Source organism: Molossus molossus, unplaced genomic scaffold (genome assembly GCF_014108415.1).
Source record: "Molossus molossus isolate mMolMol1 unplaced genomic scaffold, mMolMol1.p scaffold_m16_p_3, whole genome shotgun sequence".
Taxonomy (NCBI): Eukaryota; Metazoa; Chordata; class Mammalia; order Chiroptera; family Molossidae; genus Molossus; species Molossus molossus.
This window is the reverse complement of record NW_023425366.1, coordinates 40,680,322-40,968,679: the sequence shown is the minus strand read 5'-3', so window position 1 is coordinate 40,968,679 and position 288,358 is coordinate 40,680,322. Positions and strand designations below refer to the sequence as shown.

Sequence of the window (288,358 nt, the reverse complement as noted above, 5' to 3'; positions counted from 1 at the left end):
TATGTTTGCTGAAATATGAGGACCTCCTCTAGACTCTTGGTACTCAAAAGTGGTCCTGAGACCAGCAGCATCTGGGAGTTTGTTAGAAATGCGGACCCTCAGGCCCCATCTCAGACCCCCTGAATCCGAATCTGCATTTTAACAAGATGCCTAAAGAAGTCCTTAAAGTTTGAGAAGCACGATGCTAGAATAGTTTTGTCTTATAGCCTAATTCTCAGTGGCTGGGCTGGGAAGAAATAGAATACAGGATTGCAAAAAGGGGCCTCCTCTCAACCCTAAACTACATGTTAGAGTCACTAAGGAGCTTTTTAGCAACACTGACACCTCAGCCCTGCCATAGGCCAATCGAATTCAGCCTCCTAGAAGTGGGTCCCAGGCATCTGTGTTGTTAAGAGCTCCAAAGCTCACTCCACTGTGCAGCCAGAATTGAGAACTACTGTTCTATTGGAGCAAATTCAGAATCGGAGCTTAAAGCTCTAAATACAGAGCATCAAGCTGAGTCTCACTGCCCTGAAAAGCAATCAGGCATTTGCTTGGTAACAAGAGATTTCTAAAATATTTGCATTTTTCTAAGAAGAGGCAGCTTTGGCCTTTTGAATGGCTACTCATTGTCCATGCCTCATAAAAATATGCTGGGCCTCCGCTGCCCGGGAGCTCAAGAGCAGCGCTCCCAGTCCCTTTGTTCACCAAGGTCGGGCTCTGGGCATCCTGACGATGGGAAATGGCTCCTTCTGAGGTAGCATTTCTCTTGGCTTTCTCTGCCCCTGGGATTTGTGATTCTGGACAAGACATATGCTTTCTCACCATGTCATTTTCCTCATTTGCAGGGGAAAACACAGTGTCTATTGAGTGTTTCGGTTAAGCTGACTGGTGCCCCTGGCTCATGTCCAGTGATTATTTCTCTTTGAGGCAGTCCTAGCTGGGAGGGAGCCAGGAGGGAGCCGGCTGCCCACTCAGCCCAGCCCCAGTGCGCTCTCTCCTGTGAGAGGTCCGAGCACAGCTCGTTCTGCTGATTCCCTTCCACCCAGGCAGGTCCATCAGAAAGCCTTGGAACAGGTTCGAGAAAAGAAATGCTACTAGATTCCTTTGAAATACCTGAGTTCGGTTTCAGTCCAGAATCTAATGAATCCAGGCTGTAGAAATCTAAGCCCTTTTTTTCCCCGTGGGAAACCCTCCTAATTGGTCTAGATAAATGCTCTTGAAAAACTACAATTATAGTACATGGACTCAGTTACCTTTATTTCCATAATTATTCATAGTTGTTGTTTTTTTTATTTTAATCTTCACTTGAGGATTTTTTTTTTTCATTTATCTTCAGATAGAGTGGGAGGGAGAGAGAGAGAGAAACATCGGTGTGTGAGAGACACATGGCATCATCTGATTTCTTCCTGGTTGTCTCCGACATGACTTGACAGGGCCAGGGATCAAAACACAACTGAGGTACGTGCCTTTGACCAGAACTGAACCCAGGACTCTTTAGTCCAAAGGCCGATGCTCTAACCACTGGGAAACCAGCCAGGGCAGTAGTTTGTATTTCTTTTTTTTTTATCCTCACCTGAGGATATTTTTCCATTTTTTTGTTCAGGTAGAGTGGGAGGGAGAGAGAGGAAGGGAGAGAGAGAGAGAAACATCGACGTGAAGGGACACATCGAGTGGCTGCCACCCGCACAACCAACCAGGGCCGGGGACAAACTGCAACCGAAGTACGTGCCCTTAGCGGAAACCGAACCTGGGTCTCTCAGGACCGCAGGCCGACGCTCTAACCGCTGAGCCAAACTGGCCAGGGCGGTATTTCTTTTTAACATCACCATATCACATGCACTGCATCCATCTTCCCCATCTTCTCTCCACCTACTTAATAATAGTGAGTGCTTGCTGTGTACCAGACGTAACGCCGTGTTTTCCTCGCATCTGTCTGAGTTAGGTGCTTTTAGTATACCCGTTTTCCCAGTACAAAATTGAGGGTTTGGTAAGTAACTTGCCCTTGGTCTCACAGGGTGAAAGAAGCAGAAACTGGGCTTCATCCAGATCTATGTGATCTAATCACATATGGCTACAAAGCAGGTCCTGTTCCTGTGTTAGGATGTTCCTGTGCTTCCTAGAGAGGGGCCCTCTGCCACCAGACCCCCCCTTCTGCTCTGCTCATTTAGGAACTGGCTGTAGTGTGGCAGAATCAAACGGATTTAGAACCAAAAATGAGGGTAGGGAGAGGGGGCCGGGAGAAAACTTAGATGCTTATTTTATACCATATACTAAAATAAATTCCATATGACTTAAAAATTTAATAAAGCTATGGAAGTACTAGAGGAATATATAGAGACAAATAGTTAGAAAATCTTGAGGTAGGGGAGGACTTTAAAGAATGACACCAAAAACAGAAGCCATAAATAAAAATATTAAGAATTTCAATTACACAAAAACTTTAAATGTACAAAGCAATTGGTAAATTGAGAAAAAACTGCAAAATATCACGAGAAAGAATTGATTGAATATATAGCACACAAACCAGTAAGAAAAAGATGAATATTCAAATTTAAAAAATAGGCAAAGATAAAAGAATAAAAAGAAGACTTAATATTCATGATTGATGATGAAGAATTCTGGCAAAAGACTTGCATTCTCTGCAGGTGGGAGTATGAATTGACATAACCTTTCTAAAGGTCAATTTGCCAAAATGTAGTAAAACTTTTTGAAAATGCAGAGCAGCCCTGGCCAGTTTGGTTCAGCAGTTGAGCATCGGCCTGCGGACTGAAGAGTCCAAGGTTCAATTCTGGTCAGGGTGCGTACCTTGGTTACAGGTTCAATCCCAGCCCCAGTCAAAGTCATGCAGAAGGCAACCAATCGATGTGGCTCTCTCACATCAATGTTTCTCTCTCTTTCTCCTTCCCTCTCTCCCACTCTATGTGAAAAAAATCAATGAAAAAAATATCCTCCAGTAAGGATAAATAAATAAATAAATATGCAGTGCAGTTAACTCAGCTGTTTTGAGGAATGGATCTTAAGGCAATAATTAAGAACATGACTAGTGACCCAGCAGGAGAATGACCCCTGAACAGTGTGGACAGAAGTAAAAACCACAGAAATACCCTAAAAGCCCAGTAAAGAATGGTTGAAAATAACACACTGGAAGCCTGTTTACCAAGCTACATTTGTTGGAAGGATGCTTGAGTGGAAAGATATTCACAATGTATTGTTTGAAAAGAAAAAGCCAGTTGTCCCACAGAATAACTGTGTTTGTACTCAGAATATACAAAAAAGGTCTGTCTCTAGGTAATGAGAGAATGTTTGGCTTTTATTTTCCTCCTTTTGCATGTTTGCATTTTTTCATTAATTCTACAATAAATATGCACTGCTTTTGTAGTAATAATATTAATAAAATAAACAATAGGAGTTGTAAAAGAGGAATTGCAGAGCCCCAGTCCTAGTCCCTGGGGGAACCAACTGTGGGGGCGTCAGATTGAGTCACAGAATCGATCCACACCCTCCCAAGATGGAGCTGGGACCTGTCCCGAATGTCTAGTCCTGTCAGCACCCCGTTGGCCCCATAGAGGCCTGCTATCCCCTGAGTTCAAACTAACTGTCCCCAACTCTCCCCACCCCTCCTTAGAGAAATCTGGGCCCCAGTACAGGTCCATGCCCCGCCCAGGGTGCCCAGGAAACGCGGCGTGGACAGAGGCGGCCTCTGCCTGATGGAACAAGGACCGGACACTCATTTCAGATTTGGCCCCTCCTTTGGCCACGTGTGGGTATTTGTTTTCCCGAGATAAGTGTCTCCCCTTTGGACCTGCCTAAAAACACCCTTTCGACTCTCGTGCCCCTGATTAAGACACACTTGTGACAGAAGGTGGCTGCCTGTCTCTGCAAACGCTGAGGCCCCACCAGTCTTCGGCTGCTGCCTCTCAGCCTCCCCTCAGGTCCCGGGCCCGCCGACCGCGCCTCCAAGTGCCCCCAGGAGGCAGAAAGCCAGCTGCCGGCCCGGGTGACGGTGCAGGGGCCGGAGCCACCCCCGCGAGGCGGGCGAGCCCGGGCAGGGCCCCGCGGATTGCTGGGAATCCATTTGCATCCAGTTACTGGTTCCCGGAGAAGCCGACCGGGGTTCCCTCGCCCGAGTGGGGGGAGGCGCACCCCGCCCGAGCAGCCCGCTGCAGGGGTTCCGTAAGCGGCCTGGCTCCCCGGAGCGCCTGGGGGCGCGCGTCCTCGTCCCCTCGGGACCCGGGGCCACACCCCGCCCAGACGTCGGTCGGGGTCTCTGGCTGAGGTCTTCCCGGGACACTACTAGTTCCCGCCCGGAGAGGCCACGCTCGGCCAGCCGAGGCCCCGGGCTGCTGGCTCGGCTTCCTCTGTGGCTGGCATTGGAGCCCAGGGGCCAGGACCCTCCTGCCTGCCGCTTCTACCTGTCCCCCTCCCCGCGCGGCCTGCGTACACACTACACACACAAAACACACACAACACACACCACACACAGAACACACAACACACACACCACACACACACCACACACCACACCCACACCACACACACAACACACACACCACACACACACCACACACACACCACACACACCACACACACACCACACACACCCACACCACACACACACACAACACAACACACCCACCCTACCACACACACACCATACCACACACACACACACCCCACACCACACCACACACACACCACACACACACCCACACACACACCCCACACACACCCCACACACACCCCACACACCCCACACACCCCACACACACACCACACACAACACCACACCATCCCACACACACACACACACCCCACACACACACCACACCACACACACACACACCACACCACACACCACCACACCACACACACCACACACACACCAACACACCACACACCACACACACCACACACACCACACACACAAACACACCACACACCACACACACACACACACCCCCCATGCACTTGGCCAGCCGAGGGGTCTCGGATCTCGCCTCCTCCTTCGGGTGGGACTGCTGCCCACGAAGCCCGGGGTTTGCGGGGGGGGGGGGGGGGGACGCTGCGGAGCTGAGGTCGTTTTGTCCCGTGACCTCTGCGTTTTCACTGTCCCCCACCGCAGAACTGGAGGTATCTTGGGGACACAGTGCCGCCCCCACCCCAGCAGGACCGCGGCGGGAGACTCGGGGAAGGGGCTCGGGACCTGCACCGCGCGCTCCCGGCACGTGGCGCTGCTGGGCGCCCGCCGAACCCCACTCGGGACTGCGGAGAGGAAAAAAGAGGTGCCCGCCCCCCCCGCAATCGGGCCTCTTCAGAGCTGGCGAGCTCCCGAAAGGCCAGCACTAATTCATTAAAAAAGAGTACATTTTAAGAGAAGAAATTTGAGTAATAGCACCAGCATCTCAGGGAACGGCAGGGGAAAAAAAGTTGTGAGTCAGGCTTTCGCGAAGGGACTCGGATTCTGCAATAAGCGCTTAATTAAAAATAAAATATATTGATGCAGGAGGCAAGTCGCGTTCCTGGGAAGGTAAAAATACGGTGGACTTCCCCACACCCCAGATGCTCCACCTGCCTGTTGTAATTACAGGGCTTCAGAGAGGAGGGAAAAAACACGACAGAGAGAAATCTGCTTGCATATTTTCCCTCTATTGTGCTGGGCTCATTTGAATTATAATGTGTTGCAGGCCAGAGTAGGAAATTTTGTGCCTTGAATAATGAATCCCCCCTGGAGCCCCCGGTACCTGTACTTCTCTTTAGTGTCCACTGAGAATAACATGTTCGACATTCAAGTGACAACCCAAGGAAGGATTTCAAAGCCCTGGAGCCCCAGAACGCCATACACCCTGACGGCTCTTCTGCCTGCCCTCTCTTTGGCTTCCAAATGCGGCAGGCTCTTTCTTTACTTAAAATATGTTCATCTTTCACACGGGTCCTGGCTGCACCACAGAAATACTACAGAGAAGTAGGCTCTTACTTCTGGGTCTGAGCCAGCCCTGCCCAGCACCGAGCTTCAAAGCTGCTAAGGCTTCAGGAAAATACCCAGGTTTTTAAAAATGCGAATTGGGGAGCAGAGAGTTGCAATGTCCTGTCCTCAGCCAAGACTGGCTTTTCTGGTATCGATAACCTTTCACTGGCTCAGGCTGGCCCTCCACAAGAAAAGATAATACACAGTCAGTAATTTAATAAAACAGACACGGTTTAAGTCATACGCAGTATCCACACCTTTGGGACACTCCATGGTTCTGAAAAGCTATTTGATGGCGGTCTTAAGTTAAGGGGCAAATGCAGGAAAATATCTCAAAATCTCAGAAACAAGATGGGAGAACGAAAGCTTTACAAAATGATGGGAGCAAGGGACATTTCATGCTGAAACTTTCCAACAAGTTGTGTTGTGTTTTTGTTTCTAGTTGAGGGTGTTTTCTGGTTTTAAATAGGTTCAAAAGTCTTTTTAAAACCCAGTCACTTTGGCCAGAGGTATTAAGATATATTTATATGATACCACGAAACTATTTGTTTTAAAGTTCTTTACTGATTGGAAAGGATTTCCAAGATACATTGCTGAGCAAAAAGCAAACATACTACTACTTGTATGGAATGAAAAGATCAAAGAAACATGCATATGCATATTGTTTGTATAGCCATAAAATATCTCTGGATGAATACTGCTTTGGGGACATGTATGGTGGTGGTGGAGACTGTCAGGGGAGGTATTGTCCATTCTTTATCTAAAAATTTGTTTTTAAATAATGTAAATAAATTGCTTGTTTAAAAATAAATAAAAGTGAATAAATATTAAAGTCATTCAAGCTGTAATGCAGCCTAGTCAAGATTTGGTGATGGAAGGAGGGATAGCATAATTCATTGTTAATCCTGATTTTTAGAGGTGATTGCAGTCATTACTTCATCATCTTTTCATCAGGTGCATTAACAACTTGCCAGAGGAAGCTGATTTTGGAGTTTTCTTCTCTGTCTTCCCCTCCTTTACAGCAGAGGCCCAAACAGGCAGGAAATGCCCAGAAAAAGGGATATAGGAAGAAGAGAAAAAAGAAGCAAAGGCCAGGTTTAATCAGCAAGATAACAAAGGACAGCTGACCTTTCTGAGCTGGGACATTGCCTTTGTGTCCTGAGGACTATTGTAGGACTTTTAAAGTCCTACTTATTCATATTCTAAGAGCTTTGCGCTGAGAAGTAGAGAACCCCAAAGCCTGGGAAAGCAAGAACTCTGCCAGACCTTTGGGTCTGACAGAACCATCTTAAACTAGCTCTTTAGAATCTGCTGTACATTTCCAGCACCCACAAAGAACAGGGAAACTCCGAAGGTCATCAGCGTGGTCTGAGATGCTCCCCAAAAGGGCTCTCAATCCTGCTTCTCAGGTGTTTGATCCTGCAGTCCAGTTGACTCCCAACATAGTCAGTGAGCCTAAGAGCCCAACTGGACCCCAACAGGGCACCATCCTCCCCAAAGACAGAGGTGAAAACTTGTTCTGTGATAGGCTCCTCCTGCTCAAACAAAACAAGCAAACCCAAACAAACAAAACGCACAAAAATCCTTCTTTTTACCTTCTGTCTAATTCCCTTTAACAGACTCCAAACCTTCCTTTCCCCACTTAGAGCAGGGTTTCTCAACCTTGGCACTATTGACACTTTGCACCAGATAAGTCTTTGTTATTGGGGAGGCTGTACTGTGCATTGCAGGATGTTTAGCATCAATCCTAGCCTCTGTCTATAAGTGCCAGTAGCACCCTTCCCCAAGTTGGGGTACGTATGTGTTTGCTAGGAGTCAGAGATACAGTAGAAAGCAGGTGATATTATTATATTATGCTGGACATTTTCCATTATCCCATTCAAATCCACATTCTACTCTTCCCCACCCTGCTGCTGGACTCTTATAGGCTGCATTGATAGGTTTCATGAACATGTCTCCCTCACCCCACCCCAGGCTTCTGGTTGGGTCAGGCTATTGGGGGTGAGGAAGAAGAGGCAGACTGATTACTCTGGATCCCCTTTGGCCAGATTATGGTTGGTTGACCGCTTCGGTCAGGAGCTGTCTCCTGGAGCTGCAGCTCTGTCTGGCATGCCGTGACTGTTCCCTGCCCTTGGCCTTCAGGTTGCCTGCTGTTCCTAGATCCAGGGTACTGCACCATCTAGCTCTGGTTTTCCCAAACCGTGCCCACACTTTTATAAGTCATCTTCTTATGAAAATCTTCTCAAATTACTCAATTTGAGTATGCTATTAATTTCATTTTCTGCTGGACCCTGACGGATGCAGATGATATGGGAACTCATGTGAGGGAAGGGTGGTTGGTCTCAAACAGAATTTAGGAATTCCAAGATTCTTTGACCAAACACCCATAGGTTAAAGCACCTTGAAATGAAGAGATCATGGTACCCTTTCTCTCTACATGTCTCCCCCCAATAACCAAACCTAGGCTTGGGATCCCCCACTTACAACATGAGAAAGCATTTGCCCCAGTGCCAAGGGCACAGGTTGTCCAGGCCACATCTGGCCTTCTCAAAACAGACATGGTTGAGGACTTAAAAAATAGCATCCATGACAGAGGGGAGACAGTGGGATCTTCTCCCAAGAGAGCAAGCTCTGCGCTCTTTATCACTTAAGTCATACAATGGAAAAGGAAAATATTGACATTATCTCTTTGTAAGTGCATTATCTGGAAAATTGGGGTAAATGAGTGTCTTCCAATTTACACCAAACTTTCTTCTTAGACATAGAGTGTCTCCATCTTAATCCTAATGTATCCAGGAGAAGTAAAATATGTCAGCCATGTGGGAGAAGGGGTTCCTCTTCACTGGCCCCTGGCTGTCTGGCTGGATGGGGAGGCTGCCCCAGGCCCCCGCTGCCAGGAGGTGAGGAGGAACAGAGCTCCTGTATGGCGTCCACCGACAACAAGGGAGGCAGGTGCGGCCAGGATGAGCCCAGGGAGCCAGCGCTGCATCTGGCAGCGGTGCCTCTGGGCCAGGCCAGGACAACAACCTCGATTGTCCCTCCCAACAGTAGCCCTGCTGATCCCGGAGAAAAGAAAGCCATGGGGCCATTTGGACCAGGCCTCTGCAGGAAGAATGCTGCCCTTTCTCCGCAGCTCTGGGTCCCAGAGTCATGGAATCAACAGCTCAGAAGCTGGCAGCCCCCTCGGAGGCTTGGGCAACCTCCCCCATGGTCATGTGGCCCAAGACACTCCGTTCTTTGTGACAGCAGCTTGGCTGGGTGGGCTGAGGACCTCTGCAGACAAAGATGCTTCAGGTGCCCTCGAGCCCTCTGCAAATTGATGACAGAGCCTCTCTCCTCTCCACTGTGCGTCCACCGTGCCCAGCTCACCTGGGCCCTGGGCGCCCCCGTGACCAGATGCTTGACTGTTATGCACAGTAGAGACAGTTCTGAAGCCACTGCCAGAGACAGTATCAGATTCAGGGGCACAAGGGCAGCACACACCCTTCAGGGCTTTTGCCTCATGCAGCTAACGTCAGAGATGTTTTATGAAAACAAGATTTGAGGTCACATTGCTTCTTGAATAAAAGGAACTTTGCTTCAAAGAAATTTACTTGCTAAACAACACTAGGAACATTGCCAGAATATCAGTAGGCCCAGCCAACCACTTCTGAGTGGCCCAGTGTTTCCAGAACTGCCAAGTCCCTTGCATTAGATCAGGGCCCCGGAGACCTGATCACTGAACCTCATGGGCCCTCAGTTACCCCCCACAAGAACACAGGCTGAACTAAATGAACCCCAAGTTATTTCCAGCTCTACACTCCATTCATATTTAGGAACATCCTGTCTCCTGGCACCTACTAAGGAAAACTTAGCTAGGAAGGAAAGGAAGGCGGCATAACTCGAGCCAGATTACCCAGGTTCAAATCCCAGCTCTACTACTTGGCATCTGTCTAACATTGGGCAAGTCATCTCATCCCTCTGTGCCTCCGTTTTCTCATCTGAAAACGAGGGATAACTTGAGTCCCTGCCGGCTCCCTGGGGTTGCCATGCGGATTATAGAAAAGGACACAGCAAAGCATGGCGAGCACGCCGAGCGCAGTAGGCAAGCTGTACGCATTTGCTCTTTTCCCTCCCCTCTCTGCTTTTGCAGAATGCCATCTGAGTCTCTTCCTGTCACTAGTTCAGCCTTGCTTAAAGCAATTTGGCAAACAGGCTCTCATAGGGCAGAGAATGGTATTTTTCTGGGGGAATGGGAAATAATGCCAACCTTATTCCCTCCTCAGCTAGCATTCTCCTCGCTGGGAGGGAGGCTTGGCGAGGGGTCTGCAGTTCCTTACAGAATTTGGCAGGATGCCGTTTCTCCCAGATTGGAGAAAAAAGTGAAGCACAGTCCAGGGCTTTCATGCAAGTCATGGCCAAGGCTTTTGTCCGTCCCTAAGCCTGAAGCAGACTTCTTCACACACACACACACACACACACACACACACACAAAATCCCCACCTCCAATTAAGACCTTCGCCCTGCCCCCACCAAGTCCTGGGTGCGTGCTCAGGGCACTCAGTGCCACAGCTGGCCATCTGGGCAATGCCTGGGAGTCCATCGTTACCGCTCCCACAGCCACGGGAGCCAAAGTGCTGGGCATCAACGTCAGCTGGGTAGAAGCTGAAGCATCACTGGCTCTGTGGACAGGAAAACCACCGGGGAAGGAAGGGCAAGTCGGGAGTCCCCCAGGGTAGCTCGCAGACAGCACAGGGACAGCAGGAACCTGGGCATTCTAGCCCATGCAAGCCTACAAGGCCCTACCAGCCAGCCAGTGCCTAGATAGCCCATTAACAAATAGGCGTGGAATGAGGCCCTGCCCATCTCTAGATCCCTCCACCCTAGCCTTCCCCTCTGGCTCTGGTTGGGTTTGGTCCATAGGAGGCAGTGCCGTGAGAATGGAGGGCAAAACTCAAGAGAAGTCAGGGCATTTAGTTTCCTGGTCCCCACTCCCACCCCCATCCTGGGTCCCTTTACCTAGACCACAGCTTCTGTCAGGAAGCTCCCTCCTCAGACTCAGCTCCCTCCCCTTCGGGCCTGGGAGTGACGTGGGCCTCCTCCTGTGACCAGCCCTGTTGTTTCCGGTGACCCTGCCCTGCCTCTGTCAATTGCCCCGTCTGCCCAAAGCTGCCCATCCGAGCATGGGTGCTGCAGCACTTGGATGTCGGCCAAGTTTTGGCCTATGGACTCATCACCCCACTGGCTTTGCCTTCTCTTTGTCTCTCTACATATTTGTGCCACAAAAGAATACGTAAAACACCTATGTAAGATATGAACCCACAACCCAACTTAAAAGTCGAGGAGAGTATCAATGCTTTTGAAGATTTCTGTGCATTTCACAGCCACAGCTCCATCACTACACACACACACACACACACACACACACACACACACGCGCGCCAGCACGCACACGCGCACACGCACACGCACACACACACGCACATAATTCACCATAGCAAAAGGCTGGGGGAAAGCCAGTTACCTTCCTTTCCTACTTTTCTACTTTTCAACTCAGAGTTCACATCTCAGCTGGCACATCTAACCCAAGAGATGAGGTTCTTGGAAATGCCATGGAGTGTGACCGCCTCACTTCAGTGGACAGAGCCTCCAGTGGCTAGAACCCTGGGGGACAGGGAACACTGGGGTAATTCCAGTAGTCCCTTACTAATGGGGAACCAGGACGGAATGCCACACACCCAGGACTTTGGGGCAGCTTTCCTTCTTCCTGCTGGGATAATCATTACTGTATGCAGCCCAGCAATTTGGCGTCTCAGCAGCCAGACTCCTGGTAGGTGCCTGGGCTTGACCATTATGGGGATATTATGATCATGATTACAGAATGGCTGAGCTATCCAGAAAAGTGACCGGTAATTTGCAATCTAATGGCCATTCAGTGGTGGGTAATATTATGGACCTTACTCTGCAATTGTAAGACAACCAGCCCCCTCTAATGTAGCAGCTTTCCCATCAAAGCCCAGCCGTTGCTTTTGATTTCTACTAATCAGTAGCTGCGGCAGCTTTGGCTTTAGATTTGGAGAAGCTAAACAAGGGAGCGTGAAATGATATACTCATCTTTAGAGCCCCTCAATGAGAAGTTTAGGCAGCTCTGTCAAGTGGAGGGGGGAAAAAACAAGTGAAAAAGGCATCTGGAAGGCAATTTCATTTTTAAAAAGAGCAACAGAAGCTGGCCCCAAAGCTTTGCAGAATGTAGCAAGTGTTGCGTGGGAATCTGGGAGACCAACCCGGCCAGGCATGCTGTACAGCCAGGTGTGTGCACATGTCCAGCCCATGAGCACTGTGCACACACACACACACACACAGAACAACACAACTTCTTCCTACCACAGGGCTGCTTACTAACAGGCTCCCAGAATAGGCCTTGGGGTCTCTCCTGTGTGCTGCCCACAGTTCTGCTTGGTTCCATCTGCCCAGGTGTCAGCCGGCACTGTCAGAATTGAAGAGAGTTTAATGAGAGACTCGAGTCACACTTGGGTCACAGTCCACTGGAACTCCTCAATCTGACATCACTCCTCAGCACTGTACAGCAGGGCCAGCAAGAACTGCTGGGCACTCATGAGTTCAAATCCATCACCAATGACCAGTTTGACCTTGAGTAGTCAGCTTCGCCAAGCTGGGATATGAAGGGCAGTGAAAAAAATCTGTCATTAACTTTCTGCACAGCAAGCTAACGGCTTAGTTCTTCTGAACCTCAGTTTCCTCAGCTATGAAACAGAGATGAAAATACCTTCCTGGCCTAGCTTACAGAGGATGTTCTATGTACCAAATGATCTCTTGTCTGCGTGCTTTTAAAAAACAAAACAGGACTTGCAGAAGTGGGCAGCATTGAGCCCACTGGGGGAACTCACTGCACACTCTGCCCTAACCCTCACTGCTATCCTGGCTCTTATGTGGAATCCTCTGGTTAGTGGTTTGACAAACATCACCTGTAAGCCATGGTGGCAGGTGCCACCAACTGTGCATGCCCCCCCACCCCAAACCAGAGGAACCTCAGAATATCATGAAAGAGGGGAGGAGAGAAAGGTGACAGGACTCAGTTCTTTCAGTCCGTGGTCGTGACATTACAGACAGAAAGTAGTGGCTTCCCCGCACACATGGTCTTTCAGTGCCCTTGATCAAAAGGGACAACTTGCCATCTCCTCCACCTCAGCAAGCTGTGGTGGGATTCCTAACAGAGCCAAACTTCATGAGCACAGAATCACACCTTTCCTTCTGACCCCTGCACCGGTCACTCCCAGGGCAAGGAGTTAGTGGAAGGGGCCAGTGGCGAGTGGTGACGGTTCTACTAGTACATGTGCTGGGACTTGACCTTCTACTTCTTGTTACAAATGATACATGTGGTCAGCAAAGAAGAAAAGAAAGAAGAGGACCATGACCTATAAGCCTTCACCCGACCTTGAGCTTCAGCCCGATCCTGGTTCCGTGTCTCCTCTGACCTCTCTCACTGCTGCATGTCTCACCCGGGGCCTGTCTTCTCCGATGGAAAGGGAACATGGGGCCCAGAGCTTAGCAGGTAGAAGGATCAGGCCAAGAAAGTTGATAGGCAAGGCGATTCCTGTTATTCCTCGCTTCAAGACAGTCTAGATTTTGGGAGCCCAACTACAATAAATTTATAGGGGCTTGTGATGACACTAGAAGGTAAAAATGGAGGTAACTGGTAAATAACTAAAGAGATGGAGAAGGAGCAAGCAAGAAAGTAGACAGACACACTACTAAGCAAAAAAATAGATAACACTAGAAACCTTGGTGGACATTGGGTTGCCTCCTCCAAATCCATTCACCTTAGATGATTAATCTAAGCCAGTCAGTACTCCCAGTGGATGTGAAACTGAACCAGAGCCTGTGAGACGTGGGGGAATGTCCTCCCTCTTGGGAGAAAGCCTCGGAAAGGGACAGTCTCTCTTCCTCCTTCAGATATCATCGCATCCAATGTGGTGCCCAGAAGAGCTGCAACCATCTCGCGACCAACCAGATGACAAACTTAACATCAGAGATGGCAGAGGGAGAAGCACAAAAATATGGGTCCTTGATAACATCACTAATCTAAGAAACAGCCAAACTTAGTATGTCCAACCTGGGTCTCCAAGTCCTGGAAGATAATACAGGTCCTTTGAGCCATTCGCAGTGGGGTTATCTGTTTATTGCAGCTTGGAGCTGCAAACAGGGGAAACTGGAGCATTAAGGCTGGAGGAGAACCCCAGGCACACTCAGTGTTGGTCTGATGAGGGCTCTTTCTGGCCCACCCTGAAAGCCTAGGATCAGCCCCAGCACAGCCTGGAGCCATCTGAGTCTGCAGGTGTGGAATTCCCAGCGTCAGCTGCCAGTCAAAGAGCTGAGAGGGCAGAGAGCCAGCCCATTATAAAAACCTATTCCATGGCTTCTGGAACACAAATGTCCAGGCCAGTTGGGCACGTCCCCTCCCCTCCAGGAGTCTCCTCATCAGCCAGACCCCGCAGCTGCCAAGCACAGGACTCCAAATGGGGAACAGTGCTCCACAGAGCCCCTCTCAGAACGGTATATCCCCCAAACAGCTGGCGCTCTGGGCCACGTGTCCCCTGTGAATCTGCTCATTCCAGAATGACATTTAAAGACATCATCTCTCAGACACTTTGCTTGGCATCCTGGGAAGAAGGTTGGCATATGGCAAGGGGTTAGGTTGAGCATGTTTCGGATGGAAATCAGTGTTTGTGACTCGGTTTAAATGCCCATGTTCTTATGCCCTGTGTGACTAGTTCTCTTCCAATGGGAAGGGCGAACCTAGGGATATCCATGTTGACTTAATGACCCTTCAGAGACGCAGGGGACACCCAGCGTATAAAAGCTCAAAAAGGGCCTCTCCTAGGTTTACAGGTGAGGAGACCAAGGTCTGGAAAGATGAGAGCGGCACGGTGACGAATACCCAGTGGTGGGTAGAGCTCAGGCCCTCTCGCTCAGCTGTGGTGCAGCGTCCAGGCGGGGCGTCTGGAAGAGGGTGGGCGATGATTCTGAATGAGCAGTGCCGTTTCACAGGCCCCTCTGGGAACAAAGCACCTTTTCACCCAGCCGTTTGTTAATCATAAGTCAGGAGCAACAGAGTCGGTACATCACACTGCTTGGTGGCCAACAGGAACTGATTCGAGGGCTGGCACACGCTTTCTAACCTGGCGAAGAGGAGAGGGGTCGTTTGTGGGGTGCTGCACGCAAGCCCCATCAGCACACGGTGTGGGCAGAGTTAGTGAGGGGCACCCTTGTCTGCAGCAGCCACACCTTCTCCAAGAACAGGCTCTGAGCGCAGCCAGAGTCCCAGAGTTGACCCCATTCTGTCATCTGGCTGCCTCAGAGAGGACCCTTGGGTCATGGCCATGCTCACATTCATGCTGGGCTGACCAGCCCTCAGAGAACTAGGAAGCTATAACCCACCTTGACCCCCAGAAGAAGGGCACGAGACCTAGCACAGGGGTTCCTGAAGCTGGTTGCACGTTACAATCACTCGAGGAGCTTGGCAGTGGCCCCTGCCCTAGACCAGTTCAATCCAAGTCTCTGGGTGGGGCCCAGGCACCAGGATTTCTCAGAGCACGCCCAGGAGGGGCTAGCGTGTGGCTAATGGACAGTGTGAGAGGAAATCCCAGGCAGGAGCCCCTCAGGCTGAGGGGAACAAACCTCTTCTTTCCTGGGCTCTTTCTGCTGTGGCAAAGTATTTTCTGTCAAAAGGACCGTGATGTGGGCCAGGTATAGCACTGCATAGTCCTGCTGCTAATTACAGGCAGGAGTTTGGCTCCGGCATGAGGGCCCTGCCTCCCTCCAGTCGGGGAGGGGTAGTCAGAGTAGGTTGACCAGCCCCAGCTGTCCCACCTCCTGATCCGGGAGATTGCTTGAAATGTGGGCATGGGCATTAGGGGTTCTGTTATCCGTCGTGGTGTCACAGGACACCATGGGAGAAGGGAAAGGAAAGTCCCACAAAGTGGAGAGAGGTCACCTCTCCCTGCAGCCCCCCATCCCCCTTAAACAAACAAAACTTTAACTTTCACAGCTGAAAGCCCTTTTAAAAGACCACACATATCCGGCCATTGCCAGCACACAGAAGGCCAGCCTTGGGGCTGCACCGCCAGCAGCACGGCCGGGAGGCAAGACGGTATGTCCGTCTCCCGGAGTTCTGCAAGCTTTTTAATAAATCAAGTAAGGAGGAGAAGGCTGTAAGCTGTTCTGAAAGGGATGACATCAGCTGTAGAGGAAGGAGACGGGAGAGGGTGAAGTGAGCTGGGAAGGGGCAGAAGCAGGGCCCGGGAGGGGGAAGCGTCCGCAGGGTGGACTGGCTGAGGGCAGGGGTGGAGAACGCAGGTGTCAGTGAGAGGCAGGGGCTCCTGGCTCTGTGGCTCCTGGCTGGTCTCTCCTCGGGATCACCTTGGAAACAGCCACCTGGAAAGGGACCCTAATGCCAACAGAGACCCAGAAGCGTCAGCGGTCTTTCATCAGAGCCAGTCCACAGCGATGAGCAGGTAACTATTCTGTCTCTTTTCCTCGCTCTCCAGCTGCTGTCGTGGTAATTTAGAGCATCTCAGAATTTTTTCTTGTCACCCCACCCCATGCTCACCTTCTCCCCGACACTCTGGAGCAGGGTAATTTGTGGACTGTTCCGAGTCCTGAGGTACTAGACCTGGAGGGGATCTCAGAGAAGAGACCATAGTTCCCAGTGCGGGACTCAAGGTCAGGACGAACTGGCTGCCTGAGGGTCAAGGACAACATTTAAAATTCAGGTTTCCGCCAGGCCAGTGTGACTCAGTGGTTGACCCATGTACTAAGAGGTCGAGGGTTCGATTCCCGGACAGGGCACATGCCCAGATTGTGAGCCAGATCCCCAGTGGAGGGCATGCAGGAGGTGGCCAATCGATGTTCTCATAGATGTTTCTATCTCTCCCTCTCCCTTCTTCTCTCTCTAAAATCAATTTTTAAAAAAACTAAAATTCAGGTTTCCAAACCCAGCCAGCAGAGATTCTTTTTTTTACTTTTTTAAAATTAATTTGTTCTTGTTACAGATGTTTCTCCTGTTTACCCCATTGACACCCTCCTCCCCGTCACCCCCCACCCCGTCCCCGGCTTTGTTGTCCATGTCCATTGGTTATGCGTACATGCATGTAAGTTCTGTGGTTTATCTCTTTCCTCCCCCACACCCCCTCTTCTAAGGGTTGTCAGTCTGTACCCTACTTCCACATCTCTGGGTCTACTCTATTCCTCAGACTGTTATGTTCATTATATTCTACAAATAAGTGAGATCATGTGATATTTGTTTTTCTCTGCTTGGCTTGTTTCACTTAGGATAATACTTTCCAGGTCCCTCCATGTCATCTCAGAGGATAAGAGATCTTTCTTTCTTACAGCTGCATAGTACTCCATTGTGTATATGTACCACAGCTTTTTTATCCATTTGTCTACTGATGGACACTTGGGCTGTTTCCAGATCTTAGATATTGTAAATAGTGCTGCTATGAACATGGGGGTACATATATTCTTTCTGATTGGTGTTTCAGGCTTCTTAGGGTATATTCCTAGAAGTGAGATCACTGGGTCAAATGGCAGTTCAATTTTTAATTTTTGGAGGTAACACCATATTGTTTTCCATAGCGGCTGCACCAGTCTGCATTCCCACCAGCAGTGTACTGGAGTCCCCTTTTCTTCACACCCTCGCCAACACTTGTTGTTTGATGATTTGTTGATAGTGGCTATTCTGACAGGTGTGAGAAGATACCTCATTGTTGTTTTAATTTGCATCTCTCTGATGATTAGTGATGAGGAGCATTTCTTCATATGCCTCTTGGCCATTTGTATGTCCTTATGTTCTGCTTGGAGAGGTGTCTATTTAGATCCTCTGCCCATTTTTTTTTTTTTTTTTTATCCTTACCCGAAGATACTTTTCCATTTTTTTGTTCAGATAGAGTGGGAGAGAGAGAGAGAGGAAGAGAGAGAGAGAAACATTGATGTGAAAGGAACACATTGAGTGGTTGCCACCCACAGAACCCAACCAGGGCCGGGGACAAACTGCAACCGAGATACATGCCCTTAGCAGGAACCAAACCCAGGTCTCTCTAGACCACAGGCTAATGCTCTAACCACTGAGCAAAACCGGCCAGGGCTCTGCCCATGTTTTAATTGGGTTCTTTGTCTTTTGTTGAGTTGTATGAGTACTCTATATATTTTGGAAATTAACCCCTTATCTGATGTATAATTGGCAATTAAGCTCTCTCATGCAGTGGGTTGCTTTTCCATTTTGATGGTTGTTTCTTTTGCTGTCAACAGAGATTCTTATTCAGAAGGCCCAGAACTCTGCATGTGTAAGAAGCTCTCCAGGTGATTTCCCAAAACCCGCAGTGACCAGTCCTCCCTCCACACGGAGAGCCTGAGGTTCGAGGCCCAGGTCGCTCAGCATGGGAGGGCACGAGAAATTGCAATTCCTACCAATAGGGTTTGAATATCTGCTCTTCTGCCCACTGGCTGGAAGACTTTGAGAGTCTCCTAACCCTTCTGACACAGCGATTCCACGATTAGAAATTCCCATGAGGTCCCAGGTTCCCAGCAGCCTGGTTTGTAATAGTGAAAGATGGGAACCAACATAATTTTTCATTGAGAAGAGAATAGTTGTGTGACTTATGGCACATTCACGCTACAGAACACATGAAGATTCTAAAACAAAAACAGCAAAAAGGCAGCCCTATGTGTGCCGCTGCAGAGCGTGGAAAAAGCAAGGTGTGGGCTCAGGCTAACTTCTCCGCTTCTGTTCCCCACCTGCCCCTCAGGGGCCTCTTCCTCATCCTCACCCTTCCCATTCAGCACAAGGACTCAGTCTGATGGGCTCCATCTCACACCTGTCTCACACCTGCACTTCACCTGCACTTCCGTCCCTGCTACCCCATCCCCCTTGGATCCCTGCAACAGCTTCCCAGCCTCCAGGCTGCATCCTTGTATGCAGATCTCACCGCCCCACTCCCTCCTCCATCAGATCCCTCAGCCCTCCCAGATGCTAACCGCATTCCTGCCCACCAAGGGCAGAGCCTAGAAAGTCATCCCTGACCCTGTTCCTTTTCTAGCCTCCTCTGTTGCAACTTTCCATTCTCCCACCCTAACATTTGAATTCTTAAAAAGCATCACGTTTTCTCTCTTGCCTTCCGATCTGCTGCTCACTCCCTGCACCCCTACCGTAGTTACAGCCACGCAGTCTCTGTTTAGCTAAAGTGTCACATCCTCCATAACTTGCCCTTAACTGCAGCGCCAAGTCCAAGTGTACCCCTGGCCTCCCTTTGCCTCTGCCATCATAGCATGTTTCTCACCGCACGGTGATTGCATGATTCCTTCTCCGTACCTGTCAGTGCACCGTAGGTTCTATAAAAGGAGAGACTCAATCTGTTTCTCTCCCGGAGCTCCAGGTCCCAGCCCTGCCACGATGCAGATGCTTAACAAATATTTGTCTGGAGGAAATAATAGCACTCATTACAATGTATTAAAAACTATCTAAGTCCATCGATGGTAAACTCTCTGTGACAGGTGCTGAGGATAGAAAGATGAATTAGACAGTGTCTGCAACATAGGGAACAATTATTTTTATGCCAAATAAATATACGAAGGTTGTCTTCCCCCTGTTGTGCATTCCACCTTCCACGTTCTAATCGTTGCTGGAGAGACGCAGAGCATCATACAACAGCAACTCAAAGCCAAAGAAATAGATGAGATCATCGTGGAGGTCAGAGAACTTCACTAATAATCAAATTCTCCATCAGAACACATAGAGCACTTTGAAAGTTAATTCACTTTCTTCAAGGTACACCCTACGCAAGCGTTACTTGGAGAAGGACACAAGGTAGCGCATGTGTCATTTACTGGTGTTGAGGACCAGCATTGCTCTAAACACGGTTCGAGTCCATACAAAAATATAAGCATCCTCCTCTTTCACTTGTCTTCCTTTTCCCTCCAGTTTTACTGAGGTATAGATAACATGGAACATTGCATTTGTTTAAGGTGTATGATATAATGACTTCATATATGTATATATTGCACAATGGTCACAACAGTAAATGTGGTTAATATCCATCACCTCACATCATTAGTTTTTTTCTGTGATGACTCTTCCTTTAGTGCACTTATCACAGTTTGCAAAAGCATATTTAGCTGAGCATTTATTTGTTGAATATATAACTCTCCCACAGAGAGTTATGGAAAGAGCAAGAATTATGACTGTTTATATCCCCGGAATCCAGCAATCTGTCCTAACACTTAGTAAATGTTGTCTGAATAAATGAGTGGATGAAGGAGTGAACAAAGAGAACAGAGCACAGGATTTCACTTATCCCTGGAAAACTACTAAGCAGTAATAGGAAAGTCACTATGAAACCCATCTGATGAAAGATAAAAAAATAAAGAGCAGGGATGAGCCAAGGTCACTAATGACTCAGTTTAAAAAAAAAAAAAAAAGGAGAAACAACCAAAAATATGGAACCAAGGAGAGGGTTGCTGTAACAGATCGTTGACTGATAAACCCAGAGCTGTTCCACCACTGAGCTGTGAGTAAAATCCTGCTTGCCTAAACAGTGTGAGCGAGGTTATGCAATGCTTGGGTTTTGCTTAGATGAGAACACCGCCACGCTGCCCCGTCAGCCTCCGTGTTCAACTGTCCCAATCAACCGCCCGCTGTAATTAGGGAGCGCTGGAGAAAGGATGTTGGAGAGAAATCGGCTGGTGTGTTTTTTCTTCCATTGTGGCTGGCTCATTTGAATGATAATGTACTGCAGTCTGGGGTGTACCATTTACTGTGTTGAATAATGAGGCAGCTCTGGACTCACGGTACCTGACTGACCTTCCACAAAAGAGGGGCAACATTTTAGGGCCATAAAAAGATGATCTCGTGGCAGGAGACAGATGCTGGGAAATACCCCACTGCAGGCACCATCGGGAGCTTCCATCACTGAGAGCTTCATTTATTTTATTCACAGTCATTTTTCCAGCTGAGAGACCTGAAGGCCTCTGGCCTGTGGCATCCTGAGGTAATGAAAAACTGGATAGGAGACCAAAGGAGATGCAGAACACCGTCCCTGGGGAGCTCTTAACACCCATGAGCCTGTTATCCATGTTCAATAATCAAGGGGAAAACTTAGCTCAACTCAGGGGACAGAGCTAAATGACAGCTGGAAGACCCTACCCGTCTGGGGATTTTCGAATATCACTATTTCTATTCACACAGTATCCCTGGTAGGACACAGCATGTGTGGATGCCTGGCTTTGGGAACCGGGAGCCAGGTACCAGGAGCGTGTGGTGGGTGATCGGGAGTACAGTCTGCGTCCAGACTGCCTGGGGGTGAAGCCTCGTCTGCCACTTAGCAGCTGTGAGACAGTTGTGAGCCTCGATTTCCCCATCTGTAAAATGGAAGATGACAATCGCATTTACCTCATATATAAGGTTGCTGTAAGGTTTCATTGTGTAAATCAATGTAAAGCACCGGAAACAGTGCCGTATTCATATTCTATGCCTCGCAAATAGTCACTTTAGCTATTATCAGCATTGCTCTGTGCAAATGCCAAGAGACACTCAACCTCCGCGTGGCAAAGCATGACTTAAATGTTGGTGTGGGTCCTCAAGTCATCTGCTCAGCAGGCTACCCGCTGGATCTCCTTGGGGGGAGGAACTTAACCTCCTGAGCCTCAGTTTCTTCATATGGAAGTGGGAAGACCTAATAGTAACTACTTCTTAGGGCTTGTCATCAGGCATGATTCAGAGGAGTGCCTGGCACATAGTCCTTAGTCAAGAACTAGGATGATGCTAGTATTATGCTGCGATCATCATCATCGTCAACATCACCACCATCACCACCACCACCACCACCATCATTACAAACCACCATCAGGAAATAGGTCTTTAGGTAGTAGGCAATGCGATGTCATGACATGTTCATGTGAGAAGTTATCCGTCCAGGTCTGTGTACTTGAAATCTCATTCCAGCAGCAAGTTAGAAAGTGAGCTAGAGCAGGTAGATCTTGACAGGACGCCCGTTAGAAGGCTCTTCAATGGTCAAAGCAGAAGAGAATAATCGCAAAATTATCCTTAAAAACTTTTTTTTATCCTCACCCGAGGACATTTATTTGCATTTATCCTCAAATAGAGCGGGAAGGAGAGGGGGGAAGAGAGAGAGAAAAACATTGACTTGAGAGAGACACATGGAGTGGCTGCCACCCACACCACCCCGGTTGGGGTCAGGACAAACTACAACCGAGGTAGGTGCCCTTGGTGGGAACTGAACCCAACACTCTCTGGTCCGCAGGCCAGCTCTCTAACCGCTGAGCCAAACCAGCCAGGGCCCTTAAAAGGTTCTTAACCAGGACCTATGCACTTGCAACCAACTTATTTGTCTGTTTTTCTGCTGCACCATCTCTTTCCCTGGGGGGTAGAAAAGATCAACTTTACTTGGGAAAAGTGACAAGGTAAGTGAATGGCTGCCCCCCCCCACTCACGCTCCCCCCACCCCCCCCCCACACACACAGCCCTACATAAACATATACTCTTTAATTTTTCTCAACTTAATATGCAGCCCAACTCCTAATAATATGTCACACTGAGATGTCTTAAATCCTTTCTGGAACAAGACATGTTATTAATACACAGATAAATCATGTGAGTGACTTGGGGATAGGGAGAGGGAAGGCAGTGACAAGAGGTAAACGTATTTTGAATCTGTGTATAGACACCCACTCTGATAAAGACACCCCAGGTACCAGCCGCACACGTCTGCAGGGTCCGGAGTCTCAGAAACCTCGCAGGAACCGGTGAGACTGCAGCCTCGTCTTTAGTGTCTGCCCCCACCCCACTCTCACCAAGTCAACCATCATTTCCTAGTGCTCTGGCATGCGGGACTCGCTCCCCCCACCCCCACCCCCCGTGACAGGACACACCTTCCCTCATCTCCCGACTGTCAGTGGAGCCAGGAGCCCTGAATGGCAAGGCGTGCAGAACTGGAGCCCAGACAGCGCTCATCATCCTGTCACTAGGACAAAGGGAGGAAATTCCATTATGTCACCTTCCACAAGGGAGAGACAGCGACAATTTCCCCTGTAAACACGGCACTGACACTGTTATGATGTATCTCAAGCACTTCTAATCAGTATGGAAGTGGAGAGACTGCGAAGCTCCTCAGCCTGAAAGACACCAGTCAGCGGGAATAGGGCTCCCCGGTGTCATTGAAACGACCTGGCCGGGAGCATCCACCACTCTGCACCTATCACGTCAAACAAATATGTGGATAGCGTGGTCTATGTCCCGTGGTTCCCCTGCGTGCGAGCAGCAGAAGTCAGGCACGTTTAAACTCATCACCACATTTTCACCTGCATTTACTCATTGCCCGCTCTGTATTTCCTCCCCTCCAAATTAGAAAAAGGAAAAAAGGGTTTTCTTTCTCCAGTTTTGAAAAGGGAGAAGACGTTTCTTTCTATAGTTTCTTACCAACAGCAGTAATAAGCTTGGGTTTCTAAAGATTTGGTCAATGCTGTCCAACTGCAAAAGTGTTTTTAGTTTAAAACTAGCTTGCTCTCTCTCTGCAAATTTCTTGTTAAATAGAAAGGTAAGCACCACCTTAACCATGTGCTCACACTTATCACCAATAACAGGACAAACGGACTTCACGTGCTTCCTAATAGGATGTGTGCAAAAGGATAAAGCATCGCTTGTGCGGTTCCTGCTAAAACAGGCATCACCTGAGTTGATATCGGACAAATGCAAACCGGGGAAATTCTACAGAACAACTGGGTTCTACTCTTCAGAAATGTCAATGTCATGAAAAACAAAGCCAGACTGAGAAACGGTTCTAGACTGAAGGAGACCAAAGAGGTCTGAATGATAGAATATAGTATTGTATCAACATTAAGTTTCACGAATTTGACGACAGTATTATGGTTTTATAAGAGAATGTTCTTGCTCTTAGGAGCTACTTGCTAAAGTATTTGAGGGTACAGTCTACAATTTACTCTCAAATGATTCAGCAATAATAGTAATGTGTGTGTGTATGTATATGGGCATATACAGAAAGAGAAATAAAACAAATGTGGCAAAATATTAATAGTTTGTGGGTCCAACTGAAGGATAAATGGGGGGTGATTGCTGCATTATTCTTGCAATTTTTCTGGGGTTTTGAAATTTTCAAAATAAGTACCTGTGAGGGGGAAGAGTCTGTTTACCAAATGAATATGGAGTATCAAAGAAAATACAGGATATCTTTCTGACATTGGAGGTAGGAAGGGAAATATTGGGGGGGGGGGCATTTTTAATGCAGGTTTGTTTTATTTAAGTTTAATATTAATTCCATGCTGTGTTTCAGTAAGAACAATACAGGTTCTGTATCTGTGCTCCAGTCAGATATCCAGTAGTACAAATTAGCTTCAAGTTACACAGATGAAACAAAAGAGGTTGAGCGAGCGAAGGAGGGGGCCGGGAGAGGGAAGGAGAGACAAAGGCGAGAACACACACAGGCTTTTCCTGCCACCACCTTCGATGCGAACCTGCTCTGGAGGGAGAGTAAAAGCAGGCAAACATTTCTTACACAGAACACCACACACGCCAGACATGGAATGTTGATAAGTTATTTTACACTGTAATTAAGAACTTTTTTTTTTATCAAGTGAAACTTTAAAAAGTCAAAATGCAGAGAAGAGAAGATATTTGCAACATATAAAAACCAACCATGTCTTGGGATCCAGAATATATAAAGAATGCTTCTACAGTAATCCATGAAAAAATTAAGCAAAATACGTAAAATATTTTAGAGTGGAAGAAACACATAGTTTATTAATATAAGGAAAGATGATCAACCTTAACAGTGATCAGGGAAATGGACATTAAGAGCACAATTAGGTAACAATGTACACTTAGATTGACAAAACTTAAGAAGTTAACAGTACAAGGTAGAAAAAATTTAGATCAACAAAACTCTTATCTCCTGCTAAACGTGTTAATTGGTACAGTCCCTTGGGAAAACAAGTTGGTATTGTTTTCATTAGCTGTTCATTGAATTTATGTAACTTTCTTCCTTGCTACACAGAAAGACTACCTTCCCAGCCTCCTTTGCACGTAGGTGTGGTCATGTGACCGAGTTCTGGGACAATGGAATATAAGCATAAATGATTCTACACCACTGTCCCGACTTGCCAATAAAACTTTCTTTGTGATCCTCCAGTCTTTCACTTCCCCATCTGTTAGCTATTTGCACTCTCCCAGGGTGAGTCTGAATGTCTCATTCTCAAGAAGCTTCCATCATCTTGAATTTCTGAATGACTTGGGTGGAGTGGAGCACAATTCCCCACCCCACCCCCACTTCATCTCCAAATAGACGTTACATGAATATGATTCCTTCTATTGTGTTAAGCCCCTGTGACTTTATTTATTTCCTGTGACAGCAGTTAGTGTTTCTTTTTAAAGAAAGGCTTTAAGTTGAACATCTGCATATGCTATAACCCAGGAGTTCAGTTCTTGGGGTCAATTTTCCTAGTTTGGTAAGAAGGGTAGTGTCCATCAGTTGGGCTCTTGGCTAAAAGAGCTTCTTTCAGAATTTCTCTTTGTTTTATTGCCTTCCCATAGAGGATTATAGATAGCTAGAGTTTGTGAGTTGGAGTACTTCTATCAATAAAATAAAAACTGTAACGTCTTTTCACCCTAATCAGAAAAAAGCATCTTTTCGTCCCTTTATATTCATCAATATGTCATATTTAACAGTTACAATTATTGACAGGTATATAAAATGTTTGGTGACAGAGAAAATAGCTTCCTATAAAGTGTTTATTCTTTTTTATTGATAATAAGTTGGTTTTCTTAGCCCTACCCAGAGAATACAGACCACTAACAAGAGATCAAATCCATTTATATGACTTGCTACAATCATTCCTTTTACTCTGGGGCTCTGTTCTAGGTTCTGTCTTTTAAATTTCAGCATCCCTGGGAGCTTGGAGTCCTAAAGCAGGGTCATATTACTTCTGTAATGAGGAAAGTATAATTCTAATAGCATCATTTACTATACGCTTTCATTTTTCTTCAAGATAGACTGGGCTATTGTGTGCCTATGACTTGAATCTTTAAAATAGAAAATTTTCAACTATAGAGAAATATTAATCAAAGAATCTGTCTGTGTTTAGTGCCAGGAAGGCATCATGAATAATAATAATAATAATAATAATAATGTATTAATAATAACTATAAATATAATTGCTACTTTCGTTTAATGCCTACTATGTACCAGGCATTTCAGCGAGGCCACAATTTTCAGCTGTGCCCTGCACAAAGGTGTCTGGCTGAGAAGCAAGTGGGAGCTGCAATCTACTTACCAAACTCTGTCCTTGGGCAAGGCTGCATCATCCTGAAATGAGAGGTGTCTGTCCGCATGTGCTGGTTGTCCTGCTCATACAGTATTTCTGATCCCAAGGACATGAATGCATCTCAGAGCCAGGAAATCCAAGTCTCAATAACCCATTCTTTTTTTTTTTCTCACACAGCATTGCCTTTATCCATAAAGAGAATCTACAAATTGAATTGTGATTTTTTTAATTCTAAGGGAACATCTTAATAGAAAAGATTTGTCCATTTGTTTCGCAAACATATATTCACCTCCTCTGCACAAGACAAACTTCCACAGTGTACAGAGACCGCAAGGGCGAAGCCCATGGTGGTGTCCAGGAGCTGACATTTCCATGACAAGACAAGCTGTCTGAGCAGATAATTGCCCTAAAGGGGATCGGAGTGAAGAGAGGGAGAAGTTTTAGCTCTGAGATGCTTGAGGGGCATTTGGGGGGAGCCTTGAAGGATGAGAAATGGAATACCTGGAGATGGGGGTGGAATTCAGGGGGGCAGAGGGCGGCTCCATGCAGTGGGACAGACCCTCCGCTACCCCTGCGCTGGCCTGAGCCGCCTGAGCCTCCTGACCGCCTTTCTCGTGGACTCAGCCTGTCGCCTTTCCCTTCCCAGCTCAGGCTCCGTGGCCCACCACTGTGTCCCGTCTCACACCCAAGACACTCGAAGGTTTGATGGAGAGTCTCCCACCTCCTGCGCCCCCGACAGTCCCCTTCTTTGTACCCATACTGGTGAGTTGAGGCTCTTGAGAAAAAGTCCCACAGCCATGCTAGTGGCGCTCCAGCCTCGGGGTTCCTCCCACTGGGGACCCTCAGCAGCACCCCACCTCCACCCTGTTTCCTGGGAGCTCTCCTCCCGTTCTCCTCACTGCTAAGTCAAAACCACAGCTTCCCTCAGGCTCACCCCAGTGCCCTCCCTACCCTGCGAGGTGGGAGACGGGGCCTCATCAGCTGCTCACTGCCACCCAGCAGAGTCCCAGGTGGCCCTCCTCACGCTCCTGGCAGAGGGGACTGGGCGCCTCCATTCATCACTCCGACCTCATCTCTGCCAGGAGTGTCTCTGGGGTATGACCCCCGCTCGTCTCTCTCCTCAGCCTCTTCCCTCATCCCCTGCGTGGCCAGCACTGCTGTGGGGACCTAAAGGACAGCTGCGAACAGAGCAAACTGCGTGTGCGCCTCATGCCCTTCCGCTGCTCCTCCTCCTCGGCACCCAGCGGGCTCCAGGCTCCACCCGAGCGTCCAGCGCCCGAGCCCATCTCGCTCGCAGCCTCCAGCCTTTGCCCCTGTGCTCTCCTTGCCTGGGGTGTCCTTTCCACCCCTTCCCTTCATTGCCTTTCTGCCTCCCACCCGGACTACCCAGATGGGGACCCTCCTGTGGGCCCTGGCCTGTGCTACCGCTGTCATGGCCCACCCGCTGGGAGAAACCATCTCTCTAACCAGACCGAGGTTGCTGCAGCCCCGCAGTGTGGCCCCCAACAAAAAGCGTGGCACGGTTCCTACTCCGTGCGTGGTCACGAGGCCCTAATCCGAATGCTAACAGTTCCCACTGCCACTCCCTGCTGGCACCGTTCAAAGCGCAGTTCTATCCCTTAGTTCACACTCTCGGTCATCATCCTGGGTGACTAATTACTAAGGCGACCTCCACTCCCACAGAGGAAGAAACTGAGGTTTCAAGAAACTAAACCACTCACTCTGTTCACACTGCTGGGAACACATAGAGCCTGAATTCTGGCCCCGTCTCTGTGAGAGCCAGCTCTCAACCACTGCCCACTAGGACCTCTCCACGTATCAGCGCGAGGCAGAGGATGCTGATGGACAAGTGATTGGTGACGATAAGGAACTAACACTGGAAGACACGGCGTGTGCCAGTCCTGCCAATAAACCCTCCTAGCTAATTCCTGTGCCCCTCTGCACCACAGGTCTATTTGATATCACTGTACAGTAATTTGACTGATAAGCTCAGAGAAGTTAAGAAACTCACCCACAATCACACAGCAAGTAAATGGGGTGGTGACTGAACCTTGGCTCTCTGATTACAAAGCCCTCTCTCCAGCACAGGATGTGGTGCTCCCGTGCAGGCACTAGGGTCTGGGCAGGACCCCTTTGAGGATACGTGGGCTGAACCCAGCACTGTAAGAGGGTGGAAGGTTCTCTGCTTCTGCAATGTAATCAACTCCTTTCAAAGTTCCTTTCACAGAGGAGAAAGGAGGAGAAAGCTGGCCTAATTCTTCCCCTTTTCACATATAACTGGTTTTGTTTGCTTTGCTCTTTGTGCCTCTAATTCTTCTTGTTTTAAATACCAAACTTTGTACTGGACCCCGCTGGTTTTTAACATAGGCTTCTGGTGTTCTGAACCAAGCAGAGGCTTCTCTGCCTCTGGGAGACATCACTGGGCCTGCAAATGGTCCTGGTCACTGTCCTCTGCACTGGCTGTCAGAGGACCACAGCTTCCCACACACCCAGATGCCATCTTAGAAAGGAGTCGGCGAAGGATGCTTACCAGAGAGACCGTTTAAAGCATGCGAGGCAGAGAAACCAGGGCCTGGCAATGTGCTCCCCAGACGGCTGGGGTAGGGTGGGGAAAATGATCTGGAGCCCACAAGGACATCAGACTGATCACAGAAAATAAAGAAACTGTGTTTTCTTCGAAGGGGAGGAGGAGCTGAGCATCCCCCAAGCCTCTGCTTTGTTCAAGGGTAACAATGGCAGGATGGACTTGCCTGGAGTGTGGGAGTTTGCTTCCCCACATCCCCAAACACTCCCACTGCAGCTCTCGCCTCCCCGTGACCCAATTCTGAGGGGCATTCAATCCCCCGGACCTAGAGGCCTGCTCCGCCTGGGACTTGGCAGGCCTCCTGTGCTCCAGGGAGTGAATCGTCTTCCTCGTTCCCACAACATAAAAGTGTCCTGAGAAATGCAGGGGTGTGTTTGTTAACACAGGTCCAGGGGGGACGGTCACAAGCCCTGTCCCGCACAAGTGGGAGCTCCCAGTAGCCAGGGGGAGCCAGCCTGGATGGACTCAAGTCTGCAGCTGCAGAGGGAAGGACAGGCTCAGCTGTGCCCAACAGCTGGACACAGGCAGGCAGATGCAGGGGTCCACAGCAGTGGGACTCGGTGGTTCTCCATCTTTAGCAAGCATCAGAAACACCGGGGCTGGTGAAGAACAGATGCCTGGACCCCATCCCCAGGGATTCTGACTCAGCAGGTCTGGAGCATGGCCCATGAGTCTGCATTTCTAGCAAGGTCTCAGGGATGTTGCTGCCCCAGCTGGAGCTCCCTACACACTTTGAAGAGCACAGCTTACTGCTACGCTCTGTCTCGGCCTAGAACCACGGGACCCGAGGGGATTCGCACACTCAGAAGGCCTGCTTGTGCGGCTGCGGTGTGCGCACTGCCCCAAGGCGCCGGGATGAGGGGGCGGGGGGGGGGTTGCTAATTGGGTTCATGCTCCACTAGCCAAGCCATGTGCTCTGCCAAGGGGCTGTGCTGGCCAGGACACAGGGGCTCGTGCGTCCAGAGAGGGCACCTTTTTCTAATTCACCCACTCAAAGGAAGTACCTTTTTCTAATTTGCATAAAAGCGCACATAGGCGGCCATGGCCCTAAAAAAAAATGTCCTTTACCTACCCATACAGGACATCAAATGAATACCCACTCTGAGACCTTCTGGGAGGGTCACAGGTCACAGGTGATCTTGGCGTTTGGGGAGGGGGGTTGGCTTCGCCGTCCTGAGTTTTTGCCTCACATTGAAGTTATTCGGTCACATTTAGGACAAGTCATGTCCACGGCCTTAAGGATGATGGAAGCCTGTGGGTCTCTCACTTCCTGCACAACCTCAGACCACCGGGCAGGAAGCAGCTGCCACAGGAGGAATGTTCTACAGCTAATCCCGCCCTGCCTGGCGGCGGAAACACCGTCCACAGCGCTCAAGGCCCTCACAGAGGCAGGCTCTCGCCCAGCCCCGAGCCAGCTCCCCTCCCCTCTGTAGAACGTGCCTCGGCGCGACGGTGACTCCGCTGGACCGCATGCCCCTTCGGCCAGCCGAGCTGGGTGCTGACCGAGCTCAGCCACGCGTTCTCACCCCGAAGGATGCCAACTGCGTGGGCACCGACCGCGTCATGTAGTTAACTGTCCTGTACACTGGTGCGATGTAAAACAAAAGACAACTTTTGTTTCTGTGAAAATCAAGTAGATTGCTTTGCAAAAGCTCAATTAAGGCAATTTTCCAAAAAATATTACTGTCCAATTAGCTATGGAGGAGACAAAGTAAAAATCAAGGAGAGGCATGTGAAAATCTAGTAGAATGCTGTGGTCATGTTGCTTCCCAGGCATTTTAAGTCTCTTTTTAAAGACACTGAGGTCAGAATCAGAGCCCAGGCATTGTGGGAATGGTCTACATGAGAAAGATGGGGCAGGGGGGATCTGAAATCGGCAGGGCCCACACCCGAAAACAAGGCTTTGGCCCTAAATCAGAGTGGGGAATGAATGTAAGTTCATGTTTTAAGTAAAAATGCATTTAAGTGAATGTGGGTAAATAGTGTTGGAAACAGCTAAATTAGAGTGCCCAGGTCACTCTGCCCTTTACCTGTGGGTGACCTTGGACGAATAATTGTTCTGAGCCTCAAGAGTCTCCCTGTAAGTGGGAAGAGAACCGTGTGCGAGGAAATGTGCATGAAACTGATGGCTACTGTTGTGATGGCAACCAGCATCCACTCACCACCCCCACTCAGTGATGGGGCTCCCATTTCTTTGTGAGGAACCCATCCCATTCTCACTCTCTGCCTGGGAGCTTCCTGGACAGAACCCCTGGCTCAGGGTGGGGATCCCCATGCACCACCTACCTGGCCACCATTATTGTTTCAAGGATGGCACAGGGCTCAGGTGTGGGCAGTTGGAACTAGTAACACTCAGGACAGCTAGAAAAATCTGAGAGGTCAGAGCCAAATCCAAGGAGACAGATCCAAGAGCAGAGTTGGGGACTGGACATAATTTGACCCCTGAATCAAGCCAATCCTGAAGCCAGACTTTCCACTGTATCAGCCAATACATTTTATCCCCACGCCCCTCGTTTATTTTGAGCAGAAGCAGCCTCTGAGACGAAGACTCACTGCAGGTTGTTTATGTGGAAGATGGTAGTAGGAAACAGTGGAAGGAAAGAGGGAGAGAGAAGTGGAGAAGGGAAGAAAGCCAGTAAAGGGACACTATTTAGCGAGCCTCACTGTGGGCAGCTGGAGCGTCGTCCTGTGGAGAAGCTCTGGGAAACAGTGCACAACGCTCCTCAGGGTTATCCCAGCTAGTGGCAGGGGAACAGGGTCACCGTACCCACTGAGTCCCATCCGTCACTGGCTGAGGCCTGCTCTGGGATAGCAACAACAGGCATTACCTCCCCAGCACTGCTGGCCCGACCCGGCACTGGCAGAGTGGACCCCTGCCTCCAGAAAAGGCTCTCAGACAGAGTGACAGGGGCTGGCAGCTGGCAGCTGGGTTGGCGTTCATGAGAAAGATGGGGCTCGGAGGCCACACACAGGTGTCAGCATTGTCTGCTGTAGTTGGGCTCTTTGTTACTTGCTAAAGAAAGACCTCACGGATACGTCAAGGTGCATGCTTGCAACGTAGTAAGAACTCAAAACTTATAATCATCACCAATATTATTATTGCGACTGACCAGTAATTGGCATTATGAAGACCCAGCCTGCTATGTAATTACAGGTATGTGTCACCTAAGAGCTCTTTAGATAGAAGGGAAGAAGTCCCTCCCCAGTCTGTCGGGCACAGCTGTGGGTTCCAGAGTGCCACCCATTGCTAAGCCCTTCCTGCAGCAGACATCTGAAGCCCTCAGCCAGCCCTCAGCACAAACGGTCCCGTCAAGGGTCGCTTGTCCTCGGGCTCCCTAAGCAAACACAGAGAAGATGGGGAAGCTGCCCCGGGAGGGCCTGGTTGAGAAAACATGTACAAAAGAAACCTTTTTGGTTTTTTTCCCAATCTTGGTTGTGGATCCTGCTTTCCTTCTTAAAACCTGGCTGAAGAAACGAATAGAATATTGAAGATTATGGCTCATTAATTATTAATTTATTAATTGGGAAAAAGTTCTTGAATGTTTCAAGGGTTTGGCCCCAGAGGTTTCACTACAATCGTCCAAACATCTGTCAGGAAGAAAGACTCGGCCTTATCGAGGGCATGCCCTGTTAATCTGTTTGGGTCATGAGCCGGGTTTGGGGCCTAGAGCCAGAGGAGCTGCATGGGTTCGGGCAGCGCCCGCCCGTGCCCAGCTGGCCCGAGACGCTGCCCCCTTCCTGCATTCCAGCAGCTCCCGGGTCCAGGGTCAGATGGGCCAGGCATTCCGGGAAGCACGTTATGCCTGTGAGGTTGGAACTTTTATTATCCCCATTTTATAGATGAAGCAACTGAGGTACTAAAAGGGCACACAGCTAGTAAATAGTACAGCCAAGACTTGAGCCTGAGCCCTTTGGCTTCAGAGGCCACTGAGCAATATAGTTTAGAATATCGTGCTTTGAACACACAATTTATATAAGCCTTCTCCACCCCACCGGGAGATTGCAGATGTCCTCTCATCTGCTCGTTCACACACTGTGTCACAGGTAACCTGAATCAGGTCACTAGTGAACCTTGCTGGCTTACTTGTGTCTTTTGAGTGTCCTTTCTGTTTGCGTCGTTCTTCAGGGACCCCGGGTTTTCTCCTACAAGCCCCACACAAGGGCAGGGCTGTTCCGTTAGCCTCGTGCACGGTGCGTGATGCAGGGAAGCTATAGCTCTCATTTTTGAAGAATCAAGACAAAACTTTTGAAAGGAGGCTTGGGGAGGGAGAGAGGGCATTAGCAGGAACTCTGAAGTAGCAGAGGAGCTTGTGGCTTTGAGTGTGTGTAGAATCAGCCTGCCATGGTTTCAAATGGCAGTTGTACTCAGAGACATGGGAAACGTGACGGGGCTGTCGGAGCCTCGTTTTTTCCCACCTGTAAATGCAGACAATAGCGCCCATTGGACAGGGTTGCCGCAAGATTTAAATGAAAGGGTCCAGGTAAGACTGTGCGAGCACAGGCATCGGTGGGCTTCCAATAAATGCCTGTTCCCTCCTTCCCTCGTGGTGGAGGAGAGAAACAGGGCATGTGGAAGGTTAATTATCCTCCAATTCCAGGAATCATGGAACTGGTTTTGCTGATGTCATGCAGAGAAGAGCCCCATTGGGAAAGTGTGCTGTCTGGGGAAGAAAACCCAGCTCAGCATCTATACACTGTGTGTGGGTGACTTACCTCAGGCTTCCTGCAAGTCACGGCTGTGACATTATGGCAGCTGTTTATTTGGCCAGGAGAGAGGGGGAGGGGGGGAATTCTTTGCTCGGGTCTCCATGTCCTCAGCCCCCACGCACACCTCCTGGGATTGCATTTGGACTGAACGTGAACTCTGCAGTTTGTGAGTTTGTTTGCTTTGGGCAAATAACGACTTCCTGTTTCTTAGAAGACAGAGCAAAGCTTCCCCAGGCTTCTCTGCCAGGCAGCAGTTTTTACCAAATGACAGGAATGCTTGTGGGGTAAACAGAACCGAGACGCGAGGATGAGGCCTGTCCACTAAGCAGCCCCAAGAAGTGGAACTGGGGTTTGAGAAATAGGCTGGACATTTCAGCTTCCCCAAGCTCCCACATTTTAATGGAATCCCAAGAGCAGTTTCTGGGACTCCAAGGCCTTGCCCACACACACTGCATCCGTACTGTGACATTCTCACTGGACCCCCAGAGTTGGCACAGTTCCCCTGCCCCCTGTGTCACTTGGCAGCTCTTCCTACCCACTGGGCAGTCTGAATTTCTCTCTCTCCAAAGAGCATACCAATTTCATTCTTCAAGCCCATTTATCTTTCTCATTTATCTTGTCCCATTTATCTTTCTCTTCTTCTCAAATGCTCCGTTGTTACCTCACTTCTTTCAGGAAGTCCTCCCAGATTGCTTCTCTGATCTTCCATGTTTACAGCCCTTACCACTCATTCCTGCTCACTGAAGTTAGTCTCATTTTCACATCCCCAACTTGTAAATTATCCAAGGGCAGGGAGTTAAAAAGTAGCTATGTGTGCTAAGAGTTTTATAAGCTTGATGACATTTAAACCTTCACAACCATTGTGTGGTAGGCACTTTCATTATCCCCACTTTACAAATGAAGAAATGAAGGCCCAGGATACATAAGCAACATACTGGAGATCACAGAGTTAGTCAGAATTTGATAAGTCTCAGCTCTGATTCTACTGCCTATTCTTGAGAGCACAATGGGATCTCACCTCCTAGATAAATGTCTGGTAATTGATTGTTGACCAGACCAATGGTTCTCAAAGGGTGGTTCCCAGACCAGCAGCACCAGCAGCACTTGGGAACTTGTTAGAGGTGCAAAGTGTTGGTCCCTATTCCAGACCCACTGAATCAGAAAGTCCAGGGTTAGGGCCTAAAATCTGTATTTTTAAAAGTCCTGCAGGTTTTTCTGATGCTTTCCAATGTTTTGGACTACCTGACTAGACCAATGATGGGCAAACGTTTTCTGTTAAGGGTTGATAGCAAAGATTTTAGACTTTGCAGGCCTACAGGTAAAACTGAGGCTGTAACATCGGAACTTTCTTAACAAGACAGAAAACAAATTTCCAAAAATTTTGTATTGAGGAAGTTCAAAATAGATAACAATTGTTGAGTATGGTTTTTTATATATATAATACAGATCTAAAAATGAGAAAATAAAATTCTTTTGGGAAGGATTAACCTTTTGTGGGGTTCCAGGATTCCGTACCATCAAGTCAGCTGCAAACGTTCGCCTGGAAAGACCACCCTTAGCTCCCCGAACAAAGCAGGCAGTGGGCTGGATTGCCCACAGGCTGCAGTAAGCCCACCCCGGGCCAGACCGTCCCCGCTGAATCAGTAACTGTGGGTGCACAGGGTCGGTTTATGCCTAAACTGAGCAGTCACTATAAACAACCAGTTTGCTGCTTCCACACCCCAACCCCACTCCTCCACCCCCCGAAACAGTTGCTCCACAGAACTGACAGGTCTGACCAGGCCTTTTGGCATCCTGCAGCTCTCCCAGAGGCTGCCTAAGCCAGGCAGGCCTCGCCTCACATAGCTCCCTGGCAGGGAGAACAGCTGCCCGGCCAGGTGGCCGAGCAGCTGCAGAGGCCCTCAGCCCTGCTCCTGCCGCCACCTGTGGCTCCCCCACCGCAGCTGGCCCCTCCTGGACTTCCCTGAGGAAGGCACCCTGCTTGCTCCAGGGAAGGTAAGTGTCCAGAGAGGGCAGAAATAGACCCTTGGCCCTGTTTTTATCGTTGGCCTGGCTTCTTCAACACCTGTCTGAAGTCATGGCAAAATGGGAGACTCTAGGGAGCTGAGAACTAGGAGTAGCAAGAAGCGTAAAACACTAAAGAGGTAAACGGAAGTAACAAATGGCTGATATACTTGGTTGAACTGTGTCCTCCAAAACAATATGTTCAAGTCCTAACCCCTAGCACCTGCAAACGTGACCTTATTTAGAGATAACTCTTTGCAGATATAATCAAATTAAGACGAGGTCATACTGGATTGGGGTGGACCTTATAAGAAGAGGGAGATTTGGACACAGAGACACAGAGGGACACAGAGAGAATACCTCATGGAAACGGAGACAGATATCAGAGTGACCCTCTACAAACCAAGGGACGCCAAAGATTGGGGCTCACTTCCAGAAGCTGGGGGGGCAGCTTTTCCCTCAGAGCCTCCAGAAGGAGCTAGTCATGCCTACTCCTTGATGTTGGACTTCTAGCCTCGAGGACTGTAAGGAAATGGATTTCTGTTGTCATAAGCCACCTAGTCCATGGGCTTTGCCCCAGCAGCCCTAGGAAGCCAGTACAGACGACAATATGGGAAAGACAATGAGATACGTGGCAGTGATGAATGAGAAAAATCGTTATACTTTCAAAAACCCCTAGCATTTAAGACTGTGCTTAAGACACAAAGTTAACCAAAAGAAGCAGATTTCAAAACCAATTTTGCAATTTTAAAACTTACATTTATATACCCACAGTATGTAGACAAAAGGTTGGATGAAAATGTAATAGAATATTTGCACTATTTATCTCTGGGTGGAATAAAATGAACATGGGTTTTTATAATCAGGAAAAGTGGTAATTAGAAAAATGAAAACAATCATATAGAAGCAATAACCCGTGTTTACTCTGAACGAAAATACCAAAGTGCGAAAGCAAGCCTGAAGACGGGACGGCTGAGGGCTGCCTGGGAAGCATCTGGGAGGACAGAGAAAACACAGTCAGACACCGAGACAGCCCCTCAGCCCGGGCTGCACATTGAGTCAGCGGAAGGTTTCCAGACTAACCAGTGCCCAGGGCCCACCCCAGACCAACCGAGTAAACCAGGAGAGGTCGGTCACCTAGGACAGTAAGAAATTCGAATTTCATTGTAATCAGTCTTTGCTTTGAGAAAATTCTCTATGAGAAAACCTGACTTTGGCCTCATCAGTGAGTTGAGAAGACAAAATTAATAAGTAACATTTTAGACATCTGCTACATGGCTGGCACAATTCTAAACTATTTACATTGACTCCCTTAAATATCATAATGCCCATTTTAGAGATGAGAGGACTGAGACTGAATGATGCTATATATCATGGCCAGGGTCGCACAGTGGCAGATCTACAGTGCTAAATAAAGAAGTTTAACTCTTCACCACCACACTGCACTCCATCTCTGAAGCTTGAGCCATGAGTGTCTAAGCTTGGAGCTTGGTAAAGAAGGTCGTAGTCGCTCAAGTCCAGATTGCTTTCCGGAGCCCTACTTTCCCCAGCATTGCACAGTACGGTCAACGTCTCTGGGCTCAGCGTGTCTCAACTCGCAATAGCTGGGTCCTGTGTGTGCCATCAATTAAAACCGCAGTCATTTAGGCACCTGGGGAGGCGCCCCTACTTTCAGAGCTGAAGATGGATGGACTTCTATCCTTGAAGATCGTCACAAAACTGCACAGAAACCGCTGTTCATGGTGAATCACCAAAGACATTTCTCAGAGGTCTCCGGACTGGGAATGGTGGGCCCCTCTGGAGAAACCTGTTCACATTCATAGTGTGGACCTGAAATTCTAATGGTATCACCTCGCTCCTGGCTCCCACTTCTCTCTCCTACCGCATTGCCCCACTATTCTCCTTTCCTCGTCCATTTACTGCTCCTCTCTTGCCTTTTTGCACTGGCTCTGTTTCTATGCATCAATTAAGTCAGTGGCCTTTAAACCGGGCTGCACTTCAGAACCACCTGGGGGCTTTTAACAATCCTGCTGTCCTGGCCACACCCAGACCAAGGGCATTAGGAGCGCAGAGTGGGACCGGGCACGGGTTCTTTAACGTCCCTCAGCAGGCGATGAGCAGCTAAAAGAGCTCCCAAATCCTTCCTGCAAAAATATGGGGCAATAAATAAGTAATAATATAGCCCTAGACCATTTCAAGTTTCAAACAGCTAACTTACAATCGGTACAAGCATAGTTCTTCCTTTTTTAAAGGCTTCCCCTGCCCTGTGACCTCAAAGCCCTGGTGCTAACAGAGGCAGCCACAGAAATCTGCTTCTTCCATCTGTCCCTTTGAGTGTTTCCTCTTCTGCACTCCCCAAAGCCAAGCCACCTACTTCTCACTCGGAACCCTCCCCCACCCTGCGTGTTCAGGGACCCCCACTCCCACTGTGTTCCAACGTCTGTGCCTCCGCCAGGGACTTGGAGAGCAAACCCAAACCACAGCAAAGCACTCTTGTAATTTGCTGAGCTGCCAACCTAGAAAGAGACTAAATATTCCCCTTTTTGTTGTTTAAATGAACTTTGAAACAAACCAAAGTTGTGTTTTTTGTTTCCAGAAGCAATTTACTAAACTAGTTTAATATAGAAACAAAAACAATATATTCAAGAAACTACTGAATGCAAAATAAAATTCTCCATAGGCGCCTAACACATTCACTCTGAGGGAATCACATACACACATGCATGAATAAAACGGGCAGGGGTGTGGGGGCAAGCCCACGAATTCGAAGGGCTGATCTTTGGAAAGCACATGACAGGGACCCCCTGAAGACGGAGCACAGATATTATCTGCAGAGGCAGGGCAACAGTATAGTGCAAAACTTTTCATAAATATCAAGCTGCAGTCTAACGTCATCGGACACCCTTGCCGTCCTTCATGCCCTTGGCCTTCTTTCTACTGCTTCCTGCACCTGGGACTATGGCTGGAACGTCCAAGAAGAAATGGAGCTGGAAAGGGGGCCCTGAGGTTCAGAGGCCCCCTACGGTGCTCCTCAAAAGGGCATTCAGGGTGGGTTGTAGCTGGGGATCAGACCCCAGGCCTGGTCTCATCTCTGACGGAGCTGTGGACCCTAAGGCAACCCTCTCTTGGTCTCTGGATCTCTGTTTCTTGACTAGTTAAGAGGCAGAGCCCTCTAAGGCCCCCGCCAGGCCTGGTATTTAATGCACAGGCTCTAGGAGCCAAGTCAGGTAGCTGACTCAGGATCTGGGAGGACTCAAATCTAGCCCTTAAGGTTTGAGGAAGAGCTGCCCAACTTTTGCATCTGGGACCTAGAATGGCTGACCTCTGGTTTGTATAAAGGGATCGCTCTGCTTTAAGGAGGGTCATGGGAAATTATTGCAACAAAAGGAAGATAGGCCGGAGAGGAACCAGCTCATGCAGAGGGTTCTACACTTTCCAAATGACCATGAAGTCATGAAGTGTTGTGCACAAAGAATGGGCTTAAATATATATAAGCACACATACATAGTTTTTCTAAGAATACTAGATTTAGAGTCAGAAAACCTATGTTCTCATTCAATTCAGTTCTGGCACTAAATCATTAGATCACTACAAGCAAGTTATTTTTGTGTAAAAAATGTCAAATGAGGTTCATAATACCTGCTGTAGTAGATTCAAGATAGCCCCAGCCCTGGCTGGTGTGGCTCAGTGATTAGAACATCGACCCATATACTGAAGGGTCTCAGGTTTGATTCCCGGTCAAGGGCACATAACTGGGTTGCAGGTTCCAGCCCCAGCCCCAGTTGGTGCACATGTGGGAGGCAACCAATTGATGTATTTCTCTCACATCAATGTTTCTCTCTCTCCCTCTCCCTACCCCACTTCTACTCTATCGAAAAAAATTTTTTAAATCAATAGAAAATATATAAAAATGACAGCCCCAAATTCTCTGCTACTCCTCCCACTGAGAGGTGCAGTTTAATTTCCCTCCCTTTGAAGGGGGAGGGAAGAGATAAACTGAAGAACTTTTATGAATGTATGCATAGCCAATGGACATAGACAACAATGCTGGGGGCAGGGATCAGGAGGAGGGTGTCAATGGGGAAAAAAGGAGAAACATCTGTAATACAAATAAATTAATTTAAAAAATTTGTTTTTAAAGTTTTCTCCCCTTGAATCTAAGTCAGTCTGAATGACTCACTCCACCAATAGTATGTAAAGGAGGTGACACTGTCTGCTGAGGGCGGATCACATGGAGTCTTGGCTTCCCACCGTGGTCTCTTAGAGCTCTTGCTTTTGGGATGCTCTGACATGGGATCTATCTGTCATGTTCTGAGAAATCCAAGCCACGTGGAGAGGTCACCTGCAACTAACCTTTGACCCAGCCAACAGCCAGCACTGACTGCCAGCCATGTGGATGTACAGGCATTAAGCTTGATGGAGTTTCTTATGCAGCAATGGATTATTGGAGCACCAAACTTGAAGGCAAGTGACTACTATGTCACGTTAACTGTCAAAAATATAGAAAAGCACACTGTAAATCATAAAGTGCTCCACAAACTTAATGGGTTATTAATATTATGAGTTCCTCCCTTGCCCTTCCTGTCCTGTCCCAAAGAGCAGCTCTGAGCCCTTGTTCCAGCCCACAGCAATTTTCTGCCTTGGCTCTGTGCCTGCCTCTCAGATTTTCCAGCTCAGCTTTTAAGGAAGACTGAGATCAGAGAGAGGAACTCCTGGGATTGCTCACCTGAAGTTCCTGACCTATATGCCCACACTCATCCCTGGGTTTCCCAGTACCTAAATATAGCTGGACACTCATGCCTTCAGAACTATCCCCAAAGTTAAAGTGTCTCCAGCCAGAATGTATCCCTCCCATGGACAAGTACTCACTACCATGATGAACCACAGAGTCCTGCATTCAAACAGAGGATTATAACTGACATTAGAGTGGAAAAGTGACGTAACCAGCTCACTGTAATATCTTCTCCAAGGGCCTTATCAAACCCATTGCTAAAGAATTGTGAGACTGTTCTTCAACAGAGTTTGTTCACTGACAGATTCTTTGGCCAGAACCATCTTCAGAAGAGGTCCTTTTCCTTCCTTCTCTGTATTCTCAAATGACATCAAACATGAAATAGTGTCCACAGAAGACATTTTTAAAATCCATTTGAGTGTAATTTCCTGGTCATCTAGAGCAGAACTAAATGAAGGAATCTTATGATTTAGAAGCTAGTTCTTTGGACATACATTTAATCGATTGATTCCTGGATTTCCTACTACACTAGTGTTTGAAGCCAGGTTATTCCTGTCACCTGTCCCTCCATTTTCTCAACCAGTCACTGCAGACAGAGGACAGTGCACACTCATGCTGCCTCACAAACCTACGGCATCACCCCCGCTGGGGGGTAAAGTCTGTGTCCTCATTTATCTCGTGGCATTCTGGCCATCTGTGTTCCTCTCTGCATCACAAGGGGCTGGAGGCCTGCAAACAACTTTTCCCAGGTCAATTCCCATACCAGCTGGCTGCCAGTTAGGTTCTGGCAATGGTAGAAGACTGGAAGGAAGGAAGAATGGAGAAGGTATTTGTTCTTTTCCTACTGGTATAATCAGGGTAGTAACAGTGGTGTCAAGGGAGCACTCATCCTGGGTTCCTGGGCAATAGTGGCAGCAGCTTTGGCAGCTCAGTGCCTGTGGGGTCTGGCCCTGCAGCAACACTGCCAGGGTGATGTGTTCAGGTTCCTAGACTCCTGCATTGTCATTAAGAGCACAGATTCCTGAATTCCTGAAAGTGGCAGCAGCAGCAGGTATTCCAGGAGTCCAAGAGTCCAGCAATCCTGAATTTGGCATAGCACCACATTCTATTTTGCAGCTACAGCCATTATTCCCTACAATTTCTAATACCTGATTAACCTATTTTCCTCTTTTTTCCCCTCTTGGCCTTCTGACCCTTCTTGTTCAACAACAAAATCCCTGCATTGAATCCCCTCTGTTTGACTTACCTGGAGTGGTTTCTATTTTCCTTACTAAACTCTGCTACTACTCAGTAGTCTAAGCAGCCTCAGAAGACGCTGGTCATTACTTACTCATTGCCCATTCCTCATGTCTTTCCTATAAATGGAAGTCCAATTTTTAACAGATAAGCAAGGTTCCCAAATAAATACCCACTTTCCCAGTCTTCCATGTGATCATTTGGCCAATGCACTATAAGGAGTCTCCTGGGACGGTTTTTGCTTTTCTGACAAAGATGAAATAGACAGGACCACGTTCCCTTTCCACCCTTCTTTCTGCCTGAAGCATAAGGGGTGATATTTGGACCCGCAGCAACCCTCTTGCATCCAGGAGTCAACAAACATGAAGACAAAAGACAACACTCTGGGGATGACATAGTGAAAAGAGAGAAAGAGACTGAGTCCCCAGTGGCATCGTGAACAGCTAAACCAACCTTAGCTATAGGACCCACGCTTTAGCCCCATCCTGGGACAGTCTTGAGTTCTGGAACTTTCCTTGAAAATTCCATTTCTTTTCAGTAACTCCTGGTTTCATTTGACAACATAAGAACATGGGAAAATAACTTCCAGCTTCTATTTAGCTCAGTTTATATCTACACTCATACAGGGCTTCTTCGAAGAGGAAATAAGGGGAAAATTCAGAAAAGGAGGAAAAGGAGCATTCCTACAAATGCGATCAGATGAGAGCGTGTGTCTGGGCAGAAATCTGACCAGAGCCGCCCGCACAGCATTTGACCTCCCTGCTCTCGTGTCGAACTGCCCTTTATGAGAGCTCACCATACAATTCTCCTGAGACCCTCTGAGATAAGCTGGAGAAGGTCAGAGGTAGATTATTTGGGTCATAGCCAATAATACAATATCACAAATCCTTTCCTCTCCCCCTACTTTTTTTTTTTCTTTTTAACCCAAATTGGCTTTGGAGCCCCATCTTCCTAGAGAGGCAAGCTGGTGATCCCTGCTGACCACAGTTCCTCTTGGCAGCAGGTCTAGTTTGATCAGTACCTGGTATTGCCGATCTCTCTCCCCAGGAGACACCGCCGCCCGGCCATGCTTAATTAAGTGGACATCTCGTTCCCGCAGAGGTAGTGCAGCTGCTGTGTTTTGCTGGTATCTTGAAGCCAAATTAGAATTTTTTTTAATCCTTAGCTTTTATTTGCTGAGTTCCCTGGAAATTTCATCCCTCGTCCCCCGCTTCCACCTCCCCACTAGCCATAGGTCTTTAGGAAGGGTGGCCAAGGGACAGGGGGAGGGGTCTCTCCCTGAACTGGTCACGTGCATATGTCATGTTAATGAGTGAAGAAAGGGAGGGAATGAGGAGAAACCTTATTTCTCTCCTTCGATTTGTTTTTTAATCAAATCAGATTCTTAATTACATTTGGTTGGAATGAAATTATGCCTCTGAAGAGCTTCCAGATGGAACTAGGAAAGTGACTTTAGCTGAACCCTGCAGCCATTTGGTCAGTATAAATTGTTTGCTCCTAAAGACGGCCAGCCTGGTGATTTCGCCCTGAGGGACAAAGGGCACTTCTGCTCCATCTCTCCCTCCAAATGTTGCTGAGGGACGGCTTACCTGGCTGGGCTAAGGGACTTCTAAATTGAGGGTTTTCCTAAGGAGCCAGCAGGATGGGAATCTGAAAGGCTGTCCAGCGAAGAGCTTGTGGGATTTATCATCAGACGTGCACGGACCAGATGCTGACCTGCCCCTCCCCAGCTGTGTGATACTAGAGGGAGCCTCACTTCTCTGAGCCTCAGTTTCCTCAGCTGACTTCTTACATCACGTGATTATTGTGAAAGTTAAAGCACAACGTGATTATTGTGAAAGTTAAAGCACATGGTTTGTGCTTAGCATTTAATTCCTTCTCTTTTCTTATTCTTCATTGATTTCTTCAGAGAGAGGCTGGCCAACACTATTGAAATGAAATCTAAGATGATGGTTTACGTAAAGAACCTCTGGTGTGCGACCCAGCGTTTCCGGGACTTCATGAAATGGGTGGGCAGACCAGGATGCCAGTTATCTTAGATTCAACTCTTCAGCTCCAACCTGCCCCCCCCCCCCATACTCCCAGCCCTGGAGTTCTGTTCTCCTCATCCTTATGATGGGGCTGATACTGCCTGGGCATTCTCTCTGCTCTCTCTGGTTGCCCATCCAACACCATCTCCTAGAATTCCATTATTTTAGTTAAGCAAACCCAACCCAGCTAAAGGAAGATAACTGACAGTGTAGCCTGTGGGAGCACAGGCACGATGCTCAGGAATTCCTCCTGCCTTCATCCTGCGCCCACTGGGCAGGTGGAGGGGAGGGGAGGCAGGAGGGCAGCACACCTTGGCATGTCGGACAGAGGAAACACATACCTTAGCCACTTATTCCCTGCATGTGACGGGTTAACCACCAGATCCAAAAGGGAGGCCGTGCTGCCCAGCCCCACAGGCAGGGACACCAGCGCGCGATGCAGACCGGCCGGCGGGAACACGCGTGGGCCCGGGGCTAAAACCTTCGGAGCGGGGCGGCACCGCCTTGGCACTCAAATGGCCGATGTGTGTCCACGGCACGTTGCCACCCTGATCATAGGTAGACCTCCCACACGGGACTTGAATTGAAGTAAGCTTTTATGACAGTCGATCTAGATTTCCAAGGGCTCATGCCAAAGCACCCGAGGTGGCTCCTCTGTTTCTCTCGGGGCCCAGGGCGATCGCCAGGGAGCTAAGTCAGCGGCTGTCCATCTTCTCCGGGAAGACTTTCTGCTCTTTCACTTTTCCCACATCTTCTCTGCTTCTAGCCGAGTCGAACTGAAACATGAAATATGCTTCGTAATCAAGCATTATGAAAATTCCTCTCGAGATGCCATTGTTCACAGAGCACAACTGCTCTTGGGTCAGCTATTAATCTCTGGGTTTGATTCACTGGCTTATTAAAAACAGTGTGTCTGTCTGAGGTCTTGCCCTTCAGAAATCCCGACGGTTCCCAGAGCGCGGCCGCGGGCCCTGAGCACGGCTGACCCCACTCCCCGCTGCATCGCCTTCCCCTCTCTCTAACGCAGAGCTGAAAGCGAAAGCCTCCGTTTCCCGGCCACCTGCCGGCCAGGGACGCCATGTCCTGGCCAGGGAGAAATTCACGGAAGACGCCCCTGCACTTCCCTTTCCAAATAAAAAGATAAAGCCTCTCAAGGAGACAGCTTTTGGCATTGCCCCTTCTTCCTGCCTGGGAGAAGGCTCGCAAACAAGGGGCACAGAGTCACATGCTAAGAATGATGGGCCCAAAAGACAAAGGAACCGACGCACCCCGAGCAGCTGTCCCAGGCCCGGGCCCACCTCCTGTCTCCTTGTTACTGAGGGAAATCCAGCCCAGCTCAGTGGCTTACAGCTCTTCCACTTGAGCTTTCTATTATTTGCAACAAAACGGACTCCTCAATTATACAAGTATGGTCCCAAAGAGATACAGAAGGTCCTGCATATTTCTCTCCTTCTGACCCTGAGAAGTCGTAGATGGAAGCCCTCGCACTTGTTTTGATGAGCAGGGGGAAGGAGCAAAGAGGAAGAGTTCAGAATCGCCCACCGTCTCCGGAGCTGCGCTCTGAGCTGCTGCTGTGGTGGTGCTTGAGTTTCGGACTTCCTGTTCCTTCGCGTGGGGGATTTTTGAAAATTTGATATTTAGAAGGCTGGATGAGACTCAAGTCTCCTGACATCAAAACATGAATGGTTTCATTTCTCAAACATTTCGGTTGAATGTTTGCCAAAGTTTTTATCTCAGGGAAACTATTTGCTGAGGTTCTAATATTATGTAAAATACTAAAGCAAGCCTTCTCTCCTGGGATTATATTACTATTTAGTTTTATATTTCTTCTGATGCCTCCAATAAATTATGAACATCTTCAGAGATGTCAGAGGGCAGTCTGTCTCTCTGACTGCAAATGACAAGCCATGAATAATGCACACAGGTCTTGCAGAGAGGCTCCCAACCCGCAGCCCCTGGGCTCTGGCCTGCCATCAGACAATCCGTTTCAAAGGAGCCTAGTTTCCTGCTGAGGTCAGGTGATCCCTGCACTGGCCAATCACTAGGAATCCCCAGCCACAGTCTCCGCTCCGAGCACATGATTCCCAGGGTCAGGCACACCACCAGGGAATCTGGAGGACAAGGAGGAGGCTGCATCCCCTAAAAAAATAAAACTAGAAAACTCCAGAGAAGACAGCCAGTGTGTTCTAATCTTCTCAGCTAGACTAACAACTCCTCGAGGGCAGTCCCGGTCCCACACCTGGACCTAAATGGTCGCCCAGTAAGTATCTACTGTTTAGAAGGATGGACGTGTGGATGTATGGAAGGACAGATGGATAGATGGATGATAGATAGATGGACTTCCATAAAGAAACTGGCCGAAACAGGACAAATACATAAAATCATAAATAGTATAGGCAATGATGAATAAGAACTTCTTTTTCGAATATCAAGCCAGGAGAAACTTCATTCAATTGACTCTCACGAGCTGGTACTTCCTGGCTCACGCACACCACTGGATGTCTCTGGCTTTCCTGCCTTTCAGTCCTAGAATCGAGAGCTTTCGTCCACCCAGATTAGAAATCCCTTGGAATGAGAAGGCCCTCACTTCAGCCAAATGAACTGACCCTGGGGTCTTTCTATTAGTTAAAAATCCGCCCCATTTCAAGATCAAACACTCTCCAATATTGCCAGAGATCAATGTGCAATCTAGTATACAAGACAGACTTGAAAAGGACTTGTGAAGAGCAGAAAAAGGGAATCCCTATTGGCATGAAAGAGTGGGCTTATGATCTGAACTTGGTAGACAAGAGGAGAAGAGGCCATTGCAGGCAGGGGGACTAGATTGAGACCCTGGGGGTGGGGTGGGAGGGTTAGCTCCAGAGGGACTTTGGCAGAGGTGCTTTTGATGCATGTTACTCTGGGAGCAGTGTAGTCTTTGGATGGGACAGCAGTGTAGTGTGTGCGTGCGTGCGTGCGTGTGTGTGTGTGTGCTTAATGTGTTGGGGAAATGATGAGGGTGAAAGTGAGAAGAATGTCGGCAAATACGCAATGAAGAAACATGAGACTTTGGATTTGAGGAAGGTAGATGCAATGGGGGGAAAGCAATGCTTAAGGACACTTCAGTCAGATAAAGAGGTAACTGATAAGGATTACAGCAGGAGCTGAAAAACTCCACCAACACTCACAGCCCATGACTACCTGTGTGGGGCACAGGCAGGAACTCGACAGCTTTGGGCCAGAGGTGGGAGGGGAACATTTACCACATCACTTTTCATATCTTTGGATTTTCTAACAATGTAAATGTATGTCCAATTCTTAAAATTGAGCTCAAAATTTTTAAATAAAGGTATAAAGATAGAGTGTGAGCAGGAATATTTCATCAAGTTTCTGGGTTGGTTCAAAAGAGCTCAAGACATATCTGAAACATCTCCAGATATGAAAGTTCCCCACGCCCGAGTCGTCAAGGCCCAGGTTGGCCTCTTTAAATAGTTTCGATGACTTTGAAGTGTGTGTGGGATCAAGAAGGGGCAAGGGAAGAGGCAACATGGGTGTGCTCTGACTGATGCTTCCTGACTCATCAACCGAAAACCAGAAATCGGTGTTCAAGAGTACTTACTTCTTAACCTGTCCCTTAAAGGTCTTGCACCTGCAGAAATAACATTCACCTCTTCATCGAACCACAGTGTCTTGAGTCCAGTGCTTTATTCTAACTCTCCCTGATACCTCCCTTAAATCCTCAATCACATTGTGATGGTTTTTCTTTCTTCTTTATTGATTTTTAGAGAGGAAGTGGGAGGAAGACAGAGATAGAAACATCGATGAGAGAGAACATCGATTGGCTGCCTCCTGCATGCCCCCCACTGGGGATCAGGCCCACAACCTGGGCGGATGCCCTGACCTGGAATTGAACCAACGACCCCCTGGTGCATGGGTTGATGCTCAACCACCGAGCCACAGCAGCTGGGCGTCATCTTTTCTGTATTATCTGACAAAGTCCCTTGGTAGCTAGAGAAGCTTGCAAAGCATGAGTGGCCCACCCAGGCTGGCCGGCTAACTTTCTCTGAGCTCATCCTCTACCGATTTCACCTGCCTACATTCCTGCCACTCCACTCCGCTGCTCCCAGACACGCGTCCGCCCGCCCCAGGGGCTCAGCCTAGCCTGCTGCCCGAAATTGCCTGTCCACCTGAATTCCAGCTGTTTCCTGCCAGTAGGGATTTCCTTTCCTCTATTCTTCACTTCAAAGTTTGCCTTGCACTTTTCTTATAAAGTGTACTAGATTGTAGCATCCTTAAATTAAATGTACCTATTGTGAGTGGACCTCATCTTGTTTCTCCTGACTCAGCACCTACTCAGCATCTTGAACATCCAACACGTAAGACAAACTGCTAACTGTCCCCTAGCATCCGGTCTCTGCTTCTCTCTCCCAGTAATGGAAGGGCTGCTTTTTAATTGCACAAATGTGCACCTAGAATAAAGCCTACATTGTGTAGCCCCCTCTGTGTTAGCTGTGCCCTGTGCCCAAGTTCTGGCCAAAGGGAAGTGCACCAAAGGCATGCGCAGTTTCGGGGTTTGCCCTTCAAAGGAAGGAGTGTGCCCTTCTCTTTTTACTAGCCAGCCACGTCGGAGCAAAGCACCCCGTAATAGGAGAGAAGAACAGAGGAGCTCCAACCGACTGCACGGGGCCACCTTCCTAGCTACCTTAGTGGCTTGTGCACAGATGGTAACATAAGAGAAAAACACTTTCAGCTGCATCTAAGCCACTGTTATTTTGGGTTTGCCTGAAAACAGCTTCATTCACAATCTATACAAGGTGCTTAGTACATGTTGACTGATTAAATGATCGGATCATGAATTTTAGGTTTGCACAGAAAATAAGAAGTTGAGGGCTCTTACTTCAGGTGTCTAGATGAAGTTTTAAGCAACCAGACCTTGCAGGACCCGGTGCCTCTGTCAACCAGAACACTCATTAGAAACCGAACAAACCTGTACTTGCTTTATTGATCCAAGGCAGCTATCCCAAGATCAAACACACCCCAATTGTGCCGGGAATCACTTGGTGGGAGGCCTGGCTGAGCATGATGATTCTCTTTGCCACCTTGGGGAAGTTAAAATAAACAACAGAATAGCGTGAGCTGCTTATTGAGGCCCCAGCCAGCAGTCTTGCCAAAACTCCTAAAACACAGGGTGTCTTTTGACTTTATTCTGTGTGCAATCTTCCAGTTTTCCCACCTGATGGTGCCCCAAGGAGTCAGAGCATCACGCTGATGAAGAGACTTCTCCTCATCTAATAACTCTGCCTCTGTTAACCCACCCCATACTGGGGCTGAGCCTCCACGAAGCTCACAAACCAGCTCCCACCCAAGGCTGTTCCTGGGCATGGGGCAAGGCGCCACAGGGTAGGATGTGTCCTGTCATTTAGTGGAAGTCACCTAAGCCTCCCTGAACGGCCACCTCCCTAACCACGACTTGCATCATGCTGCTTACAGGAATCGCGCGCCACATGTCGAGTGAAATAGGAGATACAGGAAATGAGCCGGATTCCTGGGCTTGAGGGAGGCTCATTGTTAACCAGAGGGGGCAGAACAAGAGCAGCCACACATGGCATTCCAAGCCCTTGGCAAACTGCACAAAGGCAGGCTGTACCCACCATTCCAAAGACAGTTTAGGGCTTGGATTCTGGAAAGCTAACTTCTCTTTTTTTTTCTAGTCAAGAAGCATTAAAAAAATCAGAGTCGTTTCTGTGTGTGTGTGTGTGTGTGTGTGTGTGTGTGTGTGCATTTTAAACATGGCCGTGGATCAAACAGGCTGAAGGTTCTGTGACATCTAAGAGACAAAGTGGGCTCCCAGCAGACAAAGCCAATTCTGGAAAGAAGTCTAAACGTGAGGTCTGGGAAGTGCCCTTGACTCAGCGATTCAAACCATGTGCCCAGCCCGGTCCTTTCAGAGCCCTATTTGTGGCATTTAAAATTGGGGAGACAGGATCCCCACGGAGTCTGAGCATCCAGGCTGGGGGTTACCCACATAACCTCATCCTCTCCTCCCTCCTCCTCAAACCTGAATCATTGCCCCTGGGTCCACTTGGCTGAAACTTTCTTCTGCTCTCCAGTGGTTTCCCGACGACTCCCGGTTCCCTTTCATCCTCCTTCCCCAAACCGCGCAGTCTCCTCCTACCCGACGACCGGGTGGGCGGCTCCTTCATTCCTCCCTCCGTGCTGTGTCCCACGAGGCCTAACCCAGGCAACTCAAATATCTGATCAGTTGGTTTGATTTTCTGTGCAAGGACCCTTTTTCTCTGCACTTCACAAGACAAGGTAGTGACAACATCCACTCACCCCACCCCACTATCAGACACAGGAGGCACTGGCTGAGTATTGGCTCCTGTCTTCAATCCTGGGACTCCAAGGCAGAGGAGCGTCCACGCTGAGGTCCCCTCTGTGTGGCCTAAAGCAAACCACCTTCCCCACCTCCTCTCCAAATGCCCTGCTCCTGGGACAAAGCCAGGGAACAGCCCAGTGAGTATCACGGAGTACTGTAATAATTAGAAGAGAAAGGGAATGATATAAATCACTTCTTCCCACCCCTGGTGGAGGCTTAAACACAGGACACCATCACGACCTAAGTATAGCAGGTGGAGACTATTCCTGGGCTGGAGGAGACAGGCCCGGGTGGGCCAGAGCTCCACCATCTCCCTGGCAGGTTGGAGGGGCCCCGTGGGCACAGAGACTTCTTCCTACAGGCAGCAAGCCTGGCTTTACACAGAATGACTTCCTACCTGAGCCGGAGGCCTAGGAGCCTTTTGCCTGGTAACAGCAGAGTAACACTGGCTTTTTACTTTTCCCCAGTGGGCAGAGAACCCATCACCAGGCCCCAAATATCTCCAGAAAGTCTAGCCACATGTCTATCATGAGAGGTGAGCCGTCTGTTTCCTCAGCCCGGCAGAGGGAGCAGGGGACCCGGAGGGCCACGTAGAGGGGAGCGTGGATTTACATCACCTCCCTCCGCCCTCTGCTGCTCACTCCACTGCCCTCACTCGGGGACCTCACAGGTCCTCAAACATGCCAGGCTCGTCCCAGCCCCAGGGCCTTTGCACTTTCCCTCTGCCAGACCGCAGAGGAAACCTCCACTCCTTCCAGGGATGTTCCCACGACACTCCTTATCTTCATTCAGTTTTGCTTGCAGGTGCCCTCAGCGAGGGAGCGAGCTCCTGCACACTGCTGCCCAGCCCCCTCAGCAAGCCCCCTCAGCAGGCCCCCTCAGCAAGCCCCCTCAGCAAGCCCCCTCAGCAAGCCCCCTCAGCGAGCCCCCTCCAGCAAGCCCCCTCAGCAAGCCCCCTCAGCAAGCCCCCTCAGCAGGCCCCCTCAGCAAGCCCCCTCAGCAAGCCCCCTCAGCAAGCCCCCTCAGCAGGCCCCCTCAGCAGGCCCCCTCAGCAAGCCCCCTCAGCAGGCCCCCTCAGCAGGCCCCCTCAGCAGGCCCCCTCAGCAGGCCCCCTCAGCAAGCCCCCTCAGCAAGCCCCCTCAGCAGGCCCCCTCAGCAGGCCCCCTCAGCAGGCCCCCTCAGCAGGCCCCCTCAGCAAGCCCCCTCAGCAAGCCCCCTCAGCAAGCCCCTCCAGCAGCACTTAGCATCGCCTGCCGCACTGCCACTCACTCGCGTTTGCTGCCTCCGCTCCCCCTTTGGAGCATACGTTCCATGAGGGCTCTTTTGGTCTCTGTCGTATCCTCGGCACCTGGAAGGGTGTCAGGTAAACAGTAGATGCTCAGATGTACTTTAAAATATTTACTAAATAAACAAAGGAATGATTATCACTGTCATTGTTACGTTTCGGGGTACCTTTGGCATCGGCAGGGCTGACAACCCACGCAGAAGCTCACCTCCTAGAGAGGAGTGCTGTGTAAGACCCCCACACTGAGCAGTGACACACCGGGTCACTCTGGTAGCATGCCAGGGCTGCCATAGCGTGGGACCACACGCTGGCACAGAAAGGTCTCGGTTCTGAAAGCGCGAAGCCCGAGCTGGGGGTTCTGATAGCGCGAAGCCCGAGCTGGGGGTTCTGAAAGCGCGAAGCCCGAGCTGGGGGTTCTGAAAGCGCGAAGCCCGAGCTGGGGGTTCTGATAGCGCGAAGCCCGAGCTGGGGGTTCTGAAAGCGCGAAGCCCGAGCTGGGGGTTCTGATAGCGCGAAGCCCGAGCTGGGGGTTCTGATAGCGCGAAGCCCGAGCTGGGGGTTCTGAAAGCGCGAAGCCCGAGCTGGGGGTTCTGATAGCGCGAAGCCCGAGCTGGGGGTTCTGATAGCGCGAAGCCCGAGCTGGGGGTTCTGATAGCGCGAAGCCCGAGCTGGGGGTTCTGAAGCGCGAAGCCGAGCTGGGGGTTTCTGAAGAGCGCGAAGCTCGAGCTGGGGGTTCTGATAGCGCGAAGCCCGAGCTGGGGGTTCTGATAGCGCGAAGCCCGAGCTGGGGGTTCTGATAGCGCGAAGCCCGAGCTGGGGGTTCTGATAGCGCGAAGCCCGAGCTGGGGGTTCTGATAGCGCGAAGCCCGAGCTGGGGGTGCCTGCAGAGCCGGTTCCTTCTGAGGACTGGGAGGGAGGATCCGACCAGCCCCCACCCCAGCTGCTGGCGGTTTGCTGGCCAGCTCTGGGAACCCCGGGGTTGCAGAGGTGTCACCTCAGCCTCTGCCTATCTGCATGTGGCTTCTCCCGTCTGCACGTCTGCATCCACGGTTCTCCTTCCTGTAAGGACACCTGGCATGTTGTACTAGGGCCCGCCCTAATGACTCAATCTTATCTAATGATGTCTGCAACACCCTATTTCCAAATAAGGCCACATGCTGGGGTTCTGGGAGGTAGGGCTTCAGTATATGGATTTGGAGAGGGACACAGCATCAACCCATGACACTCCTCATCTTGTCTGGAGACAGCCTTCTGGGCAACATCCTCTCTTCGGGGCCCTCTCACTGCTTTTAATGGGAGGGAACATGGGTGTCAGTCGGGGTTGGCTCAAGACCAGCCTTAGCCTGTGTCCACCTTCCTCAGGCCTCCCTGAAGAGGACTTTTGTCCAGGCGGTCGTCCTGGGCCTCTGCCCCCAGCAGCCCAGAGAGAGGCCACTGCCCCCCAGCACTGCAGGCCCCCTGATTGCTCAGCCCGCAGCTGGACCCAAACAGATTCCCCAGGAAAGAGGCCGGAGGCCTCTCCATGCCCAGCTCCAGCCCCTCCCAGAGGGGACAGGTCAGAGCCCAGTGTAGACTTCACTCACACAGTGCCCCTTAGTGAGAGCATCCACCCGGAAAAGCCAGGCATAGGAAATAAGCTCAATGCATTCCTCCGGCCAGAGGGGGTTCACTGAAGTGAACTCAGATAGCACGGGCCCCCACCCGGAGCTGGGGATGTGTGGGGGGCGGGGGTCCCAGAGCCTGCAAGAGGTAAAGCTGCCAGGGCCTAACGGCCCGTGCGCACAGTGCCTGATCCGAACACTCTGAGAAATGAAAGCGACAAGATGTACCCTAATCACCAAGCACACAGCACACAGACCTTTGCAAGCCCTGGTGGGGTTACTCAAAGATGCTCATTCGCATCAGCACATGAAAGCTGGTATCAGTGTCTGTCTCCGCCCAGACTTGGGTTTTCACGACCTGCCTTATGAAAGCCTCGCCCAGGTCTTAATTCATGCGCATTTGCTCCCAGAAAGGGCACGAAAAAAACACGAGGGTGCTTTAGTCTCTACAGCCATGACATTCTGATTTACCGAAACCAAAATGGAAAGGCCACTGCGCAATGACGTTTGGCTGGATGTGGGACCACAAAGCCTGAGCTCCGATTTCCAAGTCAGACGTCCTGCACGGTCGTGGCCAGGATTAGCGGAGATCACTCCTGCACCATGAACACAGTAGGTACTCACTAAATGCAGAGAGTCTTCCCTGAAGCTGGCAGATCGCCCAGCCTGGCGCAGGAGCGGCGTGAAGGGTGCACTGTGGCCCAGGGTGCCCGCTGCAGCCAGAGGCAAGGGACCAGGGAGAGGAGGGGCGCCAGCATCCCCAGGTGGCAGAGCTTCTGTGGCACCTTTCCTCCTGCCCAGATTTAAATTAAAGTACAAAATTTGCATTCAGTCCCCCCAGGGCCTGGCTCGGTGACCTAAGCCTCAGGTTTGAAATACCTCTGCTCCAGGGAGCTGCAGGTTCCAATCCCAAGAGAGTTCCTGCTAGGCTTGGCATCCTCCTGAGACAGATCATTTGAATAAATGCAATTTAGTGAAGGCACACCTTTCAGAGAAGGCCTCTGGAAAGGGGAGACGGAGGCCCTGTGGGAGGGCAGGGAGGCTCGGAGCTTCATCCAGGTTTCCCCATGTCCTTGCCAGGTGTCAGGCGTGTACTCGACACTGGGAAAACCAGAGAAAGCTCACAGAGGATCCCTGTGCCAAAGCCTAGCCCCGACTGTCTGCTGTGAGCCCTCTGTTCTGTGCTTTGTTCCACCTCTCACTCCCCTGCCAGGGGGCGTTTGTAAGGAAGGACCGCTTCTGCCTCTGCTCGTCCCACGCTGCTCACAGGTCCACCCCCTCCCAGCCGCAGCCAGCGGGGTCCATGGCTTTGAAAGCTCACTCATGCCTCAGGGGACCATCCTTCATTCATAGATCACCCTTCAGCAATCTGAAGACAAGTACTCTGTTTCTTTCCATGGGCACCCACCATGGGCCTATGGGACATTTGTTCATGGGTTTGACACGTTACCTCTGTGCTTCTGCCAAGCCCTTTCCTGGACATCGAGTTACTGAGTCTTCATTAAGAGTCTCCCAAGGATAACAATGGTCGATGTTATTATCCTTGGTCCTTGAGCTGGGAAATTAGGGGAAAAGACGGCATTGGGCTGGATCCGGACGTCTCTTACCCCAGGGGGATGGCATCCAGGCTAGGGGAGTAGGACTCATGAAGACCCGGAACATCAGAGAGCTTGGCGTATGTGGGGAAAGCTTGTCATGTGGCTAGGTGGTGATTCTCAGCTGAGGACAGCTGCTCCCAGGGGACAGTTGGCAACATTTAAAGACATTTTGTCACAAATAACAGCAGGGCCTACTGGCATCTAGTGGGTGGAGGCCAGTAACACTGCTAAACATTTTACAACACACAGGATAGCCCCACAAAACATCATCTGGCCAAAATTTTAATAGAACTGAGTTGAGGAAACCCGGGCTAGTGCTGGGGTGAGGGCAGGGCCCGTGAGCCAGTGACTTGGAACTGGATTGTGAAGGGCCCAGCTAGGAGGTTTCTATCTTCCCATTACCTGCTGGATTTCAGAGCCTGGATTCGGTAAGAAAGTGGAAGAATGATCTACAGTGAGCAGAGTCTGAGATCAGGGAGACTGTCTGGAGACTGTTAGGATTGCCGTTCATTCCTTCTTTATTCATTATTTATGTAAAGACTTAATGAGCATCTATAATGCACTAGGCCCATGCCAGTCGCTGGGATGTAATCATGGATAAAACAGATCCCGTCCCTGCCCTGGAGGCTTCACAGTCTGAGGGCAGGAGAGGTGCTGTCTGAACACTCCCACAAACGTGCAAGCACACACCAGCGGCTACAATGGGCAACAGTAAGGGAGTTACCAGAGCATATGACAATGAAGGCCAATCAAAGAAGGTTCCAGAAAGATGAAGAATCCAGGCAAGGCCTCTCTTGTGGGCAAATCAAAAGAGAGGATGAGCTGATTTGAGATAAATGTTGGAGGCAGAACCCACGAGACTTTGCAGGACCTGCTGTCATGGGTGAGCGGGAGAAGGCAGGGTCCTGCCAGATTCTGGAGCCAGGCGCTGTGTGAGCGATGGTGGCCCTAACCGATGTGGGGACTGCGGGGGACGAGCAGCCGGGGGCTCGGCGGTGCCATCAGACTGCTCGTGAGACCACGCAGCACGCAGTGGGCCCCTGACACGCTGAAGTGATCCAGTGACAAGCTGCATTGCCCACTCCTGGTATCTTGCTGCTGGGAGAGGCCTTGGACATGAGGCCCATCTCCGTTTTACAGGCAGAGCCCCTGAGGCCACAGGGCTCAGTAACTTTTCCAAGGTCCCCCAGTTGGTCAGTGGTTCAGCCAAAGCTGATCCCAAAGCTCCAGAACTCAAGAGAGTGAAAGCAGAGCCCTACTTTCCATCTGCCCCCCAAACTTCCACATTCCCCATCCTGAGATGCCCCTGACCAGCCCTCTGGCCAGGGCCGGTGGGGCACATGGATGTGGAAGCAGTTCAGCCCTGCTTTGCCTCTTCCCACAGTGAGGTCTCGCAGGGCGGCCGGCGGCCGGCGGGAAGCAGAGACAAGCTCCGCTGAGGCCTGGGAACTCCACCGGGGAGAGGCTCAGATGGCACCTGCCAGCCCTTCAGAGTGGACGCCAAGGCTGACCTGGCAGGTGACACGGTGTCACTGGGCGTTGGCTTGTCTGACCAGTTGTCAGACAGGTCTCTTTCTGTCTCCATGCACAGCCTGAGGCACCTCAAACTGGGAACAGTAGGTGCTCAGACCCCACCCTCTGAGGGAGGTGTTGGGTCATCTAGGAAGTAGCCGGCTCTTTCTCTAGCCTGGAGGTGGCCACGGGCAGGCTGCTGGGAGAACGGGTTTGCAGCGGAGGAAGCTGGAGAGGCTGGTAGGAAGCGTTTCCCTGGAGAGAGTGATCAGACTCAGACTGGGTGAGAGGCTTTCTGTGGGTGGGCGGAGGTGAGTGAGGAGGCTGGTGTGGAGTCCTCAAGGAAACCACTCTAGAGGGGGCTCACTCAGTGTCTCCTGGAAGTAGGGTGGATGTAGAGGCTGATTCCTGACTCAAAAATGGAAGGTAGCTGAGCCGGGAGGTGGTGCTGTGGCTGAGAGAGGTGATGCCTACATCCAGATGGGCCCTAGGAATGGCACCAGCTTGAGGAGCAGGCAAGAAGGGAGGAGGGGGACGGGCTGCCCAACAAAGGAGGAGGGGAAGCCGACAGAGGGATGGGCGGCCAGGAGGTGGACGGAGCACACCATAGGAGGCATTGCCCGTGGCCAGGCGCTGCAAACGGGAGATCCCCGCTGCAAGTGGGATGAGTCCCCCAAGAATCTGTAAAAGCATTCCACATTTCGGGTAACCCCAGAGTGCCCTGACTCTGAACTGTGACCTCATTATCCAGATTCTGTGCACTTTTTCTTGTGTACCCCACTTCCCTACATGAGACCCTGAAAGGGCCAAAGGAGAGCAGTCTGGTGAGTAAGAGAGGAGGCAGCAGAAGGAGAGAGATCTTCCCCACTGCCAGCTTCCAAGACCAAACCAGGGCAAGCAAGGGTGTGCGTGTGTGCGTGCGTGTGCGTGCGTGTGTGTGTGTGTGTGCATGCATGCATGTGGGTGTGTGTGCATGCGTGTGTGTGTGTAGTGATGGGGTACATGCAGGGGCAAAGGTTTGAAATATATAAATAAAGCCTTGATTAATTTATTGTGGTGACATATAGGTTTCAGAGCTTTGATTCAGATCAACTAGATTTTTAATATTTGTGCATAATTAAAGTAGTTTGGATGATGAAGCTGAGCTTGAGTGGAAAAGTCAGGTGAGAATCCAAAACTGCAGAAGGAAGAACCAGGGCATAGCACAGATTGACAGCTTATCAAGTCCAACCCAGTAGGTAAACCAATTACTGTTCTTCAAAGAAGGCGAGAGCCTCCTTCCGGGCTGGCTGTGCCCTGGCCAGGCGCTGGAGCAAAGTGGAGGAAGGGCCCAACCAACAGCAGAAGGAGCGGGCCCACGTCCTGGAACATACTGTGGCTGCTGGGTACCAGGGAGCCTGCCCAGAAACCAAGTCACTGGCTCTTTGGTGATCCAGGCTGGGATCTCCAGAAAGGAAAGCAGGCCTCAGAATGGAGCCAAAGGCCCTGTGCCGCAGCCCGGCACAGCCCACCAGGAGGCCCGCCCTTGCTCGCCCTGGCCAGGATGTTTGCCTTTCCTCCCTTCCCACATGGATGTCTGAGTGGAGGCTGCCTCTCTTCCCGCTCTGCTGATGAGAATTTGTTGGCAGTAAGCCCTTTCTGTGCACATTTCCTTCCCAGGGAAGCCGATGCCTTCACAAACGAATTCCTGCCCCGACGCCGAGAATAGCACTGCGTGTCTCTCCTCATCCAGGCCCCACATTCTGGCCCTGTGAGAACAATGCCTGGGGCCACTTGTGTCCCAACAAAGCAGGAACTGGCCAGCTTCGTGCTCAGGGAATGACCCGGGTGGGAATCTCCCTCTCTCCTGCAGGGCCGGGAAGGGCTTGGACTGGGGTCAGGGGGTGCAGAGGAGGGACGGGGGAACAGCGATCAGATACATCCAGGCCATCAGCTGTGGCCTCCACTGAAAGTCAAAAACGAGTCTATTCTGACCAGCGGTGTGACCGTGGAGAAGTGACTTCACATTTCTGAATCTCAGCCTCTTCATCCATAAAGTAAGGATAATAACGTGAACCGCAGGGGTGGGGGGATGATTACGTAGGAAAGGGCTGGGACATGACTGAGGTCCGTGCAGCGCATAGTAGGGTTGCCGTAGGTGCTGCTTAAAACCCACCCCACGTGCCTCGGCAGCCTTCCTGGCCGATGCGCCTGTCAGCTTATCGTCCACTGGCCGTTCCCCAAAGGCCGTGAGTAGGAGCTAGAAAGCCCGTGAGCAGGCAGAGGGGTCGCCAGGGCAGGCTGCTGCCCGCCCAGTCACCCACAGACCCTAAGTCTGAAGTCTGGACGATCCCTTCCAGCTTTACAAGAAATCTTCTTTTACATCCTATGGTCTGTCTCGGGGATGGTGACTTCGACCCAGTACAGGCCCTGTGGCCCGTGGAGGAGCCAACTGCTGAAGTGGGAGAGAGGTGGGCCCTTTCCAGTGTCCGAGTGCTCACCGTGCCTGCCCTGGAGGCCGTCTCTCCTCGGCCAGGGGAACCCCACGGCTCTCTGCCTCCGTGCACCCATCTTCCCAGTTCCCTGGCAGAGGAGTCCCCCTTGCACCTTCTTCAAATGTGTTAATGTCACTGACAATGCCACTGGGAAGAGATGCTGCTACAGGCCTGGGGAGACCTCAGCATCCCCTCATTAGGTGTTGATTTAATTCGAGTGGCTTCCCCAGCCTCCTGCTGACTGCATGAAGAGGAGCACTGGACCCGGTCCAGTCTCCGGAGGCCTCAGATGATCCCAGCGGCCAGCCCCTGGGGAAGCCTCGTGCGAAGGTGACTCTGCCCACCAGAAGGGGCAGTCTGGGCTCCGACTCAGAATGACTAGAGCTCATGTCCGTGTCGGAGAAATGCACCTCTGGCTTCACAGACCCCTGTTCCACAGGTGCCACCGCCAACGGCACGATTTGAGCAAGAATGTGGAGACCAGGGAGCCGCCGCCACGGAAGATGAGGTGAGAGTTCAGGTCACAGGCTGCCAGGGTGGGAAGCGGGGTGGACTGTCTGGCTGAACGTGGCTGCCGGAAATGGATGTGCCTTTTGCCAAATCGCAGCAGTGGTCAAATCCTGTGCCGTGAGTCATCCTGTGTTTTCATTGTTAAATCTTGGGTCTGTGGGTAGGATCTCACGGCCAGACCCCACTCCCACAGGGCTGCCCGGGTGGAGAGCAGCTCAGGTCCAGGCGGCCCTCTCCGCACAGGACCCTGGTGGCCGTGGTGCCCCGGGCCCAGCGGTGACAGAAGTGAGTGTGGTGACACACGACATTCTCAGACAGCTCACGAGCTTTAGACCTGGCCGCTGAGCCTTTCCCACTGAGTAAAACTGAGTCCACTGAGGCCGCACGCACTGGGGCCCGTGCAGAGTCTCGGTGAAGGAGAAAGACCCGAGAAGCCCAGATGCCATATTAGCGAGAAAGGAACTGGGCTAGGAGCTGCCTCCAGGTCGGATGCCTCTGGGTGCAGCCTGGGTGGACCCCCACAGTAAACACTTCTCTTCCGAGATAACGGAGGTGTCTCCATTCCTTGGTATGGCAGGAACCCTCATGAAACCATCTTTAGCCAAAGAAATAATGGAAGACTGAGCACTGGAACACAGTCATTTCTCATGGCTGTTGCAATGTGAGCTGTTGCCCTTCGTCCTGAACAGGGATCTCCAGAGACAGAGAGTAGATTGTGGTCACCTCGGCCAGAGGGTGGGAGGGTGACTGCCAATGGGTGTGGGGTTTCTTTTTGGATCAATGAAATGTTCTAAATTAAGATTATGTTGATGGTTTCACAGCTGTGTAAAATATATTAAAAGCATTGAATTGTACGCTCTAAATGGATGAATTTTATGGCATGTAAATTGTATCTCAATAAAACTGTTTTATAAACTAACATGGCTGGTTGAACCCTAATGATATTTGTGCCTACAAAGTAATAACACCTGAACTTAATGTTTAGGACTGCTTTTTCAAGAGGGGAAACCAGGTTTATTTATGTTATGGTAGCAAGCACAGAGCTCTGATAACAGGTAGGTCTGGCCCTACATGACCTTGAGCAAGCTGCTTAGTCCTTCTGTGCCAATTTCTAAGACTTCTATGAAGGTGAAATGGGATAATGTCTATCACAAGTTGCACAGACTTGTGGTTGAGTATGTATTAATTATACCGTCCCTTTTCCTAACCAGAGTACTCAAAAGAACAAGTCCAGTTCTCAGCCTTGAACGGGGATAAGGGTGTGAGTCATGAGACCCTTAGGGACAGGAATAAAGATGGAGTCGCCATAACTTCTATGGCCCACACTTTAAAGTTCCAGATTTGGGTCCAACCAACACTGAGCCTGGAGATACTGAACATTTCTTTACTCTGGGCATGTTTGGTTCTGCAACTTCTGGGAGGCCTGAGGAAGCTGTGGAGGCCCCAGCTCCAGGGGGGCCTGTCAACTTTATATTCTCTACTTAACCATGTACTTTGTAAGCTAGTCCATAGTTCTAATTATTTACAATTAAATACATTTCTATTATTGTCACTTATCTGCTTTAAAAAGTATTGTTTGACCTCCAGCTCTAAAATGTTTGAAAATCAGTGTGTTTGCTTTCTTCTTTCCTTCCAGAACCTTGGAAACATTCTGTATTGCAACCATAATTTCCACAGGTATTTTAATTCTTAGTCCAGCAGTTGTATGGGTTCAGTGCTCACCCACATTCCTTTTGCCAAGGTTGTTCCACTGATCTCTTTCTTGGTTGATCAAAATTTGCCTTCTTGTAGTTTCTTCAAAAAGTGGTCAATGGAGTTGCTGGTCTTACACATTTGAAAATGTTTGTTGCCCGGCCAGTGTGGCTCAGTGGTTGAGTGTCGACCCATACACCAAGAGGTCACTGGTTCGATTCCTGGTCAGGGAACATGCCCAGGTTGTGGGCCAAATCCCCAATGAGGGGCATGCAGGAGGTGGCCAATTGATGTTCTCTCTCATCAGTGTTTCTATCTCTTTCTCTCTCTCCCTGTCTCTCTCTTTGTAATATCAAAAAAAAAAAAATTAAAGAAAATGTTTGTTTTCTGCTTTTATGCTTGATCAACATGTTTGCTGGGTATATATTCTTGGATTTCTCACATTTTCTTTCTGTATTTTGAAAGAGTGTCAGCCATTGCTGTGGAGAAGCTTGAGATCAGTCTGATGTGTACCCCGATCTAGGCAGGATTCTTTATCTTTAAAGTCTAGTTACTTTACTATGAGTTAGTACTTAGTGCATCAGTTTTTCTTGGGACATGGTGTGCCCTTTTATAGTAGATATCCTGAACCATGATGGGCACATTTTAATCTGTTTGTAAATTCTAAAGAGGAGATGATGATGGTGATGGTGATGATGGTGACTATAACAATAAAACAACAACAACAGTAATCATAGCTGTTTATCTCCCTGAGCTCTTATGTCTCTGCTTTGAGGTCTTAGATCAACTTAACTTTTTTTTCCTTTGTTTTCTTTTGCATTCAAGGTGATATGGTCATAATTTTCATCTATTTGATGGTCACATTTTTCTGGTGCCTATCTCTCATCATTTGTTTTCCTTCTTTCTTCATGTTTTTCTTATAACATGTTTGTATAGATCCTGTACTGATTCTTTTTTAAATTATTACTTATCTCTTGACGAGGCTAGTTCTTTTAGGACCTGCCTTTTGCAGGAGGTTCTCATGCACAGCAGAAACAGTCCCCATGGTCACAGAGCTGTGTGAGGGAATATTTTTAAATGCCTCCTTAATTTTTTTTTGAATCCTCACCAGAGGATATTTTTTCCATTGATTTTTAGAGAGCGTGGAAGAGAGGGAGGGAGAGAGAGAAACATCGATGTGAGAGAGACATATTGATCGGTTGCCTCCCGCAAGCACCCTGACCGGGGCCAAGGATCGAACCTGCAACCCAGGTGCTCTTGACCAAGAATTGAACCTGAGTCCTTCGGTGCATGGGCTGAGGCTCTAACCACTGAGAACACCAGCCAGGGCATTAGATGCCTCAATTAAATGTTAAAAAAAAAAAAAGCCTTTGAGAGCTTGTCTGGTGTTCTCTTTACTGCACTCGGTCAGACAGGGACTCCTGAGCCACTAAGTCCCCAGGACACTTGCTGTCTGGTGTGAGAGCCTGGCTGATGGGAAACGCCTTGCAAATACAGGCAGCCACTTCCTCCACGGAGGCCGTGTGCATGAGGCCAAGTCCCACCAGAAAGGCCCCGGAGGGAGCACACCGCTGCCTCGAAACATTGCCTTTGTCAAGTATGTGGCGGAACTCGGGGCTGTCAGACGGCTCGGGGAAGAGGCACTTGGGCAGGTCGTCGGGACAAAGGGAAATGCGCTGCCCCACTTCCATTTCACCTGAACCGCGGGCAGGATGTCCAGGGAAACCCAGTGGGACCGGAAGGGCAGGGAGGCCTCGAGTGTGAATCTTCTGTCTAGCAATTTAAAGGAATGTTTTTCACGCATCATCATCAGTTTTGAGTCCCCCAAATCTCCTAGAGTGACAGCAATCACAATTGATTTGGGGAATTTCATCCACAAATTAAATTTACTGGTTCCCTATGTGGAAGCTCAATGGCTTTGCCTCGCTGACAGTGAGGGGACCTGAGAGTCTGAGGTGTGACATGTAAGAGACAAAGAGCATTTGATCATCTGGCACAGCTGAGTGGTTCCGAAGTGGACAGAGGTGCAGTTTCGGCGCTGGGAGCTAGAGTGGGCAGGGCCATATGCAGCTGGACCGCTTCCTTAGAGGATTGTAGGAAGGCTCGGGGCTCCCAAGACGACTGCGTCGTTCCCCCAGGCGCACTGGGTTTTTTAGGAGCCATGTATGTGGGCTAATCGTGGACTGATTGCCAGTGGAAGCCATCCCTCAAATTTTGTTCCAAGAGAGCTCTTTTGCCGAATGATTTCTGGTCTCACAGTTTTCACCCAGCATCTAGCCCTTAGGTATTCTCTCGTTATACGTCCCGTGTGTGTGCGACAGCACTCCCTGACCACGACGACAGACGCCGGTCCTCTGGGTGACACGCGGGATCACGAGGAGTGCTCCTGGGAAGGCCGCTGGTCAAGGAGAAGGCGGTTCCGGTGTCGGGGGTGGTCAGGCCAGCAGCACACCCTCCAAGCCATCCTTTCTCGTCCTTCTGATTTCATAACCCACCCTTTATGTAGACCCGAGAATGTTGGATGTGAGGACAAAACACGATCTTTAAAGCTGAGCTTCCTTATACAGATTCCTCTGTCCCCTACAAAGAGGGTCAAAATCACTGGATGTGAGTTGAGGTCCAGGAGTTAGCATGTTTGCCAGCCCCTCAGGTGGTTCCTAAGGTAGGCAGCCCCTGGACCACGCTGTGATACACACTGCTTTACACGATGATTCATAGACTAAGGAGAATAAAATGTATTTATCATCGTGAAAAAAAGTGATGAACTCATACTCCCTTCCACTATCAGCTCCTGAGCCCTGACTGAAGATAAGATAGCAGGATTACAATTAGTCAGCTTGGATCCCGAGAAGGGAAAAGCAGACTGTCAGGTGAGTTTAACTTCAGTCTTGTTTTCAAACACACACACACACACAATGCACATAAAATTGCATTTTCTTGGCTCACATGAAGACAAAATTGATTATGTCATGTTGCTCTATTCAATAGAGTCTATTGAGTGGAAATTCAAGATAGTTGTTGAAGAGTTCCACCCACCTTGCTTTATCCATTTTAAAATTCATTGTGGCATTTTTTTTCCTGAGGGTCAGAACTGTGTCTTCTGTTTCGTTGAGCCTTCTACAGTGCTGAGAATGTAGCCCATGCTCAGGAAACACGACCATTAATTCTATGAGCAGCAATGGAGTATGACTGGGAGTGTGACTTGGAGAGTTACCTGAATGCACTGTTCTAAAATGGAAACAATGTTCAAACTGTTCTGAAGTATACTTCATCTTTGCTACATGTTATAGTACCTAAAGGAGCGTATATACAGGGCAGCAGCCCACTTAAAAAACATCCACGGAGGAAAAGCAAAATTCCTTTGTACATGCTTATGTCAGAAGGTTTCGCATCCTTCAAGTTAGGGTTTATCAGTGGAGCCGAACATGTTGAAAAATTATTGTTAATACACAGTGAAATAGAGCAATTGCTTTCATAAAGCAGATGTTTTTCTTCTTCTTCATACTTCTCCCTACCTGAAGGAGAAAAATGTTTCCTGTTTAGCACTGATGCAGAATGCAGAGGACAGAGTTTTCTTCCTTTCCTGATTTTTAAAAAATTATTTTATTGATTTTTTTGAGAGAGAGAGAAAAGAAGGGAGAGAGGAAGAGAGAAACATCGAATTGGCCGCTTCCTGCATGCCTCCCACCGGGGACAGAACCCACAACCCGGGCGTGTGCCCTGAGTGGGAACCGAACCAGCACCTCGGTGCACAGAAGACACCCAACCACTTGGGCCACACCAGCCAGGGCTCTTCCTTTTCGGTTTTAGAACTGGGTTCCCTGAGCAGGAGGGAGTCACATTATGTCACACTGAGTCACGAGACCCATGAACACGATTGCCAAAGCATGCTTCAAGTTTTACCGCTCATGTGGACATTTAGGAAGTAACATTTTCCACGACAGTTTCAACTTTTTTGTATGTTTGAACTTTGCAGAGTAAAAAGTTGGGGAAAGAAAAATAAAAATGAAAGTAGGGAGGAAGAGGGACCATGATTCCCTTATCTTATTTTTAAGCAAGCCAAGATTCTCCAAACTGTAGAAAGTATTGAACTTTTGCCAAAAGTCAGCACAGGGTAGGAGAGTCAAAATACTCCTGAGGCAGTGAGTATGTAGTTGTAAGGCTGCCCATCAGTAGGCTATTATCATTCCCGGCATAGAAAACAGCAAAAATGATGATCGCAGAGCTGAAAAGAAATCTCTCCCCCCTGGAATCCCACACTCCAAGAAACAGGACGCGTTAGTCATGTCTGTGTTCTCTGACTCTCCCCCATACATCAGGGGCTGAGCCACCATGGGGGTCTTCCCGGGAGTTTTCCAAATCGGAACTAAGAGAATAGTCTTTCTCCGGTAAAGAACTGTAAGAATCAGAAACTTTTCTATCTGTGGCGAAACAATTTTAAGAGAAGCAAGTCAATATGTACAGAAAAAGGTAAGAATCGCTCAGAGGACTGAGTGCTAGAAGCAGCCACCAAGTAGAGGTCAGGAAGATCAGAAAGACTGGCAAAGATCTGGGTCACAGTAACAGTTCAATCAGGGAAATGATCATTTCAGGACTCTCTTTTGGATCAAATTATCTTCATTTACTCCTTGTTTCATGGTTACAGCTAGCATTTAAAACTAAAGACTCCCAGATTTTTATGTCAAGCCCTGTTCTTTCTCCCGAATTCCTAAAGACTCCACTTGGGTGTCTTGGAGGCATCTCAAATTGGATACATTCAAAACCGAACTCCCAAATCCTCCTCCAAAACACTTGCTCCCCGACATCTCCTCCATTCCGGTTGCGTGCAACTTACTCCATCCAGTTACTCAAGCTTAACATTTTGGAGCCTCTTGATGCCCATTTTTCTCACATGTCACATATGACATTAGGAAATGCCTCAACCTCACCAGGGATTCAGACTCTAACCACTTCCCACCATCTCCACTGACCCCACAGGGCCCAAGCCCCTTTCTTGCCTGGATTAACTTAGCAGCTTCCACCCGGCCTCCTGGCTTCCCTCGTGCCCTTCTAACCAAACAGCAGCCAGTAAATGGCTTCTCATCTCATGTATATGTCAGATCATGACTCTTCTATTTTGGATCCTTCAAATACAGAGAGTAAAAATCTTTACCATTCTCTAGAGGAATAAAAAGAAAAAAAATAATTTTTGTTCAACTAAACCCTCCTCACCGTCCCTGCACCCATTCTGCCCCAGCCAGAGTGTCCCTTCCTTTTGCTGATCTGAGACAACGCAGCACACGCCCGCACTTACACCGCAGGGCCTTTGCACTTGCTGTGCCTTCTGCCTCAAACACACATCTGCCAGACAGCAGCAAGGCCAGCTCCTCCTCCACACATCTGTTCATTTTCCACATCAGAGGCGGCTTCCCTAATGCGCCTAAAATAGCACTCCTCTCCCTGCTTTTCCTTACAACACATTAGTTACGTATGTTTTCCTCCCACTTATAATATATGCCCCCATGAGAATAGGCATTTTGTTCACTTTCTTCTTAGCAGCTAGAACCATGCCTTTCATATGGTAGGCATACAAAAGAAGTTGGCTGAACGAACCATTCAGAATCCTTCCAATAGATCTCACATTTCAACCCAGTTTAACAACACTGGCTTGAATTGGTCCTCATACTGGTGTAAAACAGTTCATCTTGAATTTCAGTCACATTTCTTTTTTTTTTTTCCTTTATTAATTTGAGAGAGAGAGGAAGGGAGAGATAGAAACATTGATGAGAGAGAACATCGACTGGCCTCCTCCTGCATGCCCCCCACTGGAGATTTGGTCCATAACCTGGGCATGTGCCTGACCGGAAATTGAACCCCTAACCTCTTGGTACATAGGCTGACACTCAACTATTGAGCCATACCAGCCGGGTCAGGTCACATTTCTTAGTGTACCAGATTACATACTGATGTTTCTACATCATCACGTCTTTTTACTGACCACTTATTCCTGAAACAGCTGCCATTGAACAATTTTTCAGCATTTAGAAAATGCTCAGTTCTCCTTTGCTACTATATCATATTATAATACTGTGACTACAGTAATTTGAGTTAATTTTTATTCAACTGACTTAATATTTGAAAGTCATGAAACATTCATTTCCACCCTGAAACTATAGTCTCTATTCTCAAATGAAATCCCATATTGAGCAGTGAAATGCAGAATTCTACAGTCCAGTTTCCAATTAGGAATTTCTCTTGCCTTTGAATTATCCAAGTTTGTCGCTTCTTCCATCTCTCCTTCCTGCTGTTCGAATTTTAACAATCTCAGGATTTTTTTCTAGCACTGGTCCACTGGCACGTACACACCAAATTAGTTTATGTACCTGACCACAGTCATAACCAAAAAGCAGTTCATGGTAGTCCAAACATGCAGGCTGAACGGGGACGAGAGTGAGGAGTTCACTTGTCTGTTATCCTTGGTCTTGTCTATTCTAAAGGTCCACAATAACTGTAAGGTCTCTGCAAAGATAGTCAATGGACTGACTCATTTCCATCAGGGAAGATCTCAGACTCTGGCTGCTACACCTGTGTTCTCCCGATGATGCGGCTCCTTGAAGTGAGCAGTCTACTTCATTATAAAAATGTCCCCGTGGTTTCAATGGGTCCACATGAACTTATAATTACCCTTAGGCAGCACCGACTTTCAAAAAAACTAAGAATAAACTTGCAAAAGAGAATCAATCCTCATACCATTTTATAGCTTTTTTATTTCCACTTGGTGTTAATGGGATTTTTAAAATGTCACCATGGACTTTATTTCAACTTCTACCTGTTGACTTAACCTCTTGACATCTGGAATCCACTGTTAAGACTGGATGTCAAAGATAACTCTAAAGATATTTCAAGGGCTTAAATATTCTGAAAATTGTAGCTTTGAAAAAAACTTTAAAAAACATCTGTCAATCCCTGGCCAGTTCGGCTCAGCAGTTAGTGTCAGCCCGCAGACCGAAGAGTCCCAGGTTCGGTTCCGGCTAGGGGCATGTACCTCAGTTGCAGTTTGTCCCCGACCCTGGTTGGGGTCGTGTGGGTGGCAACCACTCCATGTGTCTCTCTCACATCGATGTTTCTCTCTCTCTCTCCCTCCCTGTCCCCTCCCCTCCTGCTCTGTCTAAAGATAAATGCAAAAATGTCCTTGGGTGAGGATGAAAAAGAAAATCTGTCAATATGACTTCTGGGTGTATGTCTACAAGAACTTAGAGTATCAGACATTTGCACACCAATGTTCACAGGAGCACTATTCTCAATTGCCAAGATATGGTAGCAACCAAATGTCCAACAACGAATGAACAGATAAATAAGAAAATCCTGTCACATGCTACAACATGGATAAACTTTGAGGACATATGCTAAGTGAAATAAGCCAGTCCCAAAAGGACAAATACTGTGACTTATATGAGGTCTTTAATTCATAGAAGAAATTCAAATTCAAATCAAATTAATAGAAACAGAAAGTAGAATGGTGGTTTCCTGGGCCTGGGAGAAGGGCAAAAAGGGCGGTTGTTTAATGGACATTAAGTTTAGTTCTTCAAGATGAGGAGTTTTCAAAGCTGTTACACAACAATGTAAATATACTTCACACTAATGAAATGTACACTTAAAAATGGTTAAGATGTTAAGTTTTATGGTGTTACCACACACAAAAAGCAAAACACATCTGCATTGTTTGCATATAGATTTTTTATGGAGATGGGGCAGGACAGATGCTTATAATGTCTGGGTGGCTTTTAACCTTATAATGCAATTTCCCTTTAAACTAAACACCAAAAAAATCTTTCATAACCTTAGCATTTATTAAATGTATCAAGTGCCGAGCATCTTAAATTATAGTTTATTCATTAGGGAGGAATGACTTAAGTGTACAGACGGAAGAGAAATGGGCTATTCTGTCTTATAGTTTGTCTGTGATTATCTGACATATGTCTGTCTTCTCCACGAAGCAGACTTAAGTAAGCTCCAGTGTTTGGTTTGGTTCATCATTATATCTCCAGGGCCTAGAAATTAGTACATAAGTATTTATTAGATGAATAAATACAGTGTGAAACACTTGAAGACGTAGTAAAATCCAGGTCTATAATCACCAAATTCAAGTGTAGCAAGAGATATACCATAAAGGAGGCAGAATCAACTTTCAAAAAACTAATTTTAATCAAAACAAAAATTGTTGATCATTAACAAGTTTATAAAACAGTGATTTAGTTACATAAATAAATTGATATCAGTGTATCAAATCTTAATTACTTTCAACTTCATGAGCATGTTTACATGGGTGATGAAGTACAACCTTTTTTTTTTTCTTTTTACCTATTATAATAAATAAAATGGAGCGCATGAAATAGTTCTTCTAAACAAAAATACCTACAAACATACCTCTAGCATGTTCTCTAATGAAGGGAACAAGAGACACTGGACAACTTTTGCACCAAAACATAAAAATTGCTTTAAAAAGCACAAGGTTACAGAACCATCAGCTAAAGTAAAGACACTATACTGTAACCAAAGTTGGTTTTTAATAATATAATGAACAGTTTGGTAGTTAGATCTCCAGTTTGGTTATTTTAAAGCATTAAGACAAGGCAAGATAGAAGGCTGCTTTTGTTTTGAGTAATTCTAGAGAAAATAAAATATATTTAAAAACAAAAATAAAGAAAACTGAAAAGTAGAACAGTCATACCTACACAACTTTCTGTCCTGCACAAAGTCAAAATACCTATGCAGAATAGACATATAATATATATAATGTTATTTGTGCACAAAGGTTAGCTTATTAGCTCACTGCAAAGGCGTTATGTATCATAAAGTCAATTGTTTTGGAAAACATTTTGCGTTTGTGTCAAAAGGATATTTCTTTTAAGTTTCCTAGGCTAGGAGGCACGAACCCCAGCTCCGGCACACTGTATATTCTTAATGCTAAGGCTTCTGCTCTGGCTGTGTCTTTGTTGTCCCTCTTTCTTCTAGTGCCTGTTACAAGCATGTGTGGTGTAGTGGTTGTTGGTGGTGGTATGTGTGTGTCTTGTGTCTGTGTGTCTACATATATATGTATACATAAGTTGTATAAATATATATACATATATAATTTCTCCCAATAGATCTCAGTCCAACCATGCGATCCAGAAGGTGGCTCTGCATAGATGCCCAGCATGAAGTTCACCGCCTGAGCCAACCCTGAAGCAAGGCGCACTTTTAGTCCTTCTGATAGGTTTTCTCTCAGTTTTTTTGTTTTTGTTTAAAACCAAGCTACTGCAGCTTCAAGTATTTTGCATTACATAGAATATTTTTTATAAATTAGTTAATGTTATATTTTCAATATTCAGACATATACTATAATATATATACAGTACAATAAATGCTCTCATTCTTTTTTTAACTTTTTTGATAAATCCCTGAGAATGTATGTTGACAGTCGCTAAGTTTCCACATGCACAAGCATCGTGTGCCATGCTTCTGGACGAACAGCACTGCGAAGCCACGTGGGTCAGCCTTTTAACTATTAGTATTTCGTTTTGTTGGTTTGTTTAAATATGCTGAAAATGTAAAGATGAGTTACAAAGGAGTAAAGCTGAATCCATTCGAGGTACTTATCACAGGATGGAGGTGTTTTGTTTGGTTTTTAAAGCCATTTCAATTATTTTTTTGAGGCTGTGAACGTATACAGAAAACAGGAGAGCTATGTGGACTTTTGCCACTTGACAACATATACTCAGTGTAAACCAAACCTTTTTAATCTCTCTCTCATACAAAAAAAAAAAAAGAAAGAAAGAAAAAGAATTTAAAAAAATATAATAAAATAAAATAAAAGAAAGAAAAAGGGAAGAAAATTAAGAACATACAAACTTTCACAGCATGACAATTCAGTCTGCAAACGCAATAGAACTATACACATACAATACCGGCGTGGCTCTGTTCTTTAAGTTAAAAAGGGTACAAAGGCAGGCTCAAGTAAAAACAAACATCCCTCCCGCCCCCCCACCCCCATTCATACAAGTTCTATCAACCAAACCTCTCCCGAACCAACATCATCAGTTTCTTTTTGCCTTTGTAGATTTGTTTCAGGTTGTCGATAAACTGTGTAAACTGAATGTGTCCGTCATGTGCCATTAAGAAGGTCTCTCGGGCCTTGCTGAGGAACTCTATGAACTCACTATAGTGCCGAGGACTGATGTGCGTGAGTCGTGAGTGCGTTGTGTTGATGTAGGCTCCGATCGTGGCGTCCAAGAGCTGCCTCAAGGGGGCTTTGTCCAGGGACATGAGCTTAGCAGAGTTCCTCCTCCCATGGAGCCCCACCATGCCAGGAGTGGTCAGAGTGCACCTGCGCAAGATGTCTGACAGTACCGTTGCACACTTGACGCTCTTGACCACCAGAGGTATTATAGCTGCAAGCTCGTTTTTACCAAGGGAGTGGCTGAGTGCACAGGCCCACAAAACATCATTAATGGCAGGGTGTGTGTCCTGATTGTAGCTCAGGTTGAGATGGGTCATAGCCAGGGTGGCCAGCTTGTAGGCCCTCATGGGGTACCCGCGGTGCTCCATGTACCGTGCTATCGTAAAGAGTTGGGTGTAGCTCATGCCGGTTGTAGCAGCGTCGAGAACAATTTGGTACGCCGTCTCAAAGGCTATGTGATCCTTTTCACACAAGGTCAGCGCAGAGAGGGCACAGTTCTGAGGGTCCTTCATCGCACACTGCAATGCGAGTGTCCGGGCACTGCTGGCCAGCTTTTCCTGCTGATGGCAGTCCAGGTGGAGGCGGACAATGGTGCTGTTTGACATCACGGTGGTTGCAACTATACTTGTGGCCTCAGTAGGAGTAAAAAGTGTAAACCAACTCTGCATGATGCTGTCCAGGGCATAAACACCTACAAGGAACACAGAGAATCCCTGTTACTGCCAAGGATGCTGCCTAGAGGTCTGGCCTTATTTCCACTTTATAATCAATGCTTACATTGTTAACCATCACAGGACATGAGCTAGGCCAGAAAATCCTGTAAGGTAATGTGCCTGGGAGCAACCTTTTAGAATAAGGTTATTATAGATTGTTATTCAGTGAAATGCCTGAAAGGAACATGAACTTCCTGTAATACAGAACTAATCCTCTCGGTAGCTGGTATTTGCACTGTGCTGCTTGCCATTTCAAACGATGGCTTTTTGCTAATGAGTTCTAGTTCACTGGGGCCTCCTGTCAGTTACCCAGTACAGAATTTGAGTCAGAAAAACAACAACCATCACCAAAATAGGTACTTTTATGTAGTGTGTGCATGTTTGTGTGTAAGTTTAAAATATACACAATATAAAATTATTAAGACATACAAAGCAGCAGGAAAATGTGACCCATAATCAAGAGAAAGAAGGCAACAGAAGCAGACCTCCAAATGACTCAGATGTTGGAAACAGCTGACAAGGACTTTAAAATATCCCTTTTAGTACACAGACCCAACATGCCTCAACTGTAGGAAAATCCTAAGGGTGAGTGATTTAAAGAGAAGGTACTAACTTCAGAGAAATTAGGTATGTATCTTGGTGCAGGGGAAGAGGAGTTGTGCAGCAGTTCTTAAACTGGTGTTATCTTTGTATTGTTTCACTAAAGCATCACATCAATAATCTAAATATAATTTTTATATTGAGACCTATTTCCCTTTTTCAGCAACAACAAACCATCACAGATTAATGAAAGAAGAATAACAAGAATGATTTTACAGTATCTGCTGTGTCAGTATGTAAATACTGAGGTGGCAGTGTCTTCTCAGCAAGAGGCATGTGTCCTTTTCTGATGCAAACAGGAAGAAAGAAAGACAGTTGAACCAACATTTATTTTCAACAGCCACCATTTTGTTGGTGTGGGCACGCAGGCTGGGAATGTCGTTTTCTTAGCAATGATTTACTGCTACAGAGGGGAAGGAGGTGGCTAAGAGGTCTCACAATTGGCAGCTTATGGACAATCAGGGGATTTTGTCAGGGCTAGCTGCAATTTCTCACACCACTGAAAGCTCACCTGAACCACACCTATTGGTCATTTCCCTGTGGGATACCCTGACATACGCCCTGAGATGAAGAAAACACTCATAGCAACTAGGTATCTCTACATCACTTTCACTGAAATGGACTGAGCCACTAATCCAGTCTCAAGTTAGTTTCAAAGGTGGGCTCCAATCTACCAAGGACTCACTCTGTAACCCTTTAACATAAAATGGTAAACCTGATTATCACAAAAAGTTACTAAAAGTACCTTAATAGTGAAAGAACAACTGGATAAAAAGTGTTTGCTCATTGACCTACTCCATTCAGTAAGAGTTTGGAGTCCTGCACACTTGAGAGTTTGGAAGAAGAGAAATCCAAGTGTGTCCAACTGAAGGCTGGAGGGGCAGGAGCCTTGGAAAAGTCAAGGTGAGAGTGAAAATGTTCTTGTACCTGTAAATGAGGAGTTAAGTCTGACACGAGGTACATGGGAAAGCTCCTCCTCCAGAGTTTACCTACCCACTTCAGTAGCACATGTTACCAGCCACCTGACCATCTCCCGCCGTCGCCAATTTAAGGTTGACAGTGTCATTCGCATAACCTATAAAAGAAGATAGGAAAACAAAACATTTTGAAAGATTATCCCAGGTCAGTGGAAATATAAAACAATTCATTCCAAGGTATAAACTACAAGGCACACTCCCTACTAGCAGGAGGATGGAGAGCCATGTTTAAGGCAAGTTCTGCATATGAATTTGGATTTGTCCATGGCTCCCCTAGCTGGCCTTGTCCCAGCTGGAGGCCCACATTCTACTCCTGGTGGGCTGACAGACCAGATGCGGCATCCTGGACAAGTCACTCAATCACTTTTCTGCAAAATCAGAGGCCGGAGCTGAAACACTAAGCACAGGCCATGCACTATTCTCCCAGCTTTAAAATTCCATGGTTTTAGATTTCTGAGGTTCCTCTCAATTAATTCTGATTAGAAACCCTCAAATGACAAAGAGATATTTAAAAATAATTGTTTTAGCTTTTCTCTCAGTCTCTGGTTGCTCTTATCTGGCAATTACGTAGATAACCACAGGTCTATGGGAAAAAATCATCTTTGGCATCATTAGTAATCTGATTTTGTTTTTTACTTTCTAATAAGAGATCTTAAGATAAAATATCCCTCTGTTCCTGCTTACCCCATTCTTAAGGTTCAGAAAATCTAGGGACATAAGTCTTAAAACCTAGGAAGGCCCTGGGTCCTCAAAGGAATGAGGCAGGGAGTAAGCTCTCAGTGATCTCTCATTTATTCAAAAAATCTGCCAGAATTCCAAATAACCAGAAAATGCACATTAATGTTTTTTTTTCTGCATCATACTTTTAAGAGGCAAACAAAACAAAAATAAGCCAAATAATCAGAATTTATTTTTAAAAAGAAACTTCTAAAATGTCATTTTATTGCTTAAACAAAATAAATCTCTTAGAACCTCTGCTTCTACAATACTATACACAGTGAATGCATGTTTTTGTAATCCATTCTTTGAACTTCACTAATCACTGCAAGGAGACTCCATAATGAGAAAACTGGATTAATCATCTAATCAGGGCATTCTATTCCCCATACTGTGGGTAACTAGGGGATAACAATTTCCTTTACTGCTTTTCATGGGGTATGAGGGGAACAAATGTAAATAGAGATTCCCTGAGAAAAGTAGAAATACAAACTTTTCAGTTCCTGGTTTCTACAGTAATCTTTTCAGAAACTATAAAAAAGCAAATCTTATCTGCATAACTCACCGAGGAGTCCTGGGCAGCACGTCTAAGCGGGCCTGGGGAACGCTGGGACTGGCCCCTGCTCCTGTCACTCCTCCTCTGCCTAACTTCTCAAGGTTATGAAAGAGCTAGAACTGCCCATCTATTATGAAGATGCAAACACCAATACAAATTCATACTTCCTCTCAAAATGTACCTCTAACAACTGAATCTTTACTTAAGCCTCTTATGAGCAATAATTCGTCTCTATTCATTAAAGTAGAAAAGATAACATTACGGCTATAATTAAGAAAGTGATTTTTTTCACTGGAAAGGCACAAATCCGGCTTCTAAATAATTGTAAATACAGCCCTGCACCACAGGCAGAGCTGGTTCGGCTAGGAAGGACCTCAGCTCTGAAGCACATGCTCTCCTGAAAGTCCAACAGATTTGTGACCAAATTCATTTACCTACACTAGAGAAGTCTAAATAAACAAACAGAAAGAACCTTAAGATGCTGCCTTTATTAAGCAGTCCTTGGTACCCCAGGGAAGACCACCAGTCACATACCTGCAGGCCCAGCTCCAGAGACACTTTCAGAAGAGTGATGTCTGGTAAAGTGTCCATGAGAGTTGCTATTTTAAATGCATCCTGGGCAAGCTTGAAGATGTGGGATGAGGAGTGAATGTTTTTCTGGATGGATTCTAATACTGTTTCCAGCCTCCGAACATCGCCTGCAATGAACAAGGCAAAACCAAACCAAACCAAATCAAAGCAAAGCAAAACAAAAAAATCACACCAAACACACACATACAAAGGGAGGTCAAAAGGAAACAAAATTAACAAAGTGTAAGTCAATTTACCTGAAAAGTTCACAGACGTCACAGATGTTACTGTAATGTCTATGAATCTCAGCTTCATTAAAAAGAAACACCGAGACACACCCTCAATGACTGAAAACACATGGACCCGGGACCAACAACATGAGAAAGCAAACAGCTCTCCTAGCTTCTACTTCTAGATGTTTGGTGAGCATTTCAGGGTGAAAAAAATGTAACCACTCTTTTTCATCTTCTGTATCTCAACCACCACTCACACAGCATGGCAAACTAAACCTGAACTCTGCCAGCAGCAAGTTCAATGATGCAGTTAAATGAGGAAAATCCCAGGCTCAAATGAGTAACACATGTTTTGCCTCATAAGCTAACATCTAACGAAAAGTATCCCTTACAACCCGACATTAGCACCATTATTGAGAATTTTATAGCAAACATGACCCTTAAAAGAAAAGGCAAACTAACAAAATAATCATGAGGCCTCAGGACAATCCAGTACCTTTGGCTGCAGTTAGCATGGTGGATGCCAGCTCACACTGCTGGGATTCTATGTGGCTTAGAGTGAACCAGCGAGGGTATCGGTTGGGAACAACTGACGCAATGTGGTGTGGGCGGGTGAGGTCTCCTGTTGGAGCAGTAGATTCCAATACTAGTAACCTGCAATGAGAAGAGACAGGGCAGGTGGCTCCTAGTTATCACTTGTCTATCACCTTGGCCACAGGGACTGGCCCGCAGCCAGAGGAGTGGGTAGATGCTGGGAGAAATGTGCAGTCCTCGTGCAGGAAGAGCTGGTAACGGCTACACTGCTGTCTGGATGCCAAAGTCACCTCATTAATTGCTCATTATCCAAACCTAAGGGATTTCCTTTCGTTAACATCATTCAGAAAATTACGCAGTTCAAGGAAATGAAGATATATAATAATGAAGAAGTTTAAAACTCAGTCTTGATGTTTACCTACTTTTAAATTGAATCTTACCACCCACTAAAAGATAAAAACAACAGAAAACAGACAGTGAATAGGAAGACTGAGAAACCATAGTCAGGGGTCAGTGGACAATTGAGATACACAAGCTTAACTGACTAAAACACAAATAAGAGGGGAAGTAAAACAGAAACGACTCCCTGTCCACCATTCGTCCTTTCTAAACAATTAGCTCCTCACTACTTCAGGCAGTTGTGGTTAGAACATGTCCTATCACACAGATCAGAAGATGACAAAGGCAAACCGTCCAAGCATCCGTCCCGACAGTCTTATATAAATCCCGTGTGATTTCTCACTTCAGCCAGTCTTTGATTAAGAATATGTTGTAGAAGAAAGAATAATTATTCAAAAAAAAAAAAAAAAAAACTATTTAAAACAAAGCACAGTGATCACCTCCAAATATAAGTACCAAAGAGATTGGAACAGTAGCCACAACTGCAATAATTCCTTTACAATCATCAAAACAATGACCTTCACTGAAGTACACCAGTGTTAGGAGCTATGGAATAGAGCTGGAGACCAAGAAGAGTTGCAGGGTCAGGGTGTGAGGCTGGCTGGCCTTGGGGACCCACCCAAGAGCACTTACTGTTCTGCTAAGCCAAATGCCGCATTCTCTTTTCCTTTTATCTAGGGATAAAGAGATGTTACCACTAGAGGGTGGCAAGGTAGGCAATTAAGTAATAAGCATTTTGGTGGGGTTGCTATTTAGCTTAAAATAAATAAAAAAAATCCAGTCCTGGCCAGTTTGGCTCAGCAGTTAGAGTGTTAGCCTGAAGACCGAAGGGTCGCAGGTTCAGTTCCTGGTCAAGGGCACATACCTGTGTTGCAGGTTTGATCCCTGGCCCCAGTGGTAGTCATGTGGGGAGGCGACCAATCGGTGTCTTTCTCATATCTATGTTTCTCCTCTCTCTTTCTCTCTCTCTCCCTCCCTCCCACCCTATCTAAAAAGTCAATGGAAAAATATCCTTGGGTGAAGATTAACAACAACAAAATAAATCCAGAATGTCCCTGTAATTAATAGACAGATCTTTCCAGAGTCATTGTAGAAGAAACTAGCCAATACCCCTGGAAAGATGAAAATGAGTGCTGACAATACCCTCCCCTAGTCCACCACCCCTACTTCCAGAATGACTAAGAAGCAAGTCAGCTACACGTCTCTTCCTTCCTGTTCTCCTGGCTGCCTTGAGACATTCTACGAGGTCATACTACCTCCTTCGATGCAGTTCTTTGGCTGGAGGATGGTAGCAGGAAGAAGAGAAGAGGTGAAAAAGCAATTCCCTTGTGCCCTGCTAGTACCCCATGAACAAACTGCCTGGGCAGCAACCAAGGGCAATGACAAATGAGTTTCTGAGTGTTAGCCTAAGCATAAGCCAGACCCACAGAGAAGCCTTATGCTATTTTCCTCTTATACTTTACAGTGGTCACAGCAACGGTATCTGGCGGCATCAGAACATTAGCATCCTTCCCTTTACACTGGAGCAGAACTCTTAAATTTTAATAGGTACAGAACTGAGCATCTGTCTTCATCTGACAACTTCCATTTTAGCTTCCAAAAATGGGAATAGGAACTTACTAATAATTGTGCTTTAAAATACAAACCAGCCCTGGGCCAGTTTGGCTAAGTGGTTATAGCATCAACCTATAGACCAAGGAGCCCCAGGTCCGATCCCTGGCCTGGTTGGGGTGCATGTGAGAGGCAACCAAATTGATGTATCTCCCCCCCCCCCCTACACTCTCTCTAAAAATCAATGAAAAAATGTCCTTGGGTATTAACAAAACAAACAAACAAAAATAAAACAAGTGGTATAAAATAATTTGGTGGGAAACTTTTGCTTATGTTAGTTTTAAATTTCTATTTTGGTATTTTAAAAATAGATGAGAGAACTTACAAGGTTTCTCTGGTAGATAAATGAGGCTTCACATTGCCAAAAGAAAGCATGTCAAATTAAAGGATGTCAACCTCAAAACACACTGATACACACCCCTATCACTGCACAAAAAGAGGCCTTCTGAGAGATAAGCACACATTAAAAGGTAAGAACTTGTTTTTGAATCCACTATACTGGTTGCAGACAAAGAATCTTTAATGAAAAGCTTCTATTGGACCAAACTGTTCTCTGACACCTCAACCTTTTAGGTTATGGTCATGATTTGTCTTTAGGTGACTATAATGAGGTCCAACCTGCACCTTAACATAGAGGGTTTTAATTTTCTTTAAAAAAGGAAAAAGCTCATGTTTTAAGAAAGGTGGGTATTTCTTTCAGGCCCTTAAACTTCAGTAGGCTACAAATAAGGCCGACAAATACAATGTTGAATTCGTTAAAAAATACTCACCAAGAATAGAGTCACAATAAAAATAACTATTTGGTGAACGGACTTTTAAAAGAAAAGTGAACACAGAAAGGTCAGTGGCTGAGAACAGCACACTCGAACTGCATTACTGAAAAGGACTGGAGAGGAATGGAGGCGGTTGGTGCGGAGGCGAGCAGGCGCTGGCAGACCCCACGGCGATGCCTTCACTAGAGACAGCCCCATCTTCCGTCACCCTCCGCTGGAGCGCAAAGGTATCTGGGTGATACGCTGGCCTTCCTGCACTACTGACGGAATGTGAAATTAGAGCAGGTGTGAAGGGCTCCCTCAATTATCATATGCAGTCAAGTATACTTATTATTTACCACTGTTTCAAAAATCTAATTTTTTCAAAACAATTCATTATTTAGGAAGACTTCAACTGTTGCTCCCATGTGGTTAGACTTGGCCTGAAATTGTTCTCTATTCCCAAATTCTAGCTTCAAGAAAAAGTAGAAAGAAGCCACGGTGAGCATGACTGACAGCAGTCAAGGATACCATCCTTCCTTTACTTTAAACAGAAGCCAAACAAGCCCACGAACAAACCACTACTCAATCCGAGAAGCATATAAATAAATATGTTCTTTAGATTTTTCTGCTGCCTACAAGAAACATGAATGAATGAGAAGTCAGTGAACAGCCATTCCTCCCAGAGGAGGTCTGGATTGCGTCTGCCCGGCTGGGCTGTGAATACGTACCGCATTGCTCTCAGTGCAATTTTGTATGCCAATTCAGCATCGTGAGGTAGGAGAGAGGTGAAGAGATACTTGGCAAATGTGTGCATTGGAACACTCTCCCGATGGATTATTTCGCCTAAACCACTATATGGTCCGGCTGTGGGAAGAGAGCATACACATTTTACATTCCTAAAAAAGGAACTATGACTTCTTGTAAAGTATATCTTAAAATCGTTATATAAAGTTATAACATATACAAGCTAATCTAGTTAAGAATGTAATCTAAGTGACATAGTAGAAAGAATACAGATTCTTAGTAAAAAATGATTGTACAGGATATGGTGTCCAATATGAAATTTACTTCAGGAACAATCCCCCACAGCTAAAATGAGAATCATAGAACTAAGGGCAGAGCTTTTTCACATTGTAACTGCTTCAGAGAAAGAAACCTTCCAATGCAGAAAATCTCCTGAGTTCCCAAAACATCCTCTGTCAGTGTGTATGTCTGAGCTTCAGATTTTCAAATGCAGGTGACTCCTCAGCTGAACTTTGGAACCTGCTCCTGGTGGTCTCAGGGGCACACACAAGCCAGGGTTCCAGAAAAGGGTGCTTTGATGGGTGGGGGAGGATTCTGAACCACAAATCCCAGTACAAAGACTTTAAATATTTTTCTTCTAATAAGCAGAAATAAATACTGATTCTCAGAAAGTGACTATTAATAAAAGAATAGTTACCCATTTGATACTCACCGTAGGCAAAAGAAAAAAAATTAAAGTGACTAAAAATTACCACTTTTTGGGCTCCAAAAGACCAGTTTTAAAAAGTGAAATTACATGTAAGCCATCAAAATCCCTTTCTTAGTAGTTATGACAGGAGTGGTGGTAGAGCAAACTGCCCTGTGCTCTCTGAATGCTGCCATAGGAAGGGCGATACAGACTTTCAAGATAAATGTTGAAAGGAAACCACAGTGTTTAGTTCAACTACTTTCCACTTACGTAGTTTGAGGTTTAGTACTGTAAAGTGTTTAATAAATTAGTTTCCATGTCACCTTTAGGTAAAAACTGTTTCATGACTTCTAGAATTATGAACTATGATAGTACTGCTCAAAGGACATAATGCATTTGTCTTCCCTGAGAAAAATCTGTCTGGCAGTTTAGAATGCAAGAAATGCAGTTCAGAAGAAACTAAGAGGAGTTACTAAATTGGGGGGGGGGGGGGCATTACACATTATAGATCATTTTAATAGAGGTTATTTTTAAATTTCATTAGCATTTTTGAATTGTTCATTATTTAAGTGCTTAGAAAAAATCATACAGTAAACAACTTCTTTTTGTTTAACCTAGGAAAATTAAAATCCATCCTAGATTTCTAATGTTATCAATTAATCTTTTTCTTGTGTTTAAGATATTTAAAAATGTTTCAGTGACCTGATATTCTTTAAAAGGTGAGATAGCATTATAGTTCCATCTTTAGTTCATATAATGAGGCCAACTTATTTAGGTTATTATGAACTGAAAGTTTGTATCTCCTACCCCAATTTGTTATGTTGAAGCCCCAACTCCCAATGTGACTGCACTTGAGGAAAGGGCCTTCATGAAGATAATGAAGGTTAAGTAAGATTAGAGGGTGGGGCCCTGATCCGACAGGATTAGTGTCCTTACAGGAAGAGACATAGCTGACTCTCTCGCACCATCTCTCTCTCCCTAAGGCAGCTATCTATAAGCCAAGAATCTCACCAGAAACTGAATTAGCCAGCACCTGACCTGGGACTTTTTAGCCCCCAGAACTGTGAGAAATAAATTTCTATTGTTTACGCCACCCAGTCTGTGGTAATTTTGTTATGGCAGCCTCAACAGACTAAAACACTAACTCTATTTTACCTAAGGATTAAATATAGCAAATTTGTAGATTGTCTTCTTCATTTCTCTTCTATTTCATTCCATTGTTTCCCTTAAATATCAACCTACCTGTTTTCACTATGCGGGCAAAGCCAAGATGCATAATGAACACTTTGTTATGACACCTCCCGATAAGCAAAACATTCAGTCAGGTATCACAGAATTATTTGTGGTTTTATAATCAGTGTAATCCCTACTCCAATGTATTGAATAATGAAAGACTGAAATCTGGTACTATGTTCCCCATAAATACTTTTCCAACATGCCAATTGATCCAATTCGCCAAGATTGTGGCCAGAAGTAATTAATGCTCAGCGATAATACAGGGTTATTGCTTCCCCTTTTCAGACACCCGAGTCTGCTAACTATTTCATCCTGGAATTCCTAGTATAAATGCATAAAGAACTTGGTGCCTCAGTGCAGTCAACTCAACCATGAAGTGCTTATCTTCTGGAGTTGACAGAAATGGTCCCTTGGCTTCCCTGTTGGTCTGTTTCCTGTCCTGCACCACCCACTCTTTGCAGGTCTAGCAGGGTCGGGAAAGGAGTGAAAGCTGGGATGAGTCAACAACACTCTTTATCAGGCACAGTTCTTATAAAAATGTTTAATGGGGAGGTATTAACTAATCAAAGACTAAGACAGTTAAAAATTATTCGCGAGTAACGAACATGGAGAACATTTAAAAGAGTAAATGATGAGCAGATATCAGACACAATCAACACCAAAAAGCACACACCCTCTTCCTATCCTTCCATAGACTGGAAGCCAAAAGTCAGTTACAAAGAACCAGTGAGAGCATAAAAAGAGCTTGTGGCTAACGATTCCGCTTATCTCAAAAGAAATTCTGAGAGGAAAGTATAAGAAAACAGTAATAAAAGAATCAAGATCAGCTGAAGTTGCCACAAGACAGGCTTTTATGTTTAGAAGAAAAAGAAATTTTAGGAGAGTGCTTCAAAAAATTAATATTAGGAATTTTTACCAAAATTAAGCATGCTATTAAAAACATTTTCCCTTTAAAATGCATTGCTAAAAACACATAAATATATAATGTATTTGGTGAAAATGTTTTCTTTCAAACAGATCTTTAGCTTGGGACATATAAAAGAGTTTTTGAAATGCTATTTTCTCTAAGTCCCTTCCCCATCTGAAGATGGAGACACCACACTGTACGAGCCTACCAATCACAGAGACTCGCACAATAACAAACATGTACGTGAGAGATAGAAGTAATTTTATCAATTAGATATCACCTAAATTTACACAAAAGATCAGGCTACTATACTAATTACACTTAGTCTTTTTGAGAAAAAAAAAAAACAAAAAACTTTTAAAACAATGCCAGCCAAAATTTGTTAGGCTCTTTAGCTCTTAACCTTATAAAAAGAAGAAAATTGGGCTTTGCTTTAGAGAGTCTATGAAACTTTAGCTTGCTGAATCTAATCGCAATGAAGTCTCTGAAATACTCACTCAGCACGTGGAGATTCACCCTGCAGCTTTCAGTCCTTTGTTAGCATGTGCAAATGACATACACATGCAAAGCCGAGACATCATGCAACAGCCAGTAATTTAGAGGAATGCCGATCAATTTCCATTTTATTATTTAATTGATCAAGCAAAGAGGAACACGGCTACCAGTAATAGCTCACTAAATATCAAACTTGCATTTATCTCAGGAACACCAAGTCAAAATAAAAATAGTTCTTTTCAGAGCTTGTGGCATCAAATGGGACTCATTTCGAATAGGCTATCCTATGTGACCACCTAAATCAAATGATATAAATTTAAACATCTGTATTTTTTTATTAAGTGATACTATATTTGAATAAAAAACATGCCTATGACACTCACTGACCATACCACCAGGATAACTACCATAATCAAATACATTCCAACAGTACTCCCAACATAAATAAGTGTTTCCATTAGATAAGTGAAAAACCTCTTCATTAAACTACCTTCTAATAGGAAGACTGCTTGCTTGCGAAAAATTTTCACCAGTGTGTCATCCAATTCAATTTCCTGAAGCTTGGAAATGAGCTGTTCCTCATTCCGGCAAACCTTCTCTTGTGTGTACAGCCCGTCGGGCATGATACGCTGCTGTCCCAGCCCTATTAGGGCTACTTCCACAGCCAGTGTTAAATAGGATTCCCCTTCTTCTAAGAATTTGTGTGCAGGCAGATGCTGGTATTCCAGAGATTTGCCCTGTCCCATATTCTCTGTAAAATATCACAATAGAAAACAGAATTCAGAAACCACTTTTTCAGGTACAAATATTTACTTTACAAAGGTACTTATAAATGAAGTATTGACTTAATTTCAAGAAGACCAAAAAACAAGTGCATAGTTTTCCAATATCTTTTTTAAACTGTGCCTGAATGACTAATTGTGTATGTTTTGTGAATGCTACAAATATTTTTCTCCCATTTAAAATGAATCACCAAAGAAAACTATAAATCTAAGAAGAGATAAGAATATTTAAGAGTGAAGAAAGATTTTAATTAAATAAGTATAAAATTATATGATAACTGCAATAGTTACCAATTCTTAAAAACAAAGTTTGCATACTTTTATTGCAATGTTAAAATTTATAATGAAAACAGTAGAAAACACATGTGACCCAATTTCAAGGTCTTTTTTATTATCAAAGAAGTCAGAGTTATCACAAGAATAATGATTCTTTGAGCATTCTCTTATCTCTGTTGTTTCTATTAGAAACTTTAACAAACTTCAACCACTGAACTCCCAAGGAAAGCACACTCATAGTCACACCTTTCCTCTTCCTGAAAGAGTTTTTGGTCACCCATAATCCATAAAGGTAACCGCCACAGGAGAAAATATGGAGGGGAAGCTAATGAACCCTCTGAGCTCACCCAGCCATGGGAGAAGCAGAGGGACACTCCCCCCTCCCTCCACATGATGCACATCCTTATTTTACATCTCTATGCTGGAGAACAGTCTTAAATGCAAATAAATTCTTAGATGCACAATCACTGACTAGAAGACAATATTTTTAAGGTTCTTTACACATGCTATCAACTGTCAAATCTAAGCCTGCCTGAAAAGCGTAAGAGTGTCTATTTCCTTGCTCTCTTGCTAGCGGTAGGTATTGTTAGCTGTATGGATTCACAAAACAAACTGTGAAGAAAAATAATGACCGATGTCATTCATAGTTTAGAAAAAAAGGCACACGAGACAAAAGTCAATGGTTTTACCTGTGAAATTGGAGAATCCAGGGAAGCTTTCATCATCCATGCGGCAGGCTTCCATAAGGCTGCTGAAAAGAGTGCCCACAGGGTCCAGAGGGTGTCCAACCCAGCCCTCCAGATTGGTTATAGCAGTCATGCTTTTATGGGGCAGCTCTGTGTAACAAAGAGAAGTGAGATGGAAAGAGTAAAGGGAAGAGAGGCTTTACATTTAATAGCAGCATCCTGACTAATGCTGAATTTAATTAAAAAACAACAGTACATATAATCCCCAACTTGTGGACTAATGTGAATTCTGAAGATTCATCTGTAAATCAATATAAATGGTACTAACCTCCTAGGACAGCTCCCAAATATCTGTTTAATGCATGTGTCCAGGGCACTGGGTCATCATTACAACTTACACTTTTCTCACCTGAGAAGCTAGGGACAATTCCCCTCACTTCCTGGAGTGACATTAAAGAGGACTAATGTAGCCCCAGAATCACCAATGGATAACTCCACAATTATATTGAGAAGCTACTCCAAGTCGGAGCTCCCTGGATCATCTGACCCGGAGAAGACTCAAAGGCAGCTGTGGCCTGGGTTAGACTTGGACTCCCCCATGAACATTAATTACTACCTTACTTCTCTATCACCTCATGAAAATGTTCTTTATCACAGATCAATAAGCCATTTAAGGGAGGACATTTGCCACAAAGAGGAACCACAGCAAAAGATAACATAAAATTTGGATGAAACATATCCTTTTCATTTTTTTTCACAGAATGTGAGCTCTTTCCCGTTCCCAAGTTAAATTACAGCATGCTGAAAAAAGCTGCAAATATTTTAAAAGACACATTCCACTGTTGTAAAAAATGCAACATTTTATATCTTAGTGTTTACTAAAGTAATAAATAGTAGTAGCTCCTTCTTAAAGGAAAATATATTAAAATCTATATACAATATAAAATATACAAGGAAAAAATTGACTTGTAAATTGCTAAAGAGCCTTCCATGAATCCAATATTCCTTTAGAAATTTTTTGGTTTTGGACTATCAACTATCAGTACATAAAAATAAAGCATGGCCTGTCATGATGTATTAAAATTTATAAAAGTTTGGTCTTAGATTCCTTGGAATGGCTTTTCCTTTTGGTTTCTATCAGTGGTTTTCATATACATAACCAGTATGAAAAAAGAAATATGAGCATTACTCTTAGGAACAACCAAATACATACACTTGATAGGAATATACATATGATGAAGGGAAGTGTTGTGCTCATACAAATACATCTACTGTCAAGTGATGGAAACTGAGAATAAAATTTTACAAAGTATTTCCTCTTTGTAAAGTATTTCCTTTATGTCCTTTCCTTTAAAATAAAATTAGTGAAAAAACACAGAAATGGGATAAATAAAATTTAAAAAGTAGTTGTTTTTTTTTAAATTGAGAAGTTGAAATGAAATAAGTCAGACAGAGAGAGACAAGTACCATATGATGTCACTTATATGTGAAGTATTTAAAAAAACTGAGCCCCCAGATATAGAGAATAGATTGGCAGTTGCCGGAGGTAGGGGGATGGGTGAAATAGGTGAAGATGGTCAGAAGGTACAAGTTTTCAGGTATAAAATAAATACTCACGAGGATGTAATATACAGCATGGTGACTATAGTTAATAACACTGTATTGCATATTTGAAAGTTGCTGAGAAAAGATTTTAAAACTTCCTCATCATAAGAAAAGTATTTAGTAACAATATGTAGTGATGAATGTTAACTAGACTTATTGTGGTGATCATTTTGAAAAATATAAATATTGAATCATTATGTTGGATACCTGAAATAATGTTGTATGTAAATTATACTTCAATTAAAAAATAGAAGCTGACATATCATGCCATATAGTATTAAAAATGTACAAGATAATTCATTTACCAATCTTGACCATGTAACAAGTAACTGTTACTGCAATGTGGAATTATAACAGCCATGATAAACATATTCTTTAAATACAGACAGACAAAAGAGCAGGAAATGATATAGGTATATACATATAATCCCAGTAATACCTGAGAATAGTTTGAAATAAAGGTTTCATTGCTCCCAGGATAAAAGAGAAATGTGTCTAAGAGTGGGCTCAAAGATAACCAAAGGAGTCTAACTGAACATGTATGCTAACTTACCTCCATGAACTAACATTTTTATACTGCATTTCTTATATATTGCAGCATTTTTTTTTTTTTTATCCTCACCCCAGGACATTTTTTTTGCATTTATCTTCAGATAGAGCAGGAGGTAGGGAGGAATGACGAGAGAGAAACATCGATGTGAGAAAGACACATCAAGTGGCCGCCACCCACATGACCCCAACCAGGGCCGGGGACAAACTGCAACTGAGGTACGTGCTATGCCCTTAGTGGGAACCAAACCTGGGACTCTCCGGTCCGCGGGCTGATGCTCTAACCGCTGAGCAAAACCGGCCAAGGCTGCAGTATTTTTATTAAACTGATTTTTAAAACATTTCTTAGTAAAAGTTGTGATTTTTAAAGATCATATAATCATAAGCTAGCTCTCTCTTTGTAGTATAAAATGTGCTTCATTCTCTTAGCTTGAATATTATACTTTAAATACCTTTTGGCCAGATATTATATGTATTTAGGGGAAGAGGATTTCAGGAAAAATTTCCAGAGGGCCACACAGCATATTTTACAAACACATCTGGTAACTATTGATGATGTGAAGAACATGAAAAATTGAACAGTCATGATTATCAGGGATATTTTAATCCAATCTCATCTGAGTTCCCCTTTCTTTGATTCAAATTGTACCTTTTGCATTTTATTCCATCAAATAACTGATAATGTTAACATTTATAATACTTTCAACATTAAAAATATTAATAGTACAAAAACTTCAATTCAATCTCCAGCCTATTTTAACAACTTTTGATAATTTATAGCTGTATCTAGGTGAAGCATGTATAATCACCTAAGAATTAAAAACAAAAACATATAAAGAAAAAAAAAAACTACAGTAACTAAAAGTATCTTTCTGAATAAGAAATAAAATTCCAGAGTAAATACAATCCTGCAAAGAAACATAAAAAGACCTGTATCTATAGAAGGAACAAGAAGTGAATGGATTATCCAGAAAAGACTTATATATTTTTTTTCTGATCAGAGCTTCAATCAGGTAATCTGACCCTCTGAACTATTACTCAGTAATGCCTAATATAAAATTTAAAAGATTAATAAACTGAGATGAAGAGAAGTTAAATGTGTTCTGTCAGCTGACAGTTCATCAAATGTTACTTACAGATTTTAAAAAATCCAGGAGTTCTCTGTTATGATCACTTTAATAAATGTCTTTATGTACAAATTATTACAAGTAAAAAGTTTTAGAGTGATTACACACTGTGCCAGGCCCTGCTTTAAGTGCTTTACAGGATTAATAATCTTCTCAAGAATTCTAGGAGATAGGGCCTCAACTGAGCCCCATTCCACAGCTGAGGAATCTGAATCATAGAAAGCTCGTCACTGCCCAAGGACTCCCAGTTGGGACCGACTGCTAGGATTCAAACATAGGCAGTCTACCCCCAAGAAACCTACTGTTAAAATTAAAACACACTTTCACAAATCAGTTATTTAGCTAACTTAGTTTTAGATAATTTAGATATACTAAATAGTTACTCAAACATTAACAACAAAAAATTCTCTCCCTTAAAAAATTAACTAGCCTGAGATATTTTTTAAAAAATCTTACTTTTTACAATATTAGACCAGGAGACAAAATACCTACAATTTCCCACAAATCAGCTATTAAATATTTCAAATGAGTGGTAAGTACAGCCATCCCCCTCACTCTAATTTTAAAAGCCATCTCTCCCAAAAGAACACAAAACCTAATGATGTCATCACCGAGAATCCCATTTCAATGGAAACAAACTCCTTCACAATCACCTTTTTTTTGAGTTCGGAACATTTCCAACTGTTTCTGTTGTTGTCGTCTTAACGTGTTAACAATAGCTATTGCCAGTCTCAGTGCTTCTCTGGGGTACCCATGAGAACGTAATGCGTCCACTCTTGCACAGGCTGTAGGAACATGTTCTAAAATAGAAAGTAAAGGAGGGAAAGTTGCCATTGTCAGGTATGTCCATAAAAACAGGATTTCATAGTAAGATGTTTTCCCCCAAAATACTATTAAAAAGACACAAGAAACCATTTCTGAACTTGGATTTGAATGAAAAACTCAGCTCCTATTGCCAAGCATTCATCCATCTCCCATTGAATTCCTCGTCTCTCCTCCTCCCACTCCAATAATGCTATAGAAACTAAACAAAGAAGTAAGTCATGGAAATGTCTTTCCGGTTTGGGCACTTACCATGCCAGAGGGGCCACCCACGGGAGTCAAAGAGGGAGTTTTCAGTGTCGTCATGGTAACAGTAGTTGGTGTATAGGTCACTGCTGATAATGTGCTGCAAGTGGCTATCCTGCCAGTGGAGATCACATGCCTCGATGGCTCGGGTGAACACTGTCCGATGTGGCCTGTTCGATGAATCTGTTTTTCCACAATTCAGAAAGCCATGTCAGCTATTATTCATATGTGAATAAATCAGTCATACCACTCTGCGGCCAGATGTTCATGAGCAAACCCACACACATTGTCCTCGCCCCCTAAGCAGAAGGATGGAGGGTGAATATTCTCATGTCCTAAGTACTTAGGAGGCAAATCAGCCCAAAGAGCCACCATTCACTCACTTGTTTTATCCACACAAACACTCGGCAGCCATCAAGCTAAGGTTAAAGGCATCCTGCAAAAAGAACTGTCGTCTAATTTCCATGCCAAATACACTCAAAGGAGGCACTCGGCACAAAAACCACATGAAAACTCACTGCTCCCCACTTCTGAGGTGCTGTGGTGGGCTGCCCTGATGGGATCAACAGCTCTCACAAACACTATGCAAGAGATGTGACACCAGCCATGGAACCTTTCAGGAAGACGCAATCAGCCTTTAAAGATATGTATAAGGGTTGTGCTTTTGGTTGTATTTTTTAACTATATTGTGCGGTTTTGCACAATTAAAACTATTATGCTTCTTGGGATATAATGATTAAATTCCACTTTATATCCCAAAGGGCATAAATGCATATATTTAACATTTCACAAAGCCACACAACATAGCTACAAAACAAACCAGCGCACTTACCTTGCCCCTACAGGCTGCCTCCTGACTCCTGTGCAGGTTCCATGACTGGTGTGATGTCCCCAGCATAGTGTATGCCGGGCATCACAAAAGAGCAGAAGCATACACTCCGAGGAGGGTTCAAGTTTCAGGACCTGACGGAGAAAAAAAATGTTTGGGGAATAAAGGATATTCTCACCCCAACTCCTGGGAATATTTAGTTGCTCTGGATTACACGGTTCAAATTCTACCTGCACTCCCACCCTTTGTGTCCCCACTCCAGACTTACCTTCAATTATGGCACAGACTTAGTGAGCTCAACTGAAAACCAAGGGAACGAACTATTTTTATTAATGTGTACTTAGCTCAAATATCACCCTCCCTGTTCTGAGGCTTAATTAAATGAGAAGCAAAATCTGGAGCTTCCGTAGTTGATAATGTTTCACCTTCCTATCACTGGAGCTTTGGCTAAGCACAGACATAAAGGTATTCGTAAAAATAAAAAATGAACTGAATCAAGAAGAGCTCCAAGAACTCATCTAATACAACCCCTCTATTCTGCTGATGGAACTGAAAATCAAGAGAAGTAAAGTGACTTGCCAAGGTCACACAGCCAGACAATGGCAATCAAGATTAAAACACAGATATCCTCACTCCAAGTTCACCTCTTTCAGCTGTGCGGAAAGGCTTCTGACAGGTCTTTAACAGAGAAAAACTCTACTTTGGCTTGGTCTCAAGTCAACTTAGGTATCTGTATTTACATAGCAGACATATCAAAATGCATACATGACATAATTTAAGAGGCATAAATACTGACGTATGTGTTATGGTCCTTGCCCCAGACCCCTTGCTAGCAGTTTTAATTGTACACCTTTCAAATGGGAAGAGTAGGCCTTATTATTTAAGGGCCTTTTTGAACCTAGCAGGACTTTTGCTGAGCAGAATAAATACATTTCTAATCAATAGGGAAATGGTTCCATCACCTCTCACAGTCAATTGATCAAATATTCATTCCAAAGTCCACACATTTTTAAGTGCCTTTGTCATTTTATTTATTTTGTTTAGCTCAAATCAAAGAAGTAGAATTTAAAACTAAAAGATTTTGAAAGAGCAACTTAATGTTATGCAGGTATTAAAATAAGGAGAGTCTCCCTGTTGATTTGGTTCACTGTGGTATCAATAATAGAAGCAAGCTGTAGACTAGGATTCCATTAAAAAAATAAATAAAAACCAGTTGTTAGCTCTAAAAGAACAATAAAACCAAATGCAATAAAAGTGGCTAAATACTAATAAAATAATATTTCAATGAAAATGTAAGACAGAAAGCTCTATAATAATATGGCAAACATAAAAAATTGATTATGAATGTATATGAGGACTAAAAAAGTAGAAAGTAGGTTTGGAATAGGTGTTAAAATATGGTCAATTTTTATCTTAGATGTCTGTGGCTTTCCAGCTTTTGCAATTAAAGTAGATAAAAGTGAAGCAGATGACCTTAACCAAAATTTCTTTTTTTTTTTTAATCCTCATCCGACGACATTTCTCCATTTTTGTTCAGATAGAGTGGGAGGGAGAAAGAGGAAGAGAGAGAGGGGGAAACATCGATGTGAAAGGAACACATCTAGTAGTTGCCACCTATATGACCCAACCAGCGCTGGGGACAAACTGCAACCGAGGTACATCCCCTTAGCAGGAACCGAACCCAGGTCTCTCTGGACCACAGGCCGACGCTCTAACCTCTGAGCCAAACCGGCCAGGGCCTTAACCAAATTTTTAAAATAATAAATAGATTCGTAAAAATTTTAAATAAAGTGTGTGAATATTAATACACACTGATTAAAGAAAATCTGGGAAAATCCGAAAGGTAAAAAAGGAGAAATCAGTTCCTTTATCAAAAAAATAAAAAATTGGCTATCATCGTGGTATATTTTAAAGCGTCAAATACTCTTTCAAAGGGTATGGATTCTAATACTGTTATTGTTGTTAATTAATTCTAACAATCTCGGCAAAGACAGGGCCTGATTTGCCCTGCACGGTCACTTTGAAGTGCCGGCACATGCACCTCTGCCCAGCTGCGGTGGCACTGCTGGCTCCGCTGGCCTCGGCAGGCTCTCCCCCAGCAGCCTGCTCAGCTCCCCTCCGACAACCCCCTCCGACAACCCCCTCCGGAGGATGCATTATGCTAAAAGCAGGAGCCCTGGTGCCTTTAGGCACAACAGCTATAAATATTGCCCTCAGAAACTAGGTCCTGACTTCATACCCTTAGGCCAAACCATAAATAAAATAAATTGTTTCATCTGGAGGCTGGACCATGGTTTAAGGACATTCTGAAGCCAACGGAATATTCCTGTTTAACCAAGGGGAAAGTTACCAAACGGAAAGTAAAAGTAAGTGTGAAATGTCAGGAAGGTGCTCCCAAAAGGCAGGTAGAGAATGAAACAGAGAGAAACCTCCAAATATAAAAAAATAGATTAATGACAGTGCCTGTAATCAGCGGTTCTCAACCTGTGGGTCACGACCCTTCTGGGGGTCGAATGACCCTTTCACAGGGGTTGCCTAAGACATAACAGTAGCAAAATTACAGTTATGAAGTAGCAACAAAAATAATTTTATGGTTGGGGGTCACCACAACATGAAAAACTGTATTAAAGGGTCATGGAATTAGGAAGGTTGAGAACCACTGGATAGATGTAGGCATACCCTTTCTAGCAATGAAAAAGAATAAATGGTGAATTGCTAAACTTGAAAATTCTGAGCTTCTGGAAAAGAATTTGGAGTATAAGGGGTACATTTATTTTCTTCAAAGTTATTAAAATCATGAGCAATAAAGATATGACAGATTTCAAATACTGAATTCCCAAGGAAAATATCTCTAGACAAAGCAGAGCCAGCCAATCATCTTTCCCAAGTCCTAAAACTTCAATCTTTTTCATTGGACAAGACTCTATGGAGTAATACATGTAATTTTCTTTCTTTTTTAATCCTCACCCAAGGACATTTTTGCATTTATCTTCAGACACAGCAGGAGGAAGAGTGGGAGGAAGAGAGAGAGAAACATTGACGTGAGAGAGATACAACTGACTGGCTGCCACCCACAAGACCCCAACCAGGGCGGGGACAAATTGCAATCCAGGTATGTGCCCTTAGCGGGAACCAAACCCAGGACTCTCTGGTCTGCGGGCTGACACTCTAACCACTGAGCCAAATTGGCCAGGGCATCTTTCTTTATAGAGACTGAAAACACTATGCTAACTCACATTCACACTCAGCACACTGTCCAGCTCTTCCAGAAGTACCAACTCCATATGGGGCCAGCACACACAGAACGACAGTAGAGATTTGGGATCCTTCTGATGTCAATTAACTCTCGCCTTGCATCTATCATAACTTTAAAGTCTTTCAAGTTTTCTCAAAAACAAAAAAAGGAGGCAATAACACAAAATCACACAGAAATACTAACATGAATTAGTGAATAAAAGTTTTATTTGCAAGCATTAACTACTTTAAGGATTTGGTTCTGAAATAGAGAAGAAAATGCCGCAGTAGCTGGAGAAAGAAAATGAGGCCAAGGAGAGAGATTTTTTTAAAAAAATATGAGAGAGACTTAAGCTAAATGGGTGGATCCAACAGAGAGAGAAGTTTGGGGGCGGGGGGGAAACCCAGGATGGAAATGAGTAACAGAGGTTCTTCAAAGGACATTTGGAAATGTCTGTGTGTATTTCTTAGTTGTCTCAAAGTAGAGGGCACTATTAGCCTATACAAGGTAGAAGTATGTATGCTAGACAATCCTTCACAATCAATAATTTCCTAGCCCAAATGCCAACAGCACCCCATGCCCTTCCAGCCCAGTCATAAAATGCTTACTCGCTACATTCTAAAACTAAGAATTTTTAACTGATTCAGTTACATAGTAGCCCAAATGTGAACTGACCAAGAGATAAAAACACACAGCTGCTCAAGCTTAATATTACAAACCTATACCATGATTTATTAAACTAAAAAATATTCAAATGAAATAGTTTTAATAAGCAATTTTATATACTATATAATTTTATGTAATTGTAAATAACCCATACTAATACATATTAGTATTACATCCATCTGTATTCTGAAAATATGAAAAAAAGCACACAATAGTCTTAGGTAAAAATTTAAGTATACATTCACAGTCAAAATATATTAAAATCCTTGAGTTATAGTAAGTTCTTAAGTGGAGAAAATTATTTTCCCACACATATTGTAAGTTACTGTTATAAACCTATGTGCACAATTAGGTAGATACAAAGTGAGCAGACTACTACTGTGGACTCACCTTGGTTGGCGTTCGCACCCTGAGGCAGAGCGTTGGTTAAGTTGGGTAATTCACTGCCATGATTTCCATCTTCCCATGGACAGACATCAACACTGTTCCACTTTTTCAGCTGTTTTAGCCAACTGGACTTCTGTTCCAACTTGCAGTGGGGATTTAAAACTATACACATCCACAGAGCACCTAATTTAAAGGGAGAGAGAGAAGTAAATTTCTAAATTTATCACAATGTCCAGTTCTAATAGCTAATGATCTATTTTAAACCATTTCAAAATAAATTCCAAACCTACCATTTTTACAACTCAATTCTCCCTTTAATCCAAGCCACAGATCTCATGCAGAGTTAATGGAAGGACAACAGAGTCTGAATTTGAACCAAATATCCAAACACTATTTGTTACTAATAAATATGAAAGATATTTCAAATGTTTATTGTTAATTATCTTCCTACTTGTGTGACATTTTAGACAAAAAGTCAATAAAAAATACAACCCTAAGGTCCAATTTGCCACTTTAATTTATAAACAGATTTTATACATGGATTCTGCAACACACCACTCTAAATAATTCTTTTGTGCAAAAATTAAATTACCCTCTAAGATTACTATTATGCAATGAAATCATAAAGGCATACAATAAACACAAACAATTTCCTAGTTTGTATATAGGCATTTCAAACTTTATTATGTTTGTTAATTAGTGTGCATATCTATTATATCAATAACCTTTTAAAGGTAAAATTCACTTACACATACTTCCCTAATTGATTTAACCAGAAACTAATCTTCATATAAATCACTAAATTTATATCTTTATGTGAATGAAATCGCTAAACATTAATCAAAATTTCACTTTTCAAAGTAAAAGCCAAAAGGAATTTAGAAAACATAACTCATAATTTAAATTAAGAAGTAGCTAATTCAAGTAAATATTTCACAAGTTTTTAAAGTTCAAGTTTTTCTTCACCAATTTCAAAACAAGATAGATACTAATACTTCAAAGCCATTCACATTTTCTTTGAAATGGTATGTGTATGCATGTCTGTATTTTAATCAATTGTTTAAATGAATAAAGATAAGAATGGTCATTGTTTTGTTTGTGCAAAAGAGATGCTTTACATGCTTCCACATTTAAAATTAGCAAGCTTCTTCAATTAGAAAATCTGGTATTTTAAGTATCAACTAACTTTTACCATCAGAAAATAAAAGTGGCCACAATCTATCTAAGCCACAGATACATATACATATATATATATATATATATATATATATATATATATATATGTATGTATGTATGTTTGTTTTTAACCTCAACCAAGGACATTTTTGCATTCATCTTCAGATACAGCAGGAGGGAGAAGGGGAGGAAGAAAGAGAGAAACATCGATGTGAGAGAGAGACATCAAGTGGGTGCCACCCACACAACCCCAACCGGGGCTGGGGACAAACTGCAACCAAGGTATGTGCCCTGAGCGGGAATTGAACCCAGTACTTTCTGTTCTGGCCGGGCCAACACTCTAACTGCTGAGCCAAACAAGCCAGGGCCATATTTATATTTTTAAATGCCAACTGAAAAACAAGCTCCTACACTCTGAACAAAATACAAAAAGCAGCAATCTGAGGGCTCTGAAAAGTAAACAATAGCAAGCAGATTATGGAAACAAAACACAAAGATGCAAATATGGGGTGATTTCCTGTTAGTTTTTCTTTTTCTCTCCTGGCTTGGACATAAGATTAGCCCCATTAGAGTAACTTTATAGAGGGTATATTGAGCAAAACCTTGAGAAAAATTTCATCTAGCTAGTGAGAGGACTGGGAAAAGGAACTCTGCCCTCTACCTCGGAGCTGGAGCAAGGGGATACTGGATACTGTGTACAAAGAGGCACAAGTATTATAACATCTCATGTGCACAAAACAGACCCTAGGAAGCACAGCCAAGGCCTTGATGACTTTACTAAAATCGTCACCCGAAGAAGGTAAAACAGAGCTTATGTTCTGAGTCTACTCTGGTTGATTGTACACTTTAAAAAAACAGAAAATTCTCCAGAGGATTTTAATAGGACCCAGATTGTCACAACACAATATTCAAAAATGTCCAGGATCCAAAATTACTTGGCTTACAAAGAAACAGGAAAATGTGATCAATTCTCAAGGGAAAAAACAATCAACAGATGCCAACCAAGATGAACCAGATGTTAGAATTATCAGTCAGCGACTTTATAGCAACTATTATAACTGTGCTCCATGAGATGAAGGTAAACACTATTGAAAGAAGTAAAATACAAACTATAAAAACTAACTCAATGGAAATTTTAGAACTGAAAAAAACAATGATCTGAAATAAAAAATGCATTAGATGGAATCAAGAGCAGAATGGACAGAAGGAAAAAGTCAGTGCACTTGAAGATAGATAGAAATGATCTCAACAGAACCTTCGAGACAGGTGGGAAAATAGTAAAAGGTCTAACATTTGTGTCAGTGGAGTCCCAGAAGAAGGGACACAGACACAAAAAAATTTGGAAAAAACTAGTCAAAACTTTTTAAATTTGGAGAAAGACGAATTTACACTGATCCAAGAATCTCAGTTAACCACAAAAAAGGTAAACTCAAGGAAAACCATGACCAAAAATATCATAATCAAATCACTAAAAACCAAAGATAAAAAAAAAATCTTGAAAGCAATCAGAGAAAAATGAAATACCATACATAGAAGAATGACTCAAACTAAGGGCAGAAGACAGTGAAACTTTATCTTTAAAGTGTTATAAGAAAATGAAATGTCAACCCAGAATTCTATATCCAGCAAAAATATCCTTCAGAAATGTTGCAACAAAGGCATTCTCTGATCAGGGAAAACTAACAATATTTGTTGCCAAGAGACCTGGTCTAGAAGAAATACTAAAGGAAGTTTCTTCACACTGCACAGAAATAATAAATACTTGAGTAAATGTAAGAGACTATTTTTGTCCTTTAAGTTTTAAAAATAAGTAGAACTATTGAAAGTACAAATTTGCACGCTGCCTCGTGGCATTTTAAATGTATGTAGATGAAATACACATGAAAATTATAACACAGAGGAAGTAAAGGGACCTATATGGTTGTTAAGACTCTACATTCTTCTAAATGACAAAATATTAACACAAAGTAGACTGTTTAAGGTTAGATATGTTTATTGTAAAGCTGAAAACAAAAAATACAAGAAGCCCTGGCCAGTTTGGCTCAGCAGTTAGAGTGTCGGCCTGCAGACCAAAGAATCTTGGGTTCAATTCTGGTCAAGGGCACATACCTTAGTTGCGGTTCAATTCCCAGGCCTGGTCAGGGTCATGTCGGAGGCAACCACTCAAGGTATCTCTCTCACATCGATGGTTCTTCCCCACTTCTCCCTCCCCCCAACTCTATCTGAAAATCTGCCTGGAAAAATATCCTTGGGTGAGGATAAACAACAACAACAACAACAACAACAAAGAGATACAAATATAAATTACAGTAAAATACTAAAATAATTAAATAACTCAAAGAAGGGGAAGGCAGGAGAGAGAGAAAGAACTGAGGAAAACAGAAAACAAATGATTAGATGGCAGACCTAAAAAAACTCAACCACATCAATAATTATATTAAATATAAATAGTCTAAACATACCAATTAAGAGATGGTAAAATAAGATTTAAAAATAAGATCCAACTCTATGCTGTGTATAGGAAACACTCTTTAAATATAATGGCATAGATTAAAAGGAGAAAAGATAGAAAAAGACATGCCATGCAAACACTTTCAAAATAATGCTCAAGTGGCCATATTAATATCAGGCAAAATAGACTTCAGAACATGAAATACTACACCAGGGATAAAGTGAGACATAACACGATAAAAGGGTCAGCTTTCCAAAAAGACATAAAAATTTTAAATGAGAAAGCTTAACCTAATGTCAAGACTTCAAAATACATGAAGCAAAAACTGACAGAGTTAAAAGGAAAAATAGACAAATCTTCAATTATATTTGGAGATCAATACTCATCTTTCAATAACTGATAGAACAAGTAGGCAGAAAATTATCAAGGATGAAGAATACTTAAGCAACACTATCAACCAACTTAACCTAAATAACATTTATATAACACTCCACCTAACATTAATAGGAAAAAAACAAGACAAAATCCTATTATTTTTTAAATGCACAAAGAATATTCACTAAGATAGTCCATATTCTGGGCCATAAAGCAAGCTTTGATAAATCTGAAAGAAGTGAAATCATACAAAGTAACAAAAAGATGCCTGGAAATATTTGAGAATTAAACAACAGACCTCTAAATAACTCATGAGTAAAAAAGTCGCAAGGAAAACCAGAAAATATTAAACACAACCCCACTCTAACCCCTAGCAGTTGTCTGTGTACATACTGTCAAGAATTTTAAATAAGAAGGACAAAGCTGAAGACTCACATTAATGTGATTTTTGAGATTTCCCATAAACTTATAGTAATGCACAACTGGTGAAAGAAAAGGCACAAAGATCAATGACATAGATTAAAGAACTCAGAAATAAACCTACACAAATATGGTCTATTCAAGGTTCAAAGTCAATTCAAAGAAGAAAAGAGAAATCTTTTTAATAACTGGTACTGAAACAATGAGATACCTGTGTGAAAAAATTAACTTAAATCTATATCACACACTTTATTTAAAAAAAAATTTAATAAGCTTATTAAAAACTAATTCAGCTCTGGCCGGTGTGGCTCGGTTGGGCATTGTCCTGTGCACCTAGAGGCAGCCAGTTCGATTCCTAGTGGGGCACATGTCCAGGTTTCAGGCTTGATCCCCATAGGGGACATGTGACAGGTAGCCAATCCATGTTGAACACTCACACTGAAGTCTCTCACTCTCTAAAAATCGATAAACTATTCTAAAACAAAACAAAACAAAAAACAACCACAAAACTAATTCAAAATGGATCACAGACCTAAATGTAAAACATAAAACTTCTGGAAAATAACCTTTATAACTTTGGGTTAGGCAAAGATAATGTTAGATACAATACCAAAAGTATGATACATAAAAGATAAAATGATAAAGTAGACTTTATCAAAATGAAAAACTTTTACTTTACAAAACACACTGCTGAGAGAATGAAAAGACAATCCACAGACTGGGAGAAACTATGTATAAACCATACATCTGACAGAGAACTCAAATCCAGAATATACAAAGCCCTCTTAAAACTCATCAAGAAAATGAACCCAATAAAAAATAGGCAAAACATGTGTAGAAACTTCACCAAAGAAAATATACAGATGGCAAAAGGCAGATGAAAACATGCTCGGCATCATTAATCATGAGGAAAATGTAAGTTAAAACCATACAAGCTACCACTATACATCTATTATAATGATTAAAATTGGAAAAAGAAGTTTTAAACCTGACAATAGCAACTGCTGCCGAGGATGAGGAGCAACTGGAATGCTCATAACTGCTGCTGGGAGTGCAAAATAATATAGCCACTTTAGAAAACAGTTCAGCAATTTCTCATGAAATAAGCATATATTTACCTTATGACCCAGCAATCCCACCTCTACGGATTTATCCAAGACAAATGAAAATTCACACTCACATTAAAACTTGTACAAAAATGTTTATAGCCATTTTTATTCGTAAATGCAGGAGACCGAAAACAACCTGAATGTCCTTCAACTGGTGAGTGGATAAACAAACAGTGGTGCAGTCATACAACACAATACTACTCAGCAATCAAAAAAACAAATTAATGCCCTGGCCGGTTTGGCTCAGTGGTCAGAGCATCGGCCTTCGGACTAGAGTCCAGGGTTCAGTTCCCGTTAAGGGCACGTACCTCGGTTGCAGTTTGTCCCCGGCCCCAGTTGGGGTTGTGTAGGTGGCAACCAGTCAATGTGTCTCTCTCTCTCTCTTTGCCCCCCTCACCCTCCCACTCTATCTGAAGATAAATGCAAAAGTGTCCTCGGGTGAAAATAAAAAAAATATTAATAATAATTAAAAAAACAAATTAATATTGACAGATGTGATGTAGATTTATTTTCAATATGTCCATTCCATAATTCAGAATTCTGCATTTCAGTCCATACCTGTATGAACTATATTTATTTTGAAAATTAGATTAAAAGCATCACCATGACAACTAAAAGCTAAGATAGTTGGCATTGAGCTAACGTTAAATTAAATGTAGAAATTACATATACTAATATATGTGTTTCAAATCCATTGTTTTCTCATTCAATTTATTTTCAAAGATGCAAGTTTAATACAAGTTTTTAAAAGTAGAATTAATAAGCAAATTTACACTAAGCACTAGTTCTTTTGAAGTAATTCAAAGATAAAATTAGGAAAATATTAATCAATATATGTAATACTATGGACTGATTTGCATATGAAGGAAATGATAATATGACAATGAATCCATGAGTTTCACTTTTACCTGGGGAAAACCCAAGAGACTGTAAGAAGGCAAAACATTATTGACAAGAGAATATAATTCTATTTTTTTAAAAGTTCTTTTGAGAAAGAAAATCTTTATTAAATAATCATTATTATCATTAATAGTGCCTAATATAAGCTACAGGCATTATATTTAGGGTTTTACAGACATTTTCTCATGAACTCATCACAATAATCCTCCATGGTTAGAATTAATATTTCCACTGAAAGATGAGAAAACTAAATCTCAAAGAGATTATGGTCCTTACAAGCAAGATCCTAAATATTCTTGGAAACTTTAAAGAATGATTTCTATGACTTGAGGAAAAAATAATTCATAAAACTTACCTTAGATTTATGTTTACATTTCTCTAATTAAAAAATTTCCATTTTGCAGAATTAGAAAATATTTAAAAACCCAAGCCTTTATTAAATTGCCTGTTAACATTCTTTTATTGCTCACCTGTCTAAAAAAAGAGAGGTTTCATCCTTTCAGGATGAAATGCTAGATTCAAGTTCAGAGCTTTAATAGATACAGTCTTTTATCTTAACAGTCACCAGTACAAAAGTTGTAATTAGTCTTAATAACCAACTTAACCAAATTAAGTCATTCTCCAAAGAGTCCCACTTTGAGCATTGATTTTCTTCCCCTCCAACACATACCTAAAACATTTGCAGTGTTAAAAATAAAACTCTTTGATGATCAAATGCTTCATTCTGAGTTCCCTTAGAAATATTAACCCTTTTAAAGACTCAACCAAAAAAAAGGAGAACTTTGTATTCCCAGCACCTAGCAGAGGACCTGGCATCTAAAAGGTATTACTGGTTCTTTCACAAAAGATGCTTGATTATTTTCTATGAGTTACAATGAAAATAAATTCAATCGTTTTAAATTGCTTTCCCAGCTTCAATACCTCAAAGTATATAAAGGCAATTATCAAATCACTGGTGTGTGCAGCATTCAGTATCTGAATTATCCATGGCACATCTCAGCTCTCATCTAGCTTTTCTCCACCATCCAGCATGCTTTCCCTCTCCTTTTCACTGCTCTACCTAATCTGCACTTACTGATTTCAGCAAAAAAGATGCACAGTAACATGCAAGCCAAAAACAAAACTAGGGAAGCAACTTCCCCAGGAAGAAGGGGGGGTGGAGGGGTGGGAGCATTCTTTGCACATGGTGAATGGTTCTAACCCACAAGGTGGTCTTAAATCTGTTCACATCCTATACCTGACCAGAACAGTCAGAGACTGTGGACAGAATCACACTAAGGCAAAAGACAAATCATCACAAAGACCTCTTTGGTTACTTCGGCATAGCACCAATAACAATGCCAGTAGACAACTACCCACACTGCCGGCAAATGTAGGTAACTAAAATCAATGAATTCCGATGCCCTGAAGGCCAATCTTCCCCAGCAAACACCACCACCATTTTACCCCACCTCACATACCCACTGTCTTACATTTCCAAGAATAAATGTTTGGTCAACAAGATCTGATCTGGAAAGGGCAAGATACGGATTACCGGCCACAAAAATTTGGGCAAGCCCACTTAAGTCTCTCTGTAGCAGCAATTCCCTATTTAAACAGTAGGGATAACAATTCTGACCTACCTCATAGGCCTGTTTGGACTTAATAAGATAATATAGGCAGAAAGTGTTTTGAAAACAGTAGAGTTCCCCCAACTCCTGCAAGCCTCTGTGTAGAAGCCTTCAGTGTTAAGGAAATTGAGACTTAAAGGTTAAAACCAGTGTGGAGGGCTCAGATTGCAAGTGATTCTTTGATTTTTAACTAGAAACATCTTTTAGTCTCCCCTTTTCCTCAGTTTCAATGATAAGCTTTTAAGTATGTTTTGTCTTGTTCTCTCTAGCCTCCCAGGCCCCACCCCAGGCTACAGTCACTTAGAAGTATGAGATGCTTTGGGTAATTTTATCCTTACCTACTCGCATGGAGGAGGCATTTCTTGAACTCACCCCCCAACTCTACAGGGTCATATGACATTTTCCTCTGTCCATGCCAAAGGATGAACAGAGTGCAATGCTGAAAAACCCATGCACTTCAGCATCCTCCCCACCTCCTTAGCATCCCTGTGAAAACTTCTGGTCTACCATCCGCCTTGCCTTCCTTTTTAGATGCAATGCTCAGGGTTCCACGGTCTTCTATAGAAACTCAAAAGTCAGAATCCAAATTCTTATTATTGGAAGGGGAAAAGACATAAGTCAACCAAGTAAAAGTTGGTATAATGAGAATACCAATGTGAGGAAGAATCACTGTTGAACAAAAATTATTAAAAAAAAAAAAAGAGAGAGAGATGGAGATATTCTAGCACCATGTTGCACTATTTCTTAATAATATAGATTCAACTTTGACTAAAAAATTTATCCTTTTGTCCAACATAAGGGATAAAGTTCACTGAAATAACAGAACTTCATTTTCACACATTATTATATTCTATACTGCTAGAGACATTTGGCATTTGGAAAATAATCATCAGAAGAAGCATGAAGTACTGTCAGAAGTCTTAACCACTATCCTGGTTATCTATAACTATGTACAAAATGACCCTGACTTAATGGCTTACCACAACAACATACATTGTATCTCACGATTCTATAGCTCAAAAGTTCTCTCTCCTCCTGCTCCCAAACAGCCTTTCCATGTAGACAGCAAGGGCTTCCTCATGGCATGTCTTTTAGCTAGAAACATCCTTTCGACTGCCCTCAGGGTAGCTAGACTCTTCAACTCCCCTGGATGGAACCCTCTAAGAGACAGGGAGCAGATGCTGCCAGTCATTTAAAAGGCTCGCACCCAGAAACTGGCACAGCATCTACTATGCCATATTCTGTTGGTCAAACATTTGTAAAAACTGCCCAGACACAAGAGGAGAGAACACAGACTCCACATCTCAATGACAGCAGCAAAGAATCTGTGGCCATTTAAAATCTATCAAAATGACTAGAAAAAATTATAAACTTTTATAAAGTCTATAATCTTTAGGAAAAATTATAAAATGTTTGTTAGATTACAAAATGGAAAACTAAGGTATTTACCAATGAGTATGAGAATGTTAGTTAAAATAATCAAATCTAAATAAACCACTCAACATATGAGAAGAGCTGCAAATCAAGCAAAACACAAACAAGTCATTAGGAAAACTTAACAGCACAACACATGCTGCAATATTAAGTACTGGTGTGTATGCTAATTTTTTACCCCTTCAAGGAAAACCCTAACAATATTCAGTTACACATGTTAGGTTTCTAATTAGAGTCTACATTTAAAGTTTTAAAGTGTCTGTCTTTAGGGTACAAAGATCATTCCATCTAGTTCACCTAACATATTTCTAAAAGTGAATGACATCTTTACTTAGCCACCTGACAATAACTGCCACTTATTGAATATTGACCTCACATTAACCCTGTGCAAAGTATTTGATATTATGTTATCATAGTTTACTCTCACAAAAAGACTTACCTTACAGATAAAGAAACTGAAGTTAGAGAAATGGAGATGGGAGCCAGGATTTGGTACCACACCCACGTTCCCCCAAAAACGATACTCTTAAACACTAGGGTGTTTAGCCTCCTGGCAGGTTATATGGTCAGAAAGTACTTCTGGAAGTAGGAACTGTATGTGCAGCTATGCATATATGCCTTCCAAGATGAATGATCTGAGTCTTGACAGAATCATCATTCCCTTCCTCCATTTTAGCAGTACAATACAAATGATATATTCCTGTCTGAAATTATGAAGTAGACTTAAGTATACAACCAATAAACCCCATACTTCAACTATGTATTCTTATGTACTTAGAACATGTCTCGTGCATGTACAGAAAGCATATCCAACAAAAACCTACATATGCCCACCTAAAAGAATCTAATTAAACAAAAAAAACCCTGCATTTTTCAGGACTGACAGGCATAACAAATAAGTAATTTCACTATAGATTAAAACAGTAGATAAACAATTCAAAGGCTCAACTTACAATTCAAGACTGATTATTCAAGTCAGAAGAAACCTGTTTTCTGTGAAAGTATGACAGTGTCCTAGGAGGTCTGTCAGAGGGGACTGGCGTCAGCATTTCTGGGCTAGTGTACTTGTGTGTGGCTTGAGGTGCTCTTTGCCTGCTGGGTGGAGCACTGTGATCTGTAAATCAGCTGGCCTTTCTCTATCTAATGCTACTCCCTCCCCAGTCAATAAAACTTGTTTTCAAAGTTCCTTCTATTCCATGTTTTTTGTTAATATGCAAATCAATCCAGTGTTTAAAATAAAAGCTACACATTTACTATAAAAAAGCTCTGGAGCCCTGGCCGGTTTGGCTCAGCGGTTAGAGCGTCGGCCTGCGGTCCAGAGACCCGGGTTCGGTTCCCGCTAAGGGCACATACTTCGGTTGCAGTTTGTCCCCGGCCCTGGTTGGTCGTGCGGGTGGCAGCCACTCGATGTGTCCCTTTCACGTCGATGTTTCTCTCTCTCTCTCTCCCTCCCACTCTATCTGTACAAAAATTGGTAAAATGTCCTCGGGCGAGGGTAAAAAAAAAAAAAAAAAAGCTCTGGAATTTTTGATAAATGCTGCTCTTTTCCCTATTTTTGAGAAGGTACCATGTGATTAATGCTACTGAAGAGAGTAAAGGGAAGCGGGAGCAGAGGAACAGTGCAACCAACATCACTATGTTTACTTTTCTTTGGTTAATCCTCACTGGAGGACTTTTTCCCATTGATTTTTAGATAAGAGTGGAAGAGAGGGAGGGGGAGAGAGAGAAACATCCACGTGAAAGTGACACATCGATTGACTGCCTCATGCAGGACACCTGGGCAGGGGATTGAACCTACAACCCAGGTATATGCCCTTGACTGGGAATCGAACCCTCAACCCTTTGGTCCAAGGGCTGATGCTCGAACTGCTGAGCCAAACCAGCCTGGGCACCTTGCTTACTTTTTATTCATTTAAAAATATTTTCAACCACTGTTGACATTCAATATTATTCTGTAATATTTTCAGATGTACAGCATAGTGGTTAGACAATCATGTACTTTCACCTTCTTTAAAGGTGTAAATAAGAAAGGTCAATGAGTCCCTTTCCTCTCTCTCAAAGATGTAGAATGAAGACTGTCATATGGATGGAAAATTTAATTTCTACTTTTAAAATATCATGTTTATTTTTATGAAATAGCAGCAGGCAAAGTAAAACAATCACTTTTGGTATTTCCCAGGGTTCCACAATTATAAAACAATTCATAATATTTATCATATTTATTTTTGTTCTCAGAGGCTATTATAAGAGGTTAGAATTTCATGCATGATCCAATTAACTAATTATACTTATTTAGAGGCCATGAAATGCTTAATTGCAGTCACAAATAGGAGGAGATCACTGGCATAATTAGTTGTGCTAGCAAAACTGTAGTTACAAAATATCTTGGGTCAGACCACACAAAAACTGTGACCCTAATTAGAGTATTGTTCTCAGTACAATTCAGTCTTAATACGTTAGTCACCCATGTTTGGAAAATGAGTTTAACTGGTAAAAACATTCTCCTTACTTTAAATTTGGTATGCCAGCTTCTAATTTACTAAAACATTTCTGGGAAATTTTTTAAATAAAATCTCAGGGATACTGTAAAGAGAAAATTTTTAGGATCACTGCAGGGCTAAACCCTCAGCAAAAGGGCATACAATCAGTTATTTAACCAGGCTCTAAGAAAAGACTAAAGTAAGGTAACTCTCTTTTTGTTGTCAAGAAAGAAGATAAACCGCTTATGTTCCAGAGCAGTTCACTGGTCTCCCGGATAACTCTGTTCCTTTTGGGCAAACCTGTGGGCCCTCTAACATGCAGTCTTCCCATCCCACTTGATTTGTCAGTGCTACCGAGTCAGAAGCAAGATTCAGCAGAAACAGCCTGGCCTCATTAGGAACCTGGTTCTATAGAAAATAACCAGAGTCAGCTCCTCCACCACTCACCACTCTTCTCATTTTTGAGGGATGGAAGAAAGGAAAGACAGAAAAAGACAAAGTGACAGACGATGTCTTATTTTGAGATACAGAAAGGGCAGTCAATAGTGAGAAGGAATGTGAACTGTGGTAATCTCCGAAACATTCTCCGTGTGCTTGCCCTGGCTGCTTAACTAAGCTGTCTACATAAACGATTCCATGATTTGTCCAACAGTCCTGCCTCCAAGTCTATGTATGTAAATCTGGTTCTGCAAATACTCTTTAGGTCTTCAGGATGCCTCTTTCTCTACTGGATCCCTATCCCCACACAGATAAAAAACTCTGGGAATGAAAAAGTGGTGAGCATTATATAAATTATCTTATTTAGGGCCTCAATCATCAATATCATGCTCATTTTACAGATAAGAAAACTGAGGTTCTACCTAAGCTAAGGGACCTGTCCAGGGCTACACAGTTAGTAAATGTGGGAATCAGAATCTATAGTTAAAAATTGAGTGTGGCTCCTACAACCCTGTTCTTTACATTCCAGTTGAAGGCTTTGAAAACTGAAACATTCCCGGTGAGCTTATGCCCATTTGCCCCTTTGGAAAAAACATGCTGAGTTAAGTGTGATAAAGAATTACTTTTGAATATATATTACAAAATGATACAGAATAGTGACTTGTAATATGAAATGTATTAGATCTATCCTTAAAATTTTCTGAAACACACCCTACCTTATATAACCTCATTTCTTTGGTTGTTTTAGTCTGTTTGGGCTGCTTTTCATTTTTCACATACTCATTCTGTTTTCTGACTAAACTATAAACTCCCCAATGCCAAAGCCTACCATAGGGCACTGTAAACAAAAGGCTCTTGTTAATTCACCTGCTGATCTGGTAGGTACTCTACTGTCCACCAACCATATTCATGGATACATGCTCGCTTCCCTGAGCCACTGGCATAACAACTTGCCTTTCACTTACCATGGAGAACCAATTTAGGACAAAATTTAAACAGGAACCCTACCAAAAATAATCAAATTTACCAATGGTTATAATTACAGACTATTCTAGCACCACGGTTGTATAAGAATGGCAAGGAGCCTAGCCGGTGTGGCTCAGTGGATTGAGCTTCATCCCATGCACCAAGAGGTCACCAGTTTGATTCCCAGTCAGGGCACATGCCCAGGTTTTGGGCTCAATCCCCAGTAAGGGATCATGCAGAAGGCAGCCAATGGATGTTTCTCTCTCTCTCCCCCTCTTCCTAAAGTCAATAAAAAACATATTTAAAAAAATAATAGCAAGAAAAAGGGTTTAAGTATCCTGTCATATTGGAACAGCAATTTTATTCATAAAAACAACTTCTAATGCACTGACTTTTCTTTGGAGTTCAGAAAGAACCTGTGATGGGTGCTGAGTTTCTTGGAGAACAGAATGTTTCATTTTGCTCTAATTCATCCTATTACTGAATTAAACTTTGATGTATTGGTCTTGACAAGTGCTTCATGCTGATTGTATTGTGTATGATAGTATAATCACTCCCCATGCATTTCCCACTGGCTGACTGATTAATGCAATAGATTACCTGCAGCATTGATGGCAAGGGGAATCATTGCCCTTCTGTGCTCTAAACTGTTTGTATTTTCAGTGTGCGTGCATGCGTGTGTGTTTTCACACATACACAGGTACCTATATATATAGGTGGAGAAGGCAGGATAAACTAAAAGAAGAAACAGAAAGCTAAGGACACAGAAAATTAATGTCTTTCAATCACTGTTTCCAGTACACCAAAAATACTCATTTCTTCATGCTTCCAAATAGGTGTCTAGCATTACACCTCAATTATTCACTTTTTTCATTCACAAATATTTACTGAGCACCAATTCTAGCCAGGTATATTATTTTTCTCACCTTTACAGAAAAATGAACTCAAAAAATGCATCATGTTCAGTGTTCTAATTAGTGGGCAAGAAGGGAAAAGGGGGGAGGGCTTATAAATGAACACTAATACAGGATGAAAAGTATGGCTATGAAATTAGTTTAAATGCCCCAATAAACACAAAGTATACAGTGAGTAGTTTAGTGGTTTAAAAAAAAAACAAAGAAAAAATCCCTCAGATGACTTGGTCTTGGGAGATAGACTCGTGTGCTCTTGGCAGCATTTTGAAAGCATTCCTCCTAATGAGATTTTCTCCCAGTTCCAAGCTTATATTTGACCCAAGTGCCCTGTTAGGCCCCCCCCCATCCAAATCTTCCAGCCCTTCTTCATCCACAAAGACTGACTTCCAATCTAAGGCATGTCAAGACTGCTGATCACTTAAGTCTACCTAATTTATGAATGACTCTCACTCTTTCCTCCAGGTTTGCTGATGCAAATTTTGAAATTTACTAGAGTAACCCAAAATGAAAAGGGCTGGAAAGCATGACCTACAGTCAACAAGGTCTGGCTTGTCATAGCTCAAAATCAGAGATTTGGATTTCTATTTCAAAGATTATCTTTGCAAAGGCATAGAGAGTGTGAGTTAACTACATTCTCGACAACTACTATTACTACTGGCGATTTACCTTTAGATCTGAGCCTGAGAAAATAGCTCTAAGACCAGTTTCTAACTCATCCAAGAAATTTAATGTCAGAAGACACCTGTATTTTACTACAGAGTCCTATTCTTCCAATTTGGAATTTTTAAATAAAACACAAAAACAGTATTATACAATGACCAGACAAGCTTACAGCAGCCTCACAAAAATCCATCTGCTGCAAATCATTTACCAGCCTGTCTTCCCCCTAAAACAGTTAAGAAAAAATTATTTGTATGAATAAAAAAGTTATTCTTTGTTATACCTCTAAGAAGAACAGCTATTTAAAAGTCTATGAAGACTACTATTAAGCATGCATTTTAAGTATCAGAATCCTTTGTTCTAGAAAAATCTTAACGGAAAACATTGTGTAAAAGTGGTGAAAGTCACTGTGCTGAAATTTAGGACCTGCCCCTCCCACCTGCACTCTCCTTTTCCTCCCCACCCCAGAGGCTCTGTAAGGCAGTGTCTGAACACACCATCTAAAGGACAACCATTATTAATCACTTCCCTGGATTCTCCTCCCCGTCATTAACCTACCCAAGCTTAAATTAACTATGATAACATTTGTAACGCACCTTGCTTGGTGCCAGCACACAGAGAACAGTGTAAGGCTGTGGCTGCTTCAGTCCCGGGCTTCTACTTCTCTCATTCTAGCTCCTGGCATCCCCGATTCCCTGGGAAGCCCGTGGGAATCTCAGCTAGCTTAAAATGAGGCTTCTCAGACCTTGTTAATTTTTGAATGCTGCCACTTCAGGGTAAGAAATGGTACAAGGAAATTATCCCCAGCCTGTCTTTCTTCATTTTCACTCTCACACTCCCTACACTCTACCATGATAGTACCCTCTTGAGAGCCACAATTTAGCAAGGAGAATCCTCCAGCCAGATTTCCCTTTGGTGGCAGGACAAGGACAATATTAACTCTAAGAAGTGGGAAAAGTAAGAAGAAAACTTTTCTAAAATTGTTTTGAGGAAGAAAAGGACACATTTTATCTATGCTCACTCTGACATTCCTACTAGCCACTATAGTGAGAATAGTATCTACTACTAATGATCTCACATTACAAATAAAAAGACAGCATAAAAAAGTAACTGGAATACATTCTTAGAACAAATAATGCTACCAGCACACTACATATGTGATATAGAACATTTATGTATACAATGAATCATACAGCATCTTAAGTCCCAATTAAATTTTCATGGTATTTAGAATAGTTTTATAAAAATATACAAGGGGGTGACCTCAAGCATTGTTATAAATTATCCAAATGTACAGCTCAATACCTTAGATGACTAAGAATCTCCAACTGGTTACATAGTAGTATCAAATGATCTGTAAAGATCTCTTTTAATCCTGAGAATCTATTATTTTCTATCAAATTATATTTAAACTGTTTTCTCTTTATTTCCACTCTTTCCCACACAGTGCACCAAATGGATATTAAACTTTAGCAGCTGCAGTCAAAAGCAGCATGGTTAACAGCATTACACAGGAAGTACTTATCATAGAATTGCTTACTGTACAGAAATAAGCCCTCGATTTTGGTTAGCTTCTGACCCAAACTACAAATTACTCTGCCTACTTAAAGAAGCAGAGAATAAACCCCTCCTTCCCATTCCCACACAGGAGCAGACTCCAGAGGCCTCTGACCCAAGAACACAGAGGTCTCGGTTTTAAGAAGACAGAAAAGCAGAAAGACCATACAACAGAGAAAGAAACCAGGCCCCAGTAATGAGGACCCAGCACAGATACACGTTCTGAATAGTCCTGGAGGGAAGCAAAGCCTCCTGAACAACACAACTGACAAACTCTCTGTATTTAGAGGGAGCTCTGAATAATAAGGGGAAAAGGAGACTGCGACAGGAACGCATGACCCCATCACAGAGCAGGAGAGCCCAGTCCACGTGCGTGAATGGTCTGCAGAGCCTAGAGACCACATCAGGTAAACGAGCATTGACAACCATGTTATCATCAGGGCCCTGGACAGGCTAGGACAAAGACAGAGGCCTAAGCGTCTTCCCTGGCTTCTTAGCATAGGGGACTGAAAAATGAGATCAACTCTTTACTGTATCCCATCTGCAGTGAGTAATATCTGAAGTTTACTATATATTACAGTTCTTAATCAATGGCATACATTTGGCTAGTCTACATTAATGTGTTTTTGTTTTTTTTTCAGAGTCTGAAATTATAAAGTCTGGAAACACAGATGGGCAATGAGACTAGGTAGACTCTGCTGACTACTGCCATCAGGACTGTGGAAGCACGGCGAGACAGCCCAGGCCAGGCAGCTTTTACAGCGTGCTGTGCGGCCAGCTAGGTGAGCTTCACTTGGTCCCTGCTCTGCACTTAGCAGAGACTGCCTGGAAGAGGCATTTTACAGTCTTTTAAAATAAGCTGAGGATACTGTCTAGTTTGGTGGTTAAGTCTTTGAAGTCACTGACATCTGGGATAAAATTCCTACTCTGTTGCCATGACCTCAGGCAAGTTATACAGTCTCTTTAAGCCTCAGTTTTCTTGACTGTAAAATTAGAGCTAATAACTGTTTAAGAATTAAATAAAATAATGCATGAATTAAATGCTTAGCATAGTGCCTAAGTAAGTGCTGTCATCTATGTTATCTTTAGTAGTGAACCGAAATGGGAAATAAAACAAAGCAAAAATCTAGATCCCCTCTCCCTCTTCCCTTTAAAGTTAACAGGGAAGAACAGGTTGGATTGAGGGCAACATTTTTGATAATGAATATGAATCCTTTATTCCCTCTGCAATTAAGCTCATCCTTACCTTTGTTCATGTTATTCCTTCTTTCTGAGGTATTCTCACTACTTCTTCCCTAAAACTCATCTCCATGAACATCTTATAAAAGCATGTTAGGTTCAATCTGTACACACATTTGTACTAATACAGGAATAAAGTACTCTATCAAAGTGTTCCTCAGTTCATTCATGCCTGTTCTCATCTCTCATGTGGCCCGATAGCTGCAGCTCTCTAATCCCACCTTACAACCAGTACCATTGTCACAATAAAATCAAGTATTTTATACATCTATTCCTCTGGACATGGTGTTTACTACATGCTGACAGAGAAACCACAATAAGAATTCTAGGAAGAAGGAACCGAAGGGGTTTAAGAGGTAAAGCTGTATTCTCCTTGTACCAGGGAAGACAAACTGGTAGGTGGCAAGCAATCCCTGATAATGTGGTTCATTAGAATTACATTCTGCAGTCACAGCTCCATGGAAGTTTCCAAGCTTGTACTGATTATCTTTTTGCTGCAAGGGGGCTCTGGGAACTGCTGTTTTCTCCGTGGCACTAGCAAGGAGGTAACTATTCTAAAGCAAACCACAATGAAGTACTTTCTAGTTCTCAGTGAGAAGCAGTTACTCCTTAGCCATTCACTAATTACCATCAACTTCAAAATGAGGAAAACCTGAGTTTGAATTTACCAGAGAAACTAAGGGATCAAAACAATGTGTGCATATTTGGTGGGGAAGGGGTGGATTACTAAACCTACTGGTTCCAGAGATGTAAGATGGCATTTCCCAGAAGTTTCTCCACAATTACTTCAAAACAGAGCCTTTAGAATCTTATTCCTGGCTGTGCACAAAGGGTCTCTAAATTCCTTAGTATATCGTTTAGAATGTGTGACTTTAAGTATATGTTTTCTTCCTTATTCAAGAATAATGTGAGTAGCCCTGGCCGGGTGGCTCAAATGGTTAGATCATCATCCCATACACTTTACAAAAGGTTGCAGTTCACTTCCTGGTCAGGGTGCATACAGGAGGCAACCAATCGATGTTTCTCTCTCCCTTCTTTAAAATCAATAAACGTATCCTCGGGTGAGGATGAAAAAAAAGAGAAGAGGAATAATGAAGGTGGATGTAGAACAGGCTCCGAGATGACTACTTATATGTGGGAATGTAGAAGGAACAGCACTTTCTAGGCCCATGGAATAGGTAATTTTTAGTACTTTAAATATGTTTGGTCCCAATGGGTGAACTAAGTTCTCCCCTGATAAACAGCTTTATGTTGATTTCAAGTTCTCTGAACCTGTAAACCACTCAGTCTATCCAGCACTATTATAGCTGTTGCTTAATAACAGTGGTCAAACTAACCTTACAACGAAATTCAGACTAGAAAGGAACACCTCCCTATGGCTATTTCTGTTCACACATAGTGAGGGATCCAGATAAAAAGCTGTGCAAAGAGTTCTGAGAGGCAGCATCTTGTTCACATGAACTGAGTGAGCACAGCTCAGAACCGCGCAAGACTCCTGCAATGACATCTCCCCAAGAAACAGGTTTACATGATCAAATGCAAAACACATGACTCAGGTTAGAGAGAAACTTTAAAATGTGGGGGGGAAATATTACATAATACTTGAAAATGAAAATTTAAGAAGGTTTTCCCTGTGATGAAACTAATTAAATCTTATTTAACTGTTTCCTCTAATGATATCCATTTTAATTAGGTTTTAATAGACTGGCAGCCACAACCTATAGTTTTAAAAAGCAAAGTAAAATTACAGTCTAGGAAAACACTTAAGGAAAAGAGACCCATCAACACAGATGAGAGGTTACAACATATTCCCTCATCCCTAAAGACCCCCACGGTAATTATGTGTGCTGAATAGACAGCCATTAGGGCTAACAGTAGGTGTGCTCACCACCAATCAGCACTGGGTTGTTCTTTGAAATCCCAAGTCCTATCTGTGATCTGCTTTCCAGAAATCTGCATGTCCCAGAATAATGAAAGCAACTAAAGAGGTATGTGTTCTACAGAGCTATTAACTGTAGCCTCTGTCAAATGCGCGGCCTCTACCCCTGCAAAGGGTTTTCTGTTTTAAGATTTTAATACACACCTTTTCTTAGAGCTGATTACGACACAACAATCATCTTGAGAAGACTACCTTATGTTTAAGAAAATGAACATCATGTGGAGAAAGTAAAATTAATATCTGAAAAACGAATTCACATACAAGATAAATGTATCTGTAAATGAGATGCACTAAACAGGAGCTTACTAGTATGCATTTATATTTATTTCATACTACATTACTAAATCAGGAAGAAAATCACAAAAATTAACTCAAACCAAATGGATATCATAGACACTTATTTTAGAAAAGAAGAACTGGGCATAATAAGTTCCTTTGTTAGCCAGCAGATGGGGGAAGAAATTGGGCCTGTTGCTACCTCTAAATAAGTTTTACATATATTTATTTGAAAGACAAAGTTAAATGAATGTTATTTTAAAAACTAATTTTGAATCAACAACACTAAAATTTTAATTAATCACCTATACTCAGAATATTGTAAATCTTGGGGAAGGGCTATATCTAATCTAATGAAAAAATAAAATTTTGTAATCTGGCCAACAAGCTGATGCCTCCAAACGCCTCTGCCAAGAAGCAGAGTTACTTAGCCAAGATACTCGTACTTGCACACTTTCATCAGACTAAAGCTTTCATGCCAGGAAATCTTGTGTGTTTTTTTTCCTGGTGTATTGATCATTGCCAGAAATGGACCCATCGAATCCACCGGTGCTAAGGAGTTAAGCATCTGAGATTTAATTTAACAGTTTCAGCTTTATTAAGCTGTCACAGAGCGGCCCCACTTTGATAACAGTAGCTGCTCCAATTATGGCTTGGTTTAGGGTTGACAAGTATAATGATTCATTCGTGGCACATGAGAAGCAATAAAAGGTTGTTTTGCATTACAGCTTTAAAAATGTGGGCACTTTTTTCATTTAATTTGTCACTTAGCTTTTGCTAAGAGGACATTTAAATTGCAGTAAAAGGCAAATGGGGCTTTTAGTTTAAATGTAATCCCCATATTTAAATGATCTGTAATGGCGCAGTGCTGGAGTGGGAACACTATTGTCTCACAGTGGGTCCTGATGGTGACATGTGACATTTGTATTCAGGTCCTGTATTATCCATGTGGCTAAAGGGCTTCCAATTTCATTTCACAGCCAGAAGCCTGCAGAAAACACCAATTAACTTACAGATCCCATTTGCCGACAAAACTCAGCCTCTTCTCAATGTCTGGCATCTGGCAGTGCTCAGCATTTAATTCCAAAGCAGAGCCTTGAAGCAATGTGAGCCCAGTGCAGGGGCACAAAGTCAAATTCCCCCATTTTATTAGGAACCCAAATCCTTTCCTTTTGTAGTCTAGAAGCAACTTTCAGTTAATTTTTTTGGTGAATGAATATTGAGATGTGATAGCTATTGTTACTTCTACGTGGGATTCTTCACAGAACTTAGACCCCATTAAAATGGCAGGTGACCTCTGCTTGCCATCAGAATACACAGAAGAATTTTTAGCAGTATAGTAATTATTTGGGGGAGGGAGTGTGAGAAAAAAAAGCACAAGGCAAGAAGACATATCCTTTATCCTGGACTGAAATCAAACTTGAATAGAGCCTGGTCCATAATCAGAAAGTCATCAGAGAGTATATCTAGAATCAGCTGTTGGAAACCTCTACCTAATGAGAATTTATACTTTTGATTAAGGGTTGAAGTACATAATTTTCAAAACAACTTGGAAAAGAAAGATGTGACTAATAGATTAAATGTGAATTATACAAACTTTGACTATATCACTTGTATTTTTTTTGAAAATACAACCAGAAAACTTAGTTGGTATTTTCTTTTTAATTAATTATTTGTAATTCTAGGCTTCTCTAAGTACCAAAGTTCTTTGCATTTTATTTATTTAATATTAATCCAATAATTTTCCCTTAAATGATTCCCTTATTGTAGTTTTTTAATGCTAGTCCTTTTTACCATCATAAGCCAACTATTCAATTCAATATTTACTGTTAACAAATTGAAGATGGTTTACTTTGAAAAGTAAAACACTCAGTATTCTATTAAAATAGTTGTTTAAACCATGTATTACACCTATGTTTTCCAACCACCACAGAATGCCCCCAAATATTCCTCCAATACATGGAAACTATCTATAGACGTTACCGATTAATTGGGGGGAAAGGCCATCCTCATTATTATTTGAGGTGACCCAAGGAAAATACCAAGATTAAACTGGCAGATATATCACAAGAGTTGCCATCCAGAGCCAAGTTCCTGAACACACATCCTATTAATGGGAAAAAGAAAACTTGGATGTCAAATTCTTTACCAACTTGCTGCATAACCCTACGTCATACAATGTTATCTTGTGGAAGTCTCCTAAATTGCCTAAACTTTAGTTTCCTCATCTGTAAGAGTTCATCTCTAAGGTCCCTTCCAATTATCATGACCATGTGGTATCTTCACGAGCAAGTTTCACTTGGTCTAGAACAGACGGGGAATCAATTAGCATGAGGTGTTCCATCACTAGCCAAGAGGAAGACAGGTATGAAGGTTATGAAGAATTCTACTCAATTACATTGAGACTAGGATCTTCTAGTAAATATACCCAGAACATAAAATTAATATAAGTACTGATAAAGTATTTGTTAAAAATTCCATTCATCACATAGATTTCTTAACAGAAAAACAAAGTAACAAATACATTATTAATTCCTTAGCAATGAGCATTAGGTAACAAGAGTCATCCCCCAAATTTTCCAAGTGAACATGACTTGTCGATTTCTCATTTTTTTTCCAATCACCTGCTATATTAGTATATTTACTACCAAGTATTTGGAAAGGAATAAAAATTAGAGTCTGCTTATATTTTTCATTCTTATGATCAACAGTTCATCTAAATCTATAACAATCAAAACATAAAATGAATGTTCAAATTACTTTTGATACTTTTAGTGTAGGCAAAAGGGGAAAACAGCCAAACTTTAGCTGAATTGATCACATTACTCTAGAAATAAGTAACCAGCTTTTATACAAAATACTTATTTAAAAATAATATAGCTTTCCCCCCCCCAAATATTTAAAGGCAAATTCCTGTGCTTGTTTTCCTTAAGATCAGACAATTCCCTCCAAACCTTGCCAAAATTGTTTCCTGCAAAGTCTTTATTCTTCCTATTCTTCTAACCAGTATATAATGCAACAAGTTCATATATGAGAAGCTCTCTCTTCAGTAATACTCTGATCATGCTCTTTAAACATTCAACATGGTCTTCATCCATATAACTCAAAGGCAATCTGTCAGGAAACTGATATTTACCCAGCTCATCCCAGAGCTGCCTATATTTGTCCGTCATCGCAGTGCCTTGTTGCCTCCAAAGTGACAGACGAGGGTCAGCCATGAACTGCTCTGTTATCAAGGTCAACATGCGGGCCCCATTAGAGTCCCTCATCTTCAACATCTCCCGAACCTGTAGGGGAAAAAACAAACTGTTAGAAAAATGTTCAAAAACAAACAGCAATACAGACAACCAGTTTTCTTGGGAAAGGAGGCAGTTAATTCTTGACATCAGCCCTCTTAAGCAAACAAAAGTTGTTAAAACTGGTTTCTAACCTAAATGGTAATTGACTCAAAGAACTGATCCTTAGTGTGTGTGTGTGTGTGTGTGTGTGTGTATAAAATTTCAGAATTCAAATGAGGGAAGAAATTTCGCTAACTTCCCAATTCAAAAAACATTTTTTTTTAATTGCCAGTCTATAGAAAAGTAGCACAAGAACAAATAAGACAAATCACGTGGCACCTTCCTGACTTATCACTGGAAGAGTGGAGCCTAAAAAAAGCAGTCTACCCCTGGCCAGTTTGGCTCAGCAGTTAGAGCATCAGCCTGAGGACCAATGAGTCACAGGTTTGATTCCAGTCAAGGGCACATACCTGTTGCGATTCGTCCCTGGCCCTGGTTTGGGTCGTACAGGAGGCAGCCACTCGCTATGTTCCTTTCACATCGATATTTCTCTTTCTCTCTCTCTCTCCCCCACTCTCCAGTGGTTCTCAACCTTCTTAATGCCATGACCCTTTTTAATACAGTTCCTCAATAAAATTATTTCCACTGCTACTTCATAACTGTAATTTTGCTACTGTTATGTCTTAGGCGACCCCTGTGAAAGGGTCGTTCGACCCCCCAAAGGGGTCACGACCCACAGGTTGAGAACCACTGAAAAGTGGAAAAAATATCCTCAGGTGAGGATAAAAAAAAAGTCTATTAAGAACTCTTTAGGGATCTTTTAAATTGATCTCATGATGTTTATAATAGCATCTGTCCTTCAATTTTTTTTAAACAGCTTTATTGAAACAAAATTCACATACCATACAATTCACAATTTCAACTGTGCAACTCCTCATTTCTTTTTTTTGGTTTTGTTTTTGTTTTTTATCCTCACTCGAGGACATTTTTTGTTCAGATAGAGTGGGAGGGAGAGAGAGAGAAAGAAACATCAACGTCAAAAGGACACATCGAGTGGCTGCCACCCGCACGACCAACCAGGGCTGGGGACAAACTGCAACTGAGGTACACGCCCTTAGCGGGAACCGAACCCGGGTCTCTCTGGACCGCAGGCCGACACTCTAACTGCTGAGCCAAACCAGCCAAAGAGCAACTCCTCAGTTTTTGAGGTAAATTAGTAAAATCAGTAAATTCTCTCTCACTGAAGTTTTTTTGCCATAAAGAACAGAATCGGCCGTGGCTGGTTTGGCTCAGTCATCAGAGTGTCAGCCCATGGACCAAAGGGTCGTATCCTGATCAAGGGCACATAGCTGGGTTGCAGGTTCAATCCCCAGCCCTAGTCAGGGTCATGTGGGACGCAACCAATCAATGTGTCTCTCTCACATCGATGTCTCTCTCCCCCTTCCCTCCCTCCCTTTCACTCTATCTAAAAATCAATGGAAAAACACCCTCGGGTGAGGATTAACAAAAAAAGAGAACAGTATCACATGCACTCTGATGGATTGTTTTTGCAATGTTAAAAGGAAATGGATGAGGCTGTAGGTTCAAGAACTCTTTTGGCTCTAAATGAGCAATCCACGAAGTAGAACCATGGCCAATGACCTAGGAAGTTAACTTGGCCTCTCATGTTGGAACCTCTAGCTCTGTCCATTACTCTTGTACTACATTTCCCAAATAAAAGAAAGGAAGAAAGAAACACAAGGCTGACAGAAACCCCTAAATAAATACATCCATTCCAAAAGTGCACAGCTATGTGTTCAACAAATAAGAATCCCAGCTGAACACCAGTACCAGGTTCTCCGTACAGCAAATAACTGGAGCAAGCAAGGTCATGAGCAGTGGAAAAGGAGAGGTGGGTCCTTTAATTCAAGATTTTCTTTTTATGAAAAGCAAATGAAGGAGGAAATGACAGACCTTCAATAAAGCACCTCAAACCTCCAGATCAATAGATCCTGCCCCAGGCTTGTACCCTGACAAGTGATAGAACCCCATCATAGTCTTTAGAATTTGAGCCTTGTAAAGAACTCAAAAGCACTTCTATAGTAAGTAAATCACAAGGGTTGTGCTTCCAGGAAGGTTATTTCAGTAATCTTAGAAAGAAATTTGGAATATGGAAGCACTAAAAAGTCATGAAAAGATGAAGACTGGGAGAAAGAGAGTGGCTTGCCATTTACTGTACATGGTATTTAAGAGTTTTACATTTACACTTGTCATTTAATCTTTATAACAACCATATAAAGTAGGCCAGATTATAATCCCCATTTTACGAATTATAAAACCATGCCTCAGAGAAGTTAAACAACTTGCCTAAAGGACAAGAGTAGTAAAGGGTAAAGGGGATCAAATACATGGTGACAAAAGGAGATTTGAAGGGATCAGAACCCAAATCTGTCTTAACTCTACTTAACGCTGAGTTATGTCATTCCCCAAATCAGAAGTTGATGTTATTTCATATGGCAGCATATATAATGCATACATCATGTAGAGATAAACACTGCAAATGCAGGCCAGTCCAGCACCTCTTTCACAATGCTTCTATTAGGCCACAGTGTACTCTGCTGACATGAGACTATGAAATACTTCTTGTGTGTCTAAATATATAAACGTTTAGTAGTTACTGCTGTATCAAATTTGATTTAATGTTTACCTTCCTGATAAATTTTTTCTAGCCTATTACTCATCTAGAAATAGCAATGAAAGTAAGTACTATCAAGCATATAAACCAGAACTATTAACCACCACTCCAGTACTACATCTATAGCCTAATGGTAGTTAATTTTCAGACTGTTGACTTAAGCATTACTGGAGTTTGAAGTGCCTATGAGTAACTAAAGAATGATTAAATCATGTGTGTGTGGAATAGTTTTAGAGTTAAATGTATTTTGTTATAAACTTGATTATCAAAAAATTAGCAATCGATGCTATGGTTTACAGAATAAATCTTCATTAACAGAGTATGAGGAATCAGAGCACACTATTTTCTAGTCATAACCTATATCAGAGTTTACACTAATTCTTTTGAACTAAAAGAGCAAAAAACAAAATTCTTTTATTTATTATGAATATTAGAGGTTATTTAACAAAAGTATCAATGAACGGAGTTATCTGTTCCCTTAAAATCATTCTGAATATATTACCCACCATGATAGCTGTACCCTCAGTGAAAAGAGTGGTTTAATAAAATGCTTATTTAAAAAGCATTTTATCCAATATTTAGATTTGTGTTTATAGAACTAAAAGTTCTGTATAAAGCAAAAGATACAGCTTCTGCTAACACAGAACTAGTAACAAAGATAACTTTCTTAGGTCATCATATTTTGGTGATGAAAATTAACATCTATCTAGGCCCAACTACATGTTGGACACCATACTCATTTTAACACCAAGATCACAATTTGAGAAGATATGCTATTAGCTAATTTTACAGATGAGGAAACTGACTTGAATAACTTTCAAAGGTTCATATACTCAATAAGATTAGAACTTAGATTTAAACCGAGGTCTGTATGATTCCAAAATCTATGTTTTTAAAACAAATTTAAAGATACTGATATTATTAAACTAGAAATGCAATACACCTTTTAAGGGCTGTATTCAAGTTACAGGGGAAATTAGAAAAAGACAAAACTTGAATAGATGTCATTTTTAAACAACATTAAAATATTTATTTTGGCTTTAGTATTGGAAGATTTTTCAAAATTGTATAAATTGTCACCATTTTGTTAGAAACTGAGAGAAAAAAAGGTTCCACATTTTGTCTAAGGACACCTAAGCAAATTAATACTTGCGTTATAACACAGAAGTTTCTAATTGATTGATTTAGACTCTATTCTTTTAAAAAAATTAATTAAAAAGAGAAGTCTTTACACTACTACTGTAAACATGATCATGTAAACATACTTTCGATATATGTATATACTTAGAATATTTCTTTAAAAATAAACAATCATACCTTTGCAAAGAGCAAATTAAGCTGCTTCCCTGATCCGTGGTACCCGCCCTGGGAAAGGAACAGTTTAACCTGTTCTTGAACCTGCTCTTCATCTAAGTGCCAGCAGTTTTCATCATCTATACTAGCACCTGCTGTTGGATCAGGAGCACCTAGAATAAAAAGAAAAAAATAACACATGTGCTAGATAAAAACTGTGCTAAAAGGGCTCTGATAATAAACTTGAAAAGAATTAAGATTATATACTTTTTGTCTAAACACTTTTTAATTCAATCTCAATGCAATTATACATACAAATTTGTGACTTAAAATAAATACAAGAAGCATTCTTGTATTTCCAGGATTTTCCTAATTTGTGCTAAACCAAAATGCACATTACTTTGGAACTGAAATATTCCTATTTTTTTATGATCAGAGACTCTACCTTTGGAGATGAGTTTATAAATTCTTTAAAGAATAAAAAAGTCACTAAAGTCTTATTGTAAATATGTGGTGTGTATAAAGCACTACTGTGTGGGATATGTTAAGAAAATGTTTTTCAAAGACTTTAGAAAAATACAAAACCAAGTAAATTCAGCAGAGTATTTCTTTCTTTACTATGTTAATGCAAGAAGCCGTCACCATTATCTGCTGCTGTGTAAACTACATGCTTACAAAACTGAAGATTAAAAAGGGAAATCAAGCCACCTGGGAACAGGCAATACAGCTGCTGTACTAAACCAGGTTGTAGTATCACCTTGCCAAAGTGCATAAATATTTTATTGCTGAAGTACACACAAAAGATAACAGCTGTATAATAAGCCCTGTGTGTAGACTACCTTAGAAATTAAAAACTACTGACATATTTAGGCAGGTAAAAGTTACGTTTCATTATTTATTAAGAAAAGAAAAGAAAACGTTATTCAAAATATAAAATAACTTACATCTAATATAAAATATAATAATATAAAATAACTTACATCTAAAAACCTTTCATCAATAATGTTTCATCCCTTAAAGAGATACATTTGTAGGTACTGTTTCATATTACTTTTCTTCTTCTTCTAATGATCTAATGCAGAGTCAATAGGCCAAGGAAATAACCACTAACATCTGCTTAGAACCAGGTCTATTAGTCCCTAGGAGTAACAGTGGGTCGGTGAACCTCCATGAACCTCATTCATTCATATATTGAGTGCCCTCTGCTAGATTTGGAGATGGAATAATTTACAAAATATACAGAATTCCTATCCTCAGAATTTACCATCTAGTTCAATGGCTTTTATACATTTTTTTTTTTTACTAAGACCCATAATAAAAAATACAATTTACATTATGCCCAATATACATATGTATTTGAGTACTTATGTGATCACATCTATCTATTGATCTGAAGCACAGAACGAAAGAATACCCTTACAATAAGTAAAGAGGTCTATTTTCTATTTTAGTTCCATTCTTAAAAAGAGTTTGTCATAATTTTTTTAAAAAACTGATTTCATAACCAATAACAGGTTGCAACCCACTATATAAGAAATACTTTTTAGTGTGTGAGATAAATATCAATCTAATAATCACACATAAAAACTTATATTAATAAGTGGTAATAATTGCTCAAAGGAAGAAGTCAAGGTGCCAGGGGAGGCTAGATCAGAGAGCTCTGACCTCGCCTTGGAAAGCCAGGGTAAGCAAATGAGGAAATGGAATTTGAGCTGAGATTTGCCTTAAGTAGATTAAAAGTTCACTAAACGCAGGAAAAGGAAGGAATGGGTCTGCATGTGAGACGAGGCGTTTGCACAGAGATCTCAGGTGGGAAGGAATGTGGTATGTGGACAAAATAAAAAACAGTTCAAGTCCATGCAACAAAAAAGTAGCGGATGAGGAGAAAAGCAACACAAGACAACCCTGGAGTAGAGATAAGGGCCAGACCCTGAGAACCCTGGCAAGTGAGCTGTTTTTTTCCCCCATAAGAATAATGAATGGGAATTTATGACAAGGTTATCCAAACTGGAAGAATGGAATACTCTAGACAGTAAGAGGTGTTTGTCCTGATGTACATCAATTTCAACATTCCTACCATGAAATATTAAGCAGCCATAAAAATAAATGTGAAGATTCTGTATCTACTACAATGGAAAGATATACAGGATATACTTGTTGCTTGAAAAACAAAAAGTGAAGAAAAATATGCATAGTGTACCACCTTTTGTATAAATAATGAAGATTTAAAAATAGCTTTTGTATTAGGATTTCCTTACATATGCATAAAATATTTTTAAAGAATGTTTACAATGAGTAACCTAGTTACATGAGGGAAGAAATTCCTTCACTGAATACCTTTTCACACTTTTAAAATTGTGAAACTATGTGAGTATAGTTATGTATCTAAAAAACATCTCTCTAAAGTATGGATGATGGATTGGGAAGCAAAAATATATGAGAACAGTGAGGATGACATTCTGATGGTCTGGACAAAGGATGAAGCAATACCTTGAAAAAACAGCAGTGAGAACAGAAATGGAGAACCTGACAGGAATTTAGGACATAAATCAATAGGACTTGATGAAGAAGTGGACATGTGAGGTATGAGAAATCAAGAGTTGAGAGACACATGGGTTTCTAAACAACTAGACAAAATACTGGAAACTCACTGACACACAGACCATCACAGAGCAGGACCAGGTTTGGGGTGGGAGAGGCAGTGTTTGGGTCATGAGTTCAGATTGACACATGATGCGTTGGAGTACCTTTGAGACAGCTGTGAGAAAGGACAGGATATCAAGTAAGAGCTGGGTATACTGTGGTAGGCAGTATGGGGTAAAGACCATCTAAACTGGAGCCCTAAGGAAGGCCAACATTTAAAGGTCAGGAAAGAGAATGAGCAAGGATGGAAGTTAAGGCAGAGAAAGCTGTTCCAAGTAGGGATTAGGCAACTAGGTAGATATTCAAGCTCCCAGAGAGCAAGGATTTTACCTGCCCTGCTCACCACCACTTCCTAATACCTAGCCAGTGTTTGCCACTATCAGGCAATCAAGTATTGGGAGGAAGGAGGAAAAAGAGGGAGGGGAAAAAGCATGCATACATCCCACACCCTTGAAAATGATTCCTATTAAAAAGGAATCACTGCTAAAGTGTCCTCACACATACTTCATTACCTCATTTTTCTCCTCACAATGTCCCTTGGAGGTGAGCCTAGATCATCCTGATCCCTATTCTACAGCAGGAGAAACCGTTTCAGAGTAGTTATGACTTATCCTCAGCCACACTGCCAAATCCAGTCTCCTCTTTCTCTCCCCTGTGGTAGAATATATCCCAGAACCTTGGAGCTAAAGTCTGATTATTGGAGACATCAGAGCAAGATTTATGAACCCTAAATCAAAGATAAATTTAAGGAATGCCACTAGGATGTTTGCAGGCATTCGTTAGCACTGTTTTCTTATACAGAAAGACTTGACACAACAATGATGTGAAGAGTTTACTGGAGCTACATCTGAATCCCACAGAGATTCAGAATCCCTAATCCAGCCAATTGCCTTGATTCTAGCAAAAGACAGACACAGACACACAGTCAGATGAACAGACAGACACATGCATGCATCAGAACAGACTTCCCAAATAATTAAACTCCAGGGTCTCAACTTTTTAATTTCAGTTCCCACTATCTTCCTAAAATCCTCCTGGGAAATCTGACATATCCCTCCTTATCCTCTTCTTAGGGAAAATTCTGACAAGATCATGATTATGCACTCCCCACTGTTCCCTCTGATGAACTGAGCCAAATCTGATTTCTATCCTCACAGTGGTGTTTCCCCCAATTTTTATGATTTTTTTTTCTTTTTCTTTTTATCCTCACCCGAGGATATTTTTCCATTTTTTGTACAGATAGAGTGGGAGGGGGAGAGAGAGAGAGAAATATCGACGTGAAGGGACACATCGAGTGGCTGCCACCCGCACGACCAACCAGGGCCGGGGACAAACTGCAACCGAAGTACGTGCCCTTAGCGGGAACCGAACCCGGGTCTCTCCGGACCGCAGGCCGACGCTCTAACCGCTGAGCCAAACTGGCCAGGGCCTTTTTAAGTTGTTTTCTATTGGGTACTGAAGGCCAAGACCTACAAGGAGTCCTGTCCCAGAAGGACATGGATGCAGGCTAACAGTCCTGTGGTATGACAGAGGCATGCTATCCTCCGCTGCTTGGGTCAGAGCTCTTTGAGGCTTGAAGTTTCTGTTTGCCACGGAAATATCCAGATATTTTAAGTAGATTTGAATTTGAAGAAAACCCCAGGGCTTCTCCTTGGCTTGAAGTGGCAAAGGGATTGACATTCAGATATTCTCCCAAACTTTAGGATATACTAGAGTCTTGTATTTTTCCTACTAAGAAAAAGAATCAGGAATCGCTTTTATTTGACTTGAATTACACAATGAGTTGTTCCTTAAAATCTAACAGGTTTGAAAGCACTATCATATTTTAAAAACATACAACATATTTAAAATGCCTTTAATGAATCACTTATATGCATACATATTTTTATTCTTGCCCAGCTTGAAAGCTATCTAATAGCAAATGTCTAAATACATGAATTATGTTTCTCAAGTTTTTAAGAAAATCAAGCTGTGGTTTTTATTTGGTGGGAGGTGTACTAATATTAGAATAACTTATTTCTTGAGCATATGGGGGAGGGCAGGGGCAATGCAGAAGGAAAATGGCCCATAGACAAAATTTTACTGCAAATAAGCTAATAAAATCTCCACACAAGTTGAGAGGGATGTGTGCAGTTCCTAATCCTGGATTAGAATTCAGAAGTCTTCACTTCTAGGCACAGTTTAGAAAAACCATGTCCTCCCGCAAATCACTTTAGCTCCTTAAGCCTCCACTTCCTCAACCCTAACATTCTATAACGTAGGAATAAAAAATTAACTAGGTAATAAAAATTAGAAATCTCATGTAGCTCTGTAGAAAACATCCTCACTTGGTCATAGCAATACAAGCAAAGGTAACTAATTGATAAATAAACTTAATACAACTCAACATTTTAGGAGTGAGACATGTATACTATATATTATAGACCAGAAAATTAAATGTCTACAATGATAATTTCCCTAAAGTAGCAAATTCACTTATTAAAATTTAATGTTAGAATTTAATCAAATCCTAATGTCTTGATTGTATGCATTAAAGTGTTGCCTAAGCCTTGTATAAAATGCCGATTTGCACAACTTATTTTTACTTGTTAATGGCTGTCTATAATCAAAGACAAATCTCTCAGCATTTAGCTTTGAGAAAGGTATTTATACATTTGCTATTAGATGTTCCCCTAGTTGGGCAGAAACCAGAATCTGTATATGTAAATTAAATGGTCCATTTAAAGTGTTTTAAAACCTATCATATTTTACTCTTATTTATAATTATAAATGCTATAACTTTTACAACTGTATAATTAATCTTTGTGAGCATTTTATTACCAAAGCTTAATTCTTCAAAGTTTTAAGCCTTCAGGGAAATTGAAATCATCTGTTGAAATAAGTAAAACAGTTTAACTGTCTCTCATTCCCAGCTAGGGAGTGTGAACTAATTTACCCTCCTACCTTGTTATGTAATACCATAGGAGGCAAGCAAAGGAGAATTCATAGACATGAAGAACCAGTGTCAAATCCTTGGCTTCCACTGTCTACTACTAGATTTAGTTTGATGTATCCCAACATCAAAACTCCCTTACCCCAGCTGTTCTCAAAATTACAAGTTTATCAAAATTCCTGAGGCACATTGTGAAAAATAACTGCTTAGGTAACACCTCAGGCCTACTGAATCAGAATCTTTGTCAGGATAAAAAAAGGGGAGGGGGGGTTGGAGTGGAGAGACAATTCTGTATTTAGAGAGGATGTTTAACGTGGTGGCACATTCCGGATTTTCATATTGAAAAGTCTTTGGGGCCCTAAATCATCAGAGGCCACTCTAGTGTACTAAATGAAGCACCTACTATATTTAAGACCTACTGTATGAGATATCTGTCTCATGTCACGGAAATGATTCTAAACATTAGGAAACATCAAATCATTCTGCAAATTTTAAACTGAGATATTAAGACATGTTCAAACTGGCTAATGCTATGTTTGATATGTAGAATTATCCACAGCTTTGGGTTCTAATGGGGAACTCAATGCTTTCTTTTCTCTTACTCTGGTGGGAAACAAATTCAAAGACAGAAGTGAAAGGCTTTTAGTTTACATTTTCATCTTAACTGTGACCTAACTGCTTTAGTAACTCTCTTGTCCAAATAATGCTTTAACTATTTATATACATGTAGCAGTGCTTCTTCTGTGTTAAAATTAAATTGACAGCCCTGGCCGGTTTGGCTCAGCGGTTAGAGCGTCCGCCTGCGGTCCGGAGAGACCCAGGTTCGGTTCCCGCTAAGGGCGCGTACCTCGGTTGCAGTTTGTCCCCGGCCCTGGTTGGTCGTGCGGGTGGCAGCCACTCGATGTGTCCCTTTCACATCGATGTTTCCCTCTCTCTCTCTTCCTCTCTCCCTCCTACTCTGTCTGTACAAAAAATGGAAAAATGTCCTCGGATGAGGATTAAAAAAAAAAAAAATTTTAAATTGACAAATTCAGTCTATAATAGGCAGAATGCAGGCAGCAGATGTCTACACTGCAGAGGTGATGAATGTAGAATTAAGTCTCTTTTAGGGGACCTCTAGAAGAATGCCATTTCCTACAGTTTTAGCCTGCTCTTAAAACTAGGAAACATAAAAGTTGGCAGTTTGCAAAGGCACCAATACACCTGTCTTACAAGCTGAAGGTAAAATCCTGACTTCAACCACTGGTACCAAGAGGGAGGCAAGGCATCAAACTTCAGGGATTCAGATTCAAAGGAAGTCTTTCTTTAGAGAGGACAAGAGCTGGAAGATGGCTGAAAAATAATGTGCACTATATAAATAAGAACACTTGAGAAAAGATTTAAATTCTTAATCAAATCCTCATTTCAAAGTAGTGACTAATTTCAACTTACAATTTTGTGGTAGCTGAAATAGATCCTTCATCACCTTCAATGGCCAGTCCATGTAATTCTACTGCCACGACACAGTGTGGTATCCTTTCCAGGAGCCATTAGAAGGCAACCTGTTTTCTTTATCATAGACATTAATTACATAGGGAGGCCTGGCATTCTCCAGGCTCTGCTCCCTAAACAAGCCACCTTCCTTTCAGCTAAATGCCAAGGAAGTAAATAAGTAGCACTGTAATCATCATATATCTCAGGGACCTCAAATAGGCCTGTCAGGGTTTACAGGTCCTCCTCCATTATTTTCCTCTCATCTGACTTTATTACTCATCTTTTATTATCATTTAATTTACTTCAGAAGTTCAATAATATACTTATTCATGTACAGAAACAATAATGTATTTTATATGGATAAAAAGCAATGAAGTATTTGTACATTCTCTAATGCTCATTAAAAAATGCAGAGTGTAAACACAGTGCGTAACAGGTAAGTCATTTTCCATTAATTAGCTAATAAATATATTAACAATTACTTGGTACACAAATATAAATATTTAAAAGAAACATTCTCAGAAAGTCTCAATTTTACGTAATCTAACTCTTCACATTTATTAAGAGAGCTACAAAAAATCTGAATAGTATGTTCTGATTATTTTAAAAGATGTTTTAAAAAAACTGGTTCACAGATATTTACCTCAACTATCTATCACTATAAAGACACATGCTAATTAGCACATCACAATAATGGCGGTAACAGCTACTCATATTTACTCCTTTAACCCTCCTGACCTTATGAAATAGTCACTCTTTATTGTTCATGTTTTATAAATACAAAAACTGAGACTTGAAAAGATTTAGCTACTTGTTCTCAGTATTCTAACTTTTATAACTTCTAAGTTTTTAAACACTCTGAATAGTCTTACAGTGGGGGAGGTATGAGAAACCCATGTGTGGGGAACATAGGAACAATACCCTCATCTAGCCAACACAGAGAGACTTAGGGTGAGTAAGGAGAGAGGGATGTTGAGGAAACTGATCACAGATGGTAGCAATTCTTTACAAATTATGAAAGTTGGGGGACTGTCAGAGATGACTATAGGGTATAAGGAAAGGCAAGATTTGGAGGTGAAAAGAAAAGGAGGAAGAATATTGGGCTAAAAGTAACTTGGCTGTCTCTGCATTACCCTAGCAAATTCCTCTGGAGTTAGAGATGTGAGTCCTCCAAATTAAGATATATAATGTCTAAGATCATTTCTGTTTTGATAAATATTTTTTGTTCATATGAAGGAGAAAATACCGCCTGTACATGATCGCATATTCCATCAATGAAAAAAACAACAACACACATTTAAATCATATTATGAAATCATTAAGTTTTAGTTAAAAATTAAAAGTAAAACTTAATTTTTGGAGGAAAATTGGATAGTAAGTACAAAACTCAAAATGCATATACCACTTGCTCTGGTATTTCTACTACTAAGAAATTTCTACTAATAATATTTTTAAAAATTATTTGCACAAATATACACACACAAAGCACTGCATATAGTAGAAAAAAATGGAAACAACTTCAAAATCATTCAGTAGTTTAATGGTTAAATATATCCATACTATGAAATATTACACAAAATTTAAAACAGTAACAGGCTTATTTGGAGTAACATAAAAATATATTGGCAATATATTAAGAGAGAAAAAACAAACTGCAGAAAAATGTCCTTTGAACTGTTTTTAAAAATCACATACGTGTGTACATGAAGAAAACTGCCTCAAGGAATATAAACCATACTGTCAACAGTGGTTGCCTTGGGGGAGTAGGGAACTATTGGAGACTAAGGGAGGAAGCTATTGGGAGTGGAGAGGCAATGAGGACTTGTCTTTTCAAGTTCATATACTTCTATTCTACTATACTTTTTTCCAACATGCAGGCTTAGTTTTTTTAATTTTAAGTTTCACACTACTGCACTTTGAGATAACATATTTAAAGCAACTTTATTCTCTCCTATAGAATATATTTATTAATTATATCAACCACCACTTGATCATATCTTTGTTTCACCAACTGTCAATGCCAGAATGTTCTACAATACAAACTAAATGCTTGTAATAACCAAATTATCTCCCTAGGATACTTGCAAAAACTGGCTGCTAATGCAAGCCCAATTATAATGAACATGACCATCTTAAAGAGAAACAAAAGAGGGATGTGACATGAGGCCTCCATCAAACGACTCCAACTGTCTCTCACTGCTAGATTTGGAACATGTATGTATATAAGAATAAATCTCCAAGTTCCTACTTAGAACAAAATAAAATGAAAAAGATAAGTGTTACTTTTTATTTAACAAATTGCATGTGCCTATTTTTTATTGATTGATTTTAGAAAGAGAGAGGAAGGGAGAGAGGGAGGGAGGGAGAAGAGAGAAAGAAACATCAATCAGTTGTTCCACTTATTTATGCATTCATTGGTTGATTCTTGTATGTGCCCTGACTGGGGATCGAACCCACAACCTTGGCATATTGGGATGATGCTTTCACCAACTGAGTTACCCAGCCAGGGCCCTATTACTTCTTAAGTATTGTCCTTAGGGAGGCTACCAAGATAATACAGGTCATAGTTTTGACCCTGATGGAGCTTACAATCAAGAACACATAAGCTACACAAGGAAGATGGGACTGCTGAATGGGTATGCTGGTTTGGTAATATCTGGGGAAGCCTGAATGGACTAATATATAAGACACAGAGGCATTTAGAGGCTAAGTTTAGCGGGACAGGCAGGCATGAATGGAATTTATGGTTTTGGTTTAATAAGAACCATGCTCAAACAAATTGAAATGTCTGATCAAAGAAAAATATGCAAGCACACCTGGGTAAAAGTACAAGAGGTACACCTTCGCAGTATGGATCCTAGGTGCCTCCTGGATTTCTGCAGAAATACCACCACCAAAGAGTCACAGAATCAGAGGTGGAAGAGATCTTCGATGCCATATGTCAATCCTTAGGGACATGTGAATACATCCCTTCTTTATCTGGCTGACTGAAATGGTATCTCTGGGCACACATCAGTGAGTGAGGAATGAGTCTAGCATACTTTTACGATTGGCCAGGCCCTGGGAGTAAAAGAGCCACTGAAATGACTCCCCTTTCCCACTGTTCCAACGTCACAGCTTCCCCTAAGTCTGCCCCTCTTTGTTGTAGTCTGCTCTGTATAGACTAGCCCATAAAGAGGTTGCTAAAAAGAGCACAAGAGAGAAAGTAAAAGAGGAAATATGTGCCAGAAAGTCAGAGAAAAGCAAGCTGACCTCCAACTCTGATATCCATCCCTCAAATGGTTTCTTCTCTCTTAACTATGAGTACTTATAGACATCTCAAAAGGAAGTGAACTCAGTTATTATTATTATTATTCATGCATACATTATATCATTAAAATTCTCACAACTCTCTTAGAGATGAAATGAGCATTTTAAATATGAGAAAAAATTAGTCTCACCCAAGTCACATAGGTAATACATAGTGAAGACAATACTAGACTCTGGACCTCTAGATTTCAAGCTTAATGTTCTGTCCCTATACCATAATTCACCAATCTATAATATATCTCCTTTAATAGGAAGCATAAAGGACCAGAAGAGGCTGAGTGGAAGTAACTAAGAAAGTGGATGAGCACTTAGAAATCAGTAAATTTCTAACTAAGCAGTTAGCAAAGACACCAGCCTCTTTTTTAAGAGTATGGAAGCTAGAAAGTTTTATTATAAATATAAAATCAAGAGCAAACGATTTTGGTTTAAAAAATGCAATACTGCCAAGATTTTGGAGCAGCCTATGTGCCCATCAGCAGCTATGGTACATTTACACAATGGAATACTACTCAGCTGTAAAAAAAGAAAATTTTACATCATGGACCTGGAGAGCATCATGCTATGTGAAATAAGCCAGTCAGAGAAAAACAAGTACCAAATGATTTCACTCCTATGTGGAATCTAATGAACAACTGAACAAGCAATTAGAGATAGACACAGAGAAAGAGAGAAGGCTGATAGCTCAACGGGATGGGCAGGTGATTGAGCAAAAAAGATAAAGAATTCATGAATACATGGACACAGACAACAGTGTTGTGATTGCTGAGGGTGTGGAAGAGGGTATAGGGGGAATAAATGATAGAACTTTTTTTTAAAAAATATATATTTTTAAGAATTGTTTTTTGATTTTTGTCTTAAAGCAAGAGAGAGAGAGCAACATTGATGCAAGAACACAAAACTGGTCGGCTGCCTCCTGCATGCCCCCTACCAGGGATTGAGCCTGCAACCTGGGCATATGCTCTTAAACTGGGCATTTAATTGGCAACCTCCTAGCACACAGATGGCACCCAACCAACTGAGCCACACCAGCCAGGGAAAAAATATATATATTAAAAAACAAAACAAAAAAAACTGCCACTGGCATCTCCTTGGAGGGCCATCAACACTGCCTATCTTACAGCCACTATTTAGCATACAATGTGAAAAATTTTATAAAAATACAGTGAAATGTAAAAAAGCCTACTGACGAGGACTGAACTATTATGGTGACTAAATCTACATTCCAACTGCCTTTGCTGAGTCTGTGACTTTGAATAAATCACTAACCCATTCTTCTTGGTTTTTCATCTAGAAACTACTACAATTACAAAATTGCAATGTCTAGCTTACAAGGAAATTGTGAGAAACAATTGTGCCTGAAATAGACTTGAAGAAGCTTTTAATTCCTCAGGCTAAAATTGTTTTAAAAATAAAATACTCGCCCTGGCCAGTTTGGCTCAGCAGCTAGAGCACCAGCCTGCGGTCCAGAGAGACCCAGGTTCAGTTCCCGCTAAGGGCACGTATCTCGGTTGCAGTTTGTCCCCAGCCCTGGTTGGGTCGTGCGGGTGGCAGCCACTCGATGTGTCCCTTTCACGTTGATGTCTCTCTCTCTCTCCCCGTCCCCCACTCTATCTGAACAAAAAAATGAAGAAAAAAAAAAAAGTCCTTGGGTGAGGATAAAAATAAATAAATAAATAAACAAATAAATAAATAAATAATAAAAATAAAATACTTAAAATAATGAAAAGCAACTAATAGAATTTTAAGAAGCATTGCGATAAGTTCACTAGGAAAAGAAAACACCTACCACCAACACTGTATTTACTTATCAATTACATTATGCCCTTTTCTAAAATAAAACTGGATTAATCTAAAACTCATTGTCTTTATGATAACTACTAAAACAATCAAATCTAAATCCTATCCTAATGATATTTATCTAGCAAAGTAAAAGTGATGCTTTTCCTTAGAGAAAAAGTAACTCTTCCCAATATTCATATTCAAGAAATCTTAGAAAAGAAAAAATATACCCACAAAACCATAAAAAAAATGCACTCTTTTTAAAAAATGGGTTAAAGAATGCTTTCTGTACAGATGTTTGGAGGCAAGCGGGACCATGTAGTCAAATAATTGAAAAACATTTTTAATCCCACCCCCTACTAAGTTACTACTAATCTAACAGTTAAAATAAGACCCTCCAGGGAGCAGATTTCCCATTTCATCACTTAAGGTCATGGCCTGCTTCCTATCTCTTCTTTTTTACCACTTGTCACTAGAATGGAAGGAAGGAAGGCAGCTCATGTAATTGGCCCATTTCCAGGCTGGGAGCAAATCTGATGATAAATTAAGTGAAGAGAAAGTTGGCGGGAGAACTGCTCAAGTTCACTGATCTCATGAAGCTTTTCTCATATAAAAGTTATTCGAAAATCACATGGAATCTAAAACTAACCTGCATTCTGTTCTTGATATTTCCTTAGATATATTTTTCTTCCAATTTTAGAAGTTCTAAAAGAAATATAATATCCTGTGGACACATTCTACACCCAATTTAGTTTATACTGTTTCATTAGTCCCACTATTTCAACACAGAAACAGATTTTAAAAGTTTTAAGAAAGGAAACTTTGGGGGCTGCTATCCTTCAAAATAAGGAAGACAAGTATAGTTGACTGTTGACGTGAACTTCTGGTTAAACTAAAACTCAGAGAACAAAGTGACTAACCCTAATAAATTAAGAAATAAGGAAAAAAAGAGAATGCACAGAAATTTGAAGAAATGATATATCCTATTCTTTTGCCTCCTCTGAGCAATTTAGTAAGAAGCCAGAAAAGGGCTCATGAGAAATCTCTGAAATGACTGTAGGTGACCTGAACTTTCGCAAGGCAACAAGATTGAGACAGGCGATAGGACAGAGCAGAAATCTACTTGCAAAAGTCCTCAAGTGTGTGTGCTTTTGGTGGGCCCAAGGTACTTATGTGGCAGAGTTGTTTACAATCCTGTTATTCAACATTGACGGACTCTACCAAGTAAAATGCTTTACACACCTTAAGACAGCTACTTTAATAAAGCTGAATCTGATATGAGGAGAACTAGAAGAAATATAGCTATGCGGATTTTCCTGACATAAAAACCATGTTAAAAATATCTTATGGCACCAGGAGACTTGTAAAAGAATGCTCACAGCAGCTCTATTCAAAACAAGATCCATTAACAGTGAAATGGGAAAAAAAAAAAAGTGCTGTTCTTATACCTAGAATATCTCGAGTTGTGCTGTCCAATAAGGTAGACACTAGCCACATGTGGCTATTGAGAACTCGCAATGTAACTAAAATGTGATTTGAGCCCTGGCCGGTTTGGCTCAGCGGTTGGAGCGTCGGCCTGCGGTACAGAGAGTCCCAGGTTCGGTTCCCGCTAAGGGCATGTACCTCGGTTGCAGTTTGTCCCCGGCCCTGGTTGGTCATGCGGGTGGCAGCCACTCAATGTGTCCCTTCATATCGATGTTTCTCTCTCTCTCTCTCTCTTCCTCTCTCTCCCTCCCACTCTATCTGAACAAAAAATGGAAAAATGTCCTCGGGTGAGGATAAAAAATAAATAAATAAATAAATAAATAAATAAATAAATAAATAAATAATAAATAAAAAAATAAAATGTGATTTGAGATGTGATGATTTCAAAGAAATGAAAAGGGGGTAAGAAATATCAATATTTATGTTGAATTGATATTTAAGAATAGTGATATTAATATGAATATGATGAATCAATAGTTTGGATATACTGAGAATAAAACCTACATTAAAATTAATTTTGTTTCTTTTTAAATGAGGCTACTAGAATAGTTGAAATTATACATGTGGCTCTTTTCATATTTCTATTGGACAGTGCTGAGAGTGGTCTATTTGTTGGCTTGGGGACTGGTTTGCTTTGTTAATCTGCACATTTATATTTTATGCACTTCTCTGTGCATTACATCTCACTATTTTAAAAAATTTTAAGAAATTATCTCCATCTGCTTTTCTTAAACATTTATATTTGTTATATCAAGTAATGACTGAAGAAAACCTAAAACAATAGGATTGAGTGACTGGTTCTGGCATCTCAAATCAATACAACTAAAAAAATATAAAAACGTTAGGCCCCTGAGCTGCTTAGTCACAGTCTGTCACAGTCTTCAATATATTTTTCAAAATACTTTAAAATTATATCTAAACATTTGAAAAACACAGCAACCTGTAATTCAACAATATTATTCATCCTATACTAATATGCAATATATTATTTGCAATATATGAAATAAGTGATGTCTACTTCTGAAAAGTTGCATATATTCTTTTGAGTCAACATATTTACAATGCACAAAATAAACAGTTGATAAATGTGTTTACAAATAAATGAGATCACATGTTCAATGTATGAAAGATTTAAAAGAAAACCTTTTGGGAATTTCTTATACATAATAATCTTATCTTAATGTCTCTATAAACAAGTTGTAATACTTTTCTAATAATAATTTATTTTTTTAATTTGAGGCATTCTGTCACAAAGTTCTTGCCTTGGAAAATAAATTTTTAAAGAAAAGAGAAATAAAAATTCTGAGTATGCACAAGTCAGTTTACTGATGACAGCTGACATCGGCAAATTAAATGCCTAAATAAGTGTTTTCTACCACTAATATCTAGTGTTTGATGAAATTTTAGCAAATATAAAAGTATAGAAGACATGCTTTAAAAAGAGATTTTTCTAAGCATGAAAGGCATGATAGCTAGTAGAATGCACAAAACACTCCGAAAGAAATGTTTTAAAATGCAAAACAAAACTTAGAATTCTCTCAGCTACCTAAGGGCAATGCTGATGACCTAAACTCACATTTAACTCATTTTTATGAAGAGTTGAACTTATAAACAAAAAGGAATCTAGAATAAATCTATAGAATAAATGTCTATACTCACCATGAACTTGGTTAATCTCTGAATTCTGGGATAGAATTTCATCTGCTAATTTTTGAGCAGTTGGCAAAACTTCTGTATGGTGCACTGTGATCAAATACTGTACAAATTTTTGTAGTTGGTCTCTATTCATTTGAAAGAGAGTCTCTGAAATGGGAAGATGCAATTTGACCTGATCTGGCTTGCGGATGCGGTATAAAGACAGTGCCACAACATGGGCACAATAAAATATGTCCTTGTTTCCACAGCTGCAGGTCACTGAGGTAATCTTGCAACGATCAAAGCTGATGGCCACGTTGCAAACAGTTTCTGGCTCCGATTGTATTGCAGGTTCTGTCACTGTGCCACTCAAGTGGAAACCTAAATGAAAGGAAGGGAGGAGAGAGTTTAGCTTCTGTATTCAGATGCTATGAAATATTCCAATTCTTTGAAATATGTATTACTTGACGGCAGCAAAAAAAAATATGACAGCTTTTATTTTCAAGTAAGAACATTCAGGCCACTCAAACTCAACCCCACACCCACTCCCACACCCTAAAGGTAACAAATAAATGGTAGTCAACAGACATCTGTAGTATTTTACACAGCCATGTCAAAACACTTATCACATATGTCATCCACTATTCCTAAAGAAAACTGTTAGATCACAGCACTAATAAGCCATCATTACTCTACTCTAAATCTGTGGTATACTCGATAAAAATTCACTAGATCAGTGGTTTTCTTCCTTTTTAAACAACTTTTTAAAGTTAAGTAGTCCAGCTCAGCTTTCTTCTCAGTGAACTCCTTCCTTCCCTCTATCTTTATTCCAGGTAGCCACTAGTCTCCTTCAACCAACTCTGTAACTCTGAGGGGATCCCTTTCACAAATACTGACCAGAAAAAAAAAAAAGGTTTTAATTAATAATCCTTTCTGTAGCATGCATTAACATATCCCCCAATATAGCTACATGTCTGCTGATAGAACTGCAAAGCCCACCAAATCTCATGAATACCACATGTAAGTAGCTAGCAAGGACTATTTTGTATCACATTATATAGAGTCAAAGCTCGTAAAGAAGAAGGTCGTTAAACATTCGCGCTTGGGCGTGTGCGCACGCACGGTCATGCAAAATCATCAAAGGGGCAAGCGGCCTTAGTGGCTTAAATTCAGAACCACACAGGAATCCTTCACAATCTCCCAGACCAAATGGCCATGTGGGCACTGCTAATAAAGGTCTCGAGATAAGACATTCAATCACCACACACAGGTAACAATTCTCCTTTGTAAAGCCCTGGCTACAGTGAGTGTACAGCCAACTGAAAACTGCCTTCCACCAGTCACCAGCAGTCCTGGCCTGTTGGTCAGGGGACAAATCCTCCTCATAACTCTTCCCCAAATGTGTTTGGAAGGTCATCCTGAGTTCTTTTGGGCATGCCCATTCAGTTCCATCTTCCCTTCCTGAAGCCACATTCAGAGGCCAGGGTTAAGCCTTAAGGGGATCCCTTTGGGAACCTCCAGGACACAGTACCTAAGGATTCCAAGTGCCTGACAGAAACTTGAAGATACAAAATAAAGCCCTTGGCTTGCTCTCTCAGCCTCACTATCCATACTACTTACATAAAATTCACCAAGCCCGCCATTTCTTCAGATTCCTCTTTATTCACACAAAGGTTCTACACCATGTGGGAAGTCTGGGAACCTGCAGAGATGTGATATGAGAATAATGGCCAGATGACACCTAGAGTTCAACGTGGGGCATCTGAAGCCCCCTTAGTGTCTTCTTCAAGGGAGGGCCATCAGGCCAGAAAACTGGAAGAAACAAAATTCAACTGACAAGAAATCTTTCAGAGTAATAAATATAGTTGGATCTTGATCATTCATATTCAGCAACACTTAGTTGAAAGCGAGAAGTGCCATAATAATTTTTACCAAATTAATTCATTTTAATAGTATTTCCTAAAAACAAGCTACTATTATTGCTTCACAATACTGCATTTTGAGAACTGCAATATGATAGACAACTTCTGGTTTTCTTCCAGAGTTTCAGAATGGATATTCCAGTCTCCTTTATCTTTTTTAGTCAATAAGTTTTTGGAAAACCACAATTAAAGAAAGATACATAGTAAATGTAATCATATTTTCAAAAAATTTTAAATGTATTTTCCCATGAGTAAAAAGTCATTAAAAGTAAATATCCAAAAACATTTCAAAAATGACGAATAAGGGCAGTCTTGCCTTATTATATACATGATGCACTGTAAACCTCCAATAACTAAAAATCCATAGGACAGGCACAGATTAGGGCAAAAAATAAATAAAAATGAATGGATCATAAGAGAGAGTCCAGAAAGTTCCCAAGAATATACTGCACATTTAGCGCAAGAAATCTATTTTCCACCTGTCACATATATGTGTGTAAAAAGAAACCAGTTATTACTACAAGAAAATAGTTGTCATAAACTGCCCATTTATAAAATTAACCTCTCCCAGTTAACACTATCATATCTCTTCTTGATCACAAGGTCAATGTCTTTGTCTCTCCACAAATGTGATATTGGAGAATTTCTCAAATCACACACAGGCAAAGAAAGCTAAGAAAATTGAGGAACCAAGAGTTAGACTAGTTAGTAATTAGTCAAAGGCTGTAACTTAACAAGTACTTCAAGGGACTAATTTAACTATCAAAGAAGAAACCCTTAGGAAAACTGATGAAGCCCTCAAAAAAGTTTTACAAAAATCACTCCATTCCTGTGATCTGTGCAAGTCAGAAGGAAGCAAAATATATTGAATCCTGATATCACATATAATTTATTATCCAATTTCATTACATTAAACATTTACTACTCTCCTAAAATTTTTAAAAAGCAAACTATAAAATATTGTGACCATCAGTTTAAGAAATATGTGAAGACACATAAACATATATGTCTTACAGAGTAACACTTCATTAATCTACTATCATCAAAGATTAAGGAGTTTCATGAATATTCATTTTCCAAGTAATTCTACATTATCTTTCATATACCCAAACTCCTATAAGAATTCCAACCATTTTGGGGGAGACATTTCTGTTTGTAAGTTCTATCTAACCTGCTGCCCTAATCAGCTGACCATTTAGGATGTTTACCAAGTGAATGAGGAAGCACTCCTTGTAACAGACAACTGCAGGTAGCAATACTCTATCTACTTAGGTCTTTTTGTTACTTTTCTCCATTATCAGCTCTCACAATGACTCCTCTCCATTACTGCTAGCCTTTTTCACAGAAAACTTTTTGCCCCCAGGTCAGCTGCGCCTCTAACTTGACTAGCTTTGTGGCAGAGATTTAATACTTAGAGACCTATTCATTTCGGGGGAGAGGGGCATGTCCCCATTACTTTTTAGGTTGGGATGGTTGATGTTACTAGAGACAAAAAGCTTTATTTTAAATACAGGAAAATCACATACACAGATAAAGGACAGCTGGTATATTAATTTTTAAGACTACACAATATTCAGTCAATATATAGGAATTCCATTAAGCCTTACTTCAGGATGGTCTAGTGGCGTATTTTGGCTTCTCCAATTTGAAAAATCTTTAAAATTCCACCAATGCACTCTGTCGATCCTAAATCATACCAGAGCATGCGCAGGAGAAGCAAGCAGAATATTCCTCTCTCTCTCAACATTCCTAGAAGGCTGTAAGGTATCTTTCCCCACACCTTCCTCTCCACCCCCAACCTATTTTATCTCTTAGTTACTGAGTGACTTGAAACATAAAAATGTTCCTGAGTGTGGATTTTACCTTTCTGGAGTTCTGACAAACCCTGATGATCAGCTGTTTTAAGCAAAATCTCCTCTGGGATAGTTAGCTGTTCTATATGACAGAACTGAGGACACAAAAAGAGGCAATCTTCCCCACTATGATAAAATATGGATAATTGTTTTCTTTTCAAAAAACTAAAACTTAAAAAGAAATTATCTAAACCCTTTCTTATAAATATATTTATTTGACTTTACAAAATATAATCTGTCAAAGATAGTTAATCCCATGAGAGCAAACCTCACTGAGCAGTCAAACTGTTTTACGATCATGTCACCCCTGAGCCCAATAAAACATTAATATTCACATTATCAATCTGCAGAAACTGAAGAAAAACAAAGCAGAAACCAAGGCACAGTACTGTATAGGCTTCAGTAATAGACTTTGACTTGGTTCAGGTTCTGTTACTTAGATGCTGAGAGCTCTGAACTTTCTATTTAACATCTCCAAGTCTGGCTCTATGTGTGTGCAAAATATGGCTATAAATACCTCCTAGGGTTGTTTTGGGATTAAAATGAAATAACATATGTAAAGCACCTGGCACATAGTAAAAGTGCTCATTAAATTTTATTTCCCTTTCCTTCCTTTCCCAGCTGGAGAAGTAGGGGAGGGATATTAAATACATTCCCTTCATCCCAAACACTTTATTTTTCTATGCTACTGAAATTTTGGAGGGTGGGGGTGGGGGTTTTCACTCATGACATGTCTTGAAAAGTAAGCTTGGTCACTAAGAATGTTTGAGGTGAGTAAGGCGACACTAGAAGAATTATTGCTGTTTGACGACAAAACCAAAAAACTTCAGTCAGTTATACCTTTGCTCAATGCAGTGGCCTTTCCCCATTTTCCTACTGAGTTCTGCCCACACACAAATAGCTAATTTTGTCAGAATGTTACTTACATACATAGATAATTCAGAAAATATAAGAGAGATTTCTTTTGACTAACCATACAATATTTCTAAAGAGTTATAATGTAATGATTCTCAAAATGTGGTCCAGGGACACCCAGAAGTTTCTGAGACCCTTTCAGGGTGTCCACAAGATCAAACATTTTTCATAATTATACCTAGACATTACTGATCTTTTAAACTCTCTCTCATGCACGTACATTGAGTAAGCAAAAGGAGTGTGGGGCCCCCGCAATAAAATTAAGAGTGAGATCAGAAAGATGAGGAACTATTTATAATGCACTACTAAGAAAGGGAAGAAATAGCTCCTCTTTGCCAAACCATCTTTGAAAGAACATGACTTGCACTTGAATCTTACAGGTCAGTAGTTAATAAAACTCAACAGAGAAACACTTAAAGGGCAAATTTCTCATGCATGAGCACATATTCAAATCAACTACATTAATCAATTCTCATTAATGTAAAGTTAAAGTTTCTGGAAAGCAAATATTTATTTTTTCACTAATATTCTAAAATAAGCTTTCCTTGAGAGCTGATTTTCAATATATAGGGTTAGATTTTAGTTGCATTTTAAAGAAGACCCATATCAGACTGGAAAGACAACTGTTTTAAAATACATAGAGAATTTCTAAAGATTGGCCATTTTGTGTGTGTGTACGCGCGCGCAAAACATGGCTAGAAATGTATGTGCTCAGTTAACTAAAAATGGTTACAAACTCAAAGCATTAGAAAACTTTTAAGCTAAAATAAACTGGTAGACATAAAATAAATATACAGTAAAAACTACTGCTTTCAGGGCACATTCTTTTCAGAAAAATATGCACCCTGCACATGAAGTGCTCAAGTAACATATTTTTGTTGAAAAAGAATTTAACAGAAGCACTGGTGTAGTACCTACACAAATACATCTTTTACCCTTTTCCTAAATAAAAAGAAGCCCTGGGGAAATTAAAGGCAGAAACCAAAGCAATGTAATGTTATGGCTGAAAGGGTTGCAAGGGTTATGCGAGGTTTTCTGTATTTTTTTCAAAGCTAAGTCTAAACAATACAAAAGTGTTAACATTTAACACTCTCATAACAAAATATATTCATTGGTTAACTAAACCTACTATATTGCTAAATGTATAGTAACTAATATCTGATTCTGTGTCCCTGGTAAAATGGATGAGTTAATCAATGCCACCCAAAACCAAATTTTTTTACCTTTCCTAACTGAAAACTACAACATACAAAATCCAACTCACCATGTTGCAATCATCAATTTAAAAAACAAAATGTCTTAATTAAAATTGTGCTTAATTTCCAGATCAGCAGTATTGACACATTAAGGGCCCAAGATGTAGCAATAAACTCAACTCAAAAATGAACTTGTCTAAAATATGATATTCCTTCTCAACTACATAATTTTCTCAAAGGGAAATCCTAAATTAAAGAGACTGCATCCTGTGAGCTGGTTAATTAAATCCTCTAGCCCTAGTTTCTAATACTAAGCTTAAACAGCTTACAGAAAGACATTAGGAGATTTTGCTGGCAATCACTAATGAAGTGGTTTTCGTCTTTCAGAAAATTATTTTTAAAGGAAAAGCTTTATTTTTAAGTCTACTTTAAAAATGCCTGTTTGGAATAGAATCATTCCTACACTTCATTAATATTTGAGAGAAAGACAATGGCAAATTAATGCAAAGACCAGACTGTAAACCACAGCACACCATATAAACAACATAAAAATTTACGAAGCATGCACTAGATGGGCCCAACCTATAGTTCCCAGCGGCATTCTGTTCAGTATGGGTTTTGCTCTCATTAATGTAGATTTTTGCACCATTTCATATAAGGATCTGTATGATCAGCATTACTGTTAGATATGAATGGCATTAGAGAGTTATTTAAAATTATTTGCGAAAGAAGACACTTATCCACTAATTTAGCTGTAATGGGCACCTAGAAGGAGTACTAGTTTAAGGGGGATGTGCTAGATTTTGTTTTTAATCACACCACTCCATTTCATCCCAAATGTTGAAGCACTAAGGGTTCCCCCCACCATCATCATCAAGTAATTTTCCAGAATTGAGGAAAACAACCATTGCCCAGCCTCAGATTCTGAGTGGGTTGACAGGGTGGTAACAAACAAGTTAGGTAGAATTTGAGTTACTTTAACAACTGTAAAGCGACAAGATGCTTAAGAATTTAAATTATTTACCCCAATCTTTTAAAGTCCATTTTCTCCGATGCTAACATTTTGTAATACAAGCAAAGCAGCTCCAGCCTTCAGCCCTTCTTAAAAGACCAGACCAACCAGGCTCTCTTGCTGTCAGAATAGTCCCAATTCTGCCCCTTCAGTTCAGTGCTTCCTCTTCCTCCCCTCTCAGACTTGGCCTTTCACCCGGGCCCCCAACTTCTGAAGTGCAGATTAAGTTTATTAGAGCCCTATGGTACCCAAACACCCAACTCTTAGCCCCTCTACACACCTCTGTCTTACTTTCCTGGGCCTGAGTCTAAACGGGAGAGGAACAGAAAACTCTTTACCAGTTTATTTCCTGTATTGTTGCTTACAGTAAAACAACCTTCAGAAATGCCTGGCTGTTTGCTTTAGGAGTGGGGGTGAAGAAGAAACTCTGAAGACCAATTCTATTTACCTGAGCCAAGAAGTAAGGAGAAAAGTGTGCTCAGACTGGAAAGGGGAGAATGCGGGCCTCGGTGGTCAAATTCTACCACGCATACCCTAGAGCTCCAGCCTGACCCCTCATCCCCAACAGGAGCACCCACATTTTGGTCGTAATGGACACTTTAAACTTAACTAAAGATTATTTCTCAGAGTCCACTCGTCTCTTATGAGTTAAGCTGGAAGCAGAGGTCTGTGATACCATAGGAGACAGTAGTCTGTGGCATCACTGTTCATAGAGGACTGTCCTGGATGAAACACTCAAGAAGCATTTGTTAGATGAAAGAACACTCTTATACTCTTGGTATGTGGAACATATAGACTGGTGCTTCTCAAACTGAAATGTGCATCAGAACCACCTGGAGGGATTGTTATAATCCAGATTGCTGGACAACGATGCCATCATCCCTAGTGATGCTGTTGCTGCTGGTCCAGGAACCACTGACTTGGATGATTAGAATTACAGGCTAAACAAGGTTTTCTAGTCAGAATATACTCAATTAAACACTGTAAACAGTAAAGAATGGCCCTGGCTGGTTTGGCTCAGCGGTTAGAGCGTCGACCTGCGGTCCTGAGAGACCCGGGTTCGGTTCCCGCTAAGGGTGCGTACCTCGGTTGCAGTTTGTCCCCGGCCCTGGTCGGTCGTGTAGGTGGCAGCCACTCGATGTGTTCCTTTCACATTGATGTTTCTCTCTCTCTCCCTGTTCCTCTCTCTTCCTTCCACTCTACCTGAACAAAAAAATGGGAAAATGTCCTCGGGTGAGGATAAAAAAAAAAAAACCAGTAAGGAATGTATAACTTGTGATACAAAGAATGTATACAATTCCTAGTTTATTATGTAACCTAAATGCTCCCATTCCAAGAAATCAGGAATGATATGTTAAACTGGTCTGAGCATTAACCTGTTAACCGAGCAGGACATATAAATACATCAAACATTGCATACAGTAAAAAGGGAATTCCCCGGTTAACAAGTTAAGAAATAAGTAAATAAAATTTTATAGTAACAAAATGTATTATTGTTAAGTAAAACCTTCATTATAAATATAAATTAATATATAAACATTTTAAAATGATTAATTGGAAAGTATTTATCTTTACAAAGAGATTGGTTTACAAGTCCCACAGGATTCCTCATAACTGAGGATTCTTTGTAAATTCAAAACAATCCAATTAATGAAAAAAAATATACAGATTAGGCAACAATTTTAGTAACATGTTTTTTGCCTAAAGCAAAGTGTACCCTATATGAGAAAGTCAGAGGCAACAGAATATGCAGGATAAAACAAGATGAAGTTGCACTTTGGAAATAATCAAAACCTTCTATAAAACAAGATCAGTTCTCCTTCTAACTCCAAAACATCTCAGTTAAATGAACTTAGGGAAGTAACTTACCCTCTGTTTTCACATCTATACAAAGGAATTAATATCTATCTTGCAGGATTGCTGTAAGGTTTAGAATGGACAATGTATGTAAACCACAAGGATTTCTTTTATGGAATGCTGCTATTGTGTTAACCTGTGAGCATGAGTGTGCACGCTGTTGGAAATGCCAAGCTCCCAAGATCATGCCAGCATTTCTATTACAATAATGGACAAGGGTTTGTTGTTGCTGTGATTATATTCTAATATATTCATACTTCCAAATAAATGAAACCACTAGCATTTTTTTCATTTGTCCCCAATTTACATAGCACATTCTTAAAACGTGATTTGATTAGAAACAGAAAATTCAGGGTCTTAGAAGAATTTTGTCTCAAAATAGCTTCTAGTTTCAATAAGTAACAATTTTTCACTCCTAGTTTTGATGATCTCTACTAAAATGTAAAACGCCTTTCTAATCCCTAATATTTGCCTTCCATGACAAGGTATGCAGAATTATTTTTATAGCCCAAGTCCATCTTGTCACTGAGCTGGAGACTAACTGAGAGTTGGATTCAACAGTAAGGGAACTTGCAGTTCTTGTGGAAGAAGAGCCCAGAGCTTTTTGTCTTCAGTAATTTATGGCCTGACAGGCAGAGTGAAGTCAGAATCCCTGTTCTCCTTAGAGAATGCCAAGGAACACTAACTGTAGGGCTGTAGGCATCACTATTTCCTGTCTGTGACATCCAGCTGAGAAGAAAATTTTCCCTGCTCTGTGTGTATGTCTTTGAGAACAGTGAGGTAGATGTATATACATGGGCTATGTGGTGATACATTTTTTTTATAAGTACACAGTGATAAAAGAGAAACAGACAGGTCATCTGTTCAAAATATGGATGAAATTTAGTAAGACATTCCCACCCATATCTTGAAACAGTGTGATTAGAGGTGACTTTTTATTTTCCTTATTTTGGTTGGTGTAGGGGGTAAGTGTTTTTCTAAAATGTCTACAACGAACACAAATTACTTAAAGGAAAAAAAAGCGCTTTTGTTAAAATGTAAAAAGTGCTGCAAGTGTTCCTGAGTAGATAATTTGCCATATACATGATGTCCAGCACATGTTCTGAGAGGCTGGTAATGATCACACACCAAGTGCTAACAATGGCGGCCATAAATGTGGTCATCACACGACAGACTGGCTGGCCCAGACTACTCTGGCAGAAGGGCACTTCCTGGATCTCCTTAACCTATGGATGTTTAGCCCTCCTTATGGCTCTAATATAAATTATATGAGATGATTTCTAAAAAATTATGGAGGTGGGCAACAGTAATGGAGAACCACCCAGGACGAAATGAAGGATGGTAGTTGCCACATTCCCTCACAGAGGACCTTTGTAGCGATGGCTGCTACAAAATTGAAGGAATTATCATTTCAAAGGACTTGGAAGCTATGGCTCAGGAAGGGGAGAGAAAAAGGATAAACACTGCTGTAGCTATAGTCATGTATATGTATGTCACTGGCATGTGGAATTTTTTTTAAAGCTTTGGAATTTAATATAAAAGCAAGTAAACATTTCACCTATATAATTTTTAATTATCTGTCTATAACTGAGATTTCTAAGGCATTATTCTTCTGTTGTGTTCTAAATCTAATCTAAAAATCTCAGATTGAATAAATATAGATGAAGTTTATCTATACAAAATGTATTATAGAATAATGTAGAAACAAAAATAGCCCATTAAAAATGAAATGAAACAAATGGATCATCTTGTCTGACTTCACTATGTAAAAGGCTGCATTCTTCCCCTTACTATCCACTAAGTACTATAAACATGAGTTTATACCACTCAACAACCACTTCCTTAATCCTGTAACTTGGTAACTAGCAATGTACAAGTAAGTCTCCAGGGATGCATCCACGAATAACACCAGAGTTCACATTTTGAGGTGAAGGCTTGAATTATTGGGTAATTGATAGCTGAGAAGTTAGATCAGAGTTGGATTCAGAAATAAATAATAGAAAAAGTACAGCCCTGGCCGGTTTGGCTCAGCGGTTAGAGCGTCAGCCTGCGGTCTGGAGAGACCCAGGTTCGGTTCCCGCTAGGGGCGCGTACCTCGGTTGCAGTTTGTCCCCGGCCCTGGTTGGTCGTGCGGGTGGCAGCCACTCGATGTGTTCCTTTCGCATCGATGTTTCTCTCTCTCTCTGTTCCTCTCTCTCCCTCCCACTCTACCTGAACAAAAAATGGAAAAATGTCCTCGGGTGAGGATAAAAAAAATAAAAATAAAAAATAAAAAAAATAATAGAAAAAGTACAGACCACATTTTCCAAATTGCGTTCTATGTGTGTTAACAGATATTCATAAAAGGGGGGGGGTTCCCCTAAATTCATATAAGTTTGGATTAAGTTGAATCTGGCACCACCCTTTTGGACATTCAGAATGCATATCAGTATGGTATATACAGAACTTTAGGAACCCATACAGTAAAGGGACTCTTATTGAGTTTTGTTTATTAAAAATTTAAAGAATGGTAGTACAAACTCAAGGGTCTAGAACAGCAACAGAAAATGGAAAAGAAAACATAGTTCAAAATGAGTGTTACTAAAGAGAACTAAAGGCTCAACTGAGAGTTTAGAAATCATAAATCAGCACAAGCCAATTGACAGGCTTTTGTGATTTTTCTCCAGGAATTTAAGCCTACCTAGACACATGTGGCTTAAAGGCTGGAGGATACCTCATCATCAGTATCCTCCAAGAACCAATTATTAATTGGGAAAAGTAAGCCTGCTGTTGAAAGTCAATCTTTTATAATGCAACCCAAAAGAAAATACACAATGTAGTTATCTGCACCACAATTATAGTTAAAAGTTATATTTGATTCAACAGAATACGACACAAAGTTTACCCATAACAGTAAAAAAAAAATGTTTACAATATTTTACCTTCAAATCCTCGAAACATTAATGACAAAGTTCAAATATCTCTGAGGATCCAACATGTAAATCCTGTGTAAGAGTTTATTCCATAATACAAAGGGGGGGAGGGGAGAGGAAGGGACAGAGAGAGGGGGGAGGGGGAGAGGGAGGAGAGTGGAGGGGGGGGAGAGAGAGAGAGAGAGAGAGAAAGAGAGAGAGATGGCCTGCTGTCCTATGAAAGAAAGACTGTTAAGGTCCTGAGAACACTTAAAAGTACCCAGAACAGTGCCTTGCATATGATATATGCTCAATATTTTTTAAGTGAACAAAACAATAAATGAATAAAAATGTAAAATTTTTATTTAGGAGAGAGGTTAAATGAAATTCGAATACTCTACCAAATTGCTCTAGTGTGAGAAGCTGCAAGATAGCAGAGACTGAAAACAAGTGATCTATGTGCCCTACCTAAGATGCGTATGTAAAGGAGTAGTGAGAAACATTTTGTTGCCAATAACCCAATACACTGCTTTAAATAACAGTTTCGTTTTATTTATTTCTTCTGAAAGCAAAGTATTTATAATGTAAATTAATAGATATATTCCATTTTAGCCTAGGAGAGCACTTGTGTTGGATGTGATGATGGTGACATTATAGAACAAATCAGAAAAACAGAGGTATTGATCCAGGGCTCTAACCACAGTTTTTCTTTCAATATTAAATAATTGTTAAATAAAGCTGTTTATTAATAATGATGATGTGATGTTATCAAACCTTAGGATTAAGACAAATTTTTTAAATGATGTAAAATAAGGGAATTTCTGTGCCAAATTTTTGACTACTGTTTATTTCAAACAAGAAATGGAAACCTAAATGGCTTCAAATGTGAAAGGCTACTAATTAAGTAGCAATTATGTCCGTAGTGGCTTAATGTGTGTTTCAGAATCAAAATGTATGTCTGAGGATTGTCTGTATAATGAAATGAGAACTGACCTGGGAAAGAGACTTGTTTTAATCCCAGCTCTGCTACTAATTAGCTGTTTGACCTTGAGTCTTTGACCTCATTTTCATATCTGGTCCCTTACCTTTTTTCTTGGGGGGGGGGGGGGCTTCATAGTTCCCTTGAGAATCTGAAAAAATACACCGCCCAAATATGCACAAAATCATGCAGAGTATCTCAGAGTTTAGGATCAATTATCTATTTAGGTTAAGAATGATTTCCTACAGATTTCCTCATGGACCTTCAAACTCTAACTTTTTAGATTCTGAAGTCCTAAAAGCAACATAGATATTTTGGTCAAAATACATGATGAAAACCTGGACTTTTTTGTCTCAAATTATTTTTTTCCTTTGGTTTATAATGAACCTTCAAGGACTTTTAAAAATAACTAATTTAATTGTATTTAAAATATATACTTAATTTATTTCTAAGAAAGAGGCAACTGAAATATCTATCCAGGTATCCACATACATGGGGGCAACCATACTTATCCAAGCTCAAGAGACTCTGTTATCCATTCTTAAGAATAGGAAACTTATTTAAATATAGCCCACATAATTCTGGGCATCAAATTATGAAACAAGAATAATTCTAGAACAGATTTTTAAATTGGAATTAAAGGGGAAAAATGATGAGAAATAACTGGCAGCATGTATATTGATATTGGTAAAAAAATTAAAATAACATACATGTTAAATGCAGACAAAAATGCAGCATTTCAATAACATAAGAAACCACTCAAAAGATAGGTGGTTTGCGTCTTTAATTAATCAGTTATAATTATAAAAGCTGCTTTAATTGCCTAAAATATAAATATATTGTATGTACGGTCAAGAAAAATTTCACTGTTTAAAACAAAACAAAACAAAAAACTGAGTAATACACTATGCAGCTAGTTTTCAGGTTCTGGAATTCTGAGGAAAAGGCAAATGGCCATACATTTATAAATCAAGCACATTAACTTAACAAGTGTTTCATCATAGTTCAAACTAATTTTTCTGGCAGACTATGAACCCTGCTACTTGAGGTTGAAATAAATTTGCCTCTTTGGTGGTCAGAAATTTAAAAAGGTTTCATCTCGAACAGAAATTTATTCCCCTGCTTTAGAGACCTACAAATGTTAGGATTGTAAAATATGACAGAGAGAAGTAAGGGCATGCTAAATGACAGCCATGGCAGTATCTTCTACTGGTCTAACTGGCCCTTCTCTTTTATTTCTCTCCCTCGCCTAACATTCAAATTCTTAACATACTTTCAACCTTTGCTAAACACATTTGTACCTTCCCTCATTCCCCTATCCTTCACTCCATTTTGAAAAGGCTAAGGAGAATCTTTTCTGTGGCAGCTATATTCCCTAACACCTCTAAACTCCACCTGAACCATTTATAAACGAAGGACATCTGCAGTTACTCTGAGCCAAGAATAAAGTTTCCCCCCTTTGGGGGAAGCTCTACAGGTGGTCTACTAGAATCACAAGTCTAAGTTCACAAATTTTTTTTTACACAGCAAAAAATTAGCATTTTGTTAAACAAAGTGAAAGACCTGAGAAGACCAGAGAAATATTGACCTTAAAATATTTTCTAAAATACTAAGGAATCCCCACTTCATTCACTTTCACGATTCTCTCTCAAACAATTTTTTTCTAAATAAATATATGAAAATTATATTTATACATTCTTTTTGAGAAGGTCTCTGATACATTAAATCTTTCTGTGGAACTGAATTCTCCTGGTGTTACAATGACATCCATACTAATGACATAATTTTTAAAAGGAAAAATAGAAAATGAAAGGTTGGTACCTTAAGGAAGGGGTGGGGAACATCTGGCCGAGAGGCTGTGTAAGGCCCGTGAAATCAGTACCAGCTAACATCACACGCCTCACCATAGAGAAGCAGTTCCAGCCATCACATTAGGGGTGAGTTAATTAAATGTTTGACCAAATATAGCAGGTTAATTTTTAAGTTGATAATTTTGTATGGCCCTCAAATGATGTTATAAATATCGAAATGGCCCTTGGCAGAAAAAACGTTCCCCATCCCTGCCTTAAGGGACGACTAAACTAGTAATAATCAGATTAAATGAGGATCCGACTTTCATGATCATGACCTTACTAAAAGAGTAGGTACTATATGCTCAAAAACTTTGCCTTCAGTAAGTCTTTTTTTTAATTTTATTTTTTATCCTCACCTGAGGACATTTTTCCATTTTTTGTTCAGATAGAGTGGGAGGGAGAGATTGAAAGAGAGAGAGAGAGAGAGAGAGAGAGAGAGAGAGAGAGAGAGAGAAACATCGACGTGAAAGGGACACATCGAGTGGCTGCCATCCACACGACCAACCAGGGCTGGGGACAAACTGCAACTGAGGTACGCACCCTTAGCAGGAACTGAACCCGGGTCTCTCTGGATTGCAGGCCAATGCTCTAACCTCTGAGCCAAACCGGCCAGGGCTGCCTTCAGTAAGTCTTAAGAACAAGTGGTTCTACCTGAAACCAGCATATTCATTTTCGTGAAAATCTTTAAAAGATATATCAAAACTTCCCTACCTTCCTAAATAGTATCAGAAAATCTAATTTAACAGTTGCTTGATGGCTCAAAGTTATCATTATGAACATTTACTGTACTATGTCCTCCCAGTAATGCCCTCACGGTCTCTCTCAGGCTGGGTTATTGGCCCTTTAACTAAAGAGCTCTGCACTGCCCTGCTGGCCCAGTGCCCAGTCTGTTTTCTCCCTCCTTCCTCGTAGAATTCAGGTGCACCTACTTCTGAGGCTGACATTTTGCTTAGTAGTTGCATCCCTTCTAGTTCTTCCAAAATGCTAGTTCATATCGTCTAGGAGTTTGGAAACTAGATGACCACCGTTGTTAAGGCTGCATATAAATAAAAATAAAAGAGGTCTGAATTTAGGCCTGAGGTTTTCTTCTATGAATTAAATGCTTAAGCTTGAATCTGGGGATATTGGTGGACTTAGCTTGGCAGCTTCAATGGCCCTTCTTTTGTCCTTGCTTCATTGTACTCAATTATATCCCAGATAGAAAATAATAGTTTGAGAAAAGGAATACACTACTTTTCAAGTTTTCCACCAAAGTGCCATGAACTCGAAAAGGTAAACTTTGAAATTACTTCTCATTACTAGAAATACGTGGTGTAGTGACATGTCTAATTATTTTAATCACTACTGCTAAATATTAACAAGAAAGTTAACTTTTCTGTCACGACACAAATCTCACTTTTCTCTCAGAAAACAAAAAGAATAATTTTAATATTTCAGGATAAACATATGTAAATCCAACATAAGATGGCTCTCAGGATTTTCAAGACAAATACCTGTGTTTAAAAAAAAAACAGGGCACAGCCAGATCTTGGTTCCTAAATATCATTCCCTAATTAAAAACAAAAACCCAAATTATTTGAATGGATGGCTGATTATATAGCTGGGTTAAAGAAAATACTGATAGAACCAGAAAGGGAGTGCTTTAAAAAATATGAGGGAATTGTCGCATCCTCTAGAAGTCCCTTTGGCCAGGGTACAACTATTTGAGCAACAAAATAAATAACATTAGTATTGAATTATAATTCAAAGAATAAAATAAATATCCATGAGACCATACTTAAATAAGTAAATAAATAAATACATTTTAAAAATGGAGAAGGAACACATATTTCTTGTGGAAGAATGTCAATTAATAAATGTTGAAGCAATGAGGGTAAAAAATCATCATGAGAATGCCCACAGTAATATTTGTTGCTGGCCAGATACATTGACGAACAATAAAAATAATAGGTGAAGCTTTATTAGACTCAGACAATCTCTCCTCCAGATATATAACTGTGGTAGTTTTAGCATATATCCACAAATTCTTCGATTCTACTCCCTCCAGTAGGTGGAACCTAATTCTCCTCCTCTTGAGTATAGGCTGTATGTTAGTGACTCCCATCTTCTAATGAAAAGCAAAAAATAGCAGTGGAGATAGTTTCTAGTAGAGATACCTGTCAGATACCACCTTAAGCAAGTGATCAAGGTTAGTATAACCAGTAAGTCTCATTGATATCATGTAGCCCTCCCTGAAATGATGCAAGAAGTATACAACATTATTACTTCTGTGACATTCCTACTAAAATGTATAACTTCATCATCAGGAAAGCATCAAACAATTCAAGTTGAGAAACATCTACAAAAATACCTGCCCAGTGCCCTGGCTGGTGTGGCTCAGCTGGCTGGAGTGTCATCGTGTGCACTGTAAGGTTGGCAATTCCATAGCCAAGGTTTCGGGCTCGATCTCCAGTAGGGGGTGTGCAGAAGACAGCCGATCAATTCATGTTTTGTTCTCACATTGATGTTTCCCTCTCTCCCTCTCCCTCACCCTTCCTCTTTTTCTCTCTAAAAATCAATTTAGCCCTGGCCAGTTTGGCTCAGCAGTTAAAGCGTCGGCCTGCGGTACAGAGAGACCCGGGTTCGGTTCCCGCTAAGGGCACGTACCTCGGTTGCCGTTTGTCCCCGGCCCTGGTTGGTCGTACGGGTGGCAGCCGGCAGCCACTCGATGTGTCCCTTCACATCGATGTCTCTCTCTCTCTCTCTCTTCCTTTCTCTCCCTCCCACTCTATCTGAACAAAAAATGGAAAAAATGTCCTCGGGTGAGGATAAAAAAAATCAATTTAAAAATCTTTAAAAAAAACCTGCCCAGTATTCTTCACAAGTCAAGGTCATGAAAGACAAGGAAATACCAATAGTCACAGATTAAAGGACAAAAAGGAAAAGTGATGGCTAAATATAATATGGAATCCTGGACTGGAAACTCAAAGAGAAAGAGAATAGTAGCAGAAACACTGGGGAAATCAGAAAAGTCTACAGTTTAGTTAACAGTAGTGTACCAATACTAATTTCTTTCTTTTTTTTTTTTTGGTACACTCCCCTAGCAGGAACTGAACCCAGGACTCTCTGGTCTGCAGGCCAATGCTCCAACCGCTGAGCCAAACCAAACCGGCCAGGGCCCAATATTAATTTCTTAGTTCTGATCAAAGTACCATGATTACATAAGATGTTAACATTAGGGGAGGCTGGGTAAAGGTCATATGAGACTCCGTACTATATTTACAACTTTTCTGTAGTTTTAACACTTCAAAAAAAAATTTTTTTAATTGTTTTTAAAGAACCTGATGGTTTCTTAGTTACTTAGTATGGTTACTTAGACCTTAGCACTGGTCACAAAGATCCTTTGGGCCACGCTAAGGTAAATTCCTAATAAGGAGGGGTAAGAGGACCCTAGAGAAATACTTGCACATATGCATCATTAGGCACACAAAATAATGTTCAAAGCAGCTTTGTAATAAAAAACTGGCAACCAAAATAGCCATCAGAAGCAGACTGAATAAGTTGTGACACACTCATATGACAGAATAGTTATATCAGTGAAAATGGACTACAACCACATTTTTTTTAAATGTGGTATAATTGACATGTAACAGTATATTAGCTTCAGGTGTACAACATGATTTGATATTTTATACATTGTGAAATGATCACCACAAAAAATCCAGTTAATATTTGTCACCCTAAATAGCTTACAAATTTTTCTTAATGAGAACTCTTTTAAAACATATACATATGTTGTTTGTTTGTTTTTTTCCTTTAATTGATTTTAGAGAGAGGAAAGAAGAGGTAGAGAGAGATGGAAACATCGATGAGAGAGAACATCGACTGGCTGTCTCCTGCATGCCCCCTACTGAAGATTTGGCCCACAACCTGGGCATGTGCACTGATTGGGAATCAAACTGGCAACCTCTTGATGCATGGGTCGATGCTCAACCACTGAGCTACATCGGCCAGGCAAAATTATTATTATTTTTTTATTGATTTTAGAGAGAGGACGGGAAAGGGAGAGAAAGAAACACAGACACAAGAGAGAAACATAGATTGATTGGTTGCCTCCTGTACGCACCCTGACCGTGGATCAAACCCACAACATGGGCATGCGCCCTAACTGGGAATAGAACCTGCAACCTTGTGGTATACGGGATGACACTCCAACCAGCTGAGCCACATCAGCCAGAGCTTGATGAAAGCTCTTAAGAACCACTCACCTAGCAACTCTCAAATATGCTATACAGTATTATTAACCAGTCACCACACTGTGTATTATATCTCCATTACTCATTTATTTTATCAGTGTAGTTTGTAACCCTTTATCCATTTTACCCATCCCCAAATCCCCACCTCTGGCAACCACCAATCTATTCTCTGTGTCTGTGAGCTTGGTTTCTGTTTCTTTTTTAGATTCCACATATAAGTAAGATTACACTTTCTTTCTCTGACTTATTTCATTTAACATAATGCCTTCAAAGTCCATCCATGTTGTTGCAAATGGCAAGATTCCATTTGTATATGCTCACACACACATACCCACAAACATCTTCTTTATCCATTCATCTATTGATGGACTCTTAGGTAGTTTCCATATGTTGGCTACTATAAATAATGCTACAATAAACATGGAAGTGTATATATCTTTTCAAGTTAGTGCTTTCATTTTCTTTGGAACAATACCCAGAAGTGGAATTGCGGAATCATGTGGTAGTTCTTTTTTAAATTTTTTATTTATTGATTTTAGAGAGGGAAGGGGAGGAGAGAAGAGAGGGAGAGACAGAGATAGACAAATTTGTGGTTCCATTTATTTATGCATTCATTGGTTGCTTCTTGTATGTGCCCTGATTGGAGATAGAACCCAAAACCTTGGTGTATCAGGATAATGTTCTAATCTACTGAGATACCCGGCCAGGGCCGGTAGTTCTATTTTTAATTTCTGAAGACCATCTATACACCTTTCCACAGTGGCTGCACCAATTTATATTTCCACCAATAGTGCATGAGGGTTTCCTTTTTGCCACATCCTCACCAACACTTGTCTTTATTCAACAGTCATTCTAAAAGGAGTGAAGTAATATCTCACTGTGGTTTTGATTTGCATTTCCCTGATGATAGTGATATTGGACATCTTTTCATGTACCTGTTGGCTATCTGTATGTCTTCTTTGGGAAAAATGTCTATTCAGATATTCTGCCCATTTTTAAAATGTTTTTGCTATTGGGTTGAATGACTTCTTTTTATAACTTAAATATTAACCCCTTATCAGATATTTGATTTGCAAATATTTTCTCCCAGTCAGTAGGCTGCCTTTTCGTTTTGTTGATGATTTCCTTTGCTGTGTGCAGGAGCTTTCATTTCACTTTCATGGTAATCCCACTTGTTCATTTTTACTTTTGTTGCCTTTTCTTTCAGTGTCTGATCCAAATAATCATTACAAAAACCAATGCCAAAGAGCTTATTGTCTATGTTTTCTTCTAGGAGTTTTATGGTTTCAGTTCTTACCTTCAAGTCTTTGGCCCATTTTGAGTTAATTTTATGTATGGTGTAAGACAGTGGTCCAGTGTAATTTTTTTTTTTTTTTTTAATTTATCCTCACCCGAGGACATTTTTCAATATTTTGTTCAGATAGAGTGTGTGTGTGTGTGGTGGGGGGGGGGGGGGGGACATCAACGTGAAAGGGACACATCAAGTGGCTGCCACCCACACAACCCAACCAGGGCGGGGGACAAACTGCAACCGAGGTATGTGCCCATAGTGGGAACCAAACCCGGGTCTCTCCGGACCACAGGCCAACGCTCTAACCGCTGAGCCAAACTGGCCAGGGCAGTGTCATTCTTTTGTATGTGGCTTTCCTGTTTTCCAAACACCATTTATTGAAGAGACTGTCTTTTCCCTCACTGTATATTCTTGGCTCCTCTGTCATAAATTGACTATATATGCATGGGTTTATTTCTAGGCTTTCTATTCTGTTACATTGTTCTATGTGTCTGTTTTTATGCCAATACCATATTGTTCTGATTACTACAGTCTTGTAATATAGTTTGAAATTAAAGTGGGTGATGATATCTCCATCTTTGTTTTCCTTTCCCAAGATTGCTTTGGCTATTTGGGGTCCTTCATGGTTCCATAAATTAAATTTTAGGACTGTTTGTTCTATTTCTGTGAAAAATGCAATCACATCTGGTTTGATGAATCTCAAAATATATTACTTAAAAGGGGAAAAAATGAAAAAGAAAAAAAGCAAGTTACAGTTTATAAAGGAATACGCAGAATACTAAATGGGAAAAAAAGGTATTTTAAAGGTCAGGACACAATTAATATAATACTCAGGGTGCTGGTGAATTCTGCAGGAGGTGCTAAGCAGGAAGTGAAGTAAGGAAAGGGCATACAGAGGATTCCAAAGGTACCGGTAATGTTGTATTTTTAAGGTGAATAGTGGGTACACAAGTGTACGGTTTTGCTTTATAACTCACACACATATTATTCTATTCTATTATATTTTTATTTTTAACTTTACAAGGGGTGAAGAAGTTTACCTTTTAACAGATACCAGATCCTGCCAACTAAACATAATTTATTAGGTACTGAAATTTTGTTCAATCTCTATAAAATCCCAACTTAAAAGGGTACATTAATCTTTTTTGAAATAGAAAATAGCCATTCCTAAAATCTACTGCAAAAAAAGCATGTCACCTATTCAGGGCCTACAATGTAAAGCAAGTTGAGTTAATAAAGTCCAGCGCTACATTATGAAATCTGTCTATTCCATAGAAAAGAAAAGAAACTTTCCCAAATCTCTATTGCCATCCTGGGATACGTATTTTCCCTCAAAAAAACAAGAATTTTGTGTATGCTCAGAAAGATAATAAGAAACCCACTTAAGCTGTTGTCACTAAATTCTCAATACATGTCATACCCTTGTCTCCCTTACAACCAGACCAAAGTTAACTCAGTACTCTGATTAAAATGTCTTAGATGTTGAAGTATTTTATTTTATCTTATTTTTCAAAAGCCACAAGTTATTCATAAAACACTCAAAATTCAACATCAGTATTTTTTGTTTTTAGATTTCTAGAGTAATTGCCACAGCTTAGTCATCACACTTGGGTATAAAACACAGTATAAAAAAGTCAAAGTAAACTTTTTAATTATCTCTATGACCATTAATAATAAAAACAATGAGGTTTTTCTAAATACAAAACACTAAAGTGGCCCTAGGCTTAATACCCACATGTAAAAACAGTATTACCAAGAGAAGCTGCCCAAATCCATCACTGTGACAAGACTGAGTTATAAGATATCAAAAGTATGCTTATAAAGCGCTCACTTTGGTCAGCATTAACCTATTTTTTTAATTTAACTCACCTTAAATTACTCAGTGAGAAATACTTAAATCCACATGAAAAGAATCATTCACTTAATGATGCTTTCTAGTCAAGTTCTGAAAATGTCCTCAAACACCCAGAGGGCACAAAAATAACCAAGGTAAAACTTAAAGATCAAATTTCCTTTGGGGGGAGGGGAATTTATTGCAATGTAAAATTTTGCTTTTGAAAAACTATAAAATTGAGAAATGAAGGTCACTGGAGAAGCCAAACGAAAATAAAAAACTTATACAAAGTTTTATTACTTCCTACAGGTCTCTTAAATAATGTATTTAATAGAATTATAATTTAAAGCACCGTTTGGATCTTTAAAAAATAAAACTAATAATCTAGTTAGTCTGTTAATCAAAACTACCCCGACATTTGTACCCTGACTTCCCGAATCCAACTAAAACATTCCTGCTGGGATGCCAGCCTCCTAGTCAGCCTTTCTGAAAGGACTAAGGAAGCTCAAGTTCCCCCACTGAACAGGAGCCAAAACATGAACCACTGCCTCTTCTATGCAGTTGTAGGCAGTTAGCACTCAGGTAAATCACTCCAAAATCAGTCTTTATTGATCACAATAACAATAACCACACTGCCCAGATGGTCAGTCTTCAGGAGTCAGGACATACTTTTAAGGCAATAGGAGCTTCAAACTGTAGTCCCTGGAAACAGACTTCTTGGAACCACATTATCCTTAAATAAATAAACGTCAACTAAATGAAGTAAAATTACAGATAGCACTAAGAAATACAATTGACTACTTAAGTGGTCCCAAAATGACCAATGGCAAATGTTCCTGGAGTTCCTCCTCCTGCCCTCATTTATTTCTCCCTTGAGTGCAGACTTATCCCTGCCCCAAGCTTCACCTTCATGAATCATTTTGCCTAGTTCATGGAGTAAGGGTAGTACATTTGCTTTGTATACTATTTACTACTTTGAAGTCCTGTAAATACTCAATAATAACAATAATAATCAACTGATTATGCAGGTCAAGCATTCATAGTTCAGAGAAGTATAACTATTAGAGCACCAGGAAGTGATAAAACCTCCAACAGTGGCCTGTAACTGCCAGAGGGCTTTATTGACCCACTTTAGGAAAAATGTGTTAAGGTGGCAATTCAGTAGAGTACATACTTTTTAGCAGCCCTTATTTGGTGTAGCACTTATTTATTTAAATAAATCATACAAATGAAACATCATTAAAAGCAAGAGTACACGAGTCTCTGAGATGCATTCCCATTTAGTCCCATCCCTTCCCCTTCCTAGCAAAATGGGAAGGCTGATGCGTCCAAATCAAACCAACAGCCAACCATTTTCACTACCTTCAGAAATACCCATTTCATATGTGGGGCAAAGAAGAATTTGAACAAATCGCCATCCTTCCCCTCACATTTCCCTGCTACTACCAGAATGGCAGAAGGGAAAGGTGAATAGAAAAGATAATCAAAGAAGAGGGGTAAAAAGAAAGGAGGGAAAGCAGGGACTGAGGATGTCAGAAGACAAGAGGCTTCTGAGTGGCTACTAGGTTCAGAGTTTCTAAGAAGCAGTAGGGGTACATCAATTTAACACGTTTCTAAAAAGGAAGCTGTTCTTTCATTGCACTGAAGTATTTAGCAGAGTCATTCCAAACTGTTCATCACCCCAGGACTTTTCTGTGTGCCTTTCTAGTTAAGCTGGAGGTGAGGTGACAGACTATTCATACTTCCATTCAACTTTCCTTTTCAGTTACTGCCTGAATCACACCTGGAGATCAATCAGGGGATGGGTGTTTCACTGAGACTGCCCTCCCATCTGCTTCACACCTGTTCCTGTCCTAAAATAGCCACACTTACAAGCAGAGAGGGGAAAAGTATGAAAGGGATGGAATGGGGCCGTGGCCAGTTTGGCTCAGCAGTTGACGCATCAGCCCTCAGACCGAAGGGTCGCACGGGTTCGATTCTGGCCGAGTTCACATGCCTCAATTGCAGTTCGGTCCCCGGCCCTGGTTGGAGTCCTGCAGGAGGCAGGCAAATGATATCTCTCTCTCACATTGATGTTTTCTCTCTCTCTATCTCCCCCCCCCCCAACTATCTGAAGATACATGGAAAAGTATCCACAGGTGAGGATTTAAAAAAAGGGGGTGGGTGGGTGGGGTGGAGTGGGTCCCAAACAGAGCTTTGTACAGTCAGCATCACTGTTCATCCCAGCTATGCTGGGAATGTTGAGTCTTGGAACTATGACAACAAAATCACAGTACAGTTAATAAACACCCTTTGAGATTGAGAATGACATAATTTAATTAGGGGAGAGTTGTGAAATAGTAAATATGGCCTTATACAAACCTAGGCTACTAAAAATAATCAAATTCTTACAGGATGGCCAAAGGCATTCAAAGGGAGAAAGAAGATACTCTGTTTACAAGGACTGCCAGGGTGACGGTGTTAGCATTTCATGAGGTTTCCCAGCATATTCCCCTTGTAGGTGACATTTCCAGTAGATAATATTAAAATATCCTGTATATACCTATTACTCTCCATTCTTATTGGCACTGTGATTTTCTCTGACTACTTCAATCTCTCTGGTCAAGGCTACTCTCACTCAACCTCCGCACCCAACTATGGCTTGCCTTATCCTGTCTCTTACTCCTAAAATATGCTTTCTTTTGACTTTCACATGATATATAATTATTCTCAATATATACCCATATACTTCTTGGTTCAATGTTTTTAGTTTACTATCTTTAAGTGCATTATATCAGGGCCACTATGTCTATATGAGGTGGCAAATTCCTTGAACAGTTTCTCTCAGAATACCTACCAACACCTCTGTCACCTCTCCTACTCCAAAGAGAACATATACTATCTCATTCACTAGACAACTACAGGTTTAGTAAAACAAATATTAAGTTATCTAACCTTTTTAATAAAGTAATATTGCCATTCAACAAACTAGTTAAGGAGGGGCAAATAAAACAGCAAGGAGAAGGAAACTACTTTAATAGACATATTCATTTGTATATAATGTGAAACTTTCAAAAGTGACATCTATTCTATGATCTCATTTGATCCGCATATATAAAAAAAAGACACTAGTGGCAATTAAGAGCCAAACACTGTTAGAAGTTATATTTAAAAGTTTTATCACTCAATAAAATATATATTATTTCCCCCCTTATTACAGATAGGGAGAAGGAAACTCTCAGAAGGAACCTATGATGTATGATGTTAATGTTCTCCTACTAAGTGGCAGTTCACCTGATTCTGGCCGTATACCATGTTGCTTTAAACTTAACTTAATCAGATTAAGTTTTCTAAGCCATAATTGCAGCAAATATGAGAATGATCTATGATGTACTCAAACCGTGGGCATACCAATGAGTCTTAACCACAGGAAAAAGTCAAGGCCTAGACAGTCAGAGAACCTGATCCTTACACATCGCCGTTTCCTCATCCAGGCCCAGCCTACATACAGGCTATATAGCCTTACACAGATTATTTAAGCAATTAGGGCCTCAGTTTCCTACACAGAAAATGTAAGAGGTAGATTAGATAATTTTTAAGGTTATATCTTGTCACAATTTTATTTCTCTCTAATAATATTATTCAACCCTATAGAATTTTTTAAACAAAAGTTTGAAATGTAGGGAGAGGGCTGAAAATCACTACCATATAAAGAAGTAAGTTTATTAAACTTTCCTTACAATCTTCTGAACACAAATGATTTGCATTTAATAAGTAGCTCTGAATGATGAAAGATAAAGTGACTAGAGTCTACTCATGAAGCTATCTTTATATCCAGGAGGAGTCTAAGATGAGTTTGCCTAATTTCTAAACTCTGGCTGAGAGAATGTTATGAAATGTGTAATTTAGTGATAAAAAGTAGGAAAGGCTAACAATTTCAAAATTGAAATCACTGCCTATATTTCATGAAATTTTAATTTTTACTCATAATATAATCTCACATAGATTATCCATAATCTAGATTAACAAATCCATTAGCTCATGCAATTTCTCTGCCAAATATGCCCTTTCCTCTTCTCTCTAGTCACCTGTATGACCTATTTTATTTTTCATATACAGAGATGTTTATTAAATCACTATTTATATTGCCAAGATTTAAAAAAACATTTAAATAGTCAATTATGTTACAAGTGTTTGGTATCTATAACTTATTTTAAATCCATTCACCCGCACCATAAAAGATCACTACTACCTAGAACCTCACAACCTCTCTCTCTCTCTCTCTCTCTCACACACACACACACACACACATTTTTGTTCTCTCTTTTATGCACCAAAGTACTTTCCGCAGATTATTATTGTCCCTTAACGCACAACACTATGGTGAATTGTTTATAGGTCTGTCTCTCCCAGTGGACTGTAAGCTGTTGCATTCATCTTTGTGTCCCTGGTACCTACCAAGAACAGGCACGTGGTTGGCATATATTAAATGCTCACTGAATTGAACAGACAGAAAATTTCCCATTTACTCAACCAACATAGCTTTGGGCCTGAACATCCCAAACATTTATGTTCAAACATGTTTTGCTGTACTGGATGGCAAAAGCAAAGTCCAAGTACCCTATAAATTCAGTTCTCAGAGAGAACCCATGGGGAAAAGGTTTTTTTTTTTTTAAGGAGTTTTTAAAAAGCTTTCATAACCATGGAGCAGAAAAGAAAAAGCTCTCTTGATCTTGAATTTTAGAGTAAAAGCACACCTCACAATTTAGGAGGAGGAAAAATGGTCTTCATAGTTCTTATAGATTTGGGGGCCAAGAAAAATAAGTTGAATATTCCCAGTATCTTTAAAGTAATGCTCTACTAATTTTTATTTCTCCTTTCCAGGAAGTTGATTATGTGAAATATGTACTACCTCCACTTATCTACTCTCCTACTATATGAAGAGGTAGCACCACCACCCCCACCTTATGCCTCCCCCAGACACCTCCCATGAATAATACCTAAGAGACTGCCATTTTTCTATTTTACACAAAATCTGAAAAGAGATCTGGGCCTCATGCCAAAGAATTGTCAATTTTTCAAACAAGATTACCCTACCAAATCAGTCATCTTTCTCCTTCCATTAGAAACGAGATTAAAATAGAATTACACTTCAAAATGTGAGCTCAACATTTTAAAACCACTAAACTTTTTGTATCCTTAATATACTCTGGCTCCCCCCCCCCCCCACTTTTCTTCATAGCATTAAACAAAACTGTGGCATGCTTTCTAGTCTCAAAGATCTTTCCCATCTTCTCCAATTTGTCACAGACTATTCCAGTTACCAGAGTAAAAACTAAGTCATAACTTGGCATTTCAAGCATATTCCTAAAATCCAGGTTAGGTAAAAAGGACAACTAAACTATATGTTAGGTACATATGTAAGTATCCCCACCGCATTCTTATGAGAAAGTCAAATTCTATGAGAATATATCTGTCTTTTTAAAAACCACCAATTTCAAAAATCATTCAAAAGTCTTTTTACATGGGAACACATCATTTGGAAATAATAGTTTGTCCTTATTTAGTAAAATTAAAACTACACACACAAAATAAATGCGTGTACACATATACCACGACACATAATCCAGAACACTCTTAGCATCATTATAATGATACCCCAAAACTGGAAGCAACCTAAATGTCCAACAGTAGAATGGATAAACAAAGATAGCTAAGATAAAAAATATATTACTATACAGCAATGCGAATGCTACAAGTAACCACACAGATGAATCACAAAGTGTTAAATAAAAGAAGTAATAAGCACAAAGAATACATAAAGTATAATTCTATAACTTTATCTGTTCAATTGTAAGCCTAAGTTTCATGTACTGTTAAATATTAATTTATACTTCACAATAAAAAAGCAGTCTTTTAGCTTAAAAACTCTAGTCTTCACACATTAAATTCTTATTTTCATTTCAGTTATAGCATTTCTGTCTGTTTTTTCACCAGACTAGATACTGCTTGAGGGTAGAGATTGATTTTATTCAGTTTTGGCTCCCAAAACACCATGGTATATAGCAGATGCTCAACAAATATTGACTGGATAGAGGAATGAATGAATGATAAACACAGGGATATCTCTCAGATGGCAAGGAAATCTCCATGAGATAGAAGAAAATAAGTCACTTCCCTTTTCCTGTATTCAGGGAAATACCAGTTTTTAAAGTCAGCCCCAAATTTCAACTAGTTAAATACATTCCCAAATCCCTATTTCTAATAAGGAGCTCCATTTGGACACAGGCTAGTTTTAGTATTTTATCAAAAGTGCAAGATATTTCTGAACTCATAATTCAGCCTCCAAATTCTGATCTTCCCTTTTTCAATACAGCTGCCAGATTCCTGGTTGTCTAACTGTATTAATAATTCCTTGATTTAAATACAAAACACATGCACAACCCTCTTTATGAATCTACCCCCAAGAGTTCTAAAATGTTTCTCCATTAAAAAGCACATCTCAGCACATCCTGCTGTTCTTCAAGTTGGAGTGCTTTCCTCCTCCCAGTTCCCCAGTCAGTCTCCCATGGACCATAGGACTGAAATTAGCTATTCATTATATGTGAAGGAGTGCTGGCTGGAGCGGAGCCCTGCAGAGAAAGACTGCTATTTTACATGTCAATTTCAGAACCAAAGCATCTGCTACCTTACTAATATGTATATTTAATGTTTCTGCATAATGTGCAGAATTATATGCTGTTCATTGCCTGTTTGTTCTGATATTAGGTACTCTTAAGTAGCATTATTCTAAATTGTTCTCTTTGAAAAATATTAACTTTTTATTAGGTCTCTTCCCTGGTGTCTGTAACAAAGGACCCAAATGAACAGCATAGAGTATTGGAGACCAAAAAAATCATTACTCAGAGCAGGGTAACCAAATGTAACAAGTTTCTGACCTTTAATTACTAATAATTTACTTTGTATCCTAGGCTCCTTATTCCTGGAAACAGTTTTACATTAAGTTGCCACTGGGGAGGAGTAGGGAGATTTTTAATAGCTGTTGGTAAACACAGAATATTGAAATTGTTTTTCTGGAAAACCTGTACACTTATGTTAAAAGTTATATTTTTCTAGCATACCTCTCTTTTATCAACAATTAATCCAAAAAGATACAATTTTTTTTCTGTAAACTGTGGTGATATACGTCCATGAAAAGACCTTGGAACGCGGTGGAAGTAGGGAGAGTAGATTTAAACTATATCTCATCTATGGATTATAACTGCTTTTGTTCATTAACCTTTATACTCAGCAGGAAGCTGAGAATGCTCAATATTTAAGAACCACCCTGAATATCAGTATTACACTAGTCAAACCTAAGTGATACTAGATGTATAATAATAATGAACTAATGCATGTGAACAGAATTAAAAGTGCTGCAATGGCACGATAATCTAGACTGCTTTATCACATTTGGTATTGCTGTGATTAATTACTTGTTCAGATTAATAAATAAGGTTATTGTAGCTTTGTAAATCAATCTCATTTGTTAGTGACCACTCCCTTTCGTTACAGAAGGCAACTAGTAGATCTTGCTTTTGTATGTAGTTGAATGCTAGATACAGACTTGTGGGTTTGGCCTAAAAATCTGGTAATAAACTTTAAAAAAATTAATCTATTTTTCTCTTAGACATAGAAGTTTAGATTCCAGTACTCCAAGAAAAAACTATCTACAAGCACATGTCCATTGTCATTCTCCCCAAACTATCTTTTACACACTGCCAAGCAGTCCTGTGGTTGCTGAAGCAACCCTAGTGTCTACTTCCACTTTCCTCTTATGTTGTAGTGTCTTTTCTGCTTGGTTTTAGTGGGACTTTACACCAGCTAATGTAATTTGGAGTGTGCATTTTGAGGCAGATGTTCATACTCTCAGCTGAAAGAGGTAGGCAGGGCAAAAATCTAAGAGTGGTTACTGGCAAAACACATGTTAGAAGATGAGCAGTCGAAATGAATGCCGGCTGCTATAATTAAAACCATCAAGAATATTTCAAGCTAGAAATCATTGTAGCCTGGAAAGATGGACCAGTTACACTGTTTGTATACTGATGAACAGAACTAGCTTTATTTATGAGAAGCAGGAACCATTAACTAGGTAACTCTACTTTCTGCCACATTATCAAAATTACAATTTTATATTTGTTACATATTTAACAATTATCTTTCCACCAGAAGGCATGCTCCAAAAAATCAGAGTCATCAATTTGTCCCAGTACAATGCCTAGTACTTAGTAATGATGACTCAATAAATATCTGTTGTGAATGGATATGAGCATGAATGCCAGAAATAAATCTCAGAATTAGTAAGAACTATCATATAAACCCACTGAATAGACAGAGCCTAACCATCAAACCAGAAAACAGTAGAGAGTGACGAGAGCTTCCATGATTAACCTAGTTCATACTCTGACTAATGTCAGGATCTGAGCCTACAGAAGCATTATATATATATATTTTCCATGTATTTATTTTATTTTATTTTTTGTTACAGATGTTTCTCCTTTTTTACCCCATTGACACCCTCCTTCCCATCCCTCCCACCCCATGCCCAGCTTTATTGTCCATGTCCATTGGTTATGTGTACATGCATATAAGTTCTGTGGTTTATCTCTTCCCTCCCCCCACCACCCCCTCTTCTGAGGGTTGTCAGTCTGTACCCTACTTCCACATCTCTGGGTCTACCCTATTCCTCAGACTGTTATGAAGCATTACATATTTAAAGAATAGTATGGTACTGACCTAATAAAGATTTTAACAAATAAACCATAACAACAATATACATGCAGGAGGAAAAACTAAAACTGGAAGAAATATCCTCCAACACTCTTAACCTGTAAAATTTAAGATTAAGATTATTATTGCTGTATTGTTTAGTAAAGCATGGGTCAGCTGATGTCCAAATTACTACTAACCTCTCTTCTGATGATAATTAATAGTGACTAAAGTTTTTAAAATAAAATATGTAACTGTTGCCTTAGCTATACATTCTGAACTACAGACCAGAAAATAAAAATTTTGTTTTAACCCTCACCACAAAATACGTTTTTATTGATTTTAGAGAGAAGAGGGCGAGAAAGAGAGAAATATAGATGTGAAAAACATTGGTCAGTTGCCTCTCATATGTACCTTTCCTGGGACTCAAACCTGCAACCTTTTAGTGTATGAGGTGATGCTCAACCAACAGAGCCACCTGGTCAAGCCAGAAAATAATTAACTGATAATATTCCATTTTTAATCAAAATTTCAGGAAAAAAATTAAGTTCTTTATTATCTAAAACAACCATCACAAACCAACAACCTTAGAAAACATAATAAATCAGTTTCTTATTTAATCAATGATTTTAAAATGTCATCTTTAACAGTTGTTTAAAATATGCAGAACTAGGTTTGCAATAGTTATCCTGATTTAAAGCAAGGCACATCTGTTTATGAGTAAGTAAATAAAGTCTGACAGCAATTTGGAACATCTATCAGATGGAATCAACTGCAAGCTTAATAAGCATTATTTGTATTCCACATAATACTCTTATTTGTTCTTTCTAGCCACTGCAGTAATAAAACACACTCAAACTCATTTAATGTGTACTAAATTCAATGTACCTAGGCAAACACTGAAAATTCCATTTGGATGGTTCCCAGCCCATATAGCCCAACTTTTTAAAGTATTTCTACCATCTGGTTACTAGTCTGTGTTTACCAAAATAGTAGCTGTGCACACATTTCTGTAGCAGCTGTGGTCAAATACTTTAAATCAATCCATTTGGCTAAATGAAAACTCTTCAAGGATAAAACAAATACAGTATTTTGAATATATACTTAAAATAAGTTCCATTAAATTAATAACATTCCCCATGGACAAAAACAGTGAGATTTTAAGTGGTATTTGCAACATCTTAATTATTTATATTTTCAATCATTTATCAAATGACAGAAAGTCCACAGAAGTCAAGTGAATTGCCTAAGGTTAAACAACTAGTTAGTAGCTGGATTGTGTCTGGAATATCACTATCTCCTGGTTCCCAGTACAAGGACCTTTTCACAAAATTATTCCAACCAAATTCTGGGGTCCGAGGAGTAGAACTGTGTCAAGAGAGCATACCATTTAATAAAAGCAGGTTAGAATTATTTTTAATGCACAGCATTTTTATAAAATGTAAGAGCTAATCATTATTTATAAAACCTGACTTGTGTTTCCTAACTATGGTAAGAACTTAAAGTATACTGTGAAATTTAAAAGAATGTTAATTTCACAAACCTTTCCCTTTCTTTTTCACATCCTCCTCCCAACTCCTCCCATAAAAATTAAGCCTACAAACCAATCCTATTACCCTCCTCAGGAGGCTAATTTATTACTTTAGGTTCAAAGATAATTTCTTAGCTCCTAATGTTCCCCTTTCTACCTTATATATTCCACATCGCATGCTTTCTTTCCCTCCCTCCCTCCCTCCCTCCCTTTCTCTAATCCTCACCCGATGATATTGTTCCATTTATCTTCAGATAAAGTGGGCGGGATGGAGAGGGAGAGAGAGAAACATGTATGTGAGAGAGACACATGGATTGCTTGCCTCCCTCACGACCCCAACCAGGGCCAGGGACCAAACCACAACCGAGGTACATGCCCTTGACTGCAATCGAACCCACAACTCTTTGGGCTGCAGGCCAAGGCTCTAACCACTAAGCCAAACCAACAAGGGCACATGCTTTCTTGTAACCAAAATGTATTTTTCTAATTAAAACTATCAAACTTCCAAATGACCCCTTTACCCCTAAGAAACAAACCCAAACCCCAAATATTTAATATAGAAATTTTCTATGCTTTGCTTAGAGGGGGAATTAAAGGCAATAAGCCAAATGTATTCAGTCTTCTGTTGTTATAATACTAACAATTTTAAGAAAAACACATTTTCAGGACATATTGGGGACTATTTTAAGCTTATTTGGGTTAATGAGCCCCTATGCTTACTTTGACAATTCTTTCCTTCTTTCTTCCTTTTTCATGACACCTAAGAAGAAAAAAATAAACTTAACAACCCACCAAAACAAAGTATGTGTTCCACTCTTCTATGTGCAGTGTTAAACTTTCAAAGGAAATAACTGGACATTAAATTATACCCAAATTAAATTATTTAAGGATAAGGATATAGAAGGGGTGGTTTGTATTTGCAGGTGGCTTCCTGATTCTTGGTCATTTATTTTAGAACTTGAGAACTCAATGAAAACTCAAACTAAAACCTTTATTCACTTCTTTACATTATATCATGTCCAGAAAAGGAAAGTTGGTGTCAGTGTCAGTGGACAACATCTAGAACAGATTGGGGATAAGTTAACATCACAATTATTGAGACAAACATACATCCACCATTTTATAGGCACCTTTCATCAAATATCCTGTACATCTTGTTAATGAAACAGAACAAGCAGTGTTATTTCCTTTGGACAGATAAAGTAGCATTATGTACAATAGCCCAAGTGCCCATAAGTAGATGAGTGGATAAAAAAAGATGTAGCACATTTACACAACTGAACATTACTCAGCTGTAAAAAAAAAAAGAAAAGAAAAAAGGAAGAAAAAAAAGAAGGAAATTATACCTTTTGCAACAGCATGGATGGACTTGAAGAATGTTATGCTAAGTGAAATAAACCAGTCAGAGAAAGACAAATATCATATGATTTCACTTACATGTGAAATCTCATGAACAAAATAAACTGACAAAATATAGACTCATACATACAGAGAACAGACTGACAGCTGTCAGGGGGAGACGGGTTGTGGGATTAGGGACTGGGCGATAAAGGTGAAGGGATTAATAAGGGAAAAAAAAATATCATACACAGGGACAACAGTACATGATTACCAGAGGGTAAGGGGGGTAAGGAAGGTAGAAGAGGGTAAAGAAAGGGTGGATAAATGGTGATGAAAGAAGACTTGGGGTGGTGAACACACAATACAATACACAGATGATGTTACAGAACTGTATACCTGAAAACTACTTAATTTTATTTACTAATGTCAACCTAATGCATTCAATTATTAAAAAACAAACAAACAAACAAAAAAACCAACTATTAGAGGTTAGATGACCAAGCCCTACAGTGCCAAGAGCAAAGTCATTCCACAACACTGCCTCAATTCATGTAACTAGTTTCAATTAATTTGCAACAAGAACAATACAGAGCATGTACAATGCCTCATTCTGCTTACCTACTGTTTTTTTGGTCTTCCTTTCTGTCTTCCAACACTGTGAACTCAGTGGCTCAGCTCTGTTTGAGTTCAATATTGGGCTGAGAAGCTAGGAAAGCACTTCCTACACACACTGTAAACTCTGCAAGCTGAAGCCTATGGTTCATTTTGCACAGGTGGTCAGCATTCCATTTAACCACTTGTGTGTACACAATTATTTCTAAATTCAAACCTAGCACAAGCCGGAGTTTAATTTAATGCTTTGGAAAAGAAGGAAGCAAAATTGTTTTGAAATTCTCAGTGAAAAACAGCCTGTTGTATTAGAACAAACAGCAGCTTGTTCCTACCATTCCTTTGTTTGACAAGTCTGGGCTGGCTAGAAAGGTCATTTATGCCTCAAAGCATCAAATTAACATTTGAAGACATGAATTTTAAAAATGGCCATTTGCTTCCGTTCTGTGAATGGCTAATGTAGTTCAAAAAAACAGGAGAAAAACCCACTATAGTTTTAGCCAAGTCCCAAAAAAGATTATAAAACAGTAACAACAAAACAGACAAAGGAAACCCCAAACTTTACTTGGGCAAACAGCACTGAATTTATGTTCATGACAATACATACTATGTCTTAATTAAGCCTCATTCTTTAACAGAAGAATCAGAATAGTAGCTGAAATGGTCAAAAATTTAAGCAATGAGAAGGGGGGCGCGGGGGTAAGATCACCAATTATCATAAGCTGGTGTGTAGACATATCACAAGGTTCTTTCCTCTCATCCATAACCCTTTGCTTCAACACCAGAAATGACTATATAGAATAAACTCCCAATTTATTTAGTACTGTCTTGATTCAAACACAACATCTTTTTCCTTAAGTGCCTATATTATTTTCCCAACACATTATGTTCTTGTACATTTGAAATATAAGTGATTATTACTAACTATAACCTTGTTAACTATTCATTCAAGATGTGAAAATACTTTGGTTTCACTGGAAGGATCAAGGGATGTGATATTTGAAATTCACTGTACAGGCTTACAAAAGCACTTCATTTTTATTATAGCTCATTTACTACTGATGCATAATGGGAATACCACAAACCAGCTTCTGTATCATCCTGGAAAATATAAGATTTAATGTAATATTTAAAATTATTATGATTTAATGAGATAATATAAACATTATTAAGAAATAAAATTTCAGAATCTAATTTCCTAAAACAGTACAGAAAAGTATGAGAAAAAATTAAAATATGAAAATTAAAGAACACTACAATTCAAAATAATCTCTAAAATGCAATATTATTCCTAAATAATTACCTCAACTAGAAATATTCTATGATGTTATGAAGTTAATTCTTAAAATCATGTCTCAATGATGCTGCTTCCTCAAGCCACGTCTCTCTCTTCTTCTCACTGCTTAACCCCTTGTGATCTGGCTTCCATTGCAATTACCCATGGTCAAGGTTCTCCTTGAAGTAATTAATGATCTCATAAATAAAAGCACACAGGTCTCTTCTCAGGCCTCATGCTCCTTGACCTCTCTACAACATCTGACACTACTCCATAAATCTCTTTTCACTTGACTTCTGCAACAGTACACTGGCATGGTTCTCCACCAACCTCTCAAAGCACCCCTTCTCAGTACCTTTCACTTATCATTCAGGATCTAAATAACCCTAAATTTGAGTGCCCTTTGTGAAGATCTGCCCTACTGCACAAATCCTGGGACTCCATTCACACAAATGACGATGTGACTGATACCCACTGGAGCTGAGCAATGGAGTGGCCCTGTTCTTGGATTGTCCTCAGGGTTTACCACAGATAATGCATCCACCCATTTCTACAACTCCCACCACAAAACAGTGTGTGCGTGTGTACGTACACACACCCAGGTAATCCATCCACCCATTTCTACAACTCCCACCACAAAACACAGTGTGTGCGTGTGTGTACATACACACACACACACACACACACACACACACACACACACTCACCCCTGGCTCCCAAGTCTGTATCTTGGTCTCTCTTTTTTCTGACGGCCAGTCCTCTCTGCCTGAATGTTTGCTAGCTATCTCCATGTGAACAATAAATACTGACATCGCCAGTACCTCACTCAACTTATCTCCTAACAAACCAGCACCACTTCCAGGCCATGTCAGACTCCTTCATTTCCCTCATCTTGGCCACAGCAGATCTTGCCAAGGCTTTCCTCTATATCAGCGATTCTTAACCTGTGGGTTGCGACCCCTTTGGGGGTTGAACTAAGACCCCTGGAAAACACATTATTTCCAATGGTCTTAGGAACCGAGACACTGCTCCTCTATCCATCTCCAGGTGGGTCCGCCCACATACAACATGAGGAACTGTGTTAAAGGGTTGCGGCATTAGGAAGGTTGAGAACCACTGCTCTACATTCTCTCCCCTATCTAGTGCCTCACCTTCATTCCCAATGCCCTTCTATAAATTAGACTTCACTTCTTACCTTAATGGATGAGACCCTACCTTCCCCCATCTTGACACTCCAAGTTAGATGCTATACCAGAATTGTTACTATATTCTGTGGAAAAGTTAAGGGCTTTGGAATTGTGGCCCCATCTCTTTCACTCTCCTTCTCTTTACATTTTCCACCTCAAGTTCTACTCCCCCTATTTTATAAATGTTGTCATTGTCTATAATAAATCTAGAAAAAAACAATTTTTCCTTGATTTAATCCCCACATGCAAAATTATTATAACATGGTCATGTGAAACAGGTCAATTCTGATATATATTATTAACTATGTGAATGTAGTCAATGTATGTATTCCCAATCAAAATCAGCAGGTTAGTTCAACTATTTATTTCTAGGTTTACCTTTAACAAATAAATTTCAATTTAAAAAGGGCAAGATAATCATGTCACCCAATTAAGGCTGGCACATCATCAATCTCTTTGTAACAAACCCTACCCCCTTACACGAGTGGTGCTTCATGCAAAATAGACGCTGGATAAATGTCTCAGAATCTGAACCTCAAATTCGTGGCAACATTTGACTGTCCCTCTCACACATGAACAGAGGTTGTTTTTAAGTGGTGTCCCTCCCACCTCAAAACATAAAATGATAAAGGTATATCAAAACCAAGAAATGAAGTAACCTTTTCTCCAAATTACTTAGAATTGGTTTTGTTTGCTTTAAATATTTTTTCTTTATTAATTTTAGAGAGAGAAGAGGGGCTAAAAAGAAAGAAACATCAATGAGAGAGAATATCAACTGGCCACCTCCCGCATGCTCCCACTTGGGATCAGGCCCACAACCTGGGCATGTGCCCTGATCAGGAATCGAACCAGCGGCCTTCTTGGTACATGGATCAATGCTCAATCACTGAGCCACACCAGCCAAGCAAGAATTGGTATTATAATTGTATTCACGGTGTTTCCTCTTCCCCTCCTCATAACTAAGAGTAAAGTAACAATGTCAGTCTAAGTGAGAGGTACAGGTCAAAGTCATTAAAAAGCACAAAGCTACTCAAAACAAACATGAGAAGACCATCACTGAGAGCAGATCAAAAAGAAAGAAAAAATTTTAAATTCAGACCTTTTTTAAAATCCTCACCAGAGGATATGTGTAGAGGGAGGGAGGGAGAGAGAAACATCGCTGTGAGAAACATTGAATGGATGCCTGACTGAACCCAAAACCTAGCTAGGCATGTGCCCTGACACAGTATCGAACCTGCAACCTTTTGGTGTATAGGATGACCCTCCAAACAACTGAGCCACCTGGCTAGGGCAGGAAGGAAATTTTTTTTAAAAAGCAGAAAACCTAAAATCTGGACAAGAGGTTTCAACAACATGAAGATAACTAATGAAACATGACCATGTTCTCCATCCCTTCAAATATTTCTGGCATCCCTGTATTTGAAAAATAAAATAGCCCAGGAGAATCCCCAAAATGGTTTTACAAGTCAGGAAAATGACTAGAACACTAATTTCAGTTAGGAGAATCAAAGTAGGTCAAGTGTTTTAGTTCATCATAGCATTCATGCCTATGTTTTACTCCTTTCTAAGTGCCCTGACAGAGTCTAAAACATGGAGAAAGTTCTATCTAAATTAGAATTACCTTAGATACTGTCCTTCTGTGGTCCCCCTCCACTAACACTATTAAATTCTAGCCTGTTCAGGAGCCATCGTCAAGGTACACAGAAACTAAGAAAGCCATCCTTTAGTCTCAATATGGCAGAGGTGGTATGAACAATAAAATCTCATTTTTATGAATTGAGTCAGAAAAAAAATCATTGCAAATTTAAGAAACTTGACAACTTGAGAAGAATTTTATTAAAAATAGTTGATTACTATTAGAAAAAAAATATACACTGGAATATATATAAACACCAAACATAAAAAAATATAGACAGTTTAAACATTTTGCAACCATTGTAGTGAAGATTAAGTACGAATCATCAAAAGATGCCAGGTATAGAGAAAAATTTTGATGTGGAATAGGATATTTTCATTGTCCTAAAGTGTCTCCCTATAGACTGTTTATTAGTCCCTAGGGAAGAAATGTAACTACATAGTGAAGAAATTGGAAAAGACTTTGACAAAGTGATGATCACAAGTAACAATACCAAGAAGGGGCAACTGAATTTCACATGCCTCCAGATGTGGTACCTTAAGGATACATTACTTTTGTAGCATTCTGACAGGGAATACATAATCAGAATCTAATCATAAAAACCATCAGAAAACTCCAAATAAGAACTGTTCCATTAGAAAAAGGGGGAAACTTTATCCTTTAAAAACATCTATTAGCCGCAAAGGATAGTCTTTGGAAATATTTCAAATTAAAGGAAGCTAAAAGAGACATGAGAACTAAATAAATTCTGGAATACTACACAGCCATAAAAAAGAATAAAATCTTGCCATCTGCAACAACATGATGGACCTTGAGGGTATGGTATGAAGTAAAATTATTCAGAGAAAGACAAATACCAGAAGGAAGATGACAGCTGTACTGTCCCTACTGTGGTTTTGTAAGAGAACACCACCATGGAACTCATTCTCAAATGGTTCAGAAAAACATTAAATACATGCATGCACTCATGCAGAAAAATGAAAAAGAGAGGAAGGCGAGAGAAGGGGAGGTTGAGAAAGGAAATGGGGAGAGGGAGAGAGTGGACTTAATGCTAAAGCAAATGGTCTAAAATGTTAAGTGAATACAGGTCAAAAGTTTATAGATATTCTTTGATTATTATTATTTGCACAATTTTTCTGTAAGGTTAAAATTATTAACAAATAAAAACTTTAAATGTAAAAAGTTTATGTGCATCACTCCAGTATTTTGCCACTTGATTTGGTAACTATATTGTTCATATTTAAATAGTATTGTGAAAATAGGACTTCATATTATTACCTTACAACCTTACAAATTCCACAACAGCCTGAACAGACCATGCCAGAGAAAAGGTACCAGTATCAAAGGTTTTAAATGCAGCCTCCAAGCTTCCATCACCGAGTATAAATGAGCAGATCCTACTTCTACAAGGCATAACTGCATAATAACAAAATTGAAAGAAAAAGGAGTTATTCTGCTCACCTCACTCCACTGTTTAAAAACTTCAGTTATCTGCCCAGTTCCTACTGGACAGAATGTAAACAAGTTCAGATTCCCTAGCTGGACATACAGACCCTTCACAATCTGGGGAAGCTTACGTCTTCAGATTTATCAGTTGCCAACCACCCCAACTCTACTATACACACACCCTCAACATTGCAGCCACGCTAATAATAAGCTGTGCCTTTGTACATGCTTTTCTCTCTGCCTGGATCATCCTTGTCTAATGGCCTTCTTTTCTAGTGAGCCCTTTCTCATGCTTCCTAATTCAGCTTAAATTCCACTGCCTCTGTGAAGCCTCAACAAAAGTTAGTCTTATTCCTTCTACTCTTCTCCAAAAAAAGTATGTTCCTATTTCTGGGTTGTACAAGGATTTCTCTATTTCTGTGAGTTTCTCCATAACTAAAACATGAGGCCTCTCAAAGCAGGAACTGTGGTCTAGAACCACACTGTCTTCCAAGCAGGGTGCTTCATAAATGTTGACTAGATGACTATATTAACCGTTCTAGGACAGAGTCAACAGTAAACAACAGCTAACACCTAGAATGCTTATTCTGTATCAGATACCAGTGTTATGTGCTTTTCAAATACCAACCTACAGTTATCCTTTGGTATTCATGGGGTATTGGTTCCAAGAACCCCCTAGATAGCAAAATCCAAGGATACTGAAGTCCCTTATATGAAATGGTATAGCATTTGCATATAACCTACACATATCCTCCCATATGTTTTAAATTATCTCTACGTTACTTATTATACCTAATACAGTGTAAATGCTATATAAATAGCTGTTATACTATGTTGTTTAGGGAATCACAAGGAAAAAAATCAAAACATGTTCACTCCAAATGTAACCATCATAGACCTGACTACATAATACACATCAGCAGCAACATAGCTTTTTCTTTTTCCAAATATTTTCGATACATGGTTGGTTGAATCCATGGACACAGAATCCACGTATATGGAGGGCCAACTGTACTCACAACAATCCCAAGAGGTAGGTTTTTCTCTATTTTGACCTCTCTGAAACTGGAATATAGCAATAATACAATGTGCCATAATTAAACAAACAGCATGTTTTTCTTAGTGGTAAAGCAATGGTGCATCTTATCATCAATAGTATTAGTTTTGATAAAATACAGTAATTATTCCCAGGTAGTCTTCCTTCATATTTACAGATGAGAAAACTGAGGCACAAAAGAGAATTTAAATAACCTGTTGAAAGTTACACAGAAGAGTCAAGAATCAGCCCTGGCCAGTTTGGTTCAGCGGTTAGAGCGTTGGCCTATGGTCCAGAGAAACCCGGGTTCGGTTCCCACTAAGGGCGCGTGCCTTAGTTGCAGTTTGTCCCTGGCCCTGGTGGGGTCCTGCTGGTGGTAATCACTCGATGTGTCCCTTTCACGTCGATATTTCTCTCTCTCTCTCCCTCCCTCCCACTCTATCATAACAAAATATGGAAAAGTGTCCTCAGGTGAGGATAAAAAAAAAAAAAAAAAAAAGAGTCAAGATTCAATCTCAGGCAGAATGACTATAGAATCCATGATGTTATACTACCTCCCCAACAAAAGTGATCCCAAAGCATAAATGAGCTATTGGCACTAGAGCTTGGACAAATCAAAAAGCAGTTTGCTCTTTGAGGTTACCAAGATCCTGAGACATGAAAGGCAGGTTGAAGCTCAATTTTAGAGGCAGTGAATTAAAATGGACCTTAAAGTACCTGAGGAGAAAGCTATGAGCCTGTCAGCATATGCTCTTTCTGGGAGTGGCCTGGAGCTGATCCTGGATCCTTCTCTATCCCCCACCTCAGAAGACATTCTTGATATCTTTATTTTCTCCCGTAGGTTTGCTCTAAAGTTCCCAATAAATATAATTACAATTTTCTCAGAGCTAGTAAGTACTAAAAAAAATTACCTAACCAAGCCTTCTGCCTTATATTTTAATCCCTGTAACATCATCTCTGGTAAATAGTTATCTAGCCTCAACTCAAACTTAAGCATTTCCTTTAACATTTAGAAAGATGGAAAAAGACAGTCCTTATAGTAAAGTCCACCTCTTCTAATTTCTACCCCCAGACCTATGTCTTCCCTCAGAGCACGTACAGCAAATTTTAACTCTTCTTCCCTCATTACCCTGTTCTTCAAAAACTGTATTCTTGAGATAATGTATAAATAGGTACCTTGCTTGCTTCAAAAATTTGCCAACACCGCAAGTAATAGAGGCAGAATGAGCTAGTGGCATAAGTCAGCAAAGTGCCAAGGAAACAGAGAAAGGGCAGCTCATCTGTGTGGGACAGAGTTGATGCAGGATGGGAGGAAAGGTTCATGGCTTTTAAAGTACTAAATATTGTCAACCAAGGTCAAAATTTAGTATTACACTGGGGGAAAATTATGAAAACAAAAAAGCTGAACTTTAAAATATAAAATGTTTTTGTTTCTAATATTCTTGCTTTCATTTTATGATTCTGGGCAGAAGGCTCATTGGTTTGTACAATTTGTACAGTGCTAAATGCATAGATATAACCATCCTACTGCCAGAGGAATGTAGGGTTGGAATAAACAAAATGAAACATCATCTGCGTGGTGCCATCGAATTTGCAGCAATATCACTTGCTGAAGACTTTACTTGTATTCTTCACTAACAAAAGACTGCCTTAGGTACTTTCTTTCTATTTATGAGGTAAGAAATTAGCACAAATGAACTCTGTTACTGCTTCTTAATAATCAGTGACCAAGTCAGACTGCTCCAATGCACACCTCCCCACACACAACCCACACCATTACCAGTAGCCTCTGTTCGTTCACTGCAAACTTATAACATGGATAATGTTTAATGCCATGCTCCAACTCTGTGAGACCAGACAAAATTATGTATTTTGGTAAAACTACTAGACTTCTGTATAGAAAACAGTTTAAAACTTAATTATAAGTGATCTTTCCAACTGATTTTAAATGAGTTACTTACTGGTCCAGTAGCAAGTGAAATGTCTACAATATTGTCAGAATTTTTAGCTCTACTGTAAGAAGCTGAGGCACTAGCATCATTTTGTCTTTAACATGGTCCATAATTTAATATTATATTGTCACCATACAACCTGCTGATCTCTAAAGCACATGTTGGCTTCTTTATATGGTCATTTTCTAGTTCTTGATCAATCTGTTCAGTCAGTGTGATGCCTTCCAAGCAAAGGTGACAAAATTTAAAGATTACTACTGAAAATTATCACTATAGGTGTACGTACTTCCTACAGACCATAAAAATAATTGTATAGACTTTACAGCTTATAAAGTACAGTAAACCTTCAATTTTGCGGACCTTGAATTAACAGACAAAATTTCCAGTCTGTATGTCATGTGAAAATTAATGCCCTGTTAATTTTTAAATTCTTTTAACCAAGATTTGTTTATAATTAAATTAAAAGGTTTTTTGTTACTAATTCACTGTTAATTTTAACAAATTTTAGCAAATAGGCCATTTGATGGAAAAAACACTGTAGTAATTTCACCAACATAAGTAAATATTACATATCTACAACTATAGTCTACATATTTAAATCTAAGAATCACCACTCCTAAACAATGTTCGGTGAATGATTAGCATGTGGTCACATCACATCGTCCTGTAATGGGTTCTGTTGTCATGTGTCTCTATCTGCAGCAGTTTTAACACATGCTGGCCAATGTTCCCACGTGTGATAAACCATGCCCCAGCTGAGTGCATTTGTTTACTCAAGGTGACTGGTGCATGCACTCATTTACTAGACCTATTCAGTACAAATTTAAAATTATTGTAATACATACAGAAAACTTTTCTGTGTAATTAAACTTTTCATACATACTTAATTTTAATTACACAAACATGTCTACAAAGTAAAAACAGTAAAACATCTGTCCATTTTTTTTAATAAATTCAGAAAAGCTACTTTATTGTATTAACAAACTTTCTATTTTAACAGACACCCTTTTTGCCCAATTTAGTCTGTTATTTCAAGGCTTTACTGTACTTTCCAATTCATTTGACACAACCCATTATCTGTTGCATATCCTCTTCTGTGATGAACGCAACCACACTACACTACCACTGTCTTGAGGGGCTTTCAGAGAGCCTTCACTGTATAGATGCAGAATGAAACTCTAGACCTGAGCTATAAAATAGAACTTTCTACAGTGATGGAAACTTTCTACACACAAGCTGTTCAATACAGTAGTCACTAGTCGCATGTGGTTACTGAGCACTTGAAATGCATAACTGAGGAACTAAACTTCTAATGTTACTTAATTTTAATTAATTTAAATGTAAATAGCCACATGTGTTGTAGCCATAAGCACAAACAAAAGAAAATCAACAACAGTGAGCCCAGAGAACAGCACTGGTTCACAGGAACTAGAATGGGTGTGATACCATTGAAAACAATACAACCTAAAGATAATCTTAGAATAATCTTTCAATCTTTGCGAACTCTGTGATCACTTAAATCTAGTGAGTGATTGTAGGTGTCCAGGCCTGCTGACAGTATCAACTATGAAAGGCAAGGAAATCAACTCTATTCTTTAGACCACACTGGCTGGGGGGGAGGGGGGGGGGGGTCAGTATCACTCTGCTTGGATACTAACCCAATTCAATTATAAGCAGGAGCTGATGGATGTGAAAATCAAAGTGTCTTGGTAAATCAAGCATTATTTCTATAATAACAACACTATATCTATGCACTGAAGAATTTTACGAGTATCTTAAAGGCCATCCCTTTGTCTCTGTCCTTACAGTATCACATCCATATCCGCTATCACTATTCATACCACTTTCCTCATTCACCAAGTTAAATACTAATTTTCATTTAAATAAAAGTAACAGACTAATTTGGCATCAAATCTTTCTTTGTATGAAAATTATTGAGACTTTTAAAACTCCTAGATAGGTTTTATGAATCCCATGAACAAAAGCAGTTATCATTTCTTACTTCTTTAGTTTCATCCACGTTCAAGGCACCTGACTAGTGCTGCTAACAGAACTGAACTACAAGTCAAGAAGAGTCTGCAGTCCTGGTTCTGGTTCTTTGTACTATATATATAGTCCTCTGCAAACCACTTAATTTCTCATTGCCTCAGTTTTCTCATTTGTAAACTGATGGAATGATTAGACCACCTCTAAAGTAACTTTCAGTTGTAAAATGCTATCTTTCTGTAATATCCTAAACGGTTTTTAGTTGGGCTCAAGTGTCTTTCTTAATGCTTTCTCTAAGGGGGAGATTTTTTTAGGGAAAAAAAAATTACATAATTTGCTTATGTAGAAAAACTGATATGTACAATCTCCTTCAAATTTTCACAGATAAACAATCTACACACCATTCACCAAAATTCTGAGTATATGAGTTCTTTAAGTACAGAAAAGATATTCACTTCTGGTATTTCAAAACACAAATCCTTCCTGTGTAAATTAGAAAGTACATTCTTAAGTAAGGATCTAATTACTTATACTGTTAACAGCTGAGAGCACTAGGAAACATGCTTGTGTTCTACGATTCTGAACCTGTGACCTCTGACAACATTTGAAAAAGATATTCTTAAGAAAGAACAAACAGCTTTTCTAGCTATGTGAAAGCTTCTTTGGGAGCTTGGATCCATTTACACTCAAAAAACGCACTTTTAAAACTGAACTTAAGTAATGTTAGTTAGCATTTAGTGAGGCAGAACCTTCTAGCAGAGAAAGGCAGTATGCACCTTGTGAATTGAGTTCTTTTCATTTCTACAACTGTAGTTCTGACCTAATTTCACTTAATCCATGAGCAGATGCTAACAAAGGTAGGTATATACTATTTAACTCCTTTTGTCCATTCTTCTCATTCATTCTCTTCACATGTGGTTCACTTCCCTCAACTTGTTTTTTCACATGGGCTTTTTGTTTTTCTAGCCTTTATTAACTTATTTTTGTTGATACAACTTTTCAATAATTGTCTTGCAATCTAAAAGTGACAGCTGGCAAGTTAGCAAGCTAGGGCCAGTGGACTACCTGAGCCAAAAGAGGTGGCATAGCTAAACTAAATCACTCCCATTGGGATGGACGATGAGGATCAAACCCTTGATTAATGTCACTGGCATGAGGTCCAAATCACCTGGCTGAAAGGCTTACCTGCTGGTCAGTCATCATGTCTGAGACAATCTAGAAGCAGGATGCTACAAACCCCAGGAAATCAAAGGTGTTTAAGCTCTGGCAAGTATATAATTAGCTAAAGGAAGGTCAAAAGGAGCATGTTATCAGAGGCTATGGCTCCTCGAAATTACTACCGTAGTATCTAAAATTCTTATTAAAATATTTGATAGTTTCTTAGTTTCAGGGGTGTGAGGAGAGATAAAGATCTGTGAAGAGAAGTTTCACTAGTAGGGTAATCCCAAAGGTAATCAAAATTGACTCATCTTAAGAAGGTCTCCATGAGGTATCAACACATGGAACAGCACTGTGAAAACCAAACCCTTCTGCTTCCTTTCTCTCTATTCCTTCCCAGCATTTGGACTCACTGAACAACAAAGAAATGCCTTTTGTTCCACAAGCTCATGTGTAGACTACTTCCATCTGCCCTTTTTGGTCCCAGTGATTCCTAGGATCTGCATATTTCTCTACCCATATGTAAGAAGGTTAGACTTAGATTATGATCTGTGCTTTTGGTTTTACAGTAAAATCAGACTGCTGGTATTCCAAGCCCTGATAAGCTTATCTTGAATAACTAAAGCTCCCATTTCCTTTCATTGGTAAATTTTTTATAAAGGCTTTTGCCCTTAAAGTTCTCAGTTATAGAGAAGCGGGGCTCAGAATCTTTAGGTGGCCAATCCTAGTTCTCATCTCACATCCATCCCAAAACACAAATATATTCATATATAAAAATAAGTCTTTCTATGATAAATGTTCCTGTACCACACATTAAAATAACACTTCCTTCATAACACACTAAGTACCTCTAAATTACCTTATATGCTATAACTTCATACATTTCAGCTTCTAAACTAACTAGCAAAAGTCTGTTTGAGCTCCATCACAGTAACTTCTCTGTGACTCCAGAATGCCCTGCAGAAACACTGAAATGTTAGTTCTGTGTTCCAGCCACAGAGAACAGTAACTAACAGCACTGGCTTTGGAGCCAGTCAAACCTGGGTTCAAGTCCCAATTCATTTGTTAGCTCTGTATCCTGGAGCAAGTAATCTCACGCAACCTACTGTCCTCATCTATAAAGTGAGGATTCAAATACCATGCACTTCATAGTCTTCTTGTAAGGATTAAAGTTTGAATAAAATAACGCAGAGAAAGGGATCAGCATAGTATAAGGCACATAATGTTCAACTTTTGCTATACTTTCAATTATCTGAGTCACTTGTCTCCATCACTAGAGGTCTCTGGTCCTAATATCCTATGACTGTATCTGGCATACAGCCAGCTTTGAGAAAGTCTTATCTTGGTTGGACTAAACCCAGTATTTCCTATCCAATTTAGTCTAACCAGGTATCTCTGCTTCTTAGAGAAAAGTGCCAAATGAAGCATTTTTTGTGTTTCACAACCATACATTTATTAAATTACTCTATTATAAATATGTAACTAATTTTAAGAAGGATCACTTGAGAATGTCTGGATATATCAGTACCAGTAAAACAAGTCAAGGCAAGTCCTTGATATCATCTGCAGAAATAAAAAATAACATGATAAAACATCAACTTTTCAACCTTTTATCCAATACAGAAATGTACTGAGTTTGCCCAGTAGGTGTGGCTCAGTGGTTGAGCATTAACTCACGGACCAAAAGATTGCCAGTCAGGGCACATGCCCAGGTTGCAGGCTTGATCCCCAGTAGGGGGCATGCAGGAGGCAGCTAGCTAATCGATGTGTCTCTCTTATCCATGTTTCTCTCTCTCTCTCTCTCTCTCTCTCTCTCTCTCCCTTCCTCTCTTTAAAAAAATAATAATAATAATAATACATATTTGAAGAAAAAAGAAAAAAATGTACTGAGTTTCAAACAATGTCCTGATTTTAACACTTCCAAAAATATAATTGTACACTATTTCTAATTTTTATAAACCAATCATCTGGCAAGCAAATATCTATACTCTTTACTTTCTAGTTCTATTTTATTATTTTATTGTATTATATCTTTTTCTTTAAGCTTACTAAAATCATTTAGAAAAAATAATCCATGAAGTAAGCAAAATAATACTTAAAAATCAACTAATCAAGAGTGCTCACCCTTCTGAAGCATACATATAGTCTTATTTTATTTACCTCCAAATCATATTTAATAAGCATAGCAGAGTTCTCTCATGCTGAGTTCCTCAGTCTGGTGGCTGCCTGTTGTGTTTATAACTTCTACAAGATATTTCTGCTTCCACGAAGGAAATAAGTCTCCTACTATAAAGTAATTCAGTCTGAGTTACTAAAATACTCAACAAGTAGGAGTTAAAATCCTATATCTTCAAATTTTAATAGTGTTAGTAATTTCTATAGAACAAAAGATAAAAGATTCCAGATACTCTACCTACCTGATTTCTCTGTTGAATGGCTAAAACTTAGGTCCAAAACCAAACTCTTGATCTGTCACACTCCAAAACCCCTCTAGTAAACAGGCACCACCCAGCTGTTTAAAGCAGAAACTTGGGGTCACTTTTGATTCTTTTCTCCTCTTCACCCACACTTTATCCAACCCCATCACTAAACCCTGTTGAGTTATCTACTTCTCTCCATCTCCACTGCCTTACACTAGTCCAAACTAATACTGCCTGAACAACTGACATCACCTTCCTGACTGGGTGCTTTGTTTCCATGTATCCCTCACCAACCTATCTCCACACAGCACGGAGGGTGGCTTGCCACTACAACTCAGAATAAAAGCCAATTCTTTAACAATGCCCTAGGAATGCCTTACAAAATCTTGTCCAGCCCATTTCTCCTACCCCATCTGGCATTATTCTACCTGGTCTTCTTCTACTTCACCACCCTTGCTGAGTTCCTTTCAGTTGCTTGTATACAGCAGGTTCTTCTCCCCTCAGGAACTTCCTTCACACATACCCCATTATCTCTAATTTCCATTACACCAAAAGCTCTATAAAGTAAGAGAGCTGTTTTTATTCAGCAATGTACCCAGCACCTAATATTTTAAAGGCTGGCACACAGGTGTTCAAAAAATATCTAAGAAAAGAATGAATGAATGAATGAATGAACTAATGAAAGAAATTTTAATGATAAACATCTTCAACTATAAAATGGAAAGCAATACAAGAAATCAGCCTCCATGAGAGGAAGTTTACAATATACCATTTCAAATTAATATTCAAGATGGACAATTCTAAGAAAACACAGATTCTTCAGCAATGCTCTTAGGAACCAAAACAGAGATTAACAGAAGAGTTTGAAAACAGTACAATTTCCCCTTTCTTCTGGTTTTGACAATCTGTTTTCACTGCTGAACTTGCTCCCTTCAGTTTCTTCTCAATAGAAGCCAAGAAGTAGCCCATAAAAGGAAATATGGAAATAGTTAAAACACTAACCAGAACTAAGACATAAACTTGCCAGATGCTGCAAATAACATAAACAATAAATACCTTCACATAACTAATTCCTGATATACAAGGAAACAGAAGGGGAAAGAGTTTAAATTAAAGCTCTGAAATATACTAAAATGATGTATTATGCCTATGCCTGAGCTGTCAGCCTTCACAGGACCAAACCAAGGATGCTGCTTTTCCTCCCATCCTATTAAAAATAAACAAGATGTCAGATCTAAAGTATGATAGTTGCAATTCTGACCTACCCAAGAGTTGTATCACAGCATGAAAAGTAGCTCAACTTTCTTTCGTGAAGTTTTCCTCTTTTATTTTATTTTTTTATCCTCACCAGAGGACACTTTTTCATTTTTTGTTCAGGTAGAGCGGGGGGAGGGGGGAGAGAGAGAAACATCCACGTGAAAGGGACACATCGAGTGGCTGCCACCCGCATGACCAACCTGGGCCGGGGACAAACTGCAACCAAAGTACGTGCCCTTAGCGGGAACCGAACCCGGGTCTCTCTGGACTGCAGGCCGACACTTTAACCGCTGAGCCAAACCAGCCAGGGCTATATATATATACTTTTAATGTTGTTTTCATATTGGACCATGTGAATGTATCACCTATTTTTTATTATTATTTTCTCATCCTCACCAAGGATATTTTTCTATTTATCATCAGATAGAGTAGGAGGAAGGGAGGAGGAGAGAAACACTGATGTAAGAGAGACACACTGACTGGTTGCCTCCCGCATTTGCCAACCAGGGCCGAAGACAAACTGCAACCGAGATATGTGCCCTTGACCAGAATCGAACCTGAGACTCATTGGCCCACAGGCCGATGCTCTAACCGCTGAGCCAAACTGGCCAGGGAAAGTTTTTCTCTTTTAATCATGAGGTCTCAGTATAGGGGCCCCTGTTTCAAAATCCCCTATGGTTCACTGGAAACAAAGTATCTACAACTTTGCCCAAAATTTCCAACCATCTAATAGAAATTAAAGATGTACTAGGGATAAGTTACAAGGCTAACAAACAGCAATTTTTTTTCTTGTGGGTTTGGAATTATTTCAGGTTATTTGGTATTGCCTGCTATGTCATTTGTTAAATTTTTTTGATTACACATTACAAATGGAAATGTACTTGTAGATAATATCTTTTAAAACATGAATTAACTAGACAAAACAAAATTTTAAAGGGTTCTTATTAAAACTCCCTAAAATATATAAAAGTATTTTGGGACAGCAAAAACAATGCAGTTTGGGGCAAAAGCTTCCAATTAAAGGGTCCCCTTTTCACTAACATAAAAAATTGTCATGTTCTTGTCCTTTATAATCCAAATTACACTCACTTTACTTGGTTAGACTTCTATAAGCAGTTATTAACTAGGTCATACTTTTTTTTCTACAAAGTCCAAATATAGACTCATCCAACAAAATATGAGCATTTACTCTATATTTTGAAGGGGTTGTTTTCTTAAAAGAAATAATTATTTTTGCAAAAACAAATTAGAAAGCAAACTCTAATTCTAAATCCACACTCAAAGCACTTGCAACTCCACTGCCAGAACACAGGGCAGACCAATGAGGACTTCACAACACAAGTGCTGGGGTGCTTTGGACAGCAGGGGAATGGAGAGACCAGTAAGCAAGCATTCACACCAGGTCTTCATTTCTTCTGCTGCCTTATTCCTAGGAAGCCCAACCATACTGACTTATTGCCCAGAATATTTTTATGTTTTGATAATGGCCTTTCTTGGCTTGCATCCTATCATGGGGTAACTAATTAAAAGCATTTCTCCTGGAGAAACCAAGATATTGCAAGATCAAAAGTGACTGGACAGTCACATAATTGGTGACTAAGCAAGAACTGATAACCTCTTTACTAATTCAGTGTTCAATATACTAAATATTCTTGTTGGATATTCCATGTGTTAAATGAAATGACCTTAATGTTTATATCCAATATAAAAGAATAGTTTATAGCTCTGCATACTTTTAATATTATTCTGCATGAAGTATATTACCACCAAAAGTATCTAAGTAAAAAGCACAAGTTTAAAGTCTAGCCTAATGCTTTAAAAAGAAAATAAATCAATTATTATTATACTATTCACAACCTCAGAACACTATTAAATTCTGTGGAACTGTCCATTTAGGGCTGAGCATTCAAGCATTTTGAGTAATCTAGGGCTGAGCAAGCATGTTGTATCTTACCCAAGAAGGTCCTGATTTTTTGCTTTATTTCTTCCTTGGTCTGTAGGCTAACTTCACCTTAGCTGGGATGTTGCACATAGGTGAAATTAGTAACTGATTTCAGAAGGTGAATGCCATCAATGCCCAAGAAAATGATCAGCTTCTCAATAAGAAGGACAAAGGTTTCTTTTCACGAAAGGGTAAAACCTCCTCTATGGGAAGTAAGTACACACTTTGATAAATTTGGGGGGTCCCTGAAATAGTTACTCAAAGGGAGTCAATTAAATTAACTATACCAGATTATTTCAGTAGCCACTGGAAAAGGTCTTCATTTATTGGGCCAGTCAAATGACAAAATTTTCCATGAAGTTTAATGGCTCCTTTTAGATCCTTGTTTATAAACTTGTATTGCACTCCATGCTAACCACCCACACCTCTCATGGCTCCACATAGCCCCCTCCACAAAACGCTAATAAACTTGCATTCCTGATTCTGACTCACATTAACTAAGAAGCAGATGATTAACAAAAATCTTGGATATGATCAAGCAAACCGATCTAATTAGTAGTCAAGAAAATAAATGTTTTTAAAAGTAAAATTAACCACATGAAAACAGGACATAAGGGGTTAGGGGTGAAGTTCTAATCATGATTTTTAGATGTCTCCAAGGAAAGACCCACATTTTTCTTTAAGGGCTGAAGAATCAGCAGCAATAACCTAAAGTTATCATGCCCAAAGGTGTTTTTTAATAATTGCATAAATTTGGGCAGTTCCCCTCATAATAGTTCTTCTTTTTTGATCTTTTGTTTTACAGAACTGCATTTGAGAGTGTTTACTACTTCTTTCTGGTATTAATTCTGAAATAAAATGGGCTTTAAGTTAAAAAAAAAAAAACAACAAGAACATCATTACCCACCAAAAATCACCAGAGTTTTTACTGTTTCTCCCTTCTCAGAAACAAAAACAAATAATAAAGTGGCCCATGAAATTTGACAATTTGATATGAAGTTATAAATGTTTAATTTTATGCTTACACTTATTACTTAAACTGAAGCAATACAGAGCCCTTGGCTTTCGAAAACAAAATAACAGTCTTTCACCTTATTGAAAGGAAAATCTATAATCAGAATTTAGCCTTTAAGGAACTGCAAACCCACTCCCCACCCCGTCTCACCTCTCCTCAGTCACACACATGCCACCCCACCCTCTGCGCTGTCACTCATATGCAGGCCCCGCCCCACCTCCCCGCTGTCAGTCCGTGCCCTGGCCCGCGGCTGAACTGGAGGCGCTGACGTAAGCTGGCGACCGCCGCCGCATTCCTAAACAGTTCAGACAAACCCACTGGTGGGAAGCTTCGAAAGCCCTCAGCTGTAGTGAAGAAAGCAAAGGCTTGGCTGGCAGCCAGACTCCTGAGCTCAGCATTTTGTAATGCACTTCCTTTTTACTTAACAACTTGCATAATACCCTTAACCCTTCTTTTACCTGCGCCACACCTTTAACTCCTTCTTGTCCAGGTGGAACGTAAAAGCAACCTTGGGAGCTCAGTCTCCCATAGGGTTTTAACATATTGCACACAAAATCACAACTGACTGATTTTTAATATTGCTTAAGAGGCAATTTAATTAAACACACATGCTCTCCCTAAACGGCCTCCCCCCTCCCCCCTCCCCCCTCCCCCCACAGCAATGCTCCTTTTCAAGCAAGGAAACGAAAACGTTTTATTAAAACAATATATTTCAATGTTCAATTTTTTCAAGACCCTGTCTTCATAATTTATCTCTTAGAACTTATTTTTTTCAAGAGCTAGTACCTTCAAATGGTCCAAACACAGTAGGAACAGAAGGATATAGTGACAAAAGTCTCCCTCCAATCCTGTTGCCCCAGTCACCCAGTTCTTATCTTACTCCATGAAAACTAATGTCACTTATTTTCTTTGCATTCACCCAGAAGTTTAGTATACATACAAATATATTCTATTGGCTCCCTTTTTTAAGTACCACACGTGTATTTCTCTCCTTTGCTCCCTTCTTTTTTAGAACTACATGGAATTCTACAATTTGTTTACCAGTCCCCTGTTCACAAGCATTTAGGCAATTTTCAATATTTTTGCTATTACAAAAATGCTGCAGTGAAAATCTTGTATGGGTATATCTCTAGAATAAATTTCTAGATGAAGAATTGTGTGTGTGTGGGGGGGGGGATTGCTGAGTCAAAGCAAACATGCATTTGTAATTTTAGAGATATCTGCAAACTGCCCTCCATTGAAGTTATACCTCACACCCTCCCCACCAGCTCAGACTGTCTTCTGAATTAAGATTCTCTCCTTTATTTCATTGTGGTCACAGATCCTTTGCCAGGCTATTGTTACCAAACCTTTTTTTGGGGGGGGGGGGGGACAGATCTATTAAAAAAAAAAAGTATCTCAACGTAGTTTTAATTTACATTTTTCACTACAGTGATACCTCGGTTCTCGAACTGAAGCAATGAAACCAATAGGAAAGCGTGACTCCACAAAGCGTGACTCTCTCTCTGCACTCACACTGATGACGCAAGCAAGGCACGCTGGGCCGAATGAACGCCATTCGGCTCAACTCGGCTCATCTCGGAAGTTCGAGTTCCAAATATTTGTTCGGATTCCGAGACAAAAGTTTCTCGAATCTCCATTTGGTCGAAAACCGAGGCGTTCGAGAACCGAGGTATCACTATATATGTCTTTTTACACATTTAAAAGCCATTTATTTGTTATTTCTCTGAATTTATGATTTAGCATCATCACTTTTGACCATTTTTCTCTTGGACTGTTCATCATCTTTATAGTGCTTTGTAGGAGTTTCTTATTATTTCGCCTTTTGTCTGTGATGAGAGTTTGAAGAAGCTTTTAGTACAGCAAGGAAATTAACCCTTTGTCTATGATAGGAGATGCAAAAATTATTTTCCAATTTGGTGAATTATTTTGGTGGTTTCTGCCATACAGAAATTTAAGGATTTTGTATAACTGAATTGTTATCAAATCTATTCTTTCATAGTTTCTGGTTATTTTATCAGTCAGACAAAACTATCACTCCCCATGCAATTTATAAAAGAATTCTCCTGTGGTTTCTTCTAATACTTATTTTTTCAGTCACGTTTCAATCTTTGGAGTTTGTATTTTGTTTTTTCCTATATGGATAGCCACTATTCCCAACATAATCTATTGAATAATCTATCTTTCCTCACTGATTTAAAATGCTACCTTTATTATATTTACTAAATTCTTGTTTGTAAGTGGGGTTCTTAGAATTTTAATGCTGCATTTATCACCAGTGATCATTTTTAAATCTAGTAGAAAGTAAGATATGTTTTCCATAGACAACAAGACCCAGCTTCCATAAATACATTTCAGATGTGGGGTTTTATATAATTCTAAATCAAACTAAATCCTGTGATTCTGGGATAAATTAAAGCATAATATCATTAAGTTACGTTTAAAGACTTACAGTGAAATAGTGTCCAATGTGACTTCAATGTAACTAGCTTTTTGAAAATAAATTTCCACTCAGAAACTTACTCCTGACCAATTAGGGCAAGTACTTTTAGTCTTCATAAAGACTTCAGATAAGCCCTGGCTGGGTAGCTCAGTTGGCTGGAGCATCATCCCGATACCCCGAAGTTGCGGGTTTGATCCAGGGTTAAGAGCACATATAAGAATCAACCAATGGGGAATGCAGACCGGTGCAGCCACTATGGAAAACACTATGGTGTTACCTCAAAAAATTAAAAATTGAATTGCCATTTGACCCAGTGATCCCACTTCTAGGAATATACCCTAAGAAGCCTGTAACACCAATCAGAAAGAATATATGTATCACATGTTCAGAGCAGCACTATTTACAATAGCTAAGATCTGGAAACAGCCCCAAGTGTCCATCAGTAGACGATGGATAAAAATGCAGTAGACGAATGGATAAAAATGCTGTGGTACATATACACAATGGAGTACTATGCAGCTGTAAGAAAGAAAGATCTCTTATCCTTTGAGATGACACGGAGGGACCTAGAGAGTATTATCCTACGCCAAACAAGCCAAGCAGAGAAAGACAAATATCACATGATCTCACTTATTTGTGGAATATAATGAACATTAACAGTCTGAGGAACAGGGTAGACCCAGAGACGTGGAAGTAGGGTACAGACTGACAATCCTCAGAAGAGAGGGCGGGGGGACGGGAGGGGGGAGATAAACCACAGAACTTATATGCATGTACGCATAACCAATGGATATGGACAAAAAAGCTGGGGACGAGGTGGGGGGGATGGGGAGGAGGGTTGTCAATGGGGAAAAAAGGAGAAACATCTGTAAAAAAAATAAATTAATAAAAAATAAATAAAAAAAATTAGAAAACACATTTGTTTAAAGATTAAAAAAAGAATCAACCAATGAATGCATAAATTAATGGAGTAACAAACTGATGTGTCTCTCCTTTCCTCTCTCTCTAAAAAAAATCAATAGATAAAATTTTAATCACATGCTTATATTTTTTAAAAACAATAGAAAAATACTTCAGATAACTACAAGATTTCAAATGTTGAAAACATTCATTGTTAAAACAAAATTTTGATACTGACTGTAGACAATTCTGCCTTTTAATATATTCTTTGAAGAATGAGTAACAAATGAGGAAGAACTAGTCCTTTCAACTAGTTTTGCCCTTCTTTCCATATCTGTTGGAGATTATTACACCAAGTCTCTATGAAATTGTAGGTTTTACATTGTAAACCATCTTATCAGTAAATAATTACTTATTCTATTAAGCATATAAAGTATTAAGCATACAAATGGTTTAAACTATAAGGAGATGTTAGAAAAAATCAATATGGAGCATTCATCAGTTGCTAAAAACACAGGACCTCATAAGGTTAAAGAGGTGGTTCTGATCAGGACCTCATTTGATTAGAGAGGTGACAGCAGGATGACAGATTTTAAGACATAAGGTTCGAAGTACCAGTATATTAAAGTACCAGTATACAAAACTGCCAAAGCAGGGAAAAGCCCCAAACCCTGAGAGACAGAATTCCCAATGCAGCTCAGGCTACCCTCTACATGATGAGGCTATCATTTATTTCACAGTAGTCCCAAGTCCCAGTCCTCTAAGGACAGGCTTGCCGCAGACTCACAGGACCACAAATTGTGTGTCAAGAGAAAGCCTTTAAATGTGTATTTTCCTTGTGTGATACAGATATTTACACATATGCAGTTTTTCCAAGTTCTGAAATACAGTTCAAATAAGACTTTATCCTTCTAAGATGTGGTGCTAACAATTATATTTATGTAGTAACTATAAACTCTGAGCCCATTTCCCTATAAAAACGATGATACACAGAATAGTCTAAAGAAAAATTGCTTTAAAGCTCCTGACACTGCCCCTAATCTACTCTTCTGCTCTTTTCTTTCAAAGAGCCTACACTTTGGCCCCATGGGTGCAGGGCCTCCTGTTTCTCAAACATGCCTGTTGACTTTGATCACATTTTTCTATATATGGAATACCAATTCAACAACAGAGAATACCAATCTCTAAACTCACATCTCCTTTTAAAGGCTCAGCTCAAATGCCACCACCTCCACAACTTCTTATCCCTCTGAGGAGTCAGCCCTTCATAAACTCCATTAGCCTCTCTACTGATGATAATGGTGATGAAGAAAGTTAAAGAAAAATGCCATCAAAATATATGTTTAAAATTCTTTATTATGATGAAAGTAATTTGGGAAACACTACTCTCTATTAATGGAAAGACATGAACTGTTATGTAGAAAAACTATATAGATCTATTTAGTTAAAAAATATAATTAGATATCCCATTTATGTGAACAACGTATACACTTTTTATTAGCCATAGTCTTTTTTGGATGGGGGTTATCATTCCATCAATGTAAAACTCAAATGTAATATAAAAGCAGGCAAGGTTAATATACTTTAAATATGGTACTATAGAAACCAACTCCCACCACCAGATGAACCCAATTGCTCTCTCATTCCTCAAAGCTCTGGCTGTCAATTTATGGACTCCTGGTACTTGTGGCCCTATTTGTCATGTAAGTCCCACTGGTACTGACTCCTATTACTTAAGACTCAGGGCTCCTAAGCCTAGGATGAAAACAGGTTCCCAACAGTTCTCAAATCTAATTGGGCATCAGAAGTACCTGCATAACTCAAGAAACAGATTCTCAGACTCAAGCCCCAGATTTCCTGAAGTATATAGTTGATGGTGAGGCCTAGGAATCTATTTTGTTAAAAAAAAACTCCCTAGCCCCTTGGCCAGTGTGGCTTGGCTGGTTACACCATCCTCCCATACACCAAGGTGGTGGGCTCGATCCTCAGTAGGGGCACATACTTGAGGTAGCTGGTCAATGTTTCTCTCACATATCTCTCTCTAAAAATCAATTTAAAAAGTTTTTTTAAGAAAGGATCTCTGAGACATACCCTTAAACTCCTAAGAGGTTCTTTTAAAAACACAAATAAAAAACTCCCTAGGTGATTGTATGATTTGTAAACAAGTAGTTTGGAAAATGAGAAGATGGGGCAGGGCTATGAAGGGAGCAAGGGGTCTAGAGGAAGTAGTGAGAAACTCTCACCTCTCCTGGATTTAATTCTCTTTCCGATGTCTCCCACCAAAAAAGAAGAGGCAGCTTCAGGGAGAAAAGAACAGCAGCAGCAAGAGTTGCAGGAATAGTGGCTATTAGGAGTCTCCCCTTTAAAATCCATCTGCCCTTGTCTACCTTAAGGTCTGCTCCCCAACAACAAATTTGAACCAAAGAGAGCAAACAGGGATAGGAATTCCCTTTGCCGAGTGATAGCCATGGCTTAGAGGAGGTAGAGACAATATGAGTTTCAGGACGGTGAGGTAATAAGCTCTTTGAGGTTTACCAACTGCTTTAATTTATGCCATTCTCTGCCTGAAGACTGGGCAGTAAACAAAACAAAACAAAAAAATTTTTTGATCGTAGGGAACAAAAGCAAAAGCAATCATTTTAAAAATTCAACTTATAAATGAGAAAACTGTGGAGGAGGGGAGGTTTTCCTGTGGTATAAAAAAAATGCCTTTTTAAACCTCCCAGGATGGTTATTAAAAAGAGTTTATGAGGTCACCTAATTCATCTCTTAGCAGACAAGACTACAACTAATACTATCCAGGAAGACACTGGAAAATACACTTCAGGGGCTGAATTTCCACATAATTTAATTGTTCTGTCAAGAATATTACTTAAGCCCTGGCCAGGTGGCTTGGTTGGTTGGAGTTTTGTCTCATACACCAAAAGGTTTCGAGTTCAATTCCCATTCGGGGCACATACCTAGCTCTCTGTTTTGATCCCCAGTCAGGCAAGTATAGAAGGCAACTGATCAATGTTTCTCTCTCCCTTCCCTTCTTTCTTTAAAAATTAGTAAAAAACATGTCCTTGGGAAAGGATTAAATATATATAATATTTAAATACCAGTAAGCTCACAAAATTGGAAACTGAGAACTGAGCATTAAAACCTGCTTCCTGGCCCTGGCCAGTTTGGCTCAGCAGTTGGAGCGTTGACCTGCAGACCAGAGCGACCCCAGTTCGGTTCCTGCTAAGGGCACATAGTTCGGTTGCAGTTCGTCCTCAACCAGGGCCGTGTGGGTGGCAACCAGTCGATGTGTCTGTTTCTCTCTCTCTCTTCCTCCCTCTCTCACTCCCGCTCTATCTGAAGATAAATGCAAAAATATCCTCAGGTGAGAATTAAAAAAAAAAAAACTGCTTCCTATCCAGCTGGTGTGGCTCAGTGGTTGAGCGTCGACCCCTGCACCAAGAGGTCACCAGTTCAATTCCCGATCTGGACACATGCCCAGGTTATGGGCCTGATTCCCAGTGGGGGGCATGCAGAAGGCAGCCAATCAATGTTTCTATCTCTCGATCCCTCTCCCTTCCTCTCTCTCTAAAATCAATAAAAGAAAAAATAAATAAAACCTGATTCCTTTTATAACAAAAACTTACAATGGCCAAAAAAAGTGTTCAACTTCCAGCCAAGAGTCTGAGTACACATTATTTTTGTACAATTTCAGAATCTTATTTGCATGCGTTTTCCCTTCTGATTTTATTCAAAAGATTCTCTTTTCTTGTCCAAGTATATATTCTAAGTCTGGAGACGAAGTGTTCTTTTTGCCTGGTCCTTCCTTACCTGGCCTCCATGTGACCACATACCCATGCAGGAACTAAAGGAGCTATGAGGCCCACAGTGGGATTACTTGTTAGTCTGTGAAAAACTGAAGCTGCCAGTTGCATATGGATTAGAATGGCCCTGCTGTTTACAGTGGCTCTCTGCTCTATAACAACAGGAACAGGACTGACCACATGTCACATGGCTTAGAAACCCCATGCCATTTTTTAGTATTTTATTTTTCTAAACAATAGCATAGTTTTAACAGCCTAAAAGGAGGTCTGAACCTAAAAAACTACATTTTTGGTAATATGAAAACTGTACCCCAGTGAATAGTCACTCAATTCTAAATTACTGCCTCCATTGGAAGTTTTTAAATATGTCTTGCTGCTGGTTTTAAGACACTCTTTAAGGACTAGAAAGAGTTGCCTCAAGAAAGATACCAAAGACATTAAGTTTGAAATCTTCAGTTTTTCTAAATCATATGGTTAAATTGAAAATGAACTCATCTGTAAACAGGACATTATTCCTAGTGCAATGTCCAATTATTCCTTTAATTTTATCATGGGATCACAGAGTTTCCCATGATAACCCAGATAACCCATTTCCATATCCCCAGGGCCTATCTATCACATAGTATATGTTCAAATCATTATTAATGAATGCTGCCCAATTAAAGTATATATAAAAATAGTTAATTTCTCTCATTCATTTAGATATAAGATTCAAGTATGTATGTAAAAATAAGATATATGCCCAACAACGCAAATTCTAAATCTGCCCAAGGGGACAAAGTAACAGTTATTGTGAGAAAAATAACTTTGAATTACCTAACTTGGGTACAATTGGATACTTAACCTTTAAGACCCAAAACCTTAGAGATGTACTCAATAAAATTTAATCCCATTAGAGTTCCAATCTCCACATGTATTCCTAGACCACTGTGATCTAGAAACCATACAGTATCATGTTCTCTGCAGAAAGTTAATCATTAAAAACATCTTCATATGGAAAACGTCTGACATAGTATTTCCTATATTAAAAAAATTAAATCATTGGAGATTTCATCTCTATACTGCTCCTGGAATCCATAATGCCAAAGTTTAAGTTTCTACTTCAGGTGATTAAGGCTTTATATAGATTGGGAGCCAAATCTAACTAAAGCAAAATTCCAGTGATAATGAGGGATATAATGATAAAAGTCCATTGTAGGTTTAAAAGTTCTGTTACAATAATTATATTAAAATTTCAAACATTTACAGGTACATCTTCAAAATCATTCTCACCAGTGAATCCTCCATTGCCCCAAAAGTACTCAGAATTGTTAGTCATCTTTTCTAGTCCTCACAAATAAGAACCTTTAATTCTACAAAGTGTTCTATTACTGCTTAATACTTTACACTAAAGAACATCTCCAACACAGAAATATCTACTAACTGCTATCAAAACTCAGATGTACATGTGCCATAAGAGATATTTTAAAATTGACAACTGTTGGAGATAATTCCTTGAATTTTGTCCCATCTTTAAAAGACTTCTCAGATTTTTTTCCAATGTCTCCTTTTATCCATAGAGTTGAGATGGGTACCATTGTGAGTACTTACTTAAGCATAGAGATGTGCACTTAGTTGAGAAGGGGGGAAGGAAGAGGACAGAATTGGCAGCCGGGACAGAGGGGGTTGGTCTAGCTGATTCATCAATGATTAATGGGACATCTGGGCAGTGATATTGCTTTGGAAACATCTATGCTAAAGCTTATTTTGTCGAACTAAGAAAAGGTCATATATACTTATTACAGTATAAGTTACAAAATAAAAAATATGCAGATGTGGCCTACTCTTATAACTAGCTCCCTGTCAAGCTGACATTTCTCTTCAGATAGATCAACAGAGAAAAATTATTTTGTTGTTGTTGTTGTTGTTGTTTTATGTAGCACCATCCCATTACATACCCATACTAATATTTTTACCAGCTATTTGCCAGGCAAATTTCATTCATATTTTTAACCTATCTCACCTTTATCTAGATATCCATTATTTTCTAAAAGTACTTTTTCAACATACAGCATCACTCAAAATATCTGGAATAAGACTTTAGCATACTTATTCTCTTTGTGAATTGCATTTTAAACTTTCTCCACAGAATACATGGGGGGGAGTATATTTACAGTTGTGAGTACCCAAAACAAAGTATATTTTTGTATTACTGTTTATTATTGTATTGTTTTCCACATGAACAACTATAAACCTACTTTTGCCCTACCCTGTATTTGAACTGTCTAAAGTTAATAAAAACAAACAAACAAACAAACATTGGTGTGTATTTGTAGTATACCTGTTGAAAAAGACTGGAAACCTTAAAGTAAGAGAAGTCCTCCTCCTGTTGTTCCACCAGCTCCACTTTGTTTACTTAGCACTTAGTACCCAGCACTCCAGAGGTCAGGAAACCATGGGAGGATTGTGAATGCAAAATAAAGAAAAAGAAAATGTGGGGGCTATTCGGTAATATTCTGTTGGAGATCTCTAAAGCAAAAGCTAACTAAAAACACAATCATTGTGAAAAAAGCTAGCAATGATGATCCAAATGTATACAAAAATAAAAACTTACAAATACAGATTTTGAGACCAAAAAAATGACAATTTATTAAGAAAGTTAACTGTTTGAATTCAAAGCTTTAAACCAAGACAAATTACATTCAGCCATGACCTAAAACATTGTCAACAGAAGCCTGGAACCACTGCTAGAGATTCCCACAAGTCAAGTGTAAAGAGAGTAGAAAGACCCTAGCAATCTGCCACAAGAACTTCTACTCGACTGCCCTGGTTAACATTTTCTTCAACCATTCAGAATGGATACAGAGGCAGGATCAGTGAGAATGAGGAAACAACAATCTGTGGGTCTTCCTAATACCCAGGGCAGAGATTCAAAGAAATTCAGCAGTCTAGAACAAAAAATGGATATAAAATAACTCACAAAAAGAAATATAAATATAAAGTACTGCCCTGCAGCTCAAAAAATAAGCTGTTCATCCATAACATAAGGCCTTACTTATAAGCAATTCATGTGAAAAATACAACCAAGGATGACAGCTACTTACTTGTCAGCATAGTACATGGCTGTTTATAAAAGAAACCAACAAAAACATCAACTTACCTTATGATGGTCAAATCCTATCTGAAGTACTATATGCTTTTTTCTGAGGACCACATTATGAAAAGTGGCAATGAAAATCTGGAACATTTCAGAAAAGCTAGAATGACTACGAAGGGTCTGAAACTACATAAAAATAGGCTAGCAGACACAGCATAATTGGGGGGGGGGGGAGACACAGGACATAACTTTTGCTCAACATCTGATGATCTGTCACATTAAAGATGGAAAAGACAGAATTAGACCTACTGAAGGGCTAAGAATCTACACAACATAAAGAACTACCTAGCCCTGGCCGGTTTTGCTCAGTGGTTAGAGTGTTGGCCTGCGGTCCAGAGAGACCCGGGTTCAGTTCCCGCTAAAGGCACGTACCTCAGTTGCGGTTTGTCCCCGGCCCCAGTTGGGGTCGTGTGGGTGGCAGCCAGTAGATGTGTCTCTCTCACATCGATGTTTCTCTCTCTCTCTTTCCCCTTCTCTCCCTCTCACTCTATCTAAAGATGAATGCAAAAATGTCGAGTGAGGATAAAAAACAAAACAAAACATAAAGAACTACCTAAAATATTAAGTTATTCAAAACTGCCTTGAAAACCAAGAGTTCCCCATCTCCACAAGGGAAGCCAGGCCCAGGCTGAATGAAATAGCCAAAAAAAAGAGGGAATACGACCTGCCAAAGATGCTTCAGGGATGACTATCTCTGCTGTTAAGAAAGGCTGCACAAAGTTACTTTCCAACTCTGACCCAGAGATCATCTATAGCCCCTGACTATACAAGTGAAAACACTGAAGTCTGATCAGGGAACTAACTGCCTTGCTCAGGTATCACAATCATAGATTGCAAAGCTAGGAACAGAGACAAGCTTTGTGGACTCCCAAACCCATTTTCTTCATTCTGTTCCATCTTCTCACTCCAAGTATCAGGCCACACAGACCCTCACCCACAGAGGAAGAAGCACTCTCTTCCTAAGAGTTCATTCAGACTTGGGAAGTATAGGTTGGAAGGATCAATCACCTTGTGGATCAATCAACAGTGATTCTGTTTGTTTCACTTCTTTCTGTAACATTCAAAGTTACTCAAATAGCCCAAGAAACACCAATCCTTAATGTACAGAGATACCATTCATGCTTTCCCACTAAGAATTTGGCTCTGAGGGCTTTGCAATCAGAGGATTCAGGTCCCTTTAGGTCCTCATGGCCCACAAATAAGAATGCCTCACTGCTCAAACCTTTCCAATTTTGAAGTGTTGCTAGATTCTGGAAAAGGCAAAAAGGGTCTTATTTTTTACTTCACTCAAAAAAAGATGGAATCTACACTGGCAAAGAGAGTAGATTTCAGTGTTTAAGAGAAACTAAAATGCCAATGTCCATAATTTTCTCAATCCAGTCACATATAAGAATTTGAGTTACAATCAGAAAAACTCAATGTTTCCAGTCAAAATACATAGTCAAAAGTAATAGATGTTGATTGTCTTTTTTTAAGGGGTACAGGTGCCTTCCTAGTAGCCCCCATGATACCTCCTCCCACACACAGTGCCATATCCACTCCCTCACCTCAATAAAGGGTTCCAGAAACAGCAAGATACTCACTCCCCTTTCCTCTACCTCATGCTGCTGGGGATCCCCAGCCTAGAATGTTCTGCCCTTTCATCCACCCTTTAGCTCTCACCTGCCATCAAGTGCCTACTTGCCCCTGGTAGCTCCCTTCGATGCTGATTGTCTTTTTAGAAAGCCATACAATTTGCTCTCTGTCAGCCTCCTGAACTGCTTGTTCAGCCATACAACTCCAGGTCATCCTTCCTTTTCTCACTAACAAGCAAAGGAGCACCATAATACCAGTCCACAAGTTCAGTTTGCTCCCTAACTCAAGACAAAATTATTCTCACTTAAATTATACAATGCCTGGTCTTAATAATAAAAATCACAAGCAATGAACCTCTGCTGGGGCTGACCAGGTACCAGATGCTATATTAAACTTTATAGTATGTTGACAAAGTAAATATTATTCTCATAATATAAAGTCTCTAGGAAATTAAGTTACTTGTTCAAAGTTAAGAGCTATGACCAGGCTTCAAATTCAGAACTCCAGGTCCACACAATCTTAACCACTATTTAAAGCTTAACCACTATTTAATCAAGGAGAGTGATGCTTTGGGATCCAAGACAAGGGAGCAGGGTCCAAGTTCATTCAAGAGTTTCACAGGTACCAGATGGTATGAAATATCCTTCTCTGAAACACTTTTGAGATGCTATTTTGTAACCAAAGGCTTAAAAAAAAAAAGCAGGAGAGACTAAGTGTAGACATAAAAATGAATACCCCTTGTTTTGAAGATAAACTGAAAAGCCTCTAATAGTTACATTAATAATGGTTATATTTTTATTGTTTTCTGTGCTAGGCACTGGGATCAAACTCCTTCTCTTTTCCCTCTCAATGTAGATTAAGTATATTTGGACCATACAGTCCATTCTCTATACTTGGAGTTAGTGAGCTAAACAGGCAGTACGAACTCTGTGCCCTTCAGAAGTCACTTCACAAGAGCTTGGCTGTCACTGATGGGCTATGTGTCCCATAGTCCCTGGAGGGCCCCCTGGAGGGCTGAGGATTCACAGCACGTGCAAATCAACAAAACAAACTGCTATTTTTCTCCTGAAATGTGGATTTAGTCACAACTGCCACTCTAGAACACTTCTCTGATTCCCTAATATAAAACTCAAGGTGAATTTGATTAAGATCAAATTTGTTAGGGCAAATCCAATGCATTTAAATTTTTTTGAGTTAAGAAAACAGATTATTGTTCTATACAAACACATTTTTGTAGGATATTTTAAGATATATATTACATACAATTAGGATAATGTTTCATTCCAAAAGGGAAGAATATATTCAGAACTAATATAATTTTTTATGGACTGAGTCTAAATAAATGTCCAAAACTAAATAACCTGCTTATTTTGTATCACAAACAAACTCAAAAAGATTTTGACAATAAGGCAACAAGACAAAAGACCTGGGTTTTAATTCCGGGTCTCCTCAAACTTTCTATTGGGACAATCATGAGAAGCAGTTCCTAAACTATAAACAATAATTTTTTAAACTATAAAGGATAAATAAACTTATGGGTATTATATTTATAATGCTCCTAAAAAATTAACTATCTCCAGTTCCAAAATGTAATAAGAAATATTTGAAAGACATAAGAAGGATAACTCATTTAAACCCTCTCCCCTCAAAAAAAACAAAACATTGTTTTCTGAATATTTTTATTCAGCCGCAGGATAAATTTTAACCAGAAAGTTAACTTAAAAGATGACCCAGTAATTTACTAGTAAATGTAGATTTTTTTTTCTTTTTTTAATTTCTCTTTTTTGTTTTTAATATTTTTATCCTTACTGGAGGACATTTTTGCATTTATTTTCAGATAGAGCAGGAAGGAGAGAGGGAGGAAGAGAGCGAGAAACATCGATGTGAGAGAGACACATTGAGTGGTTGCCACTCACACAACCCCAACCAGGGCTGGGGACAAACTGTAACCGAGATACATGCCCTTAGCGGGAACCAAACCCGGGACTCTCTGTTCTGCCGGCCGACAATCTAACCACTGAACCAAACCGGCCAGAGCTAATTTCTCTTTTCTTTATTGATTTTAGAGACAGAGGAAAGGAGAGGGAGAAAGAGATAGAAACATCAATGAGAGAGAACAGCAACTGGCCACCTTCTGCATGCCCCCCACTTGGGATTGGGCCCATAACCTGGAATCAAACCGACAACTTCTTGGTGCAGGGGTGGACACTCAACCACTGAGCCACATTGGCCAGGCTTTTATCTTTTTCTTTAAACTATTTAAACCAGGCTAATTTGATTGAAGTTAAAATATGCTACACCACTAAAAATAAAAAGTAAAATAAAAACTGACACCTGACACTGCCCCACACTGCCATCTTATATTGGTACAGCATTTTGCAAGCTAAATAAAATGCTTCATTCATATTTGAATGAAAACATTCAGTTCTCACAATAAACCCCTAAGGTAAGAAGAGTTAAGTTTTACTGTGATAATTTTGCAAAAGAAGATGCAAGTAACAGAGATAAATCAGACACAGGGTGGAAGCACAAGTGGAAGCTCAGCCTCTGGTCTATCCTGCCCAAGATCCTGTCTGTAGTTTCTCATCTCAGTGTATGTGGCAGACTTGTAAAGAAACACATACATTCCAGATTTTTTTGTTTCCAAGCAACACACTGATTTAGAATGCCTTAAACCAACACCTGCCCCTCAAAGAAAATATGTAAAGCTTAGTAAGACATTCATGTGGACAACTCACTGACCCCCACTGAATAAAGCCATTTTCTTTACCCCATCTAATAATTTATAGAGAAATAAATTATCAGAAAATACTTTAATTCTAAATATTAAGCTCTCCGAATACATTTTCAAAATACAGAATTTTTTAACCAAATATTTTTTGATTTTTGAAATCCATTTTGTTTTCAAGTCGGGTTTTTCTAAAACATCAATTAAGTATTTACTGATTTATCACCACGTGTCTAGCCCTGTACTCAATGAATCAAATGACTGATTTGTATCTTAACTCCAATACAGTATTCAAAGATGACACCTTGACAGATCATATCAGTCGGCAGGTATGAATGGGGAGAAAAAGAATCAATGCACAGCACAAGGTCTTCTTTGCCCTGTACAATGACTGCTCTCACTCTTTGCATAGACTGCTATATGTCCTGTGTGGCACTGTCAGGCAAGACTGCAAGAACACACCCTGTGTCACCTACATCTCTGTCTCTTCACCAGGTCTGACATTTCCTACCAATTTTCTTAGCACCGAGCAGTTATATCACCTGTCTGAAATGGTGTCCTGTTCATAAAAGAAGTCTTTCTGTTCATCTGACAGGCCATGAGAGTCTTGATGAAGGAACGAGTCACATTATAAATGTACTCCCTCTGGTACTAATGTTTAGCACATCCCTAACTCATAAATAGGATTTTATCACTCCATGAAATGAGCACATTCAGCTTCCATTTGGTTCCTCATGACTGTGTCCATGAATCAAAGCACAAGGCTAATTAAAGCATTATGATGATGCACCACTATCACTAAAAGATCAGCTCCTCATCATGACGCACAAGGTCTACTATGGTCTGGCCTGCCTTTATCATCACCTCTCCTACCACCATGCTCCTTTTACATTCAGTGTCAGCCATGGAAGCTGTGATGATTCTGAAATCACAAAAGGGAGGTAACTGTTTCCTACCTTCACACTTTCACTTTAGCAGGAGAGTTATGCTGCCTAGAGTATTATTTCCAGAGCCTCTCTTCTCATGAGCCATCTCTCCCCCTCCTAACAGTATTTACCTGGCCAACTCCCATCATTTCCCACCCTGGTTCCAAGCTTCCCCTTCTCTTCTGAAAGCCTTCACAGAGCCAGAAAAACTGGTAACTCCCCATCACACACACCAAATCAGAGGATATTTACTTTTCCACCAGGTAAGCTCCAAGATGGGGAAGGGGTCTGACGCAGCTTTGCATACCCAGTATCCAGCCAGTAATGGCACAAATCAAATAAATAGTCAATAATGGAGGGCTCAGCCGGCCAGGATTCAGTTGTTATCCCAGGGAACTCTTCCCATGCAGGACCTGCTAGGGCATAAGCAGTCAGGCCATGGCTGACTCCTTTGAAGAAATAGCCATGGAGAAGACACTGAGTGAGCTGGCACCCCACGGAGTATGCTCAAAGACAAGGACACACTTCCCCAAGAAAGAACACTACAAATGGGCTATACCAAGCAGAAGAGGGGTGCAGAGGCTGACACTCCACTAACCTGAAGGAGAGAAATTTTTTAATTATAAAAACTGCCTTTTATCAATTTATACGGCCTTGTCTCCTACATTCAGCAGCAAACTGCTGCTTTGTAGTAGAAATAATTTAATTCAGCAGAACATGGACATAAAATAATAGCCTCCAAACTAAAAGTCCTTACCTATGCTAAATTTAACCTGCCAATAACTTCTCTGTCCTACCCCTATAACTAGACTACTCCACAAATTGTGACTCAGGACTGCTTGCTTTTATTTTATACATCATATAACAAGAATGGCTATCTTGTTTCTAAGCTCCCTACAGATTAAAAGCAGCATGTTTGAGAAAAGAGTTATTATAAAGAAGACAAAAAAGCTATTAAAAAACAGACCCGCCCTGGCTGGTTTGGCTCAGTGGTTTAGAACATGGGCCCACGAACCAAAGGGTTGCAAGTTCAATTCCCATGTCAAGGGCACGTACCTGGTTTGCAGGTTCTATCTCCAGCACCAGTCGGGGGTGCATGTGGGAGGCAACCAACTGATGTCTCTGGCTCACATCGACTCTCTCTCTCTCTCTCCAACCCACTTCCTCCCTCCCTTCCACAATCTATAAAAATCAAGGGAAAAATATCCTCGGATGAGGATTAAAAAAAAGGCACAGACCCAAGAACCCCAAAGGCCAGCAATCTAGACCATTTGGCCACATATGTATGGATGTTCAATCTAAAAGAACACAGTGCAGATTTTTAAAGGGGCAAATCTCATCAGCTTTCTGGAAAAGCAGACTATACAAAATTACACATTTCTTAATATACTGTCATAGCCAGTACGTTTAAAAGAAAATTATATTAGCAGTTCCACTTATAGAAATATGCCCCACAAAATATAGGTGGGCAAAAAGAATATGTGAATATGTTTAGTGTAGCATTGTTCACAATAATGAAAACTAAATTCCTATTAAAAAGGAAACATTATGATATATACATATAATGGAACACAATTCGGCCATTTTATTTTTTATTTACTTATTTTTTTATCCTCACTCGAGGATATGTTGTGTGTTTTATAATTGATCTTTTAGAGAGAGAAGAATGGGGGGAGAGAGAGAGAGAAAGAAACATCATCTATCAGTCTCCTCAACTGGGAATCAAACAAACCCACAATCAAGGTATGTGCCCTGACCAGGAACTGAACCATGGGTGACAATCCAACCAACTGAGCCACCCAGCCACAATTCAACCATTTAAAAAGATCATATTCATTAATATGGGAAGATAGTCAAAACAAAGTATGAAGTAAAAAAAGTTTAGTAAATGGCATGTGGTGTTTAACTTCATAGCAAGAGTGCACATACATGTATGCTCATGTTATATGTATATAGGTATGCATGCATATTACCAAACTGCTGACAGTGATCATTCTGCATTACCAAACTGTTAACTCTTGATTTTTGCTTCTTCAATTTTCTATATTGTCTGAATTCCCTACCGAAACATAGATTTTTTTCATATAATGAGAGAAAAGTATTTTCAAAAATACACTCCAGCATAGGTACATATATCTCAAACACTATTTTAGATAAAAGAGAGAAAAGGGCAGGTAGGTGTATGTATGTAACTAGCCTGCATGAAACCACCATGTATTGCTTTCCATCTATCTGCTATAACAGAGAAATAAGCAAAAGGCTACATAGGTTTATCATTGCAAACTGGTCGACACAACTAGAAAACACAATGTGAAAGCTAGAATACTTAGTACACACAACAATATCTTACCTACAGTTCCAATCACCCTATCGATTTCAAATAGTTTCTTAGATCTATCTGGAAGAAATACTTCATCAAATTTTCAGTGGCTACCACCAATAAATCAACAAACAACAAGTGCTGGTGAGGATGTGCAGAAAAGGGAACCCTAGTGCACTGCTGGTGGGAATGCAGACTGTTACAGCCACTGTGGAAAACAGTGTGGAGTTTCCTCAGAAAATTAAAAATGGAACTGCCATTTGAACCAGTGATCCCACTCTGGGAATATATCCTAAGAATTCTGAAGCACCAATCAGAAAGAATATATGCAACCCTATGTTCACAGCAGCATTATTTACAATGACTAAGATATGAAAACAGCTCAAGTGCCCATCAATAGATGAGTGGATAGAAAACCTGTGGTATATTTACACAACAGAATAGTATGCAGCTGTGAAAAAGAAGAATCTCTTACCCTTTGCAACAGCATGGATGGACCTGGAGATGATTATGCTAAGTAAAATAAGTCAGTCAGACAAATAAAAATATCACATGATCTCACTTATATGTGGAACCCACTGAACAAAATAAACTGACAAACAAAATAGGTCCATAGACATGGATGCATGGAACAGACTGACAGATTTCAGAGGGAAGGGGGTGAGGGTAGGGAAGGGGGTGAGGGTAGGGGCTGGAAGAGATTAACCAAAGAATTTATAAGCATATATACGCATAGCCCATGGACACAGACAATAGGGGAGTGAAGGCCTAGGGTGAGGTGGGCAAAGGGGTAAATAGGCAACATCTGTAATACCGGCAACAATAAAAAATAAATTAAAAAAAAAAAACAAAACAGTAGCAAGTCAACCAATGGAAAAAAAATACAATCTTGAAGAAAAATGCATGCAAAATAGAGGTAGCCCTATAAAAAGCCTGCTGGACTGCAAAAGGAGTCTTGGCCCAAGCAATGTTGAAAATTCTATTTTTGAGATTGTTACCCAACTCACAATGCTCATTCACAAAAATGTTATCGTATATGGGCTCTCCAAAGCAAGAGGCAAAGACAAAGGGGGAAGAAAAAGCACAAAGAAATAGGAAATCACTTTCCACTTAGAAAAACACTTTGAAAAATACAAAAAATATTTACTTTGTCATAAGCTCCAGTTAATAAGTGGGGTGAAATAAGATAGCTGAAGATATTTGAGCTGAAACAAAATTGTGATTTGGGTACAATGCCAGTCACATTATTTCTGAATTCTAGTAATTTTCTCTTTATAAAATAAGGCATAAAAGGGTAAGAAACAAGTTAATTATAGTAACTTTCTTATAATGAACAGCTATAGTTTAAAAAAGAACTTTTAAAAATAAATATGTTGCCCAGCCGGTGTGGCTCAGTGGTTGAGCATCGATTCATGCACCAAAAGGTTGCTGGTTCAATTCCCAGTCAGGGCACATGCCCAGGTTGTGGGCCGAATCCCCAGTGTGGGGCATGCAGAAAGTGGCCAATTGATGTTCTCTCTCATCAATGTTTTTATCTCTCTCTCTAAAATCAATTTAAAAATTTTTTTTGAATAAAATAAATGTTAAAATAATTCTAAAATGTCGTATCTTGAAGGAGGTCTTCTGGTCAAGATGGCGAGGTAGGTTAAAGCCATATCACATCCTCCCACAACCACATCAAAGTTACAACTAAACTACAGAAATAAGTAGTTTATTCAAAACCGAATGAAATCAAGCTAAATGGAAGTCCTACAACTACGGAATTAAAGCAGCAGCCACACCAAGACTGGTAGGAGGGGCATAGGCACGACAGACTGGCCCCACACCCAAGTGTGGCGGATAAAAATTAGGAGGACACCTCATCTGGGAAGGTCCTCTCTGAGGACTGAGGGGTGTCTGTCCCAAACCAGGCACCCACCTCAGGGTTCCAGTGCCAGGAAGTCCCCATAATCTCTGGCTGGAAAAATCAGCGGGAACTGAGGCTGAGGTGGCTGGAGCCCCAGGCAGCTCCTCTTAAAGGGTCCGCATAAGGACTTACTCAAACAGGCACCCTCCAGACTCTAGCATCGGGGAGGCAGCTTGAAAGGCACCAGAGACATATGGAGAAGAACTGAGCTGTTTGGCATTGGAGCGAGGGCTGGAGCAACAGCTTTCTCCTGGACAAACGTGCTGTCAAAGACCTTTGTTCCTTTGGTGAGCCCTTCCCTAGAGCGGTAGACAGCCACCACATCTGGGACTCCAGCAACCTGGCTCACATTGTTTGCCCTGCCCTGGTGATTCCCTGAAGCCCCGCCCCACCCAACTTTCAGGCCCACCCAAGCTGTTGCCAGTTGCTTTACCAACAAGCAGCACCTGGTCTCAGCTAGCCCCATACCTCTCATTAAGTAACACATAGAAACAAACACAGGGAGGCAGCCAAAATGAGAAGACAAAGAAACAGGTCCCAAATGAAAGAACAGAAAAAAACTCCAGGAAAAGAACTAAGCGAAATGGAGATAAGCAACCTAACAGATGCTGAGTTCAAAACACTGCTTATAAAGATGCTCAATGAACTTAGTGAGAACCTTAGAGAACTTAGTGAGGGCCTCAAGAGCATAAAAAAGGACCAGTCAAAAATAAAGGAGGCACTAACTGAAATAAAGAATAATTTACACAGATTCAATAGTAGAGTAGGTAAAGCCAAGAAGCAAACTATCGATTTGGAATATAAGGAAGCAAAAAACACCCAATCAGAACAGCAAAAAGAAAAAAGAATCCAAAAAAATGAGGATAGTGTAAGGACCTCTTGGACAACTTCAAACGTGCCAACACTCGCATCTTGGAGGTGCCAGAAGGAGAAAAGAGAGAAGAAATAAAAAACCTATTTGAAACAATAATGGCAGAAAACTTCCCTAACTTGGGGGAGGAAACAGACATACAAGTCCAGGAAGCACAGAGAGTCCCAAACAAAATGAACCCCAAGAGGTCCACACCAAGACACAACATCATCAAAATGCAAACGGTTCAAGACAGAGAAAATCTTAAAAGCAGCAAGAGAAAAGCAGTTAGTTACCTACAAGGGAGTTCCCATAAGACTGTCAGCTGATTTCTCAAAAGAAACTTTGCAGGCCAGAAAGGAGTGGTAAGAAATATTCAGACTGATGAAAAGCAAGAACCTACAACCAAGATCGCTCTATCCTGCAAAGCTGTCATACAAAGAGTTTCCCAAACAAGGAAAGCTAAAGGAATTCATCACCACCAAACCATTATTATATGAAATGTTGAAGGGTCTTCTTGAAAAAAAGATAAAAAATATGAACAAACAAAATGGCAATGAATACATTATCTGTTGACAATTGAATCTACAAACAAAATGAACAAGCAGAACAGAAACATTCTGATAGATACAGAGAAATTTTGTTGGTTGCCAGATGGGAGGGGGTTGGAGGAATGGGTGAAAAAGGTGAAGGGATTGAGAAGTACAAATTGGTTGTTAGACTGACAAACCTCAAAAGGAAGGGGGGTTGGGGGTGGGAAGAAATAATCCAAAGAATTTATATTGCCCTGGCTGGTTTGGCTCAGCAGTTAGAGCATCGGCCTGCAGTCCAGAGAGACCCGGGTATGGTTTCCATTAAGGACACGTACCTCAGTTGCAGTTTATCCCCAGCCCTGGTTGGGTCGTGCGGGTGGCAACCACTCAATGTATCCCTTTCATGTCCATGTTTGTTTCTCTTTCTCTCTCTCCCTCCCACTCTATCTGAACAAAAAAAAAAGAAATAAACCAAAGAACTTACATGTATATATGCATAACCAATGGACACAGACAACAGTGTGGGGAAAGGCAGGAGGGGGGTGGGAATGGGGAAGAGGGGGTTAATGGGGGGGAAATGAGGAACATCTATAATACATTCAACAATAAAGATAAGTTAAAAATAAAATAAATAAAAAATAAAATGTCATATCTTAATTTTGGCAGACTAGCTGCCCTTGAATTCTTTTGAGAACACAGGACATACTACAGATAGGAAGACAGTCTGGCCAACCGTAGAGTCAAGGGAAGGGGAGGGGAAGAGGAAGGCAGGGAATTCTGCCTCATGCTGCAAACGCCCACAAGAAATGTCATTAATGGCATATTCTTATTACAGAAATTCCCCAGATTGGCCAAAGGACTACTTTTTTGGTTTCCGGATCAAAAATCACAGGCACCCTTTGTACATCAAGGTAAGTGCATGCGTGGCACATGGCTAAGAAACTACTGTCAGCCCAGCATGCCCTCATCAAGATATACTTTTGGCCTGCTATAACCTCTAATGACAGTTGCACAGAAGACCAACAGACCCAGTAGACAGAAACAGAATGGATTTAAATCTGTCAAAACTGTACTCTGAAACTCTTAAACTGTGTTTTTTCCCTCTACAAGATAGATTCCAAATGCATTTAGTCTTTGAATCACCACAACCTTTATCATTTCCCTATCTTCTCTGTTAAGCTGCAGAGTTCTTAAAGCTGTAAGAAAAGTATACTTCTACTTCAGTATACAGTGTGGTACCAAGACAAGTTCCAGGTGAGGAGGGTCTTCCTAAAGGGATATAAGCTCCACTAGTTGGGAGGAGCTCTCCAGAGCAGGAGCCACAGAGAGTGCCTCAAGGGCAGGAGAGCAGACCTTCCGTTCAGACAGATGGTAACTCATTTTTTTTTTTTAATGTTTTTATTTTTTTTTTTTTTTTTCATTTTTGGTGTCTCATCTTTTGTTGTCTCCTCTCATTTCTCGTCCCTAAATAAGTTTGGGGACATGTGTCCCAGTATGTCGAAATGCATTTATGAATCTTTAAGTGACAAAGAATAAAGAAATACTGATCTAAATGATTCAAAAGGCAGTCTTTTTGCTGACTAAAGAACCAAATTCAGAATTTCCCAAATTGCAGTCGTGAAACTATCAACTTCACAATTATTCCTCCTTTCATGTAAACAGTATAGGTTTCCATTTTAAGATTTCCTAGTAGCAAAATACCCAAAGTCACAATTCTAATCCAAGAAAACTCAAAGCCTCTCACTCACTTACACAGTGATGTGGTTACAAGGATAGATATTTTTGCTACTGTGTGGGCTCAAATTCCAGCTGTCATTTACCAGCTAGGTGACCCTGGGCAAGTTACTTAAGATAAGTACGTCAGTTCCTTATGTACCTCCTAATTTAAGCTCTGAGAACAGTATGTAACACTTACTGTGATAGTAATAACTATAGTACTGACTATTACTATTATTACATCATCCATCAGATTTGCTAGGAGCCTTTCAACTGAACCTCTCCTAGAACAAGAGTGTCACCTCTAAAGCATTCCAAATATTTTCCAATTTGAAAAGACAGTATAAGTAAAAAATGTTTCTTACATCTTAAAAAACCATTTTAATATGTTGGGATCTTTCAGCTAACAGTGGTTTTCAAGAGGTTGTATGCTCATCAAGCAAAGTTTTGAAATTGAAACTGTTCCCTCCATCTTTCAAGAGGAAAAGGAAAGGAAGAGATGATTTGGGATGTGTTTCTGGTTTGTTTTTCAAAGTAGCTTTGACAGGTCATTAACTCAAACTAGTCTTAAATACATCTGCAGAGTATTTAACATGTGAAATGCTCTGCCTTACAGTTCGAGTATAGACTGTTATAGACAATTAAAAAGCACTTTCCTATTATGTAACTTCTACATTTGAATCTCAAAAGTGTTACCCTTTTTCTCTATTTCCTACGTTTATAATATTCCATTACTTTTTAATAATGTAGGAATATTAATTAAAATTATTATAGGTTTCTCCAGCATGAGGCATGGGGGAGAACATGAAATGGACACAATCCTGGTTTTCTGGCAACTTGTGTAAACATACTGTTTTTTGATGGTAGCAGATTTACTGTACCTTATTACTGATATTACCCATTTGTTGATTTGGGGAAAGTGTATAATTCTCCCAAAAGCAGATGGCCAATCTACTGTAGAAAGCTGTTTTCAGACACAAGCAACTACCAACAGAGAAGTAAATTCTCAATAGTCAGAACAAGCCCCTTTGAACTCATGTAGTGCTCATTATCGATGTCATAAATAAAACAATAAAAGCAAATGATCCCTTGAAAAGTCTTAGCAACTCAAGATAAAAAGATCTACCATAATAACTGAGTTGGATAGAAGGAATTTGGCAAGAGCAAATGGGTAGAGAGCCTCAAAAGTAAATAATTTTGTTGGGATGCAAAAATATTCTAAAAATGAGAGTGATTTTCTTTGAGAATGTAATATAATCAAAAATATTAAAAACATTTTTAAATCCACACAAATGAATTTTAAAACAGGAATATCTATTAAGTATACACGTTTTGGGAACTTCAGAATCGCAAAATATATTCCTGATTAGCAACACTCAAGTTTCCAGCTGCCCTTACATTTGTTCACTTTGTCAAAGCCCTAATTCTATACCAAAGCCCTTTGTACTACTCGAATGCCAGCTCAGCTCACCTTACTGGAAAGGCTCTTCTGGTTTTGTCAGCTGTGCCCATGAAAAGCAGCTGGGAAGTATGGAAAAACCATTAACAATTGACTGAAAAAGAGTATGAACGTGGAGTTTCACCATTTGTTGTAGAAGAGGTTATAAAAAATGTAAATCAAAAATGAAATTAAAGAGACTATTCATTGCTCCACACCTGCCGAGAAAAAGCTTTACGATCACCAATCCATGTAAAAAAAAGTGATGGCTCAGCTGAAGAAAGTATTAATCCTTGTTTAAACAAAGAGAAAACAAAAAAACTTGCCAAGGCACAAAAACAAAGGCAAAATCACTCAGAAGCAGGAAGAGAAAGGTCCACTGATGCACTGGGGACAAACCTAAAGATCTCTAAGAGGTCTGTGTTTCTGTGATGTAGTATTTTAAACAAGCAGCAAGCTCAGGGCAGATAGACATCAATCTGGAAGGTAGGCAGGAGAGCTTTTCACAACTTCAAAGCAGAAAAATGTGTTCTCAATTAGTATGCAATTTATAAAAGCCAAATGCAGACTAGGCCACAAATACTTCCCATCTTTAGCTTAAAATTTTCCCTTCTTTAGCAGCACTCAATTGTTGGGCAACAGTGCTACTGTTCCCATTATGTCCTCTACCTACCATACCCACCTCTCCAAGTGGTGGGGCTTTTCACTCATGTTCAGGAGAGCCTTCCTGAACATGAGTGAAAAGCCACACCTCTGGAACTGGCAATAAATTAAATCTGACCAGGCACCAGCAGTCTGGGGTATCTGCTACTATTCAAAAGACAGAGAGCTAGGTTATTTGCTCCGTAAAACCCTCGGAACTGGGCATGATAACCATGGCTAACAGGGTTAAGCACACCCCTCGAACCCTGAAGCACAGGGGCTGAGAGCGGGCTTCCAAAAGAACTGAGATCAGGTATATTGGTGAAACCAACTAAACTACTCTGCCTGGTTATGTGAGACAGTATATGCCATACAGAATATATGCATTCCACCCTGACTGGTTTGGCTCAGCAGTTAGAGAGTGTCGGCCCGCTAACCAAACAGAATATGTGCATTCCACCATGAAATGATGAAGGAGAAAAAGAGCCTTAACATAGATAAAGTGCTATGCACTGGTCTAGATCCTAGGCATACATTATCTCAATTAACAAATGCAACTAAGGCTCAGAAAAATTAAGTAACTTGCCCAGGTCACAAAGGTAGTAAGTGCTAAAAACCAGAATCCAAACCCAAGTCTAACAATAAGGCAAGTGTTATTTCTATCAAATCATGATGTCTTTTATTATTTTTCTCATCGCTATGCTGCCCTGAAGTAACTAAGCTTCCACTGTGGGCATCTATAAAGGTGATTTAAAACTCAAAAGGGAATTGAGCATTTTCCTGACAACCAGACAGCACACAGTGGCTTGGGAAAGCTCCTTTAAACACTAAAATGTTTCTATTTTTACCACTTGTGATGAAAATCTTTCTCAAAATATATAACTGCCTTCTTAAGCAGAATATACCAAACACTACTAACCAGTCAATGGGTTGTACCCTGTCCATGGAGTTCTACCATTTGGGATGGGAGACTGTACTCACCTTAGAGATGCTGGGGGCTGCACAGACCACCCAGTCAAACCCTATGCCTCAGGATCTTCCTCATGAGATTTATCCAAAGTAGAAGGCTAAAGTGTTAAAAATATGAAAAGAAAGCATTTACATGTGGCTTAATGAATCTAATATTCATTTAAGCAGCTTTGGGGACACAAGGGTTCCAACATCCCACCTAAATTCAGTCACTCCAGCATATAATGCCCGCCAAACTGGCCACCAGTCAATCTTAACATTTTCTAAACTCTGTAATCTTATGAATTCAAATTCAAATGTAACATATTAAAGCAACTATTCATAAGGTTTTGTGAGGGTGCATTTTTACCTTTTGTGAACCTACTTTCCTCCCAGCCCAGACTCACAGAGCTACACACACTTTTCACTACTATACTTGTTCTAAAAACGTTTAATCAATTTGGAAGATATCAATCAAGATCGGAGATTCTCTGTTTTAGCAACATGTTAACACTGTAAATCTGATCCTTACCTGGCAAATTGTTTTAAGTCATTAAAGTAATAGTTTCCTCAAAAATATCACTGACTGTAGCATCATTTTTTCATTTTTCTAAGATGATGTATTAAACCAAACCCAAAAGGTATTAGCATGTATAAGAAAAAAATGTTTTCACATCATTAGGTACCAGATTAAAATAAGAACTTTTAAAGTAATACTGTTACACTAGAATCATCAATCTTTCCAGGCTTTCATTCACTCAAAACAAGATCAAGACTTCAATTATGACTACAACCTGCTGCTGGAGTGAAAAGAAAGCCAGCCAGCCACACCATCCTCCACTTCCATCACCTGCCTTTCATTCTTCTCCCACTTCCCTAAGTTGATGGTGTAGCTCCACACTGCCCAGATCTTTGACCTAGTGGGGAAGAAACTGCTGCTTATCAGCTGCCTAGTCTTTCTGATGACTGTAGTTATTTTAGCACTATGCCTAAAACTTAAAAGAAAAAATAATCCTAAATAGAAACAAAACACAGGGTGTGTGAAACTTAAAAAATAAATAAACAGGACAGCCCAGCTGGTGTGGCTCAGAGGTTGAGCACTGACCCATGCACCAAGAGGTCGCTGGTTTGATTCCTGTCAGGGCACATGCCCAGGTTGTGGGCCAAACCCCAGTGGGGGGTATGCAGGCGGCGGCCAATGGATGTTCTCTCTCATCAATGTTTCTATCTCTCTCTCCCTCTCCCTTCCTCTCTCTAAAATCAATAAAGAAAAAAATGTTTAAATTGATAAAATAAATAGAATAAACTTATTTTTAAATAGTATGCAAGTTGCATTTTCAAATAATGTGTTCAATCAATAAGCACATTATCTTCCCTATGTCCAGACTTTTTGGACACACTGTATTTACTACACTTCCTTCAGATTAAGAACTAGATCCACTGCGTTGAATTTAAAGTAACGTCACCCGGAAAGATGTTTGGAGGTTAAATAAAATTATTTTAAGCATGTTCAAGTAAAATTGAAATGCTACTTAAAAATAAGTCTATGTTACATTTCCTGACTTTTTAGATATCCTGTCTTTGAATTCAATGCAATAGCTCCCTTAATTTCCTACCCACCTCCTCACTCATCCCCAAACACCAAATTTCTTTCTACAAAGAAGGCATCAAGACTTTACTGCTTATGGTGTAGTACTATAGAGGAAACTAAAAAACTGCTAAAGAAAGAGAGAATTGGCTCCACCAGTGTCCAGTTAATGCTGTCACTGACTGCTGTGTAACTATAAGCAAATACCTAATCATAAACTCATCTCTTGAAATTATGTATGTTGATGAGAGTGCCAAAAGCAAGGGCAGTAGGGTAATTGCATGATTCCTCTGCAAACATATCAGAGAAAAGTTGAACTGGAAAGGATTGTCTCTTTCTGCTCCAAAATAGAAAAGATGTGTATTCTGGCTATTTTATCACCAAATGATTGATAGCTATGTGTAGAAAGAGGGGGAATTTGCATAAGAGAGCACAGAGGACCAACCACCAGCAGCCACACTTGTCTATCAGATAAACATGATGCTACTTGGTCTTGGTTGCATTCATCTCAAACAGACAAGCTTTGGCCTGCATTCCAATTCTCATTTTCCTAGCATATCTGTATCATTCTACTTTCTATCTTTTAACAAAGAACAAAAAGTTGATCAGGTGAACCTTTACTAGTATAACACATGTTATTTAGGTATAACCAACTTCATCTGATACAGCAAGAAAGATATCTACATTCCACTATTACATGAAAAGCCCTAGTAAATTTTACATTTGTTTTGAACGGATTATATTACATTTAACCTCACAGGAAACTACATAATGCACTGTAACGGAGGGATCTATTCACTTCACACTGCAGAAATGTCTCAATTACTACAGAGAAAAAGCCCTTCATGGCATTCAAAACCTGACTATATAGAATTCCAGCTGAACAACAGGGGAAAAAATATATCACTCCAGTGATCAAAGAGGTAATACACTGCATGCTAGTTTTCCACAGGCAGGAGGCCACATGTCACAGCCTAAAACAACACAGACTGCAGACAACTGCTTGTCATGAGGCATGTGTGTGCTTTCCCTCATACTTTGAGATGAAGCCATGACGTGCACCACAATGTTAGTTACTTTGAGCTCTTTGTGCAGGACATGTGTACCTTACTTTAAGTAAATTTAATTTTGTCATATGCAAAAGGAAAATTTAGAGATAATTTTCACTTTTTAAAATAATTTGCAATGATATTCTTTAAAAATAAGTCCTAGAATGATTCATCCTACAAATATATATATTACATGCTATAAGAAACAGTAAGTGTTTCCAAACACATGAAGGAGTTCATGCTTGCAATGACAATTCGAAACTATGGGTTGGTAATTGCTGGCACAAAAATCAGAAAGCAAAAGTCATTGCTGAAGACTCAATGGTCAGTGCACCAGAGTATTATCTCCCTGGGCTCCAGTCAATATTTCCCAATAAACAAATATTTCCTGAATACCTACTGTGTGCAAGACAATCCTACCTGGTTCAGCATTTCCTGCACTTCCACCTCCTGACTTGACACTCGGAAAGGACTGCCAGACTATATAGAAGATGCTGACCCTGATGCTAATACACTCAATACCCTCATTTTTATCAAGATTCGAAGTCCTAAGAACTGTTAATGGACATTACAGTACTTACTAGTATTTTCTTTAAAAACTAGATTTAAACATGGAGAGAAAACCATCCTATAGATGCTAATTGTTAGGAACATTTTCTAGAGCTATACTACTACAGTGATACCTCGGTGCTCGAACATAATTCGTTCCAGGAGGACGGTCGAGAACCAAATTGTTCGAGAACCGAAGCAATGAAACCCAATAGGAAATAATGGAAACTAGATTAATTCGTTCCAAGCCCCAGAAAATGCCTATTTACTGGCCTAATTTGTATATAATATGTAGAAAAACATAAGTCTCAACAAGAAATAAAAGTGTACAGTATGTCTAAGGGTTAAATTCAGTGTAAAGCGTGACTCTCTCCACAAAGCGTGACTCTCTCTCTGCACTCACACTGATGACGCAAGCAAGGCGCGCTGGGCCGAATGAACGCCATTCGGCTCAACTCGGCTCATCTCGGAAGTTCGAGTTCCAAATATTTGTTCGGATTCCAAGACAAAAGTTTCTCGAATCTCCTGGTCGAATACCAATTTGGTCGAAAGTCAAGGCGTTCGAGAACCGAGGTATCACTGTATAAGAGAGTACTTAACTACTGCTGACTGTCCAAATTCTGAGAATTATTTAAAACTATACAAAATGAGGATAGTGATAAACAGAACAAAATAGTTCCAAGGCTATTCAAAGTCATAAATAGGCAAAGCCATTTCCCCATCTTAAATATCACACAAACAGGCTTAACATTTTGTTTACTGTCTATCAGATGTAACTTGGCATTTGCATTGCTAATAGTCCTTTTTTAGTTCCTCTTGAATAGCAATAACCGGATCTCCTACCTACACCAGGAGCGGGACATGCTAATAACGTCAAGTTATAGATACACATGCTTTTATGTTCAGTGTATCACCAGAGAAGAAAAGTTTTAGGAGGGGGTATTTATTGTCTTGGAAAGACATTGGATATAGGAAGATTTATCCTGCTTTGTTTTCCCTTGATATTCTATAAAAGGTGGGTTCAAATACAATTTATCCCTGATGAAAGGCATCCCTCACAAGGCAAAAACTAATGGAAATAAAAAATCACTTAAAAAGCCATTCTTCTGCTATGCACTCGAAAAAAAAAAAGGCTTCAGTTTTTTGTGGTATCAAATTCTTTGTCTTCATATAGTTATCAACTCAAAACTAGTCAAAGGACCCTCCGGAAAAATGAAACTGTAAAAGGCAATGGATTACTCGACCACAAGTAAATTCCTACAGTTTTAAGATGACAGTCTACTTCTGTGCAGTTGTTTAGACAATAAAGATTTAAAAGGAAAAAGAAGCAATAAAACACACTTCACAAATCCAAAAGATTGTTCCCAAGACAGAAAAAGAATTCCCTTCACAAGGTCTAGCCCAAGAAATTTCAGTAAGAAACAAAACCACTTCTGTACCGATAAACTGAATATACAGACTTTGTTAACTCCCATACTGTTATTTACCTTTCTATTTCTTGTTTAATTTTTATGATGGTTTAAAACTTTTAAAAATTTGAAAGGGTCGGACCGATGTGGCTCGGTGGATGAGCGTCTATCCACGCACCAAGAGGTCACTGGTTCGATTACCAGTCAGGATACGTGCCCGGGTTGTGGCCCAATTCCCAGTGGGGGACATGCAGAAGGCAGCCAATCGATATTTACTCCATCGATGTTTCTATCTGTCTCTCCCTCTCACTTCCTCTCTCTCTAAAATCAATAAAAGAAAAAAAAACTTTGAAAGAAAATGCCTGCCCTTATCTCTCTCAAGGCAACTTAAGGTTATCATTTTCTTGTGAATCCTTCCCAAGGATGTTGTATGAATATACAAGCAGCATATAAATGCTTGTATATTTATTCTCCTTTCTACTCAAATGATAGCATGACACACTATTCTACATCTTTTTTTCATTTAACAAATATTTATATCATTCCATATCAGTACAGTTTCCTCATTCTGTTTTACAACTGCAGAGTATTCCATTATGTGAATGGACCATAATTTTTTAACCAGTCTTCCATAATGAACAGTTAGGTTGTTTCCAGTATTTTGCTACTATAAACAATGCTTCAATAAACTAATTCATTTCAATTTAGCATAAGATAAATACCTGGATGCATACCTCTTGAGTCAAAAAGGTTTGTGCAATTATAATTCTAATGGAGGCTGTCAAATTACCCTCCATAAAGAATGTCCCAGTTGATATTCCCACCAACAATGTACAAGTGCCTATCCACACCCAGACTAACAACGTGTTCAATTTTTGCTTTTTACCAAAGTGATAACTTTTTAAAAAATGGCATCTGGTATGGTTTTAATTTGCATGCTCTTATAAAGTGAGTACCTTTAGATTCAGAGTTAACCATATCTCATTTCTGTGAAATCTCCATAAATAACCTTTACCCATTGTCCTACTGAATTGTTAGTGCTTTTTCTTGATTTGTAGCATTTTTTAGACATTAAGGAAATTTGTCCATTTGTACATGTTTTTGTAACCTGTCTTTTGACTTTGCCTGTGTGTGGTTTGGGGGGAGTATGCAAGAACTTTTATTTTTTATAAAGTCTAATTTATAAATCCTGTTCTTTAATTGCTTCAGAGTTTACATCAACCTTGGAAAAAACCTCCATTCTAAATTACAAAAAAATTTCTCTCTGATTTAATTCTATTTGTTATGACTTTGCTTTTTAAATTTAAAGTTGATCCATTTAAAATTCATTCCAGTGAAAGTATAAATTATAGATGCAACTTTATTTTTTTCAGCTGGCTCCCCAGTTATCCCAACACCATTTACTAAATAAATTTCACTGATTTCAGATGCCAATTTTATTATGTCCTGTGTGTTTTAGGGTCTCTTTCCACTTTTTTTTTTCTTTTCATTTAACTCTAGGTCTGTACACATACCTTCATCACATAGTTTTAATTAATGTAGCTTAATAATATCTTGTAAGGCTGGTCCCACTTCTCATTACTTTTCTTTTTCACAATGTTCCTGACCAGCAATTTTGTTCCACTGAGTATGAATGGTATTAATTCATGACTTAGGATAGAGCATTCAAATTTTGTATTAGATGTTTCCAATCACAAAATAATGGTCTTCCTCACCGGTAATAATGGTGTTTGGCATTAACTTCATTCCTACAGACAAAAGGGTTATATGAAAAATGTATAAATGCCAGAAGTAGTTAAAATAGCAAATTCACTGATTTTATCCATAAATTAAATATAAATAAGAAATAAGTCCATGGTCACCATATGCTTTCTTAAAATGGAAGCTAAAAACACAGGAGTAAAGAATTAAAAAAAGACAGATGATCCAGACCAGGTTCTAAGCAACCTTTTCTTTTAAACATATCACTCCTATCATAATGGTTTGTTTTATGGACTGTTTCCTAATTTCCTATTCAAGTGACACACCAAAATGGAAAATCATGTCCATTCTACCCCAAAATTTCTACAGAATTGTTACCACATGTATAGAATCTTTTATCACCATGTAGATGGAAGTAAAAGAAATGATGGGATGGGAGCAAAAAGTAGAAACAATATTTCACATCACTATTTACAATTTACAAACATGTTAACATATACTATCTCTCTGAATATACATGCATAAACTGGGCTGCCTACATGTAAATAAAGAAAACATAAAAGAACAATAGTTTTTACAAGCAATATTTAAAAACCAAAATATTCATTTCTACTACATTCTGTAATTTAAATGCTACATTATCTTAGCTAGCAAATGAGAGAAACATCCTCTCTATTAAAGGATGAGGGAGGAAGATATGACATTAAAAATGTAGGCAGGGCCAGATAATGAAGAGTCTTTGTAGACAATTAAGTAAAAATTTTAGACTTTGGCCTTAAAAGAAATTTTAAATAGGAAAAGAACATGATCATAACTGCTTTTTAAAACTCATGTGTTTACAGTACAGAGGATGGGATAGTGGTAGTGTGGGGCAAGTGGAGATAGCAAAAAGTTATAGCAGTGAACCAGACCAATGATGGTTGGACTTAGAGTAGTAGCAGTACTGATGAAGAAAGGATTTGTTTAAGAGATATTGAGGTGGTAGAAATGGTAACACACTGATTATTTTCTGGCTTGAACAACTCAGTAGATGGTGGTACCCTGGTTACAGAACAAGAAGATTATAGAGAAAGGAAGGTTTGGAAGAAAAAAAGTAAGTCTGAGGTACAAATGTGACAAGCAAGATATCCAGTGAACTACAGAAATCTAGAACTCAGAAGGAAAGATTTAAAGCTTGTATGTGGAGTTTTGAGAGTAGATTAAAGTAAGAAAGTATCTAGAAAAGTGGGTAGAAGAAGGTGACCCCACAAAGAAGATGAGTTACCAAAGAGGTAAGAGAAAAACTAAGAGAGCCTGGATTTATGAAAGTCAAGTAAAGCCTGTGTTACGAGGAAGAGTGGTCAACTCTGTTGAGTGTTTTTGAGCTGTTAAGTAAGATGAAGCATAAGAAAACCCTACTGCAGAGTCAGTAACACCAGTACCCTAAACAGGTAGAGCTTTAGAAGAGAGATGGAGCAGAGACCAGAATGCAGAAGTTTGAAGAGTGAAGTGGGCAGTGAGAAAATATAGTATAATCACTCTCAAGAAATTTGATTATGAAAAAGAAAATAAAAAACAAAACAGGCCACTGAGAGAAGGAATGGAACGGGAAGGCTCCCATTCCGTCAAAGAAGGATTTTTTTAAGGTGGAAAACATTTCCCCATGTTTATAAATTCTATGTATGCACAATAGTAGTAAGGAAAAGAAAAATTCCTTCCTTTCAATAATGTTCCCAAATTAATAAAGGAAATATACTGAATGATGTTCATTTCTGAAGATGCTCTTATTATGGCAGCGAGAAATCTCTGACATCCATAAATTGAATTTATTTGCTCCTACTCTCTAATAAATTAATTTAAAAATCAAATCTTTTAAAAAATATTTTATGCAAACACAGAAGAGTTCATAAGAGAGATCTGTTTACATTTAAATCATAACAAAACTTCAGGATGTTCACATCGAAATGGAAAATGAAATTCAATTTTTTTTTTTTTTTTGGTACGTGCCCCTAGCGGGAACAGAACCCGGGACTCTGGTCCGCAGGCCGATGCTCCAACCGCTGAGCTCAACCGGCCAGGGCTGAAATTCAAATTTCTTATGCCTAATGTTCAACCAGTAATTTGTAAATTCTGAAATATGCTTTCCCAAAATAATCAGGTTAGGGAGAATAATCTGTGGCTCCAATAGGTCAACTGCTTCTGATTCTGATTCTTCCACAGATTAAAGGTTTCACAGATGCCTTGAAATGAAAGGAAACTGATGATTACATGAATGGTTTGGTTATTTACACCCCTTGAGGCTCACACACAGCACACCTAATGGTTTTGCCTTGAGGCAAAAGACTGAACAGATTGCCCTCCTAATTGCTCTCTAGACACTCTGTACACAAAGCCATGTGATTCTGAGGTACAGATTCCACTATAAAACTCACCTTAAAAAAAAATTTTTTTAAATAAGTATCTCATGAACTACTTCTGAACAAATAAAATTATTTATAATATCAAAAACCTAACAACACCATGCCAAACACTAGCTAATATACTTAATAAATCCTGACCCGATTCTGAAATAAAAGCAACTTATGTAAAGACATTAACAAATTATTTGAACATAATTATCCCAATATACTTCTGAGCATTTAGTTGTACTACAAATAGAGTGCCAATTTTTAAATTTCAAACGTGAGAAATTTCCTGAGGAATGTGTTATATCTTCATAATAAGCACAGACAACAGGAAAAGTCATCAGTTTTAAAAGACCTTAAAATGTAAAATAAAATCTAGGTGAAGTAAGGAGATAAAATAACTATAAACCAGAAGAAAAATAGAACTGTGTATTAAATCTCTGAAAAGGTGAGGCAAGTTCTCTAAATCTAAAAATCACCATGAAAAAAATTTTGAATTCCTAAAAATAAAAAGCTTGTCCTAATGTCCCAAAATGGCAACTAAAATCTCAGCAAGGTGACAGCACCTGCCCACATTCCCCACTCCTGGAGGCAGATGCAAGGTGTGGCCTGGACCATCTGTCTCCAGAGCTCCTGCTCTCTACCACTATGCCTCCTTTTTTTTTTAACCACCAAGTGAAGAAAAGGATAGGAATAAAATTCACGAAACAGGAAATGTGACAAATAAGCAAATGTATGGGAAAATATTTAACTTCCTGAGTAACCCAAAATTTTCACAATAAAACAACAAGGTAACTTGTTTTTGGCCAACTTTTGGTAACTTGTTAAATTGGCAAAAATATAAAACCATGGTAATATTTAGAGCTGGTAATTGGTGTGTGAAACTGGTAGGCTATTTGGCAGTATGTATAGAGAGCCATAAAAATATCCTTTGGCCCTCTGTTTCCTCTTCTGGAAGTCTATATATACTAAGGGGAAAAATTAAAATATGGGCAGAGTAGAGAAAGGATGCTCAACTGATAATCATTCCAAAAATAAAATCTTGGAGACAACCTCTATGTCCAAAATAAGAGAATGGTCATGTGATATATAATAAATCCATTGGTTTATATACACAGTCATTAAAAATAATCTAAAATGTATGTAACATGAAAATGCTTTCCATAAATGACAAACCAAAAAGAGGAGTTAGATATAAGATTGTGCAGATGATGGAAACCCTTTTCTTAATACACAGGTAAATACAAAAAGGAAAAACACTAAAATTGTGGCTATGGTTGGTTAACATGATAGTATAAAATGATTTTTTCCCACTTTCTTGCAATGTTTCATAACGTAGTTTAATTATATTATTTTAATAAAGCTTTGAAAATAAGTGGTTTACAAAGCATTTGCAAACTTAAAATATAAGAACAGAAATTTTAGTGTTCTCTAATTTTTCCCAAAAGTGAAAATTAATAGTACAATAATAAGGATACCTCAGATAATTTGTGCTATATGATCCAAGTTCTACTGCACAGAAGTTGGAAAACAAAACTGAGAGCTTACTTAGAGCCTAAGAAGTTATTTCATTAGTTATTTTATTTTAAATGCAATTGGAAAGTCATTGGAGTTTTATTGTGGGATGTTTTATTATCTGATTTATTCCACAGCCTCCATTTTCTAGTTTGAAATCTTAAGTGATTTGACTAAGTTCACACAGCTGTTAAATGGCAAAGCAGAAACTACAGTTTGGAGTAAAGGATACTCTCACTGGCCTCTCCTCCCCATGAAAGATCTCCATCAGAGAGCTGACTGACTTGCATCTTATGCAGGCAAGGTGATCAATGGAAAATTATATGATAACATCCAAGACACATGTCCTTTCTTGGGGGCCCGCCAGCAGTAAGAGTTGTTTCATCCACTGACACCCATAATAGAAATAGAAAGCCCACAGTTCTTGACCCAACAGGCAAACTAATAATTAAAAAGGTAAGCTTTCTATTTGAGCCAAAGCCCAGAATTTTAAGAATTTATTTAAAAGTTAGGGGAACACTATAAGGGAAAATCAAAGGCAGACCTCTCAAGGATTTTGTCTCCCCTTCGTTTCTACTATTTACAAAAAACACAACAATATCCCAATATCTAAAATGACACTGATAATTATCCTTATTTTAATAAATGATGACCCCTTTTAAGAATTAATACTTTTTAAATATTTCAACTGAGTAAAACGCTTCTAGAATTTATTAAACATCTTTCTATATTCTTAAATATACAGAATTACTGGTGTGTCTACTATCAATCATTCCTAATCGTCTTTTATATAAAACAGAGTAGCTAATGTGCTTTGAGCTCTTAACCATGAGATGTGCACTGGGTTCTTTACATCCAAGTCTCATTAAATCCTCACAACCACCCTATGATGGAAGTACAAACAACTTTAAGGTCTATTTTATAAATGTGGAAAAGGCACTAAACATTGGTTAACAAATCAGAATGTAACAGAACTGGGATCTGAAGCTAGAAAGACTATTATCTCACACTGTCTCCCTGTGCTCTGCCCATTCTCTTATGGGGGGGTTGGAGGTCATGGGAATGGCATGAACTCAGTGATCTGACTACCTGGGTGAAAATTCTAGCTCTCATTCTTACTGATGCATCTTGGAAGAGCTAGAGAAAATCTGTCTCTCACTTCTCTTAACTATAAAAAGAATGTAAGAGTTGATTTAACCATCCTTGCATCATGGAACTGTTATGAGAAGACAACATCATGCTTAGCAAACAGTGAGTGAGTGGCTCACACTGTGGACTCAAAGCAATAACAGTGATACTTCAAGGATACAGAGGTGTTTTGGGGGCTTTGATCTCAAACTGCTGTTGTTAAGTTCATACATCTTTTTTTTTCTTTTTTAAAGTTTTACTTTCTCAAGCTATCGCCTTCGTAAGCTGGCACTCTTAGCTATTGATGTGCCTGTGTGGGGCATCCTTTGCCTCTTCTATGCCTCTTTCCAAGAAGCTAAGTAGGCAGACTTCGTAAAACGATTTCTAAGTAAGAAAATCCAGGTTCTAAGAGAGGATTCAGGGTATCCCTAGTAAGTGAAGAGAAAAACCAGTGCATGTACTTTTCAACATCTAGTTTTCTGGCTTTTCAGTTGTTTTTTTTTTGTTTCTTTTTTGCCCTAGGCTTATCTAGCTTCTTTGAGAGGTTTCAAGTGTTGAAAATACCACCCTGGCCGGTTTGGCTCAGCGGTTAGAGCATCGGCCTGCGGTGCAGAGAGACCCGGGTTCGGTTCCCGCTAAGGGCACGTACCTCGGTTGCAGTTTGTCCCCAGCCCTGGTTGAGTCGTGCGGGTGGCAGCCACTCGATGTGTCCCTTTCACGTCGATGTTTCTCTCTCTCTCTCTCTCTCTCTCTCCCCTTCCCACTCTATCTGAACAAAAAATGGAAAAATGCCCTCGGGTGAGAATTAAAAAAAATAAATTAAAAAAAAAAAGAGTGCTGAAAATACCATACATCTTAGGCTTACAGACAAACATGGGCTAGCTAGAGCACACTAGAATGCGGCACTGTTACTTTCTGTCAAATCAGATAAACAAAGATAAAGTGAGGGAAGGCAGCTGCAGGCTAGTACACTGGGTTGCTCAAATAATCCATAAAAGCATAAACAACGCTTTTTCCTCTGGTCCACTAAGTGCTAGTAGAGGTTATAAGTGACAGCTAATACAAGATAGGGGTTGGGTGAGGTGCTGTATAGAAGAGGAACTAAACATCACAAAGATGTCCTCATTTTAGACACGTGTGCCCAACTTACTGCCAAATATGGAGGTTCGAGAACTTTTCTCCAACCCAGTGCTGTCTGCACATGCTTTCTAGAAAGGCAGCAAAGAACTGGCTCCAACGTTCAGTCATAAGCCCATTAGATAAACTTAAGTTCCAAAAACCACTAAGTGTTAGAAGAGAATATAATCACACTGTTTACTGTGAGAAAAGTCTTTACTAGATTGAAATAAAAGCACACAAGGGAGAGTGAAATGTATTTGAGATCATTCAAAAATAGAAGAAAAGTTGTCAAGTCTGAAACAAAGTTTAGAATGTTCCACTCTTATTACAACAAGGCTATCACGCACAGCTATATCTCTGAGTCACACCACTGCAACTGCCATTTTCAAACATTTTTAAACTTCAGCAAGTCATTCATTTCCCTATTCAAGAGTCTAGTCTATGAAATATATATATGAACAGATTCATGTTTTTAACCTCCAAACCCTTCTTATTACTTATGTTTATGAACATAACATTCCATATTAAGACTTAAATAATTAACTTCACTGATATAATTAACAAAATGTCACATTCCAAAAGACTACAAAACATATAGGACTTACTAATAAATGATGCCCCAAAAAACTGAATTTAAAAAATACAGCTGTGGACAGTTTGCTCAATGGTTAGAGCGTTGACCCGAAGACCAAAGGATCACGGTTTAATATCAGGTCAAGGGCACATATTTCAGTTGTAGGTTCAAGCCCCAGCCAGGATTAGGGTTGTGTGGGAGGCAGCCAATCAATGTATGTTTCTTTCTCTCTTTCTCTCCCCCACCCCCCACAACTCTATGTAAAAATCAATGCAAATATATCCTCAGGTGAGGATTAAAAAATAATAATAATAATACATATATAGGCCAGGGTGAACAAAGTGTTTCTTTAAAGGGCTTTTTCTATTTTAGGCTTTGCAGGCCATAAAATCTCTATCACAAACTACTCAGCTTCCATGTACCACAGAAGTGGCAACAGACAACATGTAAACTAATGAGCATGAATGTGTTACAGTATAACTTAATTTATGACCTCTGAAATTTGAATATCATACAATTTTCATGTCACAAAAATCATTCCTTTAATTTTCTTCCCAAACATTAAAATAATGTAAAAACTATTCTTAGTTTACAGGATATACAAGAACCGGTGGCAGGCCAAATTTGGCCCAACGGACCATAATTTTCCGATCCCTGATATAAGTTTCCCCAATATTCAAAAATGGAAATGCAAAAGAACCCACCAACTACAATACTGAGATCAGGTTCCCTTCAAATCTGGAGGGGGTGGTGTGACATAGTCCACAGATTAAATAATGTACTATTATACTTTTGAAATAGAAAATATGCCATGCAAACTACTTTAAAATCCTGGCTCTAACATTAATGCCAAATGTTAAATAAAATAATGTTTTTTTAATAACCTTTAAAGATCTTTTAGCTTCCCTCAGGAATGACTTAAAATTCTGCAGTGTTCATATTATTAGTATAGTATTTTTAGGTCCATCCTAGCATAGTTTGTGTTCCTCCCTCAACCACCACAAGTCAACTAACCATTAAGTAACTGTGCTGGTTATAAATTTATATAGCACAATAAAAGCTATCTCCTGAAGCTTTATTAGAATAAATGCTGTGTTGGATCTAAAATATGAGAATGAAAACAAGCTGGGATTAAGAGGAGGCTTCTGAGAACATTGGATTAGTCAACCTTCTGTGAGCTTAGCAGAAGTGTGCAAGGTAAGTACCTACAAAATCTTATCACAGAGTTCTGCTACAGATATATTCAAATCTGGCACTCTATAATCTGACAATTTCCATATGTCAGTAGATCACTAAAAGCATCCCGACCAATTCTAAATAATATATAATTCTGAATAACCAAAAGCTTGCTTGCTCTGATTACATAGTCACTCTTATATAGTATAGCCTTTTAAACAGGTATTGTAGCCTATAATGAACCTTGCCATCTGGTCAACCTCGTGGGCTCTTAACAACCATTTTATCTGTGTGCAGTGCCCCCTGTGGGGTGGGGAGGGAGGACACAGTGGAAACTAGTTGAAATAAGTTTCCTCACTTTAGCAACTTTGCTCAAGCAGGTGACAGAGATCTGCTAACAGAACAGGTGATAAAGAAAACAGAGCTTTTCATCTTGAACCTCAAGGGGAAAAAAGAGACAAACTGAAACCATACTGACTTACCTGAGGTATGTAAAAAAGTCAGCGATTCACTTGGAACATACATATTTGTTCTGGGAGACCAGAACCTCTTAAATCAGCCTCACTTGGAGGAAATATATATATATATGCATATGCATATGTGTGTGTGTGTGTGTACACACACACACACACACACACACACATATATACATATGCATATGCATATAGGCCAGACATCTGTTTGGACCTGAGAATTCTGATTGGTTTCATCTCACTTTTAAAAATCATTAGTTAATCCCTGGCCGGTTTGGCTCAGCGGTTAGAGCGTCGGCCTGCGGTCCTGAGAGACCCGGGTTCGGTTCCCGCTAAGGGCACGTACCTCGGTTGCAGTTTGTCCCCGGCCCTGGTCGGTTGTGCGGGTGGCAGCCACTCGATGTGTCCCTTTCACATCGATGTTTCTCTCTCTCTCTCTCTCTGTTCCTCTCTCCCCCCCCACTCTACCTGAACAAAAAATGGAAAAATGTCCTCAGGTGAGGATGAAAAAAAAAATAAAAATCATTAGTTAAGTCCATTTATCCAGATCTTGCTCAGACAGAGAAAGGGCAAAAATGCAATTTCTTAGGAGGGTAGGGTCATCCAGCTAGTGGTTAGATGATCAGTGACCTAGATAAGAGCAGATACAGTCCAAGAAATTGTGGCTTCCTGATACAGGGAAAAGCAAGGAATCTGTTCATGCCTTTAATTTTATAATTATTCACTGCACTCTAAAATATTTATGGTCTCAAATATGAGGGCAGGCTCCCCACAACCTGAAATATCTCTAAAACATCTACAATGGCTCAAGAACAGTTTTTCAAATAGTGGGTCATAATCCACTAATAAGGCAATGAGCAATGCTGTGGGTCACAAAGAACATTTTTTAATGAAACAATACAGAGTACTTTTGAAAACATCAGCAAGCATGGCATGCATGTTTTGGGGGTCATTACGTCTTATGAAATTTTATGTTATTTATGATAATGTATGTGTATACTGGGTTGTGATGTAGTTTTTACTTTGAAGAGAGGGTGACAGTCTATAAAGGCTTGAAATACCTGACAGACCTAAGTAGACATAAGAGATAAGTAATCAGGACAGAAGTCAGGCCTGGAAACAAAAATTGGAGAGCCATCATCATGTGATGGCATAAAAAGCCTTGGGGGTGGTTGGCATCATCTGGAAAAGGGGCATGAGAAAGGAAAAAAGAGCCCAGCCTCAAACCCTGGGAGCACCACCATTTAGAGGATGGATAGAGGAGGAACCACCAAAACCAAATGAAGAGAGGTCGTAGGAAAATGAGGGAGCTGATGTTCCCTGTGCTAGCTTCCTCTAACACAGAGAAAGCCAATAAAACGGAAAGTTCAAAAAGAAGCATATCTCCTTCAACTCCCCATTAAAAAAAAAAAGGTGTGATTGAGGTAGGGCTGGAGGATGTTAATGAGTAAAAGAAGTGTAAAACAGATGCTAGAGAGCCTGGAAATGTACTTACTCTGCTGATGTATACATATCTAGGAATGCTTGCTTGATATTTTATGGTGAGAGCTATATACTAAATGAGGACGTTGGTATCCAGTTAAACCATCTATTTGCATGTCTGAAGACAACATGTGGGCAAATCATACCCAACATGTGAGTAAACATTTTAGGGTTGTCCATTGGCTTTATAAAAATGTCAAAACATACTGCCGTGAATCTTGTCCTTAAAATACATTTTTCACTATCTTTCTGCAAATCTCACACTAAATTCCCTACAAAGAAAGAAGGGATTTCTAATAATCAGGAAGCAAATGCTCTCAACAGAAAGTATAATGGAATAACAGGGTTGCCCTTTGTTTAGACTGGAGTTGTTCCAAAGCTATTATCCTGAGCCCCTGTCAAAAGCCACAGCAGCCTCATTTGGAGGTAATAGGGCTCTCTTGAAACTTATATGAAGATCTATGATCGTGACCACTTTAAATGCCTTTGCCCTACTTCATAACTTCTACCAATAACGTGTTGATACTCTTGGTCTTAATAAAACAGGACGTTTCCTAGAGTGGGATAGCAACTTCCTTTTTCAATATTAGAAGCAACTACTGTTCAAGACAACCAGTGTATGACAGAATTATAATGATGTTACAGAAATGAGCCTTAAATAGTGTCTTGCCCAGGTCACTTGTTTAACAGATAAAAAAGTGGGGCTTTTTTTTTTTTCTTTATTGATTTTAGAGAGAGAAGAAGGGACAGGGAGAGAGATAGAAACATCGATGAGAGATAACATAGACTGGCCACCCCCTGCATGCCCCCCACTGGGGATCGGGCCCACAACCTGGGCATGTGCCCTGACCAGGAATCGAACCTGCGACCTCTTGGTGCATGGGTCGATGCTCAATTGCTGAACCACACCAGCCGGGCAAAAGTGGGGACTTTTGAATCTTTTTTCTTTTTAATGTGTAAAATAAGGGTAACAGCCCTGACCAGTTTTGCTCAGTGGTTAGAGCATCAGCCCACGGACCAGAGTCACGGGCTGGATTCCGGTCAAGGGCACACACCTCAGTTGTGGTTCATCCCCGGCCCTGGTGAGGGTCATGCAAGAGGCAACCAGTCGATGTGTCCCTTTCACAGTTGATGTTTCTCTCTCTCTCTCTCTCTCTCTCTCTCTCTCCCCCCCCCCCCTCCTTCCCACTCTATCTGAAGATAAATGGAAGAATATCCTCAGGTGAGGATTTAAAAAAAAAAATTAGGACAACAACAACCAATCCCACAGGAGAAATTTAAATGAAACAACGCATTTAAAGCACTTAGCACTGGCACTTAGCAGTTGCCCAAAGTGAGCCCCTCTCCTTCAGTCCCCATTCTCTTTTCCTTCTTTGCCCAAGGCGGAGTACAAACTGAGACCCTGCTCTGACCACTCTGTGACTTCACAAAACACAAAGAAAAGGCCACATGAACTGTGTATGTGATGTTTTTATTGGTCCTGATTTAAACATGAAATTAATATTAAGTAACTTCTTTATATAATACATTGAAATCCAAAATCAGACCAAGAAATGGCAATGGGAGGAGAATGAAGAAAACCAACGAGGTTCAGTGAGGTAAGGAGAAACATAACAAGTCAGCATCACAGAGGTCAAGATTGGAATTCCATATAAATGAGCATCAGCATCAAAAGTAAGAAATAGAAATTGAAATATCCCCTTGTACTGGCTATTAAGTCAGTGGTGACCATGAGGAGAAAAGACTCCAAGGGAAGCTGAAGCCAATAAGAGATATCAAAAGAAAAATAAGTGCTGGATAAGCAAAATCAATGCAAACAGCTGCTCGGTTGAAGTACTCAGCAATAAGGGGGAAAAAAAGTCAAACAATAACCATGTGTGGAAGCAAGATCAAAGTGTAAAAGCTAAAAGCACAGACTCTGAAACCAGACTATCTAGATTCATATCTCAACTCTACCAAATTGTAGCTGTGTGACCTTATGAGAATTACCCTCTCTGTGCCTCAGTTTCAACATCTATAAATCAAGGATAAAAACAGAACCTACTGTGCCAATTATTTTTGTTGGTTCTAATCTCTTTTCTGTGTTACAAGGGACTGGAAGACTATAAATTACATTTTGCAAACTCCCTTGCCAACAAACTTTCAGATTCGTAATGGCCCATGGGAAACCATGGCAGGAGATTGCAAGGTAAAAAAAAAACAAAACTGTCTTTTTTTTACTTCCTGTTTCTGGTGGTGCCTCTAGAAGCAACAGCAGACAACTGCAGGATCCAGCAGCATCTGAGGTGGTTCCAAAACAGCAGAACCAATGAAGATCTTCATTAATCTGTAGAGCATACAGTTTATACAGCAGCTGTCTGATACCTGAGTAACATCCCCTTCTCCTTTTTGCTCCTCAGCACATGCACATGCACATGCACATGCATGCACACACACACATTCTCCTTTTGCTTCAACATCTACTACCCAAAACATTTTTTTCTCTTGGTTCCTCCAGCCCTTTCAATGCTGCTGTAATCAATTCCCTGCATTAATTCCTTCTGTGCTTCAAATATCTGATGCTAATTGTGGACACTAATTGATAACATCTACTTCTTATGATTATGAGAATAAAATGAGTTTTACAAAGTAAAGTGTTTAGATCAGCACCTGGCCCCTAAGAAGGTACTTTATAAATGTTAACAACTATTACTCTGCAAACATCTTAAAATCCACCTGTCTAAAATCAAGCTCTTGGTCCCCCATACAGACTCTAATTCTGACAATGGTCCCATCATCCTTTTCTTCACCCAGGATCCAATGAGTCACCTTTCTTCACCTCAATATACAAAATCTGTGGGTTCTCACTTCAGAGAGCCCTCCCAATCTCCATTCAGCAGGTGTAAGCCTTCATTATTCCTTATCTAACTAGCATCAATGTCTTCCCCTCCCTAGTGATTTATCTGTTTGCAGGTCCCAGAGTTCATTCTACCCTGCTCTAGGAGAATTTTTCTAAAAGAAGGAAGAGAGGTGTCTGATCATGTCACTCACTACCAGAAATGTCCTGTCCCAGTGTACTATAGCAGTGCTATTTTCTGTGTTCTATGAAGTAAAACGATATTGGCGTCACTACTGTACAGCATCCAGCTCAGCACCTTGCACATAAAACAATAGCTCGGGTCTTCCCCAAGAACCTTATGAAACAGAACTCCATTTCCAAGTTTTTAATGGCAGCATTTCCTCTTACAAAAACTTACAAGTAAAATAAAACCTATACCAGTTCCTCACTTTTCTGTAACATTTTTCTTAATGTTTGGAATGTGAATACAAGAAAGTCGGTGAATGAAAACAAAGATCCTTCAAATTTAAGAATATATATTCCGACTCATTTGCATTCATAAGTATTAGATTTTACTTTGGACCATTAAACACATAATTGGATTCTGAGACAATCAGTCACCTGGAATTCAGAACACAGTCCTCCTCAAGGGGGAAAATTAGCTTCTTAGGCTTCACTTATTATAAATAGTATAAAATAATACTGTTTCAAATAACAGCAGTTAAATACTGGTATCCAGAAAAAAATTTTAAAGGATGAGGAAATATATGACATTTTGCAGAGTGAATCTTTAGTATCCTTTCAAGGGCTTAAAGATCCAAGATACTATTTCTAACTTTATGAAAATCTACAACGTGTTTTTTCCTTGTTATAAGCCTATCGTTGTAATTACCCTTCTCCTATCAGCCACAGTTTAATCACAATTGAAATAGAAAAGGAGAAAGAGAGCGAACACTGAAAAACCAAGGGGACAATGTAAATGCTGAAGGTAAAGACTACAGAATAAAAGGTAGAACTAAGCTTTAAGCAACGAAAGGGAAAATATGAAAAAAAAAAAAAAAAAAAAAAAAAAAACCTCCAGGTTGCTCCAGGGAAGTTGTCAGAGAAATTGAGGAAACAACTTTTCCATATCTACCACAAGGTGGCGCTAACAACAGAGAACAGCTTGGTAAAGCCTCAACTAGGAAGAGGGTTAAAAAAGGTTCATGGAGAACAGTGTGATGATTGGAGATGGGGTGGAAGAGGGCATAAACAGTGATGGAAAAAAATAAAACTAATTTTTTTTAAAAGGTCCTGGATTAGACAGAAAATAAAGTCTTTCCAACGTATAAGGTAAGCTTCCCTAACTCACAGATGCCAATCCCGGAAAAGATTTTCCTGGTCCACAGTGAAATTATAAAAAGAGTTTAGTTTTAACAAAGCTAAATTTATTCTATTAAACAGCTTGTCCTCTATTCTGTAATTTTGGGGTACTAAAATGCCTTTTAATTACATCACAATATTGTTTTATTTTAAAGTGTAAATACTGGTGTGCCAATCCTGGGCCTATTACCACAGATATATTCTTTGAGAGCTCTTTGTTCTAGGAGAGTTTACCACTGCAGACATCATTTCTCAGACACTTAGGTCAGCTGGCTTTTCCCTGGGACCAGTCTATGGGAAGCAGCAGCACTGGTGAAGAATTGGCAGGCGGGAGGAAGGGAGGAGCCAGGAGATTTCTCCCCCTCCTCTCTACCTCAGGCAGCATTCCCAGCATTGGCTGAATTTCTCCCATGACTCCAGCTCCTACCAGGACTTTCCCATTTCCTCAGAGCAACCTGACTCCTGAGCTCCCATAAGCCTACTACCAGTAGTAGTACTGAACTATTCTCCTTCTGCTGCCATTAATCTCCAGGTTGCCTTACCATCCTATTTTGCTGTCTTATCTTCTCCATCGCCTGTGTAACCAACCCCCTGTGCTGATTTCCTATTTTAAACACTTAAAGAGTGGTTTTCCGTTTTCCAGGTGGGCCTAATGAGTATATTAAGCCAGTGTGTCTGTGTGTATTAGAATCACTTACGGGGCTTATTAAAACCCAGATGCTGGGCCCCACCTCCAGAGTTTTCCAGTCAGTACATCTGGAGTGGAACCCAGGAATGTGTATTTTTTAAAAATTTCTCCAGGAAATGCTGACCTTACTAAACCAGGGGCCACATTTTGAAAACTATAATTGATAAAACAAAGAACTGGCCATTCTATGCTGGTCTGTCCCCCCTCCTTTTTTTTTACTGGACAATAAAATCCAAAAACAAAACTTCAAAAATCAAAAAAACTACACCCTTCTTTTGTTATATTTTTTTTTTAAAAAATCAAAACTTTAAGAAGGTTTCCTTCCATTATTACTAGACCTACAGGCTTCTAAGAAAAAAATTTTAAGTAACTATAATTTCAGCACTCATTATATAACGTATCTACAGTTTTAAATATCATACTCAATCCACTGAACATTTCTATAAAGATAAAATAGATTTAGACTCTTAGGTTATTAGAAATAACTTAGCCAATGAGGTCTCAAACCTAGAAAATAATCAGTTGCCAGACCTTCTTCTTAGAAATTTAAAATTAAAAAAACAGTGCTAAATAAAGGGTAGTTCGAGAAGTATCTTGAAACCAAGGTTTAAGAATCACTAAAGGGTGTTTAGATTTATGTTGACAAAAAGTTAAAGTCAACTATGTAATCAAATCATAGCTGAACTGTATACATAAACCAAAAGAATTTACTAGGAGACCAAATGGTCTATAGATCAGCACTAACAGAAAAATGTGAGCCACATACATAATTTAAAATTTTCTAGTAGCCATATTTAAAAAGGTAACAAGAAACAGGTGAAATTAATGTATTTCATTTAACCCAAAATACCCCAAATATTATCATTCTAGCAAATTATTAATGGTATATTTTAATATTCTTTTTATTGCACTAAGTCTATAATATCTGATGCACCTGTTACACTTCCAGGACATCTTAATTTAGGCTAGCCACATTTTCAATACTCATGAGTCACACGTGGCTGGTGGCTACCACAGTAGACAGCACAAACATAAGACAAATTCACCAGTCTTTTATTGAAGATATTGATACTAAGTGTAGTGGTAGTGTCCTAACTGTGCTATTTTCACAAATTACTTCTAAATTACATTGTTAAGAATTTCAAGCATTAAATGTTTGTTCTCAACACTAAATTAACATTTGGCTCCTGACATCTAATGTGTGTGTGTATATATATGTAAGTCTCTCAAGAGAATCACATTGTAAACAGGTAAGCCACCATTACTGCTATTTGACAGAGTCCCAAAGCCAGCAGTATCTCAACTCGCCTTTCTCTAGCCCAGGGGAAGACCTAGCAGCCACTCTGGGCCTCCACTCTGGGCCTCCACTCGTCCCCAGACTAAGAAATTCTCATCTCCTGGGCTTGTGATCAGGGAGCTAAGTCCTAACTACAAACCAAATCCCCAAACTGAAGTATCTGGTCCTTAGACAGGGGAAACTGATGTAACCTGATCACTTTACAGTATTCAACAGCAACACACTTAACTCATTTAATGGGACTGGTACAAATGTGATAAACAAAAAATATCAATCACATTTTTAATATGACTAAAATATTCTTTTAATACTGAATTAAAAGTATAATGGACAAATGAGCTTGAGGTACTACTTTTAATTCCTCATGCTCCATAAAATAAGACCAGACAGATAACCTGTATATAAAATAAAAAATGTAAGTAGACTATAAAAGTTTTTATTTTCAATAGGAAGCCACTGTACATGTACTGCCTTTCATTAATACAACTGATGATCAAAACAGAGTCTAAGAATGGTGTATAAAAATCAATGAATACAGGGGCAGGCTATAAATAATAAACATGGTGCTTTGAGAAACTCTTTAAATTATCCTTAATATTTGAAAGCCAGAGTTTGGTTCTGGTTTAGTCTAGAATCCAGTGATGTATGAATTTAAATGATACTCAAGAAATGCACAGGCATTGAAATGATACCTGTACCACCAAACAACCTCGGAGCCCCTCAAAAATAATAGACTGTCCTCATTTATCAGAAAGTGAGTCTTCTTTTGCACATAAAACTCTTTGCCACAAGCATAAATGTACTTGTGTGTATGTGCAAGAGTAGTAAGATAATTACATACCTTTGGGGCTTAAATACATCTGGTGTCACATCACACCTTAGGCATATAGTTATTTCATTTTTAACCATTCACTCTAGAGAGTAATTACTCATCCCATAACTTGGTCATAAAAGGCAGCACTTACTCAGAATTTCAGCAACTATACACAGCATAGGTGGGTTTTTATATGGCACTTTTGTAAATCAGACAATCAAAACATGTACCTTAACAAGTTAAAGTGCTAAAATTATGACGTTATATAGACTGCCTAAGTTTTAACTTGTGGCAAGTCTACATAGTAAATAAGCTGCAACTGCTGCAGAGAGACCCAGCAATGGAATAAAAGTTGAACACAAAGGCAGCTCAATGGAGAGGAGAGGGTATGGTGGCAGCAGGAATGAGGTCACAAGAAGGATAATCTAAGTACACATCTTACAAGAAAGGATGGCGTTCTGATTTTATTTACTATCTTAGGTTAGCCAGTCAGACAGCATACCCTTACACTACCTACTCCCAACTGAAAAAATAAAGATCGTGGCATCTTAAACTAGTGGATTAAACAGCCTCTAGAAATGCTCCTTTATATAGTCTCATGGTGACACACAGGAGAAAATAAGGAGACCCTGGCTGTTGCCTGGAAACACATCTAATCTTTCCTCACCTGCAAACAGAGGAGTTTCCCAAAAATAAAAGATGTAAAGAAAATGTTAAGGCTTGCTCTACGGGTTAGAAAGGTCTTTAGGCTATAATTTAGTAGTAAGAGAATGTCCCTAGCACTTCAGCAAACTGCTAAATCTCTCCATCAATAGGGCTGCTAACATAACCCACCAGCACCCATAGCTGCCTTCCAGTAACAGTGCAGTGTGCACTTCAGCTGCCTCACAGAGCTTCTATTATACTAATCTTCTCTTTGAAGTATCTCCTACATACATTGCCCCCAAGTCTCCCACTAAAATTAAGGAACTGATGAAAGAGAAAACGGTAATTCTTTCAAGTCAAACTATTAATGTCATCAAATGCTGTGAATCAAACTCTATTTTTTCAAAAGCTCAGCAAAGAAAAAAAGTCATATTCAATTGAGTATAGTATTAGCTCTGAAACAAGAAGGTACTGTGGGTCATATATCCATTACCACTATCATGGAGAAAAAACTAAAACATAGCACATTCCAGAAATTGTGGAACACTGTTCAAAGATCAGAGAGCTAATTTTGAGTGGTGTCAGAGGAAGTCTCTGAATGGTTTCCTTCATGCAAAAAGACAAGCTGCCCCTAGCAATGCTTAGAAAACAAGGTGGTACAATAAAAAGATCTACTCAAGAGCTAGGGAGCCTGGGTGCTACTGGACAGCTGACTTAGCATCTCAGGTCTCAGTTTCCTCAGCTACAGAATGAAGAGAATACCTTCATCCTAAAGTTGTTCCATGAGGAGTGGAGATCACGCTGTAAAGCACAGAAGCAGTACTAAAAAAGTGGCAGATACAAGCTATTACTACATAACATAGTAAATGAAAACAAGTGTCAAATTAGAGTTGGCCCAAACCCACCCCCACCTCCCAAACAAGATACTGAAAAAAGTTCAATTTTGTCCAAGATCGCTTTAATGAAATAGAAATAACTTTATGTGGCAGATACTTGATTAATATTTCTTACATACATCATCCTAGACTGCTACTTTTGAGTTCAATTAACATAAGGAATCAAAGGTTAACATGATAAAGATTGAAAAAGTAAAGCTCACACACAGACAAAATGCACAAAGTAACAAATAAAATAAAATAAAAATGATGCACACAGGCCCACTGTGTGACCCATGGTGACCCTGTATACAAGCCCTGCACAAGGTCAGTGCCCTGTCCACCATTACAGAACACAACTGCTGATTCAAGAGAAATGAGAAAAAAAGAAGACAACTAACCTACACAAGCAGGCAAGTCTCCAGTTCTAACTACACACCCTACCATCCTCTAGAAACCTTTGGCTATTTGGGTTTTTCCAGGTAATACATGACAAACCTAAATTTGTCCAACCAACTCATATAAACCCACATGCCAATACAACTGACCTCATGAGGGAGCTTCTCAAACTCTAAGAAAGTCCCTCTAACAGCAGAGATGCATGAAAATGTACCTTTGGGGAATCTGGGAGTGGCCTAAAGCAACCACAAACACAAAACTGGGCTGTTTTTCAAATGGACACATTCTTTGTGGGATAGGGGGTAGATGAAACTAAGAGTAAAAGCAGTGCCTCTTCCTGTAGAGTTAGGAAAATATTTCCAAAGTAAAATAACTGTCCTTCATCTATTTGTTCAAAAAGCTTTTTCTGAGAGTCAACTATGTGCAAAAACAGTTGCTTATAACTAGGTGTGTGTGTACACACACATTCTAATGGAAGAGACATCAAAAAATCACATAAAAAACAATGTTTAGGGTTACAAAGGAGAGAACTCTTTGCCAGATTTCTCTGAGCCAAGTTGATAATTAAGTTATGAACTAGCCAAAAAGAGAACACTTCAAGCAGAAAAAAGGACAGCTAGCAGGGCAGCTTGGAGGCAGCTGAAGGGCAAGGTAGAAAATGTGCAAGAGAGGTAGGTGGGGATCCAGGCTGGACCATACCAGGCCTTGCACTCCCATGACTTTAGTCCTCTAAGCAAGGGGAAGACACCAAAGGTTCCGTACAGAAAGAGTACAGGTAACATCATCCTGGCAGCAATATGGATTTTAACAGCTGATCCCCTGCCTGCCCAAAATTTACAAGATGATTATTACACCCTTACAAATACCAAGTCCACTCTTACTCACACATGTGTACATATACAGAAAGAGAAAGCATATGATTTTTTAACAAAACCTCTATGGTACACATTAGAAGTACAGAAAGACCATTAACAGGCCTTTAACTGGACAGCTAGAAAAGAGTTTAGGGGGGGTAGTCAGGTCACATCAGCACATTTTTCAAGGGCAAGGACTTAGGAAATCACAAAAAAAACAGAATTGAAATAAAAATATACAACCAAGACTTCATACTAAGCTCTAAAAATTTCACACTTGAAACCATTTATCTGAATATTTTATTTGTAAATCTTTAAATCAGGGGGAAAGGGTTAGTCAACTTTTTTAATTAAGTCCCCAAAAGAAGGAAATACAGATCTTAGTAAATAGTAATATGGCTTGAGAAACTCAGAAAATGTATCTGTAACTGAGTGTTTTGTATCTGATTCCATCCTCTACTTGCCCATGATAAATATTCAGGGAAGCCCAGACATTGCACTCCAAGTGACTAGGTCATCCACAAACTGTCCATTCTATTCCTGAATGTCACTGAGTTGATCTGAGCTAGGCCTCTTTCCACTGGGCCCCTTTTCCACTTTAAGAAGAATAATTTTAGCGTTCCAAGTCAAGACAAAATTCATCAATCATTAGGGTCAAAAACAAGGGAGGCATTAAGACAGCGGTTCTCAACCTGTGGGTCATGACCCCTTTGGGGGTCAAATGACCCTTTCACAGGAGTCACCTAAGACATAACAGTAGCAAAATTACAGTTATGAAGTAGCAACAAAAATAATTTTATGGTTGGGGTCACCCAACATGAGGAACTATATTAAAGGGTTGCAGCACTGGGAAGGTTGAAAACCACTGCATTAAGACCGTAACATACTTTGTTGAATAATATATGTTCTGCCTAGGTGCACTAGATCAGACAACAATTATAATCATAATAAAATATTAACAGATTAATCTGTAGATAGGGAAGTTTAATGTTTTAATGACAATGAGACAGATTTTTGAAATGTTTCCCTTCTGATTACAAAATAAATACATGATGCTTGCAGGGTTTGGGGAAAATATAGAAAATTGGAAAATAATAATAATAAATGAATTAAATTGGGCAAAACTGGACCACTGCATAACAATAATATATTTCCCCTTTGTGTAACTATTTAGAATTCAAGTACCTTCATGTATCCCCACGTGTCTCTTAACAGCCTCATGATAAAGGCGACAGAGGTATAATTATTTCCATTTTATAAGGACTTAAGGCAGCCCAGAGCCAGTAAGTGGTCTGGCTATGAGTACACAGGTAATAAGACAAGACCCAACGAAGAACACTCTTGTCAGGCATCTTTCTCCAAGCTCACAGTATCATTTGTTATTAGCAAATGATACACTCACTGAAGTGACTAACTGCAAGTACCTAAAATAAGCAGTACCCATGAACATCAATTTAAGCTTAAAATGTACAAATAGCACAGCCGGTTGTAGCTCACTGGTTGAGCACCGACCCATGCACCAAGAGCTCACCAGTTCAATTCCCAGTCAGGGCACATGCCCTGGTTGTGGGTCAAATCCCCCCGGGGGGGGGGGGCATGTAGGAGGCAGCCAACTGATGTTCTCTCTCATCAATGTTTCTCTCTCTCTCTCACTCTCCCTTCCACTCTCTAAAAATCAATAAAGGAAAAAAATGTTTTTAATGTACAAATAGAATTGTATCATTAATAATAAACATATGCTAAAAAAAACTTAATATTAAATAGGATAAAAATGTGTCTTTAAAAATGTAAAAAAAAAGGGGAGGTGATGGGACACATCACCATCAAATCCATGGATACTGAGAATCTTTAATTAACTGCTTCCTTTTGTTATGAATGAAAACCCAGAGAGAAATACATTTCCTACCTGAGAGACTGAGTGAAGTGAAGTCACCTGATGAAGACCAGAGATAAGCCAAACAAGTCCTCCTTCCCATCCTTACTCTCACCCTCTGCCTCTCCCCCCACACACAGGCTGGAGTGTGTTTGCATGCAAACACAGACTATACTTTTAAATGATTTATTAATTGCTCCCTTCTTTCTGAAAAACAAGATATAAACTATATAGTTTAGCGTCTGAACTGGAATACTTCTAAGAGTAAAAGAGGTGACTATGTATAATTATGTCAGAAAAAGAGACATAAAACAAGACTGACTAGGTAAATGGGAACAAGTATGTACCCAATACCTAAATAACCCATCCCTCTCATGAACCAATCACTGGGAGTACACATTATTGTTAAATTACTATTCAAAACACTGGTTAGTATATCCCATGTTATGCAAAACCGAGTCTTAAGCAAAGTCTACCTCAAGAGAAAGTCATTAGCATTTTGTAGACTAGTTTAATAAACCATTCCTATTAATTAGCCAATGTCTTTTCACAATGTGTAAGATCTTGTGGGGTATTTTGAAATTACATGTGCTTTGCAAATCATCTGGAAAAAAAAAGTTAGAAAAAACTAATTAAATTTATTTTTGCCAGTTCTTGAAAAAGTGAAATATCAAATAAAAGGAAAAGCAATCTCTTAATCCCTCAAAGATATTTATAATTCAAAGTTATTTTTTTGGGTAACCCAGAAGTACTGTTGTTCTACATAGGAATGCCCAAATTATTTTCTTTGTAGAGGTTGGAATTATCTAATTTAAAAAATAGTGTTTTTAGCCCTGGTCGGTTGGTTCAGTTGACTGGAGCATGGTCTCACACCAAAAGGTTGCAGGCTCAATTCCTGGTCAGGGCACACGCCCAGGTTTCGGGTTCGATCATTAGTCAGGTTGTGTGTGGGAGGCAACCAACTGATGTTTCTTTCTCTCTCTCTTTCTCTCACCCTGACCCCTTCCTCTCTCTCTAAAATCAATAAAAACATATACTCAGGCAAGGATTAAAAAAAGAAAAATGTTTTCATAACAGCTTTTTGGCCGATGCTGTTAGCAAGTTAACAAGCTTGATGAAAGGTCCCCTCAACTCTGGCAGGTGGGGCTCAGTTGGCTTTGACTGTCATCCTATGCACCAAAAGGACTCTGGTTAGATTCCTGGTTGGGACACATGCCTGGGTTGTGGGCTCGATCCCCAGTGAGGGGTGAGGGGGGAATGGCTGATTGATGTTTCTCTCACATTGATGCTTCTCTCCTCCCCTTCCTCTCTCTCTAAAAAAAGAAATAGGTAAAAGCATAAAAATAAAAGTCCCTTCAATAAGGATTGCACTGAACCTATAGATTACTTTGGGTAGTATGGACAATTTAATGATGTTAATGCTTCCAATCCATGAACACGGTGTATGCTTCCACTTGTTTGTATCTTCCTCTATTTTTTTTTAATGTCCTATAGTTTTCCAAGTACAGGTCTTTTATCTCCTTGATTAACTTTATCCCTATGTATATTTTTGTTGTTGTTGCAAGGATAATTGAGATTTTGTTTTAATTTCTCTAAGAGTTCATTATTGGTGTATAAAAAGCCATCAATTTCTGGATGTTAATTTTGTTTCCTATTACTTTGCTGAATTTATTAAATTTAACAATTTTTTGGTGGAGTTGTTAGGGTCTTCTAATACAGTATCATGTCATCTGGGAATAATGACAGTGTCACTTCCTCCTTTCCAATTTGGATGCCTTTTATTTTCTCTTCTTGTCTGGTCGCTGTACCGAAGACTTCTAGTATTATGTTAAATAAGAGTGGCGATAATGGGTATCCCTGTCTTATTCCTGTTCTTAAGGGAAACGCTTTTAGTTTTTGCCCATTGTGTATGATGCTGGCTACAGATTTGTCATAGATGGCCTTTATTATGTTGAGGTATGATCCTTCTATTCCTACTTTGCTGAGAGTTTTTTATCAAAAACGAGTGCTGGATTTTGTCGAATGCTTTTTCTGCATATATGATCATGCGATTTTTAGCTTTCATTTAGTTTATGTGATGTATCACATTTATTGATTTGTGAATACTTCACCAGCTGGGAATAAATAAATCCCACTTGGTCATGGAGTATTGATATTCTTAATGTATTGCTGGATCCAATTTGCTAATATTTTGTTAAGAATGTTAGCATGTATGTTCATCAGGGATAAAAACAGTATGGAGTTTCCTCAAAAAATTAAAAATGGAACTGCCGTTTGACCCAGTGATCCCATTTCTGGAAATATATCCTAAGAATTCCAAAACACCAATCAGAAAAAATATATACATTCCTATGTTTATAGCAGCATTATTTACAATAGCTAAGGTCTGGAAATAGCCCAAGTGCCCATCAATAGATGAGTGGATAAAAAAAGCTGTGGTACATTTACACAATGGAATAATATGCAGCTGTAAAAAAAGAAGGATCTCTTACCCTTTACCACAGCATGGATGGACCTGAAGATTATTATGCTAACCTAAACAAGCCAGTCAGAGAAAGACAAATACCTCATGATCTCACTTATATATGGAATCTAATGAACAAAATAAACTGATGAACAAAACAGGTCCAGAGGCATGGATGCATGAAACAGACTGACAGTTCTCAGAGGGGAAGGGTGTGGGAGGGGAACAGAAGAGATTAACCAAAGAATTTACATGCATATATACACAACCCATGGACACAGACAATAGTTTGGTGAAGGCCTATGATGGGGTGAGAGCTGGGTGAAGGGGGGCAAAGAGGGGAAGGGTAGACAGGGGACATCTGTAATACCATCAACAATAAAAAATAAATTTTTTTTAAAATCCCCTCAAATAAGTTAAAAAGAAACCTAACATGATAGCTGTAGAAGTGTATTCATGATAATAAACCAAGTCCTAAAAAACAACCTGCCTATCTTCTGGTCATTTCCTACTCAAAATACCTCTTAGGAGGAGATTAAGTTATGCAACTTAAATTCAGGAAATCTAATAGAAACTAGAACTTGGAGCTACTATTACCAAATAATAGAATTTCACATAGGTACCCACAAAGACTGGCATATAATCTAAATATATCATTCATTCAAGTGACATTTCAATGTCTACTATATATACACGACATAATTAATAGTACTATTATAGTTGGCTGGCCTGGATTTAAAATTTGCCAATTTTTTTTTCAATCTAGCAGATTCATTTTTTACTTCAAAAAGAGAATTTGTACTTACTTTAAATACTCTGATTCTCATCCCAAAAAACAAGACTAAACATTTGGGAAACTCAAAATGATTCTGTAACAGTATGTGGCAGAACATTCTTAACATTTTTATTTGCTCCCATTTCATGTTTTGAATTGTTTTATAGTCAACTGTTGCTCCCTCTATCAAAGATGCTTAGAAACCTGCTATCAAAAAAGGATTTGAGCCCTGGCCGGGTTAGAGCGTCAGCCTGCGGTCCTGAGAGACCCGGGTTCGGTTCCCGCTAAGGGCACGTAACTTGGTTGCAGTTTGTCCCCGGCCCTGGTGGGTTGTGCGGGTAGCAGCCACTCGATGTGTCCCTTCACATCGATGTTTCTCTCTCTCTGTTCCTCTCTCTCCCTCCCACTCTACCTGAACAAAAAATGGAAAAATGTCCTCGGGTGAGGATAAAAAAAAAAAAAAAGGATTTGATTGTCTGATTTCTCATAGAAACTGTCCCTCATTTCCTGTCCCTCATTTCTTCCACATTTTACATTAAAGATGAGTTACACATGTTCTCAAGTTTAGAAAAGGCCAAGATCAGACAGGCCAGTGTCAATCTCTCAACACCCCTTGTAGAATTGCAGATCTACCTACTTTCACTGGAAGAAAACCACATTATCTAAATGTACCCAATTTACTATTGTATCTATTTTTAAAACAGCATGATGGTTCTAGATTTCTCAAGTACGGCTTCTTTAAAGAGTCAGGATATAAATTTTTTTCTAGATTTACTAAATAAGTCTTCTTGAAAGAGTTAGGTTCAAAGCTCAATTCTAAATGATTAAAAAAGCAAACCAAAAAGGAGAAAACTAGCTGTTCCACAACTGTAAAGGATCAAAGACAGAAACAGCAATTCAAGGAGTGAATTTTTTTAATTAGCCTTTTAGAGATACAATGGTCAATACATCCCTAAAACCACCATAAGATAGACTGTCATACAGTGAACGTTCACAGATTACATTCTGAACTATCACTACCTATAACAGAAAGAATAGGGAGGAAGGGAATAAGTAAAAAATAAGTTTTTATATAACATCATTAAATAAGCAACTTATTGAAATATAAATTCCTGAACTGAAAGAAGAGGAAAGGAACCCTCTATATTTAAACATGGCTACCTGAATGTACTTTTCTGAGTTTAACCCACCACCACTGAGCCCATCACTACCACATTTCTTCCCAAACCCCTCCGCCCCACACACACTCCTAAAAAAATACAAACTGTATCACTGTGTGTCAAAAAATAAATTTTACAGTAGAGCACAGAAATCTCCTAATTTATCAAAATCAAGACAAGCCACTGCTAAACTATGAGCTACTCATACCAATTCAGATCTAATACATACATTGAAATTTTTTTTTTATTCCTCACCTGAGGATGATATCTTTTTTCCATTAATCATTAGATATAGTGGGAGGGAGGAAGAGAGAGACAGAGAGAAACATCGATGTGATAGAGCCACATCGATTGGTTGCCTCACTAAAAAACCGACCAGGGCGGGGGATAAACCACAACGGAGGTATGTGACCTTGACCAGAATCGAACCTGTGCCTCATTGGGACCCCACGATTCACTGGTCCGCGGGCCAATGCTCTACCACCGAGCCAAACTGGTCAGGGCCATACAATGAATTTTGAATAAACTCAGTCACTAAGGGCTCTGATTATCACCAATTTTTTTCTAACAAATCTAATATTATAAACTGCAAATTATGAAAAATAAATGAGTATGTAAACTCATGGATGAAACTTAAATTACTGTTTAAACAAGAATGTTTATTTTAAAAATTTGTCTATTTTAAAATAAAAGTACTTTGCCATAAATTGTTTAAATAAATAAATAGTTTTTTAAAAACCTTTTTTCCACAGCAATAGTCCTTTTTGAAAGCAAAAATGCAATACTATCCAGTACTTTGGAATTTCCTGCTATTTATGAAACAGCTTAGACAGAATGCTTTTTTAATAAGTTGCTAAAAGAGGTCAATGAAAACTGCAAAGAAACTGCTCTGACAAGTTCCAATAGGGAATGTCATTTGAGCACTTTGCTTATGAGGACTCCAAACAGCACTAGTCAAACTACCTTCTGGACTTTGGTTTTAATCAAGCTTGTGAGTTAAGCTGGAGCTGACCTGTTTTACATGACTCACCTAAATAAAATCTATATTAAATTAAGGATCCAAAAGATAGTCAGTCACTTACCTACTATCACCCAGTAGATTACAATGTTCTATGCATCTTATTAAATTGTATACACACACACACACACACCTCTATCTGCAGAAATATACATACATAGATCAATGGATCTATCTTCAAGCCAATTTTGGAATACGTACCATAACCTCTAACTGCAGAAAATACCACATGGTATAATTTATACACTGTGATATAGTTCAATATACTTGATGCTCTATCAATACTCTTTCCCCAAGATATTCTGATTATATTTCCTAATGAAATTTTTGTTTTCACTCTAAGAAATAAAATATTATTAGACAAGTAACAGCAAGCTGTCCAACTTCCTCTTACCCACAATGTAAGCATCTCATTTTAAGATGTAAAAATTTAAATAAACTCTGTAACATCTGCCTTCTGTAAGTTATTAAATTAGAAATTCACCTTTCACTAATCCCCCACCTTACACTTTTTAGAAATTTTTCTGTTCGATTACATTTGATATTTAATATTATATTAGTTTCAGGTGTCAGCATAGTGGTTAGACATGTAACTTACAAAGTGATCCCCCTGATAAGTCTAGTACCCACCTGACACTATACATAGCTATTACAACATTATTGACTACATTCCCATGCTGTATTTTATACCCTCATGACTATTTTGTAATGGCCAATTTGTACTTCTTAATCCCTTCAACCTTTTCACCCAGGTTCCCAACCCCCCTCGCATCTGGTAACCATCAAAATGTTCTCTGTATTTATAAATTTGCTTCTGTTTTGTTTGTTCATTTATTTTGTTCTTTAGATTCCACATATAAGCGAAATCATACAGTATTTGTCTTTCTCTGATTTCACTGAACAAAATACCCCCTAGGTCCATCCATGTTGTTGTAAATAGTTAAGATTTCATTCTTTTTTATGGCTGAATAATATTCCATTACATATATGTACCACATCTTTATCCAATCGTGTATAAATGGACACTTAAACTGCTTCTTATCATGGCTATTGTAAATAATGCTGCAATAGCACGGCCAGTGTGGCTCAGTGGTTGAGCATCGACACCCATGCACCAAGAGGTCACCAGTTTGATTCCAGGTCAGGGCACATGCCCAGGTTGTGGGCCCGATCTCCAGTGGGGGGCATGTAGAAGCCAGTCAATAGATGTTCTCTCTCATTGATGTTTCTATCTCTCTCTCCCTCTCCCTTCCTCTCTCTCTAAAATGAAAAAAAGAAAAAAAAATTGTTTTAAATAATGCTGCAATAAACACAGAGGTGCATATACCTTTTCATATTAGTGTTCTGGTTATCTTTGAATAAAGACCCAAAAGTAGAATTGCTGGGTCATATGGCAGTTCGATTTTTCATTATTTGAGGAACCTCCGTGCTGTTTTATGTAGTAGCTGCACCAATTTCCAATCTCAACAACAGAACACAAGCGGTTCCCTTTTTCTCCACACCCTCACCAACACTGAATTATTGATGATAGCCATTCTGACAGGTGTGAGATGAAATCTCATTGTGGTTTTATTGATTTTTTTACTATGTTTTTATTGATTTTTTAGAGAGAGAGATAGAAACATTGACGTGAGAGAGATGCATCGATTGGCTGCCTCCTGCACACCCCCCACTAGGGATCAAGTCCAAAACTCACACGTGTGCCCTGAACGGAAATGAAGCAGGACCTCTCAGTCCATGGGATGACACTCAATCCACTGAGCCACACCAGCCAGGTTCACTGAAATCTGCACTTCTCTAAAATAGTAATGTCGAGCATCTTTTCATATGTCTATTAGCCATCTGTATGTCTTCTCTGGACAAATGTCTATTTGGGTCTTCTTCCCATTTTTTTAAAGTGTGTGGTCTTTTTTTTCACCTCATTTCACAAAAGTGAATTCAGCAGAATTCACCCAATAACTACTTTAAAGACAAAGTGAAAGAAAAAAATCAATTGATTCTATTTCTAGTTATTTTGGCCAATTATTTTGTGCTATCATAAGAAGGGCATCAGATCAATGCACTAACTAAATGTTATCCTGCCATCCAACAGATCTAAGTACATTACGGCACTATTCATTGGATACGTGAATAATTACCATCCCTATTTCTATTCATATTTAGTGTACCATGGTACACCAAAAATCATCCCCCTACCCTCGGCTTTTCTGTGTACCACTATGAAAAGAATATAAATACTGCTATACTTACCAAAGTTCCTTCCAAAGATACAGACTCACACTGTGACATTATTTTTATTTCTTTCCAAAATTATTCAAGAACAAATACAACATATTTTTCTTTGTGAGTACAAGTAATAATCATAAGTCCTTAAGTTTACACATGCATCCAAAAGTTTGAAACTCAATTTGCAAATACAATCCACATAATACTGGCTGCTTCTAGGGTGTACAAAATCTAGAACCAGAAACTGGTATTTCAACTAAAACCTAGCTGCTTCCTACAAGAATAAATAGTGGGCTTTTTTATTTGTTAAACATATTCCTACAGCACTAACTAAACCTAAACACAGACAACTTTGTTAGCAAAGGGAATGCTAACAACTGCAGAAAAATCAGTACATGTTTTTTTAAATGTCTGATGACACCTATAATTATATAAACCAATTCAAACTCTACACTTCAACAGCAGTGGCAACTTTAAAGATGCCCAAAGCAAATTAAATTAATCAGGCAAATTTCACACCTCTTGGTGCTGCCACAAAACCAAAATTACTGAGCTGGATATAAATCTGACCTTGTAAGGCAATTCTTAAATATTTCTCCTATCTAAAATGACTACTAAATTATAGTAGTCATTTTTTATGACCACTATAAAAAGTAAACCCCTTCTAAAAAAACAAACAAAAACATGCATATCCATTTTGGAAAAGTAGAGGTACGTAGAATATCACAGCACAGAACACATCTGAAAATTAGTTTAGTTTGATACCTCAAAAGTTAGGTTTTTAACACTTGCCACCAGTCCCACAACGTTCTGGCCCTGTGCCATCATGGCCTAGTGCCAGCCTGATGTAGAGCCAGGCAGCCAAGCAGAACACACAGGTCCTTGTGACCTCAGCTTTATTTCCCTAATCAAGGGAGGTTGGAGGGCAAGGGACAACTACACGAAAAGAAAGGAACTGAATACATGGCTCACTCTTCACTGGTACTTCCTACATCTTCCAATTTCTTGCCTTTTCCTACCACTCCCCTCCTACTTCTCTCTCCCCCTATTCCACTGCCTCATTCCAAAAAAGGAAGGGAGAAAGGAAGGGCAGTAAGAGAAGGAGGGAGGGAGGGAGGAAACTGAAGCTCTGAGGCTACTCCATCTCCTGTCCTCAAGCCTCACTTGATTCCACCACAAAGTAGCCATTGGTCATTTCAGTCCTCAGCTTTACCATAGGTCTGGAAAAAGTACAAAACAAGTTACACAGGTGATAATTGGGGGAGGGAAGGAAGAGAGCACTAGTAAATAATAGAAAGAGTACAAAATCTTAAAAAGTCCTTACTCACATACAACAACCAGATTATAATGTTACTTGAGTTTTAAAGGTTTATTTTATGACAAATACTTAAAAAATTCATGACCACCTTCTTTGTAGAAATAAGTTAATATAAAGCAGTAGCAGGATACAAGGTTCAGCAATAACAAATACAGTATGCTACCTTTCGACTCCTGCAGGTCTTTACTAAGAACATAGCAACACTGGAAGAGGTTCCAGGCTCTGCCCTTTACACTGGAATTATAAAATACCTACACTTCATAAAATGTTGTCACTGTCAGCAAATATTTAACAGGTACAATGTGGCACCTACAGCCTCCTAAATTGTACTAGTGTAATTAAATTAATTACAAAAACTTAAACCTTGTTTCTGTAGACTCATTCTACATGCTATCTTCTTATGCATATTTTCTGTATAATACAGTACCTTCCAACGTTATGCATCTGGCGCCAATTAACAATGAAAAATGCTTTAAGTAAACAGACTGTTAAATAAGCCAGGGACCAGGCAGTGAGTCACCTGAATTTTAAGCACATTAATTCACTAAATGAGCTTCCAATTTATCTGATCAGCTTATTCGCAATTAGTAAGAGTTTCGATATACTGGCAGGATCTACTGCATCCTTCCAATTAACATTCTTAAACTCAAAGAATTTAAGTCTTTTTACCAGCAATAAGAAATAGTATAATTTTTAATCATAGCATTTAAAGAGGGACTTAAATGAGATAAATATGTAATTTCTTTAATATACTTTGAGAAATTACCTCTGCTGCATATATACCACAATTAGATCTGGTCTACGTTATTCCTCTTTCAAAAGCTAAAAATGACCCTGGCTGGTTTGGCTCAGAGGTTAGAGTGTCAGCCTGCAGACCAAAAGGTACTCGTAGGTTTGATTCCTAGTCAAGGGCACATACCTGGGTTGCAGGTTTAATCCCCAGCCCCAGTCGGGTTCATGCGGGAGGAAACCAATTGATGTGTCTCTCTCACATCAATGTTTCTCTCTCCCTCCCTCCTTTCCACTCTGTTGATGGAAAAATATCCTGGGGTGATGATTGAAAAAAAAAAGTTAAAAATGTCTGATGGAAGATGTTCAAAATCACTCCATACAACCATCCTCCAAAACTGAAATTAATTTTAAAAAGGCATTTTTAAAACAGGTTTTCTAGTCAAATTTTTTTAAGTTAAAAATCATAGCTATGAATACAACTTAAAATTCTAGCCACAGTGGAAGACACTCTAGAAAACAGCAAGAGATTATAAATTTAAAGAAGGTTCATCTTCTTTTTTTAATATTTTTTAAGTTTTAATTTTTTTAAATCTTCACCCAAGGATATTTTTCCACTTATCATCAATAGAGTGGGAGGGAAGGAGACAGGGAGAAAGAGAGAGAGAAACATCGAAGTGAGACACATCGACTGGTTGCCTCCAGCACAACCCAACCAAGGACAAATCGCAACTGAGGTACATGCCCTTGACTGGAATCAAATCCGAAACTCATTGGTCCACAGGCTGACGTTCTAACCATTGAGCCAAACCGGCCAGGGCAACATTTATCTTCTTTAATGATGATGCATCATAGACAGTATTAGTTAGACAGCAGGACTATCAGCCAGATAGGCTGTGTCTGGCTCCATAAATTTACTAGCCCATGTGACCTTGAACAAAAGTTACTTGGACTTTTTTCCTATGCTTCAGTTTCTTCATCAGTAAGATGAGAATAATAAAAGTACTTCATAGGGCTGTTAAGAAATATAAAGTGCGCCCTGCCCGGTTTGGCTCCGCGGTTACAGCGTCGGACCAGAGAGACCCGGTTCGGTTCCCGCTAAGGGCACGTACCTCGGCTGCAGTTTGTCCCCAGCCCTGGTTGGGGTTGTGGGGGTGGCAGCCAGTCAATTTGTCTCTCTCACACCGATGTTTCTCTCTCTCTTCCTCCCTCTTTACCTCCTGCTCTGTCTGAAGATAAACGCAAAAATGTCCTCAGGTGAGGACAGGAAAAAAAAATAGAAACAGAAAGTGCTTGGAACAGTATATGGCACTTGGTTAAGTAAGATGAAAGTGTCAACTGCTGTTACTACTATTAGTAAATGTTGCAGTAAGTAGGGAAGCTCATCATAAATCATGTTCAGCTCAGTGAAGAAAAGCCCCAAATCAAAGAGGACTTCAAAATTAGAGAGGTTATTAATTTCTGAGGCCACTTCAATTATGTGAATCTAGGGGTTATATGTACACCATTTACTGGCAATAGGGGAGGAGGAGACACTGACAACAACACTGAAAAAAAAATACAAAAAAGTGTCAAATACAGACACTACTAGATAAGTTTTCGTAAACATACTAAATTCAGAGCAGTCAAATTTCTTACTGGGTGTTCACTTCTGTGTTCTGCAAAAGCACCTTAAACTCTAAGTAAATTCCTTGCATAAGCACTTTAAACTTTCAATAAATTCTTCATTACATGGGTGTATGCATCCTTTCATGTATATTCACATAGCTATAACATAGTTTCATACAGTTAGCAATCATAATTAACTTTTCCTGAACTTTAATCTCATTTTAGAACATCTCTACACTTTCCAAAAATGTCTACAAATATTTTACACTACCATGCATTTAGCATGTTAGAATCATTGCTTAACTGAAGCCATTAGAATGTGGCCTAAAATTAAAATGCTGTCAAAAAGTACTTTTACAACATTAAAAAAAAATGTTAGCCAAATCATCTCTCTAAGAGACCAGTCAGTTTACATTCAAGAATACTGTTCTGATTTCTGAGATTTTTCTGAAATTTACCAAATATTCCTAGCAAACTAGGAGGCTTAATATGTCTGTGCCTCAGTTTTCTCATCAGCAAAATGGAAGAAGCTGGAATTGATGCTATCTTTTCATCTCTAAATCTACATAGCTCTCCAAGTCAATAATAGCTATCATGGCAAGGTATTTTATAAAAACAACTTCTCATCTGTTAGCATATTTTAAGAAGAAATGGAATACAAAGAGGTCACTGGAATATGCTTGAGATAACCATAATCAAATGACAACTGGGTTCATTTGTCTCCTTTTCTGCTCACTTCTAATCAACAAATAAATACATGTAAATATGTATTAGCTGACATAAAACTAGTTCTCACTTAAGAATTCCACAAATAGCCCTGGCCGGTTTGGCTCCGACGGCCTGCGGTACAGAGACCCGGGTTCGGTTCCCGCTAAGGGCACGTACCTCGGTTGCAGTTTGTCCCCGGCCCTGGTTGGTCGTGCGGGTGGCAGCCACTCGATGTGTCCCTTCACGTCGATGTTTCTCTCTGTCTCTTCCTCTCTCTCCCTCCCGCTCTATCTGAACAAAAAATGGAAAAATGTCCTCGAGTGAGGATAAAAAAAAAGAATTCCACAAATAGCCCTGGACAGATTTCCGGTCAAGGGCATATACCAAGGGCAGATTTGATCTGTGGCCCTGGCTGGGCTCATGTGGAACGCAACCAATCAATGTTTCTCTCTCTCCCCGCCTCCTTCCCTTCCATTCTTATCTAAAATAAAATAAATAAAATCAATGGGAAAATATCCTCAGGTGAGGATTAACAAACAAAATTGAGAATTCCACAAATATACAACTGTATATCCTTAGCAATAGAGTTCACTTACTATCAGCTGAAAGTCAATCTTTAAGTTCAAAATGAAAGCAGATTTTTCACTGCATTCTCTCCAAAGCTTGCTTTAGCTACCTTTTTTAGATGAAAAAACAAAGGAATCATCCTATTTTTAAAGAATTGAAAACCATGTACAAAGTATATTCTCAGCAGAACACAAGGAACTGAAAACAAAAACTAGAAAGGTGTTCATTTTTTAAACAAGCATAACCAACACACTTTATTTTTGAGACTCTGACTAGGATTGAAAACAAGAGTCACCATAAACAAATCCTCAAACAACAAGTGCTGGCGAGGATGTGGAGAAAAGGGGACTCTAGTACACTGCTGGTGGGACTGCCGACTGGTGCAGCCACTATGGAAAACAATATGGTATTTCCTCAAAAAATTAAAAATTGAACTGTCATTTGACCCAGTGATCCCACTTCTTGGAATATATCATAAGAAGCCTGAAACACCAATCAGGAAGAATATATGCATCCCTATGTTCATAGCAGCACTATTTACAATAGCTAAGATCTGGAAACAGCCCAAGTGTCCATTACTAGATGAGTGGATAAAACAGCTGCGGTACATATACACAATGGAATTCTATGCAGCCGTAAGAAAGACAGAACTCTTACCCTTTGAGACGACATGGAGGGACCTGGAGAGTATTACACTAAGCGAAATAAGCTAGTCAGAGAAAGACAAATACCACATGATCTCACTATTTGTGGAACATAATGAATAAAATAAGCTGTCGACCAAGAGATCTAGAATCATGGAAGTAGGGAACAGACTGACAAGCCTCAGAGGGATGAGGGGTGGGAAAAGATAAACCAAAGAACTTATATGCATATATGCACAACCAACCGACAAGGACATTAGGCTGGGAAAGGCAGGAAGAGGGGTGAGAGTGGGAAACAAAGGGAGACATTTGTAATACTTTCAACAATAAAAAAAATTATAAAAGAAAAAGAGAGAGAGAACAAGAGTCATTACACATAGAACAAGACTATGTAACATTTTTTCCTCCAAATTATCATTTGATACTGATTTCTCAGAAAGAGATGGAGGGTATTCCCATCCATTTAAAGAAAGAAACAGCTCATTTTTTTATTTACAGTAATCCTTACTAAACATTTAGATATCACAAAATATTAATAAACCAAGAAAATTAAATTAGATTTTTATATCGTAAGAAAGCACTCATCTTAAAATTATATCATAATTATTTAAAAGGTAACTAAAAATGATTTTGTAAGTTCCATGTAGTTTATTACCATTTAAAGAATAGTTGCCTATAACCGACTTTGTTTCTAAGATGTTTATACTTACCTATAATCTGCTTTCTTTTTTAGGATATTTGCCCTCTTAAATATAACAGTTGAAGGTCAACAGCAATTCAAGTTTAATGAATGCCCTATAAAAATTTCTAACACGACATGAGTTTGTTTTATCATATGTTATGTGTAAGCTTCTTAAAGGTTAACATATTCATTTTGCATCATTGAAGAAAATTAATTTTCTAACAAAAATATAAAGTATGTTAAGCATGTGGAATTAGTATAGATCCAATCATATAATTTTTTAAAAAAATAATGTATTGATTTTTAGAGACAGAAGGAGGGAGAGGGAGAGAGACCATGGATGTGACAGTGCAAATCAGATGCCTCCTTCATGCCCCATAACAGGATGGAACCTAAAACCGGGGCATGTGCCCTGACCAGGAATCAAAGGGTCAACCTCCCGATGCATGGGATGCCACCCAACCAACTGAGACACATCGGCCAAGGCCAATCATGTAATTTCTTAAAGGGAAAGCTTTCTTAAAAGTAAACATCAGTCATTCCTCCACTGCCATCCTGTTCACCGAACATATTACTAGCTGAAATCACACATTCTTAACTGAACTCTTGATACGAATGTGAGCAAAAAAAATGTGCTGGTCTGTGTCTTTCCAAATGAAGCATTTGGAGTTAGAACTGATAGCAATTGATTACCCATTGTGAAAAGAAAAGAGGTCCAGGATAAACATCTTAAAAATTGGCCAGGACACACTTAAGACAATAATCACCTGACTTGCTCAATTAATTGCAATAATTCTTAAAGCACATGTTATATAGGCATCCTAATGTTTTTCAAAGAAAAGACATCAAAGTCTTGCATCTGCAAAAGGGAAGAAATTCAATGCAAAGCTGAAAAAAATAAAACAATGGGAAGAGCCTTTTCCTTTTCAATCCAAGGGTGTACTCAGAATACAACTGTGTGGCAAGAAATTGAACAACAGAAGGAGAGTAGAAATGTCTGCTTAATCCAAATCTGCAATTCCACCTTCCAATATTGTTGAAATCTTTTAGATACAAAAATTATTGTCTCCTGAATACTTTAGATTTGGACCAATACTAACCATCAGACAACGAAGTATTATAACAAATTCCAAGATCTGTTCACCTAAAATTGAAAACCTAATTTCCCTCAGAACAATGCTGAGCACATATGAGACACTCGTTTTCAAAACCCAATTTGTAATCAAATTATATCTCAATTCATATAGAACAACAGTAAAAACACACATGCACCTAGTTTCAAATTTTCTTCTTATATGTACTTTTTCATAAATTGAAGGGAAAAGTGTAAGATCTGATTCAAAATTGTTCTATATTAATTACTTCAGTCTTGAAAATGCATTCAATGAAATGTACTATCATCAATAAACAAAACACCCAATTCTAAAAGTAATTTAGTATCATACCTTTATATAATAATCTCTAGTCAGTAAAGAAAATCAAAATACTCAAAGGAAAGCCAATAAATTAACCTTAAATAAATTAGCTGATTAAAAATTGTATCCATCTTAATTCTAATAATGATCACCACCTTTTACTACCTTGCCGCCCCTTAAAACACAAAATGTTGTTAGGAACCTTAAAAGACCCTAAGAATATGTTTACCAAAGTAAAAAAGTAATAATAATAAGTAACTCCTTTTAAAACTTATCTATTTCCTTCTTATATAAAACCCTAGTTTTGAGATGTCTTGCTTTTAAAATGATTATTTAGTCACAAATAAGGAAACTGTTTCAAAGCCAAAAAAAATTAACTCTACATCAGGTCTTCAGAAAGGGGACACACACACACCAAAGCAAAATATGTAAATGAACTGAAAACACAAAGATAATTTTTCTAGGATTTTTTATTTTAAAAATATATGGTTTTAGTTTTTTTAAAAAAATCCAACCATAAGACAGGCAGAAAATGAAAAGTAAAGTTCCTCACAAAACCTTGCCCATGCACCTAACTGCCCTTCTCCAAAGATACCCACTCTCCAATGATTGCTCGTGTAGTCCTTGGAGACATTTTTATGCATCTATATGCAAGTCTTTTTGTTTTAAACAGAATTACAGCATATTATGTGAACAACTGACTTGTTTTTAAACAAAATATCCAGATCACCTTTTCTTCTCGGTATATACAAATCTACTTTGCTCTTTCATGGTTGCATAATATTCCACGGGCACTTCTTACTCAGTTCCCTTCTGATATCAGTGTAGATGAATTCCAGCCTTCCAGTATTGCAAACCATACAGCAATAAGCATTGTTCACTGTACAGAACATCTTTGTGCACTAATATTATTGTATCTATAGGATAAATTCCTAGAAATGACACAAAAATATTGTGTCAAGCAGCAGGGAAGCATCATCTACTACCACCTCAACCCATTCTGAATACTGCCTATCCATCTTGTTAGTCGTCAACGTGACAGATGAAAACAGCATGTTATTTTTACTTGTGTCTCTCTATAAAAGAGTGAAGATGAACTAGATTTAATCAGTGCATTTTTTTGTGAAATGTGTTACCTAGTTTTATACTGGGTTATTCATCTTTTTCTTTTTAACCAATTTTTTTGGAGTTCTCTGTCAGCCTTCAGTCAAACATGCTACAAATATTTGCCCAAGTTAGCTATTTAACTTGGTTTATCATGTTCTTGAATCCTACAGAAATGTTTACATCTTTTTATGCAATTGCATTTATTTTCCTTTATAATTCAAATTTTAGATTATATTAGGTAAGGTCTTTCCCAGGAAAAATTTTGGGGAAACTTTTTAATGTGACTTCTAAACCATTACCTAAATGACATTGGTAATATTTACATACAAATACCTTCAGCAATAACTGTAATATATCATTATTTAGTAAAAATAAGTCAACTATGCTTTCTCTAAGCTGATAGAGAATGCTGCACCAATTAAATACTGCTTACAACTACCACACCAAAAGTCTATTTTTTCCTTTGAATGTCTTCTTGAAACCTAGAAATTGAAAAATAACCAGCAAGTACAGTATGTTCAACTTCTGGGATGCCTCAATTATCTGTCCTTCAATCTTTAAATAATCTTCAACAGTATAAATGTAAATACTAAAGTCCAGCAACTAGATTTTCCCCATTGTAGTTATAATTTAGTCATCTCTACAAAAGTCAGTAAATACTCCTTATACAAACTTGTAATTTTGCAACACCAGAAAAATGTTTATGATGCTATCAACACTGTACTCCATCCTGTTTCATTCAGGTCCTGAAGTGAAAAAGAGTTCTACCTCAAATCACAAATTATAAAATAAGCCTCTTGAGTTAGTATACCAATTCAAACCATCACATAGAGCTAAATTAGGTGGTTAATCTAGCTACTCTCTCTGTTCTCCATTAAAAAAAAAAAATTCTAGTCACAAATTTTCAATCTCAGTGCCAGCTGCCAAGCATTTAACAGCCTTCCATCTCTAAGCTGACTAGCACAACAAGTAGTACAACTTGGAAGTTAAGAAAATTAGCAGAACTCAGAGGCGGGGGGATATTTTCCACAATTTCTGCAGCACTTGTTTAGCACGTATATGTTTCCAAATGGGTGGTCAACTCTTCAAAACTGTAAGAAGCATCATACAACATCACATGAACCAATGCCAACCCCATTCGATGGTCTCCTTCCCCTTTGGGGACTATTCAAAAAGTTAGTATTTTCTTTTATAACTCACTCAGGCCTCTTCACTGATGAAAGCAGGCAAAACCCACGCTGTGTCTGTCTCCTAGAGAAGATTGCATCTTTTATTTATCACTCCTTGACTTTATTTTCACAGTGAATTCCTGGCTTAAATGCAATCAGCCAAGAAACCCTCCCTATGTGCTCTCCTGTCATTCCTCATTGCTTGCAAGCAGAATCAAGCACAGAAGGAAAAAAAAATAGGGGGAAAAAAAACTCAACATTGCTGGCCAAGCCATAAAAATTCAAAAACTCTAGTTTGTTATACTGAGAACCCTTAGGTACCTTCAATACGTTTCAACCTGGCAGCACGAAACAAGGGGGGAAAAAACTTGAATGAATGTTAATCAGATTTTTTAAAAGAAAGGATGGATGGGTAGCCTCAAAAGTTGAACCCCCTCTAAGACAGAAGGAAAGGGTGCGGAACCCAGAAAAGGCAACACTAGGGGATGCCTTTGGAAATAAATGACCATGCAGAAAATCACATTTGCAGATTGCATTAGAATTCAAATTAACCAGACAGGATTAAAACACATCTGAATTCTCTCTTGGAATCCCTATCCAGACCCCCACCCAACTCCCAAAGATAAAAGGAACTGACCAAGGAAACAAGAATTAAAAATCAGAGACAGTAATGCTTCCAAACCTCTCTCCATTCATTAGGTACCCTTGTTCACCACTACAATTTAAAGAACACGGCAATATGAAAGGGAGTAGAAAATATGCCATTTGCAATCAGGAAAAAAATATGGGGAGGGGGTTTCATTACAGCATTGTTCTTTTCAGTCAGCCCAAACATCCCCATAGCTATGGCTGAAAACACACACACACACACACACACACACACACACACACAAAATACAAAAAATAAAAATAAAGAAAGAAAACCACTAGGCAGGGGAGAGTGGGGGGGGGGGAGGAATACAGGGAAAGCTTTTAAACTCCGTATTTGAGAAAACTCTCATGGTCTACTAGAGAAAGGGAGGCTGTACAGCTTTAAATCACAAGTCCTTCTCTCGCCTTTGTCAAATATCTTCTACTTTACAAGCCCTGAAAAGAGAGACTCTTTTGTTTGGTTTCCCCTTTTCGGAGAATGACAGAAAACTGAAAGGGGCACAAATAAACCTGAAAACGAGAACAAAGTGCGGGGTCGTGCCCGGCTGCCAGGGAGGGACGCGGGAGCGGCCGCGGAGCCCCTCGGCCTCGGCTCGTGCAGCCTCAGGCAGCGAGCGCTAAGCCCGTAACTGCTCCCCGGCTCACACCGGGCACGACCACCCGGCCACCCAGCGCAAGCCAAACTCAGGCGGCAAGAGCCCCCGGGCACCGCCGCGGCCCCAAAGAAAAGAGAAGCGCAAGCCGCTCCTTCCAGGACTCGCGCCATTTAATTCGGGGTGTCTTGGGGGTGAGAGGTCCCTCAGGAGAGGGGTCCAGCCCGCAGCCCCCTCCCTCCGGCACTGCTCCGAGACGGGGGAGACGCGGAGGGAAAAAAGACATTTAAATCCTCGGGCAGCCACGGAGCTCGCTGGCCCAGACTAGACGCCGCAGCGATCCCGGTGCGTCGCGGCCGCCAGCCCGTCGAAGCCCTAGGAGGAGCGGCCGCCGAGTGGCATAAAAATGTATTCCCCTCCCCTCAAAACGAAGGGGCGGGGAGGGGGAAGAGGAGAAAGAAAGAGGAGCGAACGACAGACAAGGGAAGAGAGAGGAGGGAGAGCGCAGAGCGCGGCCCGGCAACCGGCTCGGCCCCGGCCGGCATTGTCTGTGCGGCCCGCGCCCCCTCCCCCGCCCCGCACTGCCCCGCCACACACCCTCCGCCGAAGCCCGGCCGTCCGCCCGCGCCTTTGTCCACATCCACTCCCCCAAAACGGCGAACAGCCCTCCAGGACGTGCTCTCCGGGAAGAGAGTGGGGAACGGAGTGGGTCCCCGGCACCCGACACCCACCCCGCCGACCCCGCCGCGGGGCGCGTCCTGCTGATTCATTTCCCACTCGCGCTGGCCCGTCCGGGGAGACAGGGGGCGGGGAGGGGCGCGGAGGAAATGGGCGCTCTGCTCGGGAGGACGGTCCGAGCCAGTGAGGGCACCGGGCAGGGTGCAGGCGCACGACGGGCTGAGGGGCTGCCTGAAGGGGAGGGGGCAGGCGCCCCGCCCCCGAGGAACTGACGGACGGACAGACGGCCCCGCGGCTGCCCCGTGACTCACCGACTTGCAGGACGTTGTCGACGCAGCCGCTCTCCAACAGCGCGATGCCCCGGCGGAAGGGCAGCCGTGTCTCGTCGCCGCCGTCCGCCGTCCCGGCGGCCCCCACCGACGGGGCCCCAACCCCGGCCCCGGCGGCGGTGGCTGAGGTGGCGGCCGGCGAAGACGAGGAGCTGCCGCTGCCCGCGCCGCCCGCGCCGCCGCCCGCGCCGGCGGGGCCGCCGCTGTCGTCGCCGGGGCCGCCTGCGGCGCCGCTGCCGGTATTGAAGGACGAGTACATGCAGATCTCCCGCTCGCTGCGGGGAAAGGACCAGTAGACGATGCGGCGCTGCACCGGCTCCGGGATGCGCTCAAAGCGCTCCTCCACGCGCTGAAACGGCCACTTCTCCGCCACCTTGCGCGCCGCGATGTCCAGCAGCGACTCTGGGCTCTGGGTCTTGCCCGGCGGCAGCAACCCCAGTGCCGCGCCGCCCCCGCACGCCGCGGCAGCCGCACTGCCCGCCCGTGGGCCCGGCCGACAGGTAGAGCTGTAGCCGCCACCCGCTCCTCCGCCGCCGCTGCTGCCCCCGCCGCCGCCGCCGCCGCCCGGCCGGCAGCACAGCCGTTTCGCGGGAGGAGGCTGCTGTCCGCGCTCCGCCATGACCGCGCCGCTTCTAACCCGACAGCGGAAGTGCCGGGACCCTATAAACGGCACAAGGAAGCGCGACACGCACACGCCGCCGCGACGCCACGCTGCCATCTAGGGTCCGCCGCTCCTTGTATGGGCACAAGAGGTGCGGCCTCCACAGTGACGTCAAGGCTAAGGCGGGGCACCGATAGGGGGACCTAGGGCCAGGGGCTGGGCCTATGCAAATCGCCAGGCTCAAACATAAATAGAGCACTCGGCGGACACGGGGGTAGCGGGGGTGGCGGGGTTGTGTGCACGCTGGGCTGTATGAATGTCAGGCTGCTGTGATGCGGGGGGCGGGGCTCAGGTGGAGTTCCCGCGGGAGGGGGCGGACCTACGGACCTGGCCCAAGGTGGGTGGGTCTCTGCGCCCCCTGCTACTCAACTTCCCCTTCCAATTCTCTACCTCTTTTTGATGTCCCGCAAGTGAGGATGCGCCTCGTGGGTCGCGGCGGGGAGAAAAGGGGAAATGGATGGGATGAGCCCCAGGAGAGGTCGGGGCTAAGTGGGGGCGGGGCCCGCCGGCCGAGGCCCCACCCCACCATCAGAGGCTGCCCGCGGGGGGAAAAGCCTCTGGGCGGAGGAGGCGCTTTCAAAACAAAGAAATGCGGCGTGGAGCCCAGGGGACGGGGGTGGAGAGGAAAGCGGAGGAGGTGCGGCTGTAGCCGCCCGGCTGCCCGCTTCCCCTCCAGCTAGCCCGGGGGAACTCCCCCCACCCCCAGTCGGGGCTGCGGCGGCGCCGGAGAAGAGGGAGGAGGCTGCGCTCGGCGGCTGTTTTCCAGTTCACTTTTGCAGACCCGGGTAGGGAAGGAGAGCGCCCGCTCCGCTGCCCCGCGTGGCTGCAGCGCACGCAGCTCCAAGCCCCATGTCCGCTGTGTCCCGGTGGCTGGGCAGGGGACCGAGTCGGCCACAGTGTCCAAAAACGCGCAGAGCGCTCGGAACCTACCCCGCAGCTGGGCGACACGCGTTCGGAGCGGGCCACGGGCGCCCCGCCCTCGCGCTCCCTCATCCCAGCGCCGAGCCGGGGAACTTGAACCCGCCCTCGTCAGCCCCACGGCCGCGCCGCCGAGACGCTGCTCCAGTCCCGGGGTGCTCCTACTCGGGGTGGAGTGTACACCCGGGCAGTGGATTTAGCAAACACACCTTTGTGAGTACACACGCCACGGGAGCGCGCGCACACACCCCACGAGTGCGCGCGCACAGCCCAGCCGGCTGCAGACGGCGCGCCCGGGACGCTCGGCTAAGGAGGGCGGCTGCGAGCGCGCTCAGTGCGCACTTAGACCTGCGCCCCGGCTCGGCGCGGGGTGCGGGGCTGTGGGAAACCAAGGCTCTCGGGACGTGCGTCGCGCTCACTGCCGTCCTGGAGGCGCCCGAACGGCCCATCCTCCCCTGGATAGGCAGCTTGGGGAGAAGGCGATTGAGAACGACTGAGAAGCGCAGCTTGCTGGTGCAAGAGCGCCGGGGAAAGAAAAGAAGCGAGTACCTGGCTGCACCAGGACCCCTGCGGACATTGTTCTTCGCACTCCGCAGAGCTCGGCCAAACCTGGGTCCCCGCCACACACTTACTTAGCACGTTAGAGACATCTTTACTCTTTGCCCCACCTTTTGTTTTTACTGTAAATCGTGTTACTGATACTATCGCTGTTGTAGAAGATAAACTGCACCTCCTTTGGCACTTTCGCATCTTTAAGATTATTGGCTGACGCCTGCCTGCCTTGCTGCCTGAATTTAAAGGAATAGAACGCTTCCAAGTTTTAAAGAAAATCGCCCACTAAGGGCCGAGGCCCAGGAGATCTCAAGCTCCAGCTCTGGGCTCTTCCCCTTGTTAGGCCTTCCCAAGCCTGAGGCTGCAGGTCCCAAAGGGACGGGACGCTGACAGACTTTCCATAGCTGCCTTACTTGTTAGGAAAATTTTGGTGACATGTTTTTGTAGATCCCTCTGGTATTTTTCTGGGCACCTCCTCGGTGCGTAGGAAAAGGCTGGGCAGAAAACTGGAAGAATATCTTTATGGCAAATGGCAAAGAGAAGGCTCTTTCTTCCAGTTGTTATATTTCTGGATCTCTTAAAAATAAAAATAATTTTAAAATTTTTTTAAAAATAGGTGATAGGAGTACAAAGTAAGTTGAAAAGTAAAATACAATTTGGGCTCTATTCTGTCCTCAGATACAGTCATGATAGGACTTAGGCTTGTATACTATTGTGTAGATTTCCACTCATATATTTTCATATATATACATAGAGACACTGAACTGGAAAGTTAAAGATGACAAAACCGGTGCCCCTAGACAGGGTGACTCATTCAGGGTCATTGGAGGTGTTAGTGGAAGAAATTAATTCATACTGTACAGGAAAATAAACACCTTTGGAAGTGCCTAACATTTAGAGACCTCGATTTGGTAATGAACCAAAGAGACTGGATTTAAGTAAGACACTGTCCTGCATTAGAAGGATTTAGTTTAATTATAATTTGAAGACAAATCCGGAGTCACCAGCTCAGGCTTGACCCAATTTTCCCTCTACAGTCTCTTACACTGAGACCACTCTCTCCCGCTTGAACTGTACTCCCTCTGGTTTCCCTGACACCTATCCCTCCAATGTCTGGTCTCCAATTCATCTTTCTCTGTCTTGTTTTTTTATTTATCTTCCTCCAAACTGTTTAATGTTCACCCTGCCCTACAACCTATCAGGGTCCTCTTCTCCATTTTTGGTGACACGCTCCTTGGAGCATTTCCCCCATTGTCAACTCCCAGGTCACGTATTTATTCCTGAGGGCCAGCTTCCTTTTCTGTTGCCATGAGGGTGCTCATGGCCACCTCAAATCCAAAGTACCACCTTTCCCTGGAAACCAGGTTCTCTTCCTTTCCTTAGATTGTTATTACTCTTGTGACCTGTTCATAGGCACCAAAGCTTTATCCCACTTTGCCTTTGCCTGCAACTACCATATAGGCTTATGCTATATAGTCTATCCCACCATTCTCACTGCTCAATTATTCCTCATCCTCACTCTGCAGATCCTCCTCACTAGTATGTCTGTATAAACTTTCTTCCTCCATATCCTCCGCCCAGCTGCTGTGCTTCCTAAAGTGTGAGGATGTCACCTTTTTGCTCAAGTGCCTTTAAATGGCTCTTTGCTGCCTGTGGGGAAAAGTCCAAACTCAAATAAGATCTTGACCAAACCAAATTTCCAGCTTCATCTCCCACTAAAACCCAACAGAACTTCTAGTACCCCAACAAGAATTTTGTTAGTCCCAATAGGACTTCTCCCAGTACCCCAGAAGTCATTCCCACTTTCCCATTCTGCACATTTGCTCAAGATATTCCTGCTGCCTGTAATGTCTTTTCCCTTGCAACTTGCCAAATTCCTACCCTTTCTTCAAGGACTTGCTCAGATGTCACTTCCTCTGAGAAAATCCACCTGGATGTGTGATCTCCCTCTCCTCAAGACCCTCTGACACTTTGGATCTTGTGACATTTATACCATTCTGCCTAGCATCACAGTTATGTTTGCACTTGCCTGAGCCATTCTCTCTCTTTCCTGGTTAGATATTCTCTGAAGGTTGGGATTATGTCTCAACTATCTCTGTAGTCCCAAGTGCCCCCCACTGCACTGCAAGGTTTCTGTCTCCCCAGAGGTCAGCTACACCCATGAGCCAAGGGAGAAGTAAGTAAGCAGTATGTCATTATTGGCTGGTATTTGTGCCACCTCTCACTTTTGGGGTATTTACAGTATTGTTTTTTCTGGTGTTCATAGAAATCATTACTAAATTACTTATAATTGCTCTTTCTAAACAGGCCCCTACCCCAGGGACCAAATCAGGGCTAAAGGCCTCTGGTTATGCTCCCATGTTTACCATTAAGCAATGGTAGGAAATCAAAGTACAGAAAGTCTACAGCTTCCCAAATGCAGTGACTCATATCATACCACACCACATTGGCCAGTGTGGTCAAGAGCTAAGCTCTCAGGCAGACTTCATAAACAGGACTTCCAGGACTCCATAAACTAATGGCTGCAAAAAAGAGAGACACCCTTTCCCCAGCAACTGGCCTGTTGTGAATGGATGGATAGATGGCAAAGGAATTTATATGAGAGGGACAGTAGAGGCCTATTCAGAGATGGCTCCTCTACTTGCCTTTAATTTAAAAGTGAAAAATCTGAATTAAATTTGATAGATATTATCAAATTCCTAGATCAGTAGTTTTAAAAAAGAAACCCTTAGAGTCCCCCAGAGCATAAAGCACACAGTTTTGGAACTGGGAACTAGAAATGGACAGTCACTCCCCACATGGATCTTCTTTACACTCAAGTTTGAAAAGTACACTTTGGTGGCAAGAACTTTACAGAGTCCCAGCATTTAGGAGGATGCCAGCAGAAATAAAAAATGGCATTGGCTCATCATTATTGCTAGTCATCTCAGCTAATTAAGAGAATAATTTGCCATTAGTAAGAAGATTCAAGGACATGAGAATTGGATTAGATCTAAGGAACCTCAAGTAATTTAAGATAGACACAAAGTTATGTCCATTTCCATGTTCTTCTCATACTGGGACATACTTTTCATATAACAAAGCCAATTATGTTACCTGGACTATAAATTGTTTAAAGAGGAAGAAAAGCCTAAAACAGCATAGTTAGCCTATTAAGGAGGCATTATTCTCCCCTCCAGTCAAATGACAGATAATTCTACACTGTGTGGCAAAAAGCAAGTGAAAATTATAAGTGGCACTTTATCAAGGCAAAAAGTCCAATAACAGAAAAGGTGCCATGAGAATCTTTGTGGTCAATCATTTCCACCAAATAGATTCTTGGGCAAAATAAGAAGTGAACAGGGAATGATCAACCTAGGACTGATTGATTTAAAACAATTGCTCCATCTTTGAAAAGGGGAAAAAATTTGATTCAATTCAACTTTGTTAAATTCTACAGAGTCAAACCACTAATATTTTATTATTGATATTTTTTAGAGAATGGGTGCAAACAGTATTAGGTCCTTTACAAACAGTAACTCATTTGGTGTCCCAGTAACCTCCCCACAAGAAACAAATGAAGAAACTGAGACTCAGAGAAATTTGCCAAGTGTTTTTCAGTTCTAATCTGGCCAAGTGGGGATTTAAGTTTAGTCTGTCTAACATAAAGGCAGAATTTTCTCTATTATCTATTATTTCCCAAACTTGCCAGATCAAAAAAATTGCCCTGAGTACTTGTTAAAATAAATAGATTTATTTTATCTCTCCTCTGCAGAGGGGTCCAAAATAGGTAAAATTAGGAAACATCATAATTTGATGCCACATTATCACTAACCTACTGGTGTATTCCTTAAGACATATATGCCCTTCTAGTATTTGCTGTAATTATAAGAAGTGTATTCAATTACTGATCAACCAATCAATCTTTTCCATCCTACTTCGAAGAACAGTATATTCTGTTAAAATGGAAGCCTTTAAAGTTACAATCTAGAATTTATTTTGAAAAATAAATTATTATATCTCAACAAACACACAAAAAAATCAGGTTGGCAATTTGCTTCCTTAAAGTTGCTTCAAATTTTGTAATTTAGAGAAGTAAAAGGCATTTGCTTTTGTTAAATATTAGATAACCTGCTCTTGTTAGTTTTTAGCAAAAATATTTTAGTGTAAATATAGTCTGTGTACAATTTCAGTATTGTGAAAAGCAACCAGATTATTATCATTCTGCTATTCATTTCGATCCAAAGTGCAGTGGTGAAGGTCTCATCAAACAAAAACCATGTCAGAACCAAAATGTTTAACAGGCCTCCAAACAATCTTAGAACTTAGTAATGCTAAAAGAAATAGGAAAATGATACATTTAATTACAGGTTTTAGTCTTTTCCCTTTTTAATAACTAACTTCTAAGTATTTTAGTAAGTTTGCCACATGATAGACACAAGAATGCTATTGGGTAACGTAAAAAGATTTATTTCCATATTATTTATTTCTGACAACTGGGAGAAATAAAACTCCCACTTTTAAACAGTGAAAAAGTAGCGTGTGGAAGAATCATTATTTAGAAAGTTAATGATTTCCTTAAAATAGCATCACTCTACGGATATCTCTGAGAGGTGAGATGGCACATGAAAAACACAAGACATTAACTATTACAGTATGAACATATTCTCTAGGGAGACAAAAGATGCTCTGACATATATGGAGGACATATTTGCAGAAAATGTCATCCCCCAAATCATTTCATTAAAATGTAACATGAGAATTTTCCAAAGTGACCAAACAATATGTTGTTTATTCTCATGCCCACGAGGAAGTCAAGATGTACAAGTCAAACAACCACATAACTTTAGGGGCACCTTATCCTAGCTAAAGATTACCTGTATTTAAGAGACAAGCATGAAAATTAAAGTTAAAAATGTGAAAGCCAAGCTCTAAAATGTATTTATTAAAGGCATTTTATTACCTACTATATTTTTAAATATTCAAGAACTCATTCCTTGTCAAGAATAGCATTCTGACAATTCAGATATGAAAGTGTCACTTTCAATGACTTCATTCAAACCCAGAATTAGATAACTTGTGAAAATGAAGCAGTCTCAGCAAAATCTGGGTGTCGGGTATTTTTTCAACCTGAAAATCTATATTAACACCTTCATAGAAGCATACTACAATAAAACTATGGTTATGCAGAGACTCTGTAAGAATCATCCTGAATAGATAATCTTCCCAAAAAGCTGTTTTACTTTTTAACTACCAAACACCTTTTAAAAAGCTTACCCCTGTAGACTAGAAATCTTTCTAAAACATGCCACACTTCCTTGGCTTCTTAAGCATGAGTTCGCATAGACAAAACGATGCCCTCAAGATGTGCTAAGGTATATAAGATAGTTGTCCATAACTAGAAGCCCCAGATTGTTTTCATTCATTTCTTTCTTTATTTTTATGTAGTTTTTTTTGTTGTAATGTCTTTTTATTTTTTTTATCTTGGTTTCTTCTACAGTTGGGCCTGTCCCCTGTTGCTTTTAATTACTGTCATATACCACCCATCCCTTCTCCCTTTCTTAATTCTTGCTCCCCATCCGCTGTGGCATTGGAACCCAGAAAACACATTTGTTAAAATTGTGTGTGAGATAAAAAATCAACTAAGTTCTTAATGGAGACCTCCCATCTGGTTAAAATTTGCAGTCTTTACCACATTTATTTGGACTCTTGCAGACTGTCTGCATCCCAGCTGGCTTGTAGATAAAGGGGAGATTATTAGATGGTCAAACTCTGGCTTCTGAGGAGTTAATACAGGATGATAATTAAAATTCATGATGATGACTCTGAGGTGCCTACTGAATCATCATACATGAAATACTATATCCTGAATATAATTTAGATTTAAAGTATTTTATACAATTATACTCCTTTGAAACTTGGTGGTTCACATGTAGAATTTATGTCAATGTTCTGAAGGATTTCAGATGAACTAGAACCTGCCACTTCCAGCTCACACACACACAAGAAAGGCCTGTCATGCATTCCTGTTATAGCTTCAGTTTACCCTGGAGCAAGGAGGAATAGAGACCAAAATCCTTAACAAACCCACCCTGTAAGACTCAAGGATGTGACCTGGCTCCTGCCCATCTCCCCAGCTGGCCTTGCCCCAAGTTCATTGCCCTCACTCTCTGGGTTAGGCTAATGCAGGCTGCTCGGGCCTGCTTTCAGTTCCTTGAACACTTGAACACTTCCTCCAGAGGGCCTTTGTCCAAGAGGTCCCACTGCCTGGAATTCTCTCCCTCTCTGGGCCCTGCGTTTACTGCCTAGTTTCCCCCTACTCAGCTTAAACATACTTCCTTAGGAAGGACTGGCTGCTCTGACCATTCAGATCTCCCTATTCTACACTCTATTAGTTACATGTATGTCCCCCAGGAACCCTTATCAGAGTTGTAATTTTTCGTTTAGTTGTGTGTAGGACAGAATACCTAAAAATAGTAGGTGCTCAGTAAATATTAGTTTACTTCATGGAAGTGGGGGAGCAAGGGCACTTCAGCCAGACTGGCCTCCTCATTGTAGTTAACATCAAGGCTTTCCAGGAGAGCTATTTCCAACATCTTACCTTCACTTGATTGCTTCCAAGGCCCATGGGTGTCTCCTTTCCTTTCAAGAAAAGAATAAAATCTACTCAATGAACATTCAGTAGTGTGGTGTGAAGCTATTACTGCTATATTCTGGAAATCATTGTATTATTCCAAGCAAAGGTATAAGAAGAAAATCTTCCCAAATTGCAAAAACTTTGCTACACTGTTATACATGCTGTCTGTAACATTTGTCTTTTGTTCTTTTTTTTTTTTTTTTTTCCTGGCTTTCATCTCAAGCGTCTCTCAAATTTGGGCAATTTCAAGTCTTGTAGTTACCATGGAAATAGGAAGCAATGATATCTTAGAGATTAAGAGGGGGAAAATATACACTATGTTGAAGTTCTAGAGTTTTCCTCCTTTGATAGTATTTGTGAATTCTGTGTCATTAGTAAATATTTATTTTTGAGCCCATAATGTGTCAGGCATTGTTCTATGCCAGGAATGTCTCCATCTCCAAATCACTACATTAAAGATAAACATACCCCCTCCCAGATTCAGGTTCGGAGGCTTATCCCTAAGTTCAAATCGTTGAGCATAAACTATTAGGTTTAAGTGAGAACATTTACCTCTTCCTTCTAGTTACCTTCTTAACACTTCAGATATTTTAGACAACTGGAAACTTGGGTTACAAAGAATCCTACTATATATACACTGTCAGTTTTGTTTTGTTTTTCTTTCTCTATTTCACAGGTAGATAAAATTTCTTAACTTTCAGAGCAAGAAATAAACATTTGATCTTGCTTTTCTTGTTGTTCCAGTCTTAATAGGTGATTGTTGCTCATACCCACACAGAACTTGACCAGTAATAACTGCAAATGTTTTTTAAAAACTGGAAAAGGAAGAAAACAGTTCAGTTGTCTCCTTAATAAGCAAATGTCCACAATTTTAGAACCTCAATTTTGGAACCTAGGTGCCTGTGTATGGTTATATAAGACTTGGTTTTTAACACATTATATAATATCCTGAATTGTAATTTTCCACATCTCATGTCACCAGAAAGTTTCCAAGTTCCCTGAAGGACAGACGGAAGATTCTAACACCAACTGCCAGGTTGTTTGTGCGTGGAAGTGCGGCCCGCCGCTGGTGCCTACCCATGTAAGGAATCAGAGATACCGATGCACTGCTCCCCACTCCACTTCCTCACCCCACCCCACCCCACCTCAACTGCTTTTTCTTGCTTGTAATTCTGGCTTTAGCCATATTCAGAGGAGGCTTCTACATTAAAAGTGTGTTTGAACAAGGCCAAGTCTCTAGACTAAAGATATTTCTTTCAATTTATAATTCAACCATTAGAGATTTAGTTCTTTGTGACCTTCATGAGTCCCCTTCGAAAAAATATCAAGATCCTCTAAAGGACTAAAACTTGAAGTCATTATCAATTTATAATTCTAAGGGATTAAACTGAGTGCCAACTGCCCCTCCCCCCCCCATGTCCCAATGGAAAAATAAATTCAGGACCAGCTCTGTAGGGTGGTGCTAATAGGGAACAGGATACTGCGGTCAGGGTGGGGGAACACTGAATGAACTTCACTAATTTCACACTGTTACCTTGGGTTGCACTCTTCAATGCATATGGCTGTCTGTCAACCCTCCCCCCCGCCCCCCACCACCCCACCTTGTTCTACCTTTGTTTCTCTTGCCTAGGTTTATCTGTGTGTGTGACTATATGTGTGCATTATATCTGTGTGTGTAAATATCTGCATATATCTCCAGCTCTTCTCTTGTCATGACACTGACTTGTCTAGCAGTGTAACCATAAAAAATTAATTCAGATGACTTGCTCAATGATTTAGGTATTTTTCAGGTTCATTAACAGCTAATCACCACACAATGGATTACTCAACCAGGGTTTGAAATATGCCTTCAAGGTGGCTAGGCTAACTGGAATGATCAAGTAAGGAGACTTCAGGAGGGTATCATATACACACAGCTATTATGTCTTTGTGGGAACATGAGTTTGCCTATGAATTGTCTGTGCATGTTTTTGGCAGGTCCCCTTTCTTATTCTCAATTCCCTACCCCACCCCCACCCAAGTTTCTGCCAGGTCTTCTTACAGATCCCTCAGTCATGAAACCTCCCAGAGAGAGGTGAGCGCTCCGTTAATTCCTGCAGCATCCTGAGAGGAGTGTACCAAGGTGAGGCAGGCAGGCCAGCTGCACCCCAGGGTTCAGAATTGGGCTGGGAGGTGATGTATAGCCAGAACGCTTGGAAAGGTACCACTGGGGACACAGCCAGATATCCTGCCACCCTCAGAAAATGTTCCTCTTGCCCTGGCCTAAGAAAAAATTAGCTTCAGAGACAGTAGTGTGACCCTGGAGCCAAAGTTTTATGGGGTCTCCTTCTCCAACCACTGAAAATATTCCAGTGGGAATGGAGTTTGGTTGGTGTGGAGGTTTGGCTGGTGTGGGAGAAGAAGAAACCTCCATCTCTACCCCACGGATTCCTAGCTCCAATACTGACTTTGATTAACAAAAGTCAGTTTAGCCAAAGTGGCAGCCGATTGGGGTAATGCCCTGGGCACAAGCCTAGGCATCCACTTGCAGGTTCAGTTTTTGGCATGTGTGGCACAAACCACTAACACCTCTGGCCACACAAAGTGCTCTGTGCGCAGGACTAGCCCCATTTGCCCTGCACAGGGACCATTTTCATAGCTGGTTGAATTGGTCAGGGGTTTTCTCTTAACATTTGTCAATGACCATTGTCAGATGTTGCTAGGGTTGCAAGAGAGTGGTTTCAGTTGATTGGCTGAGCAACTGTATTCTGTAACCAATCCAAGTGCTGTGCCTGGGGGAGGGGGACTCAAAGTGATAGAACAATATCAAGCACAAGGCGGACACATTCTGGGTACTAATAAGGCATCTGGAAAAATGGAATTATAGTGTGCAGGAATCCCATGTCCTCTTCAGCTCCAACCATGGTGTGGTTGCTGTTCAAAATGTTACAGCCTAAGTTAAAGCCATTTCCACTGATTGGAAAATATCAAGATTTCAAAACAGGGGAATAGCAATTGTAAGGAGGAAGTAAAACTCCTTGCTCATTGTGTTTTACAGCCTTCCTTAGTAAAACTGCTGAATTGTAATTTAAAATATTCCACCCTTTCAAATATATTAAGTGAAGTCCTTAAAAACAGGAAATGAGAGAGGCACACACGTATTGTCAACTAAACAGTCACAGACCTTGCACCACAAAGCAAAGTTGAAAATCATAGAACAGTCATATAAAAGCACTTTAGAAAGATGACAACAAGGGTCACCACCAAGGGAGACATTATGCCTCTGGCAGTGCACTCTTGGGCTGAAACCTGAATGCTAATTAGGAAACAAATGAAAGACAAACATTAGCTTAAAGGGAAATTTGGATCTTGCAAGATCATAGATATTCTGAGATTCAGATTAACCTTACGGTTCTAAGGAAAGTTAGAGCAAACTCTACTGTAGCAATGGCTGAACCCTCCCTTCGGAGAACATAACTGCCAGTCAGCCAGGTGTTTCTATGAAACTCTTATAATATGTCACAAGCAAGCAGCATTATCTTGCCTAAAAAAAAGTTAAGCTTCTGTACAGTACTGATCTCACATTTAGTTATCAATGTAATCACCGAACTTCAGCATTTTTATTGTCAGGTTTATTCAGTCACAAGAAAAGTTTCTTTAGTCTTCTTGCCATGCCTCTGCCTTTGCTCTGAAACCTGTTCCTTAAAAGATGGAGCTGCCACCCAAAAATACTAATGGAAGAAAGGAAGGTAAGGAGGAAGGGAGGGAGGAGGAAGGAAGATGCATCAATGTTTGTTTCTCATGGGCCCCCTCTCCTATTATCTTTTTCTCTCATCTGAACCAGATTCTTCTGCTCCTGAAGGACCCCACAGTCAAGCCAAATGGCTTGAGCTTAATTTCAGGCTGAAATGGGGTTTCAAGGTTTTGCATTTAATTTATATACACTCTGAAATAGCTCAAAATGAGAATAAAAGGTTTGAAGACAGAGTTTAAGATAATTTCACCTCCCACTTCCATTAGTAGAGGTGCTCAGAAGGTACAGCTTCACGACCCTCCACTGCAGACCAGCGGACCACCCCACTCAGACTTTGCCCGAGATCCTCGAACACCTGATGGAGACACTATAATAGCAATAATCACTATTCCAATGGAAAGAAACTTGGAAAGTATTCTTGGTTCACTTTTTGTTGCATGTGATGCTAAATGCAGGTATTTGTGCTATTGGCAACATCTTAGGAAGTTGCATAGCCAGACGCAATTTATCATGTGGTCCTATGACTTGAGCCCCATTCATTTTGCCCTTCTGATTACTTCCGTTATGTTTGTGTATTGATTATTTAGGGCATATCTTTACTCCAGAGGCCCTGAAGTTCTTACTTGATTTTTCTAACACACAATCTAGCCGTCTCTCATCCTGACCTTGTCTGCTCTCTTCAGGAACAGATCCAGGAGGCCAGAAAAATTCACCACCCACATCTAATCTTTGTACTCAAGCAACTGGATGAGGGCTGGTGGGTTAGGAAACTCATCGTTATCCCAGATCCTTTCTTGGCCCAATAGGCACACCCACATAGTCATTGGAGAGTCTTCTCAGGGTTAGAACTGCCCAGACCTCTGCAAATTGGTGCTCTCTCTCCATAGTTCACATTTCAAGATAACTTCCAATGAGAATTGTACAGTCAGTAACCAAAATAATAGGTTATAAAAACCTACTGGATCAATGAGAAAATATAGTGCAACTGCTCATTTCAATCTGCAATCAAACAGTAAAGATCAGCCCTTTAAGTTTCACCCGGTTTCTTTCCTGAATCACGGTCTCTAATAAAGAAGGAAGTACATTCGATGATAAAAAGTAGAGAATTGAAGAAGCAAAAGGCCTGGGATAACCCACAACTAAATTAGCAGTTGCAAAACATGAATGATCACAGGAGATGGAATCAGACAGGAAAGACACTCAAGGGAGTTTGTAGGAAAGTTTGAAAGACCACATTCAGTCTGCACCCTCAAGAAAGTGTCCAAGTGAAAGTAGGCCAGAATAACAATGAAGTTAGGGTGAAAAAGATGTGAGTTTAGTTTTCAAAATGTCATGTCCGTATTGAGTGTCCCTTTGGTACAAACAAGAAACAAAGGGAGAAATCGAACAGTTTCATCGACAAGTGGAACAGTTGGCAAAGAGTCTGGGGTAAAATCTTGGGGAAAGAACAGGGTAGAAGAAGCTCAACGTCCCTTTAGCTGGTCTGTTTTTCCAGGTCTTGCTTTTCTCATTGCTAATTATCCCCTTTTTAATCCGCTTTTAATTTTGTTCCATGCCATCACTGACACCTAGGTCTCTCTGTGAGATTTTTTTCTTTTTAGTTTAATTTTTAAAAGTCTTTATGGGAAAAACATTTTATTCATTCATATCAAACCATTTAAAATGTTCTTTCTTTCTTTTTTTTTTTTTTTTATCCTCACCCGAGGACATTTTTCCATTTTTTGCTCAGGTAGAGTGGGAGGGAAAGAGAGGAACAGAGAGAGAGAGCGAAACATCGATGTGAAAGGGACACATCGAGTGGCTGCCACCCGCACAACCGGCCAGGGCCGGGGACAAACTGCAACCGAGGTACGAGCCCTTAGCAGGAACAGAACCCGGGTCTCTCAGGACCGCAGGCCAAAGCTCTAACCGCTGAGCCAAACCGGCCAGGGCTAAAATGTTATTTCTTATATAACATATGATAGATTTACAAAAACTCCATTTATGATGGTCATAAGAAGGGCAAACTTGATCCCATAATGAGACCATAACCAGGTGGGGTTTTTTGGCGGTGACCCTTTCCACAAATAAAACAGAAGTCCTGTTATTATAAAGCAAAGTGTAAGGGAGATCTAGAACTTACTTCATTCTCTGGGATGCTCTTGAGAGTGTTCACGGATTGCCAGGTTCTCAGTTTTTCCAATATACACATAAAAGGATGTTTCTTTAGACAAACACATTTATCACAATGAAGCCAGTGAAGCATTGAGTTTTCTTGAGCCTACAGTAGATTTTGGGAACACCATTTATTAAGATCAATGTGCTTTGTTTAGGTCACTAGAAGCAATAACCATAAAAGAAAAATTGATGAGTCAGACTTTATCAAGAGAAAAAACTTCTCATCAAAAGAGAGACCATTAACAAAATGAATAGGCAAGCCATAGACTGGAAGAAAATATTTGTGAAATATAAACTCGACAGAGGACAGATGTCCAGGATGTATAAAGAAGTCTTACTCAGTAATATGACAAAATACTTTTGAATGGACAGAAGATTTAAACAGACATTTCATAAAAAAAGATACATGAAATGCAAATAAGCACATGACAACATGTTCAATGTCCTTAGTCACTGGAAAAATGTGAATTAAAACACAATGAAATATCACCACACACTCACTCGGATGATTTTAAATTAAAGGACTGACAACACTAAAAAGTCATCAAGGATGTGGAGCTACTGGAACTCTTATCCATTGTTGGTGAGAATATAAAATGGAGCACTCAATTTAGAAAAAAGAATAGCAGTTTCTTAAAAACTAAACACACACCTAGCCTGTGATTTAGCAATTACACAAGTAGGTTTTTGCCCAAGGAAAATGGAAATACATGTCTATAAAAAGACTTGTATACCAATGTTCCCAACAGCGTTATTCACAATAGCCAGAATCTGGATACAGCCCAGAAGGCCATGAACAGGTGAACGGCTATACAAAGCTGAGATAGGGTCGTACAGTGGAGTTCAACACAAAGGCATGAACTGTCATACACTCTGACATTACTAAACCTCAACACTGTATGCTGCGCGAAAGAAGTCTTACATAAAAGAGTTCTTTCTATTTGATTCCACCACTTACATGAAATTCTAGAACAGGCAAAACTAATCTGTAAAAAAAAAATAAAAACGGTGGCCTCTGGAAAGAGGAGGAGGAGCAGCAGGAATTGACAGGAAAGTGGCATGGGGGAACTTTCTAGGGTGATGGTGATGTTCTGTATCTTTATAGGCATTCGGGTACACAGGTACACTCAGAAAATATACATGAAAGATTTTATATTTCATTGTATATAAATTTTACATCAAAAGAAAAAAGTAAGTATTGAACGGAAGTTTCAGGTAGAAATTGGTTGATGCCTACAATTTGCTTTTAAAGGTGTGGGGGAAAAGGTGGATTAACGAAGGTAAGATGTACAGATATGTGGTACAGCAAGAACAGTAAGATGTTAATGGTAGCGTCTGCAAGAACAGTGGATATGTGGATGTTCACTGTAAAATTCTTTCAACTTTGTGTATATTTGGAAACACTCATAATAAAGTACTGGGGGGAAATCAGTGTGCTAGTCTGACCTGCGGACCCTTTTCAGTCGCTAGATCTGAATGCTCTCTCTTTTCATATTCATATTACATTATAAATAAGGACGATGAAGGCTTGGATTTGGAAGAATCTCATATCTGACTTTTTTCATATCTAGTCTTTCGTACCTTTTTATTTTAGCAAACAAAAGAAGGCAGGAAATGGTTATTATGAGAGGAAGGGAGGTGGAGAGACCTGTGACCCTAAAAACAAAAACCCTCCTACTGTAAAATATTGAACACCAAGAGCAGGCAGGCACTCCAGACTTGTAGAATCAAGAAATTAATGAAAACACCGAGACTGCATCATCCTCAGAACCACTGAGGAATGATAATTACAGACAGTATTTCTGTAGCAGACACATAACCTTGATTCCCAGGATACCCCCTAAAGCACTCTAATAGTATGCTATTTGTGGAAGGTTTTTCCACCTTTAATAACAGAGAAATAATGTTAGAAGGAACGAAATCCCTTATTTAGCCACTGGGGTGTCATTATAAAGCCCCAACTGAAGGCCCCCTTAAAAGCATCCATATGGTAAAAGAACATGTTTCCCCACAAAATCAAAACTGAGTACATCTGAGACTTCTGAACATCTTTTTCCTTGGATCTTAAAATGGGTTTGTGCATATTTGTGAAAAAAAATTTTACGATGTGCGATCTTCCAAAGTGAATGGTTATTTATAATTCATAAAAGACCTGAGCACAGGAAAATTCTTCCCTTTTATTAGCCCTGTAAAGTTAGACCAGCTGATCTTTTAGTACATATTACAGACATCAAATTCTCCGTATGGTTGAAGTTTCTCTCCCAGAACTAAATGCAAAGAGGCAGTGCCACTGAAGCTGGTGTTCAAAAGCTGGTGGGGTCCTCGTCTCTTTTGATTAAATGTTAAACAAACAAAACAAAAAAAAAAGCATTCTCAGAGCCAGTCTCTAAAGACACAGAAGGGAAAATACTTGGAATGCTAAACATGCTTTTGAAATCTTCCACGGCCTTTTGTAAAACACAATGCATATTTTTAAATGAATTTTCCTTTCTGTTTCCAACGTTTAACCATCATCTTCGGACACAGTTGCCACATCATTTCCTTCCAGCTGCTGCTGGCTGCTTGTGAGTCAGCACAGGTTTATGAGCAGAAGTGACTTGAGTTGAGGAATAGGGGTACCAGAGATTTGGGCCCATCACAGGGAGCCTTGATGCCAAAGGCTTCCACCCAGCTGCACCTGCACATCCCCGTCACGATATCACAGAAAATTTTCTGAGAAGAATCCAGCTTTATCAGCTCACCCTGCCAGGGTTGCATCTACCTTGATTGCTGGCATGCCATGGGCCCACATAAGAGAGTTTCACAGAATTTTGAGAGCTGCAAGTTCAATGTGAAAATAACACATGGTTTTTCTTTCTTTACTGTTCCCTGCCCTCTAATATTCCAGATGAGCCTTTTGAGCTCTATCATAGAACTATTGGGAGATAGAAACTCTTTCTGTGCCCTGACTTTTAAATATCTTGACTCAAGCCCCGGCCGGTTTGGCTCAGCAGTTAGAGCATCGGCCTGCGGTCCAGAGAGACCCAGGTTCGGTTCCTGCTAAGGGCACGTACCTCGGTTGCAGTTTGTCCCCGGCCCTGGTTGGGTCGTGCGGGTGGCAGCCGCTCGATGTGTCCCTTTCACGTCAATGTTTCTCTCTCTCTCTCTCCCTCCCACTCTATCTGAACAAAATATGGAAAAATGTCTTCGGGTGAGGATAAAAAAATTAATAAAAATTTTAAAAATAAAAATAAATATCTGGACTTAAAATGTAGATTGCTAACTGCCAAACACAAAAAGCCAACTCACCTAAGGAACAAGATCCTTGGTCAGAAGGATTGCCTCACCTTGCAGGGATCAGGGATGAATGATTCAAATGCTTTTCGAGCGAGTTTTTCACCATCTTGTGCTGCCTGACTCAGAAGATGAGAATGAGGAGATCTCAACCTCCTAACAATACGCCAGCTGCACTGTGTGGTACCAGCAGTGGGAATGGAAAAGGCAATATTTATTCTGAGGGCCCTGACAACATCATCATTAAGTCATTCGCCCACTCCTAAGTGGTTTGCATTTTACGAGATGCAGCGAGAGAGAGGCCCATGAGCTGTAATTCTAGGCATTTTTTCCCTTTCCACCCTGTCTTATTCATCATATCTAAGCACTGTTTGGAAACAGCTAGATTGATGACGAAACCAGAAATGCTATCATATTTGTTTTAGTTTAACACTTTCAGAATGTATTTCCCTATCACACAAATGAAATCGTTCATGTCCTTCCTCATCATCTACCACCCCAAATATCAAATCATTGTATAACACAATGTGTCATATTCCTCTATCCATTCATCCATCCATCCACCCACCCACCCATGCTACAAATATTTCTTGAGGACTCACCAGGCACCAGGCCCTACTGTAGAGATACAGTCATTAATAAGTTATATAATCCTTACCCTGCAGGAGCTACAGTCTACAGAAGATGTACTCATCTGTGTCTCCTGTGCCTTCGCTGAACACAGTTAACTTTCCGGTGTTGCTTCATCGGGGTAAGAAAGCAGGCGTGCTTGCTTTGCCCAGACAATACCTCGAGGTTCATGAACTTCGCTTACTCCATTTCTTTGCTTGCCACCTGCCCTGTCCACTGAAACCTGATACACGGTCATGAGAAAAACTAATGTTTACTGCAGTGGGAGCAAATACGAGGGCAGAGCTCAAATGAGACACAGAATGGTGTCAAATATTCACTCTGCGTGTCTAAAACTTAAACAGCCACTGCCAAGCGCAGTGTATTTGATTTTTCTTTCCCCTCTCTAGGCTACTGACCCCTCCTCCAGAACTAGGTCTTCGGGGTTACAGTTCATCTGGCTAATTCATCCCGATTCACCTTCAGTTCAATCATCTCTCTGGTCCCCAGAGACAAGTCAAAGATCCTGTCTTTTGGGAAGCCCTAAGTATAGCTGCCTTATCCCACATCCACTGATCTGAGTCCTTTGAAATACTGTTGTGCTTTTTTGGGATTGGAAAGAGATCTGAATTGGAAAGAAACCTGTGTTGAGGAAAAGATGCCAAGAAGGCACCCAAGGCTTCCCTTTGGGCTACATCCCACAAAGCCTCTAACACTGGGGTTTGTTTATGGTATTTCATAAACAGGCCAGACAAGCTCCCTTGGCCAGAAGTTTCCATCCCCCAGGACAAGCCCAGAGCTCCCTGCTCTGCCTGCTGCAGCTTACCAAGGCTGGGTTCCAGGTATGCAAAGTGCTACAGGTGGGTCAAGATACGGATCCTCTCAGCCCCAGAGGTAGCAGGTCAGGACTGAAGGCACCTGAACAGCCACTATGAAAGGCGGGTCAGTCATGGCTGGGCTGATAAGAGTCTTCTGGAGCGACGACCAAAGACAAAGTTTGGTCTAGAAGCTGGACATTCTGATACTGCCTCAGTCCCAAGTGCTGGCGCTCGGTGCAGAGGCCTGCCCCAGTCCTGGGGTTTGACCCTTGTCCTCCAAAACCCCAACCTTGCTGTTCAGGTTCTCGCTCACCCTTCATTCCTTCATGCCCTCCGCCAAAAGTCAGCATTTCTGGCTGCTCTTCTGTCCTGTGTTTATGACCTTCACTTTGGGTACCACTAGCTCTGGGTCTCCCCAGCTTCTTTACCCTCAGTCCCCTTAGCCTAGCACGTCAACAGAATACAATGGCAGCCACTTATGTCATTTAAAATTTCCAAGTAGCCACACTTTAAAACGTTTAACATAAACAGATTAAATTATTTTGTACTCAAATGTATTTATTTTAAACAGCTTTATTAAAATAGAATTCACATATCATCTATCACCCATTTAAAGCGTACAATTGAGCATATTCAGAGTTGTGCAACCAGCACCACAATCAATTTTAGAACATTTTCATCAGCCCATAAAGAAACTCCATAACCATTAGCACTCACTTCCTGTTTCCCTCCCAAACCCCCTAACCCTGAGCAACCACTCATCTACCTTCTGTCTCTATGGCTTTGCCTCTTGGCTATTCCATGTAAGTGCAATCACACTATGCGTGGCCCTTTGTGTCTGGTTTCTTTCCCTTAGCATAGTGTTTTTAAAGTTCATCTATGTTGCAACATTCTTTTTAACACTATCTTTTGTTTCGTCCAATCCATCCAAAAATTATCATTTCAACATGTAGTAGATCTTAACAATGATTAATAATGTTTTTGCATGCTTTTTTTACTGACTCTGTGACCTTTGGTGTGTATTTTACACTTACAGCACATCTCAGTCTGATCAGCCACATTGCAAAAGTTCAGTAGCCACCGGTGGCTCGTGGCCATTGCGTGGTCAGCAAAGCCCTAGCCAGAGTTTTTTATGTTACTCCTTAAAAACAACAGCTCTGTGTGTTTACCACGACACACCTGTGCATCCTCTCCACCCCATCAGCACCTACACCCTGGTTCACAGGTGCTTTAGGATTTTAAGGCACATCCTATGCTGCTTCTCCTTGGAGAGCCCTGAGCCCATGCTCCCACCTGGGCAGCAGCCCCTGAGAGCTGAGCCTGCTCGAAGATAACCAGAGCTCACACCACCTATTCACTGTCCTGGCCCAGGCACCATGCTTGGGTGGTGTATCTTGCTCAAGTAAAACTTTCAGCCTGGAAAAAGTTAACAAAAGCTTTTCTTTTACTTTAAAAAAATAAGTCTGTCATTTCTTAATTTTCTCCCTGGTACATTTTCCAGCCATTGTTTTGCTAATAATAGCTCTAAGCACACAAAGCTCACTGGTCGTTGTAGATTGGGGAAATTGCTACGAGCTTCCTCACAGCTTTCTCCTGCTCCTGTCAGCCATTCCCCCACCCCCTACACACACACAAAGGGCATTTAATCAGTGCGAGCCTGCAGCTCGCTAGTCTAGCTCATCGGCTATCACCTCCTTCCAGGCTCAGGAGAGAAGAGAGAAACCTGTAGTGCTGCCACCAACTGCCCAGGATACAGGGATTTCAACAGGAGCAGCACTTTTATGAACAAAGCACATTCTTTATCTCAGTGTGGCTATGTCCACATTGGTAATATGTAAGTTATTTCTAAACATTAGTGATTCTGAAGTTTGGCACATGGAAATGTTTGTGAAATTACCTTTTTGAAGGAAAAGCTTACAAAATTGGCTTTTAGTCCCCCAAAATGGAAGGTTGGGGGCAAGTTTAAGATGTACAAATTTAATAGAGATGTGAGAACAGCAATATCAGCATCTTTCCCTGTTTCTCCTCAGAGCAGGAAGGGAGTGAATGAGCTCAAGTGGCTGGAGAAGGGATTGGGGGCTTGACTGTAGGAAGAACTTCCTGTTGATAACATTGATGTGAAGGAGAATCTCACAGAAGGGGCTTCGGGGTTTGGGGTCAACATTCATTCTACCAACATTTACTGTGCACCTTCTGGGGATTTCTTGGTTTGTGGCTAATTCTGTCCCAGAGCTAACTCAGGAAGATTTCACCCAAATACTTTTGTGGACTCTGGTTTTCCTAACTTAAAATAGTATTCTCTCTCTCTCTCTCTCTCTCTCTCTCTCTCTCCCCCTCCCTCCCTCCCTTCCTCCCTTCCTCCCTTCCTCCCTCCCTCCCAACTTTTTATATTTTTCTCAGCTATCTATGAAGTTTCACAGGCGAACAGTAGTCCTGGAGCCTGCCCCCTTCCCTCCCTCCCCCAAAAAAGACCTTTAAAAATTAGGAATAATTCTAAAAGTAGGAAATCCGACCCACTACACTAATCAAGACTTCGGCCTCTTGACCAAACAGGTACTCACAAGGCAATGACATTCCGGGAAAATCGGGTAACAGTACTAGTCAGCTCTGAATTCTAGGGACTTGCTGAGAGTTACCTACCTCGTTTTACTCAAATGAAACTTTCTTTTGTACAGAAAATGGCAGTACCATTACCATTCTAGGATTCCCTATTAGGCCTCACCCAACAACTGCTTGGCTGTCTATCCAGAACAGTTAAAACACCCAGTGCCCCAGGGAATGTCATAAAATTTCACCATATTTAGTGACGCCCTGTTTAACGAATTGCAGAGAACCAAGTCCTCTTGTGGCACCTGGCTGTGAATCACTGACTCGGTGACCTCCATTTGGAATCTGCTTTCCCGTTGTAATTGATTTATCCTTCATGACATGGAGGTGCCTAACCTTTCTTAGGGACGCATGCCTAATTCCACAGAACTCTGAAATTACTTCAGTTGTTTACATGGCAATTTTGTGTGATCCCAGCAACTCCACTAGTTACTGCTGTCATTTTAAGACCATTTAAAACATCTTAATAACCCCTCTTTTTTCTTTTCCTCTTGCTCATTTCCAAATGGAAGGAATTCTTATGAGGTAATAGGGTGGTAGGGAGAGAGACAGTTTGCCTGAGCTCCTGCTAGTTATTCTGAGTTATACGTGAGTGAGTTATTTGCATCTGGTCCCTATTTGTTAACATCAATGGGCTATGTTTACGTAACTAGATCAAATTGTAAAAGGACTTCCATTTTGAATGGTTAACTCTCACCAAAAATTAAAAAAAATACCCAAGCTCTAAACTAGAGATACTAGCCTTGGGAGACCTGTGCTGGAGAAAAAAAGAATCTCTTAAAGTTCATCACAAAGCCTTTCTGGTTTCAATTTCCCCTCTCTTTTTGAAATAAGATCCTTTACCCCCAGCCCTCCACCCAAAGTAAAGTAGCTGGGACTTGGCAGGAAGTGGCATGGCAGACCACCCAAGAATTAGGGGTGTCTGATGTGGAAGAGAAAAGTTAAATGGAAATCTGAAGATGATGTCAAGTGGAAGAGAATGAGTCATTGATATTCAGGCTCCCATTTCTCTCCGGTGGAGATCCCTGTGCTAGAGTGCTCAGTCAGTCACCCAGCTAGAAAAGGCTGGACTTTGTCACTTTCTAGGTCATACCTTAGCCTCCAGGCAAGGTGCAACACACCCTTTCGAAAGACCTCCAATGCTTTCAAGTTTCTGTTCTCTAAAATCGGTCTGTCTTCTGTTAACACACCTCTCTTTCCCTTTTACCCACAAACATTTCCTATCACCATCTGCTGTGTTTTGTCCCTTCCAAATTGTGAAGTTCTTGAAGCCAAACAACAGGTCTTGTTCGACCTGAATGTGCCCTGCATCTCCATGCCAATACCTGAGACAGGGATATACTCAGTCCACATGGCTGGGCTTGAATTACTTAACCTGTTTATTATCACTCTGGATCGAAGTTCTCTTTCAGATTGCAAGATTTGGAGGGCAGTACCTCAATCAGTGAAGTGCAAGTGACTTCCTTGCCAGACATGGCTTCACTGGTAGGTGGATGAAGCAACCACATCTGGGGGTGTGATTTGAGGGATTTAGAAACATCCTTTCACCCTCACTTCTGCAATTCCACCAAGTCACACCTTTTCACTTATGGTTTTGATCCTTGTTAAACTACAAATTCTCCTGGAAGCATAAGTTATCTGTGGTTTAGAGTAGATAAAGGAAACATACTGAGCCTGGGGAAAGGAGGAGGAGCTACCATGGAAAATGCAGGAGGGGACGCTTATGTGTCAGTTGGCTGATTCACAACACACTCTTTCCAAGAACGTGTGATGGTGATGTTGATTATTCTCCTTCCAAAGGCCCAGCCCAGACTCCTTACGTGTAAACTAGAGTATTAATAAGGATGGGGGCCATTTAGAAAGGGCTTGTGTGCCAGACAGTGCTCTAAACACTTAACAAATAGTATCCCATTATATCGCACAACTTGCAGAGTTTGGCCCTATTATTATCCAATTTTATAGTTGGGGAAACTGAGGCACAAAGGGTCCAAAAGTTGCACAGCAGAAGGTGGCCGACCCAGGAAAAGAGTAAGAGTTATTGGCATTTTTAAATTAAGTGTGCCTTCTTCATCCCTTTCCCTATGACTTATCTTGGATAATCCTAAATGTGAGAAGCAAATGGGCATCGAAGAAAGCAGAAACAATGCTCTAGGCATACATGACTGTTTCCAAGAAATGGCAACCAATGTGCTGTCACTGACAACACTTTTTTAAAAAATGCATTGTGATCCAATGCTTTAAAAATACCCAGGGATTCCTCTAAATTGAAATACACCCATTTGGGGTGCTTTCTGCCACCCCCCCCCCCCCACACACACACACACACTATCAATGAAACAGAGTTGATGACCATGGCAATCTTCACCGGACTTGACACACATCCATGGTGCATAGCATTCCTGAGAGGGGACACTGCACCTGTGTATGTATACGCTGTTTGTAAGATGTGTATAAACTTACACACGGGACTCATCCAACAACTTCTTTTCTTTGAGGAAGATGAGTTGAGAAAGTTCATCTTGTGCATCAGACTAGAGAAAATAAACTCCTTATTAATCTTCAGATTGGTATTGTACACCCAAAACTAAGATAATATTGTTTGTCGAGTATAACTGAAAAAATTTTTAAATAATTAAAAAATAAAAATAACATAAATTAGAAACATAAATAAAAGGAGAAAAAAAAAAAAAGAACTAGTGACAACCCTTCACTGATGGGGCACGAGGAACTCATTGTTCACACCTACTCTGGAGAACGGTTGGACATCCCAGGAGGTTTTATTAGGTATGTGTTGGAATGTCAGCGGCTTTCTTCAGGATCTTTAATTACCGATTCATTTCTTTTTTGAAGTACTGTGTTTAAATACTGAGTCCTGATCAGCTTACTCCTGGGGAAGGCTTTGGTCTCTAGCACAGCTATTGCTGAGTGATGATGCAGCTCTTGGTATCTCTGAGCTGGGCGCGCTGTGTTTGCGGCCACATTCTCCAGGTGCCGCCGTGGCAAGAGCAGGTGCGTTTTAGAAGTTCTACCTCATGGGAACAATTTCTTCTCACTTGGAGTTTGACTATAAATTGTTCCTTCGCTGGAAGAATTATGAACACCATCATTGACCAGCTTTTATCTCTCACCCAAAGTATTGCTGTTTAAACACTTCATGTTCGGTATCACCTTGAGTACACAAGCACCCAAGGCCTTGAGGAAGCTCTGACATACTTCGAGGCAGTACTGATGAGGTGGGTGGACCAGCCAGGTCATTTAGCCCTGGCCACCAGCTTAAGGGGACCCCAGCTGGTGGCTGCCATTCTGTAGTAAATTTGTGTGGGAAAGCGGAGAGGCATTAATTACATCATATGGATCCTAAATTAAATCCATCAAACTCTCAGTTCTCACGACATCTGCAGGAGAAGGACCAGACCCAGAAGTTAGGGGACTTAAAATCTTTAAGCTTCTCTGCCTTTTCTGAGGCTCCTGGACAGCCCAAATACCTATTGATACAGTAATACTTTGCAAATTACTGCAGCCAGGACTGGATAGAATTTTGTTATGTCAGCTGTCGTCAGTCAACAAACCTCTCTCCTATTGTTGGTAGGGTGCATCACAAATCATGACAATACTGCCTGATCAGTGTGGCTCACTGGTTGAGCATCAACCCATATCACCAAGAGGTCATCAGTTAGATTCCCAGTCAGGGCATATGCCCAGGTTGTGGGCCCGAGGCAGCCAATTGATGTTCTCTCTCATCAATGTTTCTATCTTTCTCCCTCTCCCTTCCTCTCTCTCTAAAATCAATAGAGAAAAAATATTTTTTAAAATGTCATGACAATACCAAGAATGACTATTAAGTGTCCCAACAGCAAAGGAGGCATTCATCACCCATGTTGCTGGCCGCATGGTAAGAAACAGGGTGTACAGAGAAGCCGTGCTGGCCCGCACGGGGACTGCAGACAGAGGAGACAGCTGGTCCCTGGCGGAGTTCTGCATTACCTCAAGGGGAGAGCCAAGCTCTGGACTTGGAGGAACTGCTCTCTGCACTTGCAAGCAGAGGCAGGGCACACAGGAGGGGCCCTGGGAAGCTGGGACTAGGCTCAGGCAAACGTGAAACTCAAGCTCTAAAAGCTAAGCCCCAAATCCAAATATGCTGTTACGCAAAGCGCTCGCAGATTGGCCCGCGTTTGATTACCGTATGAGGTTACTTGTTGGCATGTGCTGAGTAATTCCCTGGCATGCCCATCGCTCATCATTGGCATTCCTTCCTGAGTCACCACCACTGGACCAACAGCCTGGCTCAGGGAGCAGGGGCCAGTGTGGTCCAAGAGGCTATCTTTCTGATGAAACCTAAAGCCAGTCCAGGGTTGCTGATGTCACCAAG

At 40.7% G+C, this 288,358-nt stretch overlaps 1 protein-coding gene and 1 long non-coding RNA gene across 2 annotated transcripts; both read right to left on the bottom strand.

The window, feature by feature from the left end:
- Positions 1–70,645: 70,645 nt before the first annotated feature.
- On the bottom strand, positions 70,646–262,664 carry ZSWIM6 (zinc finger SWIM-type containing 6). The gene is made up of 14 exons (XM_036278942.1): positions 262,028–262,664; positions 136,233–136,589; positions 120,977–121,125; positions 116,844–116,994; positions 93,766–93,945; positions 88,652–88,828; positions 88,231–88,377; positions 84,300–84,446; positions 83,043–83,303; positions 79,211–79,346; positions 75,680–75,837; positions 74,915–75,078; positions 73,124–73,205; positions 70,646–71,508 (listed from the first exon to the last, which is right to left on the bottom strand). The coding sequence occupies exons 1-14, from the start codon at positions 262,662–262,664 to the stop codon at positions 70,646–70,648; spliced, it is 3,609 nt and encodes a 1,202-aa protein (XP_036134835.1).
- Positions 197,986–220,886, bottom strand: LOC118641619. Its single transcript, XR_004961636.1, has 3 exons — positions 220,542–220,886; positions 214,466–214,551; positions 197,986–198,931 (listed from the first exon to the last, which is right to left on the bottom strand). It is a non-coding gene; the product is annotated as an uncharacterized LOC118641619 (long non-coding RNA).
- Positions 262,665–288,358: the final 25,694 nt, after the last annotated feature.

Bases quoted from the DNA above. Each gene is read 5' to 3' on its own strand.
- ZSWIM6 (XM_036278942.1), bottom strand. From the start codon at position 262,664: ATGGCGGAGCGCGGACAGCAGCCTCCTCCCGCGAAACGGCTGTGCTGC. The intron at 116,995-120,976 runs GTATGATTGTTT...TTTCCCCTACAG, and splicing joins TTAATTTGCTCTTTGCAAAG to GTTCGGGAGATGTTGAAGAT. The intron at 71,509-73,123 runs GTAGGTAAACTC...TGTTCCTTGTAG, and splicing joins AACATGTGCTACTGAAGTGG to GTGTTTATGCCCTGGACAGC.